The following is a 288,358-nucleotide window of genomic DNA, read 5'->3' on the forward strand; positions in this document are numbered from 1 at the left end:
TTTGTTACATCTAAGTTCTCACACGCTTTGTGTACAATAGGTTTCGTCTGCATACATGCAACTTGGTCATGAATATTCCGCAAGTTTGAACGAACAACTTATTTCTTTGTCGAAAAGAAGAAAAAGCCGACTGCAGATGTTTTTTTATAATATTTATTTAAAGTGTAACCAACCTGAAGTGACTCGGTTTGGGCAACATTCTATCATGTCACAAAACACCCGCTCCATTGAACTTGCACGTTAACAGGTAGTGACAAACAAGCTGTCTGAAAAATTAGAAGTGACAAGCCAATCATCTAGAAAGCCTGAAGTGAGACTATAGGTAAAACACACACACGTGGGAAAAGATGTGCGAACAATCATGTTTCTATGATCCTTTGCTCCGGCCATGGGCGGGATATTGAAATTACCCACAAAATGCACCACATATGGCGTTTTTGAATGGTTATATCCAAGCACTGCAAAAATAATTAGTTTTTTGTAAGTGAATGGCAGAAATGGGTCTTAGCAAGCAAAAAAATTATACCCATCACTCTCTATGCTTGTCCTACAATACGCCAGAGTACATAATGACCTAGAGCTTGAATAGAAAGAGAGAGAGAGAGAAGTTTATAATGAGAGAAAATATAAATATAAAGGGCAATACCAAAGCATATGTGGCCGTTGGTGAAACTCTAAATGTCTGGTGCTGTTTGCTTTGCTATGAACCGGTGCTGTTTGGGTTTTGTACATAGCACGCGTGACACAAGTCGCTGTAGAAGTCGCTTTCCTTTTGTTGTTGTACCCCAGGTGGTCAAAATTTCCGAAGCCCTCCACTACGGCATCTCTTATAGGGATATGGTGGGTTTAGGATGGTAAATCTCACATATCAATCAATCAATTTTGTTGTTGTTGAACCTGTTGACTGATGTATAGATGAAAATAATCTGGTATACTTCAGGCGTAGACCGAGATACTGTGTAAAGCACAGCCTGATATCGAAACTTGGTCAACAGCAAGAAATTAAACGACTGCCGTCTCGGCTGACCTTACTATGCTATTACGATGCTAGCGTGTGCAAATAAAGTGTTTCCCTTTGGTAGGGATAGCTGACCTATAGAAATAGGAGAAAACGGAAACCCCACTAAGCAGGTTATCGGCAGTTCGCAATGAATGTAAACTAGGCTATCTTTTGTTAATGTGCTGGTGCTCATAATAATTTGCGCAAAGTGAGTTTATATGAAATAGGATCATAAGTTAGCATTATGTTGTGTGTGTGAAAACAGCGCGATCATGACACCTCATTTGGCCAGCCGCAAGTCACATTCAAGCATTACCTTTGCGTCGCTTTCGGTCGAAGACTGTATCGAGTCACACTAAAACGTGAGCATCCACTCGTTTTTGCATCTAGAACTTACCCGCGGTGTTATATGATTGCATACTGCACGAACTATACGAACATCTGAATGATTTCTCAACGCAAATGTCATTCCACTTTCAATCTTCACTGGATGCTTTCATGAAGACAAGCTATGCACGATGGGACTTATTTTTAAATGTTCCTTTGGTTAACTATGTTTTAAGCTCGCCTTGGCAACCAAGAAATGAGCAACAATTGCACATTACTGTAAGTAATCTCGAGAAAAGCACTAATAGAACGTGGTGTAGTCGATATATTCGTAAATACTTTTCAAGTGATGCAAAGGAAAAGAACACGTTCACGCACACTTTCTCTTCGCCCCTTCTATAGCTCTGCACATGGTTTGTTGCATAACAACAAGCGTTATGCAAGCTACACACGTAGCTTAGAACTATGGTTCACGTACATGCTTCAACTATAAATATTGTGATAGGTTTTTATTGAAAATGAATGTCTCTATTACATGTGCTCTCGTTACAGTAAATGGTATACTCACGCTGCGCAGAGTCGTCCAGATGAGGGCTCAGCGCCGACTTAAATTATGCACAACTAGGCCACTAAATTGCTGCTCTAGGCTTATGAAGGCTTAGCACCCAGGACAACTTGTTAGTATAGGAATGCTAAACGGTTTTGTATACTACTCATTATTGTGTGCGTGTGTCGACGTAGTTCTTGAAAGTACGCCAACTTCCTACGAAAGAGATGTAGAATGTCCGAGCAAGGACACGCTTTGACTCCTACTTTATGAAACTGTTATTTGCCTGGTGTCGTTTCTGTGCTCTTGCATCGGCTACGAGATTTCTATCGATCAATAACCTCCTCCCTGTCAGATATTACCACAAGAAAACATGTATTGTGTGGGAGCACGCTCTTAAACGTAAATTTCGCGAAGTTGTTTGAGTTCTCGTAACAAGCCATAAGCAACCTGTCTTTGTTAGAAACAAAGAATATTGTGTAACACTGTGTACTTTGTGTGTTGTCAGGCTGTATTAAGATTAGGTGCCAAATACTGAACACAACTAAGAACAGTTATTGTGTCGTTTAAAAGTCTTAAAACATGATGGCTCACATTTGACTTCGGGCGGATGCTCGTAGTAATATTACTGCTGTTCTATACACTGTGTCTCATGTACATAGTCGTACTTGTCCGCATTTTACCAAATAAAAGTGTGTATTTCGTTGTAACAACAATAACGTGTCCACTTTTTTTTTTTCGGCACGTGTGGTCACTCAAGCATAAAGGGCTCTATAGTCGACGTTATGCTGAAATGGTAATTCATCGAGTTGGACTAATTACATGCGCAACGCTGAACTCAGCACTCAAGAAGAGGCGAATTTTACGAGTTAACGTTAGGAATCGTCCAAGCATTTGACCTAACACACAGGAGTGGTCACTTGATTACACTCCAATGGATTCCTGGACACTGCGGCCTGGTTGGCAACGAAACAGCCGATAGCGAAGCAAGAGCGGCAATATACAACGCTCCTATGTACGTCAAAGTACCCTACTCGCGAGGTGACGTCAACACATTGTTGAGATCACTCATGCGCGAATGCGCTGCCACTTACTGGTCGCTACCAGATCACCGGAACAAGCGCCTGCGGGAAACAGACCCCGGTATGACTTTTCGTCTTCCAGATAAAATCAGCCGAAGACATGCTAATATACTGCACCGAATTCGCCTGGGCGTCGCCTTCACTCGTCACTACACTCACCTAATTGGCCGTGCGGACAGCCCAAATTGTGAACGCTGCCAAGTGCGCGAAACGATAGCTCACATATTTTGTGACTGTGCATTATACGTGGCGCAAAGAAAAATGCTAACTGCAACGTTGGCAAGCATTGGACGAACACCATTAAGTGAAAGCCACATATTGTCAGCAATGAACGACCAAACAGTGTCAAAAACTGCTACAAAGACTGTTCTAGACTTTATAAAAACCACTGGACTAGAAACTAGACTGTAGGGTACTATGCTAAGTGGCTACTGTACATACGCACCACCTCTTCTTGTCCCCATCATCACCCTTCATCCCTCTTTCCTTCCCCTTTCCCTTATCCCCTGTGTAGAGTAGCAGGCTAGAGCGAACTAGCTCAGGCTGACCTCTCTGCCTTCTAATAAATTCTCACTCTCTCTCTCTGAACTCAGCAGCACTGAGAGGCGAGATGTTTTCGCAAGCACCCAATGATGATTGCAGGAAGACCGACGGCTCCCGTTCAGAAGCCTGCGTTTGCACTGACATTCAAATAAAGAAGGCATTGCTCATGCACGGTGCCTAGAGTCACTGTATATGAAGGTAGCACACACAGTATCTCTAGACGACGCGCTCTCATTGCGGTGTCTCGCTGGTAATGCTGAAAACACAATAGTTCTTCACGGGTGGCCATCGACAGCGGTAAGTCGTACATATAAATGTCTTGCCGTATCGACGCCGGAGGAGGTGTTCCTTCGTGGCTCAGTGGCTGACGCCTCGCACTCACAATTCAGAGGTCAGACATTTGATTCCACGCACCGAAGCCCTTTTCTGGAATATTTTTTTCTTTCTTGCATGTTCACATAGATAGATAGATAGATAGATAGATAGATAGATAGAGACAGATAGACAGAGAGATAGATAGATAGAGACAGATAGACAGACAGACAGACAGACAGACAGATAGATAGATAGATAGATAGATAGATAGATAGATAGATAGATAGATAGATAGATAGATAGATAGATAGATAGATACGTATACATGACGCTGACGCCAGCGGTAGAATCCAGCCGAGAGTGTCCATATAATTGCTATCGCAATAAAATAAATTTTCGCAAAGCCGGCATTTCGCTGGCGTCTTCGAATGCTAATGTTCCTGGAAGGGGCTTTTTATCCCCACATTACGAAAGACTTAACCAATGTCTCGACAGAAAGCGTTCCCTTTTGTTTTGTTTTGTTTTTAATCGCTGGTGCAGAGTATTCATATCAATAAAATACATTGGCACTCGGCCAACGTTGACGCTTATTAGCTGAGTCGTGAAGACACTCGCATTTGAACAGTTACATCCCAGATGCGAAACCAGACCCCACTAAAGTATCTTTCTTTTACTATTTCCTTACACGTGTTCAATTACATTCCTAAACCCCATAGTAATTGATTTATTACACATATTTTCATTTCTATATGATCTCCTAGATGTGCTAGCTGCTCATGCTGTAGACGGCCAACTACGTAATGGCGCGAAAAACCTCACTTGAACGTCCTCGAGGTAATGAATTTGTGCGATAATTAGCGCTCTTAGACGGCAAAGGCACTTTGATGAAGAAAACTAAATCCTTTCCTTCTTTCTAATTGTTTCTGATTTCGTGAACCTGCTTCCCTTGCCCTCTTCCTCAGCACAGGGTAGCCAGCCGCTTTATGCACTGCCTAACCTCCCTGCCCTTCCACTTCGTCCTTCCTTCTTTTCTTTCTCCCGAGCTGAAGCTTACCCTGATGCACTCGCTTTCCCGCAAAGCATGTAAGAAAAGCAGTCGAAAAAGTTGATGCCCTTATCAAAGGCTCAACCTTTGTCTGACGTCACACCACGCAACGAAGGATATATTGAACGTTTATATTAGAGTCTCCCGAGCTGAAGCTTCCCTTGATGCGTTGGCTTTCCCGCAATGCATGTCGAAAAACAGCCGAAAAAGTTGAGGTCCTTATCACCCCTGATAAGGCTCAACTTTTGTATGACGTCAAACGGCGCAAAGAAGGATGTATTGTGCGCTAATATTAGAGTCTTCCAAGCTGAAGCTTCCCCTGAAGTGCCTGCTATCCTGCAAGATATGTCAAAAGTAGCCGAAAAGGTTTAGGCCCTTATCACCACTGATAAGGCCCAACTTTTGTCTGACGTCACACCGTGCAAGGCAGGTTATACGATACGATCATTTTTATTCCCGCGAGCTTAAGCTTCCCCTGATGCGTTGGTGTTCCTCCAATGCATGTCAACAAGCAGCCGAAAAAGTTGCAGCACTTATCACTCCTGATAAGGATCAACTTTTGTCCGACGTCACACAGCGCAAAGAAGGATGTATTGTACGCTTGGATTTGAGTCTTCCAAGTTGAAGCTTTTCCTGATGCGTTGGTTTTCTTGCAATGGATGTCAAAAAGCAGCCGAAAAAGTTCAGGTCCTTATCACCACTGATAAGGCTCAACTTTTGTCTGACGTCACACCACGCAACGAAGGATATATTGCATGTTTATATTAGTCTCCCAAACTGAAGCTTCCCCTGATGCGTTGGTGTTCCTCCAATGGATGTCAAAAAGCAGCCGAAAAAGTTCAGGCCCTTATCACCACGGATAAGGCCCAACTTTTGTCTGGCATCACACCATTCAAGGAAGATTATATTGTACGTTTATCTTAGAGCACCGCGAGCTGGAGCTTCCCCTGTTAAGTTGGATTTCATGCGATGCATGTGAAAAACCAGCCCTAAATGTTGAGGCCGTTATCACCACTGATAAGGCCCAACTTTTGTCTGACGTCACACCGTGCAAGGCAGGTTATACAGTACGTTTATTTTACATTCTCGGGAGCTGAAGCTTCCCCTGTTGCGTTGGCTTTTCCGCGATGCATGTCAAAAAGCAGTCGAAATAGTTGAGGCCCTTATCACTCCTGGTAAGGCTCAACGTCTGTATGACGTCACACGGCGCAAAGAAGGATGTATTGTACTCTTATATTAGAGTCTCCCAAGCTGAAGTTTTCCCTGATGCGATGGCTTTCCTGCAATTCATGTAAAAAAGGAGCCGAAAAAGTTCCGGCTCTTAGCACCACTGATAAGGCCCAAGTTTTGTCTGACGTCACACCATGCAAGGCAGGTTATACTGTACATTCATTTTAGATTTTCGCCAACTGAAGCTTCTCCTGTTGCGCTGGCTTTCCTGCAATGCATGTGAAAAAAGCAGCCGAAAAAGTTGAGGCCCTTATCACCACTGATAAGGCCCAACTTTTGTCTGTCACACCGTGCAAGGCAGGTTATACAGTACGTTTATTTTACATTCTCGGGAGCTGAAGCTTCCCCTGTTGCGTTGGCTTTTCCGCGATGCATGTCAAAAAGCAGTCGAAAAAGTTGAGGCCCTTATCACTCCTGATAAGGCTCAACGTCTGTATGACGTCACACGGCGCAAAGAAGGATGTATTGTACGCTTATATTAGAGTCTCCCAAGCTGAAGTTTTCCCTGATGCGATGGCTTTCCTGCAATTCATGTAAAAAAGGAGCCGAAAAAGTTCAGGCTCTTAGCACCACTGATAAGGCCCAAGTTTGTCTGACGTCACACCGTGCAAGGCAGGTTATACTGTACGTTCATCTTAGATTCTTGCGAGGTGAAGCTTTCCCTGTTGCGTTGGATTTCCCGCAAGGCATGTGAAAAAGCATCCGGAATTTGAGGCCTTTATGACCACTGATAAGGCCCTACTTTTCTCTGACGTCACACCATGCATTGCAGGTTATACTGTACGTTTATTTTTGATTGTCGTAAGCTGAAGCTTCCCCTGTTGCGTTGGCTTTCCTGCAATGCATGAGAAAAAAGCAGCCGAAAAAAATTGAGCCCTTATCACGCTTGATAAGGCTCAACTTTTGTCTGACGTCACACTGTGCAAAGTAGGTTATACTGTACGTTCATTTTACATTCTCTCGAGCTGAAGCTTCCCCTATTGCGTTGGCTTTCCTGCAATGCATGTCAGAAAAGCAGCCAAAAAAGTTTAGGCCCTTATCATCACTGATAAAGCCCAACTTTTGTCTGACGTCACACCTTGCAAGGCAGGCTATCCTGTACGATTATTTTATATTATCGTGAGCTGAAGCTTTCCTTGTTGCGTTGGCTCTTCCGCAATGCATGTAAAAAAAGCAGTTGAAAAAGTTGAGGCTCTTATCACTCCTGATAAGGCTTACTTTTGTCTGACGTCACACGGCGGAAAGAAGGATGTATTGTACGCTTGCATTAGAGTCCCCCAAGCTGGTTTTCTCTTATGCGTTGGCTTTCCTGCAATGCATGCTCAAAAAAGCCGCTGAATAAGTTCAGGCCCTTATCACCACTGATAAGGCCCAACTTTTGTCGGACGTCACACCTTGAAGCGGAAGACCTAATATTGCATCTTTTGGTTTCGCACATGTCGGAAACAGCAAAAAAAATCTGATGGCGTCCGACAAAAGTTGAGCCTTATCAGGGGCGATAAGAACCTCAACCTTTTCACTGCTTTTTTTGACATGCATTGCGGGAAAGCAAACAAATCAGGGGAAGATTCAGCTCAGGATGCTCCAATATAAACGCCCTGTATATCCTTCGTTGCAGGTTGGGACGTCAGACAAAACTTGAGACTTTTCAGAAGTGATAAGAGCCGTGACTATTTCGACTGCTTTTCGACATGCATAGCGGGAAAGCCAACGCGTCAGGCGAAGCTTCTGCTCTAGAGGTCCCTACGCGCACAGGAGGTCCGTGTTTGCACAGTTTGGTGTTACACTAAAGTTGAGCCGCTATCACAGAGTTTCTTACAATAAATTGCACGCTTATCAATCACCTCCAGCCTACAGTTTGTAACCTTGGGGCCCTGCTGCATATATTACGTGCACTGTAATACCATTTTGTTACTCGACTAATAAAGATTTATTGATGGCTTCATTTACTTACACTACTCAAAAAGGAAGCTGTGACCAGAGGTTCTATATACGTCGATGGCACAGAAGCCGACTCGATGATAAAAGGTGTCTGCCCATCCATCCATCTTTCTGCCACATATTACAGATCGTACTCAAGAAACATATAGAAAACAAAATTAATCTTGTAGGCAGCGTTGAGTTTTGAAACTACTGGATCAAGTTCCAAAGGTGGGCGCCTTACAAACTGGGCTAAAGAGAAAGGCATGCGCAGTATCACAATTTTTGAACCTCGTGATTGTGTCATGAAGAAATTCACGTATAAAATAAAAAAAAGAAATTGCAAGGCTGCACTGAGTTTCGAACCTAGAGTTCACGCTCCACTGGCGAGTGTCTTACCCACTGGGCTAAAGACTCAGACTTGCAGGACGGGTGTATCTCTCTCAACCTTATTAATGGGCTAACGATAAATAGACCAATAAAATAAAGGAAAACTTCGAGGCTGTGCTGAGTTTAGAACACATGGTGACGCACTCGAATGTCGAGTGTCTCAGCCGCAGGGCTAAAAAGCCCACTTGCAGAAATTAGGTCGACCTTCTTTTAGTGAAGATATTTTACCATCTGAGCCCTTTTTCTACCACGAATTTATGGTTCAGTAGGGTAGCCCAATGGCCGAAATCCTAGCTTGATTAACCTCCCTGCCTTTCTCCTTCTTTTATCTCTCTCTATCTTTCTCCCACATTAACAAAAGAATAAGGGTACTTACACGAAATTGTTCCAGTTGTAGAGAAATTCTTCCTGGTCCGGGAACCAGGACAATTTTCCTTCAACTAGGAGATCTTTGTTACGAGAAATCCTTACGGATTTCTTCGTGGCTTCATGCTACGAATGTGTGGCTGTCATTTCTAACTTTCATAAGCCTTCAATGCCTTTGCGGTATTCCGCAGAACTCACTCACTGTAACATGACTCACCAATAACCGCACCGATTAAGCAAGTAGCACCCTTGGGAAGCTTCGTAGCGCACTGTTCCACGTGATCATTTTGCAATGAAGTTTCAAATGTCCAAGTCATCGCTAAATAGAATGCTTCAAGTCGGGGTCGTGTGCTACCTGTGTGATGAGTACCCAGAGTTAGGCTCGTTAGAAACATCTTTCTTTTCCGTCACAGAATTTCTCGTTGCGGAGTTCGCGCAAACAAACGACCCTCCAATGGCACAAAGGCACAAAAACAACGACAGCAGCAACAAACATGTCATAGTGCTCCAAACACATGTATTTTGAGCAGGAGAAAGCGAATAACTTCACTGCAATAGGCCATGGAACAATAACATCGCGACCTAAGCATTGCGACCAATAACATCGCGATGTAACGACCTTGATCTTGACCCAAATATTCGCATATTCGATTCTTCATTTTACGAGCACACATGCCGTGCACTTTCCTCATATACACCATAGACTCTTTGTTGCCCTTATGTACTCGCACACAGCAGAGAAAACCTCCCTGTGGCTATAACCTAGTGTAATCCCTCCGAAGGATAAAATTTGTACCACGTTTATTTTTAAACCTAGATTCTCAATTGGTTCGACCAGGTATCTTTTCCTTTGATAAGCATAACGTTGACAGGATAAAAAGAAATGATCTATTGATTTTGATTCCTTGCAAAAGAGACACAACGGAGATGCTGTTAGTCCAGCTTTATGTAGGTAGTAATCAGATGCGGAATTCTGCATCGTAATCTGGTGATTGTAATTTCTAAATGCCGAGATGTACACCACTGTTTGTTCCAGCAATATCTTAGATGTACAAGTCTCTGACTTTATCCCATGATAATTTTTCTATTTCTTTGTGCAAACAAGCATTTCTATATCTGAGTGCTGTTACGTAGGCGAAATCAGGTAAAATAGGTAAGAGTGGTCCGCTTAAAGATGAGTCACCGCCTGTCTGTGTCCTTTTACTGCGTCGTCGTCTCGTGTGCGCTGTTCAACCACGATAGTGGCGGTCACGATGAGACTGAAGTAGTCGCGGGCAGAGAATGCGCGGACGCCACGCCATCGTGCACGTAAAGTTGGCTTCACCGTGTGAATTTGAAGATTTAACGTCACTTTGCACCACGTGACAGCGCTCGCCGAATAGCGGCGTGAGTGCCGGAAGGAAAAGGTATGCGCAACTCTGCTATCTAAAGGTAGCCTACACTTCTTTCTCCGTGGCATATACAGTAGCTCTAACAGTGCCCTACCGTTCTTTTCCTCCCATTTTCCTTCCTAACAGTGCCCTGGATGTGGCGTCATCTGGTAGTGCTTATATCAATGAAACTCCATCTGGTGTAAATTTTGGCAGTGACGTAGCGACGAACAAGTGGCCTTTTCAATGCTTAATTTAGTTATTTTTTTGCAAAGGTTCTCTCTGAACATGAAGGGCATCGGTAAATGTAGTGGTTATATGATGTATTCTGGTTACACTCGTTATTCCGCTAACACCAGTGCGGTATACTGGAACACATGCAGGGGGTCGGTGTAAGTCAGTGTACACGTGTCATGCCACGTCGTTATATTTGAGCAGTTTTGCAATGAATGGCTTCTCTGCAGCATTTTTCTTGCTGTTGTGAAGCCGCAAGACCAGGCAACACCACCTTTAATTGCACTTATCAAAGCAAATACACCTCTCAAATTTAGTTTGAGGATAATGGTCATGAAAATAACGCCAGTAACTTGACTAATTGTTCATCTTTTTTTTACATATAGATAAAATCTGGAAAGGTACATTTCATATTCAACGAATGTGTCATGTTAATGATTGCATATTGTATCATTTTTCAAAGGTTTATAATTTATATCTTTACCATTTAGACAAATGGACATTCAGCTGTAACTGAAACCAAATATTCTACAAGAGAGTTTGACATTGCAGACTTTTAAAATCTCGTCTAGACACACAACTCCAATATAGCTTAGTGATTTTATTTCTAGGCCTTACTTTAAATTTACAAAATAAACTAATAGGAAATTTTCTCCCCCTGCATAAATTTGACAAAAATCCCAAGTGAAAGATCAGTAAAGTTTCACGATGTTCATAAACTTCGAAGTCTGACAAAGTAGTAAAAATTGTATGGAGGCGAGGTACCTAGTATAGTATACTCATGTTTGTCGAAGTAGGAAATAGAACGTCAATGTTGAATTTGAACATTCCATACTTGCGCCCATTAAGGACAAGTTGCCTGCCCATCTATGAGCTGGTAACGTGGACAAGTGCTCTGTAGTGGCACAAAATTTTAACAAAATATTTAATCATCATGATCACATAAAAAAGCAGCCACATACTTTTGAACCTTATTTTAAAAATGACATCAGTCCAGATGTCCAGACTCAAAATAAATGGAAAAAAGTTGCTCAAGTACCAAACCTTTTGAAGTTACGAGTGAAGCTTCTTAAGCTTGTTTTACTGCAAGATGCTAATGAGGAGATAGCGCTGAACTGATCTGAATGAACGAAGAGACAGCTGAACTGATTTAGACTTGATCACTGAAAACACTCACGTGCGAATAAACGTACACTTAGCAAAATATTGAGGTTTTATCAACAAACTTTAGTGTAAAAATAAGTTTTGTTCTAGGATATCTTCGTAAATGTTAAGGACAAAAAGAAGAAAGGTTAACTTTTAGCAAAGTAAAAAAACTGACCACAAAAGGCTCCTTTTGCGGGAGGGCACTTTTATAGCTTGTACATCGCTCAATACAGAATTGTCTATAGCAGAGCAGTTGACTTTATTGCTTCCTTTCCTAAAGGCGAATTCCATTAAGAGAACAGGAGTAGAGGTGCAGGGCAGTGAGGTGTGAAGGGGAGCACTGAGAGCAGGGCCACTCAACCTGCCGCTGGAATGCAGCGCGCTCCCTGAGGGCAGGTGAAGGAGTTGATGAGCAGGGGGACCATGCGATGGAAAACATTCCAAGCCCCATCATATTCTCTGTGGGGCAGCAGCAAAATGCGCGTGATATCGGTCAGCCCCATGTTCTTCATTATCTTAGTCCCTAGTATCTTTGAGCAACGACGCATTTGACAGAAGTCCAGCTGTCATCGTAGCCTTCCGTACAAAACAGTGTTGTCAAACTACACATGGTTGCAACCATTGTCGTCGCACTCACCGGCTGAAGCAAATTTCAGAGACTGTGATGTTCAAGGACGTTACTTGTCTGTCGTACTAAGCCTACTCCGCATTTCAGGCGAGAGCACTGGAAACTGCTTCTGGCTGCTCTCGGCACCGCAAGAGCACTCTCGATCTACCAATGGATCACAGTGCTCCTGCACTTGTTTGACCGCTGAAACACGCCAGATCTGAAGAGAGCATTTTCAGCGTGCTTTTGAATGCTCCTGCTCTCCCAGTGGAATTCGCCAATACTATATGAAACTGTTCCAGCTCACAACTACATTACTTCAGTGTGAATGTTTTTTGGCCACAGTGAATGCAATGTTGAGAGTTGTGGATGTGTGGCTGTGTTAGTTTTTATGCAGGGAAAAAGAATAAGACAATTTCAGGGTGGAAACTAATTAACTTTAATATAGTATCAGTTTGCAAGCACAGTGAGCAAACTTAGTAGCAGCAGCACATAGTGGTATTGTGAGGCACACAAACTGATACTCAATGGGAAGCTATTGTACAAAAACTTTCTTGAAGCTGGGAGACGATGAGTAGGGCTGTAATCATTCACATATGGTATCACAGATGCAACTGTCCATGCAGACTAGATGTTGTGAGACTGGTTAATGCTTGAAAAACCTTGCGTCTTCTCTATGTCATGCTATCCAAGTTACAACAGGACTTGGACACTTGTGAGCTGTAAAGAAACATTTCAGATATTGTTATTAAGCATGTCAAGGAAGGAAAAAATGGGAGTAACCAGCATTAAATGGCAATAAATGTGTAGCACAGTATAACAAACATGACTTATATAGAAGCTGTACTAAAATATGTTAATTGGCACCCCAAGCTCATACAATTACATCAGCATACAAAAGTAAAATTTAAGAGTTTGTCACCCACTTTTTTACAATAATTACTTTGTGGCTGAAGACAGCCTTTCTTCTGCTTCATTATCATTTTCTAATCGTCAAGCTTGCAGAAGTACCAGTTCATCTGTAACAGCTAGCAATTAAAGCTGTATTATATCATCTTCTGTAGTAATTTGTAATTGTTTTCTTTTTTATTTTGTAATCTGTAAATGTTTCGTTTTCTATTTTTTTAAGCAGTGAATTTCTATTTGGTTTCTGTTCTCTCAAGACCATAAAAGACTTTTTCTGTGTACTCTCATTTAATTGAATTATTGCATTGAGCACAAACAACCTGGGCACTATTATCAGGCCAATGCACACTCATAGCTAGATGAGCAACACCTTTATGATTAACTTCACATCACCCATTATACAGAGTCCCAATCACATACCACCAAGTCACATTGTGGCAATCCCTAAACAGCAACTCTCCACTGCAAATCCTTTTTTTTTTTCAGTACAGGCTTTCGAAAAGTCTAGCACTCTGTCTGCTTTCAGATTTAACCTACTCAGTTTCAGCGATGTTTAAATGTGATCCTGAATCATGACACAGGGATGTCTCAACGTGGTCATACAAGAGTATCATGCCTAATTATAGATATCAAGAAGATGCATAACAACTGTGTTAGAACATTTATTAAAAATTGGCTCAGATATAATGAACTAGTTGGCATGTCCAACCAGCCTGTTTGAACTAGGGACTTAATTATTCGATTCATTAATAGTATACACAACATTACAAACTTTAATTCAAGAATTCTCATCACTCACTCTCTGTAGATTAAGTGGAATGTGCATTGTTATGAACGTTGAGTATATGTGTCACATATTATAGTGGAGTATGGGAAATTAAAAGCCAGTGTATGGTTACTGTATGAGAAATGACTCATTGGCCAAGCCCTAGCAAGATGTATTACCTCCTTGCAGTATTATGTCCTAACTTCCCATCCAAACACTTTATTTTGTATGGTAGTTCAGTGGGTAAGGAAAGTTCATCAGTGAATGTGTCACCTACACTTACAAGGTAACGCATAGAATGCAGAACATGACTAGTATTGCAGTGTAAAAATGTTACTAGATGAAGATGATAGTTCACCCGAGCCATAGGTCAGCATACTAAAAATGACACTGGTGTATACTGGCTCCACATTCCTTTTATAGTAGTACAACAAGCGATGTGGGTGGACGTTGTTTTAAACAGGAGTGAGCACTGTGAAATCTGAGAGGGTGTGACTAAAAAAAAAAACGGAATATTTTTCTACATAATGTTAATAGATACGAAATTCCCCGACAATTTTTAGCGGATGCCAGTGAGTGCTGGTGGACGAGAATAGATGCTGCTTCATATAGAGGCACCAGAGACTGAAAGTGCACGAGCACAAATGTGACCTGGTGCAGTGACTGCAAGTGCAAAAGAAAGGCACCATTACCAGGTGTTGGTATGAGTTGGTGTGAGTGTAAAAAAATTAGCGCGTTCGGGAGTGCAATTGAACACGAGTTTCAAGGAGTGTTGTGTATGAAAATATGTGTGAACGAGTATGAATCAGCATAGGTATACACTCAAACCACGATATAACACACCCGTATATAACAAATTATCGTTTAAAAGAAAGTACACGAAGCATATCTCTCATAGATACAGTGCTACAAATATGCTCGTCACAAATTTTCGAATATGTCAAAGTATATTGATGGCAGGTGTGCCTCTGTTCTAATGAGGTTTGAGTGTATGTGGCCAATTCACGATTCCGGCAAATGGAGGCAACTCACTTCTTTGGGGGCCGACGTGCCACCCTGAGCACCAGTTCGCCCTGGCGAACGCGCTTGAACGCCGCGATGGCTTCGGCGTGTGAAAGGCCCTCGAAGGGCTCGCCGTTGAGTGAGAGCAGCTGGTCCCCCTCGCGGAGCAGGCCTTCAGCCTGGCCTCCGGCGAAGATGCGCCGCACATAGATGCCCAAGGCCCCGCGGGGTGAGTCACGGCCACCGACAACGCTGAAGCCCAGGGCGCCTCGGCCGGGGCCTTTCACGAAAGTGACGGTGAGCAGTTCGCTGTTGCTTGAGACGCTCGACGCGCTGCCCACCGAGCCGTTGTCACGGTGGCGGGGTCGGCGAGGAAGCGTGCAGAGTACACCGCTGCTGTACTGCTGTGTCGCCTGCGAAACGCAAGAAAAAAGGGTAACCATTATCACACAATGGGAAAGGAAGGAAACTGTGCACTGTATAACAATGACCTCTAGGGTTTTTGCGAGTCAAAACTCCCATATGATTACGAGGCATGCCATGGTGGAGAGCTTCGGAAAGTTTGACCATCTCGGGGTTCTAGCAGTACACGGACACCTAGCAGTACACGAGCCCCTAGCTTTTCACCTCCGTCAAAATGCGACCGCCGAAGCTGAGATCAAATCAGCGACCTCTACGTCAAGAAACCACTCTGCCACCGCAGCAGATAAAGAGAACTATGTTGGTAAGAACGCCCCCTTGTTGAAGGGGAAAAGAAGGGTTGCTGGCTCAAAAGAAGGCAACAGGGCTGTAGATAATAGAAGGAAATATCACAGTGCGGTGGCCGAATGGGCTAGTCTGACTCATACTGACTGTACCAGAAAGCTAGAAAAGAGTCACAGTTTCGCCACAAGGGCGAAGCAATGAATGCGACAGCAACAACTTGGAGTGTCACGCTGAGAACGGCAAGCAGATCGAAACGTGCAGCGCGCTGTTCACGCACAAATGACGCACGAAAGCAACTCACAAAGGACGAGGGCGAATTGACAACGTTTACCGCTCGACACGTAGCGTATCACGCTGTTTTAAACAAAAACGGCGCACGAATCACAGGTACACGTGAGTGCAGACTAACAAGTGTCCCAGTTGTTTTGCCTCGCAGTGTATGAAAAGCACACTGTTTTCGCAAACGGGGCCTGTGCAGAAACCGAAGTGATTTTTGTGGGCCCGGCAACAACGCACTCGTTCCAGTGTAAGCCGAAGGCACACTATTCGTTTCACCGCATCGTGAGGAGCTCGGCGCTGAGCGCGGGCAGCTATTTTTTTTTCTTTCTGGAGTGTTCATATTGTGAGCGTTTGTTACTTACGTCGTTGTCATCCCTGCATGATCATAATCACCATCATCCGCTTGTTTCTTTGTCCTCATGGCCACTCTGTGTCATCGTCTGTGTGCTAGCTCTGCCCGTTCGTTTTGCGAGGTCTCGCCTCGAATAAACGCTGTCGCAACCAAGACTCCCGAGAGTTCGTAATGTATATAGATACGTATATACGTACGGTAAATGACGGCGGCGGCGGTGGCATAAAACCAGCGGAGACTGCCCATATATAACTGCTATCGCAAAAAAAAAACATGGGGATGATAAACAGACATGTATGACACTCCCCCCCCCCCCCTCCATTACAGAGTAAATCTTAAAAAAATGCAACATCTCAAAACTGACTTCACTAAGGGGAAGTTTCAAACTCTTATAAAATGAACCACTGTTGCTAGTGTGCGAGTAAACTATAAGGCAACGCTAATTAAAAGAAACAACAGCTGCACTTGACTGCATAAGTGTGCAGGGGTATTCTGTATTAAGTCCTTACGTGCTCAAGTAATAACTCAAGGTGTTCATATCATATTAAACAAAAAATACTACCATGAAATGTTCATATTATGTATGATTTTGATAAATTAAAGCTTTATTACTTTGTTTTTGCTTTCAGAATAATCTGGTCAACTACCATGGGCAATATTCCGTTAGATGTGATTGCAATTTCTGTATGCTCTCAATATTATTTTTTGTAGAAAAAAATGATTTATAAGCTGTGAATTGTTCCAACACATGTATTTTCAGTGCATCCGAGAAATTGTGCGTGTTCACTGCGTATTTAGTTGGTTGTCTCAGAATCCCGTTAACGCAATCTAAAGGTTATGCACGACATGGAATCATGTATTATCATTCAGATGGCGTTAGTAGCTTAATGTAACACTAAGTTATTTTTATAAACGACTTCCGAAATGTCGCGGCAATTCTCAGCAACGATCTCCGTCATGTGCTGTAATGTGAATCTGCCTTCAACTCTCAACACTATTCTACTGACATCACCTAATGGGGAAATTATTTTTTCATATCTTAAAACACTTTATCCTGTGGCATTCGTCGAGTGCAGTAAAAAAGTGCGAGAAGTTTGAACAATAAATCATTGCAAGCATTACGTTACAAATTGAATTCAGATACTTTTGCAACCTTGAATTTCATGCAGCGAAAAAATAAGGCGGCAGTTTAGCCCTTTTTGGTATTTTTGGTAAGTTAGCTGCTTATCTGGATCGCGACATTTGAACAAATCAGAACAAAGTAAATCTATTGCGATAACTTCCTTATATTGTAAATACTGTCCCGTCACATTCTACCCCCTTTTAGAGCTTTCGTCTCAGCTTAGACTGCTACCTCAATCGTCGTCATCGGCATACGCAAGTGTGGTGCTGGCACTGACGTACAGCTCACTTCACGAAATGACGCGCTGCTTAAAGGTCAAGCCACCTACCGGCACAGTCTCGGAATATTTCGCGAGGCTGCGAGATCAAAAATGGAACTTGTGAAACTTTTTGCGTCCCCGATATCAATAACCCATCTATGCTGCTTCGAGACGTCCAAGGATCAACGAAATCTTGTTGCACATAAACGATTAAAAACGCCATCGCGCTCACGCGGAGCGAGCGATACTTCAAAACAACGCATGCGTAACACCTGCTGCGGCTGTGGAACAGGGCGAAAAAAAAAATCATGTACCTACGCGCGCACAGAAGTAACTTGTACCTTTAAGCCTTGCCGTGATGGCGGTTCAAATCACGCGACTACGCCAGTGCTTCTAAGCGAGCAATCATTTGCACCATGTCTTCGAGAACGAAACATTGAATTGCTACGTGAAGCGAAATTTCATGGCTGACTTGATACTTCCCTTAGGTGTCCCTTTATTTATGACTTATTCAATTGCCATTGCGTACCTGACTTTCTTTCTCGCCTTCTTCGGAGACCTCTGGAATAGTGTTGTAGTTGGCGGCAGCACCGGGGTGCGAGATGCTGGCCCTCCGTTCGGCTGGGGCTCGGTGGGGCTCGTTGAGTCGGGACGTTTCCGTAGGCGACGACGCCAGCGGGACCTCACCGTAATCTTCGTCACTTTCCTCCTGCAATTACAATTATTCAACGTCGATTACCTCCACAAAAGTTATGTGCTCTGTACTACGCGCATAAGAAAAAAAAGTCAGTTTCTTCACAAGGGCGAAGGAATGAATGCGATAGCAACCAATTAACTGGTTGAATGCGTTAGCAACCACGCGAAGGACGGCAACAAGATTGAAACGTGCAACTCACTGCTCAAGAAGAAAGAACGCACAAAAAGAACACACACAGAACGAGCGTGACTTAAAGCTCACAGCTCAACATGAAACGCGCTGCTCAAACTCAAGAGACGCACGAAAGAAATGTATACGCACAGGTGTACACAGGACAAGCGCAAACTGACTATAGCGTCACCGTTGTTACTTCGCTGCGATTGAAAAGCGCGCTCTTTTCGCAAACGGGGAGACTGCAGCGAGCGAATGACCTTCGTGTGCCCTGTAGCCACTACGAAATCGTTCCGCTGAAAGCCCAAGACGTACAGCTATCCGCCGCCGCGAGATAAGCGTGCGCGCGATCCTACGGGGGGGGGGGGGGGCGCACCATAAAGAAAAACACATGAGCGGGCCCCGCTGGAGAGAGAAGCAGCTGTAGATCTGTTTGCTTTCCTTCTCCCTCTTTTTGTGCCTGTCTGTGTTCTTAAATCTTTATATATCTGTACGTCCTTACTCCCTTTATTTCTACCTACTTTTGTCTGCCCCTTTCTCTCTCTCTCTCTCTTTTTCACGTTGACGCTTTCGTTTGACACTTGCAGCTGTTGCACACGGCAGTGGGGCTTACCCGCACCACCCGAGGAGTTCTCCATGATGGAGCACATGCTAGTTACCGATAGGAAAGAAGGACGGAAAGAAGGAAGGAAGGAAGTAAGGGCCTGGAAACTGTGGCACACGCTCACGCTGAGGCATTGGCTAAGAAGCGGGTAGTTTAAACAGCTTCAGTGTAAAGAGACTGAAGAGAGCACGTGTCTGATCACAATGTAGATAGCGTTTTTCAACGACGAAGCACATGTTGCCGACAGCTCAAACAGCTTCGCTGCTAATCAACGCATAAGCCCTTGTGTATTTGACACGGTCTTGTAAATCGGCTAGTTTTTTGCTTTTCAGCATCTCAAAGATTGTCACGAGACACGTTTTAACAAGACTGTTGGCTAGCCTAGTTGGTACTTAGAAGACATGATTTAGACGCGAATTAAAACACACACAAAAGAGAGGAACACGAAGACGAGACGAACGGCTTGTCCAGTTTTTGTGTTCTTCCCTTCCGAGTATATCCTTAACTTTGTGGCTAAATCATGTCTTTACATTGTCAGAGACGTGTATTACGTGTATATTTTTCACGCCCTGAAACTGCGTTGCTTATAGGGCTGCCCTAACGAAGAGCTCCAGGTCTGTTTTCCCGGCAGCCGAGAGTCGCACCCACGACCTGCTTCACACGCGCTTTCAGTGACAATCACCACGGCGGGTGCCACGCAACGCTGCAAGTTTTTAACTCATCACAAATTAAGGGCACGATCCGTATTTACGTTGTCAAAGATATTTTCGTCCGACGCTCGCGAGAATGGTCATACATGGGCCCGTTTTTAAATCTTCAGAGCCACGAAACTTTTGACAATTTTAATTTTCCCCCTTATATTACCCACCGGTTTAACGGCCAATCTCCTGTAGTGGGTACGAGCCAAATTAAAAGCGTCAAGCAAGCAATCAAGCAAGCATCCTGATGGTAGCTCGATAACAGCCTCGATCAGCGAAATTAAAGTATATATCGAGAAATCTCACCTGACGGGCAACTAACAGGTGCACCACTTGGTCTGGCGTAGCAAGGAGCTGACGTGCCTCCTCTATTTCCACGCCTTGAACCTGATGACCGTTGATGACCAGGAGCTCGTCGCCTTTGCGGAGCTGCCCGCTCCTGCAAGGCAATTATTACTAAGTGATTAGCACGTAACTTATACAAGCCATGGCATCAGCCTTTGTGCACACGCAGCTGTTAATGTAGCAATGAAGTGCGAAATACACCACACCTGCAGTTACCGACAGCAAAAGACGGCGAGTGTTGCAGTCTTACGCCCGCAGTTAGCATGCAATGTTTTATTGCCTGGGGTATCGACCTTTCACACGCTACTCTACTCTGTGTGACATTTTGCCACTAGCAAAAACAACATACACATGAAGCACACGAACACGACGACACAGCAACTAATATTGTGATGTTCGTCTCTCTCTTGCGTTCGCCGAGTTCCCTAGCGGCAAAACTCTGCACTACTCTGCCCCAACGCAAACGGCAGGCGTACACACTGTGTTTCTGTCCGTATGCTTATCTCGGACTCTTCAACAGTCCGTTATCTAGGCACGCCTACGCTCACACACAAAAAGAGCTTACGGCCCTTCTCGTCCATGGCTGCTCACCTGGCCGCTGGTCCGTCCTGCTCCAAGTCGGCGACTACGTAGCCGAGCACTGTGCCGTCGGGAGCGCACTTGCCCTTGATGTACACGCCAAGCTCACCCCTCGAGTCCTTAGCCAAGCGCACAGCCAACACCCGTGCCCCGTCGGGCGCACTACGCACAGAAGCGTCACTCGCTCGATGCTGCCGCGTAGGAACTCCTTCCAGGTGCGCCTCTAGCCATAGACGCCGCCGCAGGTCGTTGCTGCTCGACGTACGTGGTCCCAGGTCTACGGCACCCGACACGTCCCCGACACTGCGGCACCCCAGATCTTCGAGGCTCGCACGACCCAGCCGGCATTCCTTGGCGCTGTCCTTCGCGACGTCGTTGTTGCCAACACATACGCTAGTCCACGACGATGCACTTTTGAGTGCCGTCGAGTGAGCACTGTCCACCACGTCGTGCGACGGCGGTTCTTGCGAGCCCGCCCTGGACAGTACGGGAGACTCGAACGAGGTACAGCCGTGACATTCAGAGGACGTCGACGAAGACTTCTTCCAGCGGTTGCGGAGCAGCTTGCGGTCTAGTGTCCACGCACGAAACTGCTCCAGCTTGGACGAGCTGCCGGAGTTCGTAGGCGTGGACCTATCCGAGCGAGGGCTGGACTCGGGGGCTTCTCTGCTGCCGCTGCTGCTGCTGCTGGTATTACTGCTATTGTTTGGCGTGGTTGCGTTCTGCGAGCTGTCACCCCACCGGAGGACGGAGAACAGGGATTGCGTCTTGCAGCGCAGGCTCTTGCAGTCGTACGGCGTTACGTTGTGGTCCTGCTTCGAAGACTCAAGTCTGTGAAAAAAAAACAAGAAAAACAGTGCAATTTAAAGACCCCATTCCTAATAACACATAATATGGTCGTTTCGTCACGTCAATACAAAATAACGAAAAAGTAATGAATAGTGCCAACACACTGAAGCGTTTGCTCCCTCACTATTGCACAATAATATCTGTGTTTAATTGCATATTTCTGCTTTTTTTAAATACTGCAGATACGCCGTCCAAGCAGCGAGGGCGGCAAACGATACATACAGGGAGTATGCTTGGCAAAACAAAACGTAACAATACTGCAAAATCAGTATGTTGATTCACCAATACAACAGAAGAATACTTATAAATGTTTGTTTTGTTAAATAAATTGTTAATGCCAAGATCTCTATGGTGGTATGTACTTGTGGTTAATACTTACGATATATTTACAGATGGACCTTTGGTTATACTGCCAGTGTAATGTAGTTTAAGAAAATTCAGGCTCCACTTTCGTCTTCGAAGCTTGTACGGTTGAATGTTGTTAATTTTCGTAAGCTTAGTGGTGGAATTGCATTTTGAAAGTTTGTTGAACATAAATCTGACCCCTAATCGCTTAACTATCCCAAAGTATTGATATTAGACTACGGGAAAGTATCGCGAAGTGTGAGTGCATGTTCCAGACTGGATGTAACTAGAGATATGTAGCTTATCTATGCTACTTTGTGAGGCATTTTCATAAGCTTATGCCTCAAAAAAAAAAAAACAAAGTTCTCAATTCGGAGGTGCGAATGTTATCTTTGTCATTGTCCTATGATAGGGGCTTGTTAAGGGTGTCCCCTAAAAAGAAACTAAATTCAAGTAGAGGTGATATTTCTAACTATACACGTAAAGAAAGAACAAAAGTGTGAATTTAAGGGCTTGTTTTCTTCGTAAGAATAAACACTATTTAGAACTAATTGGCAGTGATGTAAAGGATTTGCAGTAGTAAGCTTTTATCTGTCTTTTAGTGTTATTCGCAAGCAGCTGAACTATGCAAAAATATTTGAACTACAATATAAACTAGTTTCGTCTTTGACAGAAGATGCATGCAGGTTTATTGTTTCCCAGCTACAGTTGTTGCTCGTCTTCGGAGGGTCATCACGTGCACACGTGCCCTTGTTTAATGGTGCAAAACCAGGCGTGTTAAGACAGACACACTAAATGTCACTAAACCACTGTGCCCCAAAACATGACGGGTTCAATACGAACTCCCGATGGCTCACTGCAAAAACAACATGGTAATCAGTGTAGGAATAGGGAAGCGGGGGGTCTTATGACTTTATAGTACAGACCTGCCCAAGCACCACTTGCACAATGATCTCACCTGGACTTGTCCTGCCTGGATTCTTTGAATGCGGAACTTGGAGACTGTAGGGATATTCTGTGCAGAAGCGCGGCTGCGATCCGCTGCACGTTGGAGCCTTCCTGGGACGACGAGCGGCGCTGAGACGGTGCCGTGGACGGCGTCGTTGTGGTCGCGGTTGCCGCCGCCGACGCTGAGCGGGGGGTCGTGGATGTGACGTCAGTTTTGAAGGGGTGAATCGCGGGCTCCGTGGCGACGATGCGTGGAGACTGCACGGTCCCGTTGGCTTGAGTCATTCGCCTGTGCGAAGTAAACAAATTGTGCCGCTACACCTCACGCAACCATGCAGGAACAGCGTGTGCCCGGTCATGATTTACCAGATAATAACTTTCAAACGCTTTCGACAACATCACTATTGCTTTGTAAAGAAACAATCTCATAAACACAAATGCAATAGAAAAAGACAAAATAAGGAGGAAGCAGGCCAGTAACTGATTCTTGTCGAATCCCCACAGTAGCTATGAGCCATACATAGAGGCAACGACGACATCTGCCACCGAGAGGAGCACAACGCCCGCTTTATTTTTGAGGAGGAGGAGATAGAAATAGAAGTTGCATCATGACAGCAAACACCAGAACGTTTATTTGAGCCGGTTGGTACATTTTCATAGAAAACCAAAAACAGAGTGAACCACCGGAGCGCTAAGTTTTTTATCGTGAGGTGCAGGCTGTTTCTCGTTTCCCAGGAACACATACTAAAGTGAACCATAGAACAGAACAATATACGAAGCGAAAACCACACTGTCCTTTAAGAGGGCGCTGTTCTGTAGACTTCATCACATTCACAATTAAGCGATTAATCATTTAAGGTACTTTAGCTATTCAAGTATTACTAAAAATATTTAGCATGACGTTTGAAGTGCAACAAGTATAAGTACCTCTGTGCATGCTGCTGGTAGTGCAGTGGTGCTGCAGTACCAGCGGCGGCAGTAGCGGCCGTGGCGTGTGCGTCCTCGTTGGGACTGTCCTCCCCGCCGTTCTTGGTGCCGTCGCTCTCGTAGCCGGACTCGTCCGAGCGGTGCTGCGTGGAGCTCGCCAGGCTGGCCGTGTCGCCGGCACCGTGAGCGCCGACGTCTTCATCGAGCGGCGGGGTGGGTGGGCCACCGCTGGTCGTGCTGCTACCACTGCTGGTAATACCACCCTCCTCGGAACAGGGAAGGTCTTTGCAGCCGGACACCCTGTGAGGTGGGAGAGTTTGTGCACATCACTAGCCTGGAAGGCGAGGTTGGCTAGGCGGAACATCGAAAGACCCGTCGCGTCAACTTGCTAGGTTGGTAAAAACATTATGAAGAGTACTGCAGTGCTTGTGCTGACTGGGCCAAAGTATCACAGGTAGGAACGCCGAGAGCTGGCCTCTACACCACCTCGCGGGCTGGATGAACGGCCCAGAGGTGGCAGATGGAGCTTAGTGTTGCGCAATGCAATGGTTCATCGCGAGGGAAAGGTTTCGATAATCTCTTAGGCATCTTTAGAAATCGGCACCAAAATTGGAGTTTTACGACAACAGCATGACTTTTTGCACACTCAACAAGGTACATGATGCCTTTCCAGTGAGCGCGTTAAGAAATGAATTTCTGAAGTGGTGTAAAGTGATGATGCTGAGTGTGTATGGCTTCCTTTACTAATCGTCCTCGGCATAGTGGCATAAACGTGCGCAGTATTCTTTAGAAAAGATTGGTGAGAGCGGAGAGTCTGAGACTGAGAAGAAAAAGGTGCCTTTCGCTTTCGAGTTGTCATGGGCATGAGAGAATGCGTGCGACTTTTCTGTGTGTGTCTTGACTAGCTCCCACAAACAGTGTTCAGCAGATCTGAGCAACTAACCCCAGATGATGTGTTCAACCAGCCAGCTTACCCATCGACGACTGCCGCTTCGTCGAAGCAGTCGCGACTGTATCGGCCATCCGAGGGGGTCAGAGTCAAAACAGAGGTGTCCAGCTCATCGTGGTCCATCACGACCGCATCGTGCAGCGAAGCTTCGATGACGAGAGCCGACGTGGAACGGCTGCGGTACATGCGAGAGGAAGTCTTGCGGACCACAGGGCCCAAAGAGCGCTCGTGAGGAGATCGCTGCTGGTGCGGGGTCGTATTCTGAGCACACTCCTGGTAGAAACCACCGTCCTGCGGAAACAAAGTTACGTTCGTGCAATTGACCACAAAGCCACCAAAGAGAAGGAGTAACACTGCGTGTGCGATACACTCAACTCTTCAGTGTTGCTCTCTACTTCTTTTTTCATTTTAAACAATGTTATAATACGAGCATGACATGACACACCTGACAGAACAGGACATACTCTTCTGATTTCCTGCATGGATTCAACGCTTGAAACTAAATGCAGCTCTACATGTACAGCCGCTGCCACGCCTGTGTTGAGCACGCGAGCAGCCGGTCTTCGCGAAACATTGAGGCAGTTTCGGGCTCTGAAGTGGTGTACCAGGAGCATGTGTGACCTAGTTGTCCTGCTGACCACATCAGAGCCTGATACTGTCTGAAGGTTTCGCCCCGCAGAGCAAACACCGGCTGCTCACGCGATCAACACAGACGTGGCCATGACTGTACTTCCTCCATGTACTCTCCAAATTACACTTAAAAAAAAAAACTACAGCCAGACGCTTTCACATTTGTAACACTTCAGCATGTAACAGCCGAGAGAAAGAGAGAGAGAAAGGCAAATGAGCGATAAGTAGGATATGTTTGGCTTCTTATATTTCGCCACGTCTCTTATTTATCACGACTTCCAAATTTCGCCATATGGTGCAAGAAAGACCCACGTCCCACTATCACCACCGTCATCGCCGAACAAAGCAGAACCAGGAGGGGAACGACTGAAAGGTCAGTGGGAGGTTCGGCTGCTTACGCGTGACCTTGCAAACAAACTAGGGTTGGTGGACAGGGCTCGAGCAACAGCAGCGATCCATGGCTATACCTAGGCTGTGGAGGCCACCAAGTTCCACCTATGGTTTCAAACATGGGCCCACAATAAAGTTTATTTCTCACTCTCTCGGCCTGTTTTCTCGTAATGTCCCTTCCCATTCGGTATCTACAATCATCAATTTATCACTTCCATGGCCAAATCTTCATGGCAATATGTCACGTTTCTCCATGTGAACTATAGAGTAGACAGCACACTTACGCGTCTGTCCTGAAGGCATTCAACGCTCCTCGAAGCCTCCCTCGACGACAGCAGGTCCATCACGGGCAGTCTGAGCGGCTGGGCGAACGTGGCCAGTCGCTGCGGCCACTCCACCAGGCTCGGACGCTCATCGGACAGCGACATCGGCGTCGGGGGCAGCGAGTACTTGTGCGGGCCCACGCAGGTCTTGCGGCCCACGCGGCTGAAGGCGAACCCTGCTGCCGGGAGGAAACAAGAAAATGCCATTTCAACGTTTACACGGACCGGCCCCAGATAAAGCGCCACTCGGTCTTATGTGTGTGTACAGAGAAAAACGCCCCGAATGCCTATAATGCCGAGCGTGCCGCCAAGTTTATGGACCTGTCACGCCGCATGATCGCAGGCGCGTGCGGCCGGCCTGTCCCTTTTGCCGCATGAATTGACGACGCGTTTCCTTCGCGCGTATATGTTTTCTTCGGAACGTGTTACGTATATATAGGATGCCAATTCAGGCTCCCAATCACACCAGGTGGTGCGGCCAAACACCTGCCTGTTGGAAACATGCACGGGAAGCAGCCATTGCTCGAACGTTTCCAAATAGACCACAATTCTGGTTCCTAGTTGAAAAAAAAAACAATGATGCAAGCTCTTCATTTTGCGTAGGGTTACGCCGTGTTAAGATACATCTGATATACATAGCACGCATTCGAAAACATATTTGTATACGCTTGAAACTTGGGACTCGTACTTCTGATTAACCTCTGAAGTCAAGAACGCGTGTAATTGCACATTGAATAATGAATGGCGAACTTAGCAGTGATGTCATTTCGTCAAAGAAGTGAATTCAGTCAACTCGGAATATTTTTATGGCATGTGATCCAAACGAAACAAAAAACAATTGTAAGGATGTCACGCAACCAAATATTGGTGTCGTACACTTCGAGCTATGCAGGTTACCCCACACGGGTAAAAAGAAACGGTAGAGCGGATTGAAGGGGCTTGTTTAGCGCAAGAACAGTGATGGATCCGTAGTATAGTCTATATAAAGGGCCAAGTTGCACGAATAGCGCAATGCAGATACGCGAGCATTGAAATATGCTGAAGATCAACCAGCCATCTAAAGTATACTTCTGCGTCCTTTCTGCGGGAAATTTCTCATGTCTTCTCGCCATTTCTCTTAGTAAAGTTCCTCATCAGAGAGCCGGGCTTGGTATCAAACATTTGCTACACAGAGTTCGCGCCCGGAAAACATTGCGCAAGCTTCAATATCTCGTTATCGGCTTGGTATACTGCGGGATCTGCATGACATTTAAGTGTATCTTCCTCAGTTTTATCGAAAGTGGAAAGCTGCTCTTAATGTTTATCTGATTTAGAAAATGATGAGGGTGACGCTGAAAACGCATCCGAGTGGTATTCCCCCAAACGCTGGCACGCCACAAAGTAGGTCAGGCTTCTTGGACGCTATCGAGAAATGGCAAGACTGCGCAGAATAACCACGCTAAGTGACACATTCCGAGAACACATGTGCGGTCATAAAACAAATTGAGGTCACGGTCAGCAGGACTGGAACCACAAACAAAATCGAAGTATAAATATAACTCGGCGGCGAATAAGATGGCGCCCAACTTTCAGGGTCTTTCAACCACCTCGTCTTCCTTCTTGCGCCGTTCTCGTCCACCCATTATATATATATATATATATATATATATATATATATATATATATATATATATATATATATATATATATATATATATATATCCAGACCAACTTCAGGTATGCGAAGAGTTGTGTATGAGGTAAGCCACAGAGTTTCTCAACTAGTTTTGGGGTCAACATTTAAAAAGTATTTTAGAACTGCCATCCCGCAGAAAGCAATATATAGAATTATAATACGGCCGAAATAGACAAGAGAACAGCAATTATCTTCAAGAGATATGTGCACAGTTTCAGTGAGGGCCGCACGGAGCAGCGCCTTGCTCGGAAAGTGCAGTTCGTGCAAGCGATTTGCTTTGATAACCATGCAATAAAATAGTGCACATATAAATGTTATGTCCCTACTCAATTCAAGTAAGTTTTTTGCCCACTACGACAGTCAGGGAAACTCACGGCTTGTTTTTTTTTCGCTTATCTGATGTTGCGCATAACGATAGTTATAGCGCGAGAACGGAACGACGACAAAGAGACAAGAAGGTATCATGATGTCATACCATCTAGCCCAAGCTGCCACACTTCTGAGTTGCGCATAGGATGGAAGACCCGGCGCAACAAAAACGCTGGAAAAGCGCAGCTCCGCTGCATCGCGTAATAAGCGACAGGCCGGAATTACTTGCGTCCCCCTGCGTCGTCCTATATTTGCCGTTAGCGTGGCTCTTATATCTAATCAACGTTCACTTCCGTCCTAAAACACGGCTCCAGAAAGGATGCCCGATGGTGTTCGCCGTGACTGCCGAATATGCCGGTTTGTTTCTACCTTTGTCCGCAGTCTCATGGCCCACTTCAAGCGACGCGTTCATTGTCATTATTTGTTCGTTTACCCGAGGAGAATCTATCACGTTTTTTTTTTCACTTTTATCTTTCAGACATTGCCGTGATTACGGGAATGCCTGGAACACCACAATTACGGCTCGACCTATAAGGCAACCGTGACATAAAGGAACCGCGCTATTCGTCATGGCCTGTAGACGACAGTGCCTACAGGATTGCGCGCCAACGTATACGTAAGTCATCCCTGAGATTATCTGTTAGCGGGCCCTCGTTTTCGAGTTGTCGATGCCCTCGTTTTCGAGTTGTCGATGCAATGATGAAGTCATTACTGAGAGTGCAGAAAAGTGGGAAAGGGGGGAGTGGGTGAGCAACAGGATGAAACAGTTTACTTGCAGGTGACTTACGAGCGATCACTATTGTTGAGCGCAAAAAGACAGGACAAACACATAGGCACATATGCATTTAGGAGAAGGGACTTGGAGTTCTTGGTTTGCTCTTCCACGGGAGAGCATGAAGCCGTCCCGTGTGCCTCACACTTGATGAGGCCGTGTGGACAAAAATTACGCCGTGAACTAGTCACGAGCCACTTTTACATGGAATAGACATCGGAAGTGGCATCGACGGTCGAAGACTTATGCATGAAAACAGTAGCGTTCTGCATAAAACGTCACACAGGTGCGTATATTTCTCGTCTTGTCACTCCCTGCGCTGGAGATAAACGTACTGAACATGTGCTGCCGACAAGCCCGCATCACATCACTCGTGAACTTCGTAGGTCACAAGCGTGTGGTTTGATTTTCAATTGATATTCATTGGATCTTTTCTCCCCTATTACAGTCAATTGACCCTTGCATTTTATGTAAGCTGCTCCTCATGTGCCATACATGTTTATTATAACTTAAAGCAATACCACAGACTTCGTACCAGCTTCATTTTACGGCGAGAGCATTAGATGCCCCATTAAAGCGAAATTGACCGACGGCGTCCGCGGAGTCAGGAACTGGTGGTGAAAAAAAAAAAACTATCGTCACACGATAACGTCCCCATATGACGTCACGATTACTGACATCATAGCTTTGTCACAGGTGGCTCGACCAAAAAGGCAGTGCAAAGCCGGGTGAGGTGCCTCCGATCTTGGAGGCAGTGCGAAAACACGTTGGGTGCTCAGAGCTTTCGAAGTGTGCCGGGACAGGGTCAATACATTGACTGAGATAAAAAAAAAGATGGCTTTAAAATTCAATTTGTCTTCAGGGACGGCGCAAGAAACCTTGCGTGTGTGTGTTTTTTTAACACTGTGGATATTTTGAAAACCGGAAGCAAGTCCTACAACGGTATTGTCTGGGAGATAATACAGTACTGTCGAGTGTTAATCGTGTCACTAATACTTGAATACACAATGCCGAATAAGTTCGCGTAAAACATCAAAACAGCGAGTGGTTGAAATTACGCAACAGCCTCTCCCCCGCCCCCTCATTCTCAGATACTCGTAACAGCGACAAAAAAGCGAGAATCACCCGATGCGGGCGACACACACCATCACCAGATTGACTTCTATGTTTTTGCTTTAATTCCAAATTCTGTTTTCGTGCCCACGTGTGGTCTTCGTCAGCACCGGCGCCACCTTCCTGCGTTTCTTTCTATTGTCGATCGCCCATTCTCTATTCCACCTATTGTCTCCTATTTCGTCGTCGTCGGTGTGGCCGCCTTCCGCTCACGGGACCGACACCAGTGCTAGCGATTCTTCCGAGAGAAAAAAAAAACAATAAAAAACAGAGACGACGAGATGAGTCAGTGCAGCGGCGTCGCATCCAGAGCAACGGTTCCTAAAATGGGTTCTTCTTCTAAACGAAGACCGCACACTGAGAGGGCTTTCGCTCGCGAGAGTAGGGGAGAGATACGCTCGAAGCTTTTGCGTGCTGCGTCGGTGGTCTAAAAAAGGGGTGCGGAAGAGACAGCTCACACCGGCGCATTGCAGACCTCACCGGGCAGCCATGTGCGGGCCGAGGGCCCGAGACAAAAGGAACTGATCACGAGACAACGTGCAAGTAAAGACGCACGGCCCCACCAGCCACTTTCTCTCGTCATAGCTACGGGTTCAAAGAGACTGGTAGCAGAAAAACAAAGATACCCGAGGCCGGATGTGACCCCGTAACCAGTTTCGAAAGGTGAACGTCTGTTATAAGGTGTCCGGTGTACTACGGTAACCTCTTTGGGCATGGGACAATTGTAGCGACATATTGAGACGTTGCGTCTATCCGCAATGCAATTACACAAGTATTTGTATTCCGTGGATGTCTTTTTTTTTTAAGGAGGATGAAGAATCGAAAGTGCAAGACAAGGAAGTTAACCGGTAAGAAGTCCAATTTTATAAGGAGAAGTGCTCAAGATTGCACCACTGACGAACAATTACTCCAGAAGCTGCAACTTCGACTCCTATTGTATTTCATGAGCGGCAGTGATGCAGATCAGCGATTTAAAACCGAGTTATCCGATGGCGCAGGTTCCTAGGGGCTGCTGGCAACGCCTGGTACGCTTTGAGCCCGCATCTGTTGGAAGGTTAGGTGTTTTGCGAACCAAACTCATCGTCACTTGTTACTGATTGAAAAAAAGAAAAGAAAAGGCAGTTAAATGTAAACTCGGCTGAATAAAATCAAGAGCTTATCAAGTGTGAAGTTTTGCTGTGAATACATGCCTCGTTCATACATCGTTGCTTCGCGCCTTCCGGTGTTCCCTTACGTTGACTTCCTTGTAGCGCATTTCTTTAGGCCTTCTGATCCCCCAGTTGAAGTATTAAAACATGCGCCCATAGGTAATTTCATAAATGTTGTAATTATTACCATACTCTTCTCTTTTGTCGCTGCTGTCGAATCTACTGCTGGGTATTTAGAAGCCGCAATTCATGGCATCGCCGGAGGCCGTAGTCCAAGCAGCTGCTCCACAAGTGCTATCGCGCCGTCATGCTGCATGGTGACGCAATCCATACACCTGCCGCCTATAGAATAAAGGGTGAGCGGCCTATTCACGCGTCACTTACATCGAGGGCCGGTACGTGATATAGGATTGAGCACCGTTGATCAAGACGCATTCGGTAGTGGCCGGGCCGAGACGCCATTCGGAATAACTTCACGTCACAGTGTGATTCAGCCTTATAAAGCCGAACCAGGTGCAGCTCCACTTTTCAATTCACTTCGGATGATCACGATAATCGCAACTCAAGCGCGTACAACCCTTTCCGGCGCAGAAGCTGTACTCTTGTCTAAAGAGTCGCCGAAATTCGTCTTGGGAACCACGGACAGTGATGCCGACAAGCAGGAAACGCCACTACGAGAACTTACCTGCCCCACGTGCAAGGTAGTCGAAAGCGCGGCGCTGGAGCAGTCGCCTTCCTTCTTCATGCACTGACCCGAAATTCGCTACCGGTGTACACCGACTGCGGACAGCATGTAATAAGCCCGCTCACGTTTCAGACCACCTAGGCTGTTTTCGTTTCCCAGGAGACCGCCGAAAGCCACCCACATGGAAGATTGACAGCTCGCGCCACACTGCTGCCTTGCTCTTGTTGTATACTGTTACCGGAGCTGCAGCTGCTCGTGTTTGATTACGTAGCTCCCTTCCGAAACGCGCAAGAAAGGATAGGGGACGAGAGATCCGAAAGAAAATACGGAATTTTCCTGGGGCGCCTCTGATTCGCCCCGCGGAGATAATAATACCCGGAGGCGAAAGTGGGCCGCATTTTATCCCGTAATGACGCCCTATGCGGCGAGAGCTGCGCGCGGACGCGCTCAATTTGTGCATTACTGCCGCGTTACGCGTATATGACATCCGGTTGGATACACCAGCAAGCCGGCGGTGCAGCTTTGTCGAAAGTGAAAACGGGAACACACGCGTACACTTGCTCCGCTTTGTGAATGTGCGCAGCCTTTCGAGTAGGCCACGGAATGCAAGTAGAAAGGATGAAGCACGCGGCTGGGGCACGTTATATATACGCGAGTCTGCGCGGAAAGAACGGTGCATGCGCTGCCAAGCATGCAACAATGTCCGGGAGAATACTATCACGTGAATGACCCCAAAGAAGGGGGAGAGAAGAAGAATAGAAGGCAGGGAGGTTAACCGAGGCTGAGCCCGGCTGTGGCTCACCCTGCACTGTGGGAGGGAATTTTATAGGAATCTTCAAAGATCTGAACGAGACAGATACTATCAGAGTGATCTTGGTCCTAAAAGATACGATAGCTACTACACGAGTCTATGACTTAATGCTCCATCCAGTTGCCCTGAAAACGCCTACTTTCGTGATGTGTATATATTTACGAGTGCAAACTGCACACTGCATCATAACGTCGTTCTAGGCGGACGCACAAGACAAAAATAATCAGTGTGCAAGGTAAAAAAAAATACAGGGAGGCTGCAGACACGATGACAACTTGCCTTCCTGCATTGCGAGAAAACGACATAAACTTCAGAGGTGGTGAAGCGTCAGAGCGCGCCCACAACGCGGAAGGTGCTATAGGCTCGACCTGTGCCACCTCGTACCACGTTGGTCATTTCCAAAGGGAACAGGTACCCCGACCTTGCGCTTGATATAGTTATATGTACTGAGCTCGAAAAAGTGGTCGTTCGTAAATTTACAGCAATATGCATCAGAGACGCACACCGCCACGGTCCCATAAAGTTAGCTCTCGGAGGACGTCTTAAGCACAGCCGAATTAATCATGTCCGCATGCGGCGTTAAGTGAATCTCAGTCGTCGCGGCAGTTCAATCACATGGTGCAGGTAGCCCGTTGAACTCGCTAAGGCATGTCCAGTTTACCAATTTCGCCCAGCTTTTTTTTTTCTTTATCGTCCTTAAGTGTAGGAATTAGCGCATCATTCAACCTACGGCCGAATGAAAATAAACTGTTGCCCTATGGCAAGACCACTCGCAAATAACTAGCGTGGAAAAGCACTTCACGCAGAAGGGCTGAGCGATATGCGAGAAAAACGCATTAGAACTGCAAGTAGTATTTCTACCTGATAAAGCCGTTCTTGCGGGGCCTGCTTGCCGAAACGAAACGCACCTGCTTCGCTATTCGCATTGCCTACTCTAGCAGTTCAGACGGCTCGTACGTCTTCCCCGGTGGAATTCCAATGAGTTTCTCTGCGAGGAAGCGTGTTCTGACGTCTGTGTATATCAGCTCGAGATGCCGTGACCTCACAAATCGTATAGCGCCTGGCAAAACCGTCGTCACGTCCGTCTCTCTCTCTCTTTATACCACACACACGGCGCCGAAATGGCGATCAACGGGCAGGGCTGCCCGAGGTGTCACGTGTGGCACACCCGCACACGTGTTCTCACTTCCGCCCTAACACAACACGATTACGCTGAAGTGTCGATAGGAATCCTCGGCTTTCTTTTCGTGTGAGGAGGGGTGCAGCCACCAACGTCCGGAAGAATGCAATGAGAAACGACAGCGCGTCCGTAGCGAAAGAGCAGCTGAAAAGCGGCGTGTGCGGTCGTCTCCGGGAAGCCCGAATCAAATAAGGAAACCGTTGCAAGCGCCAGCTCCGAAAGCGACGTGATGCTTCACGCGGGAGGAGGCCTAACCGTCTCGCACGCAGCTGGGAAACAGGAGCGCCGTTCACATGCGGCGAGCACGCAGGAAGCGTAGATGAGAGGAAGAGGTGGGATTGTCTGGTCGACCAGCGTGGTCACGTGGGTACAGTGCGCGAGAAGGACCGCACGTGTTGTACGGTGCGGTCGCGCGGACACGTGTTAGAAGGGGAGAGGGGTGGGTAGTGGCTTTAAAATAGGAAGCGAAGAGAAAACTGAAATAAACAACTGTGTGCATCAAAGTGCGACACCTCGTTTCGAAAGAAAAACATCTGACCCCACTGACTTACGTGGATGCAGTTGAACATGAAGGCGCGCACTTCAAGTAGCACAAGTTGACCATCTCACCCATTCTTGGACTAAATGTATTAAGCTTTTACTGAAGCTCACTTTCCATGGGCAGTTCGGAACACCAGATGCAACTGCAGGAGGATAGGAGACTCATGTATTCATCGAAATAGAGTAACGTGAAATGCGCGCTCCCTCCGACGAAACCAACGTGGGGCTTCACACCCACAAAAGTCGCAGCGCTTCAATGCGAGCAAAACTGAATCGAAATGCGTCATCGTGCCACGGGCCGGCGAGAGCCTCTTCAGCGCGAGTATCAGCGACACCTGGGCTATTTTAGTGGGTGGGATGAAGCTGCAACGCGCAGCAACGAGCCGAGTGGGATTCGTTGCACGGCACGCAATGTCCTCCCTACTCTGAGCAAGCTGGCGATCCCACGGGCCGCTTTAGCGGCAAACAGAACTGCGCAAGCCCCGTGTGGGCGGAACGCGTATGCTTCAGACTTCTCGATCAACTGCGAACTTCGAAGAACCGCGCGGGAAGAGTTCGCTGCCAATCACGCAACATGGCGAGGCCCTCTCGCGGCCGTCTGGTTTCGTTCCTTCTTTAGAAACGTTCGAAACTGCAGGGTAGATGACTTCATCGCGTGGACAGAAGAACATCACACGCGACCACAGCGGTTCAATGACTTCCCAGAGACCGACGCGACAAGTTGGCGATGAGATCGACGAGACGCTCAAGGCGAGAGGGAGAGCTGAATTACGATGGAATGGCAGGGAGGCCAACGAAAAGTATTCCCCGCCTTACGCTAAGTGGAGGGGGGGAGGGGAAGGTCGAATGAAGAGCGAAGAAAATAAACACAACAAGAACAGGTAGGCGCCAAGCAGTGTGACCCGTTCAATGAGCCATTCCACGCAAAACGTTCAAACGGACATGATGGATTTCCGATGCGACAACAGGTCGAATGGAGGTTCTAGTAATGACTGTTCCGATAGGGCACTTTCGTTTCGTCAAGACCCCAGGAGCACCACTGCAGCAAAGCACTATGAATTATCTTCATAGAGAGAGGTGACATCCACCTTGATGCAGATATGTAGTATATATACTTCAGTTTTTAGTGCTTGTTTGACCTCATGTCGTGCTTTCTTGCGTTATTTTGTGCATGCGACTAATAGGTATCTCGTGCAGCATTGCCGATCACCAGGTTTCTTCGGTGCATATCTTTGTCTTCCTTCCCGAAGACCTGGGATAACTCAGCCTGCACTGTTCTTGAATTCCATCAAGTAGTACAGGCATTGACAACGCGAAGGCGGGCAGACAAATCCGAGTCTCTCGTTTCCGCATTGCGGGACCAGCATGTTCTGCTCGTGTTTGCAACCTTTGATAGCACCAAAACGTGGCGTACATAGCGATGTCGGTCCGCACACAAGAGTTTCCGATAACAGTGGTATTGTATACATACGGCGTTTAGAAGCTGAAGATAACTCGCCGTCGCAGAGGAGAGCCGTATGAAGTGCCGGCGCTACGCCCGACTGGAGGAGCGAAGCATTGCTCTGGCCCTAGTGCCGTAGATTACTAGGAAAAGTATGGTCAGAGGAAAACATTGCAAACCAAGCCAAAGGATTTAGTACGACTCTTGCCGGGAAAAAAAATTCAACAGTGACCAGCGTTTACCAGTCTCCGTAGCTGCACAGTTCAAGTGATATGTCTGTTTTTCTGGTTATTTTCTTTTGTCATTACCTCAGCCAGGTACGTTGATTCTGAAGTTATCCTATAACTACATGGTCAGAATATCGAGGCCACAACTTACACGATTTAGAACACGGTCCTCAAGCTTTGCTCGGTGTCGCGAGTTGAGTGGAAACATATATAGGCTCGGCATAAGCAGAGCGTTAAGGGGAAACTAAAGAGAAAGAATGAGTTGTTTTAGATTGATAAACTGCACTCTGAGAACTCTTAATTGCAAAGGTTCCACTGTCATAGGTTTATCATTGAAGATTCAGTGAATGTCATTGAAGATTGGAATGGGTTACCGAGTAACATAGTCAATGCGGGTGATGTTAATGAATTTGTGCATTTACCTGATTTACATTTATGTGATTTATTGTAAATATTATTACCATTGTTATTCTTTGCATTGCGATTCAGGGTGTGCGTTTTTCGTTTTTCGTTTGGAATGCAGAGCTTTCACGGATTTGTATATATATATATATATATATATATATATATATATATATATATATATATATATATATATATATATATATATATATATATATATATATATATATATACCTGGTTTATCATTGGGAGATGTGTACTTATATCCCCTTATATCCCCAATTTGTTTGTACAGTGTGTCGTACCTTTCCTGTAATGACCCGCATTAGAGGGTTGACAGTATTTCTAAATAAATAAAATAAATAAATAAAATAGCGTAGAAAATCAAGGTTGAAGTTGCATTTTTTTAATTTCGCGCCGTTATCTCCACGCGTGAGGCAGGAAATTTCACAACGTATTTTTTTTTGCATTTTCTCGAACTTGGCTCGATGAAATTTTCTGAAACTTCGCATTTTAGGTCTATGGCACCCACAAATTACAATACAATGTACAGTGTCAATTTTTATAAAATGGAACACGGCCTGCGCGCTCCGGCGGCTGCTGGCAGCGCATTCAAGCGGGAGCGATATCAACCACAGTTTCGTTTCGCGTCATCTCGCGGGGAGCAAAATAACCATTCGTTGCTGATATGACACCAGCAGCAAGATTGCGACCACTCCCCCTTCAAGGCGATTACGCGAGAGCTGGTAATCGCCAAGAAGGGGGAGGGGGTCGCCATCTTGCTGCTGCTTCGATATCAGCAACGAATTGTTTAGCTCGTCGCGAGATGACACGAAAAAAAAAAAAAAACTGTGGTTGCAATCACTCCCGCTTGAGCGCGCTGCCAGCAGCCGCCGGAGCACGCAGGCCACGCGCTCCCGTGTTCCCTTTCATAAAAATTGGTACTGTACTTCAATTTCATCACTGAGAAGCTACGTGGGATCCAGAAGACTCCTTCAAAAGTCTATGACGTCACAGTGTTTAGTGCGATGGCGTCTCCACCCACAGTTTCTTTTCGCGCGCTTTCTCGCTTACCAAGTGTCATGTCGCGGTAAGAGTGACGTTTTCGGGATTTTGACATTTTACTTAACTAATACGCGAAAAAGCATTTTGACCTTTAAACTGATGCAAGAAGAACGCACAACGCACCGATTCGCTGTAAGGAACAAGAATGGAGATACAAGGAGACCTAAAGGTGGGCTGGCATGTCAACGAGACCGTGCAGTACGATGAGTGACATCGTTCACGGTCAATATACGAGACAAGGTAATTATGTATGTGGACTGAAGAGAAAGTCCCTTGTTTACACCATACCTGTATCCAGGATATATTTTAGGTCGAAGCTCTTTTGGGTGTGGGTCTGTCCATCATACGATGGTATATGTAGCCACCGGTGGCACATACCTGAAAAAGTGGTCCTTAGAATGTCCGCTAAATGGCAGCACTTGTATATGATGAATACATGATGAAAAGATGTGAGATGGCTGTAATTGGAGCGTTCACTAGGTAGACAGATGGACGGACGAACAGATAGACGGACGGATTGATGGACACACATACAGAGGGGCGGACGTATGGACGGACGGACGGACGGACAGACAGACAGACAGACAGACAGACAGACAGAGGGACGGCCGCACGAACAGACGCACAGATGGGCGGATGGACGGGCAGAGACGGACGCACGGACGGACGGAAGCAAAAATAGATGGACGGACGAAAGCACGGACGGACTGACGAACTCTTCGCCCCACCAATCATCATTCACTGCGTGGATATGCTGCGATTTTTCAGAAGGAGAGTGCGGCACTTGTTAAAGACCTTGGAAAATACCTATTTCTATTATCACTCATTCACTCTTAAAACCCCCTCCTCCATCTGAATTTCTTTCGGGGGGGGGGGGTTAAAAACCCCTCCTTTATCTGAATTTACCCCTCCTCCCTTTGACGATCGAGCCCAAAGACGAAGAGAGGTACGCGACCACGCCTGATCTTGATGGCCGTCCTGTTATCTTACTGCACGAACGCACGCACACGTACTATAACAAAAACAAGGTGGAAAGTATGCAGGTGAGCTTGACAAACAGGCGCACTTTCAGGTATCTCTAGTGCCTGCCACGTTTGTTGCTGCATCCTAGTCTTCATAGAGGCGCACCGTTTGGACTTCCCTATGCCGGCCTGCTATACAATGACACCGCTGCTCCGACACGGTCGCGAGACTGTCTGCGTCCTCAAACAAGACAGGCAATCCGCGACGACGCCTCCAGCGCCAACGCCCTTGGCATAGGCCCGAGGAACGACGGCACAGCGATAAGACGCTCGAAATTCTATAGAATGCAAGCGCCTCCGGTAGCACAGTCCGAGTTGACAGATGAAACCGGAGATAGCTACGCAGGCGACCGTTTGCACGCCCCTCTGTTGTTCCATCGCTGGTCTTGCGTCCGATAGATACCACAGCGACCACAGTACAGAAAACAAAAGCATATAAATAAAAAAAACCGAGGGTGAAAGTAAACCATCCATTGTTCCCGTCAAAGGAACGTCAAGTTCTGCGAGTGCAGTAAACACAAAAAGGGGTACAGTAAACCGACCGCCCAGGGCAAGAAGAATAAGTAGTTTTCTTCTTGCAAGCAGTTCGCATTTTGCCGGCCAAGAGTTCGGGCTTTTGCATTCTTTTCTACCCCTAACCCAGAAGGACATTTTTTTTTTCGTTCGTTAATGATAACCGCTTTTCCTTCTTCCTTACGCCTTCTGCGAAAGACAGGTATGAATGCAACCACAACACCTTCAAACCACACTGCCCCAGCGCACCTTTTAACGGTTCTAGGAACGGCGACCATTAAAGTTCGAGCGGTGGTAGCAAAAGGGTAGCGCGGAAGGCCACAAAGCCGGCGCAACAAAGCTAACATAATTATTTGCTCTCACCGGGCACGATAGCATGACAATGCCAATGTTATATCCCTCTGGGCTGCCCCACACGCACAAGAAGACGTGAAAGTGACCCCCGCCTGACTCGGAACACGCAGCGATCACTTCGTCATCAGTTACCAACTGGCCCACTTAGATGGCAGCCTGTGGTTTTGCAGCATCTGAAAGAACCCAAAAAGCGACGCCGACCCAAAAAGCGAGGCTCTCCTATGGAGGGCCTGGTTTCAGGGACGCCAGTCGGCAGGTAGTCGCGCTCAGGGCGGACGCTCTAACTGGGCCGCAACAACGCGAACACAGCAGCCTAATAACACAGACCCCGTTTCACACCACTACTCGGAATTCAACCGATTCTGCGATTACCTCTCTCAAAGAGATATCGAAAGACGCCGTGGGAGCCAGTTTTTCATTCTGGTATCGTGTGCCCGTGATTAGGTACAGAGAGACAGCTCGCTTTCGGCGACCTACATGGACCAAACGAGCAAAACCGCACGAGAGCAGAAGCCCACGGCGAGGAGAGATCTGGGCTAAGAAGGCGTGAAAGCGCGATGATACAACCGACCAGAGAAACAAGGAGCGGCTATGATGCTTGTCTGGCTCCAACAATGGTTGTCGATGTCCGCGAGCATCAGGGAGGCACGTCAGGATGCACGGCTAGCGTCGATACACGCCCGTACGTGAACAAATTGTACGCCCAGACGCGCGCTCTTTACATCCCGTCCACGAATACCTAGCAGGCCTCTCGCTAATCGTTGTATTTAGGGAAAGTACAAGCGTGTCTCCCACGAGAGCTGGCCTCCTTTTGGAAGTTGTGTATAAACGTTGTTGAAGATGTGGGTCCGAGCTGAACGCCACGGGGTGCTCCTTTTTTCATTCGTCTAAGTGGTTCTGCACGACCGAAAAATCAGCTGCGGAGGTGCGGTACGAAGCCATTTCTGAGCATCTCGGCAAAATGCCCGCTTTTCTTTTTTCTTTTCTGTTTCCTTTTCTCGTGTTCGAGACTACATAGAGGCCCGCATCGAGGTTGCGAAGAAAGCGTGACTCAACGGATCATCGCATTTCGCAATAGGAAGAGAGAAGAAAAAAAAACAACGAGGAAGAAGAAAAAAAGGCGGCTCGAGTTGAACACGATTCGCGCATCATTCGTCGCACCACGTGAGTCGGGGGAAAAAAAAGAAAGGAGACAATCGCGAAAACAAGCGCCGGATCGTGTTCTTTTCTCCGTTCGCTCGCGTTTCCGTTTCGTGCATCGTCCGACTCAGATGCACCGTTTTTGTCATTCTCTGAATGTATACCCCCCCCCCCCCTCTCTTTCTGTCTGTCTCTAGGTGGCCTCAATAATAAAACGCCGAGTATCCGCACACGCAAACTGTGGCACGAAAAAAACACGTTTACCCCAATTTTAGGTGCATATGACGTAGCTTAAGAACTTCTTGCAACGCTTGCATGTAATGCGATGGCCATCAGTAAACTTCACGTTGCATTACATAACGTTAACTCACACTAATGACAAGCGCAATGTCCTTGTTTCTTTTTTTTGTAGTCCTTATTTAGTTACGCGAGCTCATTATTAAAGAATACCGTGAACCACCGACTCGTCCAGTCAACCATTTAGTCAATGCAGTGGTTCAGTGCCTGTGTCCATGCCTCTTCGCAGTCTCTGTTTAGTTACGCACTCGTATTTCCAAATTCATTGACAAGTATCAGACGCCGAAAGGCCAGCACATAGCGGCGTCACCATTTTGATAGCATAGTGCTGCCATTTCCTCTTTCCTAGCCAACTTTCTCGATAAAGACAACCTCGCTTGGGCCCGTTGCTGTTCCTTAGCGGCTAACGTGTTGCGTTGCTAATCTCAAAGGCGAAGCCTCGTTGCTGACGCCGCATTCACATCTCAATAGGGGACGAAATGCAAAAATGCCCGATGTGTTTTAAGTACACGTTCATTAACTCCACATGGTCAAAGTTACACTGGAGTCACGCACAACAGCGTTCACCATTCATATCGTGGTTTCATCAGTAACAACCCCAGAAAGCTATAAGTTTAACTTAGGAAGCGTTCGCGATATTAACAAGAAAAAACACGTAATAGGTAAAATTAGGCAGGTTGAGTAAATTATCATATTAAAATGAATAGACCGCGCAGCGAAACTAGAAGCATGTATTTCGAGTTGTTCGTCTCCCCTTCGCATCGATTGTATAACGCACAATGAGTGATGAAAATTGGGAAGAAGCAATGCTTACCGACATAAAGTAAGAAAAAAATACGACACTGAGCGATCGAGTTCAACAACCCGAAGCAAGGCAGGCGCTATGAGAGACGAACCAATCAGGCCGAAGACAGATATTTATCAAAAAACAGGCGAACGGCCACGTCGGTGCAATGCACATCGAGATATAGGCAGCCTTATCTTTAGCACCTACTTCCTCGAGGCACATCGACAGTCGACGAGCGTTTGTCATTCAACTCAAGAGAACCTGCTTTTCCACACAGGCGTAAAAAAGCTTCCTCGGCGCATAAACGATGTCCCTGCCTGCCGGTGCAACGACCTCATTTCCAAGAACGGCGTTGACCGATCGCGACAGGAGGCGCCGGGACAAAAGGACTGTCGCTATATTCACCGACTGACGTCGCAGCAGTTTTAGCTTCTTGAATCTAATCATCAGCACGAAACGATCGGAGACGAGGCTGCAGCCGGAGGCGTTTGTAGGTGACTGAAGAAAAAAGTAGTAAAGCCACGCTGACAATCACGGAAGCGATTGGTGGTTGGAGCGATAAGCTAATACTGACTTACGACGTGCCGCGCGACGGCCCCGATTGTATTACCGATGAGGCGGACACCGTAACCAGAACGTAATTACACCGCGCCCGAAATAAACGCGCGACGACCATAGCTCCGCCGCACGTCCTCTCGCTCGATATTAGAAGCGTCGATGTCGGGAATGATGCACGAGCCGAAAAAGAGAGGGCGTTGCCACTGCTGCGGGCGTCAGTCGACGTTTGCGTATAGAGTATACGTGTGCTTGCACACCGGTAGCGAAATTAGAGCGCCACTGGCGTCGTCAGTCCGTGCGAGGACCCGAATAAATGCCGAGAACGTAAACACACAGTGCGCGCCAACTGTGTGACGCGAGAGGAAACCGTCGTGTATACGTCGAAGCCGGGGCAAAGGACGGCGTGCCTCTGCTTTCCCGGAAATGTTTCGCCGGCGTGTGAAAGTTTATGGGGCTATAGAGTATACGGGTAAAGGCAGGGGTGTGTCGATTGATTGGCGCGATAGTTGCGCCAGATAGGCCGTATCACTTTGGGCCGGGTCAGCGAGTAAAACAGGGACACCACGTCGCCGATTGCTACATGCACAATGTAAAGGCACGCGCTTCCAGTCTATCCCCCGTATTCTAGAACCTCTCTTCACTCAACGCTTCACTTTCACTTGAGAAAGCCGACGGGAGCCCCATCTCTAGGTGCGGCAAGTCACTGCATATCAGATATAGTCTGCTGAGATTCTTGAGTAGCGCAGTGTCATTTTCAGCCGAGTGGGGGCGCAGTGCTCAGCTTTGTCAAGTGAAGGGTGAAAGTCGAGTCAAGGAGCGTTTGTGAATACGGGGTATAGCTCCCGAACGAGCACAGGCCAACGACACTTTCAAGAACACTTTCATGCCATACCGTAGAGTTTTAGGTAGGGTGTAGTAAACGGCTTATGTATCCAACAACCAAACATGCACTTGCATTTGTATTGCTTTTTTTCCCACTGCAGAGCATAAGTATAAGCTTCTTACAAAACAGGGTCCCTAGACACGTTTCCTAAACGTGCAGACCTCTGAAAGTAAAAATGTTTCAAGCGATACTTCAACCTGAGTGATGCATAAATCAGCTGCTATGTTCAAATAGGTAACACAATTTGTATGCCCCTGCCAGTGTTCACTACTCCAATATTAGCTCAACAATCACGCACACGCTCTTGAAAGGCCCCAAACCACCCCCATCTCTCTTTTTTTTTTTAAGCATTTTAAGTAAGCACGTCCATCTAGTTCTCAATGCAGTCACGAATCGCATGTGCCTATAAACGCGTCTAGCTCAGCTATTACGGCATCGTTTTGAAACATTCTTGCGGCTCTATGTCTTTTGCACACGCGTCGTAACTTCCGTTATTTGACCTCCGGTAAATACTTCCACGAGCTTTTGGGGTTAACAAGTATGTCTTCAAAGACAGTCAAAGCGAACGCGCCCAGCCTATTCGCGCAACACTATTGTGCCGTCTATACAGAAAGAAAATATATGTGTCCAACAGAAACAATAGTCCTTGTGTGCCGAGAGTGGACGATTACACTAAAGGCGAGCGCAATTTGAAGCCCCGAAACGGCCTCACAAACGAATGCCAGCGTGTAGCCTCACCTCTCGGCACAATACCCAGGGCAGAACCACCAAACCTGTCTACAAAGGCATTCATTCCTTCTGCTCAGCCTATTCCAAATGCCGCCTTCGCAAAGCGCGCCCTTCTCAGTGATCTTCGCGAAGGCTATATACCCTTCTGCAGTGCCGACTTCATTAGCACAGAATTAATGTTGCGTATCCGTTCTGCTTGACTGCTATGAAAAATGCCCCAGCTTGCCTCGATGCGTGTCAAGCCTGTGGCACTGCAACGCGAGAGCTGCACTATTCGAGGCCTGGCGCAAAGCAACTGTCTTCGTGCACACGCAGCGGCTAAATGTGGGCGGGTCTTTTACTCAACGCGCGTAAACAAACGACGCGGATTCGTAACAGGAATGTGGATAAGCTTGACCCGGAGAGGTCAGCAACAAGGAGCGCGGCGACACCTATATAGGCTATGCACAAGTGTCATTCTTGCGATTTATAATGGACATTTAAACTAGGGCTCGTGTTTGCTGATACGTGCAGTCATTATTGTACACGAGCGCATGTGGCACACCTGAGAGCTCACGCTAAACTCAATGGAGCGTACTACGTTGGTGGCAAGCACAGCTCTGTGTTCCAACAAAGTCCTGTGCTGATTTCGCGTGATCTGCGCAGGGGATAGCTTATGGGAAGCCAATGATTCGAAGGCTTAGCGCCCCCTGAAACATCTGAAGCTGGCAACTGTGGAAGCATCTGTCCACTGGCGCAGCCGGGAGGGGGGTTTAAACTTACCCCAACTATTTATGGGCGAAGCTGCTAAATAATTGGAATGAGTCCACCCCCGCCCCCCTACCCCCGAGGAAAAAAAATATGTCTACGTTCCTGCATGTGGCATCACCTTCTCTCGTATACATCAACATCGTGATCGTCAGATGCTATGCGTAAACGAGGAAGGGATGCATCACAAGCCAAATATGTGTCCACTAAGAAGGCATTTCGTTGTTCCCTCCCGCTTTTATATTCATTTCGTCCGCGCAGAACGTTTTACCGTATTCAGTTTAAGCATAAACACGCATGTCGCCTTAACTTACAGCCGCTCTGGCGCTACCGCTCGACACGACCGTACTATAATATACCCTTGACACTGGATCAAATATAGACGTGCCAATACGAAGGACCATCAACCTGACGTCAGCGCCGCGCGCGTTTTGCAAATGGGTCGCGCTCGTCCCGAAAAGCGGCAACCACGCCATCAATGTCACCCAGGGGGGTCCTCCTACCCAGTTGAATGCTGGTCTACAACGCATAGCGCTAACAACGCGCGGAACGTTCGTAGCGATGCTCCACGCTGCCAGCTATAGGCGTCCAAGCGGCGCGTCCCACAAAAGAGAACGTCGTCCACGTCTCGGCACGCGCCAAGCGGTGTTGTACGTAATGCATACAACGTCTCGCGAGTCTAGGAAGGTAGGAGGGGGTGTGCAACAAGAGCGTGACTCGGCCACACGCTGCTTACTGCAGGGCGCGGGAAAGAAGTCGTCGAGATCCCACCAACGTTAAAGAGCGCGGCGACCTTGCGCCCTTCGCCGCTAACGGGCCTCCCGCTGCTGTGCGCCGAGCCGCATAGTGTATAGTACGTGGTCGTGCCACGCGTCGCCGACCGACAGCGTCATGCGGAAATATAGTCGCGTTTGGACCTCCGCTGTCGGATGGAGGCAACGCCGCGTTTGTGGCTAACCACCCTGTACATGGAAGTGTTATTGGTTAGTGTATAGTTTTGCTTACTGTGTTAACAGTTGTGCGGTTGCAGTTGCGAGTGGTGGGTTACTTGTTTCCCGTGTGATATTACGCTACCGACGTGACGGAAAAGTCATTAGACGGATAAGCTAAAGAAGAATGACCAACAAAAACAAGATATACCAGAGAGGCGGCACCGTACAGGTTTATGTTCCACTCCTTCAATGAGTCCGAAAAGCATAAAAGTCTGATCGTTGCCCTTTCGCTCACATCCACCGTGTAGGCGAGAAAAAAAAATTCATTCGCCATAAAGTAGCACACTCTACTGCTGTCCGTGGCCGCTGCAGTACCTGACTTCTTTTAACGAGGTAGATTAACCCCCTTGGTAAAAACAAAACAAATAGAAATCGAAACTTTGTGAGTGTAAATCATTACACAACTTTTATAAAGCTTAGAATATACACAGGAAAAGACGAATAAGCAAAGCTACTCTACAGCTGGTAAACATAAAAGCGCAACATTAGGGACGCTTTAGTGGGCACCGTGCATCGCGCCTCTCCCTTGATAATAAGGTAAGTAAGGGTTGATTTATAGATTGCGTGAGCAAGTTAACCACAACCACGCTAGGGTCCTGTGCTTGAGCATTGGCTTGACATAGGTGTGAAAGCAAGAACACCCGTTTCTGCGTCGGCCGCAGGTGCTGTAAAATAGCGCTGTAACGTCGCGGCTTGCAAACGCCTCCTTAAAGTTTAAGTATATAGTCGTTTCGTTCAACGCATTTCTGGCGCGGCTTCAAAGGATGCGCGTGGATGCGAGATCCTGTGGCGGCCGTATAATTATCCAGTGTATAGGGCCCATGTGGAACAGCGAGTAAAGAAGAAGAAAACGTCTTATTATACGCTTCCTTTGCGGCAGCTGCAGTGTTCTTCGCGACGCGCGTCAGATGGCGCGTCCTTGCTCGCTTCAGTTCCCTTTAACACCCATCTGCGAGACGTGCCTGCTTAGGGCCTCTTTAAGCCCTAACCGCACGTGCGCGTTACAACGCGCCAGAGTTGGCGCCGCGCCCTCGCCCTATGGAAGATGAGGACGATGGTATACACGAAGCTGCAAGCCTTTTCTGCATAGAGAGAGGATGTGGCACCGAGCCTACAGTCTAAACGCCACGCGCTGGCGCGTTGTAACGCGCACGTGTGGTTAGGACCTTACGCTCACACCACACAGCACAGGGTAGAAGGTCACCGCCGCCTTGTGCGGTAGTGGCGGTGAAAAGCATTCAATAACAAAAGAGAGGCGTAGAACCTCGATAGGTGTTCCTATAGACTGGATAGATGGATGGAAAGTCCTTTATTCAAAAGAGAAAAAAAAAAAAGGGGGGGGGGAGCACAGGACCTCTGTGAGGATCCTTATATAGACTAGCTGAAGTCTGTATTCCGAGACCCCATTGGGGACGGGCGGCTTGAGCACAAATAGTTCTTTAAAGGTCCGTCTTTTATGAAACGGGCTTCACGCAGATGTGTCCCTTAGCCTTTCTTTTCTTTAGTCACTTCAACAGTTTGGACGCGTGTGTGATCATGCTTTACGATTTCATTGATATCTCGCTGTCGAATCATTTTTGCTGACGCCACTCGTCCATCGGCCAGTTCCTTGGAGTGAGCTCACAATGGTAGTCCCTCTGTTCCTCCAAGATGAATGAGTAAATAAATAAATAAATAAATAAATAAATAAATAAATAAATAAATAAATGAATGAATAAATGAATAAATAAATAAATAAATAAATAAATAAATAAATAGAATTTATTCCCAATACGCTGCTCTGAGCGTGCAAGCTCAGAGTACTGTCCGGTTGACAGCATGAGATTGCGGTCACACGGTTTTTAGAACAAGCGACCCTCTCACCTCAGCGGTAAGTTAGATATTCGTAAGCAACAGTGGTATATTCATCTAATAATTTACGAAGTTTTGAATGGCGCAATTTGATCTAGCTGCGAAGTTATGCGATATTTCATGCATGATTTCGCTTCAATAAGATAAATAATTTGTAAAGAGTCATGTACAAAGGCAAGCTCAAAGGCAGAAAGCAATCGGGAATGTTTCTATAGCACACGATGCACATTGCGGCTTTGGTGGGAGGGGCAAAGAGCATTCAGGTGTAAGTGCCAGACGCACTTGAAAAGCATACACATAAAAAAGCAGAGAAAGTAATCCTGTCTTTCATTCTGCCGCAAAACATCCTTTCTGAGCAGCGGTGAAGGAATACGGGGAGAGGAGAAAGCAAGTTTAACAAACAACTCGAAAGAGTTTCAGCGACGCAATCGAAGTGGCAGGACGATGTGTCAGCATGCTTGTGCCGGCCTCTTGCAAAATGTATTCTCGCATTCAATAGGTGACGTAACAGGGAAACACGTGGGATAAATCTATAGGGGGGCTGTCTTGCTGCCCTAGCCCGCAATAGACGACAGTACCCCGAAACCGAGCGCTTTCTTCTCTATCTGACGAGACATCCTTATTGTACCATTGCATTCAATGCTGCGCAAGCAATTTATTCCCGTACTTTGTCCCATTTGTCGTTAAACGAATAGCCAGCTAACTTCGCAAGCCGAAAAAGCCTAAGTGTTCCTATGAGGAATGACAAAAAGGAGTAGCTTTTTTGTGCATTCACGCTCTCTGAGGGCTGATCTAAAGGTTGAGTGGTCTGCTATTCGAAGGTGCGCGACACGGCCGCGTCTTTCCGGCACTAAGAAAAGAGGGCTGCATGAACACAATCGGGGACATGCATGACTCAAGCCGCAGAACCAGCACAAATATAGACATGAACAGACACCAGGGCTGTCACCCATATACCAAACACCATATCTACAGCTGGCAAACCCTGCCGTCGCCTCCGAGGGGTCCCTTGCTTCAGCGACCAAAACACAAGGCAACAACAGGCTGATACGTGCGTGCGCCTTTTGCGAGGATGAGACTGCAAAGTAACAACAAGCAAGAACTGGGGGCGCCACGGAGCAATCCATCAGCATCGCGTGCCACCACGAACCGGTCTCTGGCGAAACGCGAAAGTGACACCGCGCCACCCCTCCGACGGCAGTTCACCGCGATGCGGGCTGGACAAGGACTCGCAGGGGAGGTCGGCCTAGTCGAAGGGTCCGAAGCAAAGAATTCCGAGTGTCGGACAGCGTCCGAGATAACGGCTTCGCATGAGGGGAGCGAGTGTCAGCGCCTCATCTGCGTGGCAGCTGTGCGACAGCCTGCGACTTTCTTGCCGCGGTGGAGACGCCATGTTGAGATATCTTTATGCTGAAGAAAAACTGAACTAGACCGTTAACTTGACGAGTATGAACGATAGCGAGACACTAAACTGCTTCATTCAGCGAATGACCACTGAAAGGCTATAGCGCGCCATAACTCCAGTACAGCTTTTGGTGTTTGTAAATTTCCTCAAGCTGGCACTTCAGCAACTGTTTCTTGGAGGCGTTCAGCGAAACCTGTATTTGTAAATTCTTAAGTTCTTCTATTATTAACGAAAAAAAAACACGTTTCACCTCAAACTATGAGGTTAATACATTCGTACTTTCGATTGCGGGAGAATATCTAATGCATTGTACGCCGAGTTCGGTACCTCAGTGTCAAGCGTTAACGTAGCGATTGCTACAACCGGGTAAATGTGTTGAAAGGATCTCACGTCCGCATCTAGATCTCAATGCCAATGCTCAATAGTGAAGTGCACGATACACTTTACTCCAGAATTTGCAGTCATTGGTTGTGTGCGTATTATATGAAGATATAGGAGCATAGGTAAGCGAATACTCATGAGTCGACTCACTAAGACTCCAATCGAGCCGTGACTCTTAGTTTGAGCGAGTCCGGGTATATGGAGCATTTGACGATCCTGAGCCCAAGTGAGTCTGGTTGAAGAAAAGTTTCGCAAGTGTAAGTCTGAACGAGTCCGCCTCGGGAAAATTTTGGTGACTGAGTTCGAGCGAGTACAAAGTACACGAGATACTTTCTTGAGCAAGTCCAAGTGAGCTCCACTTTTTTTTTTTGCCGACTTATGGTCCTATCTGTTCATCCTTGGCGTTACTATCGGCCTCACCTGGATTCATGCTTGTACTCAAGTCTGTTCACACGTATTCCAAAGCAGTATCGTTCATTCGCCATTTCAATATTTATTGATCAGAGACGTGAATTACGTATGGGGGTGCCTTGAGCTCTTCCTCGCCTACTCTTCCTGGGAAGTTCTCGATACTTGTATGTTATGTTATCTCTTTGTATAAAAATGTCCTTATTGGCTTGCAACCCCTCATCACACGTATTTGAAGTTACTACATCAAAAAGAGCCAAGAGCACCGGTTACGTGATATATTTGTCTTAAAAAGCATTGACACCATGGTCGAAGAAGGTAATTCCAGACTAAAGCCCTCATGAGTCTTCCCACCAGGACACACTCCGATTAAGATCAAGCCGCGAGTCTGAGTGAGTCTGGGTGAGTAATATTTTCGTGAGTGAGTCTGATCGAGTCCAAAGCACCAAATACATTTCTTGAGTGAGTCTCAGTGAGTTCCCTAATTTTTGCCGACCTGTGTGAAGAAGTAACGCCTCAGGCAGCTTCATGTGTCCGAAATCCTTCGTGTAGACCGGGTGCTTTTGTCAATGGCGCCCTAATGTTGAGGTTGCACTTCCTGAAGCTCCCTCTCGGAAAATGGGAATGGCGCAATACGTGATGCGTCTACAGCGGATTCAACTAGCCCGTGCACAGTCTACGCCACAACCTCTTCATTCCTACTTATACAGCGTGCATGGTATACAGGGCACGAACAGACGAATACCAAGAGTCTTGCAACCGCACGATCAGCGGCGGTCGAAAGCGTGACACGGTCAGCATCTTCCCGAGTTTTTAACAACGCGACCACATAAGGTCTGAACCACGGGTTTCGTCAGGGTCTTTACGAGCCCCACGGATGCAAAACCAAACACCGAGACAGCCTTCATCATCGCTTGTCATCATAAAGAGAGCGAACCGGGCGGCTCAGAAGATGATCTCGCAGCGAACAGACTGGCGGAGTAGGCATACCAGCTTTTATTTTACGATTCGCTCCGTCGAGTGTGTAAGCAAACATGTAGAGCAGTGCGCACACCGCTCGGCTGCCAGACCGACGCGTCGATGGAAGAGAGCACGTGAAGAAGACTTCGCGCGCGTGCCACGAGATGGCAGCAATCGACTCCGTCTTCCTAGTTGAGTGCACTCCAAGGGAAATAAGAATCTGCTGCTCGTACTCCAAGGAAGGCAGATTTTTCACACGAGCGATTCCGAATGCAAGCTGTTAGTCGGTCTCCTTCCGCGTGATTGACAAGTTTGGTGGCACCGGAGGCGCTGCCTTCCTCAAACCATTGTACCTCCGCGGAAAGCACGTCTTAGCAAGCACCTTCTTTTACCCTGGTAAGGTGTTACACGACGACCAAACTTGCGACCCCCCTTTAACCTCCACCCGTCTTTCACTTCGGGGCAGCTTTCTTGACGAGGGCGGTGCTGACCTCAAATCATGCGCAGAAATTATCACTCACAGCTACGTAGGAGCGCCCCGGTACAGACGTACGTTGCCGCTGGTGAAGCTGGCGTAGCGCTGCACGAAATTACCCCCGAGAGTTTGGGTGCAGTCTGCTCGCACCGCGACCCTCCTCCATCCGTCAGCGGGCAAGCAAGTCAAGCAACGCGCGGCGCCCCAGGTCTCCCTCCCGACGCCAAAGCCCAACCGGCCGTACGTAAGCAGGATCAGCACCATCACCTCTCCACGAGGAACAACAAGAAATGCGTAAGGAACAAGCAAACAAGGAAGGAAGCCCCAGAGCGTCGCCCTCTCCTTCCACCTCTGGCGGTCTCGCATGATCGACGCGCGGCGGGGGAGGAACGGCCCGTCGCTGAGACGAGGAGGGGGTGCTTGCCGAGGAAGGAGAAGGACCGGCTCGGCCTCTCGACCTTGCCCAAGGACGCGCCGGTACATCCACGGTGCGAGGGGAAACGAAACAACGCCCCGCTAATGTTGCTCGTTTGCTGGCTCCACTGCATGCAACAGCAGCGGCCACGTGCCTTCTCCTCCAGTGGTATGAAACACTGCTCTTCCCGATGCCTTTCTCACCGAGACTTGCCACCACGAGAATCAAACAAGAAGTTGGTAAGTTGGTGTCTCGCGGATCTCGCGAGAAAGGCGGAGCTTTCTACGCACTTCTTCGCCTCGTCTTCGCAAGTTCCTTCTCGAGGTGATTTTTTTTCTCTGAAGCTAGGCAGCTGTGCGTGACACGTTACTGCACCTCCCCACAGTACCTGTCTTAGCTATCGTCTTGAGTGAGCGCCGTCTTCATTGTTCTCCCCGGTACGGCTTTTTCTTTCTCTTCATCTGAAGGCACCCTCTCTTTTCACCCGTAATACCAACTGCAAGCATCGAAACTCTTTTGTCCATTTGTGTTCAAAGTCAGTCCGCACGCCTGGCGCGTGCGGATTCCTCGTCACAGTATGAGATAGCAAGGAGAAAGAGAGTGCAGGGCGACCCTCGATTCCCTTTGCGTAGCTTTTTTTTATGCATCTTCGGAAACAGGAATTCGGCCTCCTCCGGCCGCTTCTTTTTGGGAGACCTCGCGCCGCCATCCACGTTGAAGAGCTGGAGGCCCTCGTTCCGATCGTGCTCGCGTGTGCGTGCGTTGCCCGCCTATAAAGACAAACGAAAGTATCCGGCGCCGAAGCGAGATGTTGGCGAGAGATATTCGGGCGGCGATCCCCGTCCTTTATTCTTCTTCACTGGGCTCCGTCCGGTAAGTATACAGCTGGCCGTCGAAAAGCCTCTTCCTTCTCCTCCTGCCGCTGTTTCATCGGTCCAGCTGCTGATATCCGCATCTCGGCAAAGCGAAATTCGTGCTCGAGATGCTCGAGACGTCCACACTCCATCGAATGAGAGTCCACATTGCGGGGCAGTGCTACGTAGTCCTTTGGAGAGAGCGGCAAGTTCACAAGCGGCAGGCTGGTATATACGCAGAACCGGCAATCTGCTTTACATTGGTCTTCCGTGCTTGCCCGTAGCCGGACCGAAAGTCGGGGGGGGGGGGGGTGGAAGGGGCTCTTATGCGGCTTACGGGGCTTTCAGCACTCCCACTTTTATCGATGTTAAGGCGATAAAACGACGAGGAAGCGGGAAACACGGGATGCCTCTATATTATCGGCCACTGTACAAGAGCCACACAAAATAATGAGAGACCATGCACAACGGGAATCGGGTGGACGAGCATTAACAGGAGACGTACGCATTGCTTAATGTAAACACCGTGCAGAAGGTTTACGTATAGATATGCTTGAGAAGTACGGAGCATTTATTTGCAGGAATGAAACTGCGTTCCTCAAGCATGCAGATTCCTACAGTGTCCCGAGCGATGGAACAACAATGAGTGATAATTGGATAGGCTTCAACGTGACTTAGACGAAGACCACAGGAGAGACATAAGCACAGACGAGCGCGCGTCTGTGTTCTGTGTGTCTCCTATGGTCTTCGTCTAAATCGCGCTGAAGCCTATCCAATTATGCACCAACTTGCCCAAGTCAAAGTGCTATTGAGTGATAAATTATTAAACGGGTGGCGTAATTGAACACGTAGCACGTGTTCACATGCTGAGTGTGCACGCTCTTTGTCTTTCATTTATTTTAGGCCATGGACAGAATGTTGCGGCCTCAGCGAGCGGTCTGCGCAGTTTGTGAAAGGTCGTGAAAGACACGTTGAAAAAGCTTCGAGTCAGCATTAACCGAAGAAGAAAATTTTCGATTTTGCTATGTGGTCAAAAAGAAACTCATCGGGACAGAAACGCGGCCCGTAGTTCCGTTGTTAACACAAAGCGCAGCCTAACGTTCCCAGTGGGGACGCGGAGACAGACACATCTAAACGATAGCGACAGCTTCAGCGAAAAACCGAAGCTTGAGACGTGATGTCACAGTGGGGCATTCCCGAATTCCCGACTCGCCATCCACTGAGCTTGAATGCACCTCGTGAGTAGAGACTGACCAAGTATGCTGATACATAACTGCATCAATAGCAAACGAAAGTGTTCAAAGTGGACACAAGATGTAGAACAGCAACAAACATGTAGACCTAGGAACATGTGCCTAGGTCGAAATATATGTCCGCACGGAAGAATTAATGAAAGCTTGCTAGCGTGAAAGATTATGCCGCACATTTATTTCTTGGCACGGGAATCTTCGAGTAAGACGTCGTGTCGCATTTTAACGAGCGCGCGGGACCACAAGAGAGCGCTAACAACGTACAGGATTAAAGTGAGGTCACCCGATAGGGCGGCTCGGATCGATCGGTGAAAACACGGGGCTCGTATCACGTAGGCATCCTATACGGAGTCTGCACCCACGCACGTCCTCGTGACTGCCTTCATGTACCATCGTGGACAGGCCAGGACAGCACCACTTGCTGGCGGTCGTGCTTACAGCGTTGTACGACATGCGCGTATACGCGAAACGCAACTTCAGCAACGCTCCTCGACTCGAATTCTATCCTTCACTTGATTGAGTTGAGCACTGCGTCGCTGTTCGACTGAAATTGACGCTGCGCTTCTCAAGAATCGCCGCAGAATATTGCCGACATGCAGTGACTTGTTCTACCGAGAGATGGCGCTCCCATCAACTTTTTCAAGTCGAGGAGACTCCTTGAGTGAAGGAGCGTTTGAAAATACGGGGGTAAGCGGTGTGATCGTGCGCTTACGGAGCACCAGCATACCGGCCAATCCGTCGACATCGGTGCAAAAATACTAAACTTGTGCGTTTTTATTTATTATTTCTTGGGGCCTCGGCAACGTCATGAACAGCTCTGAATGATCACTGGCAAGCTTTTTTTTTGTTTAGGATGTCTTCAATGATGTTAATAGTCGCAATTATGCAAGGCACGAGCACGCATGCGTAAATGTGGAGCATCATTTGCTGCTGCTGCATGACAGTTCTAGTTCCTTTCCTAACCGAGTACACTTTTTCCGCATTACGCTAGTGTACTGCGGTAAAGGTGACTTGAAAATGACTCCACACACGATGGAACACGGCCGGAAAATTTCAGAGCAACTGACTCGTATTTCTTTCTTTCTCGATTTTATTTTTTATGTGGACCGTCCTTCACGATATTTAAAGTCTTAACCAAATTAAAAGGATTACTAAAAAATCCTGCAGTTCCAAAACGAATCAAGAGAGTAGGCGGGCACGAGCCAGGTAACTTGCGCATGCGCGTACACCATAACGGCTATGCAAATTGGCCCACTAATAACGAGCGTGCCACGTATAGCGATACCATAAACCAAATAAATGTGATTTCAGGACGTCGTCAACGCTGAACAGGCCGACATCTTATTGAATGCCCGACCCTGTGCCGTAGGATGCCTGAGATGCCCAAGGTTACGTCGGGTTTAGTCTGCTTGTTGGGCTGAACGGGTTCATGTGTAAACGCCGAATCTGGGCCTGCGTTGAGGCTACATCACAATATGCTTGTTAACGCGGACTTCTCTGGTAGCGCCCGCAGTCTTTTCCGACTCGGCATGATCGCGTACAATTCATGCGAAAAAAAGCAACAAGCACGTATTATGGTTAAATATGATCTTATTCTAATTAAGCAGTAGAAAGCTTGTCGCACTCCTATACGCTTTCATCGGTGAAAGTGGCAGCTTTGACACCTCAATAACATGTGGGGTTTTACGTATACGAAAACAGCGGTTAACGACGACCCGTGCGGTCAAGTCATAACCAGCCGAGGTATGCTCACAGGGGAGCAGGAAATAATGTAGTAGGCCCATCCCTACAACCTTCCATAGAGTTTCCTAAAATTAACTAGAGAGGACTCTGGCGCTGCAATCGTTCAGCGACCGAGGGAATAATGGGTAGTACACGGATCTGCCTACTCTTCGTAAGCCATAAGGCGGCGAATCGCGCTTGTGGCTTCATTCAATGCTTGGTCACGGTGTTGTTTCGAATTCAAAAAAAGAATTCGTTTGAAATTCGTGACCCGATTTGAAATGGTAAGCCTAAAAATAACTGCCGAACGTTTGCCGATTGCTGTTTCGTGACAAAGCAGCTTCAAGCCACGCGAACACAAACGGAGTCGGCAGAAGTACGAAGATTAGACAAATCCGTGTACTATACCCATCATTTCCGTGCTCGCTAAATGCTCCGCGCGTTGCTGCTCCCATAGACACTAGCGCCAGAGTTCACTCTAGTGTATATTTAGGAAACTCATTGCACCCTCCCTGTTGGCAAATCACTAGCGCGCCCGCGAGATGCACGTGCCCTTTTTTTAGAAAAAAAGAAGACGACGACGTTGACGAGGAGACTCACGCCCATTTCGCCTCTGTGGCGTTCGCGTATAGCCTGTGTGACATGTGCATTTCTTCTGTGTGAGTAAATCAACCCTTTTATTACGCGACACCGCGTGCTTCAAGGACGCCGCGAAGGCAACATTCCCGAACAAAAGAAAAAGCCAGTTGCGCGAAAGCTTTCTTTATTGTAGTCAGTCTTTCGCCCCCACAGGTAGATGTCACTGCACTTAGCGCCGACATCTATTCTGATCAAGAACGAATGAATGGGCGTTGGAAAGCGCAACGACCGGGTCCGAGTGTCACAATGTTGTTACGTCACATGGGGGAAGATGAGGTAACGGGCACGTTTGCACGAAGGCGTCGAGATGTATTGCGCAAGCTTACTGTATAGTGCGAGATCGGGAAAAACAACTCCGCAGCAAATCGGCAACGCCAGCGTTCCGGTCCTCGTTAACACGCGTCCGTACTGCGCAGCGGTGTTGAAACGGTACAGGATCTCGGAGTGGCTGGAGGTTTGCATACAACATTGCTGGGCATGCGACTCGAATGAATCGGTGGGTCGAGCAAGTGCATGCACACCTGCAGGGGAGCGACAATAATTAGCCGCACTGTATATATACTCGTGCTCACGGGACGTGACATGCGCTTTTCAGCGACCACAACAAATCTTCGAACAGAACTTTTGAACGGGACGGGATTAGACTGAAAACATGAGCACCACTTGTTTCTCAATCGCAGTGTATTGAAAGACCCGATATATGCGCAAGTAGACGATGTCAGAACACCATCGCAAACCAGATTCAAGACGACTGGAGAGTTCAGAGGCTAGTAGTATACAGAGGATTGATTGATTGATATGTGCGGTTTAACGTCACAAAACCAGCATATGATTATGAGAGACGCCGTAGTGAAGGGCTCCGGAAACTTCAACCCCCTGGGGTTCTTTAACGTGCACCCGAATCTCAGCGCACGGGTCCACAACAGTTCCGCCTCTATCGAAAATGCAGCCGCCGCGGCCGGGATTCAATCCAGCGACCTGCGGGTCAGCAGCCGAGTACCTTAGCCACTAGACCACCGTGGCGGGGCATAGTATACAGAGGAGTGTGTAACAAATAACATTCAAGTAATGACACCCAAATGAGTTTGCCACGCTTTGAACGCGTTTTGGACGTGTATACCGCACTCGTGCGCTATGTGGATGGGGTGCGTATGGGTACTATTTCACGACAACGGATAATAATTGGTGCTCGCGTTCATATTCTCGCCTTGCCCCGTTCGAAAACACAGTTTTCTTCGCACGAGCGCCTACTAATCAGGTTAAGTTAGCACGCCGTCAACGCAGGATTAAATCCATATTCGAGAAAGCACGCGGCTTTATAAACGCGAATCCACTTTCTTCGGGTGGAAACGTGAGAGGTTCTTGTGGAAAATTTCACAAAAACGAAAGTATGTACGTTATATTTACATTATGCCCGAGTCACTCAACAAAACGCCACACTCGGCGATCAGCCGGTGGGAACGTTCACGAACACTCTGGAGAGACATACGAAAGGGCGCGGCCGACTATCGTAGCGCGACAGTATAATATATTACGCCAACCACGCCCGATGCGCCTCACCGCGGACAGTGAACCGGGCCACGAGAGGAGAAGGGATGCTATACAAAGTCGGCCAGACAGCGTCGACTGGAAGACGTCGACCCGAATTTTAAAGGGGTTGGGCGCGATAAAATAAGGGACTCGAAAGTAAGTAACGAAGTGGCCCGGAATCGTCCAAAAGGTATGTGAACTTCGTTCTCTTCTGACAGGCACGCGTTTACATAGATCACTGCGCGCACGTCTGACGACCACCTGTGGATTATGTGTAACAGCCTTGTGGGTCCTCAAGATAGTTTTTTTTGAACGACTGCACGACGGCATATCGTCGTACGAAGTAGAGTCTGCGTATCGCTGGAGAAAGAGAAAGTGTGGTTCGAAGGAAAGCCTTTTTTTGTCACTCTATTAACGGTGATAAGCACCGTGACAGAAAAGAGAGAGAGAGATAGAGAGAGAGAGTACTCTTTTTCGTAAGGCCTTACATGCCATGCTGTAAAGAGGCACGTTTACTCCCTTTTTGGGTCCGACGACTCTTCAACGAAAGTATAATCTCTAAAGTAAGTTCATCTGTCTCTCTAAAGTCAAGATTCACAACCGAGATTCAAAGGTATAATATGGTTAATGCAGTTTACATTATTATAGCAGGACGCCCTATATCGAGTTCTGACCGACGTCGGGTTTGTTCTAGTTCTACACATGTGAACCTTTCTGTGTTCAGGGTTCCACGGAGTCAAGCATCGTGCGCCTACAAAGCTGCAGGTCATCGAGCCTCAACCGAAAATACGCAGGAAGAAGTATTACACAAGAAAACCATGCCCTGTAGTACGCGTACGCAACAAAGCTGACTCCACAGGAACGGCAAGCGTACAGAATGATCCACCATTAAAGGGAGCACTCGAATGACCACAGTTCATACTGCTGGTTGCTCCAAGTGCAAGTGAATGAGGAAGCATTATTCACGAATGTCACTAGCCTTCTATATGGAGTCGGAATGGTCGATCCCGATTAGTCTTACGGAAATCTAAACCACCATGTTTTGACAAGATAGCGAAATCTGGCCATGCCCCCCTGCACGTACACTTTCAACTTGTGTCCACGTGTGGTCAATGTATTGGTCTCCGCTGACCATGCCACACTGCTGCCCGCCTGCCGACTAGGCCGTAACCACAATGTGACAAGTACTGGCTTTCTGTAGGCCGAAGGGGAGTAAAAAAGTACATTTGTACAATAAAACGGGGTCAACTGGGTTGTGAAAAGCGCGCCAACAATGAGCCACTCTCCAATAACTCCAAGCATTGCCAGGAGGGCGGCTTGAAAACGTGGCAGAGAACGTGTGTGTGCGGCGAAGGAGGAGGTGGGCGGTGAACGCGCAGGTGCGAAAAGCCGGCGCTAAAGACTTTCCCGCTCAAAAAACCGACAAACCCGCCAACGGGGCCGCGGGGGTCACACCGCACCACGGCTGGCGCGTGCGTAACCCGTCGGCCTACTTTTAAACCTCGTTAAACGACCCCGGCGTGCTGAAAGGTCTCTCAAAACAGACCGGTATAGGGGAGAACATCATACGAGACCCGGTGCGAGGGGAAGACAGAAACGTAGCTAGTGATTTTACTTTTTTTTAAGAAAATAAAGAACAATAAAGTATAACCAGGCCGCTAAATGACGAAAAGGCGAGAATGTTCTTTTCCGTAGCACCTTTGTTGCTTTTTTCCCCTCTCATCCATCCTTTACACCTCCCTCACTGCTCTCCTAAAGAGCGCTCGAAGCAGGAAACAAACATTAAATAATGACGTCCGCCATAAGTGACACCAGTACGGAAAAATCACCCCGTCACGGCACAGAAAGCACAAACTCGAGGTCACCCCCGGCTCTATACAAGAGGCGCGCGCCTCTTAAAAACCCCGTCGTCGCAACCAAGCAATGCTCAAGCGCTGGAATACGGAACACGTCACTTCCACGACCCCAGCTGGCGAGCATTTTCTTGGGTCATATAGCGCGAAAAGCGGGATTTGAAAAAAAAAATAGGCCGCGCAATCAAACGCGCATACACGTCTGCGAAACCAAGGCCACGGAGAAGTGATGTCGACAAATTTCGAGAGGATTAACGACGAATGAAAACGGCGCCGTTCCACGCCAGAATGAAACGAAAAGCGCGGAAAGACGGCGCGACCACCGGTGACGTCATCCGAGAGACAGCGTATACACCTTTTCACAGGAAGGAAAAAAACAACACCGCCATGATGGGCTGTGTGCGGGAGTACAAAGGCTAAGGACGCAGCGTTGTCAGTGCATTTTCTAGGGGACGCGCCAATTTGCACAGCCCAAGGAGGGCTATGGCGGCGCCCAGGGAGGCGTTTATGAAAAGGTGAATAGAGCGGGGACACGATTGCCGTCGTCGCGTCATTCGAACGTGCTACAGCAGAGTCCGAGGCATGCGTTCTCGAGTGAATGGCGTGGAGACGATGCGAACCTCCGCAGCTTCATTCCCTCGCCATCTGCTTATGCAAGGTGGAATAAAAGCAGCTTCCGCCGCCGATCGCAGGGTTGCATGGGTGTGCGTCGGCAGTCTCTTGCGATTCAGCGGTGCCGAAACACTCGAGCGACGTTATAGGATAAGACCACCTCGACGTCCTGTTTTTCTCGGCCGCTGTAAGAACGTTGTCTTACTACGCGCGGAGAAATCGCCCGGAATGCCGAGCGCGTTATCGAGGCGATGAAGGATATTGCCCTATAAGTGTACTTATGCGCATTGCCACATTGAGTACAGTGGGGTCAATAGAGTGTTTCAGCATTGCTGGTTTAGCGTAGCGTAGGCGTGCGGAACGAAGAGGGGGAAAAAGGAGGCCGGGGGTGGGGGGTGTTAACACCATCTTTGAACTGCGTTTTGATCGTAAGTTCCTCAGAGGCAGTTTGGTAAGATGCAAGGGAGGAGCTTAAGCTAAGACCTATGCAAGCCACTGCAGTCATCTCAACGTGTTACCTTATACGCAGAAAGCATCTCGCGTGGCTAAAACGCTTTAAAGAAATATGCGTGCCGACCACGGAGGCATACGGTATTTCCCTTCATACCATACAAAAAAAAAGAGAAAAAGAAGAGAAAAAAAGTCCGAGATGTCACACACGCATTTCGGTCCCGTTATGTGCAACTACTTGCTGGCAAGCGTGTACAAGAGCATCAGTGGCACCAAATACGCATCACGTGTTTCATAGCCGGGTCACGTGTACGCGCGCCAAAGGGAAATAAGTTTACCCAGTAACGCCCTGCAATCGCGTGTTCCATTTTACAGCGGGCCGCAATGCAGTTCGTACGCGCGTGAGTGTAAGAAGATGATTGCGGTCGAAACCGGTACTTTGCGTAGTTCGGGCGCGACTGAAATCACCAACGGATATTTCAGGATAGAACCGCGTTGTCCCGCACTGCGACCAAGGTTTGGTGGTGCGGCGCGGAAAAGCTTGAAATCGGCTGGCAACGCACGCACAAAGGGGGAATTCCCCCCGTAATCCGCAACGCGGTATCTGGAGCGTCTCAAGCGCGCATACCTTTAATCCTGAAACAGTGGTCTTAAAAAGTATGTGGTTGTGATGTCGCAAGCGCGGAATAAACCCCAGCGGGCTGCCAAAGAGATAATTTGCATCGCCTGTTTTTTTTTTTTTTTTTTTTAGAGTTTTCAGTGTTTCTCAGACCGTGGGGGAAGACCACCGGCATTAAAAAGTCGTTGGACTCTGTCTTGCACAAAGCTTGTAAGCGGGGATTTCGCAGTGTAAACAATGTGCAAAGGAGTAGACTTAAACAAAATGCAGGTGATAATATCTGAAGTTTCACGAACCAAAACTGCGACATGCTTCTGCCGCACGCCGTAGTGGAAGGCTACGGAAATTAAGGTAATTCAGCGTCATTTGACGTGCGCTGAAGTCGCACAGAACACGGGACTATGTACTCCATCGCAATGCGATCGCCCTAGTCGGAATCGAACCCACGACTTTCCTGTATCACCAAGGTGGACTATAGATTTTAAACTTGTTAGCTGGTATTGCGCAAGTTAATTTACTTTTTAAGAAGTTAAGCTGATGAACAGTGATCTGGCTGACAGCATTCCACGAAGCACGTTTCGAGTCACCGTTACGCTTGCATGCGAATCTGTAACGTCCCTGCGTGAAATATAAAATGTACACGAATTGTATATAATACGAAATTTCCCTAACATAGAGCTTTCACGATTACCAAACTTTGTGGTAAACAATAAGCATGTGATCTAAGCGCTATGTCGCGCATACAAGCACGTTTTACATCATCACAGTGAGCCGGGACGTGATAACAGAGGAAAGCCATCGGCGGATGTCCGGAGTGAACGTTTTTCTTGAAGCATCCGATGCGGATGTAGTTATCGCATCGGTCGTTACTAGTAGTAAGCGCCTCGTCTTATGATTCGCACAGCGGGACAAAAGCCAGTGTTGCGGGTAACCCCACAGTGGGCGACGTGAAGCCAATTGGAAAGCGGACTCTGCAAGGCCCTGCAAGGAAAGCGGACTGGAGTCTCTCTCGAGCGTTCACAGAGAGCAGACGTGTTGCCCGGTGCTCCCGATTCTGCGAGAGACGCTACCGCGTCAGCCCGCGAGAGACGCGACCGCGTTCCGCGCAGTGCTCCTCGCGTTCCTGGACTCTCATACCCGTTCGAGTCTTGTCAAGGAGAGTAATCTTTACAGATTATGCCCTTGGATCCCTGCCACCGCTTTCGGTGACCTGAGCCCTGTGACAGCGTCCTCTGCTCCTGCGCGTCGCTGGGGCAGCTGTCATCCCGACTACCATGGCAGAGCAGTCCCCTCCATTCTCGGCTACGCCATTGGAACGCCCGTCGCGTTCCCTGGTTCCCACATCGTCACACAGACGCTCAGCGAGCGTCGCGTGCACCCGCGTGCTGTGGAACCTCATCTCCAGTGCCAAAGCGGTGCGGTTGCATCATGAACAGGCACAGAAACTGTGCAGAGTCGTCAGCGAGAAACCGACATCACTTCGCCTACCGGTGCTTGCTGCCGACGTCGAGACAACTGCAAGGGGCCTGACGTCCTCGGCGGCCTCCAGCCCTACCACTAGCACCACAGCATCTTCGACCGCTGTAGCGGCGCATCATACAGCCCAACTCGAAGATGCCGGGTCAATTCTGTGCGTGAACGTCACCGTTCCGCAGAACGTACCACTGCCGTTAGACGAGGAACCTGATATTGCAGACATGGATACTACGTCAACGCGTAAGCGCTCGCGTCCTAGCGAGTCGGGCAGCGACGATGAGGGTGGCTCGCGGAAGATGCACGCAGTAGCGCCTGAACGTGCCACAGTTGCGTGTCTTACCCCAACGTCAAATGATGCGGTTGCCCACGAAGACGCCGTCACACACGCAACTGACGAAATCAGTCAGTCTGAGTTTCAGACCGTCCTCTCCAAGTCTAAGAAGCGCCGACAGCGAGCCTCGACATCTCAAGGACCCGCTGCCCACACTGGTCCTCGTCCCGCCACTGAATCGACGGCTATGCTTGCCCACGTTGCTCCAGGGACTTCTAATGCGCCCACTGCGACTCAGACCGCTCCTGCAGGGGTACGCGCCACTGAACACACCATGCCGGCTTCTGCTTCATCGTCGCTAGACTCGGGCACTATTCTTTTTCGACCAGCAAACGCCAGCGCCTCCTTTCACCGCACCTCTCGTCTTGCCATTGCGCAAGCTCTCTCTGCGCTGCCCGGAGTCAAGGAGGTGAGAGTAAACACGAAAAAGAACATCGTGGCAGCAGACGCATCTACACCAGAATGGATGAATCGCCTACTAGCAACATCGGAGCTCGCAGGAATACCCGTGACTGCCCGCCTCCCTGCTGACCGTTCACAAAGCAGTGGCGTGGTGCAAGGCGTCGATGGCGACTATACCGACGAAGCCCTCCTGGCCGCCGTGTCGTCCGATGTGCCGGTGATTGCAGCCAGGCGACAAGGGACATCACTAGTCTTGCGGTTCGCCTCTCCCGTGCCTCCCACCCGGGTCCGCCTTTTTCGCATGGTGTTCGAAGTGAGGCCATCCCGACCTCGCCCGCTTCAGTGCCGGCGGTGCGGACTCTATGGGCATATCGCCGTCACTTGCCGAGGACCAGAGCGGTGCCTGCGATGTGGTGGCCACCATGGGAAAGACGCCAACTGCACCAACAAATTAAGATGCCTGCACTGCGGCAGGCCACATTCAGCTGATTCCGCAGACTGTCAGCTCTGGCAAAGAGAGCGGCGCCTGGCCACCATCAAGGCATCAGCTCCCACCTACCTGCCTCACCGCGAGGCTCAAGCAGTCTTGCGGGCAAGCCCTAGTGTAACTGATAGTCCTCAGCTGAAGCAGACCACGGGCAAGAGCTATGCTGCCGCAGTGGGATCACCATCCAAGATGACGGTCAGCTCGACCCATCCAGGCCAGACAGGCGTACAACAACGGGGCCCTTCGGCTGGTCTCAAGCACCCAGACTCTACCACGACTCGTCCACCCGCGAAGGTACCTTCCCAGCCTCGTGTGGACCAGGAAAATGCAAACCTGAGGCTCCTGTTAAGAGCAGTTGCGGACCTGCTGCCTCCTGAAAACCAGCTGCGCTCCATCTGCCTTCAGGCAGGTGGCGCGCACCCTCATAGCAGCCACCATGGCTGACACTCATCCGCATGCTGCAGAGAACCACCGCCGCCGCCGCCCGTGTGTGCTTCAATGGAACGCTCACTCGTTGCGGCGGCGGCATGCAGACCTCTCCTCACATCTCCTGCAGAGCGAGTATGATGTGCTTGCTTTGCAGGAAGTGTACGTAGCAGCGACCGACTTGCGACTTCCCGGATACATCGGTTACCAAAGTATCACGTCGTGTACTCTAGACACGTGCCAGGACGCGCCGTGCATAGCGAGTGCACATCCCCAGGGTCGACCACGTTGTGCAGTGTACGTGCGACGAGAACTACCACATGTGCACATAAACGTGGCTGATGTCACTGGAGGGGCTCTTGAGTGTTGTGCCGTGACGGTGCGGCTTCGCGGTGTGGACACGACAGTGGCCTCTGTGTATGTGCGACCTGGACAGCGGTGGGACGCCTCCATGCTGTTACAGCTCACGGCTAAATTCGGAAGAGACTACCTCATATGTGGGGACATGAATGCTCATCACACCATGTGGGGGAGTAGCACCTGCTCCTCTCGAGGAAGGGATCTGGTGGACGTTATCCATCAACTGGGCCTACAAGTTTTGAACACCGGATCCTTCACTTTCGTCCGCAGAACAGCACGACCGTCATGCTCCGCCATTGACGTCACCTTGGCCAGTGAAGGGGACCGGTACGATTGGGCAGTGGAGCCTGACTCCTGGGGTTCAGACCACCTGCCGATCGTCATCTCACCTGTGGGCGGAAAGATCCCAAGGAGGAGGCTGTGTAGTACGATCGATTGGCGGGCTTTTCGAAGGCAGCTTCGAGACGTCCCAGAGGATCAGGATTTCCTGAATCTGGTAGCAGTGGCAGCGCAGGCGGCAACTATCCAGACCAGGGTGCCAGAGCACCACCCTGTGCCAGACCTCCATCACTTGAACTTACGGGCTGCGAGGCGCAGGGCTGAGAGAAGGTACCTAAAATCCCATGACCCAGCTCAACGTACACTCTTCAATCGTGTGGATGCGGTATGTCGGCGACATGCCAACCGTCGCAGGCGGCAAAGCTGGCAAGGCATCTGCCTCTCCCTGAGTCAGGCAAGAGGTGGCGCAAAAGCATGGCGACTTCTACGATCCCTCGTCACTGGACCAATGGTGCGGCAACCCGTCATTGCGGTGGCCATCTACTTAGGCATTAGTGAAAAAGAACTGGCAGAGCGACTGGCCGATCGCTTCACAGAACTCCCACCAGCCAATCCTTCAGCCCTCATCGCCACGCCTGCTCCCAAGCCACCGCAAGGTCATCACCCTGCCTGGACGGCCAGCCAGATCGCATCTCTGTGTCAGGACCCTATTTTCGAACACGAACTGAACGTTGCTCTAGCCAGAACCAAGCGCCGCAGTTCCCCTGGTGCCGACGGCATCACATACCAGATGCTGCGCAACCTGGATATGGCCTCACGACGACACCTGTTGAGGACTTTTAATGAAATATGGCAGAGCGGCAACCTACCTGAAGCCTGGCTGACCGCTGTTGTGGTGCCGATCCGGAAACCTCGCCGCCCTTGTGCCGCCATTACGTCCTACAGACCCGTTTCTCTCACCTCTGCTGCCTGCAAGCTCATGGAAGCCATAGCACTGGCACGCCTAAATTGGATTGCGGGGGCAAAGGATTTCCTACCAGAACAGCAGACGGGCTTCCGACGCCACCGATGCACAGCAGACTCGATCGCGGACGTCGTCTCTACCTTGGAGGAGGCCAAGCGCAACGGCGAAGTGGCCCTCCTCGTCCTGCTGGATGTACAGAGCGCTTTTGACAGCTTGCCTCACATAGCGATAGAGAGTGCTTTGGACACACTCGGCATCGTGAGCTGCCTACGTACCTTTATCAGTGCCTTTCTGGCAAAACGCACCCTCCGGGTTAGAGTACGACGCGCGCTCAGCGATCCACGGCCAGTGACAGCAGGCGTTCCACAAGGTTCCGTCCTGAGCCCCTTTCTGTTCAACCTGGTGCTAGCGGGGCTGCCGACCGCGATGCCCGCAGACAAGCGTTACCCCACGCAGTGCTCCTTGTACGCAGACGATGTGGCACTGTGGGTTAAGGGGCCTAGGCAAAACTTCACGGCCATAAGGCGTTCCCTGCAGCGCTCCTTGGATGCCGTCGTCTCTTTCTTCAAGGCAATCGGACTGAACGTTTCGCCCACGAAGACGGAGGCACTGCTGGTTCACCCCAGAGCCACTGCGCGGAGGGCCGTCCGAAGGCTTGTGCTAGGTGACCGACCTATCCCGTGGAGCGATGCAGTGACGTACCTGGGGCTAAGGATCGACCACCGCCTTACCTGGATACCAGCCGTTAAGCTCGCCGTCCTCAAGGCCACCAGGGTCGAGACTGCCGTAAGCAAACTGCTCAGCAGGGGCCAAGGGTGCACCTCACGGCTGGCTCTAAGACTCTACGAAGGGGCTGCAACGACAGCGCAAACTTATGCACTGCCCTTGGTGCAGCTAGCGCCACACCGCAAGGAGCAACTGGAGCGGCAACATCGCATGGCAATTCGGCGCTTCATGGGACTTCCCCGTCAGTCACCCATAGCTGCAACCCTGGCGGAGGCCCAGACCTGGCCTCTGTCACTCTTGATGCTACGACAGGCGCTGCATCACGTGGATCGCCTTCACAGGGCCCTCGGGGGCGCTGCCCTCCTTCGGAGACTGCGGAGCCGACCAGCGTCACGGATGGCACAGATCTGCGCTCTCTATGAAGAGCTGGTCCCCGATCCCCCCAGTCCAATCCAACCCCCTCCACCACACCAGCAGCCTCTGGACGTACAATTAACTCTGGACAACCTCAGAAAAAGGCGCACACCGGCATGCGAGCTCCATCAGGCAGCCGTGGCGAAACTTCATGAAAGACTTAAGGGGCAGCTCCTGGTATTCACGGACGGGTCCGTTCGGGACAGCCCCCATTCGGCCGCGGCTGCCTGCGTCATACCATCGACTGGGACAACCATCCGCTGCCGACTTCCCTTTCACGCCACCTCCACTGCAGCTGAATTGGCCGGCCTTCACTTGGCAGCCGACCACCTTGCTGCCACGTTACCCCAGTTGCCTGTGGCGATTCTGTGCGACTCCCGACCAGCCCTACAAGCGCTGCTCCAACCAGACCAAGCAGGCATAACTGTGGCGTTGCTGCACGCAAAACTGACCGCCATCAAAGAGAGTGGTGTGCGCCTGTCCCTCCACTGGCTTCCCTCGCACGTTGGAATAGCTGGCAACGAGGAGGCTGACGCCGCCGCTAAGGCAGCACACCACTGCGACACGCCAGTCACTAAGGCGGTAACCCAGTCGGATTACTCACGGCAGCGACTGCGGAAGCTCTTACCAACGGCCCACCCTGACACACGGGTGGCAAGCGGCAAACCTCCACCATCCCTTCCGGAGACCGGCCTGGACAGATGCGAGCGGCGGTTGTTGCTTCGCCTGCGTACTGGCAGCGTCTGGCCTGCGGCACGCATGTATTCCGCGGGTCGCTCTTCATCGCCAGCGTGCCGAAGGTGCGGTGATGACGAAACGCTGCAGCATATTGTTTGCTCCTGCCCTGACCTGGCCACTGAGCGTTGCGCACTGGTAAGCCGCTATCGTCTGCTTGGACTACCTGCCGAAACAATGGAAGACATACTTTTTCCCGCGCGCTCGAAGACGAAAGCCCTTCGAGCCTTCCTCGAGTTCTGTGCTTGCGCGGACCTCGCCGCCTTATAGACGGACTCTTTTCACTCGCACTACTGACTGTACTGACAAGACGTTCTCTTGCCATGACATTCACTTTTTCTTTCCTTCCTCTCTTCTTCCTATCATCTTTACTTCCCCTTCCCCGATCCCTAAAGGCGCTGAGCCGTGCCCCCGCGACGGGAGGCAGAAAATAGCGTCCTTTTTGTCTCTTCCTCTTTCATTAATCTCTCTCTCTCTCTAGAAGCGGACTCTGCCAGACCGACGCTCCGGACTCTGCTGCCCCGAATAAACATGCGGAGAGTTGCTGAGGAACCCATTGACGTCACTACGATCTTCCGAGTGTAGCGCGGGCCTTTTTGATTAGCGAGAGTCGTACCGCAGAAACAATTTGGCGAGAGACACTCCCAGTCACTTAACCAAATCAATTATGGATGCGAGAACTAACAAGAACCAGCGGCCGGGGAAACATTAAAGCCGACTTGTCAGCCCGATAGCAGATCCCGAAGAAAAGGACGATACACAGTTTTCTTAGCTCTTTCTCTCTCTCTCTCTTTCAGGTCTGCAGGAGGCATTAATTTCCTCGTTATCTGTTCCAACGAAAAGAAAGTGCCCCCCCCCCCTCCTCCGCGTCAAAGGGTGTGTGTGCACAGTGCGCACCAGCCACTCGTCTGGTAAGGCTGCAGCTCGTTCGTTTTCGAACGAACACGACAAGACTTAGCTTTTTTCGCCCCGATCTTCTCTACGCAGCGTGGACTTAAACCGAGTGAATCTTCGTAAACAATCAAAAAGAAAGGCACGCGTAGGGGACCTTCCAGGCACGCGGTCGGCAGGAGAAGAGGACGAAGAAAGTGAAGATAGCGATTAAAGAAAGGAAGAAAACGTCCCGCGAGTGCGTCGCAGCAACGCCCTATACCTCCTCTCCCGAGTTCCTCGCAAAACCAGCTGGCCAGTGGGGGGAAGGGGGGGGGGGGGGCGTAAACCCATGTTTCGGAAGAGCCGCAGTGCTGTAGCGGGCCCTCGTTTCTTATTGCTCGCGAGCCCCCAGCCAAGCCGGGAGGGGGGGGGGGGGAGTATTAGTCATTCAGTCGTGCGGGTCTCCTCCGAGAGTAGGAAGAAGAAGAAATGCGAGCACCCACGGCGAAGGAAGAAGCTGCTGCTCTCCTAGCATCTCCCTTTCCTCGCGCGAATGTGGCAAAGCAGCAAAACAGCGAGAAAATGAGAGACCAGCGAGCCCGCAGAGCGGCAGAGCGTCCTCCGCAGTTTCTCTCGCTCGCTCCGGGCGAAGGCGGCAGTCGTTAAGCAGGTCGGAAACATTCGCCCCCCGGCCACAACCAGACATGTCGCAGATGCCGAAACGTCGTCGTCCCGGCAGTGGCGAGCGGTGCTCCCGAGAGATGCTGAAGCAGCGAGGAACGCTCACGCTCGCGGCTAGTAGCCTTTAGTTTCGGACCTTACGCACGCTTCCACTGTAAAGGTTCACCGACAAAGAGAGAAGGGCGCAGAAGGGACAGACTAGCAGAAATGTCGAAATAATCGATGAAGGGAAGAAGCGGAACTTTTTTAAGGGCTTGTTTTTCTTTGTTAGACACAACACTACCGAGAACTAAAACTAAAAGATACTTTTGTTATTTCTCATAAAACATTTACTGTTTTACAGAGGTCACAATCAAAATTTATGGAACGAAAAGGTGATGGAAGTCCATGTAGTAGTAGTAGTAGTAGTAGTAGTAGTAGTAGTAGTAGTAGTAGTAGTAGTAGTAGTAGTAGGTGATGGAAGTTCATGCAGTAAAATTGAAACAGTGCTGCCTCTACAGTGCTGCCTCTCGCACGCTTTAATGTCCATACTCAGTGGCATCGTGCAGGACCTCTGTTGTCTGCTCGTAACCCTCATTCGGTGTCTTTTGCACTGTTTTGAGCTGCGCAAACTAAGCTATCTGAATGCAGCCGGTGGCTGGGATTGTTATCGTTTCGCTTGAAGCTTGCGGACTTTCGACAATCGCGATTTACACTGTCGGTTTCGAAACATGACTGTGCGTATGGATGCATCACGTCTCACCTGGCGTCCCTGCTACCAAAGCGTACGCCTAAACGTGATGCGAAGGTTAGGCTGCAAACAGTGGTTTCAGCCGTGGTCTTAGTTTTGGCACGCAGTGACGCCGCAATGGGCGAACGACGAGGCACGTTCTAACATGACTGTGCATGCCCCCAGGTGGGTTTCGCCAGGCCAATGAGGAATACAACCAGGCAACCCGTACCGGCCTAGCAGACGGGGAGGGAAAGACCAACTGCTTTCTTTTGTAAGAACAGAGCCGAAAAGTGCCCTTCATTCCTGTCCGTTGGGACCTCACCCCTGTTGTTCCCTACCCTGTCCCGCTTTCGGAGACTGCGAGTGACAACAATAGGAACGGGCGCCTCGCTTCCACAACAAACGGAGGGGAACAAGCTGGACGGTGAAAACCGAGACAACGAAACTTGGGTCCTCGCGCTTTGCCGTTGAAAACGCCGTTTCGAAGATGGGCGCAAGCAGGACAACTTTCGGTTATTACTACAGTCCATTCATCACCGTGACCAGCTAGCCAACGAACCACCAAAGTGAGCGCAAGTGTAATGAAGAGTTCGCGAAGCACACCGGGATATAACAAACCAATTCAATCTTCGTGCATCTACATCTGAGGCCAGTTCGGTGTGATGCCCCTCCTACTCATTGCATCATGTCACAAAGTATTATTCTCACATGGTATTATCATCATCATAGTTCTCATAGGACAAAGCGTGCCGCATAAGTGGCTGGAACTTATCAAAACACATGAAAAACCAAGCGGAAAGTTGGATGTCTTCAAGCTGATTCCTTGGCACCCGAGAGAGTGATCTCTTCTTAACCATAGTAACAATGGGGTAGACTGATGTGCCGCTTGCTGGCACTGCATGGCGATGCACAGCCCGGCAAAATCCCATCGCATTATTTCCTCGACTGCGTACTCTTTCAGAATACGTCGTGCGCGGTGCAGTCGAACGCGTGTCGACCTGATTCGACGTCAACGTGCACGTCCTCCTGCCGACGACAGCGTGGGCTGCCCGCGGAAAGAAGAAACTCGCGCGCATGAGTGGCTCCGCGTATACGCCGTGTTTAAACAGCGGGCTTCCGTTTCCTCTGAATCATCGGCGCGCATCCCCTAACGCTGGGCTATCGAGCAGAGGTTTACACTGCACTTGGGGCCCGACGACTGCTGCAGTGATAACGGTCTCGAAGCGACTGAAGGAAGTCCGTCTTTGTCCACGTTCGCGCTGCCACATGAACCCGTTACAGACGCCCGCTCAGCTTTTTCTCTCGAGTGCTGTGAGTAAATATTAGTCATTCATGCATACGAGTCATGCCACCAACGGTCTGCGGGCACGTTTCTGTTGGCTTCCTTTGTAGGTGGCTGATACGAGCGCGAGATACCTGCCCATTCAAAGGGAGAGACCGTAATGATAGTAGTACATACGATACAAGTGTTATACGGCAGCGCTCTACGGGGTTGATCGTTACTGTCAGTAATGATATATTGTGGAAGTATCACTAGCTCATTAAACACCTCAGGCGAAATACTTCAAGTAGTTCGATATAGTCTTTACTCAGCACTCACTTCGAGTAACCTCCATGCTGAAACACTCGCACGTACAGGCCTCACTCAGCGCGCCAAAACTTTTTCTCAAAACACGGTTCACAAAGCCAAGTAGGAGAGAAGGAAACCTCGCGGGGTCCGAGCAGTCCGACAGCGGGGGCTGGCACACAAAAAACCGCGAGCCTATTGTCAACCCAAAGCGCGCGCGCGCGCGCGTTTTCCCCCTGTGGGACGTCCCGAAGAGGGAACATTCACGATAGAAACATGTCACTGTTCTCGCGCTAACGTTCCAAAGTACACCTGCAAACGTCATCGAATACCACGCTAGTCTTCGACCAGACCCGCATGCTTTACGTCAACGGGACGTCCCATATCGAGAGCGCGCCGCTTGGGAATTCAGCGACGACATCGTACGAAACACGCGCGTCCAACGCACAAAAACAGGGTGCACAGGAGAGATTCCTACGGCTGCAGCCGAAACACACACACTCACCCCTCTTCAGCTTAGCCGATCCGGGCGGCGTCGCAGTCCTGGCCGCTCCGGTCGCCTCGACGAAGCAGCATCGCGGCACTGTCGACGCCGGAGAAACAACATCCACGGGACCGCCGGCACCACGCGTTTCCGAACTGAGCGCCATCGCCTGTTTGGCCGAGCCGCAGAAGCACTCTCCTCGCCGCTGCTGCCGGAGCCGCACGAGAGTCGCCGTCGGGCTGGCGCTTCTCGAAATCGCCGCGCGGTGGACAAGCGGCGCTGACGTCGCCGCCGGCTGCCCTCCTTCCACTTCCCCGCCGCTGTGGCTGTGATGGTGGAGAGCCTCTTCCGGAGGCAGCCGACACAGGCGCACCAGTTCCGGAGGTTCCGGAGAGCGTCGCTTGAAGAAACGCATCTCGTTGTCTCTTCGGAGTCGGGCGGCAGAAGAAAAAGTAGGAGCCCCCGCTCTGTGGGAATAAGGCCCGCAGATGGTGGCAGTGGAACGAGGCCGAGCGACTGAAGACGCTGAAGGCTTCGCCTTGTTCTAGTCGGCGCGGGGCCTCAGGCGACGGAAGACCTCACGGCTGCCAGCAGCCACAGCTGCAGCCTTCTGGCGTCTCCTTCTAGGAACGGACCCATGGCTTGCTCGCTGAACCCTCTGCGGCTCGGGTCCGGAGTGGGGCTCTCCTATGAGCGGCTGCGAGCTGGACTGTTGGTCTGGAAGGACAAAGGTGAAACGAAGAAACGTTGAGAAAAAGGACAGCGATGTTTCGGCGGAAATGAATGTTTAAACAATCTGGTAAGAATCGCCGGCAACTAGGAATGCAGTGAGGCTGCCTCGGTAACGTCTGACCAGCTGGTATGAGCTCTTTCGGATGGAAGAAAGTAAACAGTGCTCTGGAGAGATCGGAAACATTAACAAGAAAAAACAAACAAGAAAGCACTTTGCTTTGATAGAACCGTCATCGCTTGAGAAAGGAATTCAAGAGCCGCGGCGTAGCCCTGAGAGGAATCAGACGCATCTGCGTTAAGGGCAGCTGGGACTGTTTAAAAATCAAGCGTCCTGTGATAACTACTTACCAGTGGATATCTCGCTAGCTTAAAGGCGTCAAAGACGAGTTACTCATAAGAAATTTAAATGAAACTCAACAGCCCACATTCTTGAGAAGAAAAAAAAAAGCCGGTGTGGGATAAACATCGACCAAAACTCTGCGACTGATGAACTTACCAACTTCTGAACATGATATGAAGCTGGTGATTACACTAACATGTTTAGTTGCTTCATACTTGGCAGCCGTGTTTAATCGACTAATTAATTTTAAAGACGTAAAGAGAGATACGGTATGGCAGGGAGTAACAAAGGCGTAAAATTCTGTTCCATTAACGTATCGCAACCGCGATCACATAGAGTATATCTTGTATCAACGAGATTAATCGGTTGACTTGTTCATTGTGACTGATCAGCAAATAAGATCACTTTCGCACGTTCAGATCTGCCATTGGAGGCGGTAACTACAACGAACATTTTGTTCTACGTATAAGTGTTATTCACGCACCTTCAATGAGAGAGCTTCTGTTATCCACGCTCCCAAAGTATAAAGGCATGCTAACTAACAACATCACGGCAAATATAATTGGTTGAATACGCAGTCTTGCTTCCGAACGACAATTCAGACTCCTAAAGTAAGAGGTTTTGTATGCATTTGTCTGAGAGAACTCAAACCCGAAAGCAGTCTTCCGATACTGCTATGTCGGGTTTAACGTCCCAAAACCACCATATGATTATGAGAGACGCCGTAGCGGAGGGCATCGGAAGTTTCGACTACCTGGTGTTCTTTAACATGCACCCAAATCTGAGCACAGAGGCCTCAGCATTTCTGCCTCTATCGGAAATGCAGCCGCCGCAGCCGCGATTCGATCCCGCGACCTGCGGGTCAGCAGCCGAGTACCTTAGCCACTAGACCACCGCGGCGGGGCCGAAAGCAGTCTTCATATTCTGATCATTTGATTTCATTGACGCGGCGAACCTATTGGACGATATTGAAGGAAAACAAACATCTACCAGCTCGTGCTGTGTGCGTCCACAAATATTCTCGCAGCCCTGCACACTGACTCATGTGTTCCACAAACTCAGTTGTAAACCAAGCCAGCAACTTTTCTATTTCACCAGCGTATCAATATATATATATATATATATATATATATATATATATATATATATATATATATATATATATATATATATATATATATATATATATATGAATGTTGAGGACGGGCAAAACGAAAGCTTTTTATTTTTCCTACGTTTCAGCCGGGGACCGGCCTTCATCAGGGAAATTTTTGTATTGTGTTTTCCCTGATGAAGGCCGGTCCCCGGCTGAAACGTAGGAAAAATAAAAAGTTTTCGTTTTGCCCGTCCTCCACATTTTGGTATTTTTCCACTAGATGCAAGGACACCTTCTCTTTCATATATATATATATATATATATATATATATATATATATATATATATATATATATATATATATATAACTTTCCCATACCGTCGTCCCTGTAGTTTTCACAAGAAGTATATGTTTTCTATAGAAACTTCGGAGGAGCCAGTGAATAAGTTGTGCGGTCCAGTTTTCTTATGCACGCTACGAAAGTTGCGACGCTATACAGAGCCGAAGTGACCACGCACGACGTTTATCTCTTTTTTTTCAACCACTGGGATGTTCGAGCAAATTTTTCACTCACGCAGTGACTGCAAGACTTTCTCGAGACGGACTCATACGGGCGCATGTGGCTAGTAAAAAGCGTCCCGCGGACGATTCTCGGCATTCCACAAGCATCCCGTACTTTATGTATCAGTCGAGGGAAATGCAGTGTGTCGGAGTGTGCTTAGCAGGACGTACACGCGTGAAAAATTCCTGGAATGTCCCCCGCGCTCCTGCGCGTCCGAATTCTCACTGCGGGAATGGCCCGGCGCCCCGCGGCGTCGTTGGGCTCTGTGGTCGCGTGCGGATCAACGACGCCATTAAGGCTAACCTTGTTTCCAGAGCAGGGACCTTGACGCAAGGACGGTCGCAGAAGAATTCCGCCAGCGTTGCCGCTGCTTTAGTTTTCTTTCATTTATTTTCTTCTCTTTCACAGCCGGCGGAATCTCAAAAGTGGCAAAAAAAATGCAGTGTCGAGCACAAACGCGATAGAAATACACAGACGACTTCCATGCACGGAGCGCACCCTCATGATACAAAACGTGTGTGTACATAACACAGCTGTGCCATCGCGTCAAGTGTTAACGTAGTTTTGCCGGGAACCTCTCTCTGACGTCATGGTGTTTTGCTGGTAGCACCTCAGCAGTAATGGCATACGGGACTGTTCAGTTGAAAGCGTTCACTTTTTCATCCTTCCTATCGACTTGTGATATGTCCAAGCCTTCGAAATAAGAAAACGCAACTTCTTTGTCTGGACGGTGGAGGTCATATATGGCTCTACTTGGTGTCGTTTATGCGGTGCCCGTGACCAATATGGTTGCATTCCACGCCATATATGTGCCTGCACTGCCATATATGACCCTATCCGCATCCATATCAAGTCATATATGCGGGCTCATGTTATATGGCCGCATATGTCATTAACCTAAGGGAACACCCCCAAACACATGGTATAATAACTGATGCGAAAAACAGCCCTCCAAGGCTCACCACTTCTGATGGACGAGTCCTATTTATCTCTCAAGATAATTAAGATAAGATTATGCGTCTGCTCCACGAAAAACTGGCAGCTGAAGAGCATGGTTTTCTGGAAAGAGGAACGCACGCTCAAATAGAGAATAAGACAAAAATCGTAAGTGTTCTTTTACTTTCATGAAATGAAGAATAATTCAGGACGAGGTTCGAAAAAAATACTGAACAATTTCATTCGATGGGCTTCTGCTTACAATATGTAATGCGGATCAAACAATTATAATAATTCGTATAACTATGAAAGACTTCGTAGTTTTTTTTTTCGAGGGCCACTTTTGATGAGGTGTTGTGGGTGCCGGACATGTCGTTTCATCCCCACTCATTTCATGCTTTTTTGGCCCCGAGTTCTATTTCCCTAATCTTAACCAGACACATGCTGAATTGCCACTCATCAGCCATGAATGTCTAGTTATACGATACTCAAACTACGTAGCTTTTTTATATTGTCACAGCTGACATGTTTCTTCGACTAAGAGATTAGGCAAATACAGTCACGACAAGCAGGTAGTTCATGGTAGAAGAACATCAAAAACTTTATTTTGGGGAAGTTGTAGAAAAGGAGCATGTTGGTGGGAGCCCAGGTCCCACTGACTCGCCCCGCTCGCATAACGTGACTAAGAAGCGCTAATTGCACCTCTGGGTGAAAGCTGGCAAGTTGTGCCTCCTACTGCCCCGAACCAACTACAATGGCGTTGCCTAAAAAAAGATTTCAAATTATCTGGCTTTTGGTCACACTCCGAAGAGAAGACATGGATGCAAGACGTGATGAAATGTCGAACATAGACTGTCGTGCACAGCCAGGCTGACATATTTTGGTGGGCGTGTAAAGCTGTGAGCATTCACCTAAGTGACCATTCTGTCGACTGGTATATAAGTAGCACTCGATGTCATGCAAGCGATCATAGATTATTGATATCCGTTCGGTTCTGACTTGCTGTGGAGAGGTTGAGGTTCATACATCTCGGCGATTATACTAAATAAAAAACACTGTAAACCAAACGAAATAAATTAAACTAGCTGTCGATGGAAAGTTCGCTTGTAGGATATCCCTTAACAATAGAAAGTTTCCGCGCACACACTTTTGATAACGCAGGTAGAACGGTATCAACGAACCACTGACTAAGCGCGAGCATCAGGACAAGAAACTCGCTGTCATACCATGACTCCGGGTCTACCCTCCACGATTCGTCTTGAGCGCTGTGATCGATGTTCTCTCCTTACAACCGTATATTTTAGCGCCATGATGTGTTCCTAATTATGAACGAACCTGCGCAGATGCCTACCATTCTGTTCAGTCACGCAGCGGAACGTTAGTGCACTGAACCCTGTCCGCAACGCATGCAGTATGCATTCGCGAAAGAAAAAACGCGAGCGACACACTGTCAGAAATCGAACCCGTGGCCTCGCGCTACATAGAAGCAGCCCCAAATTAAAGCAGTGTCGCAACTTTCCCGCCGCTTCGAGGAACCCCACGCGACCGTCTGAAATTGCACATACCAGAACCCAGAGTACTGCGGCATGTGTACTCAGTGACGAGGGCGGAAATGAAAAGGGCACGGTCTGTTTACCGAGGGCTATTGTCTCGAATACAGCGATGCACGGAGCGAAAATGCGGGGAGATAGGGGCCTCTTGAGTTATTCACAATGAATGCCGGCTGAAAGCAAAATAAGATTTATCTGATATTTCCGTTGTCGAAGTTCAGTGTCGGCGAGTGTCTAAGAGAGTGCGGAAAGTCAGGGACGAGTTTGTTGTCTTGGTGCACGTGCCATATACTCGGACACTCATCGACATTTAATAATGAAACTTGGGGTTTTACGTCCAAACACTAGCATATGATTATGGAATACGCCGTAGTGTATGGCTCCGAAAATTTTGGCAATGTGGTGTTGCTTCACGTGCCAAGTCGGGCATTTCACGACCAAGTCAGGCATTTACTTAGCCTTTAGTCGTGTCCCCCAAGGCAATCTTGTTCAATTTTGCCTTGAATAAAGCAAACCAAACCAAACCAAACCAAACCACTGTCATCGCGCAGTACACCGGCCCCTACCATATATATAGTTTCCACCGATATGTGACCGCCGCGGCCACGGGATCGAACCTGCGACCTTATGTTCAGCAGCCGAGCACCTTAACAAATTATCAGCTTTGGCCGATTAATTGACGTTTTCTTATAGTAGGGATTACAAAGGAAACAATGCTTCATTAACCCCGCACTACCCAGTTCGCCCACAATTCTTGGAGCCCGACGGAGAGCTTGTCTGAAGCCCAGAGGGAATGCAGTCAAATTACGAGCAAGCAATCGATTGTTTTAAATTGCAATCCGAAACATAATACAAACAGAAATAAAACCACACGAAACTGCGCCATGGCTATCAGCGACCTTTGTCGTTCGTTAATACAACTTCTGAAGATTACCTTCATATAAATTCATTCGTTCATAAACAATACGTGTTCTCTATCTTTTTTTGTTTTTCCTTTTTTTTCGGAACGCTGCGATATTGAGGCGCGGGCGGATGTGGCAGCGCTGGTAGCGACATCACGTGTCTATTCTTTTAACTACAATTCGTTGAATTGTTTACTGGCTCCAGTGTATATATCGTCTTCGCCGAAAGTAAGAAGAGGTCTTTCAGTAGCTTGAGACGCTTACAGTATCGCCTAAGCACTGAATATTATCCGAGCCATTTCCACAACTGAGTGCAGTGTTTAAGCTTAACAACACATATTCGCGACAGCAGCGCTACACGGCTGCGGTGTACATATTAAAATATAACACGTTAACATATTAAAAAGTTATAATTGCATGCTTACAGTAATACGGCGTGAGTGCATCCACGTATGCAATTTTACGCCGACACAGTGGCAATTGCAGGACGCGTCCTTGCAGTGCCGGCAAGAGTGTCGCAGTTCGGCTGCCTTTATCTGTAGGCGGTGACGGAAGGCCACATTCCGATCGAATGCGGTCACATTCCGGTCACTCAATTTTCGCGCAGCAGCACTGGACCAGTTAATATGCCGGAGTGCATCTGGTATAAGCAGTTACACACTGCAGTAATGCCGTGCACACGCGATTCTCGCTGTCATCTCTGTGTGTTATTCATTTACTGGTTTTTCATTACTTGACACTAGTTATACTTGTGGTACAGGCTGGGGTACTTTCATTGTTTGTTTTTTGTCCCACTATACATGAATGCATGTCATCTCCGTGTAACGACTGTAGCGGCTTTGTTATGAAATATTTAAAATTACTAAAAATGTCAAGGGCTTATTACTTCAACGAATGACTGGTTGCACAAACTGCGCTTTAATCAGTTTCGTCAAATATTTCCGGCAGGGCGCAACCAGATAATTTGTGTAGATTGCACCGAATAAATAGCAATACCTGCGCGGAGTTCATTTGGGTCCCGAGGTCATATAAGTTTAGTACGACTTGAGTAGTGAACAGATTGTATGATTGTCTATAGACTTCCGCTAGTCTGCCTGGCATTACGATTTGGCTCATTTCACCGCATGACATTGCAGACCCTACAGACAAAGGTCGCTGATCAGCATATGTCCCATCTTTTTCAAAGTTTGTCGATGGATTTCAAAGTTAGTTGCTTCGCAATGCCCCCCACCTACTCCCACGTCTTTGTTAACTGGAACCAAAGCGCAGCTAGCCGCTGCGTTTTGTGACGGCTGTGAGGAACCGCGCGGGCTTCGAAGAGGTCACTTGAACCGTCAAGGGCACGGACAATCCTAGTGAGCCCCGTTCAGTATGTGCTACTGACCACTGACACGACCGCCCCTGACGCTCACATATGCATGTAAGCCACTGGTTAATCACGAGTTTTCGATTGGGATCATGGACCCCGATAAGAGCAAGTCGCCCGACAAAGACCTGGTAGCACGGCTTGGTAACGTACGCGTGATCTGCATAGCGTGAGAGGTCATGCCCAGAGGGCGCGAAGATTCCGAGATGCAGGGTCTTTCCAAGCTAATCGGGTCTGGCATCGTTTGTTCAACGACTGCTACGTGCGTCAACTCAGCAGAGGCGTATGTATATATTCACAGCTTGCAACGACTGATAAGAAAGGCAGGCACCTTAAGCGATAGATATCTCGGCATCTCCAGTAATAAATCCCTAATGAGGAAGAAGGAAAAATATGCACATAAAAAGGAAAAAAAGGAAGTTGCTGATTCGTTGGTGCAGCGTCTCTGAAATGGTTCAGTGTGACAGCAGAGGCATTATATATTGTGGGGAAAAAAAAACCTCCACAACAACAGCAACATTGCGATGAACAGAACGTGGCCCTACCACTTCAGTATTAGCTATATGTGTAGCGTCTGAACGATGCGCCCGACCACCAGGCACAGCTTCCTGATTGTCTGCTAGCGAACAAACTTCCTCAACTTCGTGACTGCTGCGAGCTTACCATATGTTTACGTTGTTTGTGGTAAGAGGTCCACTGTTTCTTTTGGAAGTTAGAAGAGTTGTTTTATTGGGTTGTGTTGTGGTCATATGAAGGACAGAAAGATTACTCAGTGCTAAGACTGGTTGGCTTTTTTTAACAGGGAGCAATGAAGAGGATGTAAAACTTGGCTAAAACAAAGACTGCAGTGTTGTTGCGCCGACGTGCAATAGTAGTTATGTGTTGTGTTGGTGTTCTGTGTTGTACCAATACAGTTCTGTGTTGTGACAATAATTCAAATGGACTTCAAAAATCTAAGCGGGTCTTTCGATACCTTTACTCGAAAAAATAATGGTGCAGATTGAAGAAACATATCAGCTCCAGAGATGCCGCAGGCAGGAACGTTTTAGCGCCTACGAAAATTCCGGCCGTGCTTTAACGCCTTTGACTATTGTACATAGCAACCGAAATGTAAGCGTCAGCGTACTTATTCATCATTTGCTTTTTTCCTTTAATCCTCTTTCTATCGTATCTTTCCCTTCGCTCTTTGTTTTTTTACTCCAGCGTAGGGTAGCCAACGGCACTTGTTTTTGGTTAACCTCCCTTTTGCCTTCTATTTTCGTCCTTCCTTCCAGTCATGCTTTTGAAAGCACACATGGCTATACGGCGAAAGTTTCAATAACAATTGAGAGAGGAAGGCAGAACTTTAGTATAAGGCTCTCTGATTATGACTCAGTGATGGGACAAAATTTGAACGCTTTCATTATCTCTTAAGAGCGAACCCAGGCCATGTTTTATCTTTCCGCGGAAGTGTACAGAATTTTCCTTGCGTGTTCAACTTCGAGCGTAGCAACAGCACTTACTAATTACGAGGTCCCTGCAGCAACGAGGTCGTGCACAGGTCACATCCGTCACAGCATTCTCTCTCGTCGGCGCCAAGTGCCGCACCCTTCGAAGTCGTTGCTCAACGCGCAATCGCCTCACGGGGTCCACGCTGCGTTGGACAAGTGCCGCGACCCTTCAGTCTTCAGCACGCGTCACAGCGACTTCCAGGGGGAAGACGAAGGAGAGTATAAACCCAGTCGGGGCAACGCTGTAAGCCGTCGATGCCCAGCGGCTATACGCAGACCTGACACACAAGCGTCCAGCTTCCGGCTTCACTCGCTGTACGAAGGCGCGAACGTCAAATGCCACAGGACAGGGGCACGCGCTATCTCTCGTCATCGTGGGACCAATTCAAGCTGTTGCCGCGACGTAGACGGCACGCAATCATGACCGTCTATCGGCATTTAGTGCTCCCCCTTCCCTTCGATAAGGGACTGACGGGGGAGACGACGTGGAGAGAGCGGCGTGTACGGACGTCAATGACCAGATACCACGGATGCGATACGGGCTGTTGTGATCACGGATGTCTTATTGAAAACAATGTCGTCTTTTTCTTGGCCACTTTCACCCACTTGCTGTAACGATCCGAAGAAAGAAAACAAGGCGGGAAGGGGAGGGGTGTGTATAAAGAGAGCAGCAGGCAAATTGATTTGATTGATATGTGGAGTTTAACGACCCGAAACCACCATACGATTATGAGAGACGCTGTAGTGGAGGGCTTCGAAAATTTAGGGCACCTGGGTTTCTTTAACGTGCACCCAAATCTGAGCACACGAGCTTATACAGGATTTTCTCCGTCGAAAATGCAGCCGTCGCAGCCTAAATTCGATCCCGCGACCTGCGGGTTAGCAGCCGAGTACCTTAGCCACTATACCACCGCGGCGGGACTGAAGCAGGCAAAGGCAGGAAGGTTAACGAGACTCTCGTCCGATTAGCTACCCTGCGTTGGCGAAATTCATCACACGCAGTGCGCACTTGGGGGAGCAGATCAAAAAGTTGTGGAAATGCTGGGTGGTACGGTTTGATTGATGCGTGCTGTTAACGTTCATTAACACAAACGGTTGTTACGAAAAAAGAAAGACGGTCGGTGTCGATTTAGAGCCTTGTAGATTTAGTAATATGAGAGGGGTGTGTCGAGAACGATTTCGCGTATATTCGTACTCAACAATGGGAGAACAGCGAGCTGTGCCGATTAGCGACAGCAAGTCCTGAGGCACACGACTCAACGCATGTGTGTTTCGAAAGAGAGTGTAACGATTCATAGTACTTGGTACTCTACTATGGCAGGGCAGAAAGCAGTCCCCACCAATGGTATGGAAAGTCACGGCCGGGCTGTAGAGGAGCAACAGACGAGTGCGGGCGTGCCGCTCCTCTATAGGCTAGCCGTGGGAGAGTGTATATAAAATCTGCAATAATTTCTGACCTAATTCAATGTATCTGAGCCTTTCTTGCCGGAGCACTTCACATAGCCCAGTGGCATAACCAAGGTAAGCAAGTACATCCTGCTCGAAGAAACGAAAAGTTTGCGCTAACATTTGGAATTTTGGAATTTTTTTGGGAATTTTTTTTTATTTGGGCATAACCCATACAGGGTTTGCCCGCGAGGTAAGGCAAAAGGAGGACTTAAACCCACTGACTAGGCCGTTGATAGGGTTATCCGGCGTACTTATTTAGACTCTAAAGGAACATTAACCCTCTGTTTAAATCTTCAACAAGGGGGGGAACCGTATTCCGAAAAGGCATTAAACATGCCACATTATCTTTATTTAGCCTAGTACAATTCTGCATTTACGGTAAAATAACAAGGGCTGACATAGGTTTAATACTACTGACGCTGCTCGCCTAACAATCCCTTCCGAACGTTACCCCAAACTGCGGCCGAAAGGCGTACTATCCGCGCAACAAAGGTTTTTTTCGTTCACTCATTTAACCTAACTATTGCAACGATTTGATTTTGTCCTTTAAGCTGATGGCACTAACATTCAAGAGAGAAAAGGCAAAGAACTTGGCGACAGGATGTTTATGCATTAGACGTAAGAGTGGAAATTTTCATTCCCATTCTCCCACTCTCGCATTCGTTTTCATTTTCTTTTTCTCCCTGCCAATAATTCGCGTAGCCCAAGATTGCCAGAAAGCGTAGTGAAAGAGAACGAAGACGCCTTCGCAGAGAGTTAAAAGCCACTGCGATAGTGTGGCGCGAACACATTCAAAGGGCGTTCGCCGCTATTGTCGCCGAACTTATCGCTATCCGTGAGACGGCAATAATGTATACATAGACGAGCTTAAGAGTCTACAAGCATTGTGATTAAGTTGTTTAGTGGACACGAAAAAAAAATACAAGTAAACTGAAAGTACTGACGTCGGCACTTTGGTAGCTTTCCTATCGCTGCCGCTTTCTACACAGAACACATACGCATACGAGCGAAAAGCCTTGAAAAAGAACGGACTCTCGTCCAATCCACCTTGTACTTTACGGATATGTTTGGGTGCCGCCGTGCTGGTCTTTGTGTCTTGCGTCTTCAACAACTGCATGAACAGTATTACGCTAAACGCACATACTCAGGAAAATGGTTGGGCTGGTGCATAGGATGTTTCAGGGCCTCATTCATTCACGTCTCGATGTACAAGAACAAAAAAAAAATCGGCGTAACAGTCCAAGATGGCGGCATCCAGACGTCACGCAAAATAGTATATTGGCTCAGTGACGTTGAGAATGACGCATATGCATGTCCGGAATCACTTTAATTGCTGAACAAGTACACGCAGCATGCTCTTTCTTTGCTTTAAGGAGTATAGCTTGTCAAATAGCTATTTCCGAAACTAATTTTAAGAACACTGTTGCTGAATCAGTGTTATAAAGCTTATAGTGCATAACAGAACAAAACGTTGTGCTCATGTTTAGATGCCGCAAATTCGACATACTGTCTTAGATGATTTAACGAGTTACAATGCGAAGCTGTCTTGCTCGGAACAATCAATTCGGTCGAAATTTTAGTGATGTCATTCAACAGTAAACAGAAAAGGAATAACGCGGAGGGAATTTGAGCGCCAACAGGATGGCTCTGCTCCACAAGGGTGTTACGATTAGTACACTCTAGTTACGATATTTACCCCTTCCTGAACGCCAAAGTGGCGTCGCGCAGCGTGATCTGTTTAATAGTTCGGATTCATGGTTTTTCTGATGCTAAATTTCTACATCATTTCACTCGGACTTATCGGGAATTCGTGCGCTTGACATTCGGACGACACAACGCGTCCTTCGAGAAGCATTATTGCAAGCATGCTGCAGTAGCAGCAGATACGTTTCGTGCAGCTTGTTGGTGCCTTATGATTGATACTCTAAGATACTGACCAGCAGATACTCTCCTACGGTCACAGTCCGACTCTTTGAGTTAGTGACCATAGGCGGGTATATATATATATATATATATATATATATATATATATATATATATATATATATATATATATATATATATATATATATATATATATATATATATATATATATATATATATATACTAGCGAGTATCATACTGTGGTATACCAAAGCAATCGCTGTAAGAGGATGTCATCGTTTTTGTTTAAACATCGCTTGCGTTTACGCTGCGCATAGCAGACAAGCTTCTCTTTACTGCGTAACAGAACTCGGAGTGACAGTAAGCTAAAAGCGTGCAGAAAAGATTGTATCACACAGTTATCGTAATAAACCGAGCGCTCCAGCAACAAGTGTACAGATATTTGCGTTCACTGAATTCGACCAGGCTGCGGCGCCCGTTGCAGCGCAAGTGACCCATTGCTGCGAACATAGCTTGAGTTCAGATCTCGAAACGGGACGGTCGTTCATCAAGGACTTTCTGTGGGAAACGTTTCTCAAGTGAGGCCCAACACGAAGCTCTCTGACGCATTAAAAACTACTGCGTAACAAAACGGCTACGACGTCTGTACGGCCGACAGAACCGAGGCCAGTGTTCTCAACACTATGCGAAAACGCTCTTGCACTTATTCAGCAAGTCCGCCAGGCTTCATGTTGGCGTCGCTTTCTGGAACTCTTTTGGCTTTCGGTGAAACTTTCATTGATATGTCGGATTTAACGTTATGGGCAGTAACAGCGCACAAACTCACGGGCCGAAGAGGAGACACAAACAAGCGCTGTTTGTCCCGTGAGTTTGTGCGCTGTTACTGCCCATAATGTATCACCAACTAGCCCAGCTATCAGTCCTGCTTGGGTTTAACGTCCGAAAACCACCATATGATTATGAGAGAAGCCGTAGTGAAGGGTTCCGGAAATTTCGACTACCTGTTCTTTAACGTGCACCCCACGGGCGTACAGCATTTTCGCCTCCATGAAAAATGTAGCCGCCGCAACCGGGATTCGATCCCGCGACCTGCGGGTCAGCAGCCGAGTACCTTAGCCACTATAGACTACCACAGCGGGGCTTCGGCGAAATTTCAGTATGTGGCCACTGCTTTCGATGCACGGTAACCACTAGCTCCGCGTAATTTAAAAACAGCTACCCTTCATTTCGCGCAGTTGGCTTCGAGTTTTATCCGACTTTAGTCGTGGTGTGTCATGTTTCGATGAATTTGTCAGATCCTTGAGCAAATTGTCACTTAAGAAGCTGACCGATCATTCCATAATACGCATGAGTCTGCGATTGGCTGTGCCCACCGCGTTGAAGTATCGAGAAGCTGGGCTTCATGGCTCAAGGGCAATCTGAGAACATATGAATTTAACGGCGGATATTACGTTTGTCAGAGGGAACGTGCGGGATACAACAGAGAACGAAATTCGGGCCTTCTCCGTGCGATTAACCGACGGAGGCTTTGTTGGCAGAAAGTATACTGTGGGGAAATGTAATGAAATGTGAACATTTACCAGTTCTGTATGGGTATGCCACGAAAACACTTAATATAGTTAGTACATGTGGCGTGAGAAACAGCGATCGCCGACGTCTTCAGTCTTGCGAGCCAGCTGCAGGCGATCGAGAGAACCCGCTGCCATCACTACCAAAGGAATGCGGAACTTCACAAACCATTCACTGCACGTCTCTACGATAAGCCGTAAATGAGAATATTTCACCCCCAACGTCAAATGTAAACAAACAAACAAACAAGCAAGCAAAGAAACAAAAAGCAAGCGGGATAAACTTTTCATTCAATGTCTTCATCGTGATGATGTCATTCCGGCTGAAAGCTTTGCTCTCGCGGTTGGCGATAACGAGGAATGATGCATGGTACGTGAATCCCCCAAAGCGAGATGATACGCGGAGCCCTTAACGATGGCGCCGGCGCTGCTGTTGGCATTTATGCAGATTTCGAATGAGCCAGATCGAGAGACAACGACCGTTGATCAAACCGACTTCTCCGCCCTAACAGTGTGGGGACTGAGATTTTCGCGGCGTGATCCATCACTTTATGCCGAATGAGGACGCCAATGGGAAACGCATTCTAATGGGGCCGCATGTACAGCGAGAATCATTTGACGAAGCTCGGCCTGCCGAGTTGGAAAAAATTACACTCGCAAGCTAGCTTATAAATACCTGCTATATAAGTGAAGCTAGGCAGGGGTGTCAATTGGTCAACAACAACAACAACAAAAAAAGGCAAACAGACTCACGTACATAGTTTACCATCCTCAAATACGTTGAAAGGGAGTACTGGGAAATGTTTTTCTTTTTTTGTGGTGATTCATCTAAATGTGTCAGAGACCCCCGTGAAAAGAAGGAAGAAATTATTACGCTATGAATCCATCTACAGTCGAGAGCGCGATGCCGAACAATGCCCTGAGCACACAGCTTCATCGCGAAGGAGAGTGCAGAGTGTTCGAACAAAACGGCGAGGACATTTGCATTGTAAAATATATTTTTGATGCGTTCGTGAGACCGCGGCTGTAGCAGAGTCAAGTTCCTTTGTACTACATGCACCGATTTCATAGCATATAAAATGAGAAAGCGAGAGCGGGGGGGGGGGGGGGCAATCCTTCTTTCCTGGTACTTTTGAATAATGAAAGACATCACAGCTTATTACTAATTTATTTATTTATTTACATACCCTAAGAACCCGGGAGGGCATGACATAGGGGGGGGGGGGATTGGGAAGATTTTCAACATGTGTAAGATACATAAAATGTTCAGAAGCATCAATATATAAAGCTTAATTGGAAAAAATGGAAAAAAAAAGAGTACACACAACAGTGGTGATAAGGCATCAGACGCTCTACTCCCTTGAAGCATTCCTCCACTTAAAGAGATTATAAAGGTTTCAAAACAGCAAGACCGGAGCAAGACCGGAATGTGGCAGTTTGGGTTATACCAACTATAGTTGGTATGACATGACGATAGTTATAGCGCGTCGTTCTGTTCCCGCGCTATAACTATCTTCAAGGCCGGAGAAGTTCCGGATCTCGCTCGCTTGATAGAGTCCGCTATCCAGCTCGTGTATGGTGTAAACCGAAGCCAAACAGATTCGAGACAATCCTTAATATAGCCACACAAACAGGAACGGAAGCGCAAGTCAGTCAGTAGAAAATAACGACCTGCCTAACCAACGTACTAAAGAACCCACACCACAGGAGCTATCGTCAAGGTGGAAAGCTGAAATGACATCACTCACCGAATGCCGCCCGAGACTTCTTATCTTTATGGAACGACCGCCACTATAGCGATGGAAGCGCTGTCTATATCGCATCAGAATGCCATGCACACGACTGAACTCTATGCTTTACTTCCTCTCGCGTGCAGTGACGATCGCACACGTCTTCACGCGCCACCTCTTCAGAGCCACGGCAGGCTGTTCGACCTGGTAACAAATAGCACTCCTAGGACACTCAAGTGAACGGTCCTCTTCTGAACTGTTACCTTGCAGACATGCAGCCTAATCGACGCTACGTATACCCCCCCCCTCCCCATTCGCAGAAAGACGCGTAAACAACACTCTGCGATGGTTTTTTTTTTCCCGAGTTTTCCATGGTCAAGATAAGCATGCAACGCTCCTAAAGGCATCCACGGCGTCCTAGCAACAAATAACTGCTAAAAGACAGGGAAGCTGTCCTAAAACGTTGTTATTAAAGAAAGAAAGAAAGAAAAAAGAAGAGAATAAATAAATAAATACACAAATAAATAAAGCGCCAAGGCTACACTACAGCGCTTCGAAAAAAAGAAACGCTGTCTTTACCTTTTATGCGTATTTTTTCACACTCCGCTTACGTGCGCGCTGATGCAGGATGTTAACGGTTGCTGCAGTGTTTTATTCGGTTCCTGAAACTTCGACGCTCGGCAGTATACGCTTGGGCCGTTCACGACTTCAGTAAAGTGCAACTATCGGCCACTCCTCCATATTTTTTTTTTCTTGCTTGGGCCGTTCACGATATCGGTAAACCGCAGCTATCGGCCACTTCTTTATATTTTTTTTCTCTTTTTTTCTTGTAAACCGATGCAATACATAGCAGTTTTCATCCTCATGCGACGTCTCCGAGCGCTCTTAACGGAGTTTATCTGCGAAGACGAGCTCTGGAATCCGAAGAGCGATCGAAGGACGACGCGATCGAAAAACGGCGTGTTATCGAAGCACGTCCCCATGCGAAGATCTCGCTGGTCGCTCCTGGATTCGGGGCGTACGTGCGGCACAGCTCGAGCAGCGTAAACACCCTGAACGCACTAAGTGGGCCACGTTTCAAAGGGTTTGTGTCCTGATCAAACTAGAAAACAAACTACAGATTACGTCTTTGGCTCGGATAACTATGTAAAGCATTTCGTCGTACGAACTTCCTCATAGTTAAGCATGCCGCCGTGGAGTACATAAGAGAAAACTTAACCGGAAGGGTAAGGCGCGATCGAAGTTGTCATATCTTAGCAGCGCACCCTACGATGAAGTTAAAAAATTAAAAAAAAAACGTTTTTATATAACCGGCATCATGCCCGTTCTCTGCACGACACCACATGACTAAAGGAGGAATCGGTCACGCTATGTCGTGCATACAAGGATGATCGATCGCACACGCAAACGAATACATTTTTAGGCTCTTAGACTCGATATCCGGCTTACAGGCTTACATTGATATCAGGCGTGCAGCTTTTGAGAGGTGAAACGTAAACTGCGTAGTGCGTGAAAGGTTTACAAGCGACATGTATACATTTGACTCCTCGAGTATAAAGAGCATTCTGCAACCGGCGACACACGAAGTTGTTGCTTGTTTACACAAGTTTACGAGCGAAACGGACGAGCACTTTGGTGGTCAGTATACGTTGTTGCTATTTCGCTTTGTGATTGCATTAGCAAGTATATAAGTCTAGTGTGCCTGCGTGTAGAAAAAGTAATTGATTTCAAGGAAGGCGAAGATCGCGCAAAGGTGGTCTTCGCTACTCACGTTACGCTAACCCATCTGGAACAAGGTAGTCGGACAATGGTTTGTTATTGATACGTGCACGAACAGACCAGTTTTCACTGCATTTTTCTATCGAAAGACCAGAAACCAAAGAAGTTACTGCTGGCCTAAAACCTAGTAGCGTCGCCCGAAGGGCACTGGTACTCCGAATAATTTTCAGTCAATTCGTTTCAGTAACATCCGGTGACTCGGTGGTGAATAAGGCATAACCTGATGAATTTCATGACGATGATATAAGGATGCGAGACCCGCAGCATCCCAACAGCCTTCGCGAATGCTAAACTTCGTAAATATCTGAAGTAACGTGGCAAATAGGGCCAGTTGTAACGCACTCATGGCGTTCAGCGCAAAAAAAGGTCGCAGCATATCCAAGCAGTGAATGATGATGAGTGGGGCGAAGCTTAGAAGGGCTTTATCGGGAAGCCGTGAATCGTGCGTCCGTCCGTCCATCCGTCTGCCTGTCTGTTCATTCGCCCGTCCGCACCTGCTGAGTGAATCATCGAACTAGGCGGTCACGTACGAGCTAGGAGAGACAGAACCACGACTTTAGGAGCTTCGACCCTCAAAAAGGAGACAAAATACAAGAAAGTGCCCGACCCAAGCGCTGAGTCGTGCACTTAGCTTTTTGTGTCCTTTTTTTGCGCTTACCGCCATGAGTTCGAGAATATCCCTTCGGCAGCTATTAAGGTGAAAGCCTTAGAAGCCTCAGCAAACGCAAAAAAAAAAAAGACTGTCGGTGGCATTGGCGTCCCGCGTCGGTGGTGTCAACACAGGTGATGCGAAAAAAAAATCACGCAATTACGTCATCACATGACGTCACAGATCACCGAATTCGTGATCGTCGTGGCGTCACCATGGCGTCACGCGACGTCAAAGATAACGTACTAGTATGCCATTACCAGTAGTCGAGCCAATCAATGAAGCAGAGCAAAACTTAATAAAGTACAAAAAGTTTGCTGTTCTACCAATCACGGAGGCAACGCTAAATCAGGTTAGGTGCAGAAAGCTCTCGGAAAGGGGCAGGGGAGGTTCAATACACCGGCTGAGAAGGAAAAATGGCAGCATATCCACGGAGTGAATGATGGAGAGTGGGGCGAAGAATTCGTCCGTCCATTCGTTCTTGCTTCCGTCCGTCCATGCGTCCATCCGCCCGTCCGTGCGTGCGTCTGTTCATGCGTCCGTCCCTGCGTTCGTCCATGCGTCCATCCATGCATCTGTCTATGTGTCCGTTCGTCCATCTATTCAACACTCCAAGTAGCACCATCTCGCATCTTTTCATCATATATTCCCCATATAGAAGCATCGCCATCCAGCGGACATTCCAAGGACTAAGCGAGAGGTGGCACACGCACACTTTCTTACGGCTTGCGCTTCGGGTCCACTTCCCACCTTTAACCACCTCGAGTTCATGGCATATACTAGTTCACTGTATTCATGGCACTGCGGCCGAACGCTCGCTAAACCTTTCGAAAACCAAGGAGGTTACGCCCAGCGAGTATGACGTAGCAAACTTTTTCAGTCAGATAGTGCTCAATGTACATGCCGATGGCTGCTAATGGGAAATGAGAGGCGGAGAATTCGGCTTTTACTTTCTTACGGCTGGCGCTTCGTATCTACTTCCCATTTTTAACCACCTCGAATTCATTCATGGTATATACAAGCTCATTGTATTCATGGCACTGCGGCTCAACGCTCGCTAAACCTTTCCAAAGCTAACGAGGTTACACCCAGCGAGTATAACGTAGCAACCCTTTCTTGTCAGATAGTGCTCAATGTACATGCCAATGGCTGCTAATGGTGATCGCAGCATGCGCGTTAACTAATAGCCGAATGCTCCTGTCTCTCATTCCCCATTAGCAGCCATTGACATGTACATTGAGCACTATTTTTTATTGTTCAACAACGCACAGAAGAAGTCTCTCACCGGCACCACCTTGGAGGTCAAAATGTTATACTTGTTACGTACTACGGGGGACGAACGGGTGCCGCTTTAAGAAGCTTCGCCCCTAAAAAGAAGTTGACTGAATGCCTCATCGAATGCATGAGGTGCCCAGTGAGATTTTCTAATCGATTCCGCAATCCAGAAACGTTCCACACTGCAAGTCTGAATATTTTGAAACTAACGCAACCAACTACATTTAGGCCGTCTACCTGCTTACATTATGCGGCAAAATGAAGGGGTGATGCTTCGGTATACTATCATGGCGGCGTGGTTTCAGCAACAACTTCTGTACGCTACAATACTCCATGCGTGTAAAAAAAGAATGTGCGAATATGTCACACAGTTTTTTCCCGAACTAACGCTGCACAAGACTCGCAGTTCTATCAATGTTTCCATTGTAGCGAGAAACGAAGGGGTCGATCGCAGCACAGCATGAATAGTTTGCTTTGTACACGTATTACTTTGCAGCCGTGTCCCTCTAACTCTATCGTCTAGGGCACTGTAAGCCAGCAGGATGTGGTCATTATAGTTTACGTCGTTGAATGCCCCTTACCGAACGTGTATGCACTCCCGGCAATCGCCAGTGGTCGACCCCGCGGAGATCTGCATGCATGTTTGCCTGAACAGCGAACTGATATGTACGCCAGTGTATAGCGTACACAGCGAGCTGTCGCCGAACCCAGACGAGACAGGGCCAGCGTTGCGTTTAAGGGTGCATGACGACGGCCTGCCCTCATTATGTATACGCGGTTTACACATACACACACACGCACGCATCAAGCACACAGTCTCGCGCTCATGTGCGGTTGCGAACGAGCTGCAGCCCCTCCTTCCCACGAGAAGAAGGGCGCCGTCGTGGATGAGTCATGCGTGCGATGTGTATATAGTACACGCGTATATTATGGAGGAATGCTGAAAGGGCATGAGCATGGCAGAGCCATCTATACCAGTGGATTCACTGTGTTCGCGTCAGGTTTTCTGCGCGTATCGAACGAATGATATTTATTTTACTGCCCGGGTTTCAATGCACCCGTTGGAGTTGGCGTGGTTTAAGCGAGCTCTTTCCGAGAAACAGGTGCTGATAGACTCACCATGAGTGCTCAGCGCACATGGTCAGCGCCTATTCGCTTAATGGTTGCCCTCTCGGAATTGGTTCACAATACAAATACCTCGGTCTCCTTTTCACTCAGGATTTATCTTGGTCTCAACACATCGATCTCATGTGCAACCGTGCGCTTAAAGAATTAGGCTACCTACAACGCACTTTACGTTCAGCACCTCTCAGCATACAGCTCCTCACTTATAAAACACTGGTTCATCCAATGTTGGAATATGCATCTGTTGTGTGGAACCCACACAAAATTTCGGACATCAACAGAATCGAATCTGTTCAGAAGAAAGCTGTACGCTTCATTTATTGTCGCTTTGAGAGGTATTTTTCACCAAGTTCCCATCTTCCTATCTTACAGCTTAACCAGTATATCTTCCCGTCGACACGTTAAATGTTTGAAGTTTCTTTATACCTTAATTAATTCCCCACAGTTTCCTATACTCAGCAAATATATAGCACACGCTAGACCAACGACCACTCGAAATTACCACGAGTTAAATATGTCTACCTTTGCTCATCGTACGATGGCCTTTAAATATAGTTTTTTTTGTTCATTCTATTGAATTGTGGAATTCTTTGCCTGGTTACGTTCGATCTTTATCACTGGATGAATATTTATTGTATATTACTAACCATTGATGTACAGCGCACTTGTTATGCTATTCTATGTATGTATTTGCCTACTCCTGCGATAGCCCTGCGGGGCTGCAGTATGTTGAAATAAATAAATAAATAAATAAATAAATAAATAAATAAATAAATAAATAAATAAATAAATAAATAAATAAATGAGTGACGCACTCACTTTAACGACCACCGAAAGGGACTACGTAAGCAAAAGTTTCAAGTTGCTGTAAAGGCAGTTCTAAAAGTTATAACGCCTTTCAGCATTCCTTCCAGGCCTTGAAAGGCTAAGACCTTCAGTTACAAAGATGACAAGTCGAACATTGGTGGTCATCAGTAATGCTTTGAACGGGAAACAGCTCATAACAAGTCGGCCAGGACAAAAAAATAAATAAAAAATATATAGTTATTCGCTCAAACTGAGAAACGCGGCACGAATAGCCACCATTCTTCGACTGGGTTTCGCAACCTCCGTAAAGTCGCGCACTCGATGGTATCCGCTAACCGATGACGTCATCGACAAATGCGGTATCGGGTCGGGCCGGAAAGAGTCGCAATGCGCAGGTTCTTACGCCGGAAAGAAAGAAAAAAAAAAAAACACGCGTGTGCTACAGCTAGCGATTCGCTCTTCCGAGGGACACAGATACGCGGACAAACAATGAAGGAGTGTCAGAGTTTTGCGAAAACGCGGAGCGGCTGACAGCCACCGCGTTACGTGTACGAAAGATGATCATGGACGCGTCGACAAAGATGAATACAAGGACGTGGTTCTCACTTCTTTCTTTCTAGGTGTTTTCTTTTAGTACACTCACCCTATGAATCAGCGCGGAAAGACGACGGAAGGTACGCAAATAGAAATGAGAACGACTGCTATTTGATGCTTATAAGTGTCTTATTTGATGATATGTGGGGTTTAACGTCCAAAAACCACCATATGATCATGAGAGACGCCGTAGTGGAGGGCTCCGGAAATTTCGACCACATGGGGTTCTTTAACGTGCACCCAAATCTGAGCACACGGGCGGCTGCATTTCCGCCTCCATCGGAAATGCAGCCGCCGCAGCCGGGATTCGAACCCGCGACTTGCGGGTCAGCAGCGGAGTACCTTAGCCACTAAACCACCACGGCGGGGCGTAAGTATCTTATTTATAAACTTAAGTTCTTGTATAGAAGGCGCTCACTGTGCGTCTTTGTGACCTGTGTATTTTCGGTTATCTATGTCCCGGTGATTAATATGTATGCATCATTCCAGCTCTCCAAGCTTCTACGGGAGTGGAAAGCCGATTCGGGGCTGCTTAGCGGTGGTGAAGCTTACATCCCCTTTTATACACATCCCTTTTGCTTTGCCCTTGCAGCCTACGACTTCTATACCCAAGTCAGCATAGGAGCAACTTGGTCTCATCGAAAGTACAGTCCTGATGAAAAACGGTCTTCGACGCAACACGCGTCACCATGCCGACAGAAGTGAACCTTCTTTTTTTTTTTTTTTTCCTAGTTAACCGATCGATTGTTAACGTCTCGTCTCAACGTGATGCCACATCGAAACCGCGAACCGAACTGCTCAAGAGCATCGCAAGGCTGTGCAAACAGCGGCAACACTCACACTCGGCTACAGCTTACACGACAAGGCCGTCTGGCCTCGAAAAAGGGGAGTACGCTGAGGACGAGGCCACAAACCCAAACAAGTCTGAAAGAACGAGAGAACGGGTGTGAAATAAGGAGAGAGAGAGAGAGAGAGAGAGAGCATAGAGCAGACACGCTATGGGATGCAGCAAGTCAATCTAAAAATACAAAATAAAAGATGAAAATATTAACGCCCGATAAGAGACGAGCACCATGCGGTTTAGGCAACACCAGGCCTGTGTACATACGCCGCCGGCTTCGGATTTCACCGACAACAGCGGGGGAAAAGTGCAGCAAGCAAGCAAGCAAGCGGGTTGCGGAGGAGGCGCTCGCATCGCATCGCCGCCGGAAAAGAGAAGGGGCCGTCGACCTCTACGCGCAGCAGCACCGACCGACCGACGCGCTGCCACCATGCCACGACGACAACCAGAAGCACTGGCAGCATCACAGCAAGCGGCCCCCAAGGAGCAACCCGCTGAGTCGCCGATTCAACGGGCCAGTTATACGCCCAGAGCATCCGCCGCCGCAGCGGTGATGTCACGCCAGAGGCAGCAGCAGCAGCAGATGGGCCGCGGCAACGTCGTTATATACGGAAGCTCGTATAGAGGGGGCGAGGGTGGACCGCCAGTTGTCCATCAAACTCGTCCACAAACCCGGAGGCGGCGAACAACTCGGTATCCCGTGCGTTCCCGCTGGTGGAAACGAGACTGCTTCGTTGCGAAAGAAAGAGTGGTTGCTTGGTTTGTTGATCGCGGCTCACTCGCGCCTCCCAGAGACGGTCGACCTCGACGAAGCCGTCCTTCCTACTTGGCGCTGTCTACTTTATTTATTATTCGTTATTGAGCACTCGCAACCACGGCACCACGTCAGTCAGTGGTTGACACATCGTAGTATACTACAAGCAAGGATGTTCTTGACAGAGCGTCGACGAGCAAGGAATGCGGGCAAAGAGGGGAACGGTCATCGAGCGAGATAGCCGAGAGAGCGGCTGTGGTCGCGTGTCAAGTGAGCAGTACCCACGAGCTGACGTTTGCAAAAACGAGAAGAAAAGGAAAGAAAGAAAAAAAGGAAAACAATTACAGTTTTAATTCATAGTGCAATTACGCTTAGCCTGCCGTGTGACGGGCAGTTCTCGAAGTCAATACAGGCTGCACAGTGCTTCGACTACTACGAGCGATCCGTACATGCAGATAGCTGCAGAATGTGCGATGGTCTATCACCTAGAGTATTCTGTAATGTTGCTTCTAAGAACGATGGTGGGAAGGTAATGCAACACCGCGCCACCTATGAAACACGTGTACTTGCCTATCGATATGTAAACGGTCATCCTCGTGCTAATTGTTTAGCAAAAAAAAAAGTCAAGAAAGAACATTAGTTCTTGATCGGTAAGGATTGAAGTATGATACGACCCAACCGATGTCCATTAGTTCAATGGCGTCATGGAAAACCAATCGGAAGTTGTAAGTCCTGCGTTGTTAGCCACTCATAATCTCACGTTTACAGTGCGCCTCCGCGCACAATAAAACAGTTCTTTTCCACAGCTGTGGAACAGCGGCCACGGTGCTCGACTTCCGATACAAAAGTCGCGGGTTCTATACCGGCCGCGGTGGTCACATTTCGACGAAGGCGGACGACAAAGCCCCGGGTGCTATGCGACGTCAGGGTACGTTCAAGAACACCAGGTGGTCGAGAATTTCCGGAGGGATTCCACTTCAGCTTGCCTAATAGACCCTTTAAAAAAAGGGGCACTCCTAGCGCCGCTGACGCGAACTACACTCTGCAGCCATTGTGAGGGCGCCGCTGCAGACGACGCAGGCTGTGTGTCTGAACGACGCTGATGCGCGTTTCTTGCCGCGCACACAGACAGCTCTTGCGTTCCTGCAGGACGCAGACCGTGTTGGGAGGGCACGCCGATGAGAGTCTTTCGCAGGCCGGATCCATGCATTGCCAGTCATAACAAGCCAAACTGCTCGTCCAACCCGTTGAAGGGTACAAAATATTGCTCATTGTGCAGCGGAAGCAGCCCACAAAACTCATCGGAGGGTACTAGGAGCTCGTTCAAGCTAGAAAGCGGTGCGATTGCATCGGATGATACGCAGAACTAGCCGCCAATACAAACATCACAGCACTCACGCATTTGACGGCTCGCTTTCCATGCCCTCATGATGGCCCTAGCTATCCCACGCTCCTTTGCTAAGCGAAACTGACGAGAAGCTCACCGTCAGGTGGCGTATTTGAGAAAAGGATCCATAATCAAATCGCGGCTTAGGCACGTAAAACTCTCTATAATATTACTATTATTATTGAACTGAGTACTTTGAAATTCCACAGTAGACTTCCGAGTTATTCGCCATAGTTTCATGTTGCCGTTAGGGTTTATTGAACGGTGTTACTGATCTCGCTTCTCCCAACAAAACAGGACGCGGCAAAAGTGTATGCCCTTACGGGGCAACGAAATGGACGAGTGCTGTTGACCGCCCGTGACCTCGCGTACTCCAGTGGCCTCGAGCTGTCGACTTTGATCGGCCGGGGCTCGAACGCGGGGGAGGAGGCCGGCGCCGATCGTCAAGCGCGGGCACGTCACCCAACACAAAAGAAAGCCGTCTTCGCGAACGACCAGAATTTAGGAACAGCGCGCACGCAACAGACAAGCTCGATATGAACGCTACGAGAAACTAAAAAAAAAAACGAAACAGAAAGCTCGGAGATGTTCTATTTAACACGGGGTGACTGCCTTTAGCTCGTCAGCAGTTCCGTGCAGCAGAACGGAATAAGAAACATCGCCTTCCTCGCTTAAACAGACCAGCGAGCGGGATAGCCAGACATGCAGCTACATGCACAGTCACTGTGCTCATCGCCAACAGTGAACAGTGTATCAACGATTGACCAGTTGCCTGAAGAAGACAAAAAAAAATTGTCATAGTTATCAAGTCACTCCTGACACACTTCGCGTGTTCATTGGCAAGATCAAATCATCGTACACTCAGTCCGTACAACAGGCGCTGAATGGCCTATACCCAGTACTTGCAAGCATTCAGCAGCCACCATTAATCATCTACCTACAGTAAAACGTGAAGCGCCCGAGATCCTGCGCTCAGTACTGTGGAACGAAGTGTTTTTAGGGGTCTGTGCATGCATGTCTCTCTTGGTACGCGACAGACAGACAGATGGACGGACGGTTCACGGTTCAACGATATAACCCTCCGAAGCTTCGCCCCACTCATCATACACTCCGTGGGTATGCTGTAATTTTCTGTATGCTGCGTTCTTTCACCCAATATTGTAATCCCTCATTCCCCAATCCCCAGAGTAGGACAGCGCGTCTGGTTGAATTTTCTGCCTTTCTTTCCTTTTCTTCTTCCTTCCTTCATTAATTTTCGGCGAGAGGAAGTGCGGTAGGGCGGCTAACCCCAACCAGGGCCTCCTCTATGTTTTTTTTTTTATAAAGGAGGCGCTGCCATAACTTATGTATGCTCATGTGTGTATGTGTGCGTGTATATGTGTTCAGAAAAAGTGGTTAACGATTTAGAGTACTTCGTACTCTACTATGGGAGAGAATAAAGCCGTCCCTGCCGTGTAAAACTGCATATGTTGTGTATATGTATATGTTGTGTATATGCTGTGTATATTGTGTATATGTACAAATGCAAAATTGACAGATTTCGGTGAGAAAGTTGAACGTTCAACCCCACCTTGTCCCTAGCTATGTGACGATGCTAAGGGCCTATATCTTCTGGTGTTCATTAACGTGCGCTGGCATCGCACAAAGCACGGATGTGTGACATTTCGCTTCAATCGAAACGCGACCGCTTCAACCGGGGTCGAACCCACGACCTTTATGTCAGGACCCGTAACAATCGTAACACAGCTGCGGACTGAAGCACAGACAAGCCCTAAGAGCCGCCTTCTTTTTCTGCAGTTACGCAACGGACCAATCACAATCACCGCGGATTTGTGCACGGAACAAACTTTAAGCGTAGTTCCCCGCGGAGAGGGAAAAGAGGCGCGAGGCTGCGACAAGTGCTGTAAATCCAATCTTGCAGTAGGCATCCAGCCGTGGCAAACGCCACGCCATAGCCACGCGGCCACATACAAAGCAGTATATATATATATATATATATATATATATATATATATATATATATATATATATATATATATATATATATATATATATATATATATATTAGGTGTGTGATGTGTGTGTGAGAGAGAGAGAAAGAGAGAGAGAGCCTGCTTTGACCGCTGCTCCCTAGCTGTGTCTAGGAGTTCCCCCCCTGTGATCCGTTTCCTGTTCATCCGGTGATTTGTGCCCCAATCGCGCCTGCTTGACGTCCGAGCCGCCGCTTTTGAGTCGGCTGCCATGACGCAGCGGGCGTTTCAAATAGCCCTCTGACGAACGGTTCCAACGTGACAGCCACCAGTGTAAACGTACGCGCAAGCGCTTCCGAATTGACCTGGGTGTGAGACGTGGGGCTCATTCAAGCTCTATAGCGCAAGCTTCGGGGAATCCGAACAGAGCTCGGTGGTGACAACACAAAGCCACGAGACAGTTCTTATTGTCGCGTTCTTTCAGGCTTAAATATAGTGCCATTGAGTCGAACGAGAACTCGATTCAAGTGTGAAGCAATGATGATCGAGATGGCATGTCAGGCTTCCTCGTGGCTGGTACTGTTTTGTTTTGTATTTTGTATTTCTGCTTTAACGGCGAGTAAAGTGTGCGTTCTTATGAGCAATCAAGACAAGTTTTGTTGCCTCCATTCGTAGGACAATAAACCGAGCTTTCGTACTTTCGAATCATCATTTTTTTCCCCATAAGGCGAGTCTGAACTCTGAACTGTCCTTTGGTATACTTTTGCAGCGCAGAGCCCGTCGAATGGTTGGCTCGAGGTGAGGTCCGATGAGATTGTTAGCTTTCAAAAGTTCATTGACAAGTCACGGGAATTCGGAAACAAAAAATCACAGCATATGCACGCAGTGCATGATGATGAGGCGGGCGAAGCACCCGTCAATCCATCCGCGCTTCCGTCCGTCCGTTCATTCTTGGTTCCGGCCGTCCGTCTGCACGAACGTCCATGCATCCTTCTTCCATGCACCTGTCTGTCCGTCCGTCCATGGATCCGTCCATGCGTCCTTCCGTGCGTGCGTCCCTGCAGTCCCACGTCCGTCCATGCATCCGTCCATGCGTCCATTCATGCATCCATTCGTGCGTTGGTCCGTCCGTGCATCTGTCTGTCTGTCCATCCATCCCTGCTTCCATGCGCCTGTCCATCCGTCCGTCCATCTAGTGAACACTCCAAGTACCGCCATCTCGCATCTTTTTATGCTCATCATATAGAAGTACCGCCATCCAGTGGACATTCCAAGGGCTAAACGAGAAGTGGCACGGCCGGAATAGAAGAGGGGCACACGCGCACTGTCTTACGGTCTGCGCTTCGTGTCTAGTTCCCACCTTTCACCGCCACTAGAACATGGCACCACGGCCAAACCCTGGATAAACCCGTGTGTTTAGAAAAAAATGGCAGCATATCCACGGAGTGAATGATGGATAGTGGGGCGAAGCATCCGTCCGTCCATTCGGTCTTGCTTCCGTCCATCCATGCGGGAGTCTGTGTGGCCGCCCTTGCGTCCATCCGCCCGTCCGTGCGTTCGTCTGTTCGTGCGTCCGCGCGTTCATCTGTGCGTCCGTCCCTGCTTTCGTCCTTGCATCCGCTCCTGCTTCCGTCCAGGCGTCCATCCGTCCATGCAGCCATCCGTGCGTTCGTCCATGCATCTGTCTGTGTGTCCGTTCGTCCACCTATTCAACACTCCAAGTATCACCATCTCGCATCTTTTCAACATATATTCCTCATATAGAAGCACCGGCATCCAGCGGACATTCCAAGGACTGAACGAGAGGAGGCACACGCACACTTTCTTACGGCTTGCGCTTCGTGTCTACATCCCACCTTTAACCACCTCGAGTTCATGGTATATACTAGTTCACTGTATTCATGGCACTGCGGCCCAATACTCGCTAAACTTTTCTAAAACCTAGGAGGTTACGGCCAGCGAGTATAACGTAGCAACCCTTTCTTGTCTTCTGTGCGTTGTTGAACAATAAAAAATGTGCAGCGTGCCCGTTTACTAAAAGCCGAATTCTCCTGTCTTTCATTCCCCCTTAGCAGCCATTGGCATGTACATTGAGCACTATCAAGTTGTTCGACAACGCCCAGAAAAAATCTCTCACCGGCACCACCTCGGCGGTCAAAATGTTATACTTGTTACACACTACTACAACGGCTACGAGAGACGAACGGGTGCCGCTATAAGGAGCTTTACTTGTTTTCGACGTTTCGTTTGTGTACGTACAAGTTAAGTGTACAATAAACTTCCCTCTTTCGCCCCGAAAAAGTGGTAAACGATTTAGAGTACTTAGTACTCTATTATGGGAGAGCTGAATGCCGTCCCGTGGACCTCCTTGCCGAGCAGTAGGCTAGTTGTAAAGGAAGTAAAGCGGATGGAAAGGTGGGGGGGGGGGGGGGTTAGAAAAAAGGGGTAACGATTTAGAGCACAGGGCACTCTACTATGGGAGAGCTTAAAGCCGTCCCGAACTTTGTGATGGTAGCTAAAAAGCCATGGATCCGAACACCTTCTTCTGGAAAGGTAACCTCCCAAACAAAGGAGGTTACGCCCAGCGAGTTTAGCGTGGCAACTTTTTCTAGTCAGATAATGCTCACAGTGCGTCTCTCTGTTACTAGTTTTTTTTTTTTTTTTTTAGTAAGCATCAAATTCAAGGCGAATTTTATTGGAAATGTAAGTCACCGATACTCGTCTCTGTAGGTTATTTCGTCAGAAACAACTGTCTTTTTATTTATGATTACTGTGGGCAGGTATCCTCCTCAACTCAAAAGAGTGAAAGCGTGCCGGTCCTCTATAGTCGGGGCATGGAGGTGGCCACATATATACTAACTACTACGACGACGGCTATATGGATCCACCTTTTTGTTTCGTTTTCTTTTGTGGCGATAGCAAACAGCAAAGTTATGTTCGTCAAAGAGCAAACCGGTATTCTACACCAACCTATTAAAAAAGTTGATCCCATAAAAGTCCAATAAAAGCACAATAGCAAAGTAACGGTTCAGAGCTGTACACGGTACATATATTGGAGTATAAGTTTAGCAAATTAAGGGCAAATAATTATCAAAATGACTAAATATAATCTAATAAAACCGATTTTATGCACCGCGAAGACTGCACATGCGCACTACAAAACTACTTTCATTCATTCATAATTTGGCACATTGTAGTTGACGATGGGGAACAAGCAGGTCCTTGGGGATGAAAGTATGGAAGTCGACGACAAAATATTAACGTGAAATTAACCCAATGGAACCAAAAGTTGACCAAACGGTACCCCCACGAAAGACATTTACGTGTAACGTTAAGGTCACCGAATGCGTGTTTCCTATTTTTCGAAAAAAAAATTCATAAACACAGCAAATTTATTTCGGAGAACTTTTTTGCTTTGTGTGTTTAGAAAAAGTGGTTAACGATTTAGAGTACTTCGTACTCTGCTATGGGAGAGCTGAAAGCCGTCCCATTCTGAACAACCGAAAGTATCTCACATTTTGGTGAACACGCTTCAGGCGCTTTTTCTCTGTTCTTCCAAGCTTTCAAGATCAGGTATCCAGAAAGGTCTCGTTTGCAAACGCTCTACGCAGTGCAGGGTGATTTCGTGTCAAAAAATCGCAGCATAGCCACAGAGTGAATGACGATGAGTCCGTTCGTTTGTCCAGGGACTAGTGAAGCTGTCACATGCAGCTTTTCTCCTTCAAACCAAACCACGTGTGCGATGTGTTTTATAACGTTGATTGATTGATTTGTGGGGTTTAACGTCCCAAAACCACCACTTGATTATGAGAGACGCCGTAGTGGAGGGCTCCGGAAATTTTGACCACCTGGGGTTCTTTAACGTGCACCCAAATCTGAGCACACGGGCCTACAACATTTCCGCCTCCATCGAAAATGCAGCCGCCGCAGCCGGGAATCGAACCCGCGACCTGCGGGTCAGCAGCCGAGTACCTTAGCCACTAGACCACCGCGGCGGGGCGTGTTTTATGACGTGGTTAAATAAATAAAATCAACTCAACTCAACAACTGCTGAGTAAGTCATCGAACTAGGCTGTCCCGAACCCCGACGAGCTAGGAGGGACAAACCCAATGCTTAAGGAGCTTCGCCCCTTTAAAACAAATCTGCGAGAAGAATCAGCCTTTCTCTGTCGACCTCTCAGACGACGAGAGAGCGCGAGAAGGAGAACACGAAATTCTAAAATCGCTTCCTTCTCCAATAAACTAACGATCACGAGCAAAACAGCCCTTTCACCATCTATACCCCTTTCCCTCCAGCCGCCCACCGAAGTTGAAAGCAGCGCGACTATATCAGGCGCCTCGCTGCCTATACCCATACATTGCCTCGGAAAAAAATGTGCAGCGCCTGCTGCAGCGTCCTTCTCAAGGAGGCGCCCCGCGTCGGAGCGGAGCGCGTGGAAGAATCCAGAGCACGCAGGTCAACGCACGCGGCAAAACATCGGCTAGGCCGCTTACGCTGCTCTGGCTTTCGAAGTCCAGCGCGTGCGGGGGCTCCTTTGCATCGCGTGCAGGCACGCACAAATAACGGAGTCGCGTCGCCGAAGCCAACGCTTAATCGCCGCTAATTATCTGCGGCGACTCTGTGAAGCCGCGCTATAATGAACGATCACCCTTGCGGAGCCCAACGATGGCACGGCGACTTTGTTCGAGAGAGAAAGTAAAAGTAAGAGACGAAAAAACAAAACGAGATGATCACTGCACGTGAATACAGTGGTGGTCCCTTTTATTGCAGCCAGCTTGCCGACGCTCGTCTGCGCAAGAGTGGCTTGTTGTGTGTGCGTATGCACAGACAGTGCTGTAAAGGGTCGCGCAACGCAAAAAAAAAGGAAGATAGGCTCCGCTTGCCCGTTTCACTCCCACGTAACATCTGGCGCAAGAAGGAAGCCGGAAACGAGTCCTACTGTATATGGAACTCCATACACTTAGAAGGCGTCTCGATTATGCAACGACGAGTTGTGTTACGCGGTGATATTGAACGTTTGATCGAATATCCTGAACTCGATCGCTTTAGGTCGAGTATGTTTGTTTCGGACACTCCGCGGTGTGTGTAACTCGAGTCTCATTACAACAAAGTTGGATTTCGCACGAAGATAGCTTCACGATAGCCGAAAATACGTTATAAAGGTTTATTCCCTAACGATACATAATTAATTTACTTTGTTATAACCAGTATTGCCGTTGTATCCATGTTTGTTATATCGAGGTTGGAGTGTATATGTACGCCCTCCACATGACATATTTCCGCGTAGACCCTGCATGGACCGTGGACGGCTAAATAACTACTTTTATCGAACCTATATATCCTGTTACCAGTCGAGCAGCTCCATTGTACCAAGGCACTCCTCCATTTTGTTCATGCCCGCTTACAAAACGTCCATATTTGATGCGAGGTCCGGAGACGGCATTTTAATTAACGATACAATGACACGGAACAGTTGTGATATAACATACGGCTATATCGAGAAAAAAAGTATGTGATCACCATGTGAAGTGCCATGTCTAAAACTGGTTATGAATAGCCTTTATAAGTTATCCGTATTTACGGGAAGTGTTTTAATAAGGTTGAGGTGTCTTGTACATTAAGCGTAGGTGAAAAAAGTTACACCACTGCTACAATGGAAGCCCATTCTAATCTAACAAGCCATTTCATTTTCCCTTAGAACGACGCAGCGCCGCTCTCATGCAACACTGCACGGAACGACCACACGTGGCAGTGGTTTCCGAAAAGGTAAGAAAAGGCAACGAAATAGATTGTTACGAAATGGAAACCCAGGACTCACAATATGATTATACTATCGCACTATTACAATTTTAACACTTCTTAGTTCATGTATAGCCGTAGTGGCACAGCACGTGCGTTCATCGCAGAGATCCCATGCAAGAGAAAACTACATGATAAGCAATAGAATTTAGGGGGGGGGGAACCTTTACATTAGAAGAGCGGAGGCCCTTTATATCCTACAACGCCTGCGTTGAACACACGCCGTGACTAACGAAGCTTTCAGTTATACAGACCAGATTTGGCGCGACGCCAGTGCGCCGCGCGACAGCACTTTTAACTCCTCTGGGGGACATTGACCTGCAGCCAACGTTATACAGAATCACCTGCCTCAAACCAGACACAGCAGGGCCATCTTTGGGGGAGAGCTCGTTTACGTATATGTTATGCGACTGGAGGTGCGCCTAGAGTGTAACCATTGCAGCACATCCGATTACGGTTCGTCTTGACTACCGCGGTATAGTTAAGCTGGATGCCAAACCTTCCCGACAGACGGTTCGACAAAGTGGTCATTCCTTCTTCCGAACACAAAAGGCACGCGCACACGAACGCCGACAATCACGTAATACATGCCTTGTCGAATAGATAGCCCCACAATGGATGTCGAAACGGCGGTCGAAGCAGTGGCTAATATAATTCACGGCCTGGAGAAGCGTGCAAGCGATGCCTACCTAAGCGACCGTGAAATGATAACGCAAAAGAAAAGAAAACAAATGAAAGATGGGGCGGGATGAGAGAACGTTAAACGTTAGAAGGGAATCAACCCCTTCTACACGGCCCGAAGATCGAAACGGATTCGCTGGCATCGCCACTAAGCGCTACGAAGCACACTCACTCACTCGCGTTACGAACGTACAGAATTCCAGATTGTTCATACACAAGAAAAGAAAGCCGACCGAAAGAAAGCACAGGCCGCGCACACATTGCAACTCCATTTTCGCCATTTTACTTCCGAATACGCATCCATTACGGCACCCTTCGCTCCTGTAGCGGCAAGCGCAGAAAAGAGGTCTTTTTATAGTCTTCAGAAATCCGGACTGGAGACGTCGTTGACGGACAATTTGTTGCGTGCTCGCGCGTACAAAATACGTAATGGTTAAAAAGCAATGGTTCTAACACTCGTTTCAGGGTGTATAAAGAAAAAAGAAAGCAATCGGGTCAATAGCCCTGTACATAGTTTCGGAAATGTGAGTTGCAGTGTTGGACGCTTTGTTTCAGGTCGGAAACACGCAAGAACTAACAAAAATCAAGAGATCGAAAAAAAGGCATGCGATGTAGCGATCGTTTGGTCATCCTTATCGTGTTCTTCACTCGAGCAGTGACTCCCCCAGTCGCCATCCCCGGTTATATGTAGGCGTGTTCGATTGGGAGCGCAGATGGCATTTGCTTCCGCGCTTAGACAACGTCCTGTTCTGTATAGACGACCGCGTATGCGAAGTTGTAACTGAATAGGCCTTGCCTGTGAGCTCAGAGTGAACCGACTGATTGTTTTATGCGAATGGCAGCGGTCTTGGACGCGATAAGAAAACAAAGGAGACGTGCCCGTTTTCTCAATGCCTCAGTTTAGGAAGAAGCAATGGTCATGAAGATGCTCGGGCTTTTTCGAAAACAAAGCAGATGGTACTCACACACTCTTGTTTTTTTCGATTCTGGAATGTGACCTAAACAGAGCGTTGTTCGTCGAAGAAGAGCTAGGCTCACAGCGCACCCAGCGGTAGTCATGGGAACTGCGCGAAAGGCCGCGTAGGTTACAAGGTTGATCACCGTAGCATGCTGCGTTCTCCGATCTCGGAGTCCTTGCTAGTGCGCGATACCATGGTAGGAAATGCATTCGGTAGGGTATACATTCGTTTCTGATTTATTGCCGCAAGTTCTCAATAAGAAGCGCCCCGCCACGGTGGTCTAGTGGCTGAGGTACTCGGCTGCTGACCCGCAGGTCGCGGGTTCAAATCCCGGCTGTGGCGGCTGCATTTCCGATGGAGGCGGAAATGTTGTAGGCCCGTGTACTCAGATTTGGGTGCACGTTAAAGAACCCCGGGTGGTCAAAATTTCCGGAGCCCTCCACTACGGCGTCTCTCATAATCATATGGTGGTTTTGGGACGTTAAACCCAACAAATCAATCAAATCTCAATAAGAAGCAACAACAGTTTTATGTTTTTCTTAAGTCATGTCTAGTCGTTTCCTCCCCCCCCCCCGCCTACACACACACACACTTTAACATGCATGTGACTTACATACGTAACACGTGCTGCATTTATTCAAAATAATTTTTCTCGATCGGTGCCACTTTCATTTCGCCTCGCTAGGTGATTGTCGTAGATGACTTTCCTGACCGCACGGAAATTGTCCCGCGCCTCTCCTGCCCTGCCACATTGTTTCTCGTTCCGGTGTTTAATTATCTTTGCCACAGCGCGGCGTTACTAAACGTACATTACAACCTCGTCGACAACCTACGTAAGCACGTCTAGCGAGCTTAGAAAAGTACTTCGTCTTCGTTTATCTACATCCCCGTCCCCTCTGCATGTAGATAAAATACCCCAGTGGGTAGGCTTCGACGAAAGCGCTTTGCACATGACAGCAGACCATTACACTCTATACAGCCTTCCCCGTGGCAATAAAGTCAAGTACGTTAGTTCACAGCAGCGCCAGAGCATTAACGCTCAACGACCACGTCGAATCCCTTCAAGTAAGAGAAAAACAGGCCTCGCAGCGACGCTGCCCCGACGTGTCTGCGACACTTAGTGGGCGTGTACGCTAACGCAGCATAAAAGTGCGCCCAGCTCTCATTAGGATAAGATATTCGCGTACAAACGAGTCTCGGAGCAGCTATACGAGTTACGCTCATAAAGGAAAGGAAGAATGTAGCCGCGCGCCGCGCGCCGACCTGCTATTCAACAAGCTGGACGCGTCGACGACATCGGCGGCGTTTCGCGGGGACCGATTAAATGGATATCTATACGCGTGTGGGCGCTCCGACGAATGCGCACGAGCCGTGGGGCATATGTGATGGGCCGGGCCGCAAACAGGAAGAAAGCGAAAGGTGCCGCGACCAGAAGCGACGCCCTTAGTGCCCAGGTGGAAAGAGAGGTAGAAGTGGGCAAGAAGAGAGCGAGGCGACCGGTTGGTTGGCACGCTCGTGCTTCAGGAGTGCCGCTCCGGACTTGCGCTGTAGCTAGGAGTACTCTCTCTCTCTCTTTCTTTCTCTCTCTCTCTACTCATGACCATTATTTACCCTACCAGCCAACCTTCAGCCCACAGAATATACGGGTATAGTGAGAACCGCCTTAATGCCGCCTTACGTCTTCCCCAGATTTGCACACGCGAAGGTCTTAGGAAGAGCCCTCGGCGCTGACCGAGTCACGCCAGAAGCCCGCCGCGTCAGCTCGAGACCGGGGCAGCTGGTCATCAAGCCTTGGGAGATCGCCGCCAAAGATAGCCCGACGGCCGTGGACTTCGCCTAGTATACCACTCCCACCCGCCCCCATCCCTCGCCAGCCCTCCTTCCCTTCCGCTCTACCATTAAAGCCCCACGACGAAGGTATATCCGAGCATTCCTCCATGCCTATTCGTAACGGCCGGCCCTGCTGGAGGGTACGGGCGAAGTTTGCCCGTTTACCTTCTACCTACAGCGTGACCATGGAAGGCTCTTACCCAACAGCTTGAGAGGCACGAGATTAACCGAAGCCATCGGTGATTACGTGAGGCAAGCAGGAAGAGCTAATGCGGAGCGCTCGTTCGCTCGGTAGTGGGTGCACCGATCAACGACGCCTTTCACTCTCGACGACGGGAGACGCCGCTTAGAGAGAGAACGAGAGTAAGCAGCCTCGTTGTTAGGTCATCCAATGCTTCCTGAAGAGTAATGACGCTTCCCTGTCGCCTATCACCGCTCGTATGTACTACACTACGTCGTCCATTTCCTTTACCTGTGACTCCCAGGGCGTCATCGATCGTTTTCCTGGAGATGGTTCAGCACTGTTTGTGGACTCGCAATGACTATACGGCCGTCGTCGGCTATATAGCAAATGTCCCATCTCGCACAGCTCCCCGCAATACGCTTATGGCACCGATCACTCGGCTTTCAAGGCTTTTTCATGATACCAGGAAAAAAATAAATAAATGAGAAAACGCAACGGCTTACAGTAAACTAATCGCAGAACCAGCGTGATGTTGCCTTAACGTCCAACCTGTCGTCACCTTTGGGCATCAGGAAGGAAGTCAGGTATATGATCACGCACTTTTTTTTCTCCAACTCTGTTTCAGCAACGGGAATTCCGCGTGATCTTCGGCAACGATTTTCTATCCGATTCTTACCGGTTCTTGTGGCCGCCGAAGTGTCAAGAACACTCCAATCATCTTGGCTGGAAGCAAAACCGTTACGCCCGTGCGCGCGTTGGAAGCCTGGCACAATTACTGGCATCATGCAAAAGACGTAGAACGCCTGATGGTATAGCATGGTGCCCTTCACTTGGCTGCATGGTTTACGTTAGAGCAGTCCTGCTTTGGCCTTGGCATCAACAAAATGTGGCAGACAAGAAAGAAAAATACACATCCGTTGTCAAAGAGCTCGTGCCCACCCATCCACGCGAAACAACAAGAAAGCAAACGCTAACGAACGTCAGATAACAGGAAACAATTGCCCGGTTCTGACTCACCACGTCGCCAGTCCACACGTTGTCTCGTATCCGGTAAAAACAAGCCTCTGTTGCCGTCAGAGTCCTTTAGCAAACGAAAGTAAACCAGCGTTCACAACAGTCCCTGACATAGCTCGCCTCACAAGCCCACAATTGAGTAATGACCTAACTGCTGCTGTTTAAGCCACACGACCAACAGTGTTCGCGTTATACAATACCACCATTGACTAACATTACGGACGCGAATGACATCAAGCCCTTACAGGTTAGCATTAGGGCTCTCTGACAACCTCTCGTGCTCCGCTTCGAGCTGTGGCACTTGCCACTCTAAAACTCGGTGCAGAGTAGAACAGACGCCGGAGGACACCCACCGGAACCAGACGCAACGCGGGCTACCGGTATCTGTGTTTGCAACAAGTGTTCCCGCGGCAGCTTTCGAAGCGAAAGCAACAGTTACAAAAGGAAGACCCCGCCTCGCGTAGAGCAGCAAACGAACAGCGGCGACTGCGCATGCGCGTGGCAGGCGCGTGTTGCTCAGCAGACGGCGCCATCGAAACCATCTGCCGCCGCATCCAGAAAACGTGCGCCGGTAAGTTGTACGTGCCTTCCTCCCTGCCGCCATGACGGGGCCCTGCCACCTGCTCCAGAAAACAACCGACCAGCGCAACCGACCGAACGACCGTTGGGGTCACGAGTTTGGAAAAACGACGCGTAAATATAAACGAGAGGCGCCAAACGGCATCTCGTTTGGGCCTCGCGTTCGCTCCAGGTCATGTTAGGTTGAGCATCGTTGAGCGCACATAATCAGCTGAACACTCAGTCGTTGAGAGAAAAAAATGGCAGCATATCCACGGAGCGAATGATGGAGAGTGGGGCGAAGCATTCGTCCATCCATGCGTCCGTCTGTGTGACCGTCCATGCGTCTGTTCGTGCGCCCGTCCCTGCATTCAGTTCATGCATCCACCCCTGCGTCCGTTCATGCGTCCATCCATGCGTCTGTCTGTGTGTCCGTTCGTCCATCTATTCAACACTCCAAGTCCCACCATCTCGCATCTTTTCATCATATATGCCCCATATAGAAGCACCGCCATTCAGTGGACATTCCAAGGACTAAACGAAAGGTGGCACACGCACACTTTCTTACGGCTTGCGCTTCGGGTCTACTTCCCACCTTCAACCACCTTGAGTTCATGGTATATGCTAGTTCACTGTATTCATGGCACTACGGCCCAACGCTCGCTAAACCTTGCTAAAACCAAGGAGATTACGCCCAGCGAGTATAACGTAGCAACCTTTTCCTGTCAGATAGCGCTCATTGTACATGCCAGTGGCTGCTAATGTGAAATGAGAGACAGGAGGATTCAGCTTTTAATTTCTTACGGCTTGCGCTTCGTATCTGCTTCCACCCTTTAACCACCTCGAATTCATTCATGGTATCTACTAGTTCGTTGTATTCATGGCCCTGCGGCTCAACGCTCGCTAAACCTTTCTAAAACTAAGGAGGTTACACCCAGCGAGTATAATGTAGCAACCCTTTCTTGTCCGATGGTGCTCAATGTACATGCCAATGGCTGCTAATGGGGATCGCAGCCTGCGCATTAACTAAAAGCCGAATGCTCCTGTCTCTCATTCCCCATTAGCAGCCATTGACATGTACATTGAGCACTATTTTTTTTTTGTTAAACAACGCACAGAAGAAATCTCTCACCGGCACCACCTTGGAGGTCAAATGTTATACCTATTTCGGGTATGTGCCACTGGTGGTTACGTACTACGAGGGACGCCCAAGCCACGCCATAAGGAGCTTCGCCCCTAAAGAAAACAGAAGGAAGAGAACGAATAGAGTTTAACCAAACCTGCGTTCAGTTTGCTATCCTGCCTTGGGGAAAGTGATAAGGGGCGAAAAGAGAGACCGAAGAGGATAGAGACGGACAGAATCATTCGCACGCTTGGAGGTGCGCATCAAGTCTACAAGTGGTCGCTCTGTCGGCTTGAAATACTTCAAGACCACTTTCATAGCCTTTCGTGCCTTCAAGGCGAACGCTCATGTACCTATTATAAATTTTGGCCGCTAAAGATGTCTCTTGGACTCCTGCGGAATCGAAGAGAGATGAGCATGTCCTGTGCAGGTGCGCTCGCGATGGCACCCAAAAATGCCAGCTCCGTATGCTTCCAGTCTTTGTGGAACTCCTAAAGAGCGGAAGCGGTTACGCTATATACTGCTTCTGTCCAACCTCAAGTTCTTTCTTTGTTCCCATGGCTCTGAGTTGATACGTTTGGATGTCCATGAAACAAGGTGCGTTCCCACAGAGAGCTGTGGTGGTTATTTCAGCACCCGCTTTTTCAGAGAGAGAAAGTGAGATGCTGCAAGCGATAGCAGTACATCACTGGGACGGTATGTTCATTTCCACGAGATGTTTGAGATGCGGGTGTTTTGATAGTTAGTTGCCATGGCTGTCAGTGTGCTTTCGTTGGAGCAAATGTTTGGACATGACGGGCAATTCGATTCTTGTTTCTTTTGACTGCAATCACTTTCTGAATTACAGGCAGGATACGACGGCGCTGATTTCTGTTCTTCCATGGTGTGTAACAGAAATTAAGCTGTGAATTTAAAAAATAATAATAAGAAGCACACATTAGGCGTATATTCAATATGACATGCCACAAATTCATCAGAAAAAGTCGTTTCGTGGGGCTTCGCATAACGTAATGAAACCATAGATGGTATCTTAAAACAAAACATGGGTTCTTCGTCAGATAAGCTTCTTCCCTCCTGAATGTCACTCAAGAGCAGCTGGCTCAGACGAATGAGCCATGGCGAAAGGATAGTCAATATAATGATTAAAAGCATTTTTTTTTTTTGTGCGGGAGAGTAGAAGACTTAAACGCGATATAGAAGGCAGGGGCGTTACCCTTAAGACAGACAGAGAGTGATGTCTCATACTTTGCGCGTGCACACCAAACGGTAAATTAATTGAAAGAGCGGCGCGACAGTTCGGAGCATGCACGTCAGGTTCGTCAGCGATCATGTGGAGCATGCTTCCGCCTCCGTATCGGCGCCGAGCTTCGAGCAACTGAACGGCGCGAGAGAGACAAGTCACTCGAAAGGGAAACGGGCTGCTTCCAAAACGTCAGTGTCAACGGAGAGCACAGAGTGTTCGCTTGAGTGCACAACTGCGAAAGCGTCTGTAACTGGTTCCTCGAAAACGGTTACAAAAGCGGGAAAAGAAACAAGAAAAAAAAACAAGGGCACGTCAGCAAAAAGAAAGGGGAGTATTTTTTTGTGTGTCTTATCTTTGGAAGAACACTAAAGAGGAACTTAAAAACAATTTTTCCCTGTTTTCATACACCACCAACTGCAATGCCAAAAGGAGTACTCACCAAGCGCGAGAAGAGAAACTATGTCACTCCACTTTTTTTTTATGGGTAAAGGTAGATTTCAAGTGGTATATCAGTAAAGCCAAAGGGTTGACGTGGTTCCAAAGCAATTCAAATCACAGCCGACCAAATTGTGACATAAAGAACGTCTGAATACGCGACCTTCAAGTGGGGTACTAAATTTGCGGTTTTCGAACGAAACTAAAAAAATCAAATCTTCCCCAACATTTCATCCGCAAATGAAATCAATGAAACAGCTATCTTTCTATCGCTTCCTCGATAACACGTCACTGTTTGTGAGCAGCCACGAAACTCTAGGCAACGTCCAGGGCACTCTGACAGTATAACACATTTTCCATCGAGGTTGAAAAAGCACGCTTTGCCGGCGTCGATATGCCCTGTTTCGGGAAAAGAAAATGCATTGGTGCAATCCGTCTTTTTTTTGTTATTTTCCTGTGCTGCCGTATGCCGCTATATAGGAAGCGGTACAACCAGTATTCGCCCGGAACGAAAGCTTCCGAGATGAAGAGACGCTTTGCGTATTAACCGCTAGGGGCAGGAAGCATGCTTGAGTCGTGGCATCGTAAAAAGGCCGATTAATACATCACCTGAATTATAGGAGAAGCTTGTCGCCATCGATAATCGATATACAGTAATATATAGCCCTGAAAAAGAAAGAAAGAAAGAAAGAAAGAAGAAAAGAAGGAAGGAAAGAAAGAAAGAAAGAAAGAAAGAAAGACGTTTTTCATCGTGACTCTCACTTTCCAAAGATTTTACCTGCGAAGAGAGCGCTTGGTAAGGCTGCGCCTATCGGGGGCGTCATGTATACAATCACGGATGCCCACGCTTCAAAGCTAACTCAGTGCTCGTCACAACTTGAACCGACATGCCCGGCAACGGGTGCGCACGGGAGTGCTGCCAGAGAATAACTGCGAACGAAAGCCCTTTACACTGGATTTATATGCAACGCGTCACCGGAAGGACTGAATAGGCGAGCTGACGATGATCACAGTCCTCACCAACACGGAGGTCCGAAGAAGAAAACGAGGCGTAACAACGGCCAGGGCATGAGCAATTTTCCCACGGCCGTGACGTGATTATTAGGCGGAGACGTCAATTATATTCCGCGTGCCAGTATAGGGCCGTCCGGACATGAACGCACAGGTATGGACACGACGTGCCAGTGCCTGCGCGAATAATTTAACACACACCACGCTCATTCAATCTTGGTTCGGTAAAATAAACAAGAACAGGTAAGAAAGTAAATTGTTGTCGCCAAAGATTTAAGGTGGCAGAGAGAGAGAGAGAGAGAGAGAGAGAGAGAGAGAGAGAGAGAGAGAGAGAGAGAGATAAATAGAGAGGAAAGGCAGGGAGGTTAACCAAGCTTGGCTCGGTTGGCTACCCTACACTTGGGGTGGGGGAAAAGGAAAATAATAGAACGGAAAGAGACAGAAAAGAAGAGAATTAAGAAAGAGAAGCATAAATAGTCAGCTCGAGACTACACAGCACGGCCTCGCACAGTTCTTTCACAAGCGGTCGTGAAGTTTGGTGGTCCTTAAAAAGTACAAGAGGGCTTTCGTGGCTTTGCGCATATGGGAAGCCGTCGGCCAAGGTCCCAGGATCTCTTCTGTAATCGGCCGAGAATCCAGCTGACAGAGCTTGGCTTCCATAATACGTCGTTCGGTCTGGTATGCTGGGCAATGACATAGAATGTGCTCAAGCGTTTCCTCGCAGGCGCAGATGTTGCATGCCGAAGTGCTCGCCATTCCGAGGAGACAAAAGTACGAATTCGTAAATGCCACGCCCAACCTCATGCGACAAAGTAAAGTTTCAGCGCATCGTGGGAGCCCGGATGGCAAACGAAGTTGCAAGTTTGGGTCGATCGAGTACAGGTGCGTGTTGGAGAAACCCTGCGTATTCCATTGTAGGAGAGATATACGGCGAGCAAGTGATTGTAGTAGCCTTGCAGCGTCCGTTCTCAAGAGTGGTATGGGCGTGCGCTGGTCTTGGTCATGAGCCGATCGAGCAGCTTCATCCGCGCGGTCATTGCCGACGGTTCCGCAATGACTCGGCAACCACTGAAATACAATATCGTGACCTTCCGCGAGCGCTTCGTGGTAGTCGTGCCTTATCTGATATACTGATTGTTCATGTAACCCGTGCTGCATAACAAACCGTAGTGACTGTAAGGCTGACCTGGAGTCGCAAAAGATGGCCTATTGGTTAGGTTGCTGGCGAAGAATGTACTTTACTGCCCCTTAAATTGCTGCGAGCTCTGCTGCTGTCGACGTCGTGGTGTGAGAGAACTTGTATCGAAGCAACACATTTTCAGATGGAACAACTACTGCTCCTGTTGAGCTGTTGGAATTAGTGGAGCCATCGGTGCAAACGTGTATGCGGTCGAAGTACCTTTCGTCCAACAGACGCAAAGTCAATTGCTTCAGGGCTAGCGTTGACATGCGTGCCTTCATAAAGATTCGAGGAACTGATAAGCGCGCGTCAGGTTGGCGCAGTTGCTGGATGCATCGCAAGTTTGAAGCCAGGCGGTAGTATGTCCTGATGTTTTGTCACAATACCGCAGTACGAAGAATGGGGCCTCTGAGCTGTCAAACACGCTGAATGATGTGGCGGTAGCCGTGATAAATGCCGAATGTGCGCTCTCAGCGTCTCGACAATGATGTGCGTTGTGACCGGTTGTTCTTGTGCAATAACAATAGTTGACACTGTCGATGACCATCTTGGAAGGCCAAGACATGTCCGAAGTGCTTGGGCTTGTACGCTTTGCAGTGCACGGATGTTAGTTTTGCACGTGTTGGACAGGACAGGAAGGCTGTACCGGAGAGTTCCGAGAAAGAGGGCTGTGTACAGCTGCAACATGGAGTGCACGGATGGGCCCCATGATTTTCCGGCGACGAACTTGAATACATTCTCAATGCCAATGAGCTTTTTCTTCAGGTATGTGACATGCGGGCTCCAGGTTAGGTCACGATCTACGATGACGCCTAAGAATCTATGAGTGCTCTTATATGGGATTGATCTGCCATCTATGCAAGTTGCTATAATACGAACGAGAAGGCGGCGTAAATGGCAAAGACACTGCTTACGATTATCTTCAACAAACAGCGCAGTAGCGGAACGGACAAAAAAAAAAAAGGAAAGAAAGACAAGCGCTGCCTTTGCTCCGTTCTTTGTCTGCTCCTGCGCAGTTTGCTGAAGACGGATTGCAATTCAGCCCAATTTGAAATCTTGCTTACGATCAAACACTCTGCGAAGTGCCGGTGAATATATATATATATATATATATATATATATATATATATATATATATATATATATATATATATATATATATATATATATATATATATATATATATATATGTGTGTGTGTGTGTGTGTGTGTGTGTGTGTATACATACATACGTATCGATTAAGGTGAAATAAACCAAATCTAAAACGTCAAATCAACTGCTCGAGGCAACGAGGCCACTATGAATCTGGCCAATGATGGAGTTTCTTTGCGGCTGCGCAAGTGTACAAGTCAACAAACAGTCCATGTGATACGAGATGACGATGGCGAACGTAGAAGAACGTGCACAACCTTAAGTAGACGCGTCTTATTCCATGAGCACTGTATGGAGCTTGGCTACGATAAAGAAGTATCGGCTCGGATTCATGGAAATGAATAAGTTTATTAGACTCGTCTTGAATTGAGTCATACTTTGCTGCTCGTAACGTTAAAGGTATTGCACCGTGTTCGAAAAAAAAAACGAAAAAAATGAATTTGAAGAACTGACGCTCCGGTATAGTCTACAACATGCAGAGAATTGCGCGTCCGTTAGTTCAGATCAACTGCGCATCCCCCTGCCTCTCTCGTATATATCTTCAGTTGTTTTCACGCAGCCAAGATCTCGGGGCAAGAAAAACAATGCCTGGCGCCGTATATTCCCGACGGTCGCTGGCACTTTTCCCATGGACCCCCTCCAACGCACGGAGGTGTTCTCGCCGATTGTTCGCCTCTTGGTTGCATCACACAACTACACAAGCGATAGTTGGAAGTAAACGCCACAGCTTAGATCGGAACGCAGCTACGTTGCAACAGCACTTTATATGCATCCTTACGATGGCCCAGAAATTTCTGACCACGAACGCAATAACTTGGACCATATGAGAGCGTGGCATCGAAACGATCAAAATGACTGGTCTGCGTGCCTCTCCGTCCATTATGGTATGGCGTCCTTGCTATCGACGCTGTTGAGTAACTTCTAGAGGTCGGTCGGTCTCCCCTGTTATTGCGATGCCTCTGACGACGAAAGCAGCCCGAGGTTTGTTGACGGTATACTGCGCGGCCATTTGTTGTTGCATGTGGTTCATATTGCGGCACACAGATCACGTCTCGAGGACACCAGGTCTGAACTGGTCCTGTCAATAGAAAATGCAACTCCGAGCCACGAGTTTCACGCCGTGGCAGATAGGACCAGCTAGCGTTGAAGGTTAGACGAAGGACCAAATGTATGCAATGATGTTTTTTGTACTTCCCAGAATCATTCTTGGTTACGAAGTTCTCAGACCACCCGAACTAAAGTACTGTTTAAATTATATTCATAAAACAAGGCTGAGAATTGATTGATTTGTGGGGTGTAACGTCCCAAAACCACCATGTGATTATGAGAGACGCCGTAGAGGAGGGCTCCGGAAATTTCGACCACCTGGGGTAACACACAAAATTACGGCTGCGAAAGTTGCTTATTTTTCATATGGCAACTTGAGCTGCTTTAAGTGGGTGACAGGTATCTTGACTAGAAAAGCTTAATGCCAACGTCGACGGTAGGTATCTTCGTACTTCCCACACAATCTTACTATCGCATTTAAAGCACCCTGCATGACGAGTGCGAGATCGGATTGATTGATTGATTGATTGATTTATGATATGTGGGGTTTAACGTCCCAAAACCACCATATGATTATGAGAGACGCCGTAGTGGAGGGCTCCGGAAATTTCGACCACCTGGGAGTGCGAGATCGGAGATGTTGCAGGAATGTTTAGTGAAACATACCTGGCCCTGACGAAGGTTTCAAGTGTCTGGGTCGACACACTCTACAACCTCTGCATGGTATGCATGACCGCCTTCGAGAACTCGAACCCACACATGATGCAACGCGCGAGCGTTAACTAAGCTTTGTTCGAGGCGAGACAAAGCTGAGCCACTTTAAGGGCCATGCTTCTTAGGTACAAAGTAGATATATATATATATATATAAAGAGAGAGCATGCCGAGGACGTAACGCATTCTTGCAGCTGTAGCACGAGTCAGAGCACCGGAACAAAGACACGAACCAACGACCTCGAGGCGCTGCAAGCTCCCACCCAGCGCGCCCCATTCATGGCAATCAGCCCGAGGGGCGCAAACAAGGAGAGATGCAACGACTCGTGGCGCCTGGCAAACGCGCCTTGCAAAATAGCAAGCACTGCGCTTGAGTATAGTTTGCCTTTCTGGCTTCAGGTGCCTCATATGCGACTATATTGTATACTCAGTGAACAAGCCCTGCATAAAACTTCGAAGTCAACGGGAGTAGAAACTATTCCGTCCGAAAGGCAAGCGATGTGCTTCATTCGTGCGCGGCAGAGCTGATAAAAGAAGTGTTTCTGAAAATGGACTGACACGGCCGTAGAAACACGAATGACTATATCCTAACTCACGAGAACACACGAATCACACGAGCGGACAATCCGAGTTTATCATAATACGTTGAATGTCGCTTCCCTTCAACCCTCAAAGCCCCCCAATTTTCCCACGTTTGAATTTAGCACGCTTCGTGCCCATGCGCGTTAACAGGCGTGTGCGCTTTGAAAATCGTAGTGGACTCTGTAGCATTGAGTGATCCAAGAGACACGACGCGCGATCAAAGATTCAAATCAGGCGCTTCGACATAACTTATTCGCTGTGGCGATGACAACATCATATCCGCATTGCCAGCCCGCATTACCCCAACGAATGCCTAAACACAACCTGTGTGTGCACATCAAGTGCGGCAGGAGACGAGTATACATTGTTGCTGATGGAAATGTCCCTGAAGCAAAGTGCCGAAAAGGCCCTATAGCGGACGTAGCTTATATAAGGCAGCATCTCGACATTGTTGCATCCTTGACGATATGTCAGCTCACTCGAACAGACCAGGTTACAACAGTCTGCTCTTGGCCTGTTAAGCAGTGAATGGGATGTGACCAATTCAGCGAACCTTGTCGTTAGTTCAACATTGCAAAAACAAGCCCTGCAACCAACTGCGCCCGCTGGGACCGGGAACCGAATCTGCGACCTACTGTTCACAATTGACGAAAGGGCACGCAGGCGGACAAGAGACAGGCGCTTCATGATCAGCGAGTGATGACGGGCTGCGTTGTTGTTGCAAGGAGTCAGTTTACTTCAAGGAGAGCCCACACCACATGCCTGTTTGCACAACCTGTACAAACTTGCACCGACGGTTATAGATTAATACCAATGTCTTGACTGCCTGATTGCCTGCTTTCTCTCTCCCTCTTCTTCTATTTCTTCATCTGCACCTTTTTCGAACCCTCACATTCCTTTTCCCAGCGTAGCATGGCATGCCAGTTTTTCCAGACTGGTTAATATCCTTGCCTATCCTTTCCTGTTACTTCAGACGACGCAATCGAACTTGTGAACATGTGCAGCCGAACCAAAAAAATTACAAGAGAGGCTGTAGTCTTTCTTCAAGCGAGTGGGCTTCACGCACAGCGTTAAGGTCTTGTAAATGTATGCACCTCCTCGTCTCATTATTGTCAGTCATCGTTCCTGCTTCCTTCTTTTCATAAGTGCACGGTATCAGGTCATACTCCAGAGCAACCTGCATCACCCCAGCTGTACACCTTTGTCTTTCTGATAACAAACATCTCTCTTCCTCTGGACGACGCACAAAACGAAATTGCAAGACATTGTACCCCACCGGAATTTCACGGAACGGTGGCATTTTGGGGGTGAGCAATGCTGCGTTTCTCGCGTTATCGTCGGTTCTGCCTCGAGTACGCAATGGCACAAAAGCGAAACAAGTGGGGCCTGTGTGATTGGGGCGAAACGCGCTCGCACGTGTGTTCGTGCGCACCGCCGGTTGCCCAAACAAGAAGAGCGCGCTTTTGTCGCAGCCTCGGTCCGCTGAACGTTGCTGCGGTGGCAGGGCAGACATGCCTCTCGAGCCAAGGGTCGCATGGTGATGCTTCGGAGCGTTGCGGACGCCAACGACAGCTGACGGTGCACGCCGAATGAATCACACCTCTCCCCCCTCCTGGTATGATGACTCAACACAATGCCAGAGGGCGGGCGCCACACCCTCGGCAGCTGGCCATTATGATGCATGGTTACCTGGCCCCGACGCGCGCATGCCAGCGTCACCTGAAGCGAAAGAGCGTCCAAGAGGGCACGAAGGAGAAGCTACTTAGTTCAAGCTCGTAGAGTGTACGTTCGAAACTCCTTACTCCATCCATTTGCCAAGAACAAGTGCACATCATAAGCAAGGTAAAAATTGACAGCTAAACACTCTCCTTAGTTTAAAGGCGAACTTCAGCACCGGAATGTCGTATGGAGATAAAACACCACGAAGCGCGAATTCTCGCTTTGTCATTCTTCACCAAAAGTATCTGTCAAGCTTGTCCGGTTGATTATTTTGTTCCTTTCGAGTCCAATCCTCTCTAACTGTTACTATTCATCTTCTCATGAGCAGAGTAGGAGCGCAGTAGACGTTCCTCCCTGATTTTCAGTACAACTTCGCTCTCTATCGGATATGCAGTACTATAAGGATGTTACATTCTACGACGTGACGTCACAATAAGCTGTGGCAAGGAGTTCAGGGAGCGCATTCACATGCACTCCACTTCTGCGTTTTCTCTTTGGGATGATCTTTCTGTCGCAAGGTTGGAGGTTTGGCTAATGCAAAAACGTAATTTATTGAGAAGGGGTAGATAAACCTTCCCCTATATCGTTCCTTTAAAGTTGTGATATCTTAACAGCGTGTTACAGAAGAGGAACCGTGAGGAGAAAGTGTAAACAAGCTTCGTTTAGTGTGTGTGGTCAAGTGCGCGCAAGAATAAGAAGAGAAGAACCTTTATATCACAAGGTCACGTTAATTCCTGAGATCACGTTGGAATCGTCGCCATGAAGATGTCTCGATGTTGACTGTTGGCTAGGATGTAAAAAATTTCCATCGTAAACGGTGCCAGTCAATGAAATACAAGGAATAGTCCCCGAAAGTAGACAGACTTACGATAGTGAATTGAAATATACGAAGTGAGATTAGCCAAAAAATCTCACAATTTCTTATGCCTTGCATTCGTTTGTTTGGAAAAACGCCGTGTCGTCTTGAACGTGCAGTAATTGCAAGTACATTCGAGTTGTGAAATAACCATATTATATATATATATATACATGCGGCGTATTCAACGTAACAGTCTGGAGCTTATTAATGGGGCACACAGCCTCCTCTTCTATACTGATATTCAGGTCAGCAAAGCGTCCCGGGTCTACAACACGCAACGAACTGCATGCGCTGTTCGAGACTAATTCACGTTGCTTTCAAGCGGCAGTATATACGGACTTACACGGCGGGTGGCCTCAAGTCTTCGAAAGTTTCTCACCAAGTGACCGATGGCTGACCAAGTGAGTGGAGGGCATAGACAGATGAGAGCGCGAAGTGGGTCATTATCTCTCGCACTTGATTCATGAGCGCAGTCGAACCACGACGCACCGCGCTCTTCGTTTTCGTTACGTAGTTTTATAGAGCGAGGAGGAAGAATGAACAAGACGTGGGGAATGGACGAATACATTCACGGAAAACAAACGCTATACTCGGCCCATTCTTCTGTGCATACTACAAAAACAAAAGGATCGAGCAATTACGGCGCTGAGCGCTTCAATCTTAGCGAATGACCAAGGTAAACGGTTCGACTGGACAGACGATAGACAATTTCGGACGTCGAAAAAACGCCTCTTCCCTCGGAAGACTTCAAAAAAACAAGAAGAAACGATGAGCTATGAAAGACGAGTTCAAACGCGACATCTAATTGAAACCGACGAGACAGAAACAAAGGACCATTTTAGCGTGGAATAAGAAGAGGTTGAAAGTCAACCCGAAACGGCAAACGCTGCATGTGCACCGCTGATGGCGGCATGATTCGAGACGGTGAGATACCAGAGAGAAAGCAAACAACTGCATTCGTTGTGCCGAAGCGGGGCAAAAACTGCTCCTTATTCGAGTCCCCTGAAGAACGTTGCTCGCGGCCATTTCTACAGCGGCTCAGCGAAGCTTTGTTCACTCGAAATAGCAGCGTCTTTTGCGTGTTTTTTTTTTTCTGTTAGAGATAAAACGGCGCTCACGTACGGCGACAGCGACACTCGTTAGCGGCGACCCGCGTTGAAGATGAAACGTATAGCGCACCACATGTGGGACGATGCCGCGTCGAAACGGAGCACACTTCGGACAAAAGAATCGCTGGTCCAAGTGGGACAGACACTTCGCGAACCACGTGTTATTTACACGCGGCCTTCCGCCCGGCAAGAGCAATTCCGAACGAGGCGACTCGTGTCGGGACGTGTGACAATGGGCCTTTGACCTATTGCTGCCCTATAGCTGTCGCCGTGACCACTCTCGAGAGTGCACGGGCGTGCGAGTTGCGCACACTCATTAAGACAAAGGAAGTGCCGTTGAATCCGTATTGTGGGATAAACACTCTACGTGTGACCGATGTTTCTTGGCTTGTTATAATTTGGGATGAAGTTATGCTTTACCCTTACTACGGATCGCGTTCAATACGCTTACGCCAAGGCGTGGATGACTTGCTTGCTTGCTTGCTTGCTTGCTTGATCCATACGCATGGCTCTCACCCACTAAGGGGGATTGGCCAGGAAGCCGGCAATACCTTTAGGATTATCCATGCTAGGAAAATAGGATTACTTTGTTTTGACTTGGTGGGATTATTTTGGCACAATGTGAAAAAAAAGTGAAAGAAAAGAAATAATAGGATTTTTCGAATAACTGAGGTGTAATCGTTATATGAAATTCTTCTGAAGGTCAAGTTCTCACAGTGTAATAGTTAAATAATAAATGTTAGATTGGTATGGCTAAGGAAGGTAATCTCCTTGTGTTGCATAGGAATTCGCCAAGGGCCACGAATACGTTCCTGTCGCCGAGTCCTAATGAAGCTGCCCCAAAGGACAAAATATTCGGAGTAGTAAGCGAAATTCCTAGTTTTTTGAATAAAAATTCGAAACATTTTTTTTCTTTGATTTGTGAAACGGTGACATGTGAGAAGAAAATGGTCGATATTTTTTTTGTCCCGACCAAAATAACTTCGTTCATGAACTATGAAGAGATAAGCCCACTGCGATTTTTGTGGGATATTTCGTGTTGGTTGCTTTCTACAGCTTTTGTTGAAGGGGCAACGCAAAACTTGTCCCACCACACAACGCACTGACAAAGAAAGAAAGAAAGAAAGCAAGAAGGAAAGAAAGAAAGAAAGAAAGAAAGAAAGAAAGAAAGAAAGAAAGAAAGAAAGAAAGAAAGAAAGAAAGAAAGAAAGAAAGAAAGAAAGAAAGAAAGAAAGAAAGAAAGCCAAGTGGAGCAGTTTTAACGATTCGGGGCGCACACTCGATCAGGTGCGAGAGCAGTCCACGAGGTCAATTTGAATATCTGAGTGCAGCTCACTGGAAGCGCGAATTTATATACCGAGATATGAGGTAAAACGCCTACTACACGCCAAACCTCGCATATTAAATGGTTAGGGGCTAAATTGAAACTGCTTGTTCGGATCTGCAACTAGGATTAACTGACCAACATGCATAACACGTATAGAGAGAGACCCAGTTTAAGGACGCGGTAAGCTAGGCGTGCATGTATGTGTATACACTGCTGCTAGTCCGACATCGGCTCTAGGCCGTGAACGATGCGCGGATATGGGCCAGTTGATTCGTGCAGTGCGGGGCGAGGAGATTTGGAGCACGAAATCTAAAGAGCAATCTCCGGCCCGGGACATTAACGTCAATCGGTAGTTAAGACCACAAACTGGAATTAACGCACTCAGCGGTGACTGTTATTCCGTTGCGACAGCAGCGCACTGATACGCCGCTTGTTCTTACTTCGTGCTTATGTTGCGCGTGTATTTATTTAATGTACTCGTATCTGTTGGTTGTATTTCTATTACTGGGGTTTAACAGCGTTGACAAACAAACTTCGTTCTTTCCTATCCTTTTAAAAGCATTGATCGATTGATATGTGGGGTTTAACATCCCAAAACCCCGATATGATTATGAGAGACGCCGTAGTGGAGGGCTCCGGGAATTTCGACCACCTGGGGTTCTTTAACGTGCACCCAAATCTAAACACACGGTCGTACAGCCTTTTTTCCTCCATCAAAAATGCAGCCGCCGCAGCCGGGATTCGATCCCGTGACCTGCGAGTCAGCAGTTGAGTACCTTAGCCACTAGACCACCGCGGTGGGGCCCTTTTAAAAGCACTAAACAGCGCCCCTAGAAAAGGCCCTGACAAAAAACGAGTCCACTTGTAGAAAGACGCGACTTTCCTAGAAACGTGTATTCGTTGTTCTGATCTCGGTTGGTGGCTGCTGATCCACGGCATGGCTTATCGCTCTGCTAACAAAAATTGAAGCGCGTAATGAGCTTGAAAGATACTTATTCTGCTGCTCATCCGCTATAGTTCCGGAGCGAAACTGTGCCTTTCGCCGTCATCTGGCAAAACTCGGATCGCCTCAGAACACTGGGCCGCTAAGTCACCAGGCTGTGATTGATTGATATGCGAGGTTTAACGTCCCAAAAACCACCATATGATTATGAGAGACGCCGCAGTGAAGTCCTCCAGAAATTTCGACCACCTGGGGTTATTTAACGTGCACCCAAACTGGAGCACACGGGCCTATACAACATTTCCACCTCCATCGGAAATGCAGCCGCCGCAGCTGGGATTCCATCCCAAGACCTGCGGGACCAGAGTGTGGCAAGATCATGAGTGGAGTCGAGTGCACGCGGCTGGTCGCACGCCGCGCGTTAGGGCCACGTAACCGAACTGTATAATCAAAATATGTAACTCAAGAGACAGTTAACTCGAATATTGTATCTGCTCTACAAGATCATAGCTTGACTGGAACTTGTGTCGTTGTGTGCCAGAATCAATGGTGTGGTACGACTTCGTCGAACGCTGCCTTCCAGCCCTGAACACCCATATTTATCGTCCTTTTGAAGCAGTTCTCCTAAGATAAGCCGCCACCAGCTAAGGAAGTCATCGAATCGTTCGTCCTATACGGTATTAAGGGTTCCGAAGCGTATACAAGCATGCAACGTATGATTCACTTTATATGATGAACATACTCTGGTTAATCTTACGCTGTGAAACCAAGTACAGCCTCTCAGACGCTTGTAACCGTACACAAACTTCTCTCTATAAGGCTTAGGACAACCTGCAGCCCCAACGCAGCAACACGTGCATGTAGCGGGACGTATGCGCGTCGTTTTCTTTTTAGCTTTCTCCTACCCTGCTTCAGGTTTTAAAGCCGTGATTGAGCATCTAACAATTAAATTTTGGGAACAGCCAGCAACATTTCTTTCACGCACTGAAAGGAATACCCCTATACACTACGCGGTTCCTATAGGAGTATGATCACTACTGACCAGGCAGCACGAATCTGCTTAAGAAAGAAAAGCACGATGCTTCTTCCTGGATCACGTGAAGGACACTGAAGATGATCCCAAGCGAGGACAATAGATTCCCACGCGAAGGAAGAGCTTCGGACGCGCGTGCGGTGAATACCTGCCGGCGTCCCGAGGCAGGAAGAAGGTGGATCATCGAGCGTAAGCAATGGTGGGCGATCACCGCGGGCTTCGCGGAGTACGCGAGCTCAATGCCGCGCTTAGCGAGCAGTGTGGGTGGAAAACGCGTTCGTATACGCACGCTCGGGCGGCGCGAAAGTGAATGACGATGGACGCCATGCTCCACTGAGAGGGCGACTGTCGAGGAAGAAAGAAGAAGAGGTAGATCCCGAGACGAAGGAGACCCTTCCGCTTCGGCAAACAAATGACGCATTGTGATGTCAGTGGTGCGGAGAAGCGCCCCGGGCAGGGCATGCAAGTACGTCTACACACAGTGGAGGGTGCACAGGTCTTGTCACCGAGAGGTTCGCAGAGCTACAGTTCCGTGCATCACAGCGAAAGGCTGACGTTTGCTTTCCGATGAACTTGAGTTTTGTGCGCGTAGCATCGCGTTTGAAATGGCTGGGAAGAAATGAGAGCCACATCGTCGAAATGATCGCCTCGCTTTATCGGACAGCATCCAAACACCACCGATGCCCTCTTCTGGATAACGACTAATAGTTATCGCTTACACCGTTGATGGGTGCAGTCATGCATATAAACTACACATAGGGCTCCTGGAATTAGCCTGAAGGAACGCTAGTTTGTGCATCGGTCACACCTCTTTATGTCTGTCCCTTCAGTGCGCTGCAGCTGTTGAGGTAGAAACGAGCATCATACAGATCCGTAAATCGGCTAGTGCATATCCATAGACGGCACTGGTGTAAGTGAGGGCTAAATCTAAGTTCCTGCTTTCCCGTTCGGGTCACCGGCGATTTGCAACGATCAGCATAACTTACTAACGCGCCGCAGCAGGACCAACGATGCACACACCTTGCGTATACCGGCGGCTATGCACACGGCCTGTCTAGGCGACGCAGATTATGCCCGTAACGTCACGACGCCAACGTTCCGAGAGCGCTATCTCAGACTCGCAGTGTAGCACGCACATGGTCACGCCAGTTTCAAGGCACTGCGCTCTGTTCCGGTAACGCTGCGCCGAAAATGAGCGTTCACGGCCGCGCACGCGATAGTGAGGGGAGAAAGTTAAGTGCCGCTCGTTGCGGTGCATGCTGGCTATACAGCTGCTGCAGAAGCAGCGATGAGGAATATGAAAACAATCGGACGATGCCGGCTGCTGCTTCCAATCCTCAGGCTGGTGTGGAGTTCAGGGGTCACGGAGCCGCGTCCCCGATAGCGAAGTACCAAGCGCTTCCCATGGCATGTACGACGGAGTCTTCTTCCATTCCTTCCGGCCAGTTGGTCAGCCGGCCGGGTGGTTCTCCTCAACCTAGAAAGCGTTCCTACACACGGCATGCATACGGGCGAGCCAGAAACTGCGTGTGCGGCGGCTTAGAAGGCAAAGACCGTTCATTCAAAGTCTGTGCGCTCGCGTACATGCGCTATGCACGTGCGCAGTTTGCGAGACAGCCGGGAGAGGTGCATGCGAAGATTCTCGCACGAGAGGGCTTTGCTTTTCTTCTACCCTTGCGAGGAATCGTCCTGTGGGTTTGACAGTGCGTGCGCTTGAGTGGCCTGGTATGCCGTGTTTCCGTAAGGACAATCGGCACTCGAAGGACGGGCGGTTCGCAGCTCGAGGACAAAAGGAACTGTTCTCTGGACATATGGAGAGGCTCGTCTTCGCAGCGGTGCATACGCTTAATCCCCATACGCATGCTCGGCTCGGAGAGCTCGATTCTCACGCGTCGTTGCGGTCAAGATATGACGGGGACTGGCCTAACCGCGGTACTAACCCCGTTACGTTCACGACGCGGTCGGAAGTTTACCGGTGTTTGTCTTGCGTAAACCACACCTCTCCAAACGGCATTACAGTAAGTTTGCTGATTGGTTTCTAACTTTCCTTAGCAAGCGGTGCGGCACAAGTTATCTAGCATTCATTTCTAGTTTGCTCGCAGGTCCTCGGCACAAAGATTCGCGAGCTGCAGTCAATGGCAGCAGCAATATCAACGCCATACCTGCGTTAGTCGTTACAAAGTGTTGTCGCAACCAACAGAAAACGTTTCACTAGATTTAGTGTAATGAAAGGTCACACCTGTACACATAAATTATCCTAGGGTTAGTGCGTGGTGAAACTAGCGGCTACGTACACTCTGCGAGTCATTTATTTAGCACAGATGTGTAGTGTACTTGTTATGGCAATGTACTTTTTGCGTTTTCGACATACTACGCAAGATTACTCACAGTTGTGCAGTAATGAGACAATAATTAGCCATTATTAACGGCGAAGTAATGTGGCGAAATGGGCACGCCAACTACTTTTATTTTTCTTAAAACCTCTAAAGTTACTACATATGGTTAGTAACGGCTAGGACAGTAACAGTTACTAAAACTGTTAGTAACGGCAAAGGCAGTAACTGTTACCAGCCTCACCTGTAGTAATCGCATTTACTACCAGGGTTGTAACATATGTGACAAACCATTACTGTCCTAAAGTTAACAAGTACTACTATATTTTTTTAGGAGTGAAGTCGTAGGTTCAGGCACATTATTGATTGACGAGAGTCCAACCGGTAAAAGCATGCCTTTCGCACATCCCTTCTTTCCTCTGCTGAAACGACATTGCGACGCCACGTGGAATCGCATCGAAGATTACTATGCTGCTGGCGTAACCAGGCAGCGGAGCTGTTCACCAAATCCAATTCGAGTATATACACAAATAACCAAGGCATTGTACAGTGCACAAGGACGAGTTCTTTCGGGCAATATATAAGGCACTTTCCTGCTCGGCTCTGCACAAAGACTCGGCTGTTGTTATCACGCGCGCAGTCACGAGAAAAGCGCCAGTCTGCGCAAGAACGATTTTCAACAGAGGGATATTGTAATGTTTCTTTCCACTGAGAAGAATCCTTTACTGCCAAGAATACCCCTCTGCAATTGGCCCTTACAAAGAAAGCGCATTTTGTGGAAAAGAGCAAAAAAAATCGCACAAAAGAGACACGATGGACGAAGTAAGTGGATTCATTGGTGAATAATCGAGCATCGCCTTTCTGTGGAACGCTCATGTGCGCGCAGAGCAGCACTGAAGCATAAAGAGGGGCGAGTCACGAATCGTGCTCAGCTGAATGTAATAGCGTGCACCACTGAGGAAGCTGGTCAGAGAAATGACCACATTTATTACCTATGGCAGGGAAGTTGTCGGAACGAGCATAGTATGCTCAAACTGAATTAAATGATAGAAAACAATTCGCGCGTCGGTATATACAGTTTGCCAATGTTCCCCGAATGGTCATCGTACATTCGACGGTCAACGACTAAAACGTCCAGTGCATTGGTAATAAAATCGAATTCTCGTGTGTAGGTACATTACAGCCACAACGACCCTACACAAAAAGTGCCCGACACACAAAAAATATCGCATTGGTAGCGCTCTGTTACGGGAATCGTTACACATACGACTTGACAAGAAGCCCAAGGGACCCTCTCAATGAAATCAAATTCCGCGTTTAACACAATCGAGGCAAGCGACACGGCATTGAACACGTTTAGCATAACTAAGCACTCTGAAAGCTAGACCGGCCTCGCGAAGTCGTTTTAAACATCCACGGTCGGCAACGGCTGACACTCACTAGCACAGAATGATGCGCGGTTCCTGCGGAGACAATGTCGAACAATTTATAAGCAGGAGTGACGGAGTGTTTCCTTTTTCTGAACACCTGCATTGCACCCTCCTTCTGAGCGTTATATTGTCCGAATAAAGAAAGAAAGAAAGAAAAAAAGAAAGAAAGAAAAAAGAAAGAAAGAAAGAAAGAAAGAAAAAAAGAAAAAAAGAAAGAAAAAAAGAAAAAAAGAAAGAAAAAAAGAAAGAAAGAAAGACAGAAAGAAAGACAGAAAGAAAGACAGAAAGAAAGAAAGAAAGAAAGAAAGAAAGAAAGAAAGAAAGAAAGAAAGAAAGAAAGAAAGAAAGAAAGAAAGAAAGAGTAATATCAAGTAAAAGTCCGTAAGCGATAGCTCTGCCACTCAACCGCGAATGTATACACACAGCCTCCTATCGATGCAAGGCGAAACGCGAACCATATGCAAGATCAGGGTTGCCTTCTTCCGGCATACAATAACGTCGAAGCGTGGAAACGTCGACGTCACCCCGACGTTGAGTCGCGCCAAAGCAGGAAACAGTTAAGAAGGGGAGGGGGGCACCCCCTCCCCCTTTGAGGTCGTTTCCCCGAGGCGGCAATGCCGTAATAGCGAGTTCGACCTTCTTCGAGTCGACGATGCGGAACGTGCGAAGAGAATCGAAGACGCACCTCCGCGCCCGACGGAGGCTTCGTTCGACTCGCGAAGACGCCTCGGTTCTCGCGATGCATTGACGTCTTTCGGGGACCCGCGTAATATTCACGCTAAGGCGGCGCGCAGATACGTTCTGCGCGGACCCACGTGAACGGGAAAAAATAAATGACGTTGTAGCGAGAGAGGAAGAAGGATTTACGCGTCGAGAGTCAGCGTCATTCATGTGCCGTGACATGACAGCCGTGAAAAGCAAAAAAAATCATAAAGTGGAAATATCACCACCCAGACACTCCGCACAGATGCTTAACCACCGAAGTCGAAGTACGCATCCTCGACGTTCATCGCTGAACTATTCCCGACGGTTCGTCCAAGTTTATCAAACATTGATTACCTTCTTCATTTTTCAAACATTAGTCGGGGCTCACCCGATTTCGACGTCTAGTAGTCTTCATCGTACACAAAAACCCCAAATGTTCTCTTCTCCTAGCTATACGAAGTTTCGCTCTAAAAGGGCGCCCCGCCACGGTGGTCTAGTGGCTAAGGTATTCGGCTGCTGACCCGCAGGTCGCGGGATGGAATCCCGGCTGCAGCGGCTGCATTTCCGATGGAGGTAGAAATTTTGTAGGCCCGTGTGCTCAGATTTGGGTGCACGTTAAAAAGTCCCAGGTGGTCGAAATTTTCGGAACCTTTCACTACGGCGCCTCACGAAATCATATGGTGGTTTCCGGATGTTAAACCTCACATATCAATCAATCATGATCAAGCTCTAAAACGGTACACATGCGCAGGTTCGAGCAGTGTTTTTAGGTGTAGTTTACAAAATTACAACTCAGAGATACTATAAGCTTAAGTGGGTCAGGATGGCAACAATTGAGTACGCTTGGAGTTGTTTAAATACAGCTTTGAAGCTGAACTGCAGGACTTGAGTAGCACACCGACACATACGACGCCGTTAAAGCACGCTAAATAAAAATCGATGCTCGGGTGCACACAATTATGCAAGAAACGTTCTATGAAATAAAAATGAAACAATGAATTCAATTTTGTTATTAGGTACTATTTCTTTATTTAAATTTTATGCTTGCCTCGTGAAACAACATTTGGGGAACACTTTTTTTTGTTTAACCACTGAGCGACGAGAAAATGTGGCTTATCTGTTCCCTCTGTGACGTTTTCCTCCCTCTCCATCTCTATTTCATCCCCCCCCTCTCTCTCGATATCGCACCTGCAGTGGAAGCAGATTGGTGGTGTACGAGGAAAACCTGCGCGGCTGCATTGCAGCATACACGTAAGAGATCCGGCCAAAGGGAAAACGATTCTTCCTTCAATAATGCACTTATCAACTGATGCACTTCGCTCAATACGCCCACTTTTCGAAGCGAGGTTCATTTCGCAACAGCGACAGATGTCCCAACGTAATGGTGGCCAAAGGTGGCGTACAGTCTCTACGGAAAAGGCGCACATGGTCCCTCAGCCAAAACACACACACACACACACACACACACACACACACACACACACACACACACACACACACACACACACACACACACACACACACACACACACACACACACACACACACACACACACACACACACACACACACACACACACACACACACACACACACACACACACACACACACACACACTAGCTCTTCTTCGTAAGCCCACACACAGCGTCCGCCCCGAATTCGGTTCCGAGAGTTGCGAGGCAACGCAGGAACCACTGAGGACGCCGAAAAGAGGTTGAAAGGAGGGCAGACTCCCACTGACGGCGGCGCCGGGCGCAATTAAGAGGAGACCCAGAAGTCGTACGGAAGATAAAGACGACCAGCTGTGCGGCCAATCGCAAAATTACACACACAAGAATACGTGTATAGAGATGACCTCACCTCTCTCTCACTCCCCCCTTCATTGGAAGTAGCTAACACAAAGGCTGGCTCTGAAGCTGTAAACACTCTCTCCCCCATTGCTACTGCTTCCTAATTTGCCCGCCGCTGCTCAAAGCGCGGGCCAGCGCTAAAGCAGTGACGGTCAGAGGAGTACGGGGAGGGGAGTCCTCGGCTGATGGAGGTTGACGGGTCAGAAATGCGGCAATCGCCGATAGGAAAGAAAGGGAGGAGAGAAACCGCCCAATCGTAAATCAGGAGGGTCGGAGAGGAAGCGCGCGTTCAAAGATTGAGACACTGCCGGCAAAATTAGGGGAGGAGTAGTGACTGCCAGAGCTCGATTGTGACGACGCCCGACGACAGCCGATGCAGCGAAAGTGCGAGTCCGCTTTGATGCGTTCTCCGATTACAGAGCGAGTACGGAACGAGTACAACGATAAGCAAATAAAAATTACACGAGTGCGTTGAACCTATATGTCTTGCGAATGCGGTACAGAACAGCACATTAAACGAACATGCGGAAGGTAGGTAGAAAGGCCCTATGACGCTATATGGTGGCACACGATAGACCACGATAGTCAAGAAAAGTTTGAATATATCTCTTAATTCGGCAAACAGGTACGAATTTAGATTTTCGGCTTGTTCTAGACCGAGACAGAAACAGAAACAGGAAGAAAAAAAAAAACTCCAGGCCTTCGCCGAAGACGCAGCACAGTCACAGCGAAAGCTAGAAGAGCGGCTTGTCAGAGCCTTTTCAAAACACTCATTGGGTAACTACTGCAAGCACACTTGCTTGAAACCCACTAGGGCATTAATAATAAACTTTTGGGTAGTAGGCCGGCATTCGCGATATGCCATTTTTCGCCATTCTTCTGGGAAGCATGGTATCCGCTAAACACATGCAAAGAATTTCGTGCCAATCGCTCATACAGTGGCTGACGGCGATGAGGAATTATGGCTGAAGTGGGCATGCGCCACAGTTAATAGGGGAACAAGAACAAGCTTTTGTACTGGGTTGGAGCATTGGATGACCCACTCGTTACGCTATTCGCATTGTGCAACGACTGGTTGTTCTTTCGCTGTCTTAAAACGCTTTATAAATCGTATTAACGCGATTGCTTTCCCGACATCAAGCCCGCTTCAGGTAAGTTTGCCAACAAGTCACAAGCACCGGCATAGAGAGCTCAGTGGTTGAATACTAAACTGGCACCCAGCAGACCCAGGTTTCCAACCCCCCCCCCCCCCCCCCCTGTATTTAGTGCTTTTTTTTCTAATTTCGCGCGATGTGGTTACGGACAGTGGCGGCGGCGGTGGACAAAACTGGACGTGACCGGAGTTGCAATCTCATAACAGCGCGAATTGCTGAGAAATTCAAAGTGTTTTCCTTTTTTTTCATACCGAGTGATCTGTACATTTTTTGTGCCCACTGTACACCACAGCTCGTCTCTCAAGCTTTGAGTACCTTGCAGTCATGTGACACCCTGCTGATGTATACGGTAGTCTCACACCAGCTACACATAACCCCAACATAAGTACAAACGAAGAAGTATTACTATCAATTGATCACTACGCTCATAGAGAGAGTACTACTGAAACAAAAACACAAAAAAGTCCCTCGATTCTTAAATTAATTAGTGCGGTAAAGAACTACGTTAATAGAAGCTGTTTTGCTGAGCCATGCACTTCTGAAACTTCGTTCCATGCAGCTTGTCATAACCATGATGACAGATTTAATGTTTCAGGCTAAGCTCATCAATAATAATACGTTGACTCCGTGAACTTAAATTAGGCACTTCGTTGCCCTTCAAGCGCTACTATAATCCCTTTATTTCGTATGAGCGTTTTAAGATAGTTTTTTTCCCCCTTTAACACTTCCTCACGATATCTCTATAGGGATTATGATGTGTTTAATTTAGGTTTCTTTTTGGTCATTAATAGTATTATTAGGTTATAATTGAATGCTTGTTTTAATTACACAAGGAATACACGAGTTTGCGTTTATTTCGGCTTGTTATTTTATTTACATGGTAATTAAACAGAGAAACCCAGTCATATCTCACTTGGGGTCGAAAGCGACTTGGTGGTGGTGCACGGCAAAAAAACTCAGAATTTAGGTTTAGTGATACATACTTAACCATTTTCAGCCGTAACAAGGAAACTAAAAAGTTAGGAACAACATGCACATAAAGGCTTAGATGCACTGGGTGTAAAGGACAGATGAGGCGAGAGAGAACTTCGGGAGTAGCGAGCTGGCTTATTTTTATAGTATTGCCCGTAGCTGTGTCATCAAGCGCTTACACCTGCCAGTGCGAGCAGTTCAGTGACCCGCCGGTCAACTTGTACCAGAACAGCAGTAGAACAGATTGTCATAACAGATGACCGAGTGGTTTGACAAAAAAAAATGTATTGTCCTTAACGGCTTATGCCGTTATTATTTTCTCTTTTCCTTACAGAACGTGGGGTAAAAAATGGGAGCGTGTCTCCACGCTTCGCTGAAAATGTCGTCCAAAGACAGTAGTCTTCTGTTGGCCTTCTTTCAGGCATTGCATCACATTTTCAGCACAGTCTAAGAAACATTACGGTCTTTAGAATTACGTATCTGCGTATTTTCTGTTAAAGCAAGACACCTCCTAATACTTACGTATTATTGTTGTGCCTCAGATATGCGTAATATTGGCTCTTTGATCGACAATGTTCACAAATATAGACGCAGCCACCAGTCCGAAATGGCTGTACGTTCAAAAAATGCCTAAGCTTTGGCCGCGAAGGTGAATCATTTCGTGCGACTGAAAGACAGACAAACATTCTGCGTATCCCGAGAAAGACTGTCGTCTTTAAAAAGAATAGGGCCTAGGTGTCGGTGAAAGAGAGAAACTCATGGCTTAGGTAAATAATTATACAAAACGCCAGTTTACGGCTATGACATTTCTTCTTTGACGAGATATTAAACTCACATAGAATGAGCAGTAATAGAAAAAAATCACGGCATATCCACAGAGTGAATGAGTGGGGCTTCAGTCCGTTCGTGCTTCAATTCGTCCGTGCGTCTGTCTGTCCATTCATTTAGCGAACACTTCAAGTACCACCGTCTCGCATCTTTCCATGATATATTCATCATATATACAAGCACCGCCATCCAGCGGACACTCCAAGTACTAAAACGAGACGTGGCTACTACTACTACTACATACTACAAACACGGAACGCACAGCCCACGGCGAAAGAGCTTCGCCCCTAAAAGAAAATAAAGATCATATGTGACCGCATATTTTTCATTTGGAGTAAAGCGATGTCACCAGCATAGGCATAAGTGCCAGTGAGAGCTCCCTTACCTTTTTTATTCGAGATGGGCAGACTCCAGTACGAAAGGAGGACGCCAAGGCTGTGTCATCAAAGCTATCCTGCAACACAATAGAATACGGTGAGAAAGGTCGAGAAGACTAAACATGAAAATACACAGTATGAATACAATAGGCAGCCAACCGCCATGTTTATCACGCGCATGACGGTGAAGTTCGCGAGCAGGAAACATCATAAAACAGGGCAAGTTTGCTTGTTCGATAACCTCCCGAGCTTATACCAAATGTTTGGTTCACATGGCTCCTGACGAATATTCCTTCGCTACAGCGAAGCTCAGGTAACTATATCAATAGAACGCCGTTTCATGCATCCTCTGTACCGTTCTTGTATATGCAACAATCGGTGAGATTGGAAGAGAAAGCAGATTAAAGCAATCTTATTTATCTTCAGCAATATTGTTATATCTGCTATTCATAGATAAGATGCAGTACTCGTACTTCAAGAGGTCAATCATGAGCGGCTATACATGGAATGTCTTTGTGCAGCCGCACTCACACTCAAGCCTCACCCACTCCAATACTACTGTGCGTGTATGTGTATGTGTGCGTGCGTGCGCGTGCGTGCGCGTGCGTGCGTGTGTTACCTGTAACTCTCTTTTATCAGCTATTTTTCTTTTTCTTGATGCTTTCCTTATGCAAGGCAGAAAACTGGATATTTATCTTCCGGTTAATATTCCTCCCTCGCGCATAATTTATTTCTCACTCTCTCCCTTTGTGTTAGAAATTTTTATATGACAGTTATCAGTAGAGGCCGCTTTTTAGGGCAAAAATGGGCAGGCAAAACACAGTTTTAGATTCTCAAAAAACGTAAATACAGGCACAATGAACATTGCGAAAAATTCATATTTTCGAAGAATTACGAAACCTGTGTGTACGACAGGAAAACAAAAAAATGTTATAGTTCATCATCGCACAAATGCGCCATTACAATCGTCCCCTTTTCCGTCATGGTTTTCAGAACATGGTCTCCTTCTTTACTGTTCAGCAGGGCTAGTTAAGTGTCCACCGTCGAATAAACATGCTCCAGGGACGCTTTGCACTCTTTGTTTTCCTCATGACTGAGAAGGGCAGTGCAGGAACAAATAGCCAGACCGCTAAAACCCGGAAGTGTCTTTTAGCCTTGTGTTAACCGGGTCCAATCACGCAAAGTCACTTTCTCCTCTTTCTACGAACACCTTGAAATGCCCCTCGCCAGGTTTGAATATTTCGAACTGTCAAGCGTAATGCGTACGCTAATCTGACAGCTGGGCTGTTTGCTTCTTTACCAACCTCCCTGATCTGGCGAAAAATAATAAAGGGTGAGGGGGGGAACTACCGCTTTTATCATCAGGCCTGTCTTCTCTTTCTGCCTGCGTCAGTGGGGAGTTTTCGAACAAGAAATAGCGTCAGGGCCACGGCGCATACGCAAAACCCAAAGCGGGATCGGGTTTTGGGTTAGGTACAGTATTTCTCGAATTTAGCAGGGGCCCCAATGCCTGCCCCCAAAATTTTGGGTCAGACGGGTTAGGTACGATATTTCTCGAATTTAACAGGAGCCCCAATGCCTGCCCCTAAAATTTTGGGTCAGACGGGTTAGGTACGGTATTTCTCGAATTTAACAGGAGCCCCAATGCCTGCCCCCAAAAATTTTGGGTCAGACAAACGTGACGACACCCACTGAAGTGACGGCTCTCGGTCAAGACTATAGAGTTGCACAGAAGAGGGGGAGTTTCCGAATCGCCGCAGACTCCATTCAAAGACTCAACGCGGCTGCTTGACCCAAAGCGCCCATACGCAAAGGGCTTTGGGGCCCCGACTCCAAAACTCCCTAATGTGGCTCGCTAAATACTCGCCTACAAAATATCAACATACGTCTTCACGTAGGGAGCAAGTTTATGCATTGCGGCACGCTGTCTCACCACAAACGGTTATCGCGAGTGCTCAATCAAGCCACAGATCTCTAGCAGGCAATGTATTTAAAGATAGCCTTCCAGAACACTTCGTGCAAAACGTTTTACGCTTATTCATCTACTCATTACAATTTAAATAGTTCGACTGGTCTTATCTAGACTGAAAAACGTTGTCGAGAAACAAGGAAGCTAGACTTGCGTGATGCCCCTAAAACTTATTTTGCAGTTATTTACTCATAAACTTTCATTTTTTTGCCCATTTTTATTAGAGCGTGCATCAATTTCTAATTGCTTTACTGGCAATATCTCTTCATATAAACCTTGCATAACGCTTCGTTAAAAGGCGAAGCAAATTTCATTTCGTTATGTTGGACAGTTTTGCTGCACTGGCAGTACAACGGAGGCTTGTACAGCAAAAACGCTGTTTTTTGCTCACACTGTTTTAATTGCCATTAAATAACACTCCAGACTAGGCGAAAATACTAGTTGTCATTAGAAAGCGGAGAACGTAAACTTTCTAATGCAATAGAACTCATATTCTTCCATTGAGCAGAGCAAGCACAGTGAGCCAGTAAACAACGACTAAAATGTCGAGCTCTTGCCACTGGAGTGGGACCGCCACCTTAACTGCCGCGGCCAACTTTACCAGCATTGGCTATATGTTTATGAATGAGCGAAAATGCCTTGCTGGTAGTTTGCTTATTCTTTGAAAGCCGGGAAAGCGATGGTAATAGAATCGTGAAGTCGAGAAATCAAGAGCTGTGGATATTGATATGTTGGGTTTTAACGTCCCAAAACCACCACATGATTACGAGAGACGCCGCAGTAGAAGGCTCCGGAAATAAATCAAGAGCTGCAATAGCGCTGACGATCGCCAATAGGAAAGCACCCCCACTGTTCGGCTTCTGCACGACCACCTGTCGGTCGAGCTTGACCCAGTCAAAGAATAAAGGCCGGGAGACGGCGCCACTTTCGAGCACGCAGGTGGTAGCGGCAAGATAATCGCGTGCATGGACTTTCCCGGTTCGGGCTTTCAATTTCCAGCTTTACCTTCGTCAATGAGCTTGCCGCTTCCGATCGGGGACTTTCTAAAGGGAGAGAACGCGCGCCTCTCCCGCAACACTTCACCACACCGACTCACGAGAACCAATTTATCGTCCCCGGGTGCAGCTCTTTTCGGCACAACTGAAAGCGGTGCCGACGCGGCGGAACAGAAGCGCAGCGGTGGCTACCCTTAATGGGTCTATTCTGCGCACGCCTCTAGTTGTTCGTGGCCCTAAAAACCTTTCCTCGGCCGACCCCAGCGGCGGGCCTCGTAGGAGTGAGCCGTGCGTGTACGTTTCTTCGCGCTCACATAGCTAGCCTTCCTCTCTCACTGCACGCATAAGCGCGTTCGTCCACAACGCTTGGCAGGTAATTGTCGCCACACACAAAGCGAAAGAGCGGTGGCAACAACAGCGGTATAGTCGCATGCATGGAACCCGCAACGGTAAGGCTTAGATTTTTTTTTTTCTCTTTAGAGAAGTTCAGAAGCCAGGGATAAGCGGCAAAAGAAAGCAGAGTTCTGCGAAGGTGAGCGAAGCTCATCCTTCCCGCCATACTCCCACCTGGCATCATTATGGCGCCTGGTGGCTCGGAAAAGTGTCTTGTTCCTCTCCTCTTTTCGGTAGCTTTCGTCAGTCGTGACGGTCGAGGTCGCACCGTGGCGCGACCTCTGGCATCGCTCGGCACGTCGGTTATAACGCAGCCCCGATGGAAGGCCCCGGTCTCGGCTACACGAGATTTCGCTGAAGCATTATTTGGCAAATGTACTTTCTCCTCTTCTTGCTCGGCACTGGTACAGAAGCTGCGGTAGCAGTCGAGCATTCTCTCTAGGAATTCTCGTATATATATATATATATATATATATATATATATATATATATATATATATATATATATATATATATTGCTGACGACAACTTGGCTCTTTCTTCACTGCCTATGGAGTAGAGCAAACCTTCAGTCACGTTACGTTCTCACGAAGCCAGTGTTCAGCCTAATCTGTTCGAAATTCTCTGCGCTGAACGTAACATCATTGATATGTGGGATTTAAAGTCCCGAAACCACGATATGATTATGAGAGACGCCGTAGTCAGTGATGGAAGCGACATATTGCTTTTCGGAGCAGATTTTGGAACAAAAGAAATGGTGCTTTAGAGCGGGCTTAAGTGTCTTCGTAGCAGAAAAAGATACGATAGCTTAAAGTTGCTACTGATGTTTTCAAAGCAGATTCTTGTTACTAACGACTGCTGAAGTCTAAAACATCACTGAAACATATAATAAATATTTATATTTATTATTAAACATGCCGTATGCTAGTATGCAGCTAGTACACGAGCCGTATGGTAGCAGTATTGGCGTAAATCATGGGGGTAGGGGTGAGGAGGGAGAGAGGGTCAAGGGAGTGCGGACTTTTCTTGTGTTCAGGTTGGGTAGGACAGCCCTTGCAAGTGTCCCCCTTGAGGTTTAGCTTTAGCACATGATATAATTGAGTTAACAGTTAAGTACAGCACAATCAACTTTTTAAAAGCTTTTCATCTGTTACTGCGTAACCATGTGAAATGCCACTCAGCTGTGTGAACTAGGGAAGTTGCAAAAAGGTGAAAAAAAAAAAGGCTGAAGGGAACAATACGATTGCTCGAGCTTCAACACCATGCTCGTTTTTTTTTAATTCTAGTTGAAAGCGTATTTTAATTCTTGTATAAATGAAAATACAACCCATATTAAAAATAAGAATTGTCCACCATGGCCTGATATACGTCACCTATTGTGATTTTTCTGAATATACCTCACTGAGTAGCATACTAGGCTGATAGTGTATACAGCATGCTTTTGGTTTCGCTTAGGCTCACTGGGTGGTCCCGCAGTTCAACTTCGTTCTTTTTAGTTTGCCAACACCATTTTGGAGCAGGTTTGGAGCAGTCACTAAAAAATATTGCACTTTGGCGCAGCATTTCACTTTTGGAGCAGTTTGTAGCAGCACTTTCATCAGTGCGTAGTGGAGGGCTCCGGAAATTTCGACCACCTGGAGCTTTTTAACGTGTACCCAAATCTGAGTGCATGGGCCTACAGCATTTTCGCCACCATCGAAAACGCAGCCGCCGCAGCCGGGATTGGATCCTGCGACCTGCGGGTTAGCAGCGCTGAACGTAAACAGGCCATGACGAAGTGTGGAGGCGAGCAAAATCAAGCCCCCTTGAACACCGCCAAGTGGACACCGCCAAGTGGACGCCGCCAAGTGGACACCGCCAAGTGAATCGAGTAAGGCGTGCGTCCTACGATCCGGCAGGTACTCTGCCGGACATCAGTGGCATAGCCCCATGGGAGGACAGGGGTTGTTTGTTTTGAACACCCCAGAAGGCTCGGTGAGCGCTTGCACCAGCAAGGACGGCTCACACGAGAGTCAGCGACGCTCACACAGACCAGTCCTTTAGAAAAGCCGATATGCTCATTTGTCTTCACGGTCCCGTGGCCCGACTCCTCTGCATAGGAGTGGCATCACGCATACTGAGCATACATTATCACCTAGTCATTATCTGCGAGCAGCCGTTGTAGTTCTCAATAGTTCGCACTGGACTTCCGTACAAGGGTTCGGATGCTACCGATGCCAAGAGTGAGATACGACTCGAAAAGCAGGCTAGAAATTTGTCCCAATAAGGGCACGTTCGCTTTGCTACCACGCGCGGAAAAGATGAATAATGCGACGATTACAAGGTTCGCGTGCATATAATCAGTGAACTCGCGAGCGCTATTATTTGCCGCTAAGGGGGAAAAGGAACCAAAAGAAAGCGTTGGCTTTTGTGAGTGCCGGTAACTAAAAGAAATAAGTGGCGCGATCAATCACATCCACGGATAATTCCAGCATAGAGCTGGGTGACCATAGCGTGCAGAATGCACAAATGCGAGCGATGTTGCAAGCGGTCGCTGAACGGGGAGTGATTCACTGTGCTAGATTTGCCTGGACGCAGTTGCTCTTACGCGTTACGAAACAGACCCGCTACAATCAGGCGTGCACGTTCCATATCGCTAGGCGGGGCATATAACAGCCTTGATGTCTTCATCCGAGAAGATAATCTTGAGGTTGCGTTGTTCCTTGAATGCCTTGCCGAGGTACCTATTACATTTTTCTCCTTCGAGCGAACGAATGCAAACAATGAGCAACCCAGTTTTGGCATAAGTGATTAAGCATTCGCCAAATTCCGGCCGTATATAGGCTCTCGAGGCAAATCCCACACCCACATTCTTTGAGTTGCACGTTTTACAGGTGGTTTCATATGTTTGGATAGCAGGCTTTATGGCTTTCTCACAATGTATCACACGCAGTATGCTATCACAAACTTGTACACCGACGGTTGTACCACCCCGAGGAGCCCCAGACTGGCATCGAGGAAACCACTCTGATCCAACAATTGATTGATTGACTGATTGATTGATTCCCCGAATTCGGTCGCCTTGTTTTTGCAAGAAAACTGAGTTTTCCCAGGCGCTACAATAAACTACCATGGGCAAAAGGATACTTGTAGGAAAGAACTCAAACGAGAACACATTGTTTGCCTACTAACACCGCACAAATGCATTGCGTAGATAGAAATAACGCCATGAAATAACTGCAGTGAACTCTATTGATAACGCCTTTCATGACGAAACCAGTGGACCTGAACGCTATTGTTTGTCTTGCCTTTCAAGTTCGACAGAAATTCGAACAAGGAACTGTTGTGTGAGCTTGTCTTTGGAATAAAATCCGCGAAAAGATATCGAAAGCTGCAGCATGAAGTCGTATACAAAGACATACTGTGGTAGTTTCACCAGTGGTGAAATTTACGAAGGAAAAAGAGAGAGAGAGAGATAAAGATGCAAGGAAAGGCAGGGAGGTTAACCAAACGCACATCCGGTTTGCTACCCTGCACTGGGGAAGGGATAAAGGGGAGAAAAGAGGTTGCAGAAAGATGAGAAGGTACACACAATCACGAGCACACTCGGGGAGCACACACAGTCTACAGGCGGTCGCTCAGGTTTGTTGACTTAAGGTGAAGTAGCAGTGCTTTAGTTGCTTTCTGCGCAACTGAGGCAGATGCCCAAGGTCCTAGTATCTTCTGCACACAAAATGGTCCGGGGTCAAGTCGATTCAAAACCATCCGGAGCTGGCATCGGTGTGTGTCGTAGCAAGCGCAGCTGCACAGGACGTGTTCGATGGTCTCTTCAGCTCCGCAGTAGTCGCATGTAGGAGTGTCTGCCATACCAATGCGAAAGGAATACACCTTTGTAAATGCAACACCCAACCAAAGGCGGCCTAACAGTGTCGCATCGGAGCGGGAAAGTTGTGATGGTAGCTTTAGCTTGAGCGAAGGATCCAGTTCATAAAATTGACACCTTTGGAAGCTGGTAGACGACCAGAACGTGCGTGTGAGATCTCGAGCCAGCAGGTAAAGTTGTCGTGCTGCATCATTCCTTGATAGAGGAATCGGAACTACACTGGTTTCCTCACGGGCTGAGCGGGCTGCATCATCGGCTAATTGATTTCCGGTAATACCGATATGTCCAGGCAGCCATTGATATATAATATCATGCCCTCGTGCTAGAGCTTCATGATGGCAATGTCTTATTTCTTGTACTAGTTGGTCATGACTCCTCCTACGCATGGCAGACTGCAAACTCTGAAGCGCTGCCTTCGAATCACAGAATATGACCCATTTTCCTGGACGTTCTTGAACGAGATAATGTAAAGCAGCCCTTATAGCAGCAAGCTCTGATGCCGTAGATGTAGTCATATGCGACAACTTAAACTTGATTGTCATTTCTGCAGCCGGAATTACAGCGGCACCTGATGAGCTGCTGGATGAGACGGACCCATCAGTGTATATCTGCGTTCGGTCTAAGTACAACTCATGTAATAATAGCAGTGTTGCTTGCTTCAATGCTACTCTGGAGTGACTGCTTTTCTTTTTGATTCCCGGAATTTCTAGACGTACTTGCGGCTGGTCGAGGCACCACAAAGGACATGCCGTTCTCGCAGCTGGCGTATATCCTGATGGAATGCTGTTTAGGTGCTTGGCTATGACGTCTGAAAACGTAGCACGTGGTCTTTCGGAAGGTAGGAGGGCCAAGTGGTGGTCGGGGACACGGCTAGCATGTCGAATGTGCGCTCTGAGGCAATCCACAACTATATATGTCCTGACCGGATGGTCTTTGGCAAGCATGATTGTGGCATAAGTAGAAGCGCATCGGGGCAGTCCTAGGCAGATACGCAGTGCCTGACCCTGCAAACTTTCCAATGAATGAGTATTCGATTTGCAAGTGTTAGTCAGTACCGGCAAGCTGTAGCGCAATAGACCCAGAAATAGGGCCCTGTACAGCTGTAGCATGGAGGCCACAGAAGTTCCCCATGCTTTACCGCACAAGAATTTCATGATATGCACAATAGATAGCAGTCTCTTCTTCAAGTACGCACAATGTGGGCTCCACGAAAGATTTCTGTCGATTATTATGCCCAGGAAACGATGCGTCCGTGCATATTTGACACTCTGCCCATTGATGTAAACAGGGTATGGCGTCATTGGTTTGCGTGTAAACGCCATCAACGCGCACTTCACAGTTGATATATTTAGGCCTTGTTTCTGAAGGTAGGCTGTTGTGAGGGTTGCTGCCCGCTGTATTCGTGCACGCACCTGAGGGCGAGTAACTGCAGCACTCCAGAGGCAAATATCATCGGCGTATATGGATATAGGCACACCGACTTTGGCAGAACCTTCACCAGACCAATGAGGGCCACATTGAACAATGTGGGGCTTAAAACACCTCCCTGAGGTACTCCGCAGTAGGTGTAATGTTGGGCAGTTGTACCCTCATATGTTTGTACAAAGAAACCCCTGCCAGTTATATAATCTTTTATCCATTGAAACATTCGTCCACCAATGCCCATTGCTGCGAGAGAAGTGAGGATGGCATCGTGAGCTACATTATCATATGCACCCTTCACGTCAAGAAAGAGTGCCACTGATATGCGCTTGCGACTTTTTTCTTGTTGAACAAATGTCGATAAGTCAAGGACACAGTCAATGGAGGAGCGGCCCCGACGAAAGCCTGCCATGCAAGAAGGGTATTTGTTGTATCGTTCCAAGTACCACTCGAGACGAAATAGAACCATTCTTTCCATCACTTTTCCGAGGCAGCTTGCGAGGGCAATAGGGCGATACGCTGTCAAGTCCAATGGTGATTTTCCCGATTTCAAAAGTGGTATTAATCGACTTATTTTCCATTCTCGGGGAACACTGCCGCTGAGCCAGGAGTTGTTGAAGCATGTTAAAAGTTCTTTTCTGGCTTTTTGTCCAAGGTGTCTCAACGCACTATAAGTAATACCATCAGGACCTGGCGATGACATGCGCTTAGAAGCGACTAATGCACCTTCCAGTTCTTCCATGGTGAACGGAATGTCCATTTCTGGTAATCGCGTCTCAGGAACGATCACGGCGTCGATGCTCTCGTTCATAATATTCCCGGCAACTCTCGTGCAAAATTCTTCAGCCACCTCGAGTTCTGTTTTTCCATGATGGAGTGCCAAAGCTTTAAAAAGGTGCCGTTGTTGTGGAGAGGAGCGAAGACCACAAACTGTTCTCCAGATATATGACAGCGGTTTATGAGGGTCTAGAGATTCGCAGAATGCTTTCCAGCGTTCGCTCTCCAGTTTGTAAATGCGTCGTTGAATCTTTTTCTGGAGCCGCCTTGCTTCCCTCAGATCGTAAATTGATCTTGTGCGTCTGTATCGTCGTTCAGCACGCCTTCGTATAGCTCGTAATTTTTCCAGTTCGATGTCAAACTGTGTTATTTTAGACGAAAATGGTAATTTACATTTGGACGCTTGCATAGCTTCCGCTATGGTATTTTCCAGGCTGCAGGAGAGGCCCTCTTGGCAAGCGTTCTCAACACGCGATGCAAACATCGACCAGTCAGTGCCAATTGCAACACCGGAAGAGAAATTTTTTATGATACCATCGATCGTCACGTAGGTGGGTATGTGATCACTCCCATGAGTCTCAATATCGCAAAACCACTTAACTTTGTGAGAGAAGCACCGTGACACCAATGTCAGGTCAAGGCAACTGCCATACGTGAGACCCCGCAGATATGTGGGGGTACCATCGTTCATGATGGAAAGGTCGTAATCGGAAGCGAATGTAACAATGTTCCGGCCCCTGGCATTCATCCTAGTGCTCCCCCAAAGCATGTGATGGGCGTTGAAGTCACCGGTGATGATCCAAGGCCCATCGGTTCTCATTAGGATGTCTTTTAATCTGTCGCAGTCAAATCGCGATGACGGAGATATATATCCACCAATAAGCGTGAACGAAACTGCATTCTTTTTCACACGAAGACACACGTACTGATTGTCGTCATTTGAACTTATTGGGTGCGAAAGATAAGTCAAGTCTGTGCGAATGTAAACAATTACTTTGCTTCGTTCTTCGCAAGCGGCTGAACAAAAAGCTTCATAACCGGACAATCTATAAGGCGTTGATACGTTTGGTTCACATATGACAAGTATAGGGAATTGATTGGCCCGAACAAATTGGCGAAAGTCCGAGATACGGGACTTCATGCCTCTGGCATTCCACTGAAAAATCGACGCACTTTTAACTTCAGTGCGGAAGATGAGATTTTGTTGAGCCATTGTGCTTATACGAAGTTAGCAAGAACTGGATTCAGTGCATCCAGTATTTGCAGTGCACTCTTAGCAGACGGAGATTGTATGCTGCTCAGTAGCGTGCGAATCGTGGCAATTAATGATTGCACGATTGCAGCCACTCGCCTGTCTTGGTTGGAAAGATCTCGAACCGGGCCGATTGCAGTCACTTGCCTGTCTTGGTTGGAAAGATCTCGAACCGGGAGCGCGGACTGACCGTCATGAAGCTCCTTCGGTTCGCTTGATGCTGCTTCCCTTTGAAGTGCAGGCCACTCTGTCGCAGTTAGGGTATGCTCACTGGCTTTGTCCTTTACAGCCTTTCCCACGGCATGTGGTCTGGGAGGCAAAGGAGGTGGTACTGATGAGGGATCACGCAAACGTGTCGAGGAGGTAGCGGGCGTTCTCGAAGACCGACGTCGACGTGAACGACGCCTTCTGACTTTAGCTGCGGCTTCTCGATGAGATGAGTGATCGCGCACCATCTCCTTCAAGATGGCAATTTCCTTCTGAATCCGCGGGCAGTCCTTCGATGTGGCTTCATGGGATCCATTGCAATTAGAGCATTTCTTGACAGTTGCGACGCACTTATCCGCTTCATGGTGCTCGGCGCAGCGGTGGCATACCACCGAATTCTCGCAGACGCTGCTCACATGTCCAAGTTTCATGCATTTACGGCACTGGAGAGGCTTTGGAATGAAAGGCCGCACAGCATGTCTGAAGTACCCCACCTTCACATGAGAGGGGAGTGATGTGCTCTTAAACGCAACCTTCACACAGCGAGACTTGCCTAGCCGGGTGACATCAACAATTGGAATATCAGTTGTTGACTTGACAAGAAGTTGTAAGTCCTTATTGGAAATAGCGACACGAAGAAAAAAAAAACTCAAATAACATGCATACTAATCTTTTTTTTTTAATGAATGCAGGCATCCTTCGTGACTGTCACAAGCATGAATGTAAGCCGGATAACGTTGTCACACTCACTACTAATGGCCTTTCCCAATGACAACTTGCGCGTGACGTCATGGTCTCGTCATAAAGGGTTAAAAAAATAAGTACAACGTGGCGCCCATGATGACGTCAAAACAGCATGATCACGTTGCCGTTAGTCTGCTCCAATGTCATAACAACGCGGTCGGAACGTTGCTGGCCTTTTAGTGGATGAATAAGGAAAGAACGCGCATACCCCGATGTACAGACAATACGAACGTTACATCGCAAGCTTCTCGTCTATTCATCTTCGTACTCCAACGCGGCGGTTCCCGAATCTCCAACGCGAGCCATCTATACGAGCCGACCTATAACTAATAAAATATGTAAGGGCGCTAAACGGGATCACTAAACTGAACAACCGAAGAATTAGGCCGAATTTATCGCAAACCGAAGCTCACCTTCGCGACAGCTGTTCTAGTTACCGCACCTGTTTCGTGGCTCAAATAATGCACCTCTTAATAATTTTCGAGTTGTTAACTTGAACTACCATTACACGCATGATATAAATAACCATAACGAAGTCGCGGGACTCACTCACTCCATACCTAATTCCTTAACATTACACACAACGCGCGACAGCTGAATATTCTCGCCAGAAAAGAAGAAAAAAAATAATAGTAATAGTGATAGGCTGAGCTCATTAAACAGGAAAGAATGTGGATAAGGCTGGAAACGAATGAGCAGCTCTGATCGGTTGTACTCCAATGAGTGTTATGCACAAAAGTTGCAGTACACTTTTTTTTTTTTCGTGTAATCGACAATTGCTTTCTAGCATATGTTGATTCTGTGCTGAGAATATTGGCAGATATTTTAGGCTATGCGGTTGGTTTTGAACCAGACAGCCGAACAGCACCTCTGATCGCCGTCGACAGGTTGCTGCTCCACGAGGCCAACAGCACTTGCAACACCGCTGGCGCCATCTAGAGAGTGCGCACACAAGTGAAACGACTCAAGAAGTGACGTCACGCCTCATGGTGGCGTTGGCCGTCCTTGGAAGGCCGAAAAGGCAAACCAGAGGTGAGTACAAAACGAAAGAGAGGCACTTCTCCTTTCCTACGCACCGCAATGTACTGTACGCAACGCGTGTGCCGCGCGGCGCTTTCAGAAGGCGCTCCCCCACGGGAAGAATCGAAAGTAAATAAATGCCTTTGCGCAACTGCTCTTGGCCGAATAAATATAGCGACGTGCTCCGTTCTTAGAGCGCTAGTTGGGGCTCATTACGGGTTACTAAATGAATGAATGAATGAATGAATGAATGAATGAATGAATGAATGAATGAATGAATGAATGAATGAATGTGTGAAAGATTAGGCAGTAGGAGCTACATGCCCCACCGCGATGATTTAGTGGCTAAGGTACTCGGCTGCTGACCCGCAGGTCGCGTGATCAAATCTCAGCTTCGGCGGCTGCATCTTCGATGGAGGCGGAAATGCTGTAAACCCGTGAGCTCAGATTTCGGTGCACGGTAAAGAACCCCAGGTGGTCGAAATTTCTGGAGCCCTCCACTACGGCGTCTCTCATAATCGTATTGTGGTTTTGGGACGTTAAGCCTCACATATAAATCAATAATATCAACCAATCAGTAGGAGCTACGTATGTGAGCATTATTTCAAATTCTTGGCCACATGGTTTTGCTTTAATCAGCTTGAATACAAGCTCGAGAAAGGTTCACTACGCAAGCTTTAAATACAAACTTTCCGGAGAACCTACCCATTTAGGCCTGAGGAACAACATAAGATCGCAATTTACCTCGTGAGACAGAAATAAATTAGCTGCATCCGCTCACGCTTGCCAGTGTGTCCTTCAAAACTCGCCTAGGCGGATTTTTCGTAGTCCAGATCCATCCTTTCTGGGCCTCGACTCTATAGGTTGGCATACAAGGACCACGGCCGCTCGATGAAGCCGCGGGTTTTTCATCGAGCGGCCGTGCAAGGACACGTATACCGTTGTCCAGGAGTTCGTACCAATCGGACGAGCTGTGTTTTTGCTTCATTGCTTTCGTTATGTTTTACCTATTTCTGCTTACACCGCCAGATACCTTCATTAGCTGAGTTAGACCTGTAACCCAGTAAGGGGCCCTAGCTCCCCCTCTCCCTGAACTTCAAATATAGGGGCGTTTTACTGAGCATGAACAATAACAATAGGTGTCCTTCAAGGCCTCCAACAAGCCCCCCTTCCCAATGAGAAAAATTCCTGGCTATGGGCCCGCCCTGAGCCAAAGGCTTGGCTTTTTTTTTTTTTCAATTGCGGGGGGGGGGGGGGGTGCTTATAAATCTTTGAGAGAGGCTGCACCCCCTCTTTTTCTAGAAACTCCAGTGCCCTGGACTGCCTCCTACACAGCATCCTTTCTAGCGGAACTCTTTCTGTAGTACCCAATACGTTAGCAAGAGAAATGTAATTTCTAGTTCTACGATTATATTACTTTGTCCTCCCGATTATTAGCCAATTTCGGACAGCTATAGCAACAAATCATTAAATCATTTAGTTACAGGACCGCACGAATCTCGACAACAATGATTTCGGTTACGTATGCCTACGTACACAGGAATAATGAAGTCGATTACAGCTTAATAAAACATGCCAGCTCCACCAACGGCCGTGGCCATTCCTCCCAAAGAGAATTTGCATAAACTATTCGCCCAATAGCGCTTACTCATTCTCGTTACGGACACCAATCGAGGATTTGTGTGCTAAGAAAACGGGGAAATTATTCTCAGTGGGGCTCAGCTATGATTCATATCATATATGCCATATCTGCTTATGCTTCAAGCGTACAAAGCGTTCTGTGTGTCAGTTCACCATATTGGGTTATTAGCCTTTGTGTTTTGCATATTTAACAACAAAGTGAACAGTGTTACGGTAGACGTATACGCGTGAAAGTGGTTGAGTTTATGCATACGATGTGTCATGACCTTATTAATTCACGTCGCGCGCAATATACTAAAACAAGACATCAACTTGACAGCAAAAATGGCTCCTCCCAGGTGTCTTACGGAGTATAGCCTAAAAAACACTCGGGCTTTCAAACACCGAGAAGATTAACATCCGGGTCCTGCTAAGCATTCAAGGCCAAGTCTTTCGCACATGATCGGGGTTCCGTATCTGTGTGTAACACGGTCGCAACGATTGTGATTGCCAAAGACTACCCGATTACGACATACATAACTTGGGGGCACACACTGGGCGCATACTAACTATATATATATCTAGAGTCCCTGATCATCCCATCTCTATCCTGCCGCTAGAAATTGCGAAGGCCGAGTTTTCCAGAGTTTTTACAGATATATAAGCCAGGGATATATAAAAAAGTTAGCCTGTTCCCTGCTGCCCTGAAGCAGATCTCATTGCAACTTTTGCATATATCATATGCTAACCGAATTCATATTAACACGCACGGTTCGGTCTCGGGAAATTCCACGGGTGCTTTTGTGGTTCCTCCTTGATCTCTGTCATGTTAAAGACCGCACACGCAACTGCATCTACGGGCTCCAAGCTGGCTGCCCTTCTAGCCGTAATGAGTCTAATGACATCTGTTATGAGAGAATCCCCTGATAAGTGGGCTATATTCTGTGACTAAAAGGCAGCCCTTCGATGTCTGCAAGTCTACCATCAGCCGGTGGTCTGGTACTTTGATTGCGTTGACCTTGATTTCTCCTGTAATAATGAACTGCAATGGTAACATTAACCACATCAGTCTTCTCACAGAACACTATCAACCTCGACCCGTTCTTTCACTTCAGCGTATTAAGAAAAGTGCTGAACTATTTAGAGTAACGGTACTCTATTATGAGAGAGTATAAAGCCGTCCCAGTCGTGCGTATTTGTTTGGTTAGAGAAATCTATTTACACAGACATCAATAACGTTTTAACAGAACTTTTTCCTGTTGAACATACGTTAACAATGAGGACAAAACAGGCTTCACTTACGTGAACATGGATATCAGATGACGAGCAAGAAACATTTATATTCGATGTTGTGTTTACAAAAAAATTGCCCGCAGCTTCCCTCGGGGGAACACTGAGGAGGATGCGGAGCATATAATTGGTTAACGGGGTGTTAAAGTGCGACTTACTTGGGTCGATGGCTAAATTGGTTAACGTGGTTGTGAAATGGGGTGTTAAATTGCGACTTACTTGGGTCGATGGCTAAATTGGTTAACGTGGTTGTAGGAGGGGGTGTTAAATGAGTGAACACGTACACACGTATGCGAAAGGGCGGCGCTGGTCGAAGGGACGTCGATCATTGTGTTTGTGGATTCGTTGGAATTCATTTCACCGCGACCTTGGACGTCGACGCGCCGTACAAACCAACCGACGAGCGGCAACTGAGCGAGCGAGCGCCGACCTTGAGTATATATACAGCACGACGGCGCATGCACTGTCAGCTGTTGAATGTTCTCGAAGCGCGACGCCATATGCGCGTCCACTGGAGAATCAGGAGAATTGTAGATGTCGAACGCGGTGTGTAGAGGAGGAAGGGTGCACAGATGGTGGAGGAGTGAAGCGCGCGCGGTGTGTAGAGGAGGAAGGGATGCACAGATGGTGGAAGAGTGGGCGACGGCGCGACGGCGCATGCGCGCGCGTCAGCTGTCGAATGTTCGAGAAGCGGTGCGGACGGCGCACTACAAGGCGCGAGTAGAAGATGCTCCGCATCTAAAAAAAGTGCTCAACGAATAAGAGTACTTGGTACTATACTATGGGAGGGCAAAAGCCGTCCCACTGCAACTCATGGCTGGCTCTAAAAGAAGAGTGTTTATAAAAATTTTAACGATTTTGAGTACGTCGTACTCAACTATGGGAGAGCACTGAGCCGTCCCGCTAAAACTTCCCGGCTGGGCTGGGAAGAGTGGGGGGGGGGGGGGGGGGAATTAGAAAAAGGGGGTAACGATTTAGAGTACAGGGTACTCTACTATGGGAGAGCTGAAAGCCGTCCCGAAGGATCAGAGCGACTACACTGGTGCACTGTTTAGGAGGGAAGAGCGTGCGCAAGGGAAGTTATGGACAGCAGTACCCGATGACGCTACCCGGTGGCCTTGGATAGTCGACTTCACGAAACAGAAAGACGTTTTTGTCGCTCGTTTTAGCTAGAAAACTTGAACGTTCTGGTGAATTTCGTAAGCGATATTGAAATTAATACTCAGTCATTCGAAATTTATTTGGGTAGAAGCAGCGGACCTTTAACTTTCAATACAAATATTTTTATACTAGCTGAGAAAATATACTTATTGGTTGAGTGCAAAGCAGCTAGCGCGACTTCTTTTCACGGGGTGACGTGGGTGACAAATGATGGACAAACGCGCTGTGGTCTTGTGGGTGGAGCTTACTCTTTTTTTTTTCTTATATAGGCGTGGTTCTTGAAGGAAAGGAAAAAAAATGGCAGCATATCCACGGAGTGAATGATGGAGAGTGGGGCGAAGCATCCGTCCGTCCGTTCGTTCTTGCTTGCTTCCGTCCGTCCATGCGTCCGTCTGTGTGACCGTCCATGCGTCCATCCGCCCGTCCGTGCGTGCGTGCGTCTGTTCGTGCGTCCGCACGTCCATCTGTGTGTACATCCCTGAGTTCGTGCATGCATCCACCCCTGCGTCCATCCATGCGTCCATCCGTCCGTGCATCTGTCCATGCACCTGTCTGTGTGTCCGTTCGTCCATCTATTCAACACTCCAAGTACCACCATCTCGCATCTTTTCGTCATATATTCCCCATATAGAAGCACCGCCATCCAGCGGACATTCCAAGGACTAAACGAGAGGTGGTACACGCACACTTTCTTACGGCTTGCGCTTCGTGTCTACTTCCCACCTTTAACCACCTCGAGTTCATGGTAAATACTAGTTCACTGTATTAATGGCACTTCGGCCCAACGCTCACTAAACCTCTCTAAAACCAAGGAGGTTACGCCCAGCGAGTATAACGTAGCAACCCTTTCTTGTCAGATAGTGCTCAATGTACATGCCAATGGCTGCTAATGGGGAATGCGAGACAGGAGAATTCGGCTTTTAGTTAACGCGCATGGTGCGAATTTTTTATTGTTCAACAACGCACACAAGAAATCTCCCACCGGCACCACCTTGCAGTTCAAAACGTAAGACTGGTTACACACTACGACTACGACTACTACGAGGGACGAATGGGTGCCGCTTTAAGAAGCTTTGCCCCTAAAATTACAGCATATCCACGGGGCGAATGATGATGAGTGGGGCGAAGCTCCACAGGGCATCATCGGTGAAGAGTGAATATTCCGATTAATTCACCCCAATAAACACGTGAGAAATGGTAAACATCAAACTTTTATAGCTGGTTTCCGCGGTCCCTTCATTACCAGCGCTTCGTGATCGGTGAAATGCAGGGAAAGCGGTTCTTATACGCGTGTTACCTTAAAGTTGACAAATCCTACATCGATGCAAGTCCCCCTGATGGTCCATCCGTCCGTCCATCCATCTAGTGAACACTCCAAGTACCACCATCCCACTTTTTTTTTCATCATATATTTACCATACGCAAGTACCACCATCTTTCGGACATTTCAAGAAATAAACGAGAGGTGGCTACCTACAACTACATACATCGAGGACGCACGACCCATGGCTTAAGGAGATTCACCCCTAAAAAGCTCATTTCTGTCTGCCTAATGTGGCGACATGGATATACGCTCCTTGTAGGGGATGGGAGAAAAGGATAAAAAAGGAATGGCAGAAATACAAAGAAGAGCACTTGCGCACATGGGCGACAGTATATAAGAGATGGAAAGATGGGGAACACGGTCAAACGAGTCCGAGGGCGCAGCACGGATCAGCGAGAACTACGTGGCTCAGGAGGTCGCAGAAAATTAAACCATTCAGCTTGATCGGCCACTCTGACCGTCTATAAAAACCTTCTCTCCCCCTCTATAACTGTCCTTCCCGCATACCTTCCTCAGTTCAGGGTAGTCTATCGGGGCTCAGCCCTGGTTTGCTACCAGCCTTTCTTCTTATTCTCTCTCTCTCTCTCCCTCTCTCTTTATTCGCGAACAATTCTCACTCTGTCTCTCTGTACCTTTCACTCCCACCTGTAATTACTTCTCCACATCCCACAGGACGCGATGAACTTCCACGCCCCATCCGCAGTCCCCTTCGCATCCTTTCTCAGTTTGTCTACGATCCGAGTATTGTGTATCGTGCATTGCAAACAACGCGTCCTGCTCAATCATCGCCGATGTCATCGGAGAAAAAGGCTGACGAACAGGAGAAGAGAAAGGTAATATAACGCGGAGTTCTTTGACTCCTTCGCTGTGATTCGAAGGAGACGCTCCGTCTTCTTTCTTCTTGCAGCGTTACTCAATACCGCAAGGACGCCCGGCAAAAACAATTACACGCATGCGTAAATTTGAAAGAAAGCGAATGCGAAAACCCGTTCCATTTAAGAGGTCGAGAGCCAGGGAGGCCCGTATTCTTTGTGCATGCCTGCTTGCGTGACCCTACCATCAGGCATGCATCCTTTCATCTGATGAAGACCAGGCAGAAGTATTTATTAATTAGAGCATGTGCCATCCCTAACACGCCAATTAGCTGGACACGCCGCGATACTTTCCAGATAATTTCTGGCAAGTAAACCATACAAAAAAGAATTTACAAAGTATTTAAATTGGTGGTGACAAGAGGATGTCCAACAATCGCAAGAAAAAAAGAAAGGTGTCGCATTTTTCGGTGAGTTTGATTTGCCACGTATACGACTGTCTTTAAAGAGATACGATAATTTCCTATGGTTTCTACTCTCCGAAGAGTGTTTAGTGAACCCCTAAGAGAGTTCACATGCTCATTAACGAGACATATTATACCGCTGTCACACGGGCACTCGCGAACTCCGTTTAAATTCATCGTCCTCGCGAAAACGGAGAAGTGGTCCATGTCGCACGGTCTCCCTCCGTCAAGGAAGTTAAACGAAGCTTTTCGGGAAAGTGCTTCGACGATCTTCCTTAGCGGCGGAAGGGAGTACTGTCGTCTCCAGTAATATGTAGTTACGGGAGAAAAAAAAACTGCCAACATAAAACAGCCGCAGTAAACGCAGTAATAAGCTTTATAACTATTGAAAGCTCTTTCACTGCATAATCCGCTCATAACGTGCGTCTAATAAAATAGAAATATGTCATCATCATCATCATCATCATCATCATCATCATCAGCCTGACTACGTCAACTGCAGGACAAAGGCCTCTCCCATGTTCCGCCAGTTAACCAGAAATATGTATACAAATGCAAGTACTCTCCACACCATGCCTCACCATAAGCCGCCATGTGACCATTTCGAAAAAAGTTTCTGCGTGTCCGTGCCAGCGTGCAAAGCATCCTATCCGTGCGCCCCACGATGTTTGCACCTCCGCAACTCGTTTGCTTCTTATTGTCGTGCTCCTAATTCTCCTTCAACAAAATTCATAGCAGTGGTTGACGCGAGTTTTCTCCCTCCGTCGACGCCAGTAGTCATGCCGGAAGTACATGAGAACTGTTGTGCCACCCATCATCTGCAAGGGCTTCATGTGCTGGTCACGAGACGCTCATTCAGTATTGTAAAGAACATTGTAGTCTACGTGATAGCGCAACTTCAAAGAGCTCGACGACAACTTGAAGAGTGTTAGACAGTCGGCGTTCGTAGAGAAAACGCGGACTAAACAGTGTTGCCAGCATTCCCGTTAAATTTCTGCCAACTTACTTGCAGGTGTACGCGTCTGTGAGAAAGCCAAAACGTTATTTTAATGATTTTGGTGTAAATGAATCAGTTCATATCATCGCAAGTAGGCTGAAAATGTTTTAAGATGCGTCAAACGCGAAATCTTGCATGCGGAGAAGGTGCTGCAGAACCTAATGGGTCCCTTGCGGCTTCTGTCCAAACTATAGTTATAGCGCGAGCACAGAACGACGACAAAGGGACAAGAAGGAGTCCTTTTGTCGCCGTTCTGTTCTCGCACTATAACTATCGCCATGCCATACCAACTACAGCCCGAACCGCCACGCTTCTGTCCGAAGCTTGTAAAATTGCCGTGCGACATGGGCGTAACTTCATCCAGGTCGAACTCCCTAGGTGAGTTTTACGTCGATGGAGTTTGTGACAGGGCTATCACATACGTGGCTAGTCGGGACTCGCAGGAAGAGCCAAAGCACATTTTTTTACCGGTGTAGTACGTGTATCTTAACTCAACTGTAACGTGCGGTAACCACGCACCTTTCCTCCTATAAACAAGCGTCGTGTCTAAAAGATCCCTTCTTGCTATCTACTCCGGCCCTGAACATTATTCACCAGCTGTTGTCGTAAACCTCCTTTGCTAAATAAGAAAACGCAGTCCTAAATAGTTTATCATGGCATCCTCCACTTGCACGTGAGTGCATAGCAATAAACTCTTGACCAATCACTTGAATCTGGAGCGTGAATTACATACACGCGCCATCATAAAAAATAAAAAAGTTATTTGTTTTCTTTTTGTTTTTTTTTTGTTTTTGTTACAGGACGGGCACGGTTAACATATCTGGGTTGGTTACCTACATATCGCCAGACGAAAACAAACAAACGGGAACAGAGACATCCGCGATGACTATCGCAAGAAATCAATGCCAAACCTAATCGGCAGAACGTACATTAGGGGCGCCCCCCACCAAACTCGACAGAGCTCTTCGAGGAAGCGACCTCGTGACCAAGCGGAGGAAGTTGCCGGCCGCGTCTGTACCACTTGATCTTTTCACACGGACCGTGCATCAGCCGCGGGCTAAGGCGAGAACCGAACGGTCTCGCCAAATCTCGCGGTACTTCATACGGTCAAGTTGCGAGCAGCATTCGCCAAGCTGACTAACATATCACGTTGGAAAAAGACCTGGCCAGATGGGGCGCTGAATACGCACTTTCATTAGTGTGTGTGTGTCCTTGCATATGTGCTTCTTGCTTTTTTTATCACACCGTCTTCAGTCTCACAGCAGAGTATCACGCCAGTCACGAAGCTGATCCCTGAAACAATCATTCAGCTATATCCCTAGTCGTACCAATGGCAAACTGGCTGCCTATAGGCTGGTTCACCTCCCTGCCGTTCTTTTCCCCCTATTTTCCTTCCTTCCTTCCTTCCTTCCTTCCCTCTTCATCTCTCAAATGGCGCTGTACCGTTGTTACAATAAATATACAATTAGTGTCACGAGTGAACCATTTATCTGTTCCGAGAGGCATGCCATAATTTGGAATACGAGCTAATTTCGACTAAGTGATATTCTGTTATTGCTCACATGCGTCCAAGTACGCTATCGTACTTGTGCTATGCTGCCATTGGAAAGCTATTGTGGCGGCCGGAAATCAAATCCACGACCTAGAGATATTTCTGCATACTAAAGTTCTGACGATTCAGCTTAATAATGGCTACAGTAGAGCAAAGTATATTTTGCATTAGTTGCACGATATACGAATGTCACTTGCACCAAAGTGTCATAACTCGCTCCCATGTGTTGTTCATGTGGTATTTTCTATAGAAACTTCTCAAACAGCTCGAACTGCCTAGTGGGGTTGCGGGCATTCGAGACGCGGCGCAGAAGTGCCGCCGACAACTTCTGACGAAATTCAATTTTTTTCTATGTGTTTAGATGCTAGAGCCCAGGCTGGTTGAAAGAAGCGGCAGCAGCGTACGGGGAAGAACTGAGCACGCTATTGTGCGACTGCACTTGCAATTTCTCAAAAGCGAAATTGCATCGAGAAAAGCAGGTCACAAACTTTGCGCTCAAGGCAATAATAGCGAGAGAGCATGCATATTGAGTCGAGAGAGCCAAAGCTGACCGTAACAGAGACTTGTACCCTTACAGGACCAGGTCTTTAGCGCCATGCTAGCATTTGTTGTATAAACAATCACAAAACGGCGCTAAAATTCGCACATGCCTAGTTCACATGCCTCAGCCACTTTCATATTGGGAATTCGTGTGAACAGGTCGGCAAAAAAAAAAAGAAAAAACTCACTCATACTCACTCAAAAAATATATCTTGCGTTTCGCACTCACTCACACACACAAATTTCGCAGGGCCGGGCTCACACTTACCAAATTATCTTCAACCGGACTCACTCGGACCCAAACTCAACAAAATATTGCTCACTTGGACTCACCCACACTCTCAGCTCGATGTGAATCTGAGTGAGTCTGAGTCAGTTTACTCATGAGCGAGTTCGCCGACCTATGCTCGTGTGTAACGTTATGGTCTTTTTTATTTTACTTCTAGTCGGTCTACCAGTAGCGATGTTCCGTACTACGCCAAAGAATTCCCGTTAACAGACATGAAAATTCCCTATTTCGGGAATTTTCGCAGCAAACAATGACGGAATTCACAGCATATTTTCCTGCAGAACAGTATACTGATTTCCGCCCCCATCTACGCACACGTATGCTATAATTACTCGTGTGTCACGTACTGGCGACGTTTGAAATCATGACTAGCCCCTCCACTGGCGCACAACAGTAGCATGACTTTATTAATTCATATACTGTTAGTACACTTCACATTTTGGGCTTCAAGTATAACATGACTATCGAACTAGAAATCGCTCCGGGTGTCATATCATACCAGAAACAAATCTCAAAGGCTACGCTTGCGTCGTGCATGATGCACCAGATAAAAGCCCACTGTGATGGCTAATTATCGGTCGTCATGGTAGAATTCAACCGTTCCTGAAATTCCCTGCAATATCACAAAGATTCCCTTTTCCCCATTGGCTAAAAATGACAGGCGAAAATTCCCTGCACGGAACATCAATGTCTACCGGTAATGTTAACAGTAGTTAACTACACAATAAAAGAACAGGTTACAGAGAATGCCGCGAGATGTATCTTAATTCCTGGTCGCACGACCAAGAAGACTGCAAGATGCTCGAAAAAGCGTCATACTGGAGAAAGCCACACATGTATACTGCGTTCGTCGCACCCATAGTCCACCGCACTGCACGGAATTCGGTGGGTTCGAGAGCGCCGACGCGTGGGCCGAGCCGCCGAAGATCGCGCGGCACGCGTCCACTTTCGAACTGGTCGTGGTCTTCGGGCGCACGGTCGACCCAGATTCCAGCGATCGGGAGGAGGGCCCCTCCACATCCTCCGGTCGAGACAAGCCCAGTACAGAAACGCGGCCACACTACGGCCCTGCCCCAGTGCAGCCGCCTGCCAACCATCGCGTAGTACAACGAGGCGAAGTTCCTTCTAATCTGTCCGTTTCTGGGCAAGCCACGCGCAAACACCGACAGCCCCGGCACAGCCATTTTAGCAGCGAGAGGAGCGTTTTGAGGCAGGCTATGAATCACTATGATAATCACGGGCTCTGTGTAGATAAATTGCTATCTTCATGGGACTCGCAGAGCGTGATTACAGTAACACAGCCACTTTTGTTTGGGAAAGTGATCACGTGTTATTTTTATTCTATTAACACATAACACGTTTCTCTTTTGTTCTTACTGCTACATTTTAGCACATTATTCACTCTACTTAATCGTTTTGCTCACAGAAAGGGCTGAGAGTCAACTCGCATAGGTAACACTTATAACAACCGCCGAATGTTTATTGCGGATCGCATCAGTAAGGAACTAGTGGACTTGTTAAAACTGTCGCCTTTAGCGAGCGTCCGACACAAACTGAACAAATACCATCTTCTTGCTCGCTGTACCACTGCGCATGCTGTCACTCAATGCGAGTTTCCCTTCTTCAGTAATGCGTACAGGCCCAGTAAAGAAGCTTTTGTTGCTTCAATAGTCTACGCCAACACATCAGAAAAGTACGAACGCAGCCAGAGAACGTTATCATATATCAGTACTTTTCTGCAGTGTAAGGATGAAACCTTTGAGCAGGGTACTAACAGTATAATATAGGTTGTTCTACGTCCCGAAACGACAATAGGGTTATGGAGGACGCGGTAGTGCAGGGCTCCGTAAATTTCGACATTGCAGAGTTCTTGAAAGTGCACCGACATCTAACAGTATACACGGGCCTGCACCATTTCGTCTCCACCGAAACACAACCGCCGCGGCTAGCATCGCACCCTCGACCTTCGGGCCAGCAGCACTCATCGACCATGGCCGACCCTGGACGTCTCACAGGGCAGACATACGCCGTCCGTGACTGCAGACTCGAGATGTGAACAAAGAGTAGTTTGGCAGTGCTATTCCCAGTTTTACTCTGTCACAGCTGCGAATTCACTAACTGACGAAACTCTCTACGGGTAGAGTGTGACCCGGATGGATGCTTGAAGAAGCAGTCTCAACGCTTGTGTGAGGGTTCGTGCGCTGCAGGCCGCTGTGCAGAAGCAGTTGGAGGCAAGGACTCCTCGCAGTAAAACCGAACCGGCCCGACGAGTCGGTCTTGCTGATGATGCCGCGACTCATGAAGCAGCGGCGGTGGCGCGAACAGCCTTGACGACCCTTCTAACACCTCGTTCGGGGACGTGCTGTCAAGCAACGTGAAGACGGCGAACTACAGCATTTTTCGGGGGGGGGGGGGGGGGGTGTATAGCGAGTGGCATAAACGGGTGAAGCAAAACACAAGTTTTGCAGACAGACGTCCATTCTATGTAGATGCAGTCCGCAGCGAGAAAGTGTCCTTGCATCTCTGGCAGGGTGACAGAAGCCGTACGTTCTTGTAGGGGCCTGCTCAATATATCTGTCGATACTTTGCCTCTTGTTAACTGATAGGATTACACGTGTGTTGTGCAAAACGAAAATTTGTTAATTCGTTACAGGCTTTAATCATCGCCAGTGTGTTGACCAAATTTTACAACGTCTAGAATACCTTTTCAGTGAAAACGGCATACGTTTACGTGAAACAGCACTTCATCGAATGGCATGACACGACAATTCTTTTTTTTTACACCTGCAGATCTTGGCGGGCGTAGTCATTCTTACAGCGCGAAGAACATTCGATGTCATAGCCTCCTATCTCGCACTATCAATTACAACTTTGCCGCAGTATTTGTCTTTAATTAAGAAAACTAAACACCGTAGAGAAGTGCATCGTGTTAGACCTCAATAAATAAAAACGCCAGTAGCCTCATTCCGAGTTCAAATATTGTTGTTCTGCAGACAGTTATTTTGATATAGTTTTCGTACACCAGCGTCATCCAAGATTGCATCTTCCGTTTATATGCCACTGACGACCCAAGGCCCAGAAGGCACCTTCAGGGGTAGAAATTTCTCCTCGCATCAGCGTCAATATTCGCGGAAACGATCTCGCAAATGATTGAGCCGGATGACTGATCGACCACACCGTTTCGTCATATCGCCAGACCGGGCAAAAATCGCCCTGGTGCGAGAGTGGCGTCATCCAATCATTACACTTGCAGAGGGCAGTCACCCCTATATATGACTGCATTGGCATCGAGAATGCAGAATACGCCACCTTTGTAATCTCAGTTGGCATCGCGATACGTGTCGTTTGACTTGCCGAGGCTGCACGTTGGAGCATATTCCATAGTATATTTCTGGCGCTGCGACAACTAGGCGGCCCACGTATCAGCTAACTCGGAAGACAGGTCCAAAGACCTCGATGTGTCTTGCAAGTACCCTACTTTAGTATGCCATCATCTCTGCGAAGTCTTACTTTGCCCTACAGTGGGCACTTCATTATACAGAAGCAGTACGTTTATGTAGTCGCAACCACCTCCGTTATCGTTGTGCCAATTGCCTTGCAGAACCCGATGCCTGCCCAGCTATTTACATAAACAACCTGTTTGCCTGTAACCTGTGTTTGCCTGTAACCTGTTTGCCTGTAACCTGTGAACGTTCATGCGTCCATCCGCCCGTCCGTGCGTGCGTCTGTTCGTGCGTTCGTCACTGCGTTCGTCCATGCATCCGCCCCTGCGTTCATTCATGCGTCCATCCATGCATCTGTCTGCATGTCCGTTCGTCCATCTATTCAACACTCCAAGTACCACCATCTCGCATCTTTTCATCATATATTCCCCATATAGAAGCACCGCCATCCAACGGACATTCTAAGGACTAAACGAGAGGTGGCACACGCACACTTTCTTACGGCTTGCGCTTCGGGTCTACTTCGCACCTTTAACCACCTCGAGTTAATGGTCTATACTAGTTCATTGTATTCATGGCACTGCGGCTCAACGCTCACTAAACCTTTCTAAAACGAAGGAAATTACACCCAGCGAGTATAACGTAGCAACCCTTTCTTGTCAGATAGTGCTCAATGTACATGCCGATGGCTGCTAATGGGGATCGCAGCGTGCGCGTTAACTAAAAGCTGAATGCTCCTGTCTCTCATTCCCCATTAGCAGCCATGGGCATGTACATTGAGCACAATTGTTTATTGTTCAACAACGCACAGAAGAAATCTCTCGCTGGCACCACCTTAGAGGTCAAAATGTTATACACATATTGCAACGGCTACGAGGGACGAACAGGTGGCGTTATAAGGAGCTTCGCCCCTAAATGTGGGTAACGATTTAAAGTACTAGGTGCTCTACTATAGGAGAGCTTAAAGCCGTCCCTCTAATTGTGAAGAAAAGCGCAAAGCTTTACGCAAATAGAGCTTCTAGGGGGGGGGGGGGGGGGGTAGAAAAAGAAGGTAACGATTTAGAGCACAGGGTACTCTCCTATGGGAGAGCTCAAAGCCGTCCCGAGGATACGCACACCGGTCAGTGATTGAGAATAGAGCTTCTTGGGAGGGGGGGGGGGGTTTAGAGTAACGGGGGGGGGGGGTTTAAAGTATAAGTGGGTAACGATTTAGAGTACTTGGTACTCTACTATGGGAGAGCTTAAAGCCTTCCCCAAGCAGCCTGCGATTAGAAGTGAATGTGAAGTGAATGTGAGCTTCTGTTTAGAAAAAGTTTATTCTCTCCTGGGACGCAACAAAGCTAAGGGACAAGCGTCTGTATAACAGGCACAATAACAAACAAAAGACAAAGCACAACATACATTACACATTCAAACAAGTGTCCAAGTCCGTAGGATGTCCATCGTTCATAGTACTAATAACTATACATACACTACATAAATGCACTTATCACAATATGGACAATGTACATGATGATATATGTGCAGAATTTACAAGACTTGGTGAAGATGTTAGAAAATATGTACAACAGGTATCAATATTCATAAAAGTTACATTACTTACAGCGTTAGAATGAAGTGCATATATACAAGAGCTCACACCAATATGGGACATACACAAACACATAAAATAGTAAACACATACTGATTACATGCACCAATCAGACATTAACAGGTGACCTGGCTATAGGAACCAGGCCAAGTGGAAGACTAATCGAACGCGTCTGTCAACTACGGACAGAAAGCGGCACGACCATTGTCGCAGAAATTCTTCCTCCCCAAGGAAGAACAATTCCTCCGACAGAAACGATAAGAGTTCACAGTAGAGGCGTTCCAGAATCGGAAAAAGAGCACGACGACGATGACCTGCCGCAACAGCTTCGCACCTATTACGCCATAAACAAAAGGCTCCCGCAGCTATTAGAAGGCGTGCAAAGCGACTGCGCGAGCAGCGACCAGATGTTAAAAAGCGATTAACACCTAGGCCACGAAAACTAGCGTTAACTGACCTCCAAAACACCTTTGCGATGACACATTGCTTCAGCATATGCTGGTTAGACTCCTGTAACGGGCAGTTAGGACAAGTGGAAGATGGGACCATGCGCCACCTCTCCAATCTGTCCCGTGTTGGGAGTACTCCCCATCCAAGACGCCACATAAAGTCACGGAGGTGACCAGGCAAAAACGATGCCGTTATCGCGCTCCACGAGACATGTCTCGATCGTGCTAGACGGGCTGGAGGAACCAGAGGAAGCAGAAGAGCCGCCGTTGTATCTACGATGCGGCTTTTAAGAATGTCCACATCGGGACAAACCTGCTGCGCGTGTCGATAAAATGCTACTGCCGTTGAGTAAAATGCAGGCACGTTAAGTGTTTGCGGTGCAGAATTAAGCCGTGCATCAGGTAGTAAATAGCGTAGTTTGGTGCCCAAGAAATAACAGGCAAGATCACGCGCGGGGCACTGATCACCATGCAACAACCGAAGTAAGAATCGTAGGGCAAGCAGCCGGCAGCGAACAGAGACGGATGGGAATGCGAATCCACCGCAGTTTCTCGGTTGCCCAAGAGCTGCTCGGCAAACCAGCTCTGTTCCACCCGACCAGAAAAAGGAGCCAATGAGGGATTGCAACGACCTGGTGATTCGTAATGGGGGCTCTAAGACGTGAGATATGTACCACGCACGGCCGCAAAACACCGTCTGTGCTAAATACCTTCTTTCGAGCATCGGTAAATCATACTCTTGTGCTTCCCGGACGTGTCGTTTTACATCTTCGACTACTGAATTCCACAAGGAGCCTGATATGCCGTAGGAAGTGAGCTTCTTGAACAATGTACAGTGGCACTGCGATTCGAATGCTGATATGAGAGCGATGCAGCATGGCATCACATGAATCGTGGCCTCTTATTTTGTTCTGGTTAACCTCCTTTCATATTCTGTTCTTCTTAACCGTTTCTTCTCTCACATGCCTTGATTGATGGGCAGTTAAATTTCAGTGTTTTGCCGGTGTTGTGATCTTTTATTTGATTTGTCTTGGTTAACAGCCTTTCGATAGCCTCGTTGTTGCTCACAGATGTTTCGGTTTCTACACCTGCTGCAGACGCCGGGCGGCGGTTTACGGACGGAGAGACACAGGGCGGTCTTGAAGTTCTTCGCGCTATAATATTGGAGTTCTGCTAGTCTTAACGATATTTTGGGCTGTCATCGGCGAAGCATTCTTTAAGGTATATGCCAGCGCAAAGGGGGGCGCCACTATACACAGTGAAGCCGCCGCTCTGAGTCGTGGCTCTAATTGATGTCGGCACGCGCTGCGATTGAATCGAAATGATCGGGACGACGTACAGCCACACGCGCGCATACCGGTTATAGACGGGGGCGCATATTCGCTCGCGAAATTTCGAGGTCGGCGCCCCGGTGGGCCGACTTGGCGCCCGCGCCCACGGCGTTCCGTGACTTTGAGAGCCTTGGATCGGGCCGTAATTACGAGGACCGCTTGACGCGTATACGAAACCACCACGCATCTGTGGCATAGCTGCGTGGCTATGTCGTGTGAGGGCTTTCGCCAAAAAGTCATCATCGGACTAATGAAGTCCACTGCGAACGAATGAAAAATGACATCTCACAAGGTACAGTATATGCACGCGGGCAGATGGTGCGCTGGTCGAGATTATGAATAAACAGAAAGAAAAAAAAAGGTATTCAATGTGCAGAACAACTAACCACGTCAATGATTGCAAGCAATGATTAGATATACGATGGGCAGGTCCAGAACAAGAAATCTGATTTACTGCCTTTGATTATTAACCTGTAGTCCTTGAATTCGTGCTCCAAGTACCTTGTATAAGGTCTGCATGTAACTCCGCAACGTCAGCGCTAACATAAATTCCGCAACTCTTATTTAGCTAAAATTATTCAACAGCAGACGTGTATCCCGTTGTTGGGCTAGTTACTGTAATCTAAGAAGGGCTCTAAGTGGAGCATATACTGTACAGGCGAAAACTTGGCGGATAATAAGAGTTGGTAGCGGCACTCGTTTCGTCTACCTCCCCCATTTATGTCCTAATTTGGGCTTCTCGTCTTCTAGCCGTATTGTTTAAGACGATTATGCGCATTTTGTCTATAAGAAGAGACAACATAGTAAGCACTGCCTCGAAACTATGTCTATACAAACAGTACTGACTGCACCACCGAAATCTGAGTGCACTAGGAAAGTATGGACGTGCCAACGTGGCTGGTCGAATCATAGATTGAGCGTAGCAGACTTCACGTGACTCAGCTGCACCGGTTTAAGCGCATTGCATAACAGTACACAGCAAAGAAAAAAATTACAATGTACAGGTATTTGTAGCGAGTTACATAACTGAAAAATTCCGCTCTTCGTACGGAATAATATCTCCTCGTTCACTTCCCATAACCCGATCAACACCAGGGGCATGCGCTACTGCAGCTGCCGCAAACATCCGGCAACCTGGCAACTAATGAAATTTCATTCCAGACGCCATGCTCGACACAGGAAATGACGCATACAACGCACTAAGCGCGGCGCTTATGCACGTCTGCTGCAGCTCGCTACTAGCAGACGCCTGTTTCATCAGAAGCCGTCGAGTGTAAGCATTTCGTCTAACCTTCACGCGCCGACCGGTGACGTAGTCTCCGAAGTAAACCAGCGTAAGGCACGCATAAGCAAGCGGGAAAGAAAGCCGCACCTTCCCTTTTCGCGATGTCAGCACGGGCGCTGCCTCAAGGTCTCGAACGCACGTGCCGCCGTTAAGCGCGCGCATCTAATACGCAGGACTTCGCGGAATACGTTTCGCAATTCTCTGGTATGAAATGGGTCGGTCGCGCCTATCTCCATAGTAAACGTGGAGCCATTGCTAACTTTTTTTTTTCCTTCCACTTGACGTGTTTTATTACATTTATTCGAACGGGCATCGGCGGAATATACGTCGGGTGTGTACGCGGCGACGCTGTACGAAACCCGTCCGATTCCTCCGTCGCAACGGGCTTGGCAAGCTGTTTGCAGGTGAGGAGAGCGACATACTCGAAAGCGCATGTTCCTGTTGAGCGCAGGAGGCGTAAATAAATTCCTTCGATGGAGAAATTCCACACCGAACAACACTTCTACGTGATGCGATTTTTGTGTATTGTAAACGCGATGCTGAGAATTTATTTGCTTGTCTGAAGCATCCAAGCTATTAGAACCAACCGACGTCTTTTAGGGGCGAAGTTCTTCACGCCGTGGGTCGTACGTCCCGTGTTTGTAGTAGTAGCAACCTCTCGTTTAGTCGTTAGAATGTCCGTTGGATGGCGGTACTTGTATATGCTGAATATATGATTAATTGATGCGAGATGGCGGTACTTGGAGTGTCCGCTAGATGGGTGAACAGACAGACAGACAGACAGACAGACAGACAGACAGACAGACAGACAGACAGACAGACAGACAGACAGACAGACAGACAGACAGACAGACAGACAGACAGAACGAACGGACGGACGGACGGATAGGAGGTGGACGGACTGATGGACGCTTTACCCCACTTATCATTCACTCCGTGTTTAACGTCATACGCTTTTCCTATGGGACATGGCAACATTATACACTTACATGAGTATACCCCTTTGTTTTGTGAGGTGGTTATTGATCACCAAAAAGCAAAGCCGCCGTTGTTGCCGCCATAAGACCAAGCCCACTTCTCATGACATGCTCGTTCAATCTTGCGAAGTCTACCTGAAAAAAAATTAAAGAAAGTCGCGCCTCGTTCGGACCCCTGCCAGGTGACACTTCAATTTCATTTTATTAAAGTAGTCCTGAATAAAAGTTCCTCCTCTCACTCAGCGGTGTTCAAAAACTGAACGAACGGTTCACAGATATACGAACGCTTCAAGACAATAGTTCACGAAATCTGTGCACGCGAACGATTTCCAGATAAGGTTATCTGGGCTGAAGAGGTTGCCAAGCAACTTGTTTAGTCTGCCACGGCTGTGTAGTGGTTACCGTACTCGGCTGATCATCCGTCAGCCGCTGGTTAGATCCCGGCCGCGGCGGTAACATTTGGACGGAGGCGAAGTGCTACAGAGGACCGGGCATACTGTGCGACGTCAGCGCGCGTTAACGAACATCAGATGGTCTAAAGTTCTGGAGAACTCCAATAGAGCGTGCCTTCTAATTATATTGTGGCTTTTAATCGATCAATCAATCATCTTTATTTGTGTCCATTAACACTAAACCCAACAACGGGCTATTAAAAATGTCACGGCTTTTTTTTTTTTTTTTGAGCTTTGTGGCCACCGCTGTACTTGTCCAAATGTATTACACAGGGATGACCGAGTTCGGACTAACCGCGACAACATTCATTTCTTTATTATTATTTTTTTTCAGCTGAGTAATATACTAAAGCGCTCGAGAGACGTTCGAACGAGCTTGTAGTACTACTCGAAGTAAACTGGCACGCGTATATCAAAGGCAAGTAAAAAAAAATAGTACGTGACAAGTTCGCGGGCGCGCCCACCGCGCAACTGGAGCGTGGCGTCCGTCCCGTCCGAAACGAACGTGGTGCACGGGCGCATGCGACGTCTGCGACCAGGACCGATCTGTCCGGAGTTGCGCAAGCAGTGTGTGACAGTGCGCGACGCGCCCCTTTTATAAACATTTCTACGTCATACACGATATTTATTTTACAGCAGCGCATGTTTAGAGAGTCAGTGAACAGAAACACGGGTCGGTGACTGTGTCACTCTAAACTACAAGTCTGCAAAAACCAGAGTGTCACTCTTTAACGCAAGGAGCGGGTCGATATCACCAACGAAGAGGCGCGAAACAGAAACAGAAGGCCTAGAAAGCAGCCACCGTAATGTTCCTACAGCAGCTTGTGATTACTTCACAGATGGCGTCACACCAAGAGCTATAGTTTTTTTTTTCCTAATAATAATCTCTGGGGTTCTACGTCACTAAAGTGTACGACAAGATTATGGGAGACGCCGTAGTAAACGGCCCCGAAAATGTCGGCCACCTGGTGTTCAATGACGTGCAATGACATCACGCAGTACACGGGATTCTCCCATTTCGCCTCCAACGAAATGTGACCATCGGATTCTCCCATTTAGCCTCCAACGAAATGTGACCATCGGATTCTCCCATTCCGCCTCCAACGAAATGTGACCATCGGATTCTCCCATTTCGCCTCCAACGAAATGTGACCACCGGATGCTCCCATTTCGCCTCCAACGAAATGCGACCATCGCGGCCGAGGTCGAACTCGCGACCTTCGGGTCCACAGCCGAGGAGTGTTCGTTGTCATGTCGGACTAAGACTACTTCAAGTACAACAGGGGTCGAAAATCGAAAAGTGTGTACCATCAATAAGCTCACCACGGCACATCGCACCAATTGCTATTTATTATATTAAATTGTAATCATCCCAAAATTGTTGCTTAACGAGTCAGGACTTACACCGAATGAGAAAGATCATGCAGCGTGTAGCCAAACAGGGAATTTAAAAATTGCATTCATTTCATTCATTTGGTTAAATAATATACACAAAGACAGTGAAAATAGGGAGGGGGAGAGGGCGACAGTGGAAGCAGGTAATAAGACACGCCTGAAACCTCACTGGGGAACTGACACACGTCTCTTCTCCAGTACTTCTGGCGCACACATTTTGTGCGCACGCCCTTACAGCGTTCTTCGATGTAACTTCGAATCTTCCATTGTTTCTGGGCTTCCCTCTAACCCCTATTTACTTCCTGCTCGAGCAGCGCCCTCTGTACACACCTCAAAGACCGACCCCGGCAGTTGGCTTTTAGACTCGCAAGAAAAGCGTGACGGAAGATCATCCGCTGACCGTCGCTCGCTGTCTCATCCCGTCCTTGGGACTCTCCCGGAAAGAGACTAGACGCACGCTTTGCCCTAAACGCGCAACTTTTGCTCCCGCAGCACGTTCCTTGACACGGATGCGGAGACCCCACGCGCACTCGGAAATCGGCGCGGCCTATTACGCGAGAATTCGGCCCGCATGTGCGTCCAAACAAGGAGAAACGCGAGTTCAAGAGAACCCGGCGCCTCGGCTTCTCCGTCACACAAGCGTGCCCGGGCGCACACACAAGGTTCAGGGACGGAAGCCCCAACGTTGAAATGGCGTTAGCGAACCACCAAGAAGCAGCGGCCTGCCCCTGCTTTAACCAACCCGCTCCTTACATCCCTCCCTTATAGTCACAACAGGCCCAGCTGCATACGCGATGGTACAACCACCTCCTCGTCTTACCCGCAATCAGTTGGCCGGAAAACAATGGAACGGAGGAGGGCTGCTTTCTTCACCGGGCCGTGACGGGCGGGCGAACAGGCAGCGGTGAGACAGTTGGCGCCACATCTGAAGCCGACACGTATGCTACGCACGTTGCAGCACACGAGGTCTGAAGAAGAGGTGGACGCTAATAGGGACCACTGTAAGGATAAGACCGTGGATAAGACAAATCTCTGGGTTGCGCAGTGTGCCTTCCATTGTTTTAATGTACAGCGACTGTGTGCGATAGTAATGTATCGTTAATTAGGATGATGCGAATATGAATGAAGCCACTGGAGGACGTAGGCCTCTGTGACGAAAGGAGGGGGGGGGGGGGTATTTCAGCTAATGTATTTACGAAACCCTGCTTTATTTCAACGTTATGTTTTTATTGCCTTGCATCAAGAAGAAGCCAATTATAGTAAACGAAAAATTTATCTTCTGGTTAACGATATACATTTCTGTATAGATTCGCTCATATTCGGGTGCACGTTCAAGAACCCCAGGTAGTCGAAATTTCCGAAGCCCTTCACTACGGCACCTCTCACAATATGGTAGTTTCGAGACGTTAAACCTCACCTATCAATCAATTATAATTTCTTTCACGTCAATCTTTCTTGGCTGGATGGTACGAAATGACAGTCACATGAAATGACGCGTGTAATACGAATCGACCTTTGTAAACGGTTAAAAATGCTACCATATCATTTATGTGAAGCGTACTTCAACAAGCGTGAGAAGTTCAGAGGGCACAATGAAACCAATCGGCCAGCTTCCTGAGTTGTATGACAGTTTCCACCAAATTTTGTATTTACTGATAGGGGGCTTCTGGTAGCAACAGTATTACGTATACGTATGCGGCTAGAAACGCGGCGCTTAAAGAGCCGAGGGGGCATGAGTTTATGCTATTGTTGTGACCATAAGAAAGAAAAGAGGATGACTGTCGAGGTATCCATACATTAGGAGATTCGCTATTTGCGACGTATATCGTAAGAATGAATGCCATGTTCCACACCAATCAAATTCCTGAAAACCGAAGAAGGAATGTTGCCTTTTCGAAAGAACAGTTGCTAACTTTATTACAAACCACACCATGCACAAAATTAGTGGCATATATAAATCATCGTAAGATAGTCAATAATTTGGTGAACGGGGGGGTTTTTGTAATCAAAAACACTATTAAATCGGGCAACACATTAATCTCGGACATTCTTTTATACGGTAAATTTCTAAAACTGGTTGTGCTAAAAGGTGATGCGTAAAATAGAAGTGTGGCAGCTTGGGCTGCGTAAGTACTGCGAGAGGCCACCGACGGTGAGGCACCGGCAGGAACCGCTAAAATGAACCACACCTACTGGAAAATCGGTGCAGTCCCGAAACCGCGTGCTTTTGATAATGAGCGACGTTTTCTCCCTGCGTTATAGCCTACAGCACGCTGCACGCAACGAGGGCGTCAGTTTCGCACGACTCGAGGGCAGAGCAACGCCGGTTGACAATTCTTAACTGCACAAGGCTGCGGTTCATGGCGCATACGAAAGAAGCCACTAATAGGGGACATGCCTTCGACCTAGAGCGTATGCGAACAATTACTGTACTTCGCGATACACCGGAGTCATCAAAGCAACGACGTGCTATGTAGACTCCCATTGTGCACGAAACGAACATGTCCACGAGGTCTTATAACCACGTCTAAATGCTAGACAGGTAGCCACCGCAGGGGTACCATCCAAGCAGGAGAGAGCTGGTCATTTCCTGCGGCTTCCTCACCAAGCAAGCTCGCGTTTTTTACTGAACCGTCAGTCTCAACGGAGTAAAACGTAAAATAAGGGAGGACAGACTGGATCGTAATTTAGTGCACGCTCGAGGTCACGACCACGTGATGACACTGCTCCGCTTCGCCCTTGAAGAGAAAGTCGTTCGCCGAGAACAAAAGAGGTCGCAGAACGGACGTAGGGGCCCTGTAGTGCTGATCTTGCGTTTGACCCCTCGAACGTTCCTTGCCGGTTTCGTCGTTTGACCGAGCTGGTTCTTCTTATCGCTTTTTTTTCCCCTTGCGTTAAACCACTTAGGGTAAATACGCATTGCGTGCAGTCGTGATAGTCCTTTGTTTAAAGTTTTACGCGTGACGCCACTATACTGAAACGGGTACGTGACGTCTCTATTTAAATTTGAGTTTCACACGAGTTAAAACGTGAACCGCGTCTGAAGATACAATTTAGCATGGCGTTGTGCGTTGCGTCGGACCAAGAAGCCCAGTGTGTGTGCGCTGACGAAAACTTTATAACTCTGCTCTCGAAGCCAGTTTTCAACGTGGAGTTTGTCTTCGTTCGTTATATGAAAATTGACCAACAAAAAACTAACATCACTTCTGATGTTAAACGCTGCCACATGCACTGAATATTCAGCAGTTGCGGTAATACTCACGAGTTCATGTTTGATTGACTGCGCATTCCTCGACTACGCTGCAGAGAGTAAGCAAGGTATATAGATACCAGGCTGTTTCAACGTAACGTATAGACGTATACTGACCCATAGATGGATAGATTCGAATAGGCGCCTCTCGAGTCCACATCCTCGAATGGACGCGAACTGACATAGCGAGACGTTGCGCAAACGTTCATGGTACAGCGTGCAATTGAAATTTTCATTATATATATTCGTCGAGACGTCGCCTTCCATCCTGGAGATGAAGTACTACTTTGGACGCCTGTTCGTACACCCGGATTGTGTGAAAAGTTTCAGTCACGCTTTCTCGGACCTTACGTTGTTAGTGAACGGACATCCCCTGTCAATTACCTTGTCACTCCCGTCGAGGGTTCCCCGGACCGTCGTTGCCGTGCATCCGAGATAGTTCACGTTTCACGCCTTAAACCCTTTGTTCGCCGTACCTTTCCCACCTAAGTCTCGGCCGGGCCGGCCGCTCAAGTGCGCGGGGAAAATATGTGTGAGCATCATTACTCGTTCCATCTTTTCATCTGTACATACTCATCATCACCACTCCAGTTTAGGTTGTGGGGCACATACTCGAGACAATAAACAAGAGTCTTAAGGGTACTGGACGCCATCCTATTATATATATATATATATATATATATATATATATATATATATATATATATATATATATATATATATATATATATATATATATATATATATATATATATATATATATATATAGCACACTGGTGGCGGCAGCTCGTGAAACTGAAACGTATCGTCACAATGCAGTAATATCCCGGCTAGAGCTGACCAATAAGGACCATTAATTAGCATCGAAGTAGAATAGCGGGACCTACACCGCACTCCAAGTCCTTCCTGTCAACCAGGGTGACCTGTAAATAGCTCAACTTCGCTGCTTTCAAAAGTACACAATTGAAGGAACAGAAATTAGTTCACAAGAAACGACGAACTAAGCGAAGTACACTAGGAACACGCACGCCGCAGCGACCGCAGCTATTCGGAGCACGGACGTTGCAAGTTATGCTGCATAAAATTTGCACACAGTGTAGGGTATCTTTCAGCAACAGAACCTGCCGTTGCGATCATGAGAAAAGTTTGTGATTTCAGTGTTATTATTCTAGTACACTGCAGTATAATCGCCCAATACGTGCTCCGATAATAGACAAGCGCTCGAGGCTGCAGCATTTTAGAGTAGGCACGCCCGCAGGATAGAAGGGCAAACGGTTCGCCTCTATATCAAGCGGTCGACGATTAGGAAAGACCTTAAGGCCCGAGTAAAGTGTACAGGAAACACAGCGTACGGTCAACGACCTTATGCAGAGCCTCCTTCGAACCCAGCGCCGCAAGACTCCCGTAGAAAGAAGAGCAATGAACAAGCAAGCATTACAGGAAGATTGCGCGCGCACACAGACACACATGCAACGAACACACGTCAACGAGTCGAGCCAGCGAGAGCACATGTGCCGGTTCGTGTCGTTGGCAAAATGAAAGCAAACATACAACGGGAAGGGCTTCAACTGGCTTCACAAGACAAACGCAAAAGAGGCGAAGACCCGACACGTCGCTCGGTGCCATTATGATGCCACGTCGTTGCGTACTCAACGTGCGTATACTGCGGCCTTCCTATAGAATGCAGTCGCAGCGTGTGGCTAAGCAGTTGTTACAATGAGCGAGCGAGAGCAGTTGTCCATTATCGTAGAGAACAGTGACACGTGGTCGCTGCTTAAGACAGGAAACAAAACAGGGAAGTAGCGAGTTTGTGTACGGTAACAGTGAATCGGCGAGTGACGTGAGAGACAAGAGAATGCAGAATCGCGGATGGAAAGCACGCAGCGGCGACGAAGGGATGAATAGAGCGACGCGCGCGACCCCTGAAGCGAGATGAAGCAAAGGGCAAACAAGCGAGCGTAGAAGCAACAAAGAGTAAAGTAAATAGAACAGACAAAAGAGTAAGGAGAAAGGCCAGCGGGAGAGAAGAAAGAAAGACGGCGCGGCGCAACGTCGTCGCGTAAGTGGCCGGCACAAAAGGATTGGTCATCACAGGGGTCAATGCGTGGACGACGCAACGCCGAAGAAGACGCGTCGTTTTGCAGCCCTGCACAAGTATTGCGGCGTGTACACATAGGGTGAGTGTGTACACTGAAGGTACACGTTCCCGAACGAAAACGACTGCGGATTGCACCCGTCTGCATGAATCGACGGCGAGAACATATACGAAGTTTTCCTTGACATGCCTTATTCGAGGAGTTCATTAAGCACTCTCCCAAAAGAGGTCGCGACACGTAATGAGAGACGTCGAGGCCGTTTCGCTATACTGCGCGGAATCCACCTTTTGATGAGCTTCGAAAAGACCGTGATGAAATTACGAACGATGTGAGTGTGATTGAAGGAAGGATGGCAAAAGTGTCGGGGTGAATAACCTTCGTGAAAGGGAGCAAAGCCAGTGAGCGCCACATTGTCGGGTGAAGACATGGTGCGCTCGAGTCGGCCAACGCTCGCGTGTGCTGCGGCTGGCATTGAGTCAGAGAGGAATGGGAGTGCCTCATCTTTAGTTGTTCATTAAGGTCGTCACTTGAAAGCGTTGTGTGTCGTGGCGTAATGAACGATGTAATAAAACCGCAGTGCGCGGCGAAAATCACTCACTGAACGTTTCAGCGAAATAACGGCCCGAATTTCATAACTGTCTTTCAAATAATGTGTGATGCGTTTAACTGCGTGATGCGATTTCATCGATCGCTGTCATTCTTATATTTAAACGACTCAATAAGCTTGTAGCGCCTCAGAATGCGGCGCTCGTCAAGGAAGAAGTTGGCATTGGGCGCGTGGCAGGTGCAGCGCGATAATAATAAAAAAAACCAGTTCGAAAACCGAATAATGTCGGGGCTGGATCTTTCTCGTGTTAGCTCCGACAAGCTTTTTTACCAGAATTATGACTCAAATTTTAGACGGACAGTTATGGAACTTCCTTTGGACTGCTTAATTTATTGTATACGAAATGCGTTCAAGTGCGCGATACAATTTAGTGGGTCGTCTCTGTTATTATATAATTCAGGTGATAAATTGCACCCTGCGTTAGGCAAAGGCGCCGACATCTCTTAGAAATCGCGCGTCGAAATGTAACCGACATGTATCCGCTACACGACCCGTGCGAAGGATACATTGCAGTTATCCCCATTTTGTTTTTGTTTTTATCTCACACCAAGGGGTCACACAAGCAGAGCACCCGGAAGCCAGCGTCCTCCGCACAGCGCCACGCAGTGTGACGGCCAATGCTGACACCCCGCAGAGCTACACAATGAGGTGCACAGTACCGCAAACGCGCCTCTTCGAGAACATAAAAGGAGCAAGAAAGAGGCACGTCGTCAAGCCCGTTGCTCCATTTACAGGCGTGCGTGCTTGAACGCTTCCTCTACGGCACCCAAGCTAAGAAGGAATGCCACAGAGAGAGCCAGTTCGCCTTCCATTTCTCACGTCCAGATCTGCACGGACGGAGGCCGTCTCGCCGCCAGAACGGATAGCGTGACGCCCTTGGAACGACTAACCTCGAACTAGCCCCGTCCAGGCGGGGCCAACGCCCGCCGCGTTTCGAAATACCTTTCGACCGTTCAGCGACGGCTGTAGTTCAGGTGTTCGCCGCGGGTCGACGGTGTCGTGGGCGCCTCTGGCGTGTTTTGAAACTTCCGTTCGCGACAACTACACTCTCGTCAGGGACGCACAATAAAGGTATAATTAGGTGTCGTGCGTCGGGCAAGCAAAGGATATACACTCCGTGAATTCGATTGTTCAAGTGATTTCTATTGCACTTACACCACACTCACGGCAAACTTTATTGCCTGATGACTGACCAAAAAACCCCCATTTTACATCTATACGTGGACTAAAAGTACATAAATTACGTGTTCTGCTTGTCACGGTGACGCATTAAAACGCTGCAAGCAAGCTCCTTCGTCATGAAACCCGGCCTTCAGCTAAACTTTATTGCAAATAGAGTATTCATGACAATTATGCGTCTTTTCTATGCAATAGATCACGCAATATGATGGGTCATCTAGAACGTATTATTTGTCGGACTGGCACGTCTGACACTTCTAACGCCGCTGTATATTGGCTATCTAGGTACGGACCATCGTTCCCTAAAGTAGTATCTATGTTACACACAGACAATGGACATTTACACTACTGTGTACCGATTGAGTGCACATGTGCAAATATCGTGACTAAAAGTTGTCTTGCTGCTCAGTGACACATACTGCCACTGCTCCAGCACCCAAAGATTAAGAAGGCAGAACGCTGGGAGGTTAACCATAAAACATCCCGGCTGGCTATCCCACGCTGGAAGAATGCGCTAGGCGAATAGAAATATGAGAGAGGGAACCGATTACGTGTTCTGTCTGTGGACAAGCAACTTGGACAACTTTGTCAGAGACCAATAGAATTGCGCATAGCAGCTGCGCTAAGAAAGGCGCGTCCTAAAAAGAAAAAAAAAAGTAACTTGTTCGCTGGGCCACCGTAACCGCATTAATGAAGTCAAGCCAGCCGCATAGCGACCGCACGTGCACTGCTGACGGAAGCAAGCCGCGGGAATGAAGCACTGCAATGCAGAAGCAAAACGCTGCAGTACTACTAGCGCAAAGTGGTCGCGCTTGTAACGAGGCCACGCAACCGGTCAAGGCCACAGAACGGTCAAACTCGGAGAAAGATAATTACAACGAAGAGAAGGATAATTGGAGCGCCGTAATTTCTCACGGGATGACGCCGATGTGCCATCCTTATTTCCGGGCCTGTGCTCTTCGAAAAAAAAGGGGGCCACACACAGGGCAGTCGAGGTGAAAGCAGCGGTCGGTGAAGCGAACATATTCTTACTAGCGAACGCAGGAGTGGTTCTTTGAGCATGAGATGTTCACTATATGGCCACCACCTTGTTTTTTTTTTCGATGTTATACAAACGGGACAAAGAACAACATTCGCTGAGAATCAAAAAGCTGCTATTGACATTGATCGCATTCATTGTGGATGGCGTAGATTCTAAACTGCATATATATAAAAGAACAATTTTTTTTCTTGCTCTGCTGGTACAGGACAATTCTCACCACGCGAATACTGTAAACACGCCACATAAATTGGAATATTCAAGCTATTTGGTATTGTGCCCGGGCTAACATCCTACCGCCTACTCTGGTAGCTTATAAAAAAAAAAAATTTGCAAACCGAATCCCATCAAAGTCTGCATACATGTATACGCATGTTATTCCCAACAAAGTAAGCCCGATTCTGTAGGGTCTGTGAGGATTTCGCAATATTTGATCGCATAATATCGGACTGCTAAGTCGAATCATAACTTAGAGTATGAAAACACAACTAATGGTCAACCACGAGCTGGAGAAGTCACCATCAAACATCCCTGGGCGGTCAACTGGCCCATCTGAAGAAACCACTCTTATTCAGCCAACCTTGAATGTTGAGGAAATAGTTTCTTCTTTCCTAGTACTCCAAAATAAACCTGTCATGAAAGAAACAGTATGGTTTCATACAAATATTTTCTTCGCCCTCTGGTACATGCAAACTACTAGAAATGCCAGTTTCGCAGCCGATAGCTAATTTTATGTCACGAAATACAATTCATTCGCGTCCTTAAAACAATTCAACCACAAATTTTAGGTCTGGTGGAATTAGCAGAACGGGAAAAAAATACAATATTGAAGAGCGCTATATATTTTACTGCACGTACTTTGTCACTACCATATATTTAGTAGTTGTTGTCCTCGACGGCCATTTCCTTTCTATATTGTGCATATGATCATTTATGCTGCGCGATTGAATAATAACCTCCTTAGTAACTCATTTTAGATACCGTAATATACAGTTGCTGCTTCCTGTTTACTCGCTCGTGAACTCAGACGAACTTGAAAGCGTTATACGTAGTAGAGATTGTGACTCCATCATTTACTTGAGCTACAACCTTCACATGGCATTCGGAAGAGGTGAAGACATTACACGACTATATCTAAGCCATTTGCCCGAACCATCAGAATCTGGGAGATGTGAATAGAGGGGCGGGACATCGCGCTAATATTGTCATGTTTCGACGTCCATTCCAAGCCAGTCCGAACTAATGGTTTTGCTTTGTACATTAGCGAGCCTAATAATACCTATGTTTCTCAATGTTTCCCTAACTTGGAGCTAAAAATAAGCACGCGCACTTGACAAAGAAATAATAATAAAGAGAGAGAGAGAGAGAGAGAGAGAGAGAGAGAGAGAGAGAGAGAGAAACCTCAGCTATAACAAGGTATGCAATGCACTCAAGGTAAAAGACACTCGAACAGCGGGCAGACAAAAAAATGTATATACAGAAGAAAGCTTTGAGTGAACCATGAGAACCCTTCTATTTATAAGTGCGGCACGCTACTGGATGCCACAAAGGACAACTGCTAAGGAGCAGAAATGGACGACGCCAAATGACAGAGCTAATGACCACGCTATGGCCACCATAAACGCACGCATACGTATGTAAAAAGCACTCGTACGGGAAGAACGCAGCGACAGGCACCGAAGGACGTAGGCGCTCCTTTTGGTGCGGGTCTCCCCCACAGTGCATTTCAAATGACCACGTACGGTGCGTTTTTATATGTAGGCATACATAACCGAGTCAGATAAAGAGAAAAAGAGATAAATCAGTGATAGGCAAGAAGCGTAACTACCCTTTCAGCTGCAATGGGCGAGGGGAAATGGAACTGAAAGACGAGAGGGAGGGATGTTCGTATACCGTGCGCAGATGTATGCACAGAGAAGCGTTGATAGTCCAGTTCCTCGCAGGTGTTTAAATTTCGTGTAGAAATGATCGAGTTTTAGCGTATACGTCACCGACAGCGTGGTGGTATGTGCATAAGCCAGTATTGCAATCACGGCAAGTTGCGCAGATTTCCCTGAAATTTGTCCTCGTGGGTCCTCCCGGCTTGGAGGACGCTGTTTCGGGGGTGATAAAAGTTTTTCATGCTTCATAATATATCCGGATAGAAAAATTATAATGTGTAAATTACGAACATTGCGCGCTAGCGCCTTACTGCCTTCGATGTTCAAAACATTTACGTCGTTACTCATGTATATTACCCGCCCAACCACATGGTAGAGTTACACAATTACAGCGCCCAGTCACTTCTAGCGACTTTTGAACTGAACGAAGCCGCCCGCACGGATAGGCGTTGGCACCCCGTGCATATACCTCGATGTTTATGTGTACCTTGGAATAGATAGATTTACAGAAAGGCAGGAAGGTCGGCCAGAGCTATAGCCTGCTACTCTACACTGGAGGAGGGGAAAGGGGAGAAGAGAGACTAATGGATGACAATGGTGAGATAGAAAGGGGAGTGTGTAGAATTCTTTCTATCTGAGACAAATTTTATGGCCGCGCATATAGTCCAGTTGCTTACAAAAAGGTTAAAACCACTCTTGTGACCACAATTGCACTGTTGGTGTCTGGCCAAGGGCCTAAGACGGTCTCTTCAGTTAATCACCTACTGCGATATTGTTCAGTAGAAAAAATAATTAACATAGAAAGACACGCGACACCCACCTCTTCAGTCCCCAGGGCTGACCACCCAGAATCTCAAATGTGCACCAGGGGGCCTGGCGATTCGGCTAGAACCCATGCGCCCATCCACGAGCAAACAAGCGTCGGCAGAGCTAAGCACCTGAGCTATTTGTGCCCAAACTCAGCCAGGTCACGAGCAATCCGTGTGCGAAAGCGATACCCGCTGTGGACAAACCTTAAGAAGCGCGCCGTGTCTTTAATCTTCCAGGAAATACAAATACACAGTTCACGGTCGATGCCTCAAGGAGAAGCAGCCAAGCGATCAGCCGAAACAAGTGGTTCGCAGTGAAAACGCTTTCACGAGCAGCGCAATAGGTACAAATTTCCCCGTGCTTAAAATAGGAGAAAGGAGCATGTTGAGATTTCACGCTAAACGTAGTACGTACGGCAACGCTACATGTTGCTGTGCATACACAATTTCACTCAGACAACACTGGGACAACGCTTGATAACAATAACAATTTCGCTTCGGACGCTTCTCAAAGCTCCCCCCTAAAAAAAAACTCAAAAATCCATAGAATTTCCGAAATGCGAGCATAATTCGTTTTACGAAAGTGCATTTTTCATATTGGGATCATTTCGTATGAAAACAATCCCATATACTACACGTTAAAAAGTAAACAGAAAATAAATTTTGCTGTACCTAGCCTTCGTTTATTCAGTAGGAAGCGCCTATGGCATTTGTGATCGTTTACAGTCGCTTGGATTCCCCAACACAGTGCTCATGAAAATCAGCAAAAACGTACAACAAAACAAAACAAAACATTATTCGGCTTCCAGTTCAAGTTTTATCGCAACTTTTGAGAGTAGCTAATCCTGAAGGCAGCAATAGCTTGGTTCTTCGTTTCCCTGAAAAGCATGCTGGGGCATAATCACCGAAAGAGAACGCTGCGCACTGAGCACATGCATGCATGTTTTCATAATGTAGTTATGGTTACGATATCACTTAATCTGTTTATAAACAAGTGCGCTCCCCCCTGAAGAGGAAACAAAAGTGCCTCGTTTCCCCATTCTTGCGGGCTTCGGTGCGAGTCAACTAAACGGTTTGCCAACAACAGGCAAACCGCTATCGAAGCCAGATATCGTATGCGGCTACTTTTGTTGTCTCTTGCTAGTAACGCCGCCGCCAAGGAATGCGATACTTTCCATTTGGCCGTGAACTAAAAAAGGAAAAAAACGAACGCTCAGCGGAACGCGATATCCCCAGCGTACCCCGAGAAAAAGAATAGGCAAAGAGAGTGAACGTTGGGAATGCGGAAAAAGAAAAAAGAAAAAAGGCATCGCAAACTAGCAAGGGTTGTTATGCGTGTAATCGATAGCGAAACTCATGGGGGGCAACAATGCAAAGAAAAGCAAGCATCAGAACTGCCGCTTCGTTGGCCATAAGGAAAGAAAATAGGAGGAAAAGAACGGCAGGGAGGTTAACCAGTCTATAGGCAGCCTGTTTGCTACCCTGCGCATGGGAGGGGGATGGGGGAGACGAAAGATAGAGAGCAGAGAGGGAAGAGAGATAAACACAACACATTCGGCAGCACACGCGCGCACACTCAGTCATAGTTCAGAGTCAATGCTCGTCTTTTTTCTTTTCTGATTACTACATGTTTCTGGCGTTTTTTTTTTCGTTTGGAACCAAACAAACGTTTTAGAGAACTGTAATGCTATTAACAAAATGTATTTCTCTATCAGTACAATCGCGCACAGGACTGAGAAGACATGCGTGGCACCCGTGAACGGAAGTATGCAAATTATTCCGTCCTCCTGCCTTAAGACGTGCGCGTTAGTGCAAGATTTATATAACCCAGGAACGATTCCGTACACGCCAGAGTTGCAGCACGAACCTGTTTCAGGCTAGAACGAGTGTTCTGCAAAGCAGACTGCGAATGCCTATTACGCTGCATCTCAACTTAAGTGAAAGCGTCCTCACTTTTTTTTTCTTCTCAAATTTCTTTTTATTTAAATTAGGTTCACTGAATTGGTGACATTTACAAGTGTTTCCAGTGCTATAGATGTCACTTGAATTTCTAGCCCGTTGTATGTCATACACTGGACTTGGTAGTTGCACTTGAGGAAAAAAGATGGCATTTTCTTCACTGAATGGCGAAGTTTGTGCGATCGGTTACGCACAGGACCTGTAGATCAGTCTTCATCACTGAAACCATCGAAAGCATTAAAACTATCGCCAACCATAACGCTGTCGATGTTTCATCCACAACAGATCGCGTATATTTTAACGAGCGGGTACAGCTTTTCAACTTAATTATTAACTACATTTCACGGTACGAAGGGAACAATGAACGCACAAGCCTAGATACTCTCTCACTTCCTTAGCCTCGCTCCGAGGCAAACTATACCAAAGTTTCGGTTTGGCTAAATCGTGGGGACGGCTGCAAGACTAGTTGTCTATCCTATTTTATTGCCTTACCGAACGTAAAACAGGCAAACAGCGACGAAATGGCACCATAGCAAACGACGCCTGCACAGGACACGCGCTTAATGGCGGTAACATATATCTCAGCCGCTCGCATCCGAGATCTCCGGCGTGACGCTTAAACACCGCTTTATTTCGGAGCTTATGCCAATAAACCACACCAGTTCTCAACGTTCAGCATCATTTCAGGCGGAAGGAGTCGGTAGCCTTTCCTTCTCATTTCCAGCTGGAAATATCGAAAATACGTACAACATTTTACGACCTTTTTTCGTGGTACGTCCACTCTTATTTCACACGCGAGAAATTTCGCGCGCGGGCCTGCTTTATATCACTGCCATTTTAATCTAGGCTTTGCACGTTGTCCCGAAAGTACTTCGCCTTTTTATGTTAAAGAGACACAAAAAAGAACGATATGTGTGTATGTATGTGTGTATGTATAAGTGTATGTGTGTGTGTGTGCACGCGTGTGTGTGTGCATGTGTGTGTATGTATGTATGTCTGTATGTATGTGTGTCTGTACGTATGTATGTATGTATGTATGTATGTATGTATGTATGTATGTATGTATGTATGTATGTATGTATGTATGTATGTATGTATGTATGTATGTATGTATGTATGTATGTATGTATGTATGTATGTATGTGTATGTTTGTGTGTGGGGGGGGCGGGACTAATACCGGACCACGTCTCAGCAAGTTTAATCGAGCAAATGTCACCAATATACGAAAAATGCTCTCAAATTCGAGCGCATAAATTAAAAAATGAAACATCGACCTCGATTTGCTCCTCTGTTATGAACAACATTAGAGCTTCGATATGCGAATTTATCAATCTAAACTCGTTCCTTTTTTTCTTTAGCTCTAGGTTCTCTTCAACCGAGGCTTCTTGTATGGTGCGAAATTTGGTTCGTCTCATACGTTAATGACAACGCAGCCTGGATACGTTAATGAGACGCTCCCTGGATTTCGTGCCGACCGGTTGTGCGCCCGCGCGCTCCGCGCGCTCGCGACCTTCGGCGTCATCGTAGCTCTGGCCGACTGGGCTGGCCCTACGTCATCTCCTGTCGCCGGCTGTCTTCGGTGACAGCGCAGCTCTGACCTACTGGACCTGCTCTACGCCATCTACAGACGCCGACACCATCTCTCGCAAGTGTACCCCGTCCTCGGACTCCAGTGACCGTTTTTCCATCTTTCCTGTCTCTTCTATCCCCTCAGTTTGTTGTTGCTTCTTCTTCCTCTCTCCTATACTTTTACCTCTACCCTTTTATCCCTCCTTACCCCCATCCCTTTGTGAGCTCTGTGGCGGTGTCGCTCACTGAAGCAGACAATAACGGGGCTCACTTTTCTCTTCCTTTCTCTCAAGAACCACTCCGCAGCAAGTGCACACATACTCAGCATCACACGTGTTTCCTTGCATTCTGCTCACTCCTTTTTTTTTTCCTTGCGTAGGAACAACGTGAAATTCTCGCTCTGCGTGCCCGTGGACCAGTTCTGGGAAGCGACAGCTCATCGCTGACCAAGAACGACCGGATTCCGCGCCCCTGCGGCGAAGCGGGCTGCTTCGTTGCCGCAAGGTCGGCACGCATCGTCCTGCCGGCCTCTCTCTTGCCTCCGCGTCATCCCCTGGCTCTGCGCTTTGTTTCTTCAACGTCTTCGCTAGTGCAGCGCGCGCAACGTAAACGAACCAGTGGTTTGCTTTTGCGCTCCGCCGATTCAGTGGGGTCCGTCCAGCCCGAACTCCCTCTGTCACCCCAGAAAAAGCCACCCGAAATAATCGCGTGTGGGAAAAACAAAGGGTTTCTGTCACGAACGATCAAACAGAACTAATGATAGGTTTGAGGTACCTTTACGCGAGGCGAAGCCTATTTAGTACAATGCTCCGAAGATTGATTGATATGTGGGGTTTAACGTCCCAAAACCACTATATGATTATGAGAGACGCCGTAGTGGAGGGCTCCGGAAATTTAGACCACCTGGGGTTCTTTAACGTGCACAAGTGCTCCGAAGACAGGAGCCCGCGGTAGTCCATCACATGCAAGAGCATCTGTACAGAAAAACGGTCTTGCGAGACGCGCACTGCGAAGTCAACAGTGATGACAACAGTTTGAAGCTTTTCGGAGGAAGGGCGAAGAGTGCCATGGAGCGAAGTTCAGTAATTTCAGCCTACATACTTAATGCGCAATTTCATTGGCCACAGTGAGGCGATCTCACTGTCGAGAAAGTACTCGGACCATGGCACTGCCCATCCAAGTTCCAAAAGGCGACGAAAGCGCTGTTGCGTTTCCACTGGCTTGTTTCATTCTTTGTGATGTGAAACGTGAAACTGTTACGCGTCGGCCCAGTCAGTGACATCTTTCTCCTCCTCTATAGCTTTCCTTCCCTCTCTTCTCTTCCCTGTGCAGGGTAGCCTACCGGGGCCAGCCCTGGTTTACCTCTCCGCCTTCCTCCTTATTATCTCTCTCTCTTTCTCTCTCTCATTGACCACGGTGCGAATGTCTGTCCAAGCTTTGTCCTACCTTCTACCGCACATCAATTGCCGCCGCATGTATAGGCTGGTCCAGTGTTAGCGGGAACACTTGCGTGCAAAGCTTGCCCCAATTTCGCTCTGGCGTAGGTGTAGTGGCCAATATTTTCAGGCCTACTGCTAAACTAAAGTACTGGCTCCTTCTTAAACACAAGTAACGTGCACGAACAATGTTTAGATATGCACGCGCAGGTATATATATATATATATATATATATATATATATATATATATATATATATATATATATATATATATAGTTGCAGCAATACGAAAAACACATTTTCTTTAACACTGGACAGTACTGTACATAGTTTACGGGCATGCTTTTCCCAATGCTGAACCGATATCTATTAGAGAGCGCCGCGTGGCTGATAGCGAAACGGCGGGGCCCCAAGAAAGTTAGCGCTATTATTACGTCATTAGATGACGCACGTGGTCATTCTGAGTAATTATCTACTATACCCAGTGGCGGCGATAACGGTCGATTTTGAAAGAGGCTTGGTCATCGCGACTGTTCGGCGTTACGCGATGATTTTTCTCGAACGCGTCATACTATCCGTAAGCTCGCTCCTTAATGCGTGACTTTCGCCAGGTCGCCGGTGACGCTTCCAAGTACACGGCAATGACCAACCGCGTGAGAACGCGGACTCGCTGTGTGACGACGACCGCACCTGTTGTTTATCGTTTGACATGATGGCACGGCAGCCCTTTTACACAACCACTCTGCTACAGCATGCAAGCAGTGTCGTCTAGTGTAGAGATCGACGAATGAAAATGGGCCGCGTATCGGCATCCTTCGCTGCATATGTCGTCGAAATACGATAGTCTCCCGGCTTTCTTTCACCCACAGCGTCGTATTTTCAGTGCAGCCTAAGAAACACTAGGGTATTTCGAATTACGTATGCATGCAATTTCTACTAAAGGAACACACCACCCAACATTCACGCATTAATGTTGTGCCACAGATATGCGTGATATTTGCCTCTTGATCGACTACGTTCACAAGCATGAACGCAGCCACCAGTTCGAAATGGCCGGGCGTTAAGCCACTACTGAAATTTCGACCAGGATAAGGAATTTGTATAGTGTGACAGAAGTAAAGTCGTGACATACGTTGAAGTTCTACTTGAAGACGTGCATTGTCGTATCAGCGCGAAATCAGCCTAGTCAAAAGCAGGAAAGGGGCGTGGTAACAAGTTAGTAAGTTAAGCAAAAATTGTTCCCGAAACACGCAAAACCAAACCATAAGATTCAACGATATCAAGCGTTTAAGGAATTGTGAAGGGTAGTAAATCTTTTGCTACCACAGACACGACTTAAGCAATTTAACGATGCTGAAGCATCGATTGTACAGTTCATGCATACTATCGTCCATTACAAGGTCGTAAAAGCCACTACACCGCGGTAATCGTCCACATTAGTGGATGTAGAGGGTTAGCTACACGGTCACAGTCTCATCAGTTTCCACTATACAATGGACAATACATTCATGCCCACACTTTTTTAAAACGTCATGCACTGTAGTTAAGAGTAGCGCGATATATGCACGATTTTTGTATTCGCAATCCTCCTTATGGCCATACATAAGGCGGCTTAGAGCTACATGGGGCCAAGAAGTATTCTGTTTAACACTGCGGCTCATGCGCGCTGTTGATGACGTGTACAATTCTGCAACAAAGGCATGCAGCAAGTAAGGACAGAATAGCAGAAGGCCGCAACATCGGTTTCGCATCAAGAAAAGCCTCCTAGAAGAAAATGAGGGAAAAAAAACTGGGAAGGTGCATAAATGATGATGAGACGTCCACTTGTAGACTACCTCTACCCTCGGGGTCGTCGTTGCATTTTTCACACAGGCAATTTGCATGCACGTGCAAAACCAGCACACGCAAGCACCAGACCGGAAAGCGGAACGTTAGTGCGCCTGGCTTAACACATGGTGGGCTAAACTAAGAATGGATGGCGGTGCAAACTACATCTGTGCAAACGCGACCCTTGCTCACTAAGAAGCGCGGTCGTATGCTGTGTTCAGGAAGGTCTGTAGACTTGGAAGAAAAAAAGAGAGAAAGCTAGTTCCGTTAACTTAACTGAGCGGACCATCTATCGCCTTAATTCAATGCAGCGCAACGCAAGCGTGGAATAAGCAGTGAAAAAAAGATCGAACGAGAGAGAGATACTTCAGTGTTTCTCTCATGCATACCAGGGCAGCTGCAGACCTTTACTCGGGGACTTGCTAGTGTGAATATTCAGCACTGCACTGTCTTATGAAGTCTATACCATGTGATGCTGTTCTAGTCAGGTCGCAGCTTGAGCCAGCCGCACAGCTGAAGGAGCTTGTAGAAAACATCTGAGACAGAGACAAGGATATAGGCATGTCCAGTGCTTTCCTGTGGGACAAGTTTCATCGACGCGCCGTAAGGAATGATTACATTGTAACGACTTTCCTATAGGTTCGAGCAGGTGATTTTACTGTACTGTACAACGGTCACAAGCAACATAGTTGACTGCGCGTGTCGTGTCGACAGATAGGCCAGTTCACCCATACTTTATTTTTTTAATTTGATAAGTCACTTTTCTTTGGTATGCCATCTATTCCTCGATGGTCGTTTTGGAGTATAATGAGCATTTGTTTTTAAATAACTGCGCCTTGTGTTGCTCGAAGTGTCCCAGAGAAAATGATGAAATTGGTAGACGTAGATAAGTATTTGTACCCATACCCTATGAAATTTGAACTAGAGATGCGTCTCGTTTTATAATAACGTCTGTATGATCACACCACAACCTCTGCTTCCTAGTCATTTTCATTATGAAAAAAAACTAGTATTTGAACGCTTTGAAGTAAAGTACAACATGACCATTTATAAATGTCTCCAGATATTACCAACAAAATTTGAAACCCTGCCTTCCTATGTATTTTGCGTATTTGACGACTCAAACCTCGGGCTCTGCCAGCACCAGCGCCTTCTGTCTTTGATATGAAGAGACAGCTGACGCGCAGCTAAAGAGGAGAAACTTAACGATACGCTCGACTGCCCACCCAAGCTTTGATGTACAGCATGAGATATCTGCGTCGCAAAATTAAGCGAGTAAAAAAGATAATTAAATGAAATTATCGTAGGCACCATGAATTCACGGGCTGTTGGCACGAGATGTAATTTTTTAGTCATTATGTTAGATGCTTTTCTTTAGGCTATCAGCCAAGAAGGGTTAAGAAATTGTTAGCAACTCAGGTTCATTGTGCGTATGCAGATAACAGGACAGAGAGACCTTGTCAGTCTGAGTCCCTTAACACTCTTTGCCGTCTTATTATTTGTTTTTTTATAACTAGCGCAACTGACTGTCTTACAATTATCTACGTCTACAACCATACTGGTGTTACTGTTCTTGGCCTACGCGTTATTCAAGAAGACTGACACTTTTCCTTCGCGTTGCAAGCAGATAACCTATTCGGGGACAGGTGACTGATGTTTTGGGGCCCTTAATGTTGCTCATACTATTACACGACAAAACGGAATGCTACCCCAAACTTTCAGTTTTCGTTCGTGAGCGAGGGATAATGAAAATTGTTGTTACGGAAGCGGAATCTGTACATTTAAATGAACGCTGTGTGATTACCATTTGTGTGTTTGTCCTGGATGGGTCGCACATACTATATAGTTTCTGACTAAAGAACACGGAATCATTAACTGCACATTGAGATTCGCATACAGTTAACGCTGACAATTTCAAACAGATATTCTTTTTAATCTCGCTGGTCTGCACTATCATGGTCCTCTTGGGCATTTATGGTTTTATGATATCATGTTTGCGTTTGTCATGGCAAACGCACGAAGGGGAAACAGAAAGTTAGGTGGGCCGATCAGATTTCAAAATTCGCGGGTATAACGTGGCAGCAGAAAGCACAGGACCGGGTTGATTGGCGGATCATGGGAGAGGCCATTGCCCCGCAATGGGCGTAGTCCAGCTGATGATTATCAACGACGTTGATTAGCAATGATGCTAATCGGCGTATCCATGTGGGAGGTAGTGGCCAGGGACTGCACCAGGGTGGTCAATCCTACTCTGGTGAGGGAGTGCATTACCGGCGGTGATCACCGGTGAGGCCACACCCCGGGCCTCTTAATGTTATTCCTACATCGCGCGGATATATATTTTTTTTTAATCCGGTTGGGAATTGCGCGGCAACGGGATTCAAACAAAGGACCTCTTGCACGCGATGCTGATGCTCTAGCTACCACGTCATCGCTGCATGGGCAGGATAATCGTTGTTCATTAATGGTAACTGACTAGACTCCCAGAGAAGGCAAGAGGGTGAGGGGAAGACAGAAAGCTTGGCGGGTAGATGAGATGAGCAAGTTTAAGGGTATCAAGTGACAGCAGCAAGCACAGGGCCGAGTTGGCGGGTGGCACATGGGAGAGGCCTTTGTCCTGCAGGGGGCGTAGTCAGGCTGATGATGATTATGATGATGACGATGGTGATGTTTGTTCACCTATTGGTCTGTTATCAGTCGAACTACCGTTGTTATAGAGGGGAACATTGGGCATAATTGTTCTTAGTTACGAAGGAACTTACTGTTGAGACAGGGTAAAACCAACAAGCTACTCATAAAGCGTAAACACTTTTTTTACTTCACAAAAGCGAGAATGCCTCTATGTTCCGGGTCTGACTCGGATCCTTCTCCAGGTATGAATGCAAGTGCAGCAGAAAGCTGTGTTTATATGGCCACCTTTTCAGGCCATGGGGTAACGCCTGTTCGTCAAGCAAAAAAAAAATCACTTTAATTTTGGTGGTTATCACTTCTTCAACCATATCTGCGCTATGTACCCTTTGGTTAAGAGAGGAGTAGCAGCCATAACACACGATGCCTGCTCTTTCTACACAAACATTCAGTAAATTTCAGTCAAATGCAAATTCGAGTACACGTCGGCGTGAAAATCACAGCAGCAACCTAAGCAGAAAAACTAACCCCAACTGCCGTTGATTAACAGTGCACAAGGCTGTATCCAAAAACCGCTAGTTCTGGGTATGCCGACCAATATTTTAAAATAACCCGGAAGCAATGCAGATGGTACTACGATACGATGCCGCTACCCCCCCCCCCCCCCTCTTACTTCTTGTTCCAACACATTTATGCATTCCGCAGCAGCCTCAACCAAAGTACCACGCAGCACAAAGAATGCGGCGACAAGACCACACACACTCACACATCTAGTGCCATTAATAACCTCACCGTTCATCACAGAGGCCATTTTTGAAGACCATCACGCGAAATAAACCCAGTCCATCAATCTCCAAAATAACGTTGCCAGGAAAAAAAAATGGTCTCGCGAGGCCCACGCAGCGGAAACTTGACACTAAGCATTATGGCTAGGGCTTAAACAATATTGATCGCAGATCCTCGCGATGAGTAAACAAAAATTGTTAGCCCCTTAGATATGCGCATAGCTGAAACTGCTCCGTCTTTTCGCGTTCGCGCTTTCTCGCGGTGAAGTTTTTTTTTTTTTTCTCGCGGTCGACCACTAAGTACGCGGGGGTACGATTATGTAAAGTTTGATGGAGCTTCTAACCAACTTGGGGTCCGCCCGTGCTTTCCTCATCATAGAGAGGAGTGAGATAGCAATTGGCCGGTTCCGCGCAGAAACTTCAGACAAAGATTAGCGCATATACCAAACTGCAAAATGCAACCGCCGAAAAAAAAATAATGAAGGTATAACCAAAGGGACAGCCATAGCCAGGACACTATAGAAAATATGACGCGGAAGTAGCTGAGCGTTGAGTGAACGATGAGCTGAGATAACAGCACTGATCGGGGCACTGGGGAGACTCCTCTGATTGATGATGCTGCATGCGTTTGTGCAGCACTCTCTAACGCAAGTGTATACAAAGCGCGCAATGCAGATGAGATGTGCACGCTTTGGCTACAACACACTAGTCATTCTGCATATTTGAGAATTATTGTATATTGGTGATATTACCAATAATTCGCGTTAAAAGATCTCAGAGTAGTCTGCTCGACGCAGAGAATGTCATCACGGTCGCGATCTATTGTTTTCTGTGCTTTTAATTCGATGTAATTTTTCAGTACAGCTTTCCTCACGTAATGTTCTCGTGTTTACACACAGAGTTCACATTTATGCAACTCTTACTGGTGCTTTTTTTTACATTCGAAACAAAACAATAATCAATAGTATTTTCACCACGATGCACTTGTCAGACTTCTAAGCGAATTCGAGAGTGTAACAAAAATATGAAAACACACGTAATGTACCTTGCTGTCTTTTCGTAATTGTTGTATACATTTTTTTTCACTGAACCCAAAACCAGCCTTCGTCTATTGGTCCAACCTGTCTTTAGTAGATTTGTATGTTGTATGTTTGCAAATGGAGCATTTGAATTTGAATTTTAAATTTGGAGCCACCAGATTCAATAACGTGCATACGACACTATATCTTCGATTTACACAAGCTTTCTCTGTTCTACCTCTATCTGAGCGCTCGCACTTGAACTGTCTCACCCGGGCAGATTTTGCGTGGATCCCAGCCGTACTCCAGACCCATCATCCCACAAACCACCACCTAAACAAAATCACGTACACTCGATTACGTATATCGCGTATTTATCGGCCAGGAAATGCCAATACTCTCTTTCGCTTTTAAGTGCAGCCGAGTGGTCGCCCAGTGGCCTTGATCGCCTCAGCATGCAGCAGCGGGGGGCGGTGATCTACTCCCATAAATCGCAGGTACAGCGCGGTCGATACGAATGACACGTCAAGCAAGGCTTCGAAATACGGGCCCGGCAATGCAAAGAATCTTGACAGATGTTAAGCGTGTCGAGACAGACTAGATCTAGGGCTTAAAGCAAAGGCTACGCATCTGAGCACACAAGCATATCGGGAGGCGCCCTAGACATCTGACGGTCGAGTTATGCAGGGCCATAAATATTGGCAAGAGCAGAGAGGAAAGAGAAAGTGCGGCATTGCAAGATTTACACAATGCAACTGAACCCTCGCATGGTCTATGCGCGACTGGTCCCTTTGCATGAATATACATGCGCACTTGCAGAACGCGCGATGTACCGTCTCTGGTCGAACGAGACCTGTCGCACAACAACCCTCAGTACATGAACTTTGCCCCGGCATTGCCGACCACGCTGACGCATGCCAGAGAGGATTCAGTTCCCCCCCCCTCCCCCCAGGGCAGCCGGCCCACTCGCATCGCCCGTGCCAAAGGCGTCCGGGCAAGTCCCGGGGAGGCGTTCTGTGGGGAGGATAGATTTGTGGAACATGCACGGACAAGTGCGGATGTATGAAGCCCCGACCCCTGCATGCAGCGGACACCGTCCAGCTGGAAAGAAAGGACGCCGACCCACATGAGTGGTGCGAAGCGATTGAAGACTACACAAAAGGATGGAGTGGGCGTGTTGAAAAATTAGAAAAAAAAAATATGACAGGGCCGCGCCGGAAGCTGGGCGAGAAGGGTTACATTCCACGTCGCTTATCCAAAAGAGGTGTCGTCTATTGCTTCACGAAGGAGTTGTCCGCGTGGGGTCAACGTGAAGAGAGGGGGAAAAAAAGTGGCCGTAATCTGACAGGTCCTTGATACATGCGCAGTAGTTGCACGGACAGGCACGCATTCCAGTTTTTGCTCGTCCTCGAACAACCTTGCGTATCTAGATTAGCCTTTCCTGGTTCATTCTTTCCCTGTCTTTTTTTTAATGACAGTATCTTCCGACTGCACAGGTGTAGTGCTGTTCGTTCCGGGATGTGGTAGGTAAGCTGGCTACGAGTGAGCGAGTGAAAAAGCAGATCTCGTTCGCCGTATCGTGCGAAGTTGACAGCCCGTTTCAGAACGTCCCAGCAGCTTCTGCACTTCTCTCGATAAATAGAGTTCAAGTCGCAGATAAAGTGGTTCAGTGGGAAACTGCGACACGAGGTCGCAGAGGAACAGGTTATAGAGTCATGCGGAACGACTATGTTTGCCTGTGGCGGCGTTTCATTCCTATATGGCCATTTCAAGCATCAACACGTTCATTCACAAAAACAAAAGCAAAGTGATCTGAGATGCCGGTATGCAGTGGACAGTAAGCGCTTACAGAGCACGAATCTAGTGGTGACCCCATGCGCGACATTTCCCGTCAGTAAGCTGCTGTCATTTTCTTGCAAGTTACAAGATCCTTCTATTCTTTCTCTTATATGCTGCACAGCCTTGGCGACCATTGTGACTTCTTTAGGCTCATATTGCAGTATCGTTAGAACTTATTGCCAAGTACCCTGCAGGGGTTTGGCCAGCGTGAGTGCACGTAAGTCGACTGGGTGATTTACATGTATTAAATGATACAAATGAGCTCGATGTATAAAATCGTTGAGAAGCCGACGAACTGTACCATGCATGTCCCGTAATGAATGCGGACAGGTGTAGTTCATCCAAAGGCCAAGTTCTTTTCGCGTGGTCCCTGAACTATTAGTGCCCACTGTGAATGTGCGTCTTGGAGATGAGTTTCTCAGCGTTTCAAACAGAAATCAATTAAAAGTGATTTTTCATCACGCAGGATTTTGGTGATTAATGGTTCGGTACGCATTGCCGTAGCTCGAGCAGGGCGGGCAAAATCACACGCATTTCCAAGAGCTGTAGAAACGTTATTTTATGCACAGCTGGTGTGCACCAGCTGTGTATAAAGTAATTTCCGCGCAAGCTAGGCCGGCACACACTGGTCCTGCATCCAACTTCCATTGCTTTCGAAGAGATAATCACGAACTGCCACAGCGGAACGCGAAATCATCACTCGAATAGAAAGCAGAAAGAAGAAAAATAAACGCTAACGCGGTGCACGAGCAATAACTTACGCGCGAAGAATGACCAGAGCCATTCGTCCGCGCGTTCGAAGAAAGGAACGATGCATCATCAAAAGCGAACCGCGCGAGGAAAACCAGACAGTCCGGCCCGCTGATCAGCGCAGCACATAACGCGAACGAATAGTTTATAAACCCGACCGACGAAGGCTGGGCCGGTCGCATTTGTCTTCATTACCGAAACAGTGCGCGCACGCGTTATACGAAAAGAAAAGCGAAAAATCCTTTTATGCTCCCCTTACACAATGCCCTGTTGGGTCTGTAAGGTACTTTGAATAAATAAATAAATATAGCACGCAAGATCGTTGATGCATTGTTGGGTGTGCGTGCATTGCACAGGTCGACCTCTGCTATACCACTCGATGCGACGCCTCGTGCATTCACTATGAACGCCGCCTCGCTTATCAACTCTCATTTGCATTCGAAGACAGGTGACTCTTGCGAGAGTTCAAAAGCACCCCAAGGCTGTTAGTGCGAGCGCGGGCTAGAGAGCAGTGCGCCAATACGCGCCGAGGTGTCCAAATGAACGGAACGCTGATCTAAGAATAGTGCACGCTTTCTTTCATGTGTATGCACTATATGTGTACGCATGACAGCGGGTCTTGCGTCATTAGGGCGGCGGATTAACCTGGCCCGTACCTGTATATGTAGGCTGCCCATGACTATAGCCTGAATGTTCACGGTGTTCGCAAATTGCTCCTCACGGGTGAGTGCCGCAGAAATTGGAAAGTCCTGAGCAAAACGTTTAATAGAAACATCGTAAGAATTCACTGATCGATCATCGTCACAGAGTAAAAGGGCCGGTAACGTTTTTTCTTCGCATTTCGCCCACATCGAAGTGTGGGCGCCGTAAATGGGAATCGAACCTGCGTCCCCCATCTTAGCGGGGCGAACGCCTTAGCCGCTTAGTTACAACGGTGACCGATCTATAATATGCCCTCAAAAAGTACTCCGCCCACTGGCGTTCACTGAGAAGCTATGCGTTTGGCTAGCGGGCACGAAAACGCAAGTGAGAATCATGTTCGCTGACGGTAAGATCTAATGAGCATGGGAAAAATAAGACTCATAATTCCAAGTGATCAAGAATATATAGCACATTCGATCCGCTAAGCGATGCTTCTCATAAGCTTGTAACTTGCTTCGAGACATTACACTTCATACTTAGATACTGCTAGCTCTACTATATCTGGTTATTAGCGAGCTAGCAGGCGATTCATCGCACCAAGATCTATCGAGCGTGTTGACGGATCGAGGCTGCTGGCCAATGCATTCTCTTAGCATTTCACTCACTCCATCGTCGTGCTCTGTGGATATAACCACATATATGCAGTCATAGATACACTACAGCGCACTTTCGGAGCCTGATGTATCGGTGACGCCTCAAGTACGCTCCCAACTTGCGTCGTTTCCCACGCCTAGCTCAGCGAGTGAGGGACGAGACCACGCGGACTCTGATGGTCAAAGTACCTCCCCCTCCCCCCATATGCAAATCCACCACGCCGCCGCGTAGTAGACATACAGTGCGAGTATTTACTAATCTCAGCGAATCGAGGGCACTCAGACGCGAGCGGAACCGGCGGAGTTTACGAAACGGTGGTCACCGAATGCAGCGACGCAGGCATGTATACAGCTTCAGCAGTCGTAAGCAGCTGGTGATGCGTGCTTGAATTCACGTGGATGGACAGAACGCGCACGCCGGCACGCCCTGTTTACCGCAAGAGCGCGCAGATCCGGCCGACTCTGTCGCGGAAGAGCCAGAAAAAATCAAGTCGAGACAAGCCCAGACGTGCTCGGATGTAGTCCTAGCAGGGCAAACTGCGCCCAGGGAGCGGAAGTACGGACCTGACGTGCACCTGACCGAAAACAAAAAGATGACTAAGAAAGAAAAAATGCGCTTCGGGAGTTCCACTGGCTTACATGCAAACCTGCACGCTCGTGCACGACTTTTGCGCACGTATAGCATGCAACACACAAGGAACCGCGGAGTGTTCTTGGGTGTACGCAGGGAACCTTTGTGCGCGGCACGTGCTCGCAGATGCAAGTGGCCTTAATCGGGCCGTCCGGTGGTCACAAAGTGCGACCACGCGTGCATATATTCCTCCACCATTATCATCATCATCGGAAGCGCGGCGACCAACCACGGTCGCGGCAGGAGGTGCGTGAAAAGTGGCCTTCAAAGAAGAAATAAAGAGAAAGAAAGGAAAATAGAACAAAGGAAGACACCGTCAGCGCTACGCTTGCCCGAGCGCGGTTAAACAAGCCAGCAGAGCGGAGTCTACGGTTTCCGCAAACGGCGGAGAAAGAGAAGGAAAAAAATTCGGGTTATTACTTCGATATCAAGTCTTATTTTCTTTTACGTGCTCTTCGAGGAAAGAATGTTGCACCTGCCGCAAACCCGGTTACAGAGACAAGCGCTTCGGTAATTGTTGAATCGAGCCTCAAATCGCAGCTATTTTTGTTAGTACCTGCGTAAAAGGTTGGTCTTTCAATACTTTGGTATCTACGTGCTGTGTTCTGTTTATGATCCAGAAATTTCTTGCGTGCGACTCGACATTAGTGACCGTCACAAATAAACGAAATGAAATAGTCTAGGAAGTTTTCACTTCTGGAGAGAGACATTCGATATTTTGCACTATCGTTAAACTATAGATAAGCGGTGACGTGTGCTAAAGTTTTCTGACCCCCCCCCCCCCCCAATCCTTCCGTTCTCACTCAGGGATGTTCCGTACTATGCCGAAAAATTCCCATTCAGACGCAAAAATTCCCTATTTCGGGTATTTTTCCCTGCAAACATTGACGAAATTGCCAGCGTATTTCCCAGCACAACACTAATAATTTGCGCACCCATCCATCCACCCCCCCCCCCCCCCCCACACACACACACTATAACTACACGCGTGTCACGTATTGGCGACTTTTGAAATCATGACTAGCCCCTCCACTGCCACACACCAAAAGCATGACATTATTCATTCATATACTGTTAGTATACTGCACATTGTGGGTTTCAAGTCCAACACCACTACTGAACTAGAAATCGCTCCGCCTAAATATCAGAAACAAATAACAAAGGCTATGCTTGCGTGGTGCATGCGTCAGAACTAATCACAGCAGTTGAAGGCGCACTGTGACCGCTAATTATCTGTCATCAGATGAAAAATTAACCATTCCTGAAATAGCCTGTAATATCACGAAGATTCCTTTTTTCCCTTTGGCTCAATGTGACAAGCGAAAATTCTCCAAAACAGGGAAAATCGCCTGCACGGGACATCACTGTTCTCACTTCTGTCGTGCTTATTTACAGTTAAAAGCGAGAATGAAACAAATTTCGCTTATTTGGGTCAGGCTGAACTATCTCACTACCGAAACTGTAGGGCCGTTGGCCAACAAAACTACACCACAAAGCAAGGTGCTTTCAAGGTGCTGGCCAAATTTGCGTCGAATACTGACAAGAGAACAACGTGCATATTTGTGTCCTACTTTACTGTTCCGCTCATTCGTAAACTTTCTTTTAAAATTAAGGAAATACAGCAAGGACGTTAAGCAGCATGGTACTGAAATGAATGCAAACGTATACGTTTTAAACAGTAAATGTATGTGCAAAAAGAAATTTAATATAAAATATAAACAAAGCAATAGTAAGGCTAAAACACGAAAATGAGATTCGCCGCGCAAAGGAACATAATTTAGTTAGTCGTTTATTCACTGTATGGCGAGCGAATGGTATCCTAATGAGGACATTCCATGCGGAGATTCGCACCGACTCTGTGAGCTGCTCACAGAATGTAAATTCCTCATCGCTTTTTTTTTTCGGCGCTTAACTGTCCAACCTTCAACGCGGTAGTCTATTAGGCTGCCATTCTTTTCAATTTAAGCTGTCACGTAGTCCATGAGGAAGGCCGTTTGAAACGTAAACACGTGCTAGGAAAAAGTAGGGTGATGATTCACAACATCCGCTGACGAAACGGTGAGATGATGAAACGCCGCAGTTACGAAAAAAGTAGTTCCCAAGTGACGTTGAAGGCGACAAATAGGGTCAATGGGATTCTAAAGAGAGCCCATCAACGGCGTCGGCAAGATAGCACCAAAACGCCCTCTAAGGCAAAACTCGCAATGCATCAAAAACGTGCCTACTACGCTGCACGATGACAAAATTCGGTCGCGCTTTCAGCAACGCCCGCTTCTGTCACTCTTCCCTCCCCGGTGCGGTTATAAAAGAGGCCAGGAAGAGGTCGTGATCTGGCTTCGCTCGGGGGGAGTTCGGTGCAGTGCGACAAGAGCTGGAGGCACGGAACCACTGCCGCCCCCCATTCTGACGTTGGCCCATGTGCTTCGAAACATTAGCACGGAAAACTGGGAGTGCGGGTTCAGCCTATTCTCAGGTGACAGATGCATAGATCTCTTTGCCTTTGTTCACATCAGGATAACTTCAAGAGAGGTCTCACTCGAAAGCACAGAACGTCAATATTGATATGTGCAATGCGGGACCCTTCTCTCTCAACGGCCCTTTACTACTTCTGCTATTAAAATCCAACACCATCGGACGATTTTTTGACTGAAGTGAACGTGACGGAGTCGTACTAGTATGAGGAAGGCCATCGTGGAAACTTGTCAATAATGTCGGACAACATGAAGTTATTTAATACGCGTTTTCAAAAAAAAATGCGCAGGAGCTTTATGCATTTCGTTTCGGTCGAAATGCGACCATCCGGACCCACGATCAAACACGCAAACTGTAACTCAACGACATAATTGCATAGCCACAGTGATGCCAGGACGTTTAATATGACTGATGAACTATTCAGCACAGATCGGATGAAGTCATTCTAACCTCATTGGATTGCATTTATTGAGGTTTCCATAGAGGTTATTAGGTATCCAGCTTACAAGCACAACGCTAAAATGCTTTTTCATTACAACGCCCCGCCACGGTGGTCTAGTGGCTAAGGTACTCGGCTGCTGACCCGCAGGTCGCAGGATCAAATCCCGACTGTGGCGGCTGCATTTCCGATGGAGGCGGAAATGTTGTAGGCCCGTGTGCTCAGATTTGGGTGCACGTTAAAGACCCGTGGTCAAAATTTCCGGAGCCCTTCACTACGGCGTCTCTCATAATCATATGGTGGTTTTCGGACGTTAAACCCCACAAATCAATCAATCAATCAGCTTTTTCATTACAGTTTCTTTAACAAGACATATCTAGCCAACAGTATCATTGAGACGCGTCTTACAGAAGAACATATGTGCTTTACAAATGTCCACATGATGCATTGATGTTGGTACTGGTTGGCCCAGTCTCCTTTTGAAGTTGTAAGATAGACGGCACCCAAAAAAAAACGGGCCGACGTCGTCCTGCCACTTCACCATCACCTTTATTGAGACAATAAATAAATGAGCGGACGATTTCGGCACGTGTGGACCGTTACTTCTACGAAGATAATACCCGAATATTTACAAAACAACCTAGGGTTCCGCGCGTGCACAACTGCACGCAACTCGGCGAGCGAAACGGAGAGCTTTTTCCGGCCTGTCACGCCCGACCAGTCGCGCTTCCCGCGTGAGAGACTCGGTTGTTCTTCCTACTTGGAACGCCCGTGGCGTCAACGCACGACGCGCTCAGCCATATACAAATCAGCTGTAGCACATCCGCACACACCGAGCACCACACGCTGCACCAAGACGGCTGCGGGGATTTAAGGCACTCGGAAGTCGGCCGGGCATTATTGCGGTTACGCGTAATCGCCCGGATGACGAGTTCGGGCTTTATTTAGCTTGCTTCGAACACGGGAGTGGCAAGACGTGCAACCTGGCGGCAACGTCGCTCGAATCCTTCTCGTATTCAGGTGAATGGTATACCGTATGCGTACGTTACCTGAGGAAGGCGCTTTCTTGCACAGCGCAAGAAAGCGTCCTAGTCATCAGTGTTTAGCTGGTTGAGGTGTTTTCTGTTTGACGTGAACCATTAGTCCTTCCTCCTCAAAGAAAAAAAAAACAAGCAGATATGATTCGAAATTCGCGGCTCGTCATGAGCCACGTAGGCTCTGACTTATTAATGTATTGTAACCTTTACGAATTAGGTCTCGAGTCCCAAGAAGGCTGGAAATATCCACCTGGATCAAGCCCGTACTACTAACTATTCGTGAACTTCATCCTCCTCACCATGCCCGCTCGGTTTTTACAGACATATGTAGAGTACACAAAGTCGTAGTTTTAAGATGCAAATAATTTGACGTCACGCTGTGCTCATGTAGAGAAAGAAATAAATGCCCTTTAAGAAGTGTAAAGGAAAGGTGTTCGCTCAAGTTTGCTTTTCAAAATTTTGCTCAAATCAACGCGCAAGTTTTGAAAAGAACGCAGTCATACTGCCGAATCAGTACCAGCTATTTAAGCTTACTTGCTTGGTTTTCAAGTGAAGCTCGTATTCTTTCACCCCCCCCCCATCCCCATCCCATGTGCAGGGTAGCAAACCGGCTGTCTATAGGCTGGTTAACCTACCTGCCGTTCTTTCCCTCTCATTTTCCTTCCTTATCGTATTATAAGTACTTGTCTGGACTTTCTCAAGGATAACAAATTAATTGCCGATTAGCTGGGCATTTAGCTGACTCACGTTGAACAAGGGTATGTAACCCAATGGCGTTACCCTATCACCCCGTTTATTTCTCAGAAAAGCCCTTGAAGCGGACTGTGGAGTGCTCCAGCCGTCAATCTGCTGGCTGTGTCAGGTGCATGAAAAAAATCTTTTGTTTTATCGGGAATCAGCTATCTACGTAGATAACAAAGTGAGCGACAAAGAGCGTGCAAGGGCAGTTAACTCTAGTAGCTATGTATGCCACATGTACAATTACAGTATCACGTACAGTATATCGTGTATCGCTCGTGCACTGCGTTCACCGCAGAGGTTCATTAAGATTAATATCTCTTATACAGGCCGGATTTCTATCTCTCAAGGTCGAAACTTCAAGAGCAAATACAGCACGCAAGAAGGCGTACGATTCCGCATCGTCTATCCCCTTCATACGTGGACCCATTAATTTCTACGAAGCGTACAGCCGACTGTCTTGAGCCAGATCGGTGGGCTATCACTACAGGGTGTGATATAAGTGCCTGCGGAGATCACTCGGCCTATGTTCTAGGAAAGTGCGCCGCTTTGCATTCGTTGTTGCTACAGGCTCCGTAACAAAGCGATATCGGCATTTCATTCGAAGTCTCCCGCGAAATAAAGTGGGCGTGTCGCCGGTAATTTAACACCGAGTATCTGACAACACGCAAAGGGGATGTCGCGGCAGAGAACGTAATAAAATGAATAGCCACACCTTGGTACAACGAAGTGGCATCTGGCACGAATTAATGGAACTAATATTCGACATTGAATTCGTTGTAACCGATAATTCACCACAGCCGTTATTCGTGTTCGCTGTGTTTAAGCTTTACTGTGCTTTTCAGCCGCCACGGTGGTCTGCTGGTTATTGTGCTCGATTGCTAACCCAGAGGTCGTGGGATCTAATCCCGGCCGCATTTCCAATGCAGGCGAAAATTTTCTGTGAACTTGTATAGACTTAGGTGCATGATAATAAATACCAAGGGGTCTAAATTTTCGGAGTTCTCCCCAACGGCGTTCCTCGCAATCATATCGTGGTTTTGAGACGCTGAACCCGAACAATTATTGTGATTGAGCTTTGTTTTCAGCAGATGGCCCGTTGAAATGTTCCTTTCTATGAGATCTGAATTTTTTATACTACCCGTGGAAAAACAGCCTTGCATGTTTTCTTGGGTATCGGCTGAAGGATAAAACGACCATTGTTGAAACAGAAACAAAAAAAATTTGTTATAGATTATATTTTTTTATGGTTCCTCTTTGTTGTTACAACGTCGTGCACTTGTGTACACAACTTTCGCGTAAGCCAATGCAATCGATGAGAACTATCAATACTACCTGTGCAAAAACATGTCATGAGCAGAATTCGTCAAATGATAAGGGCCAACACTAAATGTTGCAGTCTGTAGGAAAAATAAGACAACATCATCAACTACTAACATTCTAGGGGATCCGTGCAGTCATGTATACTATTAATTAGAGAAGAAAAAACTGCACCAATGCCATCGAATGAGAAAGGCCACAAAATAACGGTCAAAGCGCAGCACTGAAGTGATACGGCGCGCTAATTTTGCTCTTCTAGTGCAGTACATGCAATATGGGCGATGTGCAAACACACCTAATCGGAACACGTGGTGACTCTAATCATCAGGCAGAGTTTCTTGGAAGCATTGGTCCTCAAGCACTGCAGTGATTGAGCATTGGTGGAGCAAGCAAGGTAGTACGCATGCACTGTCTGCTTTGTTAACGACGAAGCCAGCAATTCGCAAGTGCCAAGCCTCTTTACGTTGTTCTGCGCCGTTGGCCCGTACAGTCGCGTTGATTATATGCTCGCGCGATTGTTTCCTAATTGCGAAAACGAGTTTCACAGCTATAGTATACATCGTTAGCCAATTAAACGCCCGTGACCCGGACGCGCGCTGTGCAGCGGCGGCGAAAGGTAATCGTGCGCTTAAGCAATGCACTGTCCGGGCTATAAGGTCAATCGCACAAAGGCGTGACCCCTTTCCCTAACTAGCGCGTCAAGGCGTCTAGAGGCTAGCATCAAACAGACACAAATGAGAGGGCAGCTATGAAGCGCATCAAAGAGCAGCCGTGGTGGAGCGGTGAAGAAACTGCGACAGAAAGCGTCCCCCCGAGTGTTATGCCCAGCAAGAGTTTTCCACTGCCTCCCGCGACATCATCAATGGCGGCAGTGTGCATCACTACAAGGCTGACTCACGTACAAGGCGGCTCAATTTTTATCGGACGGATCTGTTTCCGGTCCTGTCGACAGTACATGTACGCTCACACGACAGTTACAGTGCATACGAAAGAGCAGCCCACCCGTCTGGCTCAAGAACGCCGAGGTCGTGGGCAGAAAAAATTAGCCGAATGCTCAACGCAGATTTTAAGATTGCAGGCCCCGGCCGTGGCTTAGCGCGGAGGAAGTGTGCGCGGGACGACGCACATGGCAAGCGGCACAACACGCCACAGAATCGCGACGCCCGTGTGCTTATGCCTATGTATACGAAGGGGTTCAGTCACAAACCTGCCCGTTCGCGCAAAGCAGTCAGCGTTGCCAAACGGTGCAAAACACACACACACACACACACACACACACACACACACACACACACACACACACACACACACACACACACACACACACACACACACCTGTGCACGTACTGCGTGCGACGCGGAAGGAAACCACACAGCCGGAAAATCGACAGAGAAGGGGCGTCAATCTTTCGACGACGGCGACAACGATTATGCGAGCGCCTCGTGGCACATACATCCACCATCTCTTATCCAGTCGCGCGGCGCACATAACGGTGCGACAACGGCCCACCTATCTCTGCCCATATATATAGCAAAGCAAGCAACGCAAAAGCAATCAAACCGCAGGCTCGCCTTTCGAGAAAGGAATCGCGCGCCGAAACAACGGCCCACGTCTTTGACCGCGCAAGGCCCACGCGTTCATCAGCGGGTAGCTTTGAGATAGAAAGCAGAGAAGGCAGCTGTGCCGAACTCCCTGCTTCCGTTTCGCAGGACGAGACGTCGGCGGGTTTGGACGAGGCTGTGCGAGTCGTGCCAAGTCGGCGTGCTGGCTTCGGCGCTCCTGGAGCGAGCTGGACGACGAGCGAGCGTTGATCATTTCTTCTTCGCACCGTGCCCTGGCACGCGGCGGGAGAAACGAGTTAATGAGCAAAGCCGCGCCCCCTCCTTGGTCAAAACTTGCCGCGGAATAAGGTCGAGACAGGAAGCGGGCAGGAATTGCCTGTAGTGAAGAGTGGGCGGGGTTTGCGGACGGGTTAACACGCGGTGCGGACGGCTGCGCGCTGTACGACCATACGTCGTCCCTCGGCCAGGAAGTCTGGACGCCGACCAGCCTTGCGTAATATCATGGAACGATTAATCGTTGCTAGGTGGAGACACCGCTTTACGAAACTTCCCGTTTCGAGACGCAGCCACTGTCTGCGTTCCACTCACGGGAAGTCGATGTCCACTTGTGTGACATGTACTGATGAGTCGAAGACGATGGAACTCACGCCAGTAGATAAAGATTAAGAGGACATAACAGAAAGGCGGAGAGGTTAAGTGGGCTGGGTTAGGTTCGCTGCCCAGCACAGGACGATGAGCCTGAAGGGGGAGGAGGGTAACCAGTGCACGCACAGAAGGAAGCATCCATCGTCCAGTTCGGCAAAATTACTTTCCTAGAACAGCAGCACAGATTCGCGACTAACCGAGTGTTGCTAAAATATAACACGCAAACTTCATAATGAACGAAAAATGACACCAACAGTTCTGCGAGGGAAAGCAGTAGAGCCACAATAATGGTGATTTTACCACATCACAATTGACGATCATATATACATCTCTCTCGCCGGGCAATTTCATCTGCTACAGAACCTTACGACCGATCGGCTGGTCCACATCCCAAGCATCGATACATGTGACCTCTCTCGCCTTTTGTTACTTTCGCCGCTATGTTAATAACCCAACCCGCGCGATGCACTGGCAGGACCGATCTCGAAAGAAAAAAAAAAGAAAACAGGTATAAGACCCTCCACCCGGTCTCGCACATAGCGGCCACTGCCCAAAAGCAAACGACCGTATCATGCGCTTCCCCGTGCACACGGAGCCGACTGAAAGCGCGCACATACAAAACGCATCACGCTGGCTTCGCGTATATGTACACAATGAGCGCACGCGAAAGAAATGTCATACGAAGAGACCAGTACGCTGCAGCATCATATACACGGAATACACGATAAGGCAAGTGGGTCAGAAGCGGCGTCCATTGTTCGTAGCTGGCTTCGCGTTCTCTGTGCGAAGGCAGGAAAAAACAGCGCGCCGAAAGAAAGCGAAGACATCACTTTCGTTGGCGTGGCGTGATATGCTGCGACTTTCCTTTCGCTGCGAGCAGTCGGGCCTACCTACCGACCTTCCGGGGGCTCCCACGGATCGGGATGAGGGCGATGGACGAATTGCCGAGACGTGCGACGCCCACTTAAAAAGAGCGATGAAACGAGCGTCGTATTCTCATTCATAGGGCGGTATTATGGTTTAGCTAGAAAGCGAAATAGAATAACCACCCAATAAGCTTTTTTTTTTTTTTGTAGTAGGCTATGTAATATTTGCTCGGTATTACATTCTCAAACCACGTTATTACTAAGGGACGTCATGGTGGGAGGGCTCCGGAAATGTTGCTCCTTTTAAATTCTTTAAAAGGACACAAATAGAAACAATGACTACGTTTAGATTCACAAACTGCACTTCGATAACTCTAATGTCATATGTTTGACTGTCATAAGCGGAGAAAATCAAGCTTGAAGTCGTATACTTTCAAGTTTCGCGCCGACATATCCGCGCTTGACGTCAAATGTTTCAAATGGTATTTTTCATATTATCGCAGACACTGGATCAATGAGATTTTCTGATACTTCGTATATCATACGTATATAGGGCACCCACAGATGCCAGTGCATACATTTTCATTGATTATAAGCTGCGTAGTTACCCAGTAGATGCCTTCAAAAATTGCTGATATCACAGTTTTCGGTGCGGGTATATCAAGGTGGCGCCTCCAACCGCACTTTCTTTTCGCGCGTTTACTCAGTTATCAAGCGTCATGTCGCGTTACAATAGGCGTTTCCGGGATTGTATGCTTTACTATTGTTGATTTGATTGATTTGTGGGGTTTAACGTCCCAAAACCACCATATGATTACGAGAGACGCCGTAGTGGAGGGCTCCGGAAATTTCGACCACCTGGGGTTCTTTAACGAGCACCCAAATCTGAGTTCACGGGCCTACAACATTGCCGCCTCCATCGGAAATACAGCCGCCATAGCCGGGATTTGATCCTTCGACCTGCGGGTCAGCGGCTGAGTACCTTAGCCACTAGACCACCAAGGCGGGGCTAGTATACTTTACTAATACGCGAAGAATTGTTTTGCCGTTTAGCACACGAGACTCCAGCGTTCCGTCTCCATTTAAATGTGGTGCCGCCGCCGGTATTCGGTCCCGCAGTTGTGCATAACTGCTACAAGTGAAGGGCGACGCGACACGTATGTTTTCGAGTTCAGGCGACTTCATAGACTTCACTAGCTATTAAATATGTCCGCCTGTACGACAATGATTTGAGTGAGCTCAGTGGGGAATTTTAGGAATGCGCAGAGTTCATTGAGGCAGAAAAAAATACAAAATGAGCGACGGCCTCAATAACCATCCCACCGCAGTATGGCATGCTTAGCCGCTATTTTAAACGCAAGGAGCGCCATCGAAACTGAACACCTTCGGTCGTTACCGAGAAAAGTGAATTTTTTGTTCCAACGCACGTATTTAGCACGTATAGGGCTCCTAAGATGTGCGCAACAATTACTGACAACACATACTTCTACGAAAATAAAGAAGTTTTAAAAAAATGCTGTACCGCTGAACTCAGATGTGTAGCATTGAAAATAGAAACACTGGCGCAAGCTACACACCCTTCAAAATGATCAGACTCACTCCGTCGTCTGTTTCAACACTTCTTTAAAGTTTAGTCTGCACAGACGACCAACAGGCAAGCACACTGGGGCGGTCGTGCTGATGGTTCGCTACTTTCCAGTGCCCTGCATTTAGATAGCGCTCCTCAAAAAAAAAAAAAAGCGCAGTGAACCGTTTACATGCTGCGCGTTGACAGAAGGAAGTGTGTCTTATTCTTTCCTCACGCCATCAGGCGTCAAATCTTGCTCGTCAGGTATACAATGCGCTCGACGTGAAATATAGGCAAGAAAGGCGATACAATCAGGGAAAAAGAGTGCTACTATATATGTATAGGAACCTACATACTTTGTAGTCGCTCCTATAGAATGCGCCAACACACTGGCACGTAGCTGACGATGTGTTGCAACGATTCTTTGCTCTTGTCTTCAGTGGATCTATATTCCCTTTTTCCAGCATCACTTGCGTTGCAAGGCTTTTGCCAGCAAACCCGGTAGTTGGTTCTAAGATAAAATAGTCCTATCGTCAGCGTTTGTGCAACACGTTTTACACAGAAACTTTTTTGTTAAACAACGGGTAACCATTGAGCGATATCTTTCCTTTTGCGGATTCCGTGAAGTTTCCCCGAGTTGTCATACGTATGTACAGTACTAGCGGATTGAAAGAGGACCATTTACGGCTAAGTAACGTTAACACATGCGTTTCCACCATCTTTAGTTCGGGTTCTACCGACGTATTGACTCGAGCACGTAAATGAAAGCCTACACTATCTTTAGACATCAGATGTACAAGCGCCGACGTGAGACGTGGTTATTGCGAGCTATTGCGCATAGCAATCTTTATGTTAAGTGATTGGATGCCCAATTTGAATACGCATGAACGGGGTACATTGTTTTTGATTGATATGTGGGGTTTAACGTCCCAAAACCACCATATGATTATGAGAGACGCCGTAGTGGAGGGCTCCGGAAATTTCGACCACCTGGGGTTCTTTAACGTGCACCCAAATCTGAGCACACGGGCCTACAACATTTCCGCCTCCATCGGAAATGCAGCCGCCGCAGCCTGGATACGAACCCGCGACCTGCGGGTCAGTAGCCGAGTACTTTAGCCACTAGACCACCGCGGCGGGGCGGGTACATTGTCTTTCTTTTTTGATCTAGAGTTATTATGGATATCACAGCATACGAGACAAAAAATTGCCCAAATAAGCTAGTGCAACACACGGTAGCTATCGGGACAGCGAATATGCCAAAGCGTGCAATGATGAGAACGACTTTCTAAAACTAACTATTTCTTCCCTCCTCCCAAAAGAGTGAGTAGGCGTTGTGCCCCTCCAGGTGGCACTTGCAGCTGGCTCTCTCCCTCTTTCCTCTGTGTCCTTGTGTATGCAAATCAAAGAAATAAATATATGAAACCCGCGACATAAAAACAAAACAAAAACGATGTAACCTGGGGGACCGTTGTTCATTCCTCATGCCTTTCATTGAGGACGTGTAGATTGAATGATTGATTGTGCTATTTGAGGAACAAGAAGACACCTAATTTCTGCAGCCCAATAGGGAGCACGGCGCAGTGTCTAAGACTGGATGCCATGCATGTGCCATTTCACTCTTGCCATTTCGCACCCGAACCTCCCCATCTCTTTCTTTACATACGAATTTCCCAGTTAATCTAGATATTGTTAACTCAGAGGGACATCAACCGAGGTGCAGAGTACCTTCAGAAGCAAGAAAAAAAAATAATGACTTGTCAGGTCCCACTCGGACTCTTCTTTGGCTGAAACTGAGGGTAACCAAATAGTGGATTCTTTCATTCGGGTCGTGAGGTCACGCCTAGAGTTAGTGCATATGTTACCGCTAGGTAGCAGAGAGAGAGTGCGCATAGGTCCGCCATCTTGCCCGCTGAGCGGTCCATGTCATGTAATGGGTAGCATGCTTTAAACCACCACCAATTATGGACGTGAATTTTTTTAGAAACTGGTTATGCACCAGCTGCGTGCATGGTCTTAAGTGAACACGTCTGCCTCCTGTAATGGGAGGATGGCTTTAATCCACGATTTCGCTATGATAGTCACGTGTTCCCATGCACGATGGCAATGAACGCTTGTACTACGCAAGATTGCTGTGATATTACATGGTGCATTATGAAACCTCTACAGAGGACCCGTGTGTTCATAAAGCAAGGGTTTTTTTTTTTCGCTACATTTCCAAACCAAGGAAGATATTTTCGTTACAAAGGTGTTTTGCTTTTATGCAGTACCGCTATCTTGGTCGGTGGTGAAACAAGTGAGTGCTAAGAGCTACCTGTGCATGACAAACACGTTTCGTTTCTCCTCCCATTGATAAGATTTTTAGTTATCCTCCCAGACGTGCCTGCCTGCCACAAACACCACGCGGTTTGGGCTTGCAAACGAGACGTGTAAGCGTGGAGCAGTTGCACTCAATTCGCGCACCCACACCTGGCTTGCAAACACCGGCCCCAACAAAAATGCTCCATTTGCAGCTTACACGTGCACCGGAGTATTCTGGGAAGGAATTCCGGGACGGGAAAGAAAAGAGCCGAAGAGGGTGGGTACAAGCGCATTACTTGTGAGTAAATGCATGCGAAACAACTTCACGCTGGTTGCAGACTCGATGACAATGGTTTTTGGAGGATGGGGAGCGGACCTCGTTTTTTTTTTTTTTTTTAAGACTACTGCGAACTTCACAACAGTGGTTAGTCGGGTTTACCAGTACGTGGCTTCTGAGATTAGATTAGTTCCGGCAGCGCGTAGTTCCGCCGAAGCTACTGCCAACTGCACCTGCATGCGTTCTTCTGGTATTTTCTTCTTCGCGCTGCTTGCTGCAGCAAGGTGCCCGCGGTTCCATGAAGCTGTACTCGCGCAGTTTTTTCGGAAAATGGCAGAGTGCTGCGCAGCAAATTGACAGCTTAGTTATGTATCCATGCACTCGTGGCAGCATGTACCAATGATTTTCAATAGAAGAGCGCTCAACTTGAGCGTGCTATCAGCGCTTGCACGTTCGTCAAGTCGAATGATTGAATGACAAGCACAGACATCTTGGTGCGCGGAGTGGCATTTTTCCAGCGCAATCGTGACGTACGTATCCGACGCAAAAGCCGTCGTCGAAGCGGACGCTCTCTGCCATGCTCCTTTTCGCGGTTTTCTCGCTGTGCTGCCGCCATGATTTTAGATTCTCGCGAATACGTGAAGCTCAACGAGGAATCGGGTGATTCGTAGAAGTTCAACAATGAATCAGGTGATTCGTATCGCCGGCATCGCGGCAGACTGCGCGAGTCGGTGTTGCGTAGCGTTTCTAACACTTATAACAAATTAAAGCGAGAAGGGACTAAGGAGGTGTTAGCGCCTCCCCATTCTCCGTGCACATACCCATCTTTTCAAGTTGCGCTAATTCTTAAGAAGGTTGTTCACATTGCAATCATTGTGCTCGGGATATGACTTTTGAGAGGTAGGCACTAAAATCACGCCAAAGCAAACGTGGACAAACATTGGTGCATTATCTCATTAATCGCCGAAACGTCGGTGTAATGGATGCGGCTGTTCGATGTAATATATGCGCGGGACATACCGCGCGTAACTCGGATCACTCGCAAAGTGATTGCAAGCCTCTCGGCCTTTATGCTCGTTCTGCCCTGTTGAATGACCTTCGTTAGAAAGTTGGTGTTACAGCACTGCTTGTTTTACTGATTCATAGTGATAAGGGAATTTTTCGTAGTCAGCTATATTTAATGCCAAGAGGAACAGCTCATACACAGGTGCGATTAGCAAAATAAGAAAGGACGAACGCGGTTAAATTTTACACGTCCCTGTAGACCCGGAATCGGATGCTACCGTGAATTTATGTGCCTTGCAAATAATAATAATAATAATAATAATAATAATAATAATAAATGAAATGAACGACTTGCATCAACGCTTTCACGCCTAGAAAAGCCCAATATATGCACGCACGCTGCAACCATTTCCTTTTCGTCGTCGGGGCCTCTACGCCAATCGTTCTCGGCTTTACAACAAAGGCGAGGTTTAATTCCTCCAACTCACCTTGACTTCAAACGAAGCGCGGGGCGGGCTTTCCCGGCCGACAGTCGACGCTCCGTGGCAGACGATTCGGTAATCCCAAGGGAGTGGCGCACAGTTGCCCAACACGGCGAGGAATAACACCACCCACCGTTTCAACAAAGCACCAGAAACTCAAAAGATTCCGTTTCTCTCTCGCGCACTTCAATGGTCCCGAGCCGATGCGGTGTTCCGGTGCTGGAACAATCAGCTGCCGGTAGAACAGCGAAGCGATGAAGGCGGCAGCAGAGAGCGTTACGAGGGAGCGTAGTACACACCTCAGTAGGGACGAGCGGTGGTTGTGACGCTGTGACTGACGCCTGTTTCACTGGACGACCAGACCACGCCACTGCTGGCACAACGTGCGCGGCCACCGAAGCACGTTCTCTAACGACCGGCGCCGGCCGGCCGATTCAGAGCTCTAGCGCGCACCGGCGACACTATCGGCACAGTGGGAGAGAAGGAGGTTCTCTCCTAGGCCCTTTCACTCGTCCTCCCGCGTCTGGTTTCGACCGTTTTTCCTCTTGAGAAGCCACCGGCAGGGAAGCAGGTGCGAGGCGCGCGTGCGGTTGGGCAGCGCCGCTAATGGTTATTACTGGTATTATCTGACGGTAATTCGTCGCTTCAATGACCAACTAAATTGTAACCTTCTTTGTTATTACTAAACTAGCTGAACACGCAAATAGTGTATGTTTTTTTTATTATTCGTACAGTAGCGCCAAAAGCCCAACCTAGCCAACATAAGCGTGTGCATGGTCTCCCTTCAGATTGATTGATTGATTGATTGATTGATTGATTGATTTGTGGGGTTTAACGTCCCAAAACCACCATTTGATTATGAGAGACGCCGCAGTGGAGGGCTCCGGAAATTTTGACCACCTGGGGTTCTTTAACGTGCACCCAAATCTGAGCACACGGGCCTACAACATTTCCGCCTCCATCGGAAATGCAGCCGCCGTAGCCGGGAATCGAACCCGCGACCTGCGGGTCAGCAGCCGAGTACCTTAGCCACTAGACCACCGCGGCGGGGCTCCCTTCAGGGGCAACCAATTAGGTTATTGTTAATTTTTGGGTACCGTCTTGTATTATTATTTTATTTTTTTTTCGCTGCAGAACTTTGTGATATGGAGTAGCCGAGGCAATAGGCACCTCAACCTCTCCACAGCAAAACAGTTAAAACAGAACAGGTCCCTTCCCTCGCTTTATGCGTTCTGCGGACCTCTCATTTTCTAGGTATCTCTGGCGGCCGAAAATGCTGATGCAGCCAATGGGCATTTTGTAACAAAAAATGTTTTCCGCACTTTACCGTTCAACGTGGACACACAGCGTGAGTCCTGGGCAAGTGATGACAACAACAAAAAAACAAGCAAGAAATTGTCAGAAATGTCGCTCAAGTATGACGGACAGATAACAAACTAAAATGTGCATTACAAAAAAAAATACGATTGTCTATAAATGAAAGCACGTGATATTTACTTTTTGACGTTGTTTTCGGTGCCGTCGGGTATAGTCTCCTCACTGTCCATTACGCATTTGCCAGCGCATTAATAACGCTGCTGGTTGACATATTGTCGACTCCCCGAGATTGCACGTGTGATTTCAACGCACAACTACGTGCAAAGTGATCGGCAGAACACGCTGCTGGAAGCTTAAACAAACATACTTGCAGCAAAAAGTGGACAAGTCCAAAAAAAAAAAAAAAAAAAAACTCGACAAGCAACTCGATAAACGAGAAAGCCGGCATTATATAAGCGGAACTAGCATTGATTCTGTAATGTGAGCACTGGGCGAAAAACAGTAGTGGTGTCGGGCCAGAGCTGGACGGGTATACGGGCAGCGTCGCAGCAGCAACCAGCCAGGCAGCTCTAGCCTGTGCCTCGTTCCAGCGTGTCAATGTGGCTGCCGCAGGGGGCATTCCTTTTCACTACAATTCATACGTATTATAGGATGTGGTCGTCACTTCGCATATGCGCTGGAAGCTCGATGCGTCTGCGAATGTCAATCACCGTCACGTATATTTTGACCACGCGCCTACTTTCTTTGAGAAGTGCGGACTGACCAGGAGCAGCAGCCCAGTGAATAACCAGGATGTGAATCATCACCGCAGCTGCTTTGTTTGTCTTTCCTCGCATGCGCTCTTTAGTTCTGAAAGCGTTTAGAAGCGAGCACGAAACGAGATAATGAATCGAGATAGATCTCGCTAAAAGGGCAAGAAAACAAGAAAGAAAAGGAGAAAAGAATCGCGCACTCCCCGCGCCTGTCGGCTGGTTCATACGCGCTGGGAATAACAGACGATCCCGATGACGGACGTTGAGCCTGCTCTGTATGCAGCCCGCAGAGCTTTAACGCGCCGCCGCCAGCTCCACGCTCGGAAAGCAGTTCGGAAAGCGACAGCCAAGAGCGTTCTGGACAGTTCACGCGGAGGCGTTTAAGCTTTGTCTAAAGTCGTCGTTCTAAAACGCGGACAACACGTTTACTCAAACCTCAAACTTGTCTCATTTTTAGCTTAATTTCGCTTATTTTTGGACGACTGAAAAAGAAAAAAAAAAGACCGACGAACACGGGGAAGCTTTTCATTCGCATTTCTTTACTTTCTTGATTTGGTTATATAACTTTGATTTTGCTGGTTATATAACTTTGATATAACTTGATTTGGTTATATAACGCCCCCTACGACCGTACGGAGCCGGCAACAAAAGTTTTTGGGGACATTGCATCATCGATAGCCCTGACGACATAGGGGCTACGGTAACGTGATCGCAGTATATTCACCGACTCACCATCCGTCTTTCAAGACCGTATCATTGTTCATCATCAACACTAAAAACTAAGTTCAGTGCTTATTACTCACGCGAATAAAACCACACACCTTAAGTAATGCCCCTCCAAGAAAAAAAAGAGGGGGGGGGGAGGCTTTAGGGTAATAAAGTGACTTGACCTGAATTGACTGCACTAACGCGTATTGAACGCGATAAAGCTGTGCCCAGAACATGATTAGACTCTATTTTGCAGCAACGGCAGAACCCGCGTGTGACGTACTGATATCGTTTTCGGGACGTCACGAACCCATTTTACTCGCCCCGTATGTACAACGAGGTGGCTTTACTGACGTCGGCGGAAACCATCTCCATTTAGATGCACCCTTCAAGACGCGTCGCGTAAATGAATTAATGTATTCGCAGCATTCAGGTTTCGCGGGAAGTCAGGTTTTGAAGAATTTCTTGTCCGGGCCTATAGAACAAGCGCGCCTTCGTTCTAAGAACAACCGGTCGCCCTCTGGACTTACAAGAGTGGATAAGAGGACCATTACACCAATTCTTGTTAAAGTTTGTGCACGAGTGCATCTTGTTTGTTTATGTCTGACGAGCCTCTGTTGTTTTTATGTATGCTTGTTACGCCAAAGGGCAGTTTTTCGAATAATAAAGAAAGAACTTCTTGCCAACTGGGCGCTCTTTCACGAGCGAATAGTTTGTTTTACATATATGGCTGAATTAAAAGGTGGAACGGTGTTCATATGATGCATTCCACGGCATTCGACATGAGTCGGCAACAAACATAGGTCGACGTAAGTCTGTGGCTCAGGGAGCTTCAATGTTTCGAGGCAGCGGTAACATATAAGAAGGCGTGGTCTATTGAAGCTCGTTTCAGTCATTGATATTGAGATGGCTTGCACTGACATCACTGAAACCGTCATGTTGGTGCACTGCATCGTATAGGGCGCAATATTTTTTTCATTACACCACTTCCAAGTGTTTTCGTTAATGACAAACAGATGTCAATAGCAATGTGACCACGCTGCTTTTACATCATCAAAGCCACCATGTTGGTGATACCAGTGCGTTATGGATCAGAGTTCATGACGTCATATGTGAGCTATATATCGATATATATTGATGTATTGATCGCCACTGCTGCGGGGACCGGCCTTCCAATGAATGAACAGAATTAATGGATGTGAAGCCCTTCAGTTCACTCAAGTAATGCATGTTGTTGGGCTAGTTGGTTAATTGAATGTGAAGACATAATTAAACTGCGCGAAAAAGATGACACGTTAGGCACACAGAACCGGCGCACACGAAGCACGGCCTACGTGTCTAACGTGTTGTCTTCTTCGCGCAGTTTAAATAAGTCTTCGAATGCAGTTCCCTCATGTGCTTTGCGGTCGGTTACCGGCTGGTTATTGATATACTACGCTGAACTTGTTACCTAGAATTTGGGTTTGATTTAACCTAACCTGGTCAGTGAGGCCGAGTTTGGGCGAAGTCAAGGTCATGCGAGAGGAAAGTAACTTTTCATTTCTTTTCGTTTGTGTCGTTTACTTATTCCACGAGTTCGGTTTACTCGCTTCGGCAGAACGAGAAGCGATTTCTAAAAAGGTGGCCAGAAGGCGTCGGACATAGTCGCTCCATGAAAAAAAAAAATTCACAGGGCACCCTGGGTCGAGGGAGTTCGCTGACGTTAATGCCGATTCGCTCCTACGCAGTATTTTTTTAAATTCATTTGCACTTTCCCATTCTTTCCAGAATGCGAACGTTGGTTACTGCTGGCCTGCCTGCCTTAGCAACTGAGGCGCCTTGGGTTTGTCAGGATGGAAAAAAATTAAAGAAAGAAGGGTGGTGAACCACTAATGTGCCTGGTTTTCTGCCCTACAACATCTGCGGCGATTTAACGGGTGATCACTACGGACAGATTGGGTAAACTGGTGCATGTTATTGAGTGCGTGACTGTTTTCAGCCACTCTTGGAGGATTAACGGTCGGTGACAGACGCGAACAGGTGTAGTCAAAGCGGACAAAATGGCACTTAGCCATTTATTAAGCAAGGTACGTCGAACTAAGAACATAGCAGAAACCTTCGCCGCATCATTACTGATTCTAGAGTATCAATCCGCCAATTTTTGTTTTCTGTACCATTATTTCGAACTATATATGTACCGACATCACACTTACAAGAAAGCACTCATTCCATTGATGTTCCATGTGTGTTAAAAGCATGGTCGCTAACATTTGCAGTTACTTTTCCAACTTGTTGGAGCATGGTAAGGAATAGAAAGAGGTGGCCGAAACAGTAAAAATAACAAAATAAGAAATGAAAAAACGTAAAGAAGTGAAAGAGCACTTTTTCTATCTTACCCCTTCAGTTTCTCTCGCTCTTGTGTGTGTGTAACAGACAGACAGAGAGACGTAACTACTAGATAGATAGATAGATAGATAGATAGATAGATAGATAGATAGATAGATAGATAGATAGATAGATAGATAGATAGATAGATAGATAGATAGATAGATAGATAGATAGATAGATAGATAGATAGATAGATAGATAGATAGATAGATAGATAGATAGATAGATAGATAGATAGATAGATAGATAGATAGATAGATCTAAAGTTCATAAGAAATACTGTACCAAGGTGCATGCATATACGGCATACCATTATGCGAAAAGCTAAATATTGTAGCAGTAGTTTCACCCTTACATAGTTGAGATAATGACGCCAACGGATCCATCCTGTATGCTTCAAGCAGTCCGTCTCTTTATCTAAATACATGCGAGGGGCCACTCAAAAAATACAACCATTCGATTCAAGATAACATCAGTTCGCGTTCGTTTGAACGTCATCTCGTTCTCTCCTTTTCTTTTCTCCTCTTTCGTTTCTTTCTTTTTTTTTCACGGTCATGTAACACTTTGCCGTGCGATGCCATTGACGATGCGTGGTATCTGTTTATCGGGCTTGAGGTGAAGTTGTGTAACTGCGCTATTCTAATGCCGCATTCTTACACCTCACGCACGCCTTGATTAGCAGCCAAGAACACTAGAACGCTTCGGCTGACGTACATAAAGTTGTTTTGACAAAAACCCTACACTCTCACTCTGAGTATTCGTGTGTTATATATTTAAAGAAGACAAACGTCTTTTCACTTTCCCGATTTCCCGCTGAGCTAACATATAACTCCTCGAGCTCGAATATATTTGTTCTTATCGTTACGATCAACCTTGTCTGGCTAACATGGAAGAAGACGACGCGCAAAATATATAAATATGGAAGTGTATAAAAACATTCCTAATCCCCTTTCAGCGAACGTGACATGGCACGAAGCCAAGCTCTTCGTAACATTGCACGAAAGTGGGATTTCCAGGCAAATGGTATGGTCCCCTCTCATAGGGAAGAACTGAAAGCAAAACTGTAACAAAATATAGAAAGAAAATAGTCAGATAGATAGCGATAACTTCATAAAAGGTTTTGCTGGGCTATAGTAAGTACATGCTTACTGAAATTGCAAAAAAAAGACGCGTACCATCGAGGAAGAAAATTAAGGGTAGAACGAAAAAGGCGCCAGCCCCCCTCCCTTCCCCCGAGAGGGAACATAGTCATAGCACAATGACTCTGCCCCCCCCCCCGGTATTAGAATTCCGGTGCCACCCCTGAGCAACTGCAATTGCAGATGACATTCGAACGCAACTGACAACTGCAGCAACTCGTTATGCTTGTTTCCTGCCACAATATGACGGACGCTTTAAAACGGAGTCTGATTATTAAATTAAAACGGAGTCCGTTGACTCACGCTATACGACATTGCGATTCCATTAAACTGGAAACGGGAGCCATGGCCACAGCACAATAAAAAAAGAAGAAAGCAAATGAAACAATAGATGGTAGTCAAGCTATTTCGCGCCCAGCGTATACGCTTCTTGCCTATACAGTCTTAGTCACTCTGGTTATATTTATACAGGCACAGTTTCAATGCATTAAATTCAAGGTCACGACGCGTAGTTAAGTGTATATATAGCAAAAGCCCACCACTCGGCAGCCAAGCTCGGAATTCACCATCGTCCTGCTTCTGTTTCGCGGCGACCTGGAAAGTCCAGCGCGGCAGTATAACATTTACGGTCCGCGCAGGGTCAGCGACAATGAGTGGAAACGCGATGAGGCGCGCCGCCGACCGAATCAAGGTTATGGTGCACGCAGTGTAGCAGCTCTCACGCTCGCCACGTCTTCTTCCTTCAGCGCCCTGTGTACACACACACAAACACACGCACACATGTACGGCGTAGACCGCGAATCACTTCCTCCTCCTCCTCCACCAATACGCGTCTCAACGGCCTGGAAGAGAACTGGAAAGCGACCACGTTTCGGGCACCAGTACCTCGAAGTGGTCAACCCAAAATACGCGCACGTACCACAGCCGTCGGCGTTCCGTGACGGCGCCGTCCATTGGCCCAGAAAGAAGAAAAGAAAAGCAACAGGTGTCCCCCCCCCCTTGCCACCGAAAAGAATAAAACAACAGCAAAAAACTGCGTGCTGTCCCAAGCAAGGTTTTTCACGCCTTTGTTGCACATGCGAGCATTGTGCCCGTGTGTTCTTGGCTTGTGGACATGTGCGCGCGCCATGGGTAATCTTTTCTTGCGGACGTGCACGTCCAAGCATGGTTCGTCCGTGTGCGCGAGCTCGTGTGAATGAGTGCCGCTATGCAAGCGTACGCTATGAGAATACCGAGGACTACTGTTGCGTACGAGGATTCATTGTGGCGGTAAAAGTAAACTTGCGTGTGTGCATGCGAGTGGAACGGAACAACCGCTTCCTCTCCCCTCTTCTCTCTTGGAGGAAGCTGATTACTCGAATAAAAAAAAGGGGGGGGGGGGGGGCAAAACGTCAGTAATATACCGAGAACGATGCCAGTGAAATTACTAAATTAATTGCGAGGTTACTCCCGAAAGCGCCCATATGATACTTAGAAGCACTGTAGTGGAGGACTCCGGAAGTTTCGACCAACTCCGGTTCCTCAACGTTGTTGCGATCGGCCTGCATGCCTTGGCGCCGCATGGGATGGTTTCGGCTAGATCTACCCCGATTCGTTCCGGCTTTACGGCGCTCCCTCAGGCGTCCAGAATCTGTCTACAACACAGAAGTCGTACTGGGAATTCTTCAGGGCCGTTGGCTTGCCTGGCCGAAAAACCCTTGGACACGCCTGACCAACCGATTGTCCAGAAGGGCTCTCGCCAGTGGTGCCCCGTCCTCGGACTCCTGCGTCCGTGTCCATTTTTCCTGTCTTCTCCTTACTTCCGTATTTCGCTGTCCCTGTGCCTCGCTCTCTCCTTCCTTTCTCTCTCTTTACCTTTTAATCCCTTCTCTACCCCCATCCCTCGCGAGCTACTATTGAGGTATCCTCCCCTTGAGGGACAGTTATGGGGCTCACTTTTCTCTTTTTTTTTTCACTCCCACCCCCCTACTTCCCCTACTTGCTGTGGTCACCTCTGCGCTGCTTGGTTCGACAGCAGACAATGAGCCGAGCCCCTGGAACCATTTTTCGGGGAAGTTCTCCACGTTCCTAGGTGCCTTCACGTCTTCATTTCCCGCACAGCGCGGCCTTTCCGGTACCGATGCCACATCGATAGGTCAACTCTGTGCGTAGGACTCCACGTCCTAACATTGTGCTGTGTCGTGCCGTATAATCGCTTTGTGTTTGGTGCCGCGCTTCTCTCTCGCCGTAGGACGAACCGGGCGTGCCTCTCTTCCCTCTTTCCTAGGTTGAGAGGGAGGCGGGCGGTGTTTGAATTTCCCTATTCGGGTGCGGTGGTGATGAAGACGACAATTTCAAGATTTCGAGTTTCGCCAAGCTAAGGCGATCCTGCGTAGAGCTCAAGATCAAGCTATATGCGCCTAATAGATGTTGTAAGTCGCACGCGATAGAGATATCGCGATGTATCCTTCCCTCCGTTACAAAAAAGGAAACGAGAAAGTACACATATATGGAATTCCCTTCCTTACGTAATAAAATCATCAACCACAGAACATGCACTCAAAACCCAAGTAAAGAAATATTTTTTGCAACAGTTGTCTTCATCTTAGCAACTGCTTTTTAATGTAGCGATAACAATTGCTACATGTTATATTGTCCTTATGTTTTGTATTATAACTAGCGCTTGTTTGTTCTTCAGAGCTTTCTTTTTTGCCTTGCTAAACATATATGTATTTTTTACTTTCGTTTTTTTGCACTGTGTTTTTTTCTTACTGCTGAAGATACCGTAACAACTGAATTTTTTTTTTTTTTTTTTTGTTTATTCTCCCGTTAACATCCTGTATAGGAGCCCCCCCTGACAGTTCCTAACTTTGGGGCTCCTTGTGTGTATTACCAATCCTGTATGCCTTTTTTATAAACTGACATCGTTGTTGAATGAAACTTTAAACTTGAGTGACGCCGCTATTTAGGATATCGCGGTGCGCGTGACTGCGGACCTCCGAGCGCATAGAGCTCAAACCGACGCTGTTGCATATACGTAACGCCGCAGAACAAGCGCACTCGTGCGTGAGATTTGGCGCGCAAGCGCAAAAAAAAAACTCACTTTTGTTGCGGCATGCGGAGCTGCAGTGCACACACGGGTAGTTGCACGCCCCGCACGCTTCATGGTGTGCGCCTGCTCGAACTGCCGAAGTCATCCTAAAACGAAAACGAGGCCAGCGTAAGCCCGGTTGTGATCAAGATAAAAAGTCGCCATGCGTATACATCCTATACGTGTGTGAGCCGGAACGAAATCAGGCATTTGTGCGCGTAGTGAATATAGACCACTTCAGTGTGGTGAACGCTTCGCTTCTTGTGTACACAATGGAATGCGTACAAGCACACGTTATGTACGGAGCCGAATTCGCTCGCCGTGACTACTCAGGCTTTGAGGAGTGTGTGTATATCTGTAGCACGGCGTGTTTACGTATTTAAAAAGCGACGCGCCGACCTATGTTTGACCTGCTCCCATTAGAGTCCGGCGTGAGCGGGAGTCCACTTGTATTTTCTTATTCGTTATGGTGTACATAGCGATAATCAAATAGCCAATAATTTCCTTCTAGTATAGATCTTGACGTTTTACAGCACTGAATAACATAGCAGAGAGAGAGAAATGAACTTTATTCTGACCAGACTCTGCACTTCAGCCCATAAAAAAAAAGATCACAATCTCTTAAGCAATGATATAAAAAGCACAAACAAAAACCAGTGCTCTCACTAGACACTCATTAAGCTTGACGCTCCATCTTTGACAACGAGACGATGGGGACGTCTTCAGATGACGTCATAAATTTAGGTTACCTACGACGTCACAGGTGATTCAACGACAAGGCATCATTGCTGACGCCACGTGACGTAATTCTGCAGTATACCTTTCGTGTTTTCAACGCCTGAGCTTTTTGCGTCATGAAACAAATCAGGCTGCTGTTTCAAACTGTGAACAACAATATCATAGTATTACTAACTTTCGGGGTTGTACGTGCCTAAAGTAGGTGCGATTACGAGGGGCGCCGTAACGCGGGTCTCCCGATCGATTTGATCAACCTAGGTTTCATTAAATCAGTGTTGCCAATTTAGCTATTTTGTAGTTAGATCTAGCTACTCTTGGACTCAGCTAACTACTGAAAATATGATTTAGCTACAAGCAGCTATTTTAGCATTTTTATCTATAATTTAGCTCGTAATATAGCTATCTTAGCCGAGTCTTGCTGTATAGCTGTAGTGTATCGACATTTTCAAAGTTATTAGTGTTGAGAGATAAATACTTGTTCATATATGTGAAACCAACGGTTTTTTTTTTTTATCGAAGGAAAGCATAGGTCACATTGTGTTTTTGAACAGTAGATTTCGTCGAAAATTGAAGGTAAATAAATGCGAGAAAATCAATGCAATGCCATCGACAAAACGCGCGATTTTTCATCCACTTTGATTCCTCTTAATTTGCAACAAAATGCCAAGGTACACACACACACACACACACACACACACACACACACACACACACACACACACACACACACATGTACGCACACACGCACAAAAGGCAAGATCTCACGAATACAGCTAGCGAAGTGTTGTGGTTCAGAAATCGGTACGATAGCGTCATATTCAGTGCATGGCAAAGGATGATGCTCTGCTAATGACCGATATCGACCAATAATTATATGTACCACAGGAGTTAAGGCCGCTTACCATCACAGCCTCATACTTCTGTCCTTTTCGACGATTTTCGACAAAGCCCTTCGTACGCTTGTATACTAGGTGGGGGTAGTTCTAAATTTTCTTTTTGTTTTTGCTGTCAAATGCGTGGCTCAATGTAAGACCACTTTAATCTTTTCGCCAGCTTTCTCACCAGGTAAGATATCAAAGGCTAACATTATATCACGAATAAATGACAGGAATTTGATACAAATTATGAAGAATTGAAAACGCCTTCGCTTCATTGACACAGGAGTTTAAAGCAAGAAATCCTTCACCCGGTGATGAGCAGAGATTATTCTCATAACAACTGACCTTGGCGTCGCCTGACCTGCATGCATCTCGCATGCACCTTGGAACAGGCATTTTGACAGTTCAATAATTCAAACAATGAAAGTTATCGTCGCTCTTCGAGCACGTTCTTTCACTGGGGACTCCTGCTCAGGGCTGGTTATTGAAAATTATTTGAAAAAAAAAAATATTCTCTTGCTCTATTATGCGCTGTTCGACTTCATTAAAAATTTTCGAATATTCGCACACACGTGATGTTTACAGAGATCTGATGCGTTCCCAGCTCCTATTTGAGGGGCACGCAAGCCTTAACACTTTGCTGAAACCATGCCTGCCCTAAAATATTGGAAGCAAAGCAGGAAAAATTCCCTCTTCGTTCATACAAGTCCTGCATAGTTGAGTGCAAAAAAACGTTCTTTGATAACTCTGTTTAAACTATGAAGCAACACAATTGACAGTAGACTCGTTGCATGCATAGAGTGTCTAAAAATGATAAAAGAAGTTATTTAGCTACATTTTTAGCTCCATGGGGATTTTTCGGCTATTTCTAGCTGCTTTGTCATGGCACTCTAGGTATTTTTTCGCTCCGACAATATATGTACGTTTTTTTTACATTTTACAACGTGGCCTCGACACCGCGGCAAACTCGCGTCCTTCAAATTAGAAGGAGGACATTGTTACCGAAAGCTACGGTGGTGCAGTAAACCACATTGATTACTTCAAATAAAATCACAGTAGCTACTTCTTTATTGTTCTACTTTCATTTCTCCCCAATGAGTGGGCCGTGCAAACAACCTCTGGGAAATGCAGGGAAGACTATCTGCTGTGTGCACCGTTGGAGTCTTTCTGTCTATTCCCTCCAGAGCAGATTGCAGCAGCTGACGAGGCCATCGACGCTCATCGTTTGTGAAGCGCGTCCGAAAGGGAAGTTGAGCAAACAGAGCGTGCAACCGACAGCGCATGCTAGCTCCATCTCGCTTCAGCTTGCTCTGCAGTGCGCACGAGCGAGGTGACATCGTTTGTCACCTCCAACTATAGTTCCGCCTTCCCGCTTGTATTTTACTCCAGTGCCCGTTACGACGAAAGTGTGTGTTAGGCCAAACTACGCGCGCCTGCAGGCATGTTTACAGCGTAATCGTGCACTGTCGTAGCCAGTAAAGAGAAAAAAGAAGGAGGTGGGGAGGGGGGTGTTCAACTACCCCACTCCCCCTTTCCTTCACGCCTCACCATGAAAAATTGTGACAACGTCCAAGAGCGTCTGGTTCAGCAGAATAGGAAAGGTTGAAAGCACGCGCGATGCGTTGGTGGTGTGTTTGGTTGCTTCAATACGTTTCGTAGGCCTGAAAAGTTCGTCTATCTATCTATATGACATATCGTAGCTTTACATGATCTACCCAAAGCGACGACACCAATATATATACATATATATATATATATATATATATATATATATATATATATATATATATATATATATATATATATATATATATATATATATATATATATATATATATATATATATATATGAATGAGATCTAACAGACAGTAATGCCAAGGAATGTACAGGGGAAGTTATTAGAACCAATGGAATGTAAATAAGAAGAAAGAAAAGTGGATGAAAAAAATAACCAGCCGTGAGCAGGAATCGAACCTACGACCTTTTATATATATATATATATATATATATATATATATATATATATATATATATATATATATATATATATATATATATATATATATATATATATATATATATATATATAGTCTCGGAGGGATAAACCGTAGCTACAGGTCAGCGCTCTGTTCCTGAACCCGATATACTTGCCATGTGGCTTCATTCTTAAGTACGCAATGCAAAGCGAACTCCATTGAGCGGTAGTCTTTTGCTTTTAGCATTCCTGCGAGGGCTTTGTAAAAAAAAATGAGGTTAAAAAGAAGGCCTGTCTATAGTAGAATAGCGTATAAGCATGCGATGCGTGGTGCTGTATGCATGCTTCAAAGGGAACGCTCTTTGACTTCTTCGGTATTCACTTGATGGTCTGTGCGGACATACAAAGGAAGGAAGACACAGCCACCCATGCGATCGTCAATCGGTTAACCTTTTGTTTGTATCACTGGAATGTATCACAAGAATGCCCAGTATCCTATAAAACCCTGCCGACAAATACCAGTATAGACGCTTCGCAAACGTGACCACTTTAGCTTTAGATACCGCACCTCACTTGACTCCAGCAAACACGTCCTCTCCATTCCCGAAACTTCCTGTTCGAGCCGTTTTCGAGGCGCCGGTTCTCAGTATATGTCGGATCCAACGAACTGCATTATATAAAGAGAGGAAATGCAATTGTTATCTTTCCCGTGTAACAAGTCACTCGGTTCACACGTGAGGCCGGATGTTCGCATAGGTTTTAAAATCCACGTCCTCTGTGTTCCAGCAGGTCAAATAGAGAAGAAACATGTCGCGAACACTTTGTAAGCTACCAAGACGAGAACAAAAGCAATATATAGAAAGGCGTTTTCGGGCTAGAGAAATCGCATGAGCCCATGAGTTCGTCCGCCGCTCTCTGAACCGATACCGTTTATTGTAGCCGGACACACATGGCGACTTCATCACTCCCTTTTCCTTGCGGAACATTCATATTTAGTATTTAATTTTTTTCATATTTCGTACTTCAAATTCATATTTATAATAATAATAATAATAATAATAATAATAATAATAATAATAATAATAATAATAATAATAATAACCATTACGCCATACGTCAAGCGCGCTGCTCTGCACGAAGAGTAAACGCTAAACAGCAGCAACTATAGCGTCCTCAAAGGATGCAAACGCATTTGCGTCTACCGTATATGTGGGTTCCTATCAAAATACAAGTGATGCACCATCCGCAGGAATCGAGAAGGCGGTGAAGCCGTTTTTGACGCTTCAACGACATGCGTTTTCTGGAAACCCTTCAGCCCTTCACACGGCGACCTTTTAAGAGATATGCGTCACGGAAGTTTTCCCACCACGCAGTCTCGCTGCAGCCACCGGAAGTCTTCGCAAAACATCGCAAAACGGAAACGCGTCTTTCTGGGACGCCCTCTTCGCCTTAAACGAGGCACTTCCCGCGCAATGCGCGCACACACAGGACGCCTGACGTCAGAGAAATAAAAGAAGGACACGAGTGAGGGCACAAGAGGCGCTCCAATAGATTGAAGTAAACAATACGCGCGCAAGTACATGTGCACTGGATGATCTTATGGGATTAAAAAAAAAACATACTGTGCATGGGGTATGGACCTTCTGCAGTCTATGGTGTATTTGGCTATGAGGGGTGTCACCAAGTGAGAATATATCTTCGGAGTACGTTTTACTATATACTTGTGAGTTTATCTTTCTTACATTTCATACCCTCCAGTCCCCGTAGTATACAATCGCAACCGCAATGGCTAAGCAGCCGCAAGACATGCACATATGCAACACCACGTGACGCGCAAATTTATTTTTATTTATTTATTTATTCTATCGCGAGCGCACCTACTCGATTCGCATAGCAGGCCAATTATAGAAGGCGGGACTCACACGCACTGAACATCCCGTTGTAGAACTGAAAAACAAGCAATAATACAAGCAAACAAATAAAAGAACACAAAATGAAGAGAAGTATAGAGAATAGCCCCTTTGTGTATAGCGTAGCGGCTGCCACAGGGAATCCGCGTCTTTTGCGGGATGACAGAGATAAAGCGAACGTTTGAATGACAGCTATAGTACAGCAGACTGGTTTGGCATCTACGAAACGCTGGCGCGGCAGCCGGCAAACTCCGAACACGGTCATCGGAGAACGGGACCGACATTCCATTGGTCACTCGCCCACTCGTTCGTTCAAGCTCCGCTTCCGTCATACCTGGACGACACTCTATAAGGGCCGACGTCTCGAAGTCTAAAATCACATTATTAGCTCGAGGACAGGTTTCCCGTGTAAGGACGCACGCGCGAAAGAAATCCAAGACAAGTAAGCGAAGTGTCAATGAAAGACAGCTAACGCCTGCTGCATCGATTAACGAGTCGGGAAAGACTGACTGACAACGGCATGCCTTTACGTTTTCGTCTCGTGAAGTGCAGCTATACCTGTCACTACCTTTTATTGCATTTCTTGGCGTCCTGCACCGGCATTTCACGGACACTGTGGTACCACAAACAAATGTGCCGGCTGATGCGTGCCATGATTTTAAGAGCTCAATAGACACTGAATGCCAAGTTTAAAATGCACTCAAGGCGTTTCCTGAACTATACATATCCCCACTTTATTTTTATATGTCACCGTGTTATATGCGCTGTTTTGCGCTTACTACTGCAACAATCTACAAAATATGGTAACCATGATGACATTGCAATAATTTACTCTTTTTTTTATCTAGACGCCTCTCAAATACGCACAACCACTATACAATGTGCAGTTTGTATGCACAAACACTTAGAAAAAAACTGTGCACCACCAATCATGCAAGAACTTCGCATGACGCCGCCAACAATGACGAACTACAAGCACGCATACAGTGCGTATTCTAAGATTGAACCAAGACATTTACGCGTATATATAGCGTTTTTTTTTTGTTTAGGTACATGCGCAACACATAATATTATATAGGTTTCTAGTTTATTGATGTCCGATTTGGTCATTAGCCAATGGCGCACACTGTGGAACTGAACCCTTAAATGTCGTTGAATACGTGTCATTCCCGTGTGTGTGATAAACAGGTCAACAATAGTCTTTCCTTGGTGTAATGCGTGTATCAAGTATATTGCCTCTGTTTAAAAACAGTGGTTAACGATTTTGAGTACTTGGTACTTTACTATATATGGGAGAGCATAAGCCATCCCGTGGGCCTCACTCTTGATAAGGCCGCACCTATACACAGAAGGTCTCCTTCGCGATATTCATGTTGTCACCACGTAGACGTCTGACGCTGCACATTCGTCCGATCTGGCATTTGCATTTGATCGTGAACCATGGGTGCTCTGCACGTGCACAAAGGTAAGCACTATGAATAAAACATACGACTGAATGAGTGAGACTTATGAATGAAACTTCAAAACTTCGAACTCAGAACTTCAAACTTCAAATTCTAATGAAGCCGATCTCGTGGTATACAGACAGGGGTTGCGAGTATTACACGTCGAACTTGTAAACAGAATAAATATAAAATGCGGTTGTACGCATTTGTCGTATACTTAGTTGTATAGAACAAGCTTGCTATTGAACATTTTCACAAAAGCATCATATCGCACGTATTACAACACATGAAATGAATGCGATATCTTGTGATTATCTTTCCTTCACTCATCAACGAGTTCACGCGATTCAACCGCGGTATAAGCTACATTTTTTTTTTTCGATCTACGGGGGACGCAAAGCAGCGGAGAGGCGACGGGAACAAGGCTGCCACGTTGTACTGGAGGATTGCGTCGGATAGCAGTGCGAAATATGACGATGCACCGCAACCTAAAATACCTAACCTGTTGGCGAGCTCGCTTTGATTCTTTCCTGCTCGGCTATCGAAGCGGCCACGCGTGACTTGGGAGTAGGATGCGCACGCACCTATAGGACACGGCGCCCGCTGTTAAGCCTTCATCGAAATTCCGCTATGTCTCAGCGCAGGGAAGCCTCTCAGAAGAAGAAGAAGAAGAAGAAAGGTGGAAGTCAAGTTTAAAGAAACATAAAAGAAGAAGGCGTTCGCGAAAAAGAAGAGCCTTGCTGGAAACGTTCGAAAGGTGGTCGCACTGGCAGTCGTCACAGCTTTGGATGAACGATAAACGAGAGAAAAGAAAAAGAAAGCAGTTGGCCATATAGTTTTACTTGCTTTGTTGCTGTGGCCGCGCCACACGGAAGCAGCATTCGGATTTTGCGAGCAGCTCCTTTTCGGTGTACTGTGAGACGAGTGAGACAACCTCCAGTGTTCGCACTTTAACGGTCAAACGTGCGAATTTCCGCATACCGCACGACCTTGTGTGGCGTGACAACGCATGCTTAAGCCAGCACCTTATACGGGCTCGGCATTGAAGTCGCTCGGCACAGCGATCGGAACCTCACTGTTCCGCGTTTCCACCAAACAACCATGAGGCTGGTGTGAGGAGAACATAAGCCGCAAAACACCATAACCCGTTCAAACGTGGTTTATGCATTTTTATAGCGAATATTTATAGTGTAGTATCATGCATGTCGTTTCGTATACATTTCAGCTGACGGTATACCGCAGCGAAAAAGTGGAGCAGCAGTGTGCGATTAATTAAGCGATGACCCGTCACGTCGGTGATTTGGGCCGATCAGAGAAGATGTATACCCGTCCTTTAGCCAATCAGAGACGACGAGATGGCGAATTCAACGTCACGGAACTTGATCGTGCCTAGAACAGACGTCGAGTTATTGAACGTTTTTTAATCAACGGGGAAATTTTATCGCTATGTTGTAGTTGGATTGGAATCACATGTCTATGTCTAAATATTAATGAGCCTAAGGACCAAATCAATGTTAGTCTCCTAGACACTTTCCAAAATGAAATTAAGTGCTACAGATAAGGTTAAACGACGCCGACTACTAGACAGCTTTGCCACAAAAGCAGAGAAATCTATGGGGCCACCCAGTCGACAGATGAGCGATAGCGGCTCGTTTACAACGTCGTATGGGTGTCAGTCTTTATCATATAGATGGAGCCTGAGGGAACGCGATTGCAATACGATAACTGTTTAGAGGAACTGAACGACTGCCTCTTCGTGTCGTCTTAACTTATTCGTTTGCAAACTAATGCCTGCCATGACACGCAAGAACACACGCTGGAACCGCACAGGCTCTTCGGAAGGACACCGCCATCAGCGTTCACAAGAATTTATTCCAAGTACTATTTCTATGGCTAATAAATTAACACTCACACCATGTTTTATTATATAGCCATGCACTGTATGTCAAGCGTTCATGCACTGCTGCGAGTGTACACGCTTCCGCCGAAGTCGTAGCTGATTGGTCCGCGGTACATTACGCGAGTGCGCAAGGCGACGTGATATAAAAAAAAAAAACACTTGGGTGCGGCAACGCCAGCCCTTACCTTGCACATTGCGATATCGTTTCGGCCAAGTGTTTCTATAGTTCACGCGAGAAAGGGATAAGCACCCACTACAGGCGCCGTAAAAGGAGAAGCGCCCTTGGCATCACGCGAGAGCTGAACTGCTCAAGGTCTCCGCAGCGTTGAGACCTTCCAATTACTCTCGCGTGATACTGACCCGATCGGCACGCGCGGCAACGCCAGCACAGGGCGAATTGTCACTAATTTATTTGTCTTAGTATTTGTTTACTTTATTTTTACGTACTGCAGCGCACTTTTTGGCTACAGGAGTGAATTTTGTCTACTTCAGAACACAAACAGAAAGGCGATGCCATGCAAGTAAAAGGGAAAGGAAAAACAAACAATCAAGCTACAATAAAACATTTAATAAAGAAAGCGTGAATCAATTGAACATTGTTTCTCCAGTGCAAAAAGAACAGTGATACATCTGGCACATGACCAGAACAATACTTTGCTGTAACCCCCCCCCCCTCCCTTTTTTTTTTTTCGCTATGAAGGATTGTTTCAAAAAGGAGCTGCGTCGATGACACACGGCCCCGCCCTTAGAGGAACGGCAATTTAGATTTGCGCGCAGGAAGCTGCGAATGCAGAAAATTCTTTGTTCAAAAGCCAATTTTATGATCAAGCTTAATTGCCCGTTTAGGGAACGTTTCTGCATAAAATAGGCTTCTGCTAGATGGCATGAGAACCACAGTTTCGACTTTCTCATCATGGAGCTTCGCGGACCTCGTCGCGAACTTCAGAAGAAGAAAATGAGTCGTTGCATGATTCCCCGCTAACAATCGACCTGTCTTTGTTACAGAGTATTCGTAAATAAACTTACTTAAGTAGTATAATCGAATGAACTGCTTCCTTTGAGAGTAACGTCGAACGTACATATATTGTTAAAATATTATTACACGTCATGCTTCATATTTTGTGTTTTAAATGGCAGTTTTCTTTTCTATATCCAACTTGCATGTATGGGCTAAACAGGTTATAAAATGGGGGCTCGTTTCGAGAGCATCGCTGGAGTGTCGACATCTGCCAGAACAAGGAAACCGCTGCTTCTCCCAGTTAATCTCTCCGTTAGCACCGCTATAGTAACGCAAGTGCCGAGTGAACCCGCCGCTCTCTAAGTGCAGCAGCTCCGTTGCTATCATAGGCTCTAAAAGAGGAAAGTGACAACGTTACCGGGGACATTCCCGGTCACTGAAAGTAAGACGAGTGTTATCCGCGTTGGAACAGCCCGAAGTGAAGTTCCTCTACACGTGGAGCAGAATGTCAAAGCAAGGTAAAAAATAATAATAAGAAGAACGTCTGACGGCTGTAGAGGAAGCCTCCTGCTTCGGCAGCAGGTTTTTTTAAAAAGCACATTCACCGCGGAAGCGCGTTAACTGCCTTGTCTGGAATTTCAGACTCCTAGCTGACCTATAGACTCACGGGGCGGGTATACAGTGTGTTTACAGCTTCTTAGTTCAAATAGTGGCAAGAACTGCAAGAGCAAGAACAATGGAAATGATTGATTTATTGATTGATTGATTGATTGATTGATTGAATGATTTATTGATTGATATATGGGGTTTAACGTTCGAAAACCATCATATGATTATGAGAGACGCCGTGGTGGAGGGCTCCGGAAATTTCGACCACCTGGGGTTCATTAACGTGCACCCAAATCTGAGCACACGGGCCTACAACATTTCCGCCTCCATCAGAAATGCAGCCGCCGCAGCCGGGATTCGATCCCACCAACTGATGGTCAGCAGCCGAGTACCTTAGCCACTAGACCACCGCAGCGGGGCTTCTCCTGAAACCTAGTACCTCAATGTTGCTGGATAATGAATGCATTCATCATTTTCTGGCATAAATAAAGAGTTGTGTAGACAGGTACGCAGAAAAATGGGAGATCAGGTACAGTCACCATGAAAACGTCAAGACAAACAACTACAGGATGCATTGGCGAAAGATAGTAGTACAGCGTAAAAAAAAAAAAAACCCAAGAAACAAGATGAAGCGCCCTTTCTGAATTCCGCTTTTCTCTTCATACTACGTGGTTAGCTGCAGTATGCTGGTGTTTTTTTTTTTTTTTCGATTTCCTTCATATTGCATTGCACGTATCCCGTAAATGAACTCTTTTTCTTTGTTTTATTCCAAGCTCCGGAAAAGTGTCCAAAATCCGCTGATTGAACTAGAAGAGTTTAATAAAAGGACGTATACATATTACTGAGTGCATGCACCGCCGCACACAACTACAAAAAAAAATACACGCATGTACAATTCGACAATCGGATCCCCCGCAGCCATGAAATGACCACTGTTGCATTCTATGCACCAACACAAAACAAAAACAAAACGCCAATGGTGCCCACAGCTGCTGACAGGTCGTCTCTATACACACTCCGCAACATATATTCTGAGGTGTTCGACAAGCGCAACTTCCAGACGGCATAAAAAGAGGGGGCAGACTCTCCGGGTGTAACGAGTGACGTATATTGTGCACAACTTTGCGTAGAGAAGGCCCAGATGGCTGGGTGATCTTCACGTTTCGTTCCTTCGCAGCGCCTGCAAGCATCGTCGCTGTGTTCGCGTCATGCATGCACGTCCTTATCGTTCCCGGATGAAAGAGGCGCAAAATAAGTGGTGTACCGGAAGCGGGGAAAAAGTCGATGTGGTGTAAAGTTGCGTGCTTGTAATACGAGTCTGCTGCGCTGCCTCGAGGCACACTCAGGCCGCGAGCAACAGCATTTTGTTCGAGTGAAGACCGACAGCGTCACTGTTATTAAACGTACCAGAACATATGGACTGTTTTCCGCAAGACATGGGTGCCACCATCTTGGGCAAAGTTTTCTTCTTTTTGTATATCACGACGCGAGTTAATAAAGCCATGAACCAACCCAACCGTTTGCAGATGTATGCGTCTACCGTAACACTGTTCGTGTATAGTTGTTACAAGCCCGATATGGCGGCACTCAGACCCATCCCTAAAAGAGTCTATGCACATGACACGTGAGTGAGTGTGGACTTGCGTTTGTAGTCGAAGGGGAACGGTATTGTATCAAGAAAAAAGATTAAACCACCTCGCACTAAAGGCAACTCTGAGTAGCACGCGAGTCCATGCGTTGGCTTATAGTGTTCGGCTCATCACGGGCACCTATCCAGATGTTAACGCGTTCTAGCAAGAGCACACCATAAATTCACTGTATACAGTTTCTGTTTCTGTTACCCGTGTCAGAAAAAAGCAGCGCCTCTTAGGAGGCGCTGGAAAAAGATGCACTCCCCTTTTAAATGTTTGTGTGGTGTCACGCCACATGATGAATGACAAATGGAATGCAATGTGTGTGGGGAAAGGAGGGGGGGGGGGGGGGCGTGCTTGCTTGCGTGCGTGTTCATGACGCAAAGAACACGCACCCCTCAACATTCGACAGGTCTTAAGCCTTCGGCCTGGCTGACCACCCGATCTTGATCGCCAGATTTACGGACCGTTACACCGCTCACTGTCAAACGTCACGCATGAAGCAAAATAGTATGTGAATACGACACCACGGTGTAATATGCCTAAAGCTAGGCTTTATAAATTAAAAAATAGGCTGTAGTTATTACATATTTTCTGGGCTTCAACGTCCCAAAACCACATTATTACAGCATGAGAGACGCCGTAGTGGCGTTGACATGCAAATTCACAGCGCACTTCAGCGTTGCCAGAAGAACATAAGTCTATCATGATAGTTCTTCTATCACTGTTAGACACATTTCGAGTATTTTTCGGCAGGCTAAATCACCACACACTGTCAGGCTGTACAACAGCTACTGCAGACGTTCTACGTCCAGTGCTTGGAAGCCTTCAGTAGACACCATGAATCGACGATCTACAGTGGAACGTGATACGCCTGAAGTCCTGCGTCCGCTACATACAAACGCAGCAGTCTATAACTTAAGCTCGTGTGTTTTTTTATGTGCTCATCTTTCTATGTCTCTTTTCATCCCTTAATCCCCTTTTCCCGGTGTAGAATAGCAAACCGGACGCTCACCTGGTTGACCTACATACCCACCTACCCACCTACCAACCCACCCGTGCGAACTTTACGAATTAGCTAACTTCAAGACGTTACCTAACTGCCGTTATTATTTAACAACTATGTAGAAGCTCATATATCTCATCAAGACGTGGAAAACTATATCAATAAATGCTAATAAAATACTTCCTTAAAACAAACCCATTTGTTAGCCACTTTTAAGAACACGCCTTCTTAAGTAGAGAGAGAGAGAGAGAGAGAGAGAAATAATTAAAAGGAAGAAACAGGGAGGTTAACCTAGACGAGCTGGTTTGCTACCCTGTACGGGGGTGTGGAAAAGAGTCGGAAAGAGGATAGCTATAGAGAGATATAAAATAAATTAAAGTAAGCCTTCTTAAGTAAGTTTTGGTAACAATTAAGGGGGTCATATTCCCGTACTGGCGTCCATACCAAGAACTCAGTGATTCTCGTAGTGATAGTGATTCAAATAAGCACTTTTAAGAGAGATAGAACAAAAGAAAAGGAAAAGCAGGAAGGTTAACCAGACGAGCGTCCCGTTTGCTACCCTGCACTGAAGATTAGAGAATGGGGTTTAAAAGGAGGGGAGAAAAGGAGAGCGCTGATCGTATACAAAGAAGTACAGTCAGTCAGTCACTGTGGGCGGAGCTCCTCTGACCTACACGACTTTCAGCGTTCAGTCACGCGACTGGGAAATAGCGGCCTTGGAGAGGGTCGTGGACGATCCGTGGGGACTAGGGAAGCGCTGAAAGCACTGGATTGCGAACATCCAGCAGTTTCAGGGCAGTTCAGGCTGTCCAAGTATTTAGTTTATTCAAAAGCATCAATATGGTGTCCAGAAGATCGCATAGCGTTGAAGGACTGTCCTGGTCTTTTTCAGGCAAGGCACTTTTTAAAATTTTATTTGGGATCATCAAGCTCGAGCAATCCGCACTCTATAACAGTGGTGAAAGCAAAGTATTATGTATATTCCGGTCTCATGACGCGCCTTCCGATCTCGTTTTTGAGGTTCGCAAATACGGCCATAGCGTGGATTTTCGTCTATTAAACAGCCTAAAATAACTCCAGACGTGCAAGACTGCACAACACCTCGTAGCACGTTCTATCCTAAGTATACACATTTAACGGACCTAATTGCAGCGCTTTTCCGCAGGAGGATGGTGTTTAAATATTGCCTGGGAATGGGGCCACAAGCCGCGCAATTAAAACCGAAAAAGTAAGAGAAAGTTACGCGATATCCCATATGAGCATTCTTAATCATTACGGTGTACTTAGCTAGGCTGCGACGGTTACTGTGAAGTTAACTCAGAATGATCTTTCTTTTGTTCTCGTTTCCCGTTTGTTTCGCAACAGGCAGGAAGCGCTAGTGCACGGAATAAAGAGTATTAAGGAAAGCGGTATCTATTTTCGATTAAAGAAAGCGAACCCTCTATGTAACGCATGCCCAAACTTAAGCAGCGTCCTCTGCAAACGCCAGATTTAGGTTGCAGCCATGTTGCGAATATAAGCGCACTCGGAAAAAGAGCAGGTATATCGAGAGTCGCCTAGAGTGATTATGCAATAAACCCAACGAATTTGTGCACTTATCTCGAGTTGCCTCCTTATATAGCCTGATGTACACAGTCCTCGACTGTACAGTTAGGTCTAGCTATATACTCGTGCAATCTCGTTCGGTGCGTTACGCGGCGTGACTGCATAAGCGTGACGGTGGCGCGGCTCTCTTGGAGATGTAACCGATTCCAGCTCGTATACGCGAAGCCGAGAGCGTAAGTGCTGGGGCATGCTTACAGTTTACGCTGCTGCATGCACTTGCGATGAGAGAGTAGGGGCATGTTAAGCGACACGCGCCAGTTGAAAGTGTTAGCGTGCATACATATAGAGGCGAGACGCCGATGTCCTTGCTTCGTCTACGCGCGTATAACTCCTTTCCTGTCTGTGCGAATGTTTGTCATGATCGCATGCGTGTCTGCTTGTGAAGACGACTGCAACACGCGTCTGTTAAGGAGCACTTGGCATCGGGACCTCCGAAAGAAAGTGCTCGCTGTAGAAAAAAAAAAGTGAGTGTATACATGCAGAAATGCAAAAAAAAAAAAAAGGAGGCGTAACCAACGAGGAAGGGCTCGAGACAGAAAAAAAAAAGGGCTTGCCATTGAGGCCTTCTTTATGCTTTTTTTTTATTTCAGTAAGCATGTACGAACAAGCCCGAAGTTTTAGTAAGTGTGCATGTTCTTAAAGTTCTCCTGGAAATGCTTGCGTAAAGGACGTTCGTATGAGAGTATATATATATACATACACACACACACACACACACACACACACACATATATATATATATATATATATATATATATATATATATATATATATATATATATATATATATATATATATATATATATATATATATTCCACTTCAACTCGGGCACGTCGTTCGGCTCGTCACACACGCCTCGATGAATGACAAGTCAAGGCTACGTCCTTGCGAAGATCCAAATAAGGATGTACCTCCCCAGCCGAGACAACCTATTGAAACCAACCGACAACGAAATCAAGGCAATGAAAGTATAGAGCCCAATATGTGTAGGCTGTATACCTGTAGTGTAGCAGTTATGTAAATATAACACAAAGGAAAAAGAATTGAAGTGGACGAAGAAACAACTTGCCGTCTGTCGGTAACCGAAGAACCTATCCAACCTTCGAATGACGCGAGTGTCCGTCCGAGTCCTTGAGCAATGAGCTCGTATTTCCGATACGTTTGCCTTACTGCGTGGGCGCCCGCGACCGCAATACTGACACGCACTGAACCCACACGCGTGCTCAGAGTTGTCTTTGCTCCGTCAAGACCTCGCTGGTGGGCCGCTTCTCGGCGAGTGCTTGCCCGAGGTGTGTAATTACAGTCCCACTGCTTTCGGCCTCGTCGCCCCCGTATAGGCACAAGTGTTCACCGTGGAAGCGTTTCCTACATGGAGCGTTCATTCTCTTCTCGTTTGCGTACACCTCTCTCGATTCGTGTCCTCCTTGCGCCTATGTAAACACGTTCGTCAGATATACTTCCATGCATAAGCACGGCGTAAGTTGGGTTACGCGTACTCCATAAGAATCTGCTGTTGACATCTCGTTTAGGAACTTGCGACGCGATGAAGGACACGCAAACACTGGGGTTATGCGGCTCGAGTAGAGATGAAGGTCGCCGATAGCAAAGGGAGAGTGACTTACGTAACGATCCGCGTTTTGTTCCTTACAAGATAAGAGCTGACTGTCACTCACTCCGGGTCGTCGCAAATGAACATGTAGTAAGAAAACATAAAAACTCATACGGTCCCTCACGCATTTTCCTGAGACAACCATGCAAAGAGCAAAGACATCTTCTCTTCGTTACGAGTCCATTGCATTAACAAGATAGCGTTGAAAAGCTCATTCCTTAGGGATTCCGGCGTCGGTGTTGGCGTCGTTGCTTGTCACCGAAAAATCCTCATCTTGTGCGTGAACAACAGATCGATAAAGATGCAAATAAAATAAATAATAACAAATTTTCGGTCTAAGTGGTAATCGAGCCCCGGTAGTTTGTGACAAGCGAGTGTTCTACTACACAGCCACACAGCTGCTTGCGAATACAGTGAAAACATAACTTCTTTTGCTTCGAAATGCAGTTGAAGTAACTTTCGTGGTTTAAAATCCCACGCGTCCTGTATGCATGCTTCTCAATACAACACCAAATGTTGCGGTAATAATGCGTGGTACAAGCGTACATTGCCATCGGGCGTCAGAACATGCAATTATTATGACTTCATGGTTTAAAGCCAGTCACTCTCTACAAAAAGCACACACGTTGTTGCACCTATTTCCTTAAAGCCACGCAGTGGGTGGGTGCAAAGCAAGTTTGAAAAGATTTCATGCATTAAGTGCTTAAAGTACCCACCAGGGACAGGCTGTCGCTTTCAACTTTTAAAAGTGAAGCTTTAGGGCCCTCCAATTTTCGATATTCTACCCTGCCCGGAAGCCAACTGAACTCAACGTAGTAGTACACTGCCTTCGAAATTGGAGGCATAGAAAAAAATTCCGCACTTACCGTTGTTTTGCATAGCCTCCGTGATCGGCCCACTCTTTACCAAGCAGCGGTGTTTTGTGATGACGTCATAATGTGACGTCACAAATTTTGGATCACCTGAGACGTCACGATGACGTCATAGGATGACACCATCGCGAGATTATGATTTTTCTCCCTCGAGTTGACATCATCAACGCCACCGACTGTGACGTGTCACGCTTGGTGATCTAGGTATCCAAGGCCTCGGCCTTACTGAATGAAGTACACCCCTATTTTCGAAATCAAATATAGAAGAGGCGAGAAAAAATGAGGCTACAATGCAGAAAAAATGATGAGAAAAGTGTCTGGTTGGCTACTTTTGAAAGGGGAGAGAGAAAACATCAATGGTTTATGAGAGCGTGGAAAGCAGGGGCGTAGCCAAAAACTTTGTTCGAACGCGGGGCGGCACCTTCTTGAAATGGTCTTTTTTTTTTTCGCACTCTATGCAATGGTGAAAAAAATTCAGGGACATTAGAGACCGGGGACGGGGGGACGGGCCGGGTGTGCCAAACCCCTGGTGGGAAGTAAAGGTTGCCCAAAGAAATCGCTATAGCCTGCACTGCAGCGCAACGATTGAACTGCTCAGCGATGCAGTCTACAGTGCACTACGGTGTGCTGCAGTCACTATACGTGTACAGTGCAGCACTCGTGCTGTGGTGCGAACACCGCCTGAGCTCTCTGTCACACAAACATGCCCCGCGCGTCGTGATAGCAATAAACGAAATCGTGGGACATTTCCTAATTTTTCAGAACCTCAAACCACACTTCTGAACTGTACACGCGTATAGATGTGCCCGACAGATCCTTCCCCGCACGTCGCGTTGTTTACAGATGCTCCGACTCTATACGAAAGATTGTCTGCCAACATCTGGCGTTCGCCCACCCACCCTATGGTTGAAATGTAAATGAACGTCGTCCGACACATTCGAAACGGTGCCGCACGTGCAAAATGGGGTCCACGAGTGTATATCGAAACGGCCATAGAAACCAACGTGAAAACATGCGTTCTCGCTGCAGCATGCCATCCGCATAATGCGTGTCCCACGCTCCGCGCACGCGAGTGCGCCACGGCGCAGAGGCGTGCACGGAATTACGCGCACAAGTGCGAAGGTGCGTGCTCACACCTGTGGCCTCGTTGTGAAAGAAGAGCTCGTAGCGCAGGTATAGTTGATGTGTGTTCTCTGTTCAAAGTTCATTTCTTCCAGCTTTCTGCGCGATAAAAATGTCTTCCTTGCGTGAACAGACCGAACTGCCTCTTTTATGCTTTATACAGCTCACACTTCCTCACACACACGAAAACTATAAAGTTAATGAACAAATGCGCATACCACGGGTAGTCTGTGGTATGCGATCCGTCAGCAATAAAATTTTTCAATTTTAGGAACATCTTCATAACCCCCACAGCAGGAGCATAGGTAGAAATTTTTTCGGAAGACGAAGGGGATGGGGGTGTAGGAGGAACTTCCTAGACATGATCATTTTTCGCTCTGTATGCCATGGCAAAAAAAAAAAATCGGGAGAGGGGGAGGGAACAAGGCTTGGTGCGCCAAGGGTGGCGCCATAGTGGTCTAGGGGGTTATGCGCCATAGTGGTCTATAGGAGGTTATGGATTCTCACCGAATCTCAGCGGCGGCAGCTGCTTTTTTTCGGTGGTAAAAATGTGTGGATCCCGTTTACATTGGTTTATATGCACGACAATATAGTCGATATTTTCACAGTCGTTCACTACGGTGTCCTCCATGATCCTTTCCCAGTTTCGTGGCATCAAACTACACAACTTTTTTTTAATTCTATCGAATATCTGTATATTTGCAATAGTTTGCTCCTACAACGAAACTATACGTGCCGATATAAAGCAGTCTTTTCTAGGCAAGGTCTCAAGAGAACGGCTTTTGGGACACTGCTATAGTGCGATTACTGTGCTATACTATAAGAACAATTAGCAAACGACCAATCTGGCGAACAATTTTCCTGCGATCACAAGTTAAAAACTCTGTATTGCGTAAAGTTCCCCCACACTCGTAGCACATATTTGCGAAGAAAGTATACCCATATTGCGCTTCTGTGTCGCCTTTGACAGCGGTCTTCGAATGCGCGCAATGTGTGGATTTCGCATGATCGACCGATCGCACGAAAAATGAACAGTCCATGCTTCTTTAATACATTCTCGGAGAAACACTAAGTGGTAGTATTTAGAAGCGATAGGCTACTTTATAGGGTAAAGGTCGAAGGGACGATGAAAGTGCACTAGTGGTTCTCAGTAGAGTTCAGTGGCTTGTAATAGTCGTTTCTAGTGGTTCGCTGTATAGTTCCGTATACGAGAGTCACAATTATGCAGGAGCATGAACAGTTGTCTATTGTTAGGAACAGCAGAGAGGGTGCCAAGCAAAGACAAACGCAGCAACCAAATGTGGCATAGTGTAACATATGAAGTACGACAAGACTATAGACAACTTACAAGCATATATAAATGGCACCGGCTTTAACAAAGAGTCACTCTATCGCTGGGAAATGCGTTAATCCTATACAAACAACGCTAAAGCGGAGGAAGGTGATGATTACAATGCATACGTTCTCGAAACAAACGGGAGCCTAATGGGCTCGCCTCACCCTCACGTAATGTAAGAAGAGGTCGACGTGCATGCTCCGTTCGTTTCCTTTCTTGACTATCAGCTAACACCTCCGCCTCTTGTGCATCTCTGTGTTGTGCAGAAGTTGTTCGCTGGATTCTTTTCTGTTTGCTCACAACTGCGGCCACACGTAGTGTAGCAAGAGAGAGAGAGAGAAAGAAAGAAAAAAAAAAAAAGAGAGAGAGAGAGAGAGAGAGAGAGAGAGAGAGAGAGAGAGAGAGAGAGAGAGAGAGAGAGAGAGAGAAGAAAGGTTCGGCAGATCCCAAGTACCTTGAGAGTCGACGTTATGCAAAGCATGCGGAGGAAAGGTGATCGTGATCGTATTGTAATTATTTATTGAATGAGACATCACCAAATGACGCTAAATATGTGTACGAATGTTGCATGCACGGACATATTTTGAAGAGTTGCAGATGTTTATATAACCAGTTATTTGCACTTGCGCAACGATACCAACAGGAACATGAGCATTATAGGCTAGCAACATCAGAAGCGACAAGCTGATATGAAATGTTGGTGCTGGCGAAGATGGTAGTGTCATGGACACTGCTACATAAATCAACTTCAGCCCATGGCACCTAACCCGACGTGACGGTTGTGCAATAGGAGTACATATGTCATGTTTTTTTTAAAATTGGTTATGCGAGCACTGCAACCACAATGCGCGTTTCACGAACATTAGGGTCTATTTGAAATGTAGCTCCGAGACCTGGGGTGGCTTTGTGGTAGAATGCTTGACTGCAACACAAAATGCTTGGGTTCTATTCCTTCTGGGACCCTGACGTTCATTCTTTGGATTCGTCGGGTTAACGCTGTCAATGTCAGATTTTCCTTAACGCTCACGCGTTAAACTTGCCTACGTCGGTTCACGTCGTTCCTGCGTAGAAACTGTCAATTACCTGTTCCTCATACCCGCGTACCAGTGGCACATACCCGCCCGCGGGTACGTGCCAATGTCTGTCGCAATGTATTTGACGACGTACGCGACGTAATTGTGGCATTATTAACGTCTTGACCAGCACGTCATATTCGTCAAACTATCTTACGCTTCCACACTAATTTTGGTTCACGCCAAGTTAAGGGGGTGATCACGAGAACACCCAGATGTCAGAGCAGGCAGGCAGGCGGGCAGGGCAGGCAGGGCAGGCAGGGCAGGCAGGGCAGATAGATAGATAGATAGATAGATAGATAGATAGATAGATAGATAGATAGATAGATAGATAGATAGATAGATAGATAGATAGATAGATAGATAGATAGATAGATAGATAGATAGATAGATAGATAGATAGATAGATAGATAGATAGATAGATAGATAGATAGATAGATAGATAGATAGATAGATAGATAGATAGATAGATAGATAGATAGATAGATAGATAGATAGATAGATAGATAGATAGATAGATAGATAGATAGATAGATAGATAGATAGATAGATAGATAGACAGATGCCAAGAGTGCTTGCACAGTACGCAAAGAAACGCTTCGAATTTAATGTATTCTAGCGTTCCTGCCAAGTGCACGCACTCGAATACTTCCACGCTCCATGTCGCGCGCTCTAAGTCGCGACGAGACCGTGACCGATCGCCAGCGTCGAAACCGAAAAGAAGTTAATCTCCTTTTGAGCCTACGTTGCCACGGACTAAAATAAAGTACAGAATAACGTTGATTCACGAGGAAGTGGAGAGATGTTGCAAAAGGCTGCAAGTAGCATGGCTCCCTTTCCTCCTCTCACTTACGAACTGATGCTCTTCTTCCTTTTGTCCCGCGACACGCGCAACTTTCATGGCTCCTCGGTGGCGCGCGACCTGCGAAAGACGACGTTGGCGAGCCTGCCGACCGTACGCGCAACGCGCAACCACAATTGCGCGTCGCGGCCGGCGTTGCAAGACGAGGCGCCGCGCTTGGCTGCGCCTCCGGAGGCGCCAATCTGGGTCCGCCATCTGGCCGCGAAGGCCTTTCTCCGCCTCTTCTTCTCGACAAAGAGAAAAGAAGCGGATGGTATAGAGAAGGCGTAACACCTACCGTCGCACCATTATTTTCTTCCGCAACGGCTATTTACCCGGTCGGCAGCTATACGAGCGATTCGTCGCTCTGATACCCTTCTTTTTCGCTTCCGTCGACCGGGAGGAAAGACGTCCCTCAGCGAGCGCAAACAGAGTTCATCGGCTCGCGGCCACGCTAAGGCGGTGACACCAACCGTGCACGCACGGGGTCAGTGCCGTGTCCTCGGATAGTTGAAGACGATGTGGCGGAAAAGCGCCGTCTTCGACTCTTGTCGGTACGTTTCAGTGCAGGTCAACTGGGGTGCGCAAGAAGGTGCCATGGACATTCGTCTGGAGACTACGAAAAGACACACGCCCGGAGTCACACTTCTCAAAAGACTCGTGATTAATAGTTGAGACAGAGAAACAACTTCATTACGCGTCAGGCTAATACCTACAGATATGGCTCCGCCAGGAAGACCATATTGAAAGTTACTCTAAAGACTAACGTGCAGGGAGGGCACTGTTGTCTGATCGCGCAGTTTACTAGCTTGTGCTTAATGGTTATGTGGTCTATAAGTGGCTGTCTGTTGAAATACTTCTTCCGATGATGTTTACAGGTGGGTGAGTGGGCCCACGGAGCATTTTCCCGGGGGGAAAACCCTCACGAGGAAATGACCGCGCATGACATTACACGACCTGTCAAACCTTCACACACATGAATGGAGCTCGCTAGGTCGACGCAACTTCGCAGACAGAATGCGACACGCCATTACCTTGTATACACACCTCGCAGATGACAATGTTACATTTCATGGTTTTGGGACGTTAAACCCCACGTATAAATCGATCAATGTTATTCTACCTCGTTAGATAGTTGTGAGGTACCACTCTGAAGGCAATAATAGCACATGAGCATCGCAAGGACATTTCTTTTTTTTCCTTTTTTGTTTTTGTTTTAAGCTTCGTGACGTTAAGACTAACCTTGGACAAGTAGTAACCCTAGAGCAATTCATCACACGCAAGTTGTACATTAATATTGCATTTATAGTTAACATAACTAGCTACTGGTATATATACGTATTATGTATACAGTATATTAATAATCCCAATTTGTATCTTGTATGTATTAAGCATTGCATAATGCATTATGTGTTTCAATATTGTGTACTGTGTATAGTCGTTTGTTTTCTTGTTTTTGGTCTCTTTTATCTTACAATTTATGATCGTACAGCCCTTCTTACGCCCCGCCATGGTGGTCTAGTGGTTAAGGTACTCGGCTGCTGACCCGCAGGTCGCGGGATCGAATCCCGGCTGTGGCGGCTGCATTTCCGATGGAGGCAGAAATGTTGTAGGCCCGTGTACTCAGATTTGGGTGCACGTTAAAGAACCCCAGGTGGTCTAAATTTCCGGAGCCCTCAACTACGGCGTCTATCATAATCATACGGTGGTTTTGGGACGTTAAACACCACAAATCAATCTAATCAATTCACCCTTCTTACGCAATGCCTAACGAGACGGTACGGTATTTCATATAAAAATATTAAATATAGTTGGAATGTGAATGGCTGTACTGGACAATTTAGGACTAAAGAGTAACTACCCGTAGTCGACTAACAGCCGTAGGGGCACAAGTATAAGCAGGACATTCTGGTGTTGAAATGCGGGGTCATTTTTCGTTGCAGCCCGTTGACCAAATAGGTGTCATTTTTATTTAAACACGACTACATATGTCTAAATCAGCCTAAAGCCAGTTTGGTGACTTTTTTGTTGGTTTCCTGTTGGATGCTAAGTGAAAACGCCAGAGGTCAAAGCTGCCCTTCTGGATGCATGTTGCCTGCGAGACAGTTTTTTTACGGGGCATATGCAAGTACGCGCGAACGCGAGTAACAGTTACAAAGTTCACGTGAGCGAAAAGGGGTTTCCGCTCGAACATACGTGCACGCCCGCGCGGGAAGTGGAGCGTGAACGCTGTCGTGCCACGAAGGCTCGACTTGAGCGATTTGCTCGAAGGCGTCCGTCCGACTAGAGGCGCGAGACCGACACACTGCGACACCCGATCCGTGCCTCTTTGCTTGTGCGTGAGCGAGTACGCTTTTCTGACACGACCGTGACCTAATCGTGCCCGTACACTGTCACAGTGGGAGGTGCGGTACGCACAACTTGGACGTTAGGTTAGGCAGAAAGCATCTACACAGTCGTGTCGTGGTATGGTAAGCGTCCGAGTGCGAGGAACTCTCGGTTCACTTTTTTTTTTTTCCACAGTCCCCAAATTTGTATAAGAGTGGAGTACAAGAGACAGTGGGGAAAAAAATGGAGGTATAGGTCATGGTAGCGTGGGAGTGCGTATTTTGTTGCAAGCTAGCCCTTGAAGCAAGTTGTGCTACTCGTCCCTGGGCTACATTCTCGACCGGTCCACTCGAAAAGGTTACGTCACGCAAAGGCCTATAGCGCACGCATCGCCCGAGAGGGAGCACGACTGCGCATGCGCTGTACGTAAGAGATGCGTGGATCTAGATCTCGGCTCTTACGTTGCGCACGCTACAGCCGTTGGGTACCTTAGCACTGGCTCTCGCGAGATCTACCCCTGGTGAGAGCACGAAAACCAAGATGGCCGCGACCAACAGCAGCACAAGCAGCAGTGCTATCATAACAGTGCGGTCATGGCTGCGAGTAAATCCCGCGCGCATTTCACAATTGCCCTCGATTTGGAGCTCCTTGCTCACGTGAGGAGCTTAAACTCGTTCGCGTACCTTAGCAATCGACATTTATCGCTGTGAAAATACAGGAGCTGACAGGGATGCCCGCAGTCGGACAGAGCTGCTCGTGAAAGTCTTGGCTTGTCTCATGTCTTGACTCGTGTCAACTGTGATTGGCTATTGTAGTTTATTGCTTAGTCACTAGGTAGCGACAAGTAGCACTCCAAGACGAAGGTGGTGACATTCAAACGCAGTCCATGTCTCCGTTGCCGCGTACGCTAAACTAATACTGTAGGAAGCAGCCTCAGCTGTAACGTATACGTAACGAGCTAGTCGTTCCGAACGTACCGCCTTGCGTGCGTTAAACTAAAACTTTCCATTCACACATGAACGTCTTGGAGAAGGCAGCGCATAATAACAAAGACAAAAGAGAAGAACCACGCAGACAGACACATATGCAGCGTTATTGTACATCTCCTTCTTCAAGATCCAATACCGGCTTGACCTTTCATGTGTTCATGTAGGGCTTATACTGGTAGGAGAACGAGGACGTACGTATTTCCGCAAAAAAACTATTTTCCATCTAACGACCTCGGCTACACAATCAACGCACCGTCCATATGCAGCTCGATATGTTGAATCACATGCATTCTACCGTATATATGCGTACCTTGTCAGCACTGAATGTTTGCAACGAACAACTTTAGAGGAGGCCACTTTCGGAGACGAGTGCACCCATACTTTGTGAGACACTACTCATGCCGCTGAGCGCCAGGTTAGGATGCCTCTATCCTCATTAAAAAACGAAGAAAAAAAAACGCATACAGGTGCCTAGCGGCACTGGCAATGAAATCTTCGGCATCTGAAACAGACGCCCTGTCACCATACCTTTATTACTTGAGCCCCAGTGGTCCAGCTTTGTCTGCTCGGCCAAAGAATCATGATGTGCGGAACGCATGGAAACTGAGATAGAGAGAGAAAGACAACTTTAATAAATAGAAAAAAAGACCTGGGTCCTCCGACGGGCATTGTGCATCGCTGGAGTCCTCACTATAGGAAGCACTGAACGAAGGAGAATTTAAGAAATGAAAGGCAGGTCTTTCGTTAGTGGAAATGAGTATACTGCCGACTTATTTTCACACTCTTGGGTTCTTATGAGTGAGTGAATGAAAGACAGCACATAAAACTGCCATGATGGTGGCAAACACGAGGGAACCATTCAGTCGTACACCTGGCACTTTGAATCACCATTCCACGGGGCATGCCCTAACATTTAAATTAATCTATTCACGTGTTTACCAATTCGTAGTTAATAAACTATTCAGAGGCTATGGAGATTTCTTTTTCATTCATTTGTTTTTCAGACTGGTATATAAAACGTCCCGCGATGCAACAAGGTCAAGGTTTTTTGAGGGTTCATAAGCTGGAGAGGCAAAGTTTGCGGCTCTCGCAATAGAGGCATCCGCGAAAACAACGTTTAACTCTGAACATGCATGACTGGCGACCCGATAAATAATGGCCACTGGCAGCGCGGTGCTACACGAAGCACACAAGAAACAAAAATTAAAGAGTAAATCCGAAACGGGAGACGATTAACTATAGGAAAGCTGCCCTGGCGGAACAAACGATTCTTACAGGCCAATAAATGGTCTGATTTTGATATTTAGCCTATCTCGATTGCGCCCGTTGACACAGCACGCTGTTAACTGCAGCAGGCACCAAGACGCTCGGCTGACTCAACAGTCGAGTGTCTGTCCGTATAAGCAGCGCCCTTGACCCGTACTCGGACAATTAAAGCGCGTATACAACACCCATGCGCTGGCGGCGGGGTATAGTCGATATACGAGCATTATTGTACACCGAATGTTAATCTGGCCTTAACCTACAGCCACCACAGTGATTGTGCGCACTACTATAAAAAAATAAGAAAAAAAAATGTCTGGACAGAAACAGTGATAATAGTAGGGGCAGTTTCGTTCCTCATAACCTAGCGTAGAGTGACTAATTGCTCACATTAACTCATTTTCGTACCGCGAGTTGAACCTGAATGCTTGCATGAAGTCCTTACGTGTTTTTTTTATATTTTTGGAATTAAAGAAAATCTTCAATACATATGTGGCAAACTTCACCTTAGAACACTAAGGTGAAGATAGAAAAATGCAATGTTTTGTTTTCTTCTTATTGTTAAGCCTAGGTGCACACGCGGGTATTTCAGTAGCCGGAAATCGCTGGCTGATCAAAAACAAAGAAATTAATAAGTAAGAATGGTATATGAAGTGCTTATGATTCTTTGTTCTGTTGCGTTAACAAAGTAGACACTGCCAAACCACAGACGATATTGAACGTTTCTTGATTTTAATGTCTGCTGCAATGACCGCGAGCTTTGTCATACAGGTGCGGTAGTCCCATACAGCATTCGTTTTGTTATTTCAGCTTCAAATGTATCCACAACATGACTTGTTCTTTACTTTATAGACATGTCCTTGTTGACTTTGTTAATGCAGCTCCTGCTTCTGGTCATACTTAATACCACGAGGGAACCCCTATATGGAAAAATAAGCAATAATAAAGGTTATAACTAACCTTGCCAGTTCTGACAAGGACATTATACTATTGACAGTACACTTACTGCTTTAGCAACCGTCCCAACATTTCAAATGGAAAGCCCGGTCTGTCGCAGCGGCATGTGGGTATCCGTCAAAAATCGGCACGTTCACGTGGGCCTGAAAGACGAAGGTCTGAAATACGAGAGCACCTTTTCAGTGTCAGAAATGCACAGGTCGGGAATGGAGGGCCAGCGAAAAAAAAACAAAAAAAAAGAAGTTGATAGACCAGAATGACCTCTAACCACATGCACGGCAAGCGGGAACACGCCGATGTCGAGAAAATGAAACCTGAATAAAGAGCAAATAAGTAAAAGAAAATGAACAAAAGCGCCCTATGAATGATGCGTTGAACTGTCGTCACAATAAGTGGCTGGCACAAAAGGATTGGTCGTGGAGCGTTCCGGTGACGCTGCACAAGCGCCGGGCGTTGACGAGGTTTGCAGCGTGTTTGAATGCCGAGATATGAATGCTTCCAGAACGCCGTCGCAACGACCGATTGCAACATGTCAAGTTTGTTGGCAAATAAGTGCCGCGTGCAATTCGGAAGTGACGTCCTCACTACAAACGCGACCGACACTTCCTGTTTATCATATGTCGATATCAGAGACACCGTAATATTCGATCAACGCACCGTCGAATGTCCTCGAGAAAATACAATGGGTTGAAAAGGCTTGGGATGTGGCGTCATAAGCTATCGTCATATGAAAACAGGACAGAGGAGGTGATAAATTCACAATGACGCATTAGCGCGAAGATACACGCAAGTTTCAAGCCAATTAACTGGCATTATAATAAGGATCAATGATGAGCATGGTGCCTGCGTGAACAGTTATCTGGGGCCCCGGGGCGACACTACTCAGAAGAATCGGCTAAAGGAGCCACGTCAGACAACAACTTCAGTTTGCTGCAAAGCTGAAATATACTCGGGGATGTAAATACCACACAACATCTGGCGATGCTTGCGTAACACATTGACAAGGTCATATAGAGCCATTTATGTAGTAACAAGCCCATTAATTTATTCAAGATTACTCGAAAAAAAAAAGGAAATCGTTCTTTTTATTAATGATGCCTTTGAAAATGCTAAGACGAAAATGAGGATTTATCTGGTAAATGTCTCATTGCCACCTTTTCTTCATTCTATGCAACTATAATTAGTTCGTGTTACAAAGCTAACAGCATGGAAAGTCACGCTTAGCGACAGGAACTCTGTCTTCAACCACACACTCTCTCGGTGCAGTCACGCTCCTGGCCTCCGCTTCAGCTTCAACAGCGCGGGAGTGAAACCAATGGAGAGGCAGCACAAACGAGATAATCGTTAGGGGTCACCACAGCGTTGTTTCGCTTCAACGCACAACGCAGACAATAAACAACTGCCACAACTTGGGCTCGCAAGGCAACGCGGCGTTAATGACTCTTTGTCTCCTGCACAACCCACCCGGCGCACAAGTTATAACTGAATAGCTTGGGCCTGCACGCGATTTGCGTGCCGCGGCTGTTGTGACTATCTCCGGCCTCAAGAAACAATACGAACCGCTTATACCTGTGCGAACCAATAGCGCAAATAAAAATCACGAACTGGCGTGCGCTTATTTAGCTATATATACTTTCACGATATAAGCAATCTGTTCGTTACGTTGGAACGTTATTAGGCAAAAGAGAAAATGGATCAGCCGTTCGATGCCTCTAATATCGTTCACATTCTCTCTTTCGAAGCACGAGGTGGAGGGCGCCCTTGCAACGAACGGCGTTGACCTCCAGCAGCTACACGGTCATGAAGGCCTACAGAACAGGCGCCGGCGTATTTTATCGAGTACAAGGACGGACGATCGATGATTGATCGCTAGCGATTTGACATCCCAAAGCAATGCAGGGAGCGTGACGTCCTACAGATGCCGCACGTCGGAGGTTACTGGGTTCATTTTGAGCAGCTGCGCGTGGCCCTTTATAGCGTGCATACGATGTCAGGTACGAACGAGTGTTCCTGGATTTCACTCACATTGAAATGCAGCCGACATGGAAGAGAGTTGGGACCGATGAGGCTTTGTAATGCCATGGCCAATTTCCAGCGATTGAAATATTCAAGTCCGTTCGATTACACTGCTGTATAAAGATGCGAAGTTAGAAGGCCCTGCAACACATTTTCAGCATGGTCAGAAAACGCTATCCAAGCATTATGAAGCAGCGCGTGGCCTTCAGTTTACAAATTATTCTTAAAGTATACTAGAAATCGCTCTATCTTCACTCGACAAGTGATGCCATAAGCCCAAATGACCGTTCCACAAACTCCGAGGCCATTGGCTCACTAGAGCATAGTGAGCTGCATAGTTGGTGCAGCCGTCACGAGATGCCGCCACGTGATCGAACTCGCTAAAGTTACTGCATATGCTACCTAAATGCAGCATATATACAGTATCTTTAGTGCTCGCAATCGCATTGAACATTGGGCGTGCTTTCAAAAGAAAAAGAGAAGTGCTAAAAGTTATAAAGCATGCTGAAAAACGGGCGTAGCCCCGTTTTTCAGCATGACCTTGAGCACCCCACTCCTATGTAGCTTTCAGCGCTATCGCTCACACGAGAAGAGAGAGAAAGCGCTGAAAACGTACCAAAATCCCTGTCACTGCGCTTGTATTGGAATGATTCTCAAAAAAGAAAAAGAAACTGCAACAGTCGATTCGTGAAGCAATAAAGCCATGGATTCAATGACTATTCAGAAAAGTGTTGCTCGGCTGAAGATATTATTTTGTGTCGGTTAGAAGACGCTGCTAAATTTAGAACACCAAGACTGTTGCGAACACATTCTATAGAACAATGACAGCCTATTGCATTTTGGAGTCGTGCCAAATTCATTCTGAGGAGACATGCCTGGAACCAGCAGTTTTTTATTGTCATTGTTTGAATACTCATTTATGACATACTGAGCAGTATTCAGTATGCCACTAATACTCAATGGTAATAACATTGCTTTTCATGGTAACATGCTTGAGCTGCAAGCAATAACACAGGCAACACCGCAGTGCGTTGTCAGTCAGTCAAGAACATTATTAAAATGTCCCGAGGAGTTTAAGCCATCAAAGTGTCCACGAGAGACATCCTAGCAGCCGCTACTGTAGGCGACGCCCGAGTTGGGGCGGAAACGTGGTGCACGGCCGGGCTAGAGGAGCAGCACGCACTCACACACAGAGTGCACTCGTGCCGCTCCTCTAGCCCGGCCATGCGTTGTGGCATTCTTATAAATTATTTTCCTGCGTCTTCAAAGTGGACAGTGCTTAAATCATGGTTGCTTAGTCGCGCTTTGTTACCGTAATCCTGAACTTTGAACGTGGTGCGTTCCTAAGGTGTATTTATAACACAAGCGTGGCGCGTAATTGAGAGTTTGGGACGCGAAACACGCACAAGGCCGTCCACATCTGAGGTTAACACCTCATTGGTATTCAAAACCTCATAGAAGGCGATACTTCGTGCTTAATTCAGAAAATTATAGTTTTTGTTGAGGCCACAGTTATACGTCATTTAACGAACATTTCCCTCGTGAAGTATACAATAAACGTTCCAGTTTCACCGGCTTGCATGCTAATTAGGTATTCAACTTAAATGTGGTTGACCCTGTACATGACCTACGCACTTTTCCTCGCGTATATCTCACAGAACGGAAGGAAGCCTTTCTCGTGTTCACGTGGATCGCAAGTCGACACATGCGTAGACGCCAAACCCGTATAGGTTGGTTTGAGGACAGGCGAAGCATAAAACGACTGGAATTCCTGTCCACCTGGAGCTAGAGGCGTGTACGCAAGGCAGAGAGTACGCGAAAGATAGGATCTAAAATCCGCAGCCAAGTTCAAGAATGAGGCTCCCGATATATATGCTTCGAGGTCACCTGTGTTTGCGCTCGCGTTTTTTTTTTTTTTCTCGTATACGTTATACGACCTTGTTGAACGCCCCTACACGATCTGGTATAGTGCGAGTGCATAAGACGCACAACTAGAGAATCGTTTACGCAAACGTGAGTGTTGCTTGTGTCAGCACTGAAGTATGTTTGTGCCTCTCGTGTTGTTGATATTGCAAGTGGTCACAAAGACATGTGCATGTCATGAAAAAAATACACAAGACAAGAGCTGGCCTTAAAAATTTTTTTTCAATTGAAACAAATAATTGCGCACATTTTGTGAGCCACTCCTTATTTTATGCGCGTTTATCTTGTTCTCAGTCTCCGTGTCTTGCTGCAACACCAGAGAGAATATTACGTGCCAACTGTTACCAGATTGAAATTTTATTTCTTTGTGTGTTCACTGCGGGACTAAAGCCCGTTTGCAGCTATTTACAATTACTATGTATTAACACAATGACGCAAACAAGCTCTTTCCGCAAAAATTTTGGCATCGGCGTAGGTGTCGGAGTTAGCATCATTGAATGCGAGTGAAGAATCGACGTTGTTCGTGAGCGGAAAATTGAGATATGTGTGAATAAGAATCCTATGTGTGAGTGAAAATCGATGTCAGGTCAATTGCGTTGCAAGCATGTGTTCTACTGCAGAGCCTTTCCAATGCTAAGAACTGTTTCGAAAAAAAAAACGATATGTATGTCGCGCAGTAAAAAAGGAATGTGGTATTGCATGACACAAACGTGGAACCTCACCATGCTTAAAAACCTGTTATTTTGCGCAACAAGGGAGTCGTCTAAAAGGGACACTAAAGACATCTACTAAGTCGAGGCTGATTGTTGAAATAGCGATGCGAAAATTTTGCAGTGTTACTTTTGTGGCAATGAAGTGTTTAGTTCAAAATACCGTCACGTTTTAGTGGTCCGCATCGCGTTAGCGCCCATCAAATTACCCGCCTCGAGCGGAACGTCTCACGTCACTGTTGCCGAGCACAACGTTGCCCGGCTTTACTGCGCGGGCAACGTATTCTATAGGATATATAGCTCGAAACGACCAATGCTATACGCACAAACATTCCTTTGCCTGTAGTAGGATGACGACAACGAAGTGTATTTCTGCCGAACGCTGCCTATTTCGTTTGGTGTTTTTGTGTGAATTTACGCTCTATCCGAGGATCATCACTCCTGCGGGCAGCGATGGATCAAGGCCCCACCGTACGCAATCCGGACTTGGCGTCACCTTCGACGTCAAACTCAAGGAAGCGCAGCAGCCGGGAGGACGACAGCACCAGTGACAGCACCAGTGACAGCATTGAACTGTACACGGCCAGTAGTGAAGACAGCGACGATGATTTCATTCCTGCAGTGAAGCGTAAAGCTAAAAGAAGAATGGTCGGCGCGTCTTCGCCTGCTAGCGTCTCTACCGTGAAGGCGGCGTGCAGTTCTGAACGCCACACCATACTTTTTGTTCCTGTCGACTCTTGGATCAACCTGAAGAACATGAACAGGCAAGTGATATCAGCGCGTCTCGAAGCTATCGTGCCTAATGAGATAAAGGATATTAGACTCAACCCACGGAACAATATCTTGGCCATAGACGTTGAGCACCCGGCTGCGCTACATACCCTGCGAACTGTCACGGAGCTTGGAGGCATCTATCTCAGAGCTTACATTCCGCAGGATAGTGACACGACAACAGGCGTCATTTATGACGTTGATGTTTCCATACCGAACGCAGACCTTCCTGTTCTGATAAAGTCAGCTACTGGGGCAACGGACATATTGCAAGTATGCCGGCTTGGCAAATCCCGTTGCATCAAGGTGACCTTCAGAGGTAATTGCATCCCATCACATGTAAAGGTTGGTCATTTTCGTCACGTTGTCCGACCATACATCCCAAGACCACTACAGTGCCACAACTGTCTAAAACTGGGTCATGTTAGTACTGTGTGCAACAACAAGCAAGCATGACCACGTTGTGCCGGACCCCACAAAGCAGAGGCTTGCCAAGCAACTCTCCTAAAATGCAGCAACTGCAACGGGAACCATGAGACCTCGTCCAAAGACTGCCCAGTACTGAAGAAAGAGAGGAGCATTTTGAGACAAATGGTTAAAGACGGATCCTCACGAAAGGAAGCGGTAACGGTTGTTCAACGACGGCGTTCCCGCCGACGGCGGTGCTCGAAGAAAAGAAAAAGCAGTTCTGTGCCGAAGGTGCCTTCACTAACGCCGCCACCGCCACCACCACCACCACCACGGCCACAGAGACCTCCCCCGCCTCCGCTACCAGGTGGGGTACGTCCAGAGGTGCCGGAAGACACTGTGGCGCTACAGAGAACATCCGGCTCTGACTGGCCCACTTTACCGCGGGTACACGTGTCTACGGAACCACAATATCGACAGTCAACAACGAATATGCCCCCAGCAGGCAGACTGTCCGCCCAAGAGGTACAAGTCTTTTCTGTATTGAGGTCGTTCATGAGTGTTATTCGCACTCTATTGGATTGTCTACAGATCCCTGCCGCTAAATGCGCGCTGCAAATCTTGGACACATTAGAACCAGTTCTTGCCGGACTTCAGTAACAAGATGGCGTGCCATAGACCGCATCAGTCTTTCCGAGAAAAAGTCAAGCGTGCTTCCATAATTCAGTTGAACGCAAGAGGTCTACAGTCAAGAATGCCTGAGTTCAGACAATTCATTTTCGAAAACAGGTTTCCCATCATCATCATTTGTGAACCGCATTTTTCAAAAATACCTCGTCTGTCGGGCTATGAATCGTTCGTTTCTTCATCGTGCATTGAGTGAAGTCAAGTTGCAGTGTACATCCGTAAAGAACTCACTTACGTTCTCCAAAGAGTAGAGTCTCACAATGGAAGTCACTACGTGTGTCTATATGTTAAAAAGAAGTTGTCGTTTACGCTGATAGGCGCATATATAGCGCCGTCAGGTCGACTAGATCAACAGATATTGAATGGTATATTTGCAACGACTCCAGCACCTTGGATATTGATGGGTGACTTCAACGCCCATCATCTATTGTGGGGAAGCATCAGGACAAATCGAAAAGGCATGGACCTAGTTGATCTCGCATCAGAGCACGGGCTTCAGGTGCTGAACGACGGCAGCCCTACTTATCTCCGAGGAGTAACTTACAGCAGTTGCCTGGACTTGACATTAGTGTCGCATAGCATTGTCACGAAAGTCCAATGGTTCACAGATATTGAATCACGTGGCAGCGACCATATCCCCACGTACGTGACAGTAAGAGGTTTGGACGTTTCTCCTTCCCCTGGACATTCAAGACTTATTGACTGGGAAGAGTTTCAGATATCAGTGGAAAGCAAGTGCATGCACGAACCACCGGAATCCGTTGAAGAAGTGATTAGTTGTGCAATGGAGACTTCCACGAAGATATGTTCGAAAGAATCGAGACGCACGACACTCGACCAAGAGTTGGAACAACTTCGAGCGGTCCGCCGACGTGCCGAAAGACGATACAGACGCACGAAATCTATCTCTGACCTCAGAGAATCCAGACGCATTCAGAAAAAAAATCCAGCGTCGAATGCACAAACTTCATGAACAACGGTGGAAGAATTTTTGTGACTCGCTAGACCCTCGAAAGCCCTTGTCTCCCGTATGGAGGACTCTGCGAGGTATTCACTCGCATCCGCAACAGTGTCACCCCTTCGCAGAGACGCTGCTGGGATGCCGATGAGTGCAGACGCGTGCACATCGAGCTCCGTATGTTCTTGTCTTTTCTGTATGGTTCAACCCTTGAATCGTCCAGAAATTGCCACAGGCGTGTAGGGGAGATGCTCCGGTATCGGTGGACTCCAGTTTCACTGAAATCGGACCATTTTTCTTGTTTTTACGGCCACTTCTTCGTTCGCCCATGTGGAGCCTTCGCTACCTCTAGCGTCCAGTAAAGGGACCGGCGGCGACGACGCCGGGAGACGCTCGCCCGAAGACGACAACCACGGCGTTGCCGCGGTTGCTGACGGCTATGGACTCGACTGGGGAGTCGCAAACAGCGTCCGTGCGACAATCCGAACCAGGTTTGGGTGAAGAAGTCATGGACTTTGCCGCGAAAAACCGGGATGAAGCAGCACTGCCTGGGAACTGCAACGCGGCGTCCACGCACGCCGACGCAGATTTTTCCGCCCCAACGGAGACCGACCGCACAGAGGAGGGATGGCAAATATCCCAATCGCTCAGAGCGAAGAAGAAACAGGCGAAGGAGCGGAAACTTCAACAAGGATGGGACTTCTCCGCAGGCAGCAGACCTACGACGGACAACCAGCCAAAGCGCCGGGGTCGACCTACAAGACGGAGGCCCCCAGCACTACCCAAGGACGATCTGAAAGTAGTCTTCCGACCTCACCAGGGACTGCCTCTGAAGAATGTGACCACCCCAGCGATCTCCGACGCTATAGTGGAGGCTTGCCAAGGAAAAGTCAGGTGGGATCAGTTTATTCTCCGCATCCGACCGGGGTCCAACATTGCGCTAGCGTCGACTCCAGACACGACCGTCGCGATGGCGATGAGAGGCGTCACGTCTTTGAATATCAACGGAAGACCACACCCGGTCAACGTCTACGTTACGGCAGGTGAAGGAACCAAAAAAGGTGTTATTCACGGTATAAAGCCGCACACCCCGTCTGAGACCATCAAAGCGAGCATCCGTTTTCGCACCCAGAGCGTGACGCTGGTCGACGCTCGGATGTTGGGAGACTCTCAGAGTGCCGTCTTGACTTTCTTTGGGGACATTCTACCAAGATATGTTTACTACAGAGGAGGTGAGAAGGAGTGTATTCCTTTTCGTAACACCGTCCAATTCTGCCGAGCGTGTGGGGCGGTTGGCCACCGCACCGACGTGTGTCCGCAGCCAGACTCGCCCGTGTGCCATACCTGTGGAATGCGCAACCCCGAAATAAACCATAATTGCACTCCGACATGCGCAATTTGCACGGGAAACCATATCACTGGAGACCGCAGTTGTCTGAAACGCCTCAAGCCTATTCGCAAGCAAGCAGCGAAACCACCCAAAAAACCACACAAGCCAGCCCCTCGCTGGTTTCAGTCGGAGGAAGAGGAATCAGAATGGGAGTACGGACGAGGCGGGACCCAAAAGAGCCGTTCCAGAACCCGCACGCCGTCGAAAAACCGTGCCGTGGAGACAGGACAACCAGGACAGCGGCATCCAAAGTCGACTTCGACGCCGAGAGCAATCTCCCAGGACAATCCGAACGCGCAAGCCCTTCCGAGAAGCAAGCCACCGGGGGCGTGTCCTGCACATAGCAACCCACAGGCGGACGCGGTAAGCTATGCGCAAGCCGTATCTCCCACTACCAAACATAAACCCGTTACACCAACGATCACAGAACACCCAGAATACAAGCGGGTAGTAGCTGAAAACAGACAACTTAGAACAGAACTACAGGAGGTTAAGTCTCGAATGGCGCGCCTAGAGTCACTACTAAACCAGTCGAGCAACACACAAAGCCCGGCGAGCACACCTGTTGTCTCGCAGCCCGTTGCGCAGCCCGTGGAAACGCAACCACCACAAACACCGCCGATAGCGTTCCTAGTTCAACAAATTCAACTTATTTTTGCCAAACTAGGCCAGATGGAACGCACCATAAGCGACTTAAGTCAGGCGCAGAATCCTCGCAAGAGATCTTGTCAGAGCCCTGGTGCCCCCACCAGACAACCTAAAGAAAGTGGAATAACAGATTCCGAGAATACCAATCATGGCTAGACACCGTAACAATAAAAAGACCGAGCAAACGGAAATATGGCAGTGGAACTGCTGCTCATTGAGAACAAAACTTGAAAATTTCAAACAATTTATTGGAGCATCTCCAATCCCTCCTGATATAATCTGCCTTCAGGAAGTAGGCAAATTTCAGATAAATATGAGAGGGTACATAAGACATGTTAACCCAAAGTACCCACAAGTGGCGACATTTACCAAAAAAGATATCGCATTGAGTGTCAGCTACGTGAGCAATGAGGCAGTGCAACACCAGATAATAACAGTGTGGCCCAAAAAACGTGGAGGACCAAAAACAGTGGGGGTCAATATATATAGCCCACCTAAGGAGAGACGAGCCGACTTTGAGAACATTATAGCACATGCGATGGGTTTATTGAAAGAGAAAGACAGGTTAGTTATCATGGGGGATTTTAATGCGCCACACAGAAATTGGGGATATAAGCAGGACAGCCCTAAGGGCAAACTCCTTGTAGACCTTGTTGAACGGTATGATATCTGCCAACTTACACAACCAGACCTACCGACACGGGTCGGGAATAGCTTAACAAAAGACACGTCACCGGACTTAACGTTTACAAATTCTGAAGGAAACGTCTCATGGGCGCACCTTGGAGAAAACTTGGGAAGCGACCACTACATTCTCGGAATAACTATTAATGCCGCCACGACAAGAAGAATGGGGAAAGTGACAATATCTGATTGGAACAAATTTAGGGAGAACGTAGGAGACCAAGGGGAAATAATAGATCTAGGTAACTGGGTGACACAGATAAAGGAGGCACACAGGAAAGTGACAAAGGAAATAGAAACAAGCGTGGAAATCCCAGCAGTCGACAAGCACCTGCTACATTTGTGGGACGCGCGGAGAAGCCTCACAAAGCGATGGCGGAAGCAAAAGCTTAATCGCAAATTGAAGATAAGGATAGCTCAGTTGTCACAGGAAGCCAATGACTACGCACGTCAACTAAATAACAGTAACTGGAGGCAATTTAGTAACTCACTTAGAGGGACGTTAGGAACCAAAAAGACCTGGCACATCCTGAGGAGTATGATCGATCCAGGGGCAACAAAAACAATGACGAACAGGGCTTTAAGAATTCTGGAGAATGAATTTAAAGGTAAGGATGACGCACTTATCTACGAAGTCAAGAAATTATATGTCGGACAAGACGCATGTGAAGTGGTACATGGCAAATATGCAGGAAAAGAACAACCAGAGTTAGACGCTCCCATAACATTTGAAGAGGTTTATGCGGCGGCCCAGTCTTTCAAAAAGAATACCGCCCCAGGACGAGACAAAATAACAAACTCTATGCTTAGAAATTTGAGTGATGCGGCCCTTCGACGAATCACGGATTTCTTTAATGAAAAGGTATGGGTAGATGGAGGAAACCTTCCAGTAGAATGGAAGGACTCAAACATCATGTTAATACCAAAACCAGGGAAACCAAGAGATATTAAGAACCTCCGACCAATCTCCCTTACCTCATGCTTGGGTAAGCTTTTTGAAAAAACAATATTGACTAGATTGACAGACTATGTAGAGAGAGAGGGTCTGCTACCGGTGAATATGTTCGGTTTCCGACCACATGTATCGGCCCAGGATGTTTTCCTGCTGTTGCAAAATGACGTCATGAACCCAAACAGAGGTTCAAGCGACGAATTCGTACTAGCACTAGATATCAAGAAAGCATTCGATACAATATCACACAAGGTGATAATGGAAGGCCTCGAATCGATTAACTGCGGCCAACGAGTATATGAGTATGTCCGGTCATTTCTGACAAGCAGGAAAGCTACCATTTCTTTAGGCTCGGTTACATCTGAAACCTTCGACTACCCAAATAGAGGCACCCCCCAGGGAGCCATGCTATCCCCGATACTATTTAATATCGGCCTGAGAAAGCTCGCATGTGAGCTGGAAAACATAAAAGGTCTAGGAGCAGCTCTTTACGCAGACGATGTCACCTTATGGACAAAGGGTGGCTCTTATGCGGACAAAGAAAACGCCCTCCAGGAGGCAGTAGATAAGATACAAGCTTTCGTGACAGCTGCAGGAATGCAATGCTCGCCGGAAAAAACTGAAATGGTTAGAATTAGGGCAAGATACGCAAAGAAAAAGGACTTAATACCGGTAGCAGTACTGCTGGATGGGAGACAAATCAGGGAGGCAGATGTAATACGCGTGCTTGGCATGTGGATACAAGGAAATTCGGGAACGTCACACACACTACAAAGGCTACGGGGAACCACGGCGAATGTGGCCCGGATGATCAGGCGGATAGCAAATAGCGAAATGGGACTAGAGGAGAAAGAAACCATTGCACTCGTTCATGCATTTGTGATCAGCCGAGTTACGTACGCGCTACCGTACCAGACAATGACAAACCAGGAGACAAAGCAAATAAACACAATAATAAGGAAAGCATTCAAAGCAGCATTGGGGATTCCGGAAAATGCCAAAACCGAGAGGGTAGAGAAATTGGGCATATACAATACCTTTGAGGAGTATGCAAATGCGGTGCTTTTATCTCAAAAGGAAAGGCTCAATTCAAGCTATCATGGGAGAAGAATTCTGGAAAAGATGGGATATACATTGCGACCGTTATATTGTGACGAGGAAACGGTGCTAATAGATGCGGAAAAACGCACACATTTATCTGTAGCGCCTATTCCCAGAAATATGCATCCGACGTATCACGCAGGAAGGAGGAAAGCGAGAGCAGACTCCTTACGCAAAGCATTTCAGAATAGCTCAGAAGCCGTCTTTACAGACGTAAGTAAAGCGAGCAGAGGGTCACATGTAGTGGCAATTGTAGCACAAAATCACACCACAATGGCGTCGGTTAAAACTTGTTTCACACGAGTGGCAGAGGCGGCAGCAATAGCCATAGCCATATCCAACGCAGAAATCAGGGGAGAATCAGTGGTTGCGCTCTCCGATTCACAGGCGGCATGCCGAATGTTTCTCCGAGGAACGCTACCTAAAATAGCGTATAAATTTTTAAATAAACCGATAACAGGAGACCATCACATTATATGGTGTCCTGCTCACGAAGGTTTGGAGGGGAACGTCGTGGCAGACCGTATAGCTCGAGGCATCACCAACCGAGCGGCGGCAGGCCACGACGTTGAACCTCTTTCCAATTCGCGTGACATCCTCCTCCAACAAAGGAAGCAACGAAAGGAATATGGGCTTCCACATAAGGACTTGGATAGCCAGCAAAGCAGGGATTGGAGACGCATACAAACCAATAGCTTTCCCAATTTGTACCATCTAAGTAGAATATATCCCGCAAGATATAAAGACACCTGTCCGTGGTGTTCACAAGTACCAACACTCAGCCACATAACATGGGAGTGCACCCAGAGGCCCACACACATCGACAGCCCACACATCACAAAGCAACCACACATGTTTCACAGGCAGTGGGAGGCATGGCTTGCGGACGAGGACAAGCAGAGCCAAATAGCTTTGCTTGACCAGGTCCAGCGAGCCGCTCGTGCCAGCGGAGCCCTGGACTGAGGGCCCGACCAAACTGCCTGCATTTCAATTTTTTTCTCTCTGAATAAAGTTTCTTCCTCCTCACCCCTTCGCCGCTCTGGCGCTACATCAACGTCGCTCACAGCTTGATGTTTCTGGGGAATTTTGTGCAAAGATCACCGGCGACATCTCTATACCGATCGATCTATTGCCACAGGATGTTCCAGTCGCACAAGATCAGCAAATGGAGGCTGCATTCACCATGGAAGAACTTCATGCGGCATTGAACACATGCAGACGCTCATCGTCCCCAGGTCCGGATGGAGTGACCTATACTGCCCTACGTCACCTAAGCCCGAAGGCACAGCGTTGTCTCCTGGACATTTTCAATAAGTCTTGGCATGATGGAATGGTGCCTGATGAGTGGAAGTGTAGTCGCCTGGTGCCTTTGCTGAAGCCCGGAAAGTCTCCATTCGATTTGGCATCATACCGGCCTATAGCACTAGCAAGCTGCGTTGGCAAGGTCATGGAGAAGATGCTGCTTACACGCATGGAATGGTACCTGGAACATTATAACATCTATCCTGATCCTATGACTGGTTTTCGACGAGGTCGGTCCTCAGTTGATAGCGTTATTGACTTAGTGACCTCTTTTCAGCATCAGAAAGCTCAGAAGCGGCTGTCGGTAGCTCTGTTCTTAGACGTGAAGGGTGCCAATGACAACGTGTCCCACGAGGCTGTTCTCAATGCTCTTGAAGCGGCTGAACTTGGAGGTCGTGTCTTTCGATGGGTAAGAAGCTACCTCACAAAGAGATCGATGTTCGTTTTAACTGAAGATGGGTCTACGAATAAGTATTTCACAAGTCGTGGGGTGCCACAAGGTGGTGTTTTGAGTCCAACACTTTTCAACCTGGTTCTCGTGGGGCTCACCGAAATGCTGCCACAGACGGCTTATATATCTCTCTACGCTGACGATATCTGCATTTGGGCGTCCGGCGTGACGCGGCCTCAAGTGCGCGCAAGAATACAGAAAGCGGCAACAATGACATCGACATACCTTCGCCAGCAAGGTTTGACTATCGCCACAGAAAAATGCGCAGCGGTGGCGTTTACACGCAAACCGATGTCTTTCTAATCATTGTGCATCGATGGCAGATCAATCCCATATAAGAGCACTCATAGATTCTTAGGCGTCATCGTAGATCGTGACCTAACCTGGAGCCCACATGTCACATACCTGAAGAAAAAGCTCATTGGCATTGAGAATGTATTCAAGTTCGTCGCCGGAAAATCATGGGGCCCATCCGTGCACTCCATGTTGCAGCTGTACACAGCCCTCTTTCTCGGAACTCTCCGGTACAGCCTTCCTGTCTTGTCCAACACGTGCAAGACTAACATCCGTGCACTGCAAAGCGTTCAAGCCCAAGCACTTCGGACATGCCTTGGCCTTCCAAGATGCTCATCGACAGTGTCAACTATTGTTATTGCACAAGAACAACCGGTCACAACGCACATCATTGTCGAGACGCCGAGAGCACACATTCGGCATTTATCACGGCTACCGTCACATCATTTAGCGTGTTTGACAGCTCGAAGGTCCCATTCTTCGTACTGCGGTATCGTGACAAAACATCAGGACATAGTACCGCCTGGCTTCAAACTTGCGATGCATCCAGCAACTGCGCCATGGAGTCTTCGTCAACCTGACGTGCCCTTATCAGTTCCTGGAATATTTAAGAAGGCACGCATGCCAACGCTAGCCCTGAAGCAATTGACTTTGCGTCTGTTGGACGAAAGGTACTTCGACAGCATACATGTTTACACCGATGGCTCCACTAATTCCAACAGCTCCACAGACGCAGTGGTTGTTCCATCTGAAAATGTCTTGCTTCGGTACAAGTTTTCTCACACCACGACGTCGACAGCAGCAGAGCTCGCAGCACTTCAAGGTGCAGTAAAGTACATTCTTCGCCAGCAACCTAACCAATGGGCCATCTCTTGCGACTACAGGTCAGCCTTACAGTCACTACGGTTTGTTATGCAGCACGGGTTACACGAACAATCAGTTTATCAGATAAGGCACGACTACCACGAAGTGCTCGCGGAAGGTCACGATATTGTATTTCAGTGGTTGCCGAGTCATTGCGGAATCGTCGGCAATGACCGCGCGGATGAAGCTGCTCGATCGGCTCATAACCAAGACCAGCGCACGCCCATACCACTCTTGAGAACGGACGTTGCAAGGCTACTACAATCACTTGCTCGCCGTATATCTCTCCTACAATGGAATACGCAGGGTTTCTTCAACACGTACCTGTTTTCGATCGACCCAAACTTGCAACTTCGTTTGCCATCCGGGCTCCCACGATGCGCTGAAACTTTACTGTGTCGCATGAGGTTGGGCGTGGCATTTACGAATTCGTACTCTCGTCTCCTTGGAATGGCGAGCACTTCGGCATGCAGCATCTGCGCCTGCGAGGAAACGCTTGAGCACATTCTATGTCATTGCCCAGCATACCAGACCAAACGACGTATTATGGAAGCCAAGCTCTGTCAGCTGGATTCACGGCCGATTACAGAAGAGAAGATCCTGGGACCTTGGCCGACGGCTTCCCATACGCGCAAAGCCACGAAAGCCCTCTTGTACTTTTTAAGGACCACCAAACTTCACGACCGCTTGTGAAAGACCTGTGCGAGGCCGTGCTGTGTTGTCTCGAGCTGACTATTTATGCTTCTTTTTCTTACTCCTCTTCTTTTCTGTCTCTCTTCGTTCTATTATTCTCCTTTTCCCCCACCCCAAGTGTAGGGTAGCAAACCGAGCCAAGCTTGGTCAACCTCCCTGCCTTTCCTCCTTATTAACCTCTCTCTTTCTCTCTGTCTTGCCTGCAGTACTGTTGAAGTATTCACCTAGAAGCAATCGAGGTTGGCGATTGAGAAGGAGACGCCAACAGGACCAGATGACCCTATCGAGTTCTGGTTTTGAAGGCGAAGCTCAGGCGTACTCCAAACTTTCAGTGAAGCCGAGTGTATACTTCCTGCAAATTTCGTCGTTTCATCCCCATACAAAAGGGAATCGTTTCATGGGCGCCCCGACTAACATAGGCCATAAGTGAATTTGTCAATGTGGCTCGTGTAAAGAGGCGATAAGATAAACACTGCGTATCTGACACGCTTTTATCGCTGCACGCGATGCTCTCCGAAATGTGTGCAACGAGCTCCAACACAAACCATCCTTAGACCAATAAAAAATAATAAAAAGGACCCCTTGAAACAAGACCACAGGCTCCCAAATCGACAAGAGTCTTGCTTCTCAAATAGACAGGGCTATAGTTTGCCGGGATATCGATTGAGCTTAATAAACAGACTCATGTGTCCAATTCTGATAGCGGTTTGCTCCCTCTTGTGTCTTACTTATACTAATCCCACTTCCCTTGATTTCTAACTTATCTATGCTATAGTAAGCCACTGTCACAAAACGAAATTTTCGTCTCTCACAAGGGTTAGGAAGTGAGGAAGGTAGGAGGCGTGGGGGAGGTGAGTTTGAACAAGATGTCAGCAGACGTTGCGATTCTAAAGGAGGCATTACCCATATATCTCATGTGTGGCTCGTTTCAGAAGGGTATTTGATGTCAGCGAAATATCAATACTGATATCCAGAATTACTGAAATCTGAACGCCTTCCGAGAGATAGAGATTCTGTTGCTCGCTCATTTTTCAACACACTGTGACCGCATGGAGAGTGTCATGAAAGAAAAGCTTGGGATCAGTCACGTTTGTACAGCTCATTACAGTCACGTAAAGCGACTCCAAAGCGAAAGCCATCTTCATTTTCTTTTCAGTTGATAAGGATGTATTGATGCTGCCCCGTCACCATTCGACAGCTTTCTGCATGTGATGTGGTTTGGCTCTACCTCAAAGTCACAGGCGCCTCACCTGGTTTTATGCATTGCTCAGTGATCGAACCACTTCGGATGACGTTACCGTGTGATGTCATGTCACGTGACGTAATAATGACGCCACGTTTTTTGATATGCGATGTCATCTTGACGTCATGTGGTTTACATCACGAAGACGTCACATACCACGAAACTTTGCTATGTGATGATTTTTTCTTCACGTGATGAATTTTTACCTCACTCATCCCGACACCACGGAATACTGACACCGCTGACGCAGGACGCCGACGGTCAAATTTTGTGTTTGATAAGGCGCTTAAGGCTTTCGCCTTAACAAAGAACAACGAAAAATACAGCCAGGTGGAGCCGCTATGGCGAATGGCGTGCGGGCCACGTGTTTGAGACCCCTGGCCTATAGAAAACGAACCTTTGTTACATGCCGAGCTGCAGAAGACAGGTTCCCTAGAGGAGGCGCTGCCTAGTCGAAGCGCTGGTTTCGGCAGCGCATTGTACAGTATGCTGTACGACTTCTCATCGCTTCAGGCCTTCGTGTTCCTCTGAACTTGTGCCTCGTTTCGCCTCGTTATAGACCAGCACAGGACTTTCTTGCCGATCTGAATGTAAACCGATCTGCATAGCTGAAGAGGTCACTCCTTCATCAGGAGTCAAGTTCGTTGACACATCTAATAGCTTGCGACGCGAACGCATACTATCTCCGAGCTGGTAATGTCCTTCTTTAAGCCTCTGACACGAATACAATTGAAGGACGTTTTTTGTACTCACTGCGAGGGGTCAGTTGCATCACGTTTCGACCGAGTTTCACGGCATACCAAACTCTCAAGCAACGTTGAGAATGTGCACTGTATGAGGTAAAGTGGGGGACAGCTCATTGGGGAGCCATTAGAGACACCGTTAAGTAGGCGACGAGGGGCGACATGCAGGTGTCCTTGAGAACGTTTTCTATTTATGTACTACGGACTCCTGGTGGCATGCGGTGGCTGTTTACGCGTGAGAGCAGAGAAAGCGAACTGCCGTGGTAATGACTGCGCAGACGAAAATAGCGGGACCTCTTAAGACCGGGACTGCGATGACCGAGGACGACGATGCGGGAATTGTTTCGCGGGTCCTCAGTCTGAAAAATAAAGATGGACTTGGTGGGAACGAAGAGGAGTCCACTTTCATTCGCGAAACCGCAGCACGGACCGAAATGAGGACTTGGACGTCTTGCAGCTGCGTGAGAAATGAGGGCTGTGCATAAGCTGATCTCGGGGCAAAATCGTGATTACATAGAAACAAAAAATGAGAAAACAACATATAATGAATCATTAAAAGTAGGAAAGAGAATATAAGAACAATAGGAATGTTGACAAGTCTAGCTATAAAAGTACTAACCTCCCTGTCCTTCCTCATTTATTTCTTCTCCTCCTCCTAGCTAAAAGTAAGCAAATAAGAAGAACAAAACGGCAGAAACATGGCATGTAGCACGAAGCCAAGATAACCCCCGGTGATTAGGAGAAGCAGAGCGGGTTCAATAAAAATGAAAATGTGCGAGGGGAGGTAGTAAGTCGAGTGGACCGATTACATTAAGAAGTATTCAAGAACAACGTTGGTCACAGTGACCACAGGACTGGATTAATCGGTGAAACCCAAAAGATGCGTGTCTAGGCAATGGGCGTAGTCAGGATGATGATGATGAACTAAAAAAAACAGAAAAGTGTTCGCTGTCTTCGCCCTTGAAGAAACAAACCACGTTACGAACGCACAAAAAAGCAATATAAACTATTTTAAGAGCGTTGCATAATGTATCTTTGAAAAAAAAATAACACAGAATATACCCATACTTGCGCTCTGTTCGTCGAATTTCTTTGACAGCAGCGGCAATTTCTTAAGCAAGGCGAGAGTCAAATAACTAGAAGAATAAGAATGGGGTACATTCGGCAAGCCTTCTCAAATCATGAATAGTAGTCTGCCACTAACCCTCGAGAGGAAGGTATACAACAGCCGCATCTTGCCAGTACTTACCTATGGAGCAGAAACCTGGAGACTTACAAAACGGGTTCATCTTAAATTGAGGACGACGCAGCGAGCAATGGAAAGGAAAATGATAGGTGTAACCTTACGAGACAAGAAAACAGCAGAGTGGGTCAGGGAACAAACCGGGGTTAAGGATATTATATAGTAGAAATCCAGAAGATGAAATGGACATGGGCCGGGCCCGTAGCGCGTAGGCAAGATAACCCATGGTCATTAAAGGTAACTGACTGGATTCTTAGAGAAGGCAAGCAGGTGGAAAGGGACACAAAAAGTTAGGTGGGCAAATGAGATTAGGACATTTGCAAGTAAGTAGCAGCAGCAAGCACAGGACCGAGCTGACTGACGGATAATGGGAGATGCCTTTGCACTGCAGTTGGTGTAGTCAGACTGATGATGATGATGATGATGATGTTGATGATGATGATGATGATGAAGCAAGGTAGCAATATGGTTTCTTTTGCCAGGTTAACATACTAGCGTTTTCTTTTCATCTATTTTTCTTTCTCTCTTGACAACAGCGCCAGAGCATTTATATATTTTTTTCATCGAAACATGAGGCTCAAGTTCACAGTACGTTTTCTATCTCCAGTGCCGTTAATCAAAGCATTGCACGTCAAAATAATTCATCCCGATGACGCGGCTACTGCAAAATGTCGAAGTATATCAAGGCTTTATAATTATCTGTACCTTCAAATTATTCGCTTACATAATCTTTCCTTTTTTCTGTACGAAAGAGGTACAACTGCTTTAACAACTATAGCAACACAACTTTCCATTTTTTTAATTGAATGCACGGGCTTATTCGACCAATATCAGTTCCCTTGTAACGAGCGTCATGTACCCAATCAACGTCAAGTAAACGGTAATCGATTAACTTCTAAAACTACTTCTACAGAACTCGAGCTGCTATCTGCGCCCGCTCAGTTAAACGTGAATCGTTCGTTTCCTTGGCATGCCAGCCCGTACAGCTAGCGAAGGTGTTGCTCCGCATGAAATATGCATCAGTCCGAGATGAGGCAGCTCATTCATTTTCAAGCGGCGACCAGTAACGACCGGAATGCAGTGTACCCTGCGGCTACCTTAAAGCCGTTCTCTCAAGTACTTCGATCTGTATGCGCCGTCGGGTATTTTTTATTTTTATTTTACTTTTACGGTGAAAACGTTAGCGGCTATTTCGCGAGGCTAGCAGGCCCGTCCAAAAGCTTCCACGACCTTCTCCATGATGACGTCACACGATGGCGTAATAGACGACCATAACTCGTTACGGCTTGATGACGACACACGACGAAGTCAACATTCGACATCGTCGATTTGTTAAAAGGACGTCTATCCCTAAGTTAATGACGAAAGTTTTCGCGGGGATGATAGGGGGGAGGTGTCAGTACAAAAGCTCAGATGAAAAATAAAACAACGGATTAGAATAACATCACTATAACATGTTAGAGTCGTTTTGGGCGAATACGCGACTTTTACTCCTTCAAGCAAGCGTTTCCTAATTCTAGTTCACCGCAGAGGCACCCATTGGGTGTTCCATTTTATGTATACACATTTAAAGAAACCTTTAAATTTTTGTGGCAGCAGGCACAGCTCTGACTCCTGAGTTATAGCTAGATGGGTTAAAAAGCCATACCTCGGTCTCGTGGATACTGAGTAAAAAGCCATCATTTCAGCGTACGTCCATAGCAATTTTAGGGGAAATCGATTCAGCGAGTCATTTCTAAGGGTACGCCCACTACAATCGAGTTTTTTTTTTCGGTATCGAGATATGTTTTCCTAAAGTTTAATGGCAGGAATTCGTTTATGCTGCATGTTTTTGGAATACTACCCTTCGCAAAGCTTTTTATAATTTTCAACATTTCTTTTTGAATGAACGCATCGTGAAAATCCACTGGCTTCAATTTGCTAAGTGGTGTGGTGCATGCATGCCTTAGAAATGAGTGTTCAGTTTTCGTGGAAGAATACTTGTTAAGTGCAGTCAATATACAATGCGACTCTTTGCGCGAGCAATGTCCCTTCTAACAACGGACAAGTATTGCGTTGAACATCTGCTTAAGATGATTTCGAGAAAATGGGTTATATCATGAGTATAGAAAATCACACGTAAGCTGTACATTTTTAGATTGGTACCTGCTGCATTCCCAATTCTCTTAATACCAGATTAATGATCTCGGAAGAAATATGTTAATCCACTAGTTGAAGCGGTAGGCTTTGATCGTTTTCTTGAAACACACAAAATGACTAACGGAATACGGCAAGCCAGTTCTGTACACTGAAAGCACTCGATAAAGGTGGAGGCACGTTCGTAACACTGAAAACATTTCTTTGTAGCGTATCTTCGTTTGCAGCTTCGTGCTTCACAGACACACACTGAGGCAAACGGGAGCATTTGCGGCACCTTTATGTCACATATAACAACACTCATCGTCTGGTTTTCTTGCATTCATTTTCTCGAAAACTGTACAATCACTACTTGCCCCTATAACCCCACAGCCTTCGAGATCAAGCAGCAACCGGCCGCCGGCTATAATGTACATGCGAGATTGATTGATTGATTGATTGATTGATTGATTGATTGATTGATTGATTGATTGATATGTGGGGTTTAACGTCCCAAAACCACCATATGATTATGAGAGACGCCGTAGTGGAGGGCTCCGGAAGTTTTGACCACCTGGAGATCTTTAACGTGCCCCCAAATCTGAGCAAACGAACCTACAGCAATTTCGCCTCCATCGAAAATGCAGCCGCCGCAGCCGGGAATCGATCCCGCGACTTGCGGGTCAGCAGCCGAGTACCTTAGCCACTAGACCACCGCGGCGGGGCCCGAGATAGATGTCGATTATTGTTGTGTGATATAAAGACGCCGTCCAAGTGGGAGGCCGCTGTCACCAGTTCCACGGTTGAAGAACATCAATGAGCAGTCTAATAGGTTCGCGAATCAGCAGCTACGGGCTTGGTCTTTCCGTTCCGATCAATGTCGTGTGAACACATATGCATACTCTTTTTTCCCTAGAACAATAAAAGACTGGAATGTATTACCCGATGCTATACGTGATTCTCAAACTGCAGAACATTTTGAAAACAATGTTACGAAATATTTTCTAGGTGAATCTTCGTAAACTGTGATTGCTGTTTTTGGTGTGTGTGTGCCTGTCATCTTTTGACTATGAATCTATTTGCTGTAACTTGTCTCATGTACGTTGTAGGATGTAATATTGGGAAGTGTATTTTGTGATGTATGTGATGTAGCATGTAAGTCGTAGAACGTAGTATAGTGATGTATTCCTTTTGTATCGGCTATGCATTTCTTTTTTACGCATGACATGACGGTTGTTATGTTAGTTTTCTACCCCACCCCTGTAACGGCCCAATCGGCCAACAGTACCTGGAAATAAAAAAATAAAAAATATGGGAACGACAGCAATGTGCCAGAGCGTGCACGTACCGGGGGGTCATAACGATGTTTTTTCCATCCATAAAGAGGATGGAAAAACCTTGTTTGCTTTACATTGTGGGGACATGACAATATTTCTGCTCTTTTCTTTCTTTCAGGTCGACTAAGTCAGCACAAACTTGCAGCTTTATGGAGTGGGCAGAAACGAGGAACGACTGATTGAAGACGTCACTTTGGGCGTCGCCCCTCGTCAGTGACTCAAAGGTCCTCGGCGGCGTATTCTTGGAGAATTTCGGATCAGGCGGAGAGACTCACCTGGTCAATTTACGCACCTATTTACGCTCACAATGAGCGGACCAAACAAGTGAAGGTAATGAAATACGCACGAGATTAGTTGGACGCGTACTTCAGATAAAAATCCTTGGCTTCTATTTTGTTTTAGTTTCTCTTTTTTCGCTATAAATTAACTGACCATATCATCAGTTCTTACTGATTTCGCTAAACTTTAACTTTCAGGAGATTTCGTTGAGTCTTAAGCGGGCATAATCACCACGTTGTCTTATAATATTGTATAAGAATATATCTATGGTAAGATCGCAAGGTCGTGTAAAAATGATACCATCCGTTTGGTGCCAAAATTTCCCGATATATCAGTGTAATTAAAATGCGTTGTAGCAGAGGATGTCCAGCAGGAAGAGGAAGTTGTGGGTTGCACGCGGATCTAGCTTCGCGAGATATGCAGGCAAGTGCCCCACCATGTTTCCTCGTTCCAGGTTATGCTGAAAACATGATGATTGTTTTAAAAGCTAGGCACAGACAACAGGGGTGGCACCAACAGGGTGCGTGGAGGGGAGAGGGGGGGGGCTGGAGCGCTGAAAACTATTCGTCCGCACCCCACCACTTCCATTGCCCCACAGAGGGAACATACTCATAACATAATACCTACCTAGGTCCCCCCCCCCCCCCCCGTGAAAAAATCCTGGCGCCTCCCTTGGCGGGCAGGCTACCAAAAAAAAAAAAAGAACAATCGTGCACAACCCGACACGACAATGCATATGTCGGTGCCATAGCAGTAGCATATTGGTCAGTACAATGCTGCCACAGGTATATAGCTATAGTCACCCGAGATTTTCGTCCAAACAGCATCAAATGTCACCGCCACAGAGTCTTCGCCGGCTGTCATCACTGTTGTCGGTCGCGGAATCGTGCCAATATGCTATTCTCAGTGACGAGCCCCGATTGGCACTCTCGATTGCCTTGCAAGCACTTCCGGTCGAGCGCTTGTTTCCGGTCCTTCGAATATTCAGAAGCTTCATTTCAGATGCATATGGCATCAGAGCACCAGGGGCTGATTAGCCATCAGGTGAATAAAAAAAATTTAGGCAGCTTCACACTGCTAGCGCCAAGCCTGAGCGAGGTGTGGAGCGGGGCAGCTTTCTTTGTTTCTTTCTTTCCTCCTCTGTTACCGCGACATTTGTCTTATTTTCTATTTTTAATTTTATTTATTTCTATTTTTCTTCCGACTTATTCCCTACTTGCCTTCTCTTTTTCTCTTTTTTTTACCTTGTTTTGCCCGCGTTACCAACAGCACCTCTTCAAACAAATCAAGGCATATAGTATACATGAAAAATAACAAACAAATTGCCATTGCGAAATGTCTTCTTCTTAATTTTCTGCCGATTTTTTTCTTCATGTAGTTTATTGCTTTGTATCTGCCAGCTACGATGTAGAAATAACGGTCCATTTACCCGAGAAATTTTCCGTGTAATGGCGCAATCAGGAGCCTACGAAGAAACCGACAAGTTTGCATTGTTGTAACACCACAGTGGCTGATTGACGCAGCAGTGCTATGTATTGCTGATTGCTCATTGCAGCAGTCCCCGTTGCACACGAACTAATTATTCACTTATACATTTATATCTCATCCATTTTATATCTCACTTATATATCATTCTGTGTAACACTCACACTTAGTCGGCACACTCGCTCATGATGGTCGACTCACTCAGACTCCACGATTCACATCGGACTGGAAGTGGTCCGAGTAAGTAAGGTTCAAGAATATCTTGGCGAGACTGAGCCCAAGTGAGTGTGTTTGAGAAGCTTACAGAAGGCCAGGTCTGAATATGAGTCCAGTTTGTGAACATTTTGACGAGTTGTAGACCAGGAGCGCCTGCATGCAGTTTGAAGAAAATTTTGGTGAGATTGTGTGAGCCTAAGCTAAAAACAAATTCCGCGAGTTATTCTGCGTGGGCTCCGTTCATTTTGCCGACAGTTGCTGATGTATGTGCAGGCGTACTACTGAACAGCCGCCAAGAAGAATAGTCGTATAGCGGGATTCGCTTCGAAAGCGACTCACTTCGCGGAGCGCAGTAAATGACACGTACCAGCTCGGTTTCATCGATCACTTTGTTCCTGCAGGGCACGTGCCTGCCTTCTGCTGAAAGAGGACACGTCTCCGTTCCAGGAAGGCTCGCTGCGCGCAGGCGTCGATTGGTAAAGGAATGCGAGAATGCACAGGTAATTCGTGTACCGCTACACGGGCCGACAAGGGCCTTTGTTTCGCCGAATCACTTCGAGTTCACGTGAACGATGGCGAAATGTAGAAGTACTGCTGTCGAATGGCCAAATGTAGCCGGGCAGATGCGAGACTCGCCAAACGGCGCTGTTTGCCTCTATGGCTCGCTCATATGGCGCATGAGAGGGCAGGCGGATATTGGCTTGACGAACTCGGGCGATAGTTATCTCTTGAAAACGCGTCCATCGATGAATACATCAGTTTGTCTGTCGGTAAATTGATTGGTAACGAATTATAATATAGCATTGAATTTCATGAGAACAACATTACATAATGGAAAATTCGTGGTCTCAAAATTGCACTTGGGGCAAACAGCATTACTTGATGAGAAAAAAAAAATCGAGGGTTTCATGGTAGAAGCACAGAGACTTGTTGAGACACATGCAATGAGACATTGAAGTTTAGAAGAACATGGTATGCGCAATGAGGTTCATGTAAATAACAAGGACTGCTGTAGTAAGAGCAATATAACCGGTAACATGAAACTAAAGGAAGAAGAGGAGGCTATATAATATTCTAAAACCTGTAGAGAGTGGGCTTATGTAGGTGATAAAAACGCTCTTCATATAGTTGATATACCTATGTTATTCCTACTGCGTGTTAAAGCCTCCTAAAATAAAATATAATGTTTTGTCGAAAGCACCACGGTCGGGCACTGCAAACAACACTTCCAAATTCGTGGACGAAGTATTTTTCCCACTCGTTATAATCGCTCCATGTTATAGTTTTCATGTGTGCCATACGACGCACGCATCAATCACTTCTTATGCGACATTTACTAACCAGGGTCTTTAGAGCAACAATATGCAAACAATATGCAAACGTTCAAGGCTGCACAAATTTTTTTTAGGTGAACAAGAATTTCAGTTGTTCGAAAATTCTACAGCGCACTTCATAATCATGTCGTGGTTTTCGCCAACGCAACATCAGAAATTAAAATATCAAATTGCCTGAACGTCGAAATGCTGATGTCGAACACCTCCAATCAAGGTGAACTCAAGCGCTCGAAACACATATGTGAGGTTTCTAAACTGGTGAATATATATGGGATAGTCGACACATATTAAATATCTTTATTTGCTTTTATCGCCTTTCCCAGGCCAAAACAGTTACCCGTGTTATCGCTCGAAAAACAGCTCCTCAATGCGAACGAAAACTTTCGAGTGTTCTTCATTGTACTAATCTCGCGTGCACAACACGAGCAGGGATTGATTTGATTGATTTGTGGAGTTTAACGTCCCAAAACCACCATTTGATTATGAGAGACGCCGTAGTGGAGGGCTCCGGAAATTTTGGCCACCTGGGGTTCTTTAACGTGCACCCAAATCTGAGTACACGGGCCTACAACATTTCCACCTCCATCGGAAATGCAGCCGCCGCAGCCGCGAATCGAACCCGCGACCTGCGGGCCAGCAGCCGAGTACCTTAGCCACTAGACCACCGCGGCGGGGCCACGAGCAGGGGAGTATACAACATCGAATATACGGGAGCACAAGAGATGATACTGACATCGATCGCGACTCAACCGTATAGCCGACGTGTTAATTCCGCAGATTCGATTTCATATACGAACGACAGCTGTTTTCGTCGCTATATCACTGTTTACTATTTGAATTTTGCTTTGTTGCACCAAGGTTCACCCAATAATCAGTTAAATATTTATCCGTTTGGATGCGACATTCATCATCATCAACCACACGTGACATGTGGTTTGACATAACCTCAAGTATGTTTACTCAAATTGAAAAAAAAATTAATGAAACATACGACTGTTTCGGGGAAGGAGTCCGCGAAAATAAAATAAACGGTACTGCTTCCACCGGGCACGCGGCCACATGACACCAAGACCAGCAGGAATACATCACTTGCAACATTCTTTCAAAATATTTCATCACCCAAGACAAGTACACTGAAAAGGAAGACCAACACAGGTGCGCCGAATCTGCAACACAAGTGCGGTATACCATGTGTTTGCTCCTCATGTCTTTACTGCCCGTGTATTCAGCGATGCAAACTAAACGCTCAAAGCGTGCCTCGGCCGCGTCCCCCTGAACGGCAGAGCCACATTCGATCAACCGTTAATCACGCTACAAGCAGTCAAGATCGGGTGTACTCCATGGAGCCGACATAGTTTAACCTATAGCTCAGCCGGGCCATCAGATCGTTGTACAGGATTACCGGACTCAAGCGAACGCCGCTTCGAACCGAGGCACGAGCGAGAATTCTAAACGACACGACGGCGCTCCGATCCTGAAGAATGCTGACAGTGGCTGAGCCTATACATATTCCCACGTAGTATGAGCACATACAGGCGGGTAGTGCTTGCAGGATGTTTGTCTTACAGCTATATAACCCTCTCGTATGAAGGTGTAACGTATACACACCACCACAGGCGTTCGATCCCACCAGAGATCCACGGCAGGCACCAGCGCGACGGTCCAGAGACAAAGCGGGGCTTGACACTTGGACCGCAGGATCGTAAATAACGTTACGAGCCGGGGAAACACCGAGACCGCGCGACGGGGCCCGTCCGTTGCCCTGTCCGAGCATGTGATCACAAGTTATATGCACGTGGGTATTGCAGCAACCAGCGCTTCGCCCTGGTGACTGTGCGTGCAGAACGTTTGTAGTTTAAACCCGATAAGACGACAGCGGCAGTATACAAACAGAGGTCAGGCGGTGGTGCCGCTGTTCCGTTCAGTTACCCGTTACCATAGCCATGCCGTCCGGGCTTCGAATTACATTAGACAACGCCCACCGTCGCTTTAAGATGCGCGCGTGTTTCGCGAATCATCGTCCATCCAAGTGTTGCTCTGTCTACGAACCAGCATATTTTTTTTTTTTTTACAGTCGCGCCCACAGTTAGAGTGATCGTTTGTAATATTGAACCTTATCATGGCCTCCGCGATAACCCCGCGTTGCCGGAGCTGATCGCGTAGGTACCACGCTCCAGTTGTGATCTGTCGGCGCGGCTGGTGTTGAAGCGGCGGTTTTTCTCACGGCACAATCACTATATGTATTCTTACACAGGGGGCACAACTGATGGCGAGAGAAACGCTGGCGGCAGCGAACAAAGACAAGGCGAATGCTGTCGATGTCCGTTCTACCTGACTAGCACCTGACTGTTCAAGAGTGATTACAGCACATGAGAAAACACGGGACAAGAAGACCGACGAAGAAGAGCGCTAACTTCCGGCTAAAGTTTACCACCTTACCTACAGTTCTCGAACCACCAAAAGACAACAGCTGCTACATGCCCTCCCGTGACAAAGCATGACGTGCAGTTACGTTTAATTCATGTACGCGAAGTAGTACAACACTTAAATGTTTCGCTTGTCGGGCGAGTTGATAATAATTGCGGGGCTTTGTGATGTCCAATAATGGAAACGTCATACAGTGCAGGGCTGCAGAATAAACGACGAGCGGACAACAAGTTCAGAAATTTGATTGTACGATCAAGGCACGAGGATATAGATTTTACTTTTTTGTCCCGGCGTAAATAGATCCAATATTCATGAGAGTTGGAGTTTGTAGAGGAACGAGGTTTTTCAAGCTTAATGCAATGTAATGGCGATAGTGTAGAGTGTTAATCAAAGCATAAAAAAAAAGTTGAAGGCACCATACCACTCTATATTCAGAGCAAGCATGCCTAAGAAATAGACCAAGCTTCTCGAGCGTGCATGTTCGCGTAATCAACAAGTTTCGTGTCAGTGGCACTCGGTCGACACGTTCCACGTTCAAGACAGTGTATACTGAGGATATGCTGTTATTTCCGACAGGAACAACAAAGGCAAACCTTGGGACAACCAGGAAGACAAATGGGGTCGCTCGAAACGTGTAGGAACCAAACCTTCTCTACTAGTCAACGCAGCTGATCCCGTGCATGCTTACTTATGTGTGCACGCATGCGCAAAGCTGCGCCCACGTATATATGTAAACGTTGCACACGGTCGCCTATACCGACGCGGAAGGACCGCGCCCAGCGAAGCAAGGCACAACCGGAAGGGCAGCACGAGCATATGACAAAGTGTGACGCACTCGGGGGAAACCTCGACGGTCCTGCTTTACCTCCAGCCCGCCAGCGCTTTCTTCCTGCTCCTTCACCTGAAACACATAGCGCATTGAATTTGTCAGCAGTAATTGGTTGCGTATTATCTCTACTTTATTAATATTAACAATATCAACTGGAAAGTAATACGAAAAATTGGAAGCGTATGCGCTTGCTTCGCTGCAAATGTCGTCGAAAGACAATAATATTCTGCCACCCGGTCTCATTCGCGGCCACCCGTGATGCTGTTCTCGTACCATTGCCGTCCTGCCAGATGGCAGCACCATATCATCAGCAGATGGCTTTTTTTGTGCACAGCGTTACATTTTCAGCGCAGCGTAAGGAACACTAGGATTTTTATAGTTACGCATCTATGCATTTTCTAGTAAATGAACACACCACCTAATACTTACGCATTGGTGTTGCGCCTCGGATATGCGTAATGTTCGTTTTTTGGTCGACAATGTACACAAGTATGAACGCAGCCACAAGTTCAAGATGGCTGAGCGTTCAGCAAGCGCTTTAACTTTGACCTGGTGGCTGAATCGTGTGACAGACAGACAGACAGACAGACAGACAGACAGACAGACAGACAGACAGACAGACAGACAGACAGACAGACGGACGGACGGACGGACGGACGGACGGACGGACGGACGGACGGACGGACAGACAGACAGACAGACAGACAGACAGACAGACAGACAGACAGACAGACAGACAGACTAAAATATTTGCGTTCAAGTATCCCAAGAAAGACTATCGTCTTTGAAAAACACACAGTATCGCTTATGCACAAGGCAAAAGCCATCTTTTTCGTCTTCATGTACTGATCCTCGCGTGCACCTGTCGAAAAGTTTTCTGCATATATATTTAACGCGGCTTTACACTGCCTGTATGATCGGTGGGCTGAGCACGTAAGCAGTGCAAAGCGATGATGCTTACAAAGTGCAAAGCGATGATGCTTCGTGTTCAACCTTGACGAACCGCTTTGCGATTAGTCAAGGTTGAACACGAAGCATTTTGCACTTTGTAAGCATCATCGCTTACAAAGTGCAAAGTGACGAATCGCAAAGCGATTCGTCAAGGTTGAAAACGAAAGGATACGACTCATTTTTCGACCAACGTGGTGCTAAGCAGTGCCAGTTGAGTCGTTATATATGATTTCGTTTGTTACCAATCGTGTTTCATTGCATCTATTGTATCGTTATACCATTGTATCATGATATGGCATTGAGTTCTTGTGTACATGTTTCCCAAATTGCCATGTATATTAGAGCAATCATGTCTTCACTGCAACGGTAGTGATGTTGGCCTTGATACAAAGATGAGCCGAAGTGTATGTGCCTTATTACTGGAATGTTATGATGCTTTTGTGTTCTACGAATACTGTGTATAAACGTTTTCTAAACATTGAGTGTCTGCACCTATGTGCCCTTCTTTCTGATTTTAGAACGTAATTCTAAAACCGTGAGCGTCGTTTTTTTAAAGAATCCCGCTACAGCCCGTGTTCAAGAAGGGGAGCGGTGTCCTCTTCGCTTGCGCAACGCTTCCAACAAGTGATATTTTCTCCTCGCCATTTATTTAAAGTAGCACTGACGTCAAATTTACTCATGTCAAGATTTTCGCGTCAGCGAGTAGCTGTAGATCCCGTAGCAGCGATTCGCGACCTAAAACGCAACTGAGGGATGAATAACTATCACTTTCATTGAGTTATGCTGTGGCGGCTGCATTTCCGATGGAGGCGGAAATGTTGTAGGCCCGTGTACTCAGATTTGGGTGCACGTTGAAGAACCCCAGGTGGTCTAAATTTCCGGAGCCCTCCACTACGGCGTCTCTCATAATCATATGGTGGTTTTGGGACGTTAAACCCCACAAATCAATCAATAAATTCATTGAGTTATATCACTGGCATCTAGCACTATTCAAAACGGCCGGCAATCCCGCCATTTTTAGCACTGGAAGAACCAGCAGTGGCGCCACCTCACGGTAACCTCGATGACGCCACAGCTGACCAGTTCTCCACAGAAAATAGTGACGTCAGGCTCAGCTGCTCTGAAAACATGTCGTCTGCTAGGTAGACACATTCAGTCATGCCTTGTCACCACCATTGCTGTCGTCGCTGTACAAAGTGTCGACTCGGGTTCGATACGATAGTCTGGAGCTTGGAATCCCCACGATTCGCGACGTCGCGAATTATTTTTTCTTCGATCGACCTTTTGCAGAACAGTGATTCTGAAATGGACGCCGTTACAAGCAGCACTGCATACATGCCCGAGGATGCACAATTCAGCCATGTTCGCTCGTGTGTCTAAGTTAGCTATATTGGTGTGTTTTGGCGTGCAAAAGAAGTGAGGTATACGCAGAGGGATCAATGCAATATAGATATCGCGAATGAGCATCAGCGGGGAAGTCGAATAAGTTTCCTGCTTGCCAGGTTCTTTTCTACGCATCCAGATGACCCCACCTATCCAGCCTCTCGCGGTTAACACGGTATTACCACATTTACGTGCACGCAAAGTCTACAGATAAGCTAAAACTCAACGATATCTGCGTGTTACTTGTTAGCGATGATATCTGACTATACGCTGTTCCACTTTTGATAGCTTGTGGTCGTGTTGATGTATAATACATACGTGATATGAATCAAAACACCCTCGTTGCGTTTTTTCCGTGTTTCGAACTAGACGACTGCAACTCACCTGCAGCTCACAACAATTGCCCGACATGCTGACCGACAAGCACACGTTTAATCATGCTCTTTTATTTCGCTGTTCTTTTAAAGGTGGTTTTATCTTGTCAATTTCAAGAAATTATTCAAACCGGTGCGACGAAGATCAGACGCGACGAGCGAGTGCATTTCTGCGCTTCGCCGTCACAAGAAGAACACTCGGATCGTACACGTCATCGCTACTGGGGCATCGTCACTAAGGATGGTATTTGTGGAATGTATCACACCGAACAAGTACCACTAGTGTCGATGTCGCAGGGCAGTCTATTTCGCGTTTTTCTCCCTAAATTTTCTACGCTGTTTGACATCGAATCAAAATAACTTCCACGCGACGGATGCCGTTCAAATTTGGCCAAGACCTACGCATACCAAGCGATCGAATGATGAGTACATCTAGATCTTGAAATTTGATGTCAGTGCTCCTTTAAGCATGTGTAAGAGCCTATGGTAATTTCGCACTTGTTCGCTACACGTTCACGCTGTTATCTCCCCTCGCGCAGTAGAAGACGCGCAAACTGAAGTAAAATTGATCCCGCATGATATTGATGCGAGAGAAGGAAGAACGGATGGGCGGCTGCATGGCAAACCAGTGCAGGAGACAAATCACATCTGATATTTCGCGCATGTGAACCGATCAAGAGCATGTGCTATATACACGTCACAGGAATCACTGTTCCTGCGTCACGAAGGGTAAGGACGAGCGACGCGAGGAGAGAATGATGCGCTTGTTTTTTTTTTTTCCGAAGTTGAACAAACCTAGCTACGTTATTTACCTCTTTTCTGCCCCGCCGCGGTGGTCTAGTGGCTAAGGTACTCGGCTGCTGACCCGCAGGTCGCGGGTTCGATTCCCGGCTGCGGCGGCTGCATTTCCGATGGAGGCGGAAATGTTGTATACGCCCGTGTGCTCAGATTTGGGTGCACTACGGCGTCTCTCATAATCATATGGTGGTTTTGGGACGTTAAACCCCACATATAAATATATTTACCTCTTTCTTCGTTTTCAAACAGATTCTTTGCGTCATCTTCGTGCGTTTAAAACACACAAAACTAGTGTAACGTCGACTCTGACGTCGTGATTTTTCTCGGAAGCTGACGCCGCGAAAATGTGTCAGTACTATGAGTATCTGATTTCCAGCCTTCGTGAAGATTCGAGCAACGCTTGTCGCTTTCACGTGGCAGAGTGCATGCATGGTACTCCGAATCGTCCCTTTCAAATGCGTAAGCTTTTCTATGCCGACTCGACCGTGGCATTTCCTGTTGAATTCATTAAAGGGAGCTCTGGTGCTGCGACAGTTCAGCCACCGTATAAATGATTGCTTGTAGGATTTGTATAGTACCCACAGATTGCGGGACTTAATCCCGGCTGCGGCGGCTGCATTTTCGATGGATCGAAGCGAAAATAATGTAGGCCCCAGAGCTCAAATTTAGGTGCACGTTAAAGAACCACAGGTGGTCGAAATGTTCGGAGTCCTCCACTACGGCGTCTCTCATATTGATATGATGCTTTTGGGACGTTAGACCAAACGTACCAACCTATTAGGATTTGCATAGTCTTCGTGCTTGGGGCTTCTAACACACTGATGGCTTTGTTTATTGTTGTGTTCTGGATTCAGTTTCGGATAAAACAACAAGTCGTCGTGAACTTCGCGAGATCATTTTAATGGGTGCATCTGAAGTGTCAACGTGGCAAAGAGGAATAGCTTAACTTTCGTCAGAACGCTTCCACCTTGGACGAATATTAGCGTGACAAAAACGGGGACGAGAATGGAAAAGGCAAACTACCTTGCGAGACAGCGCTGTAGTTTTTGCCTTTTCTGTTCTCGTCCTCATTTTTATCGCGATAATATTCGTTCAAGATACTTCGCTTCGCGTAACGCAGGCAAATATACGTTTAGGTATGTGTGGGGTTTAACGTCCCCAAACCACCATATGATTATGAGAGACGCCGTAGTGGAGGACTCCGGAAATTTTGACCACATGGGGTTCTTTAACGTGCACTAAAATCTGAGCACACGGGCCTACAGCATTTCCGCCTCCACCGGAAATGCAGCCGCCGCAGACGGGATTCGATCCCGTGACCTGCGGGTCAGCAGCCGAGTACCTTAGCCACTACACCACCGCGGCGGAGCCGAAGGCACGTTTAATAATGAAGAAAGAAAGCAAACTAAAAATAGAAGGTGAAAGAAAGAAAGAAAATTTCACAGATTTAAAAGAGAAAAAATACGGAAGAAACTGGAAAAGTAAAGGGAAAGGTGCAAAAGAAAAGACTGAAGAGAAACAATCTGCAATTCTTTTTTTCTTTGCACGTCTGGCTGACAAGCATTGTGTAGTGTTCACATACAGGCTTCTACAAGTTTTCTTGACCAATGCTCCAGATTTCGTGGTACGTGCCAGAGTTGACAGAAAACAGACAAGCAAACTAACGAGACTGCCCAGCTCCACACCCTCTTCAGGCTTGCCACCACTAGTGGGAAGCTGCCTTAATTTTTTATATAGTTTCGATTTCGGTAAGATGCCAGTCAAGGCCAGGCACATTTGCAGCCCGCGCACAAGACCGAAAGGCACGAGGTGATATCCTCGAACAAATCAAGGAAATAGCATCAGCAGTGAATCCCCGACCCACGCACACCACGTACTGCAACGCAAGCATTACCTGAGACGTCTATACGTGAGACGTTGTGAGTACTTAAGAAAGAACTAGAAATGAAAGCAGTCCTGCTGCCAGAAAAAAAAACACTGCGGAAGCTCGTTTTTGTACAGAGCACGCGCGTTGCGGCCTGTGTGGACTGCGTGACTTCAGTAAAAGGAAGTAGACGTTGTATACGGTGCTCCAAAAGAATTCGATTGCGGCTCACGCGATTATAACACACCCCGATTGAAGAGCACAGTTTTGCAACTGACACGGTAACGAAGAAAAGTATCATGCACAGTCAAGTCGAGAAGCGGCAGAAAGAAAAAAAAATCTAAATGAACGAATGCGAGAAAAAAAACACAAAAACGAAATAATTCAAATGCAGATATTCCATGTATTGTGGTGAGAAAAGCATGGTCCCAATATATAAAACAAACGTTGTAAAAGAAGGAAAAGAAAACAATGATACTGCCTGCGCTGGGCCTCTTTATAGTGCGGTAACAGAAAAAAAAAAGAATACTCCAGATTTTCGCCCCAGTAACACCTTTTAGTGCCTTTATGTCTATTATTCTGACGCCTCCCACCGTTCTTCGATTATTTGGCTTTATATCGAATAAGAATACGAGGGAGCAAAAAAAAATGGGGACAAGAAACAGGACGCATACGTTCCTTTCAAAGCGCGCGTATATTGGAGCGAAACGGCAAGGATGTTGCGGGTACATAACGGAGACGTCCGTGCGTATAACAAATGGAAGCCGTCGGCGCCGCTTTTGTTGATCCCGAATCCGCCCCACGCACGCGTTCTTACGTGTTGTCCGAAGTTCACTTACGCGTATACAGTCGATAGAAGAAGAAGAAGAAAGGGTAGTGAAATAAATAATATAAAATAAAACAGGTATACACGCATACGCAGAACCCGATAACGTCTCTGACACGCGTAAGTGGTTTCTCTGTGAGCAAGCGCTGTTCCCTTAGCGCATTCATTCGGGGATGGTTTTATAGCGCAAGGCATGATCCGCATTTCGTACTGTACAATGCCTATAGAGATATCGTGACAGCGCGCGCTGGTGACGTCATTCCGAATTGTGCGCGGCTTTCTCTGTGTTCATCCCCGTGTCTATGCTCCTGAATGCCTCCTCCTCACCCCTATCCAATTTCATTAATTATATGTCGTTTAGGAGGTATTAACGCTTTAATAACAGTGGCTACTCCTTTTCCCATACTGCCACGAGTATAATAGTTTGTATTGCGTGGTATCATTGATGATAGATTTTTAAGTGCCTCTGCGGTGAAGACAATGACGGAGCACGCGAAAAAGAACGATGAGTTCGTTTCGCCAGTGATCAGAACAGCCGTTCTGCTAACCTCTTGTTAAACGTTATATATAACGTCGCATTTACTGATGAAGGTGCGAGGTGCATGAAAAATATGATACGTGAGAAGTTGTGGAAAAAAAGTCACATGAAAGAGTATCTATAGACAGAGTTCGCGCAAGTGTATTCGCCTGGCAACATGAAAAACAACAGATTCCAGTAACATGACACTGTGGTTCGCTTAAATTGCAGTCACATCAACACATATGCTGGAAATAATTCGTACCGTTCATCCACGTAAAAACGCTGAAATTGATAAGTTCCAGTCACACGAACACAGAATAAGTTTGATCATGATGCGACACATAATGCGACACGGTCAGATTAAATTACAAGTGTGATGACGTTTATTGAACCGGAGAAGTCGGAACGATGTCGCAACAAAAAATGGCCGTATGACAAGTCTGGCAAAGGCGGCCCAGGTTCTCGTGCAATCAGAGCACGGGGTTTTTCCTTCTCTTTGGAAGGTGCATACACGTTAGTGCGTATGCTCCACTACAATACCCCCCGGGTTGAAGGGTAGTCATCCTGGCGACTCAGGGAGTAGGTACAATGAGGCGGTCGTAGTAGGGCTTGAGACGGTCGACGTGTACGGTCTCGCGTCCTCGACGGCGCAAATCTGGCGATTGTGTTTGGGGCTCGATGATGTAATTCACCGGTGAGGTTGCGTCAACGACACGGTATGGACCATGGTACCGGGCCAGAAGTTTAGAAGACAGGCCAGGAACGTGCGGGGGCACCCAAAGCCACACGAGGGAGCCAGTACGAAACGTAGGCGCTATGTGATGAGCGTCATCATGTCGGGTTTTTTGTAGACCTTGAGCCTCACTTGTCATAGACCGAGCCAACTGACGACAGTCTTCAGCGTATCTGGTGACTTCCGAAAGCGGGGAGCACTCCGATGCATCAGGGCGGTACGGGAGTATGGTGTCGAGTGGGTGGGATGGTTCGCGGCCGTACAACAGAAAGAACGGGGAAAAACCGGTAGTCGCTTGCGTCGCGGTGTTGTAAGCGAAGGTAACAAAAGGCAAGACAGCGTCCCAGTTAGTGTGGTCGGAGGAGGTGTACATCCTCAGCATGTCGCCAAGTGTGCGGTTGAACCGTTCAGTGAAACCATTCGTCTGTGGATGGTATGCGGTAGATTTCCGGTGGATGATGTTGCATTCAGCGAGAATAGCTTGGATGTCCTCCGACAGGAACACTCGACCCCTATCACTGAGTAATTCCCGTGGAGCCCCATGGCGGAGAATGAAGCTGCGCAGAATGAAGAGTGCAACTTCGTGGGCGGTCGCTGCCGGTAGAGCTGCAGTCTCAGCGTAGCGTGCCAGATGATCGACGCCGACAATAATCCACCGGTTTCCAGAGCGACTATATGGGAGGGGACCATAGAGATCGATACCCACGCGGTCGAATGGGCGAGCCGGGCATGGGAGCGGCTGCAACATGCCAGTAAGGTGCCGCGGAGGTGTCTTGTTCTGTTGGCAAGTGGTGCAAGACTGAACGTATTTCTGCACAAAGCGATACATTTCTCGCCAGTAATATCATTGGCGCAGCCTTTCGTAGGTTTTCAGGACACCTGCGTGAGCATTTTGAGGGTCTGCATGGAAATTCATGCAGGTGTCAGAGCGCATATGAGTTGGGACAGCAAGGAGCCACTTCCGACCACCAGGCATGTAGTTGCGGCGGTACAGAATGCTGTCTCGCACGGAAAAGTGGGCTGCTTGTCGGCGTAGCGCTCTCGTGGAAGGGACAGCAGACGGATCGGTAAGGTAGTTGAGTAACAATGCAAGGTATGGATCATTACGCTGCTCCGAAAGCATGTCAGTGGTGTCTATTGGTGACAAGGTGGTAAAAAGTGGTGACAGAGAAGCCACATCTGGGATTAATGGCGATCGCGAAAGTGCATCGGCATCCGCATGCTTGCGACCGGAACGATATACTACACGGATGTCATATTCTTGCAATCGAAGTGCCCAACGTCCCAGGCGTCCGGACGGGTCTTTCAATGTGGACAGCCAACATAGAGCGTGGTGGTCTGTGACCACGTCGAAAGGGCGGCCGTAAAGGTACGGGCGAAACTTCGTCAAGGCCCAGATTATGGCAAAACACTCCTTCTCTGTCACGGAGTAATTTAATTCAGCCTTCTTGAGAGCGCTACTTGCATAGGCGACTACGTATTCGGCTTGGGTGCCTTTCCGTTGTGCCAAAACTGCACCAAGACCGATGCCACTTGCATCGGTGTGAATTTCTGTGGTAGCAGCGGGGTCGTAGTGACGAACAATGGGTGGTGAGGTCAGCAGGTGGCGCAGCTGGCGAAATGCGTCGTCACATGCAGGTGACCATGCAGATATACCTTTGCTGTTGGAAAGCAGACTCGTGAGAGGTGCGATGATGGATGGTGGATGGAAAAACTTTATTTCGTCAGAAAGCAACTCAGGATGATTCCGTGTTAGATGGCCATCAACCCAAGGTTGGCGGCGACCTGTGTGGCCCACTCCACGACCCTTAACTGGACGACTGGGTCTGAGCTGGTCAACACGGCCTCCCAGTGCTCAAGAGAGGGATCACGCATAATATCCACCAGCGGCGGCACTATGCTACATTCCCAAAGTATGTGATAATATGTTGCCACAGCCTGACACCATTTGCATTGCGGCTTAATCTCCTCCGGGTACATTTTGTTCAACACGTAAGGGTTGGGAAAAGAGCACGTCTGCAGTTTTCTCCAGACGCATTCCTGCGCCTTAGTCAACCGCTTGTGCGGGGGCGGGTAAAACCTCCGCTCTAGTTTATAATGATTCGTTATGTCATGAAAAGACACCAGCCCATCTCTCGCGGACCTCCCCGGAACTGGCGGCTCACCTACCCGGCTGACGAAACCTCGAGCATTCAGGTGAGCCGCCTCGTTCCCAGGGTTCCCAGAGTGTGCTGGTACCCAGACAATTTCTATTTCTCTCATTTCTCGTCCCGTGGCCCTATGCAGAAATCGTGCAGCGGTCGCCGATATTCTGCCCCTCGCCAGATTTCGGATGGCTGTCTTTGAATCACTGAAAATCAAATCTGACTGCGAATTAGTTATAGCTAGCGCTATTGCCGCTTCCTCTGCAGTTTCCGAGGAGCGGGTTTTGACCGATCCAGAAGCGATCAAGCGCCCCCGCCTGTCCACCACCACAATCACAAAAGCGTCTTTGTCCTTATATTCCGCAACATCTGTATAGACTGCCGCTTTGTACTTGCCGTACTCAACGTGTAAAGCTCTGGCTCTTGCCTGCCTGCGCTGCGTATGGTGAATCGGATGCATATTTTTGGGCAAAGGTTTTGTGTACAGGGCCTTATGTAACTCTCGCCGCACCTGAATTTTAGTGTCCCCAGTGGGAGCCTCTGCTCCAATGCCAATCCTTTCCAATATAATCCTGCCCGCTTTGGTTGTCGAAAGCCTAGCGTACTGCATCACCAGATGCGCCTCTCATAATTCATCCAGGGTGTTGTGTACCCCTAGTTTTAACAGCCTTTCTGTAGGCGCGTTGTTAGGCAACCCAAGCGCTGCCTTGTAAGCTTGCCGGATCATAGCCTCGACCTTACCTTTTTCTGCGGCATCCAACTTCATATAAGGTGTCGCGTAAGTAATCCTGCTGAGCACAAACGCCTGTACCAGCTTACAGAGTTCTTTTTCTTTAACCCCGCTTTTACGGTTAGCGATTCTTCTGATTAGCCTGACAGTAGCATTGACCGTGGTCTTAAGTTTTTCAAGGGCCACCCTATTCTTCCTGTTAGTTTGCAGATATAGGCCAAGAATTCTAATCGTTTGAGCTTCAGCTACCGGCCTACCCCCTACCTTTACCTCTAACGGCGGTGGCGGAACATAGTGTCTTGCATGTAGCCCTCTGGGTTTGTCCCGAACCACAAAGAGCTCGGACTTTGGCTGAGAACATGAAAGTCCCGCCTCCCCTGCCAACTCTTCGACAATATTAACTGCCTGTTGCAGTGTTTCTTCCAGATGCGCGTCACTACCCCTGGTTACCCATAGAGTAATATCATCTGCATAAAATGTGTGTTTGAGTACCGGTATCTCCTCCAGCCTCGGCGGTATTTTAATTAAGGCGATGTTAAACAGGAACGGTGACAAAACTGAACCCTGCGGCGTCCCTTTGCCTCCCAACGCGAATGAGTCCGATTTGATATCTCCTATTGAAATTTCTGCGGTTCGGCCCTCCAAGAATGATCTGATGTAGCGAAATGTCCTGACCCCTGGGCCGATTTCCGATAGGTTATTCAATATTGCCTCATGCGAAACATTGTCGAAAGCTTTATTCAGGTCAAGCCCCAATACAGCTTTGGTGCCCGTGCCATGCCCGGGATTGACTACATCATGTTTTAACTGTATCATGACATCCTGTGTGGACAAATTGGCCCTGAAACCTATCATAGTTGGGGGAAAGATGGCCTTGTCCTCTGCATAATTCTGAAGCCTGTTGAGAACCACGTGCTCCATCAATTTGCCCACGCATCATGTCAGCGATATGGGGCGCAGGTTTTCCAAGCAGAGTTTCTTGCCTGGCTTCGGAATAAATATAATCCTAGCATGCTTCCATTGTGCTGGGATCTCCCCGGCCACCCAATACTCATTTATCAAGTCAGTGATCGCCCCGACCGATTTGAAATCTAGGTTTCTCAACATTTTATTAGTAACTCCATCCGGACCTGCGGCAGACGTAGTACGCAGCTGCCCCATGGCAAACTCCACATCCGCAATTGTGAACTCTTCATCTAGGTCGGAGTTTTTCACCCCCGAGTAGTGTGGTAAGCAACCGTCTACTCCATCAGTTATGTACCGATTCCGGAGTTCCTGTATAAACTCTCCAATTGTGCCTTTATATTGATGCATTAACCGAATCATTTGCCCCCGTTGCGCCGATTTTGTTGCTGCCGGATCCAAAAGATGCCTTAACAGCTGCCATGTCTTTTTGCATCCAAACTGTCCATTCATGCGATCACAAATCTGGCCCCACTGCTTGGCTTGCAACTCAATTGCATAATTTTCGATTTTACGTTCTAACTTGGCAGTCCTTCTGCGAAGGACGCCATTATGTTTTTGCTTCTTCCACCTTCTCAAGAGACTCGCGTGCGCTTCCCACATGTGTAATAGTCTCGAGTCAGCGGTAAACTCCTCCTGCTCGACTGGCACTTCTACCGTGGTATTACTTACATCCTCCTTGAGCGCCTGTACCCATGCATCCAGGTCATTAATTTTCCCGTTTACAGTGTCTGCTCTGTTTTTCCTAAATCTGTCCCAATCCGTAATTCTATGCCCCCTGACTTTGTCTTTATGCTTCGCAGCGCTAAACGTCGTGGAAAGGATATAGTGATCACTTCCTAGCGCTTGTCCCGTGTTAATCCACTTTGCATTACTGATGCCTCTAAAAAACGTAAGGTCTGGGGAGGTATCCATGCTTATGCTGTTGCCTATCCTCGTATGATCTTGTGGATTGTTTAACAGCGTCCATCGCAGATCCCGGGCAACTTGCCAAAGCCGATTGCCCTTTGGGCTGGCTCGAATATAACCCAACTCCGGGTGAGGCGCATTGAAATCTCCTACCACTATAAGCGGAGCGCGAGCTGCTAACCGTTGAGTTTGAATCAGGAGTTGTGGCAAGCCCAATCCTTTATCTTTCGGAGAACTATACACATTAAGTAAAAACAGACTCTTCTCATACTTTCGTTTAGGCAAAATCTCAAGCAAGACATAGTCTTCCCTGCTGCTATCTACGGAATGCTGAATGGCAGTGATGTTGCGATGGACTAGCACGGCTGTGAAGACGCGTGATACGCCCGTTGAATCAGTTCCTGGCGCTGTAAATGCCTTAAATCCAGGTAATTTTACTGAACCACTAGCCTCCTGTAAGGCTATTATGTCTGGTTTACTGTCCAGATTTTGTACGTGCAACTGCAGGTTACCCCGCTTTTGACGAAAGCCCCTGCAGTTCCACTGCCAAACCTCAATTTGCTGGCGAGGCGCCATGATGAGGCACCAGGTTGACTAATGGCACTTGGCCACCCACGGGAGGCAGTCTTGCCTCCAATAGAGTATGAAACTGCTGAAACATGCCCATGACCTGGGTTTGGGAATCCTTAAGTTCAGTGGAGAGCATGCCGAGACGCTCCTCTATTGTGTCTAATCTGGCTTCGATCTTTTCGACTCGAGCCTCCAACCTATCCTGTCTTTTCCCTTGTTTGCCTACTTTATCCGCAAGTGTTGTTACATCCGACTTAAGACTAATGACCTTAAAAACAGGCTGTGGCATGTCTACTGGTGACGTTTCGGCTAATTGTTTTGCGTTAGCTACCTCATCCCCCGGCAGTGGTCTCTTCACTGTCCCCCGATTCTCCACTTCCATAGCTGCACTCTCCTGTACGCGAGCAGACGCCTCTTGCGTCGCTTTCTGTAGGCCTTGCACTGCTGGTGCCTGTGTCCCCT

The 288,358-nt window shown here is 47.3% G+C and overlaps 1 protein-coding gene across 3 annotated transcripts; it reads right to left on the bottom strand.

The window, feature by feature from the left end:
* Positions 1-12,537: 12,537 nt before the first annotated feature.
* Positions 12,538-210,042, bottom strand: LOC119174215 (uncharacterized). Of its 3 annotated transcripts, none has more exons than XM_075889687.1 (12): positions 209,634-210,042; positions 134,710-134,778; positions 71,782-72,477; positions 25,931-26,148; positions 24,652-24,917; positions 23,678-23,977; positions 22,761-23,039; positions 20,621-21,439; positions 19,991-20,123; positions 18,044-18,223; positions 14,827-15,209; positions 12,538-12,842 (listed from the first exon to the last, which is right to left on the bottom strand). In XM_075889687.1, exons 3-12 carry the CDS (start codon positions 72,173-72,175, stop codon positions 12,797-12,799), a joined length of 3,018 nt encoding a protein of 1,005 aa, XP_075745802.1. In that variant the 5' UTR covers positions 72,176-72,477; positions 134,710-134,778; positions 209,634-210,042; the 3' UTR covers positions 12,538-12,796. The 3 variants fall into 3 exon arrangements, with proteins under 3 accessions (XP_075745802.1, XP_075745804.1, XP_075745803.1); XM_075889689.1 differs by having other exon boundaries at positions 25,931-26,145; positions 209,634-210,041; XM_075889688.1 differs by lacking the exons at positions 134,710-134,778; positions 209,634-210,042 and adding an exon at positions 80,748-81,049.
* Positions 210,043-288,358: the final 78,316 nt, after the last annotated feature.

This window comes from Rhipicephalus microplus, chromosome 3, assembly GCF_043290135.1.
Source record: "Rhipicephalus microplus isolate Deutch F79 chromosome 3, USDA_Rmic, whole genome shotgun sequence".
Lineage (NCBI taxonomy): Eukaryota > Metazoa > Arthropoda > Arachnida > Ixodida > Ixodidae > Rhipicephalus > Rhipicephalus microplus.

Coding starts and splice junctions, on each gene's coding strand:
- LOC119174215 (XM_075889687.1), bottom strand. CDS start 72,175: ATGCGTTTCTTCAAGCGACGCTCTCCGGAACCTCCGGAACTGGTGCGC. Junction 21,440..22,760: donor TCCAGGCAGGACAAGTCCAG/GTGAGATCATTG, acceptor TTTTTTTCACAG/ACTTGAGTCTTCGAAGCAGG. Junction 15,210..18,043: donor AAGGCGAGAAAGAAAGTCAG/GTACGCAATGGC, acceptor TGCGTTTCGCAG/GCGACACAGCAGTACAGCAG.